At 41.1% G+C, this 243838-nt stretch overlaps 9 protein-coding genes across 41 annotated transcripts; 2 read left to right on the forward strand and 7 right to left on the reverse strand.

The window, feature by feature from the left end:
• Positions 1 to 41095: 41095 nt before the first annotated feature.
• LOC140363183 (potassium voltage-gated channel subfamily KQT member 2-like) lies at positions 41096 to 75489 on the reverse strand. 10 transcript variants are annotated; one of them, XM_072449564.1, is made up of 18 exons: positions 74899 to 75489; positions 57054 to 57144; positions 56854 to 56980; positions 56006 to 56181; positions 54850 to 54975; positions 54232 to 54342; positions 52985 to 53080; positions 52184 to 52278; positions 51775 to 51834; positions 50763 to 50792; positions 48230 to 48435; positions 47719 to 47766; positions 47489 to 47506; positions 46467 to 46572; positions 45733 to 45864; positions 44926 to 44994; positions 44074 to 44167; positions 41096 to 43570 (listed from the first exon to the last, which is right to left on the reverse strand). In XM_072449564.1, exons 1-18 carry the CDS (start codon positions 75192 to 75194, stop codon positions 42731 to 42733), a joined length of 2721 nt encoding a protein of 906 aa, XP_072305665.1. In that variant the 5' UTR covers positions 75195 to 75489; the 3' UTR covers positions 41096 to 42730. The 10 variants fall into 10 exon arrangements, with proteins under 10 accessions (XP_072305665.1, XP_072305674.1, XP_072305667.1 ...); XM_072449573.1 differs by lacking the exon at positions 44926 to 44994 and adding an exon at positions 49331 to 49384; XM_072449566.1 differs by lacking the exon at positions 47719 to 47766.
• A 2096-nt stretch (positions 75490 to 77585) lies between these two features.
• Positions 77586 to 151589, reverse strand: prex1 (phosphatidylinositol-3,4,5-trisphosphate-dependent Rac exchange factor 1). Of its 2 annotated transcripts, XM_072449561.1 has the most exons (41): positions 151372 to 151589; positions 129641 to 129706; positions 129418 to 129540; positions 123551 to 123655; positions 120811 to 120912; positions 120463 to 120624; positions 117852 to 117985; positions 117507 to 117622; positions 110784 to 110933; positions 107908 to 108055; positions 104742 to 104842; positions 102856 to 102959; positions 102115 to 102164; positions 101128 to 101203; positions 100568 to 100640; positions 98126 to 98271; positions 96800 to 96892; positions 95296 to 95444; positions 95129 to 95214; positions 94096 to 94235; positions 93629 to 93755; positions 93360 to 93535; positions 92817 to 92978; positions 92380 to 92590; positions 91151 to 91433; positions 90054 to 90272; positions 87130 to 87218; positions 86939 to 87021; positions 86171 to 86261; positions 85949 to 86077; positions 85820 to 85861; positions 84408 to 84625; positions 83501 to 83603; positions 81981 to 82124; positions 81633 to 81747; positions 81395 to 81461; positions 81252 to 81296; positions 80470 to 80645; positions 79092 to 79194; positions 78510 to 78577; positions 77586 to 78423 (listed from the first exon to the last, which is right to left on the reverse strand). In XM_072449561.1, exons 1-41 carry the CDS (start codon positions 151516 to 151518, stop codon positions 78381 to 78383), a joined length of 4965 nt encoding a protein of 1654 aa, XP_072305662.1. In that variant the 5' UTR covers positions 151519 to 151589; the 3' UTR covers positions 77586 to 78380. The 2 variants fall into 2 exon arrangements, with proteins under 2 accessions (XP_072305662.1, XP_072305664.1); XM_072449563.1 differs by lacking the exon at positions 81252 to 81296.
• Positions 151590 to 153771: 2182 nt separating this feature from the next.
• ralgapb (Ral GTPase activating protein non-catalytic subunit beta) lies at positions 153772 to 173652 on the reverse strand. 20 transcript variants are annotated; one of them, XM_072449579.1, is made up of 33 exons: positions 173496 to 173652; positions 172366 to 172586; positions 170249 to 170451; positions 169991 to 170157; positions 169414 to 169600; positions 167636 to 167767; positions 167141 to 167319; positions 166041 to 166109; positions 165474 to 165625; positions 164512 to 164755; positions 163711 to 163746; positions 162743 to 162944; positions 162447 to 162614; positions 162251 to 162365; positions 161834 to 161981; positions 161693 to 161757; positions 161458 to 161602; positions 160929 to 161050; positions 160673 to 160855; positions 160056 to 160204; positions 159783 to 159970; positions 159581 to 159684; positions 158899 to 159054; positions 158769 to 158825; positions 157561 to 157770; positions 157324 to 157482; positions 157085 to 157253; positions 156886 to 157011; positions 156677 to 156813; positions 156494 to 156602; positions 156335 to 156413; positions 155810 to 155958; positions 153772 to 155569 (listed from the first exon to the last, which is right to left on the reverse strand). In XM_072449579.1, exons 2-33 carry the CDS (start codon positions 172540 to 172542, stop codon positions 155376 to 155378), a joined length of 4680 nt encoding a protein of 1559 aa, XP_072305680.1. In that variant the 5' UTR covers positions 172543 to 172586; positions 173496 to 173652; the 3' UTR covers positions 153772 to 155375. The 20 variants fall into 20 exon arrangements, with proteins under 20 accessions (XP_072305680.1, XP_072305692.1, XP_072305677.1 ...); XM_072449591.1 differs by having other exon boundaries at positions 156886 to 157008; positions 158899 to 159051; positions 160929 to 161059; XM_072449576.1 differs by having other exon boundaries at positions 158899 to 159051; positions 160929 to 161059.
• Positions 173653 to 174063: 411 nt separating this feature from the next.
• Positions 174064 to 184919, reverse strand: vwa1 (von Willebrand factor A domain containing 1). The gene is made up of 6 exons (XM_072449596.1): positions 184563 to 184919; positions 178150 to 178707; positions 176689 to 177018; positions 175882 to 176157; positions 175005 to 175280; positions 174064 to 174875 (listed from the first exon to the last, which is right to left on the reverse strand). The coding sequence occupies exons 1-6, from the start codon at positions 184645 to 184647 to the stop codon at positions 174847 to 174849; spliced, it is 1554 nt and encodes a 517-aa protein (XP_072305697.1). The 5' UTR covers positions 184648 to 184919; the 3' UTR covers positions 174064 to 174846.
• A 13638-nt stretch (positions 184920 to 198557) lies between these two features.
• tmco4 (transmembrane and coiled-coil domains 4) lies at positions 198558 to 206425 on the forward strand. Its single transcript, XM_072449597.1, has 14 exons — positions 198558 to 198766; positions 199329 to 199467; positions 200522 to 200696; positions 200814 to 200841; positions 200917 to 201046; positions 201294 to 201391; positions 201500 to 201643; positions 201834 to 201953; positions 202506 to 202670; positions 203229 to 203365; positions 203451 to 203535; positions 204192 to 204309; positions 204372 to 204489; positions 205582 to 206425. Exons 1-14 carry the CDS (start codon positions 198730 to 198732, stop codon positions 206020 to 206022), a joined length of 1935 nt encoding a protein of 644 aa, XP_072305698.1. The 5' UTR covers positions 198558 to 198729; the 3' UTR covers positions 206023 to 206425.
• Positions 206426 to 207111: 686 nt separating this feature from the next.
• On the reverse strand, positions 207112 to 212141 carry htr6 (5-hydroxytryptamine (serotonin) receptor 6). Its single transcript, XM_072448556.1, has 3 exons — positions 211205 to 212141; positions 209788 to 209922; positions 207112 to 207537 (listed from the first exon to the last, which is right to left on the reverse strand). The coding sequence occupies exons 1-3, from the start codon at positions 212087 to 212089 to the stop codon at positions 207181 to 207183; spliced, it is 1377 nt and encodes a 458-aa protein (XP_072304657.1). The 5' UTR covers positions 212090 to 212141; the 3' UTR covers positions 207112 to 207180.
• Positions 212142 to 213712: 1571 nt separating this feature from the next.
• micos10 (mitochondrial contact site and cristae organizing system subunit 10) lies at positions 213713 to 215850 on the reverse strand. The gene is made up of 4 exons (XM_072449598.1): positions 215714 to 215850; positions 215046 to 215093; positions 214439 to 214545; positions 213713 to 213932 (listed from the first exon to the last, which is right to left on the reverse strand). Exons 1-4 carry the CDS (start codon positions 215775 to 215777, stop codon positions 213924 to 213926), a joined length of 228 nt encoding a protein of 75 aa, XP_072305699.1. The 5' UTR covers positions 215778 to 215850; the 3' UTR covers positions 213713 to 213923.
• A 452-nt stretch (positions 215851 to 216302) lies between these two features.
• sike1 (suppressor of IKBKE 1) lies at positions 216303 to 219251 on the reverse strand. Its single transcript, XM_072449599.1, has 5 exons — positions 218841 to 219251; positions 218286 to 218391; positions 218077 to 218219; positions 217892 to 218005; positions 216303 to 217045 (listed from the first exon to the last, which is right to left on the reverse strand). The coding sequence occupies exons 1-5, from the start codon at positions 218997 to 218999 to the stop codon at positions 216857 to 216859; spliced, it is 711 nt and encodes a 236-aa protein (XP_072305700.1). The 5' UTR covers positions 219000 to 219251; the 3' UTR covers positions 216303 to 216856.
• A 2911-nt stretch (positions 219252 to 222162) lies between these two features.
• csde1 (cold shock domain containing E1, RNA-binding) lies at positions 222163 to 242794 on the forward strand. 4 transcript variants are annotated; one of them, XM_072449601.1, is made up of 21 exons: positions 222163 to 222306; positions 224093 to 224755; positions 231410 to 231645; positions 233538 to 233736; positions 233820 to 233986; positions 234352 to 234438; positions 234554 to 234651; positions 234720 to 234801; positions 235347 to 235475; positions 235557 to 235682; positions 237085 to 237300; positions 237377 to 237517; positions 238252 to 238416; positions 239560 to 239667; positions 239804 to 239982; positions 240063 to 240175; positions 240515 to 240631; positions 240704 to 240882; positions 240965 to 241128; positions 241229 to 241361; positions 241525 to 242794. In XM_072449601.1, exons 2-21 carry the CDS (start codon positions 224635 to 224637, stop codon positions 241570 to 241572), a joined length of 2808 nt encoding a protein of 935 aa, XP_072305702.1. In that variant the 5' UTR covers positions 222163 to 222306; positions 224093 to 224634; the 3' UTR covers positions 241573 to 242794. The 4 variants fall into 4 exon arrangements, with proteins under 4 accessions (XP_072305702.1, XP_072305703.1, XP_072305704.1 ...); XM_072449602.1 differs by lacking the exon at positions 231410 to 231645 and adding an exon at positions 232931 to 233098; XM_072449603.1 differs by lacking the exon at positions 231410 to 231645.
• The last annotated feature ends 1044 nt before the right edge of the window (positions 242795 to 243838 follow it).

The following is a 243838-nucleotide window of genomic DNA, read 5'->3' on the forward strand; positions in this document are numbered from 1 at the left end:
AGCTTTTAGAAACACTGGAAACAGGCACGTGTAAATGTTTTAACATAATTTATTCATGTTCCGGGTGGGAGAAAACTACTGAGCACATGCGAGAATAGTCTGTGCGCTGTTAAAGAAAAACAAATAGTGCAACAGAAAACAATATGTCTTCAGGTTGATATTGGCTAAGTCATCACAAAACTGACAAGTTGCCATGGATGAAAGTCAAACGTCTTAAAGGGGACATATGTAAAATCAACTTATGTAAGTTATAATGGTGTGCAAGCATAAATTTGTATTTAGATTGATTAATTCATGCATGTCTGAGAAATCCTGTATTCACTTGTTCACGAGTGAGGGAAGGATGGATTATGAGATTGACAGAATGATCGGTGCAGCGGCTGCAGTGATGCAGCCTTTGCATCGGACTGTGGTGAAGAAGGAGCTGAGTCAAAAGACAAAGCTCTCGATATACCAGTCAATCTACATTCCTACCCTCACCTATGGTCATGTACTTTGGGTGATGACCAAAAGGACAAGAAGGACAGTAACATGAGTGAATATAATAAACTGAACTGAGTTTCTTGCCCAGTAAATCCATTATTATAGGCATGTCCAAACAACAGCCGAGGGGCCAAATGCGGCCCTCAGACCAATTTTTGTTGGCCCTCTGGCTTTCTGCTAAGTTGGTCCAAACAACAATTGGAAAAAAAATGTTGCATTTCAAATTGTTAACTTTGTCTTTTGTTATGTCACTAGTTTGGACACGTTGTTTAGGCACTAGTTGGTTTTCTACATGCATGCACAGATATTACTTTACGTTACATTATATGTGCGCATAAAGTACATCTCACAAGTGGATATTTCTGGTCACGTCTAATGGCAGATTCACTGAGCTCAGTCTTTTTGTGTTCTGCTTTGGGAACAAAACAGAACCTGCAGAAAGAAAGAAATTACCACTTTCAGTGTTAATATACGGACCTTGACTTGTAGACACTAATTCTGAATGCAACAGCAGCTCTGTCTTTCATGTTTTCCATAGTGGATCATAAGAAATACTCTCACAAACCACATCAGAATCATGACAATACTTTAACGTTAGGGACAAGAAACAGTTCTCTCAAGACGAGACGACAGAAGATTGGAGTTTAAATGGGCTAAATTATATTTATTTTTTGTATAATTCACAGACTGTGACTGTCTTTCTTTGATTTGTGCTTTGAAGCTTTGAAGAAATGACACAACACAATATATGAGCCTCTCTGAGTGCTCTCCTCTTCCTCTGTCTCTTCTCCTGCGCAGTCAGGGCAGGTCAGTCACCTGTCTGCAGTGAAACAGGTCAGAATTGGCACTTCACTGCGGTAAATATGCCGTTTCATGAAGAAGATGCACTCACTTTACTTCTCGTCACAGTGGATCACTTTTACTGCTGCGGGTCCACGACATCACACAAAGGCTGCTTTCTGCGCGGTGTTGACTCGTAACAATGCGTTTATGTTTCACATTTATCACGAGAGCTGCAGGTGCCGATTGTGTCTGGTGTGAATGGAATGCAGCTAGATGTGGCCCGCATTTGCACAAAAGAACACAACATCATACACAGAGAAGTGTGTGGAGAGACGGAGGAGGGACAGAAGTGTGTGGAGAGACTGAAGAGGGACAGAGGTGTGTGGAGAGACTCAGGAGGGCCAGAAGTGTGTGGAGAGACTGAGGAGGGCCAGAAGTGTTTGGAGAGACTGAGCAGGGCCAGAAGTGTGTGGAGAGACTGAGGAGGGACAGAGGTGTGTGGAGAGACTGAAGAGGGACAGAAGTGTGTGGAGAGACTGAGGAGGGACAGAAGTGTGTGGATGGACTGAGGAGGGACAGAGGTGTGTGGAGAGACTGAGGAGGGACAGAAGTGTTTGGATGGACTGAGGAGGGCCAGAAGTGTTTGGAGAGACTGAGGAGGGACAGAAGTGTGTGGAGAGACGGAGGAGGGACAGAAGTGTGTGGAGAGACTGAGGAGGGACAGAAGTGTGTGGAGAGACGGAGGAGGGACAGAAGTGTGTGGAGAGACTGAGGAGGGACAGAAGTGTGTGGAGAGACGGAGGAGGGACAGAAGTGTTTGGAGGGACTGAGGAGGGCCAGAAGTGTTTGGAGAGACTGAGGAGGGCCAGAAGTGTGCGGAGAGACTGAGGAGGGACAGAGGTGTGTGGAGAGACTGAAGAGGGACAGAAGTGTGTGGAGGGACTGAGGAGGGACAGAAGTGTGTGGAGAGACTGAGGAGGGACAGAGGTGTATGGAGAGACTGAGGAAGGACAGAGGTGTGTGGAGAGACTGAGGTGGGCCAGAAGTGTGTGGAGAGACTGAGGAGGGACAGAAGTGTGTGGAGCGACTGAGGAGGGACAGAGGTGTGTGGAGAAACTGAGGAGGGCCAGAAGTGTGTGGAGAGACGGAGGAGGGACAGAAGTGTGTGGAGAGACTGAGGAGGGACAGAAGTGTGTGGAGAGACTGAGGAGGGACAGAAGTGTGTGGAGAGACTGAGGAGGGACAGAAGTGTGTGGAGAGACTGAGGAGGGACAGAGGTGTGTGGAGAAACTGAGGAGGGACAGAAGTGTTTGGAGAGACTGAGGAGGGCCAGAAGTGTTTGGAGAGACTGAGGAGGGACAGAAGTGTGTGGAGAGACTGAGGAGGGACAGAGGTGTATGGAGAGACTGAGGAGGGACAGAAGTGTGTGGAGAGACTGAGGTGGGCCAGAAGTGTGTGGAGAGACTGAGGAGGGACAAAAGTGTGTGGAGAGACTGAGGAGGGACAGAAGTGTGTGGAGCGACTGAGGAGGGACAGAAGTGTGTGGAGCGACTGAGGAGGGACAGAAGTGTGTGGAGAGACTGAGGAGGGACAGAGGTGTGTGGAGAGACTGAGGAGGGCCAGAAGTGTGTGGAGAGACTGAAGAGAGACACAGGTGTGTGGAGAGACTGAGGAGGGACAGAAGTGTGTGGAGAGACTGAGGAGGGACAGAAGTGTGTGGAGAGACTGAGGAGGGACAGAAGTGTGTGGAGCGACTGAGGAGGGACAGAGGTGTGTGGAGAAACTGAGGAGGGCCAGAAGTGTGTGGAGAGACGGAGGAGGGACAGAAGTGTGTGGAGAGACTGAGGAGGGACAGAAGTGTGTGGAGAGACTGAGGAGGGACAGAAGTGTGTGGAGAGACGGAGGAGGGACAGAAGTGTGTGGAGAGACTGAGGAGGGACAGAGGTGTGTGGAGAAACTGAGGAGGGCCAGAAGTGTGTGGAGAGACGGAGGAGGGACAGAAATGTGTGGAGAGACTGAGGAGGGACAGAAGTGTGTGGAGAGACGGAGGAGGGACAGAGGTGTGTGGAGAGACTGAAGAGGGACAGAAGTGTGTGGAGGGACTGAGGAGGGACAGAAGTGTGTGGAGAGACTGAGGAGGGACAGAGGTGTATGGAGAGACTGAGGAAGGACAGAGGTGTGTGGAGAGACTGAGGTGGGCCAGAAGTGTGTGGAGAGACTGAGGAGGGACAGAAGTGTGTGGAGCGACTGAGGAGGGACAGAGGTGTGTGGAGAAACTGAGGAGGGCCAGAAGTGTGTGGAGAGACGGAGGAGGGACAGAAGTGTGTGGAGAGACTGAGGAGGGACAGAAGTGTGTGGAGCGACTGAGGAGGGCCAGAAGTGTGTGGAGAGACGGAGGAGGGACAGAAGTGTGTGGAGCGACTGAGGAGGGACAGAGGTGTGTGGAGAAACTGAGGAGGGCCAGAAGTGTGTGGAGAGACGGAGGAGGGACAGAAGTGTGTGGAGAGACTGAGGAGGGACAGAAGTGTGTGGAGAGACTGAGGAGGGACAGAAGTGTGTGGAGAGACTGAGGAGGGACAGAGGTGTGTGGAGAAACTGAGGAGGGACAGAAGTGTTTGGAGAGACTGAGGAGGGCCAGAAGTGTTTGGAGCGACTGAGGAGGGCCAGAAGTGTTTGGAGAGACTGAGGAGGGCCAGAAGTGTTTGGAGAGACTGAGGAGGGACAGAAGTGTGTGGAGAGACTGAGGAGGGACAGAGGTGTATGGAGAGACTGAGGAGGGACAGAAGTGTGTGGAGAGACTGAGGAGGGACAGAAGTGTGTGGAGAGACTGAGGAGGGACAGAGGTGTATGGAGAGACTGAGGAGGGACAGAAGTGTGTGGAGAGACTGAGGTGGGCCAGAAGTGTGTGGAGAGACTGAGGAGGGACAAAAGTGTGTGGAGAGACTGAGGAGGGACAGAAGTGTGTGGAGCGACTGAGGAGGGACAGAAGTGTGTGGAGCGACTGAGGAGGGACAGAAGTGTGTGGAGAGACTGAGGAGGGACAAAAGTGTGTGGAGAGACTGAGGAGGGACAGAAGTGTGTGGAGCGACTGAGGAGGGACAGAAGTGTGTGGAGAGACTGAGGAGGGACAGAAGTGTGTGGAGCGACTGAGGAGGGACAGAAGTGTGTGGAGAGACTGAGGAGGGACAGAAGTGTGTGGAGCGACTGAGGAGGGACAGAAGTGTGTGGAGAGACTGAGGAGGGACAGAAGTGTGTGGAGCGACTGAGGAGGGACAGAAGTGTGTGGAGAGACTGAAGAGAGACAGAAGTGTGTTGTGCAAGAAGCCAAAGCCACAACTCGTTCTAAACTTGTGGCAAACGTGTGTGAGGTGCCCCCCCAATCAGGTGCCCCCACGCTTTGAGAAGCTCTGTTTTAGATGTCTGACTAAAGCAGCCTTTCGATTGGAGAGGGGGGATGATGATTTATGGGAGAGAGGTTTCTGGAGTTGTTTTAAAAGCAACAATATGGTAGAGGTCAATTTAGCAGCCATTTTGCTTCCAGCTCGATGGTGTAGATTGCAGATTGGCTTGGAGCACTTGAGGCCCATCCCAGCATGTTTTAAAACTCTAAATGTCAAATTCAAACCCTAAAATAAAGAATAAACTACTTTGCTGATACCGATCTCTCATCTGTACAACAGAGTTTGAATTTCTTTAAATGAAAAAACTACAAAAGTGTTTAATATTGCTCGAGGAGTGAGTGAGGAATGGCATGCCCTCCTGTAAGTTGAGGGGGAGGGGGCGGTTTGCAGTCAGGTGTGTCATGAAATGTTGCTTTTTCTGTTTCGAAGGGACTCAGGAAGGGGAGGGTAGTAAGAGTTACAAACTTTTTTGTACACTAGCCGTAAGGAAGGAGGCCGAGGACTAGTGAGCGTGAGAGCCACTATCCAGGACGTCCAAGATCCATAAGTACATCAAGGACAAGGCTCCTACAGATGACTCAGTGCTCAGTGAATGTCTCAATGGGGAACAGAGGATGATGAGGTGCTGGAGGGACCATCATGGGAGGACAAGCCCCTACATGGGATGTACCACAGGAAGATAACTGAAGTGGCTGATATCACGAAATCTTACCAATGGCTAGAAAGAGCCGGTCTGAAGGACAGAGGCCCTGCTCATGGCAGCACAGGAGCAGGCCCTGAACACCAGATCAATAGAGGCCCAGATCTACCACACCAGATTAGACCCAAGGTGTAGGCTGTGCAAAGGGGGCCCTGAGACCATCCCACACATAACTGCAGGGTGCAAGATGCTGGCAGGGACAGCTTACATGGAGCGTCATAACCAGGTGGCTGGCATAGTGTACAGAAACATCTGTGCAGAGTACGGGCTGGAGACCCCAAGGATAAGGTGGGAAACACCTCCAAAGGTGGTGAAGAACGACCGAGCCAAGGTCCTCTGGGACTTCCAGATACAGACAGACCGAATGGTAGTGGCGAACCAACCAGGTCGACAAGATGCAAAGGAAAGCCGTGGTGGTGGACATCGCAGGACTATGGGATGGTAACATCCGGAAAAAGGAACATGAGAAACTAGAGAAATACCAAGGCCTCAGAGAGGAGCTGGAGAAGGCCTGGAGCGTGAAGGTATCGGTGGTGCCCGTAGTGATCGGAGCACTTGGGGCAGTGACCCCCAAACTGGAGGAATGGCTTGGGCAGATCCAAAGAAAGACATCAGACATCTCGGTCCAGAAAGTGTTAACACACATAATAATAATAATAGTGGCAAAAGTAAACACTCTTATTCTTCCAGTTATATGCACATGAATATGACATTATTGCGTATGAATATGACAGTATTACACATGATTAAGTCTGTATTGCACATAATTATGTCAGTATTGCACATGGGTTTGACAGTTACACATGTTCAGGACTAACAGTGATTGTTGTAGTCTGACAGCAGCAGGAAGGAAAGACCTGTGAAACGTCTCCTTCACACAGCGAGGGTGAATCAGTCTCTCACTGAAGCTGCTCTCCAGAGCGGACAGAGTGTCCTGCAGGGGGTGAGACTCATGGTCCAGCATAGATGTGAATCTAGCACCGAGTCCAGAGCACAGACCAGGACGGAGCTGGACTTCTTGATGACTCAGTCCAGTCTCTTCCTCTCCCTCTCTGTGATGCTGCTGCTCCAGCAGACCACACCGTACAGGAGGGCTGATGCCACCACAGAGTCGTAGAAGGTCTTCAGGAGTCTTCAGGAGTGATACATATATATATATATATATATATATATATATATATATATATATATACATATATATACATGTATGTATCAAAATTGTAAGAAAACTATAATGTTGTATCCCTATGATTTGTAATAAAAGAAGCGTGTCCTTCAGTTGACAATTTGACATTTTATTTTATTCACAATTTTACTGTCTGTGTGTAACTGTCTTTTTGAACCACAAATTCTCAAGAGGTTTAATTCAACAGCGCTTAACCTTTTCTTGATCATATAATTTTCCATGACTTCCAAATTTATCTCACGAGATCTTGTGGCGTGAGATCTTGTCCCATCAGTATTTGACGTAAATTGAAGTTGACATATTTGTTAAGCTCCTTTTCCTGTTTCAAAAACTGATGATGGAAGGTGTCAATCATAATTACACATAAATTAATAAGCCGCTCTACAGTATTTAATCAGCAATTACTTAAGCATAGGTGAGTGTTTCAAGTTTCACTTTAAATTACTTTTAATTCGATTTTATGGTTGTCAAGGCATGGTACTGTTGGAAATGTTCAGTGCAGTGGAACAGTAGAAAACAGTCGAAAGCTTTTGCTTCTAACTCATTGAACACACATTACTGTATAGTAATACACATTCATTTTCAAAAGTGGTTGAGTTATGTTTGTTCTAAAGAGAAGTTCCAAAGACTATATGAATTGTTTTAGTTAGAATAAGCAACCCCATGTCACCAAAATATGTAACACATTCATATGTTTTAGTAATATGGTACTTAAAACTTTTTGCACCATTTGTGCCAGGTTGAATACCGCTGCATGTCACTGGCTCTTTTGACCAGTTTACTCAATGTGTATATTGCATGTGGAGGCCAATGAAAGATGATATGATATGAATACGTAAGTACTCCCCTAGAGTACTTGTGGGAAAGTCCTCTTGGACAACATTCAGTACAAGAGTTTAGGGTGATGGGAAAAGAACTGTGTTATAAAACAATGCCCTTCTCAATAGAGGCCTGAAGAAAAAGTGATGATTCACAGAAAAATATTAAAGAAATTTGAGATCGAAAACATAAATATGTTATGTTATATATATATATATATATATATAAATGTTATGTTTTATATATATTTGTATATATATATATATATATATATATATATATATATATATATATATATATATATATATATATATATATATATATATCATTGTTAGATTGTATAGTACATCATTCTGCAATTTTGGACGAATACATTTTATGTTAAAGTCCAAATGGTAAAAGGGGTGAAGCATGTATCTTGACCACTGCACTTCTCTTCAATTTAAGGGAATCTGAAAGCACTCAAGACAGAACAAAAACAATGTTTTTTATCACTCTTTAAGATTGTTTATCGCAATGAGTTTTAAACTTGGTTGAATGAAAGTCAAATAAAAATAATCTACCCATAAAAAATCTTATTTTATTTGATTGTGTCTTATTTTCTTGCATTTTGTCTACTCCACTCTAAGTTGTTGTTCCTTTCCAAAAGGCTTACACTGTTACCCTGTGCTCAAGAGAGTTGTCAGAGAAAACACTTTACCTCTGAGGTTGTGTCTGTTCAATGTGATTAGTGTTATTGAATAACTGGATAATCAGTCTAATGAACGGAGTCAGGCGACGCATTAGGGCCTTGGTTCTGCTATTCTCTCTCTGTTACTTGAGACAGTCTTATAGGAAAAAAGTATGTTTGATTGTCTGTGATTAATGAGAACTGGAGCAGTCAATGTGAAGCCTCTTATTCAGAACAATAAGTTCAGTTTAGTTCAGTATGACTAGTTCCTATAAAATATCACAGATGATGGACTTGTTTTAGTTTCAGTTTAACAAGTCATCAACATTTTAGAGTAGTCATCAAAACTTTTAATGTATTTGTGTTTTTTCACCTTCCGATCCTGATACATCATCATAGCATATGGAACCTTAAAATACAGTAGATGCATGAAATCCAACCAGCCAAAGGCAAGTGAGAGTATAAGCCAAAATGAAACTTAGCTGTGTTAATGTCAATGTAAAGAACCAGAGGAGGTCCTGATCCATGCACTACAGAATCAGAATCAGAATCAGAAAGGGTTTATTGCCATTGTCAGTGAACAGAATTCACAAACATAGGAACTTGTCTTGGTGATTCGGTGCAAAATAAAACAATGAGTCTGGCATTAAAAGTAGTTGAGGTCTACACCAGATAATGGTTGCACTGGTATTAGAATCGCGGTATACTGCAGCTTTGTGTTATACAGTATGATTATTATATATTAGTATTTCCAATTTAATTTATATCTGTGTTTTGAGACTTAACCCTAGGAGTGTCAGCAATCTCCCCTCAGACATGACAGGGATGTGTTTGAAGAAAGGCAAGGCATTGACCTCAGAGATAAATGATAAAAGCTCACAATCAATGGCTCCATTGGTGACGTGCCTGTTACCATAGCTGTCGGAGAGCACCAGGATGGATGGACCTGGTGCATTTTAGTAATGGCATGTGCGTGAACATGCTTCACCAATGAGCAGGCTGACAGGAATACAATATAGCTATGTCCACAGATGAAGGCTTTTGCATCCTTTATAATAATGAATCTAACACATGCCCTTTAAGTTGATTAACATGCAAAACTGACTAAATTGGTAATCAAAAATTAGAAGACTGTTTTTGTTTAAATCCTATTGCTCACAAATCTGTTTTATGTACACTTTAGATTGTGTTAAGAGCATTCTTGTATTTGGCCTTTGCTAAAAGCCAACAAGACAAAAAAAAAAGTATGGTTGCACTTGATTAAAAAGTAGTACAAATAAAAACAAACTAATAAAAAAATAGTGCTAAAATACAGTAAATGAACTCTAATTTGGTAAAAGTCAGTGCCCATTTTCTGTTTCGGTTTTGGTTGTCCTTCTATTGTTACTGTTCTGGATTTATAAAAAATAAATACATTTATTAAAAAAAAATTAAAAATGATAAGGAAGTACATCCTCTGCTGGGCCTTCTTGATGAGGGAGCTGATGGTGGGCTCCCACTTAAGGTTCTGGGTGATGGTGGTGCTGAGGAAGCGGAAGGAGTCCACAGTGGTGATGGGGGAGTCTGTCATAGTGACAGGGGGCTGGGGGCTGTGACTTTCCTGACTTGTCCTGGAGCAGAGCGGGGAAAACCAATGTTGAATACAAAAAAGTGTTGAAATGGTTAGCATAGATGTTATTATTTGAACGCTTATTGTCAGGGTTGATGTCACGCACATAGCGACAGTGACATTAGCAACGTGACTTGTACGTCACAAAGAGCTCATCACCCTGCCTATGAATTCAGGCCGGGGCCTTGGGGGAAAAGAAGTAATGAAGTCTAAAGAGTGAAGTTTAAAGAATGGAAGTCTAAAGAATGAAGTCTAAAGAATGGAAGTCTAAAGAATGAAGTCTAAAGAATGGAAGTCTAAAGAATGAAGTATAAAGAATGAAGTCCGAAGAATAAAGTCTAAAGAATAAAGTCTAAAGTCTAACTACAGTAAGTGGCAGTAACACTTGGAAACCAACCGCCATAAAACACCAAGGAAGAAGAAGAAGAAGAGTTGGTGTCATTTGCAGTCTGTCATTCCACTTGGCTGGTCGCACACTGTCCTCTGTTGCGAGCATACAATCGACACATCGATAACACTCCCGCTGTACTACAAACTACTGAGCTAACAGCTCTGTCAGTACTAGCTTAGTACATCTAGTAAGTACTCGTTCTTTGGCTCTGTCTTGGTAAATCACAGTGAAATTCCCCTTAACAGCTGTAGATTAGTTTCCTCTTGTTCAAATTGCCACTTTTATGATATTACTGTCAAATCTTTTCACGTCTTTCTTAAATTTAGGGTTAAGGTACTTTTTAATTCCCATTCATTGGCCTGAGCCATGGAATCGAATTCATTCACACTGGAATTAATTTAGTGTGAATGAAGGAAAACAATGACTCCTCGCATTCCATGGAATCCCACTTTTATTATTATTCTTTAGACTTTTTTTCTTTCTGCCACAACTCATTTTTGACCCCCTGAACATCAATGAAAAGTCCCACATGGGGACATAGACGCGATCGGCTCGGCCCGAAATCGAATAAAATGGAGCTTGCAAGAACTCCCGTCGCAACAGCGCCACCTAGAGCAAAAAAAGAAAAAACATGAAACGCTTTATATTTGGCCTAGGCACATGAAACTTGGGACAGCGATAGAGCTACCTTTGACCTCTGACCTTTGACGAGTAAAACACACCTGGCAGCATCACTGTATGATAAACAGGAAGTCAGTTTGCCTTTTTCCCCCCAAATCATACTTGTCCTAGGTTTTTTGTCCAATCGAGCTCAAAACAACACTTTCTGCATCTAGAGACATTGCAATTTAATAATCAGCAAATTTTTTGGGGATATTCTTTATGGTCTCTGCCTAAAACACCCTCAAAAAAGGCTTAATTTCCATGGAATTGATCTACGGAGCTCATATTTCACTCACTAATGCGTTTTTAGGGTATGATTGGAAATAATTAATACCCATGTAACAAATTTACTCAATAGCACCCCCTACACATTGTGTGAAAACTCAACATTGTCTGATTTGTTAGAAATTCATGGGTTATATTCTCCTTAAGACGCCATGAAAGAAAAAAAAAAAAACATGCATTACAGATTTATTTGTATTTTTCACTATTGGCCAGCATGGGCGCAATTAATGCCTTCACTTCCTCTTCCTCTTATTTTGATGGGATATTTCCTCTCGTGCTGCGATCTTAGCATTAGCATTAGCATCAGCGGTGGGTCTCTGTTGCTAAGTAACGGAGGTACAGGGAGGAGGGGGTGCAGTCGGGTCACTGAGGCTCTCTCCCTTTCTCCCTGCTCAGGTCTGCGTTCAGCAAGATCTTGCAATTTGTCAGGACAAACAACTATTTGAAACGCAAACTACGCAATCATCAACGGTGAATTACTGAGCGTCGTTTGGTATGTCGCAAAACGCAGCAGAAAACATGGACGGGTTGGAAGGCGGTCGCGCGGGTGGCGAGAGCCACTATCGCCACTAACGCGGTTTTAATTAATAGTTGACCTTTTTGCATCTTTACAGTTCTCCATAAAGGACAAACATGGAGTCAGAAACCAGACTGGACTTTCTGGACCTCCAAAAGGCTTCTGGATTACTGGACCCCTTTTTGGTCAGCGATAGGTTGTGCCCATGTCCTCCACCTTGTCCTTCGGCCCCTCTAGCCTCAACGCCTGAAGTCAGCGCTGAGCTATTGAGCACCATCGATGTTGAGGCCTATTTGAACACTATGGATTATGAAGAGATTAAGTCCACTCTCATTGCAACGATTGAGGGTTTGTTGGAAGATCATGGTTTGGTCGTTGATGCTGAAGTTCCAGCACTTGCCTCTGTGGGAGGGCCTTCTGTAACATCGATGCCAGCGTCCATACCTGCACAAGAGACGCAATCAATTTCTCACCAGCTGGGTTACCAACCTGTGACCCACACAGTGGTTTCTCAGCAAATACACATGCCTACCCTGGGATCGTATGCTCCAACTACTAGTCCTCAAATGATGGACCCGACTGGTACATCATCCATCCTACATCCATTTGGAATGTACGTACATGATAAAATCTCTGAATAGTTACGTTTGATGGATAAACTAATGTTTTTTCTTTTCATTTTTGTAGCAACAGCCATACACTGTACACCAGGACACCTTCTACCGCTCACGGCTCTGTCCCTATGGCACCCAGCAATGTCACTTCAAGGTAAGGCCGCGGTTATTTTATTACTTGGTTTACGGATCCGCTGCACTTAGATTAGTGATTTCTAATTTATAAATAATATAAATTATTATCAATTTTGTTTTTATAAAGTACCGCCGACAACGCAAAATAGCATTAAATCAAATATAAAAAGGGGTATTAGGTCAAAAGATAAGAGCGCGTGAAGCAATTTTTAGCCAAAATCTGGCGGGAGTCGGTGACGGAGCAGCTCCGTCCCTAAGTGCGCGGTCCCGGGAGAGAATGTGAAGACGTGCGCCCGTTTCCCTGTCTGCTGTGCGCTGCGCCAAATCCCTTATATCGCAAATACACATTTAAAACCCGTTTACCACATTTTCTCCGGCGCGTTTTGCAGTGACTAAGGGTGCACACTTAGAAGCATCAGTTCTACCAATGCAAAACACGCCAAATCTACTGTTACACTCACCTGCTCGCCGCGTCTCCTCGCTCTCCTCCCGTGGTAAGTTTTGGGCAAACCCGGAAGAAAAAATATATTGAAACTGAAATTATATTTATATTTATATTTCGTCCGCCTGTTCAATATATTTCATTTAAAAATCTGTAAACCAAGTAATAAAATAACTGAGGCCTAACTTGAAAATAATTAAAACATTCTGATTGAATAAGGTAACGATAACTAGGCCACGAGTATAACATTTAAAAACTTGCTTGTTGTGTTTCTGGATTTAAGTCTGCATTCACTTACATCTATATGTTTTCTTCTTTCAGGAAGCGACAGCGCGACTCTGTCAACTCGGACGTTAAGAAGCCATTAAACGCCTTCATGTTGTACAGAGCTGAGCAGAGGCTGAAAATTCAGGAGGAGCTCAAAATCACCAACTCGTCTACAGTCAATAAAGAGGTGGGAAAGTGCTGGGCGTCTCTGTCTGAAGAGGAACAGGCCCCGTACTTTGAACAGGCAAACAAACTACGTCTGGAGCATCAGGCTCTGTACCCCGACTGGTCGGTCAAGGACAATTATGGCAAGAAAAGTAAGAAGAGGAAGATGAAAAACCTCTTTGCTGAGCCTGCATATGGCCCCGTCATGAGGATGAGTCCATATGCACCTGATCCCTGAAGTGAACTTTAAGTCACAACCCTCTGAAGTATGCAAAGTCCTGCAAGTTTTATAAATGTCATAAATGGCGCAGAGGGCGCTCTACGCACTGCGGAGTGCGCAAACAAGTTTTATAAATGTATATAAAAATATTTTTGCTTTGTACTTCCTGGTAAATTCTGCCTTATAGTTCCTGGTTTCTCAAAGCAGAACATGCATCCACAGACACCTGTCAGGCTTGTTATTTTTCATGTTCGCTAATTCCCTTAAAGGAGGTTGAAGTGTATTAAAACAAGGTCCATGCAAAGTTAGGCCTCATTCTGAGACTGGCTTTTAGGAATATGTGTGTTTCTACCAAAATGTCTATTCCACGGAATGTAAGGGGCTCACATCTGATTAACTACCGAATGAGAAATGTCTCCATTGGCTGCGAGGCCTTGAGATGTCTTGTATACAGCTGTGTTTTCTCATGATCTCATTTCTGTAAGTTCTCCAGTTTTAGAGAGGAGGGCTTTTCGGTCCTCATCCTACCCAAATATGGATATTCTTTACATCTGATCTCTTATTGGCTAAACCGTTTGTACATGGATGATATCATAGCTGTCAAGTTATTATTTAGGGTTCTTTGTGCGGTTTCAGTATATAAGGCGATGTACGCCCAGAGACGGGGCTGCTTTCTCACAATCTCGGAGGGGCCCAGACCATGTCTGTATTGATACTGTTTCTTCTGTATTAAACATCTTCGAAAAGTACAGAACAGTGTCCGCGACTTCTTCTTGTCACACACCACCCCATGGGAACGTCACTCAAGCCACATCAAATGGCGTCACGAAATCGGGACGGATTGCAGACTGGATCGAAGCCTCTAAACAGCAGAAAATCATTGGCCTAGGTGAGTTTTACCTTTCAACCTTTGGTTTGATGCTGTGTGAGTGCTGTTGTCCTATGCCTGTTTCCGTTAAAGAGCTGTGTGGGGGAGATGTTCTGTGAGGCGTGTTTGTGTGGGAAGAAGGAACGCGTCTCAAATTTGTTGAATTGGCATTAATAAATTGAAGGAGGATACTGAGGAGACGTATAGACAAAGAAAGTCCGTGGCCACGGTTTTAAGTTGTCAATTTTGGTACCTAGGTGATGATACGTCTGCCAAGAAGTATTTTGGAACCAGATTTAGACAATAAAGGTTAAGTTTAAAGTTGAAATGAAGTTTTGTTAGTTAAATTGAAAAATAAACTGAAGGAGGATGCTGAGGAGACGTATAACCGGGTGGTTAGGTTATGTTATGCGTTTCCAAGAAGCATTTTGGAACCAGATTTAGAAGATGGAGGTTAAAGTTAAAGTTTAAAGTTTAAAGGTTAAAGTTTAAAGTGTTAAAAAGTATGAGAGCTCCAGGCGCTAAGCTCCCACCTTTTTCGTTTTCCTTTCTGCTGCTGCGTTTTGGTGTGTCAGTGAGTGTCGGAAAGAGAGAAGGAGAAAGGGGAAGGGAGCAAATTGCTTAACTAAAGAGAGAAGATTTAGTTTTTAGCGCTGTTACAGTTTGAAGTTGAGATTAAAAAGCATGCAATAAGTTTTACGTTACTCGAGTTTGTTGTTTGTTTGTTGGTTTTTATGTGGGATTTTGCGGTTTTTGGTTACAAGATATAGTTACCTTGTTTGTCTTTGTTTGTGTGAATCCAGAGCGCGTTGTTAGTTATCTTTGAGGCTGGAACTTGAAGGTTATTTTGTCTTTGTGCGTTTTTTAGTTGTTTGCAGAGTAAAATTATGTTTTCAGAGTGACACAGAAAGAGGACACAGATAGTCTTTCTAAGTTTGAAGAAACTTGAAGTTTAACTTTAAGAAAAAAGGAAATCTACTTTAAGTTGAGCAGCAGACGTTGTATTTGTGTGTGTCGGTCCGGGGTGTCGCATTTTTCCGTTTTGTGGTGTCCGTTAAGAGAGAGGGAAGACTTGATCCCGTCTCAGACACGTTTTAGAAGTTGGGGGCGGAGTTTAGCTCCTCCTACAGGGTGTGAAGAAAGACAGAGAAAGAGTGAAGGCACGGCGGAAGTGCCCAGACAGAGGACAGGAAGAGAGACTGAGCAGGTTAACGCTATTGGGGGCGGAGCTATTGGCTCCTCCTACGTGTGTGTGAGGCAGAGCAGGGTGCGAAAAAGTAGCAGGAAAAGAGAGAGAGAAAAAAGCAGATTGTTAGATACATCAGACTAAGAGGCAATCTCGACCGTTTGTTATCACAGGCTGTACTCGATTTATTATTATAGGATTAATAATAAAAGGGAGGAAGTTGGAAATCAAAAGACGTTAATTAACGAGAAAATTGAAAAAATGAATGAATGGTATTACAAAAATAAGATACCTTATTGGATGATTAAGAAAATTATTTATGATGAAAATTATGTTATGATAATTGTTTGAAATAACCTGAATTGGCAAAGGATTAACGTGAACTAATCACTGTTTTCTCTTTTCTGTTATTGCGACAACATACAAGATCGTGTGACAGGAGACAGGAAACGGAGCGGAACAGTTTGACGAAACCAAGCCGTCAACTGGAGGAGAAGACCTTGGAAAAGGCCAGTTTTTTGTTTCTATTCACAAACTCTTGCATTAAAAAAACACTGTGTAATTACACATTTATAATCACATACTTCTGTTATACAAAAACTTGGCAACGACTGATTTTTGGGGGTACACATAATTACATAAGATAAGGCGTATCTCTACAATTGAGAACTGTTGCATTGGTGTGGTCCATTGTGAGTTAAGAGAATTGTTTTATATATATATATATATATATATATATATATATATATATATATATATATATATATATATATATATATATCCTAATTTGAATAACCAGTGTTACAATATCCTAATTTTAATTGAATAAGGTACATTTTGGAATTGTGTATTGTTAAGTCAGATAGAAAATAACTTTGACCTGATTTACATTGGTCACCAATTTCAGATTGTTGATGTTGTCCATACAATAAGACATAGTACTACAATTAAGAATTTTACATTTTTAGTTGGTCCACTGCGAATCCTGAGATTTTGCTGAAATTTAACTTTAATTGAATAAAAATATAGCTTTGATTTTCTCATATCTTAAGGTTAATTGGATAAGGTATAATTTTGAATTTGTTTATTGTTACTCTTTAGTTAGATAAAAATAACTTTGGTTTTTGATAGACATTGGATTTATTTTTACTCTTTAGTTATAATTCAGATTTTTGATTGACATTGAACACCAATTTCTTTCACATCCGCTGAGATTGGCAAACGATCTTTGAAGTTGTTACCAAGGGACTAAATAACTTGGGAAGTGTTAGAGAAAACACTATGTTGAGGTAAATTAATTTAATAAAATAAATCTAAAGAAAGAAATATAGCATGATGGCGACATCAAGACTAATACTACAGTGGATTTGGTGCAGATAAACATAACAATCATAATCATCTTGTGAAGGACGTAATTAAAATACTACAGGTTTTGATCGAAAGATACAAAGCCAACCAAAAGAGAGGAAGAATTGGACGGAAACGCAAAGAGAAGAGAAGAATTGAATTGGAAGTGATGCAGTTGTTCGAAAACGAAGGGATCAAATGGTTCAAAAACAAAGAACGAAGAGATAAAATGAAGACGGAGAGTGAAAAGCCAATAGTGGACAAAGTGAGGGAAGAGATCAATAGATCATCCTCAAATACGCAGGCAACAGTGAAGATGCCTCCACCTTACGAGAAATTAAAGGATATTGCAAAAGAATATCCACAGCTTCCAGTGATGACTCAAGATGGAAGATACAAAATTGAAGATGAAAATGAACAAGTAATAGAGACTGGTAAAGCTACAACAACTGTAACAATGTATCAAAAACTCAGAAACAAGAAGAAGTCAAGCTTGAAAACCCTTGAACAAAAACTCAGAAAAATGCCCACCAAAGATGATAAGTGATGAAGAAGAAGGAGCAGCAGGTGGATACGATCCAGTTGTGAAGAGAACTTTGGCTGCCGCGGAGAGAAAAGGAAAGAAGTCATTAAAGGTGACATACAAAACACAAAAGGAGAACAATGACACTGAAACAGAGGACAGCGATGAAGAGTCAGAAGATGGAACGGATTCAAATAAGGAGACTCAAGATCAGAGTGATGATTCTGATTCAACATCCTGGAAGGATGCAGAGAACAGACCAAAAGCATCTAGTAAACATCGACTTTCGTTCTCAGAGCCTTCGCATTATGAACTGCGCGACAGAACAGTGCCAAAGGGAAGAAACCAGAAGACGTGCCCAATAATAATAAAAGGACAACGTTTGGAATACAAGCCATGGCAAAATGTCGATATGTCAGATTTGATGGAAAAGTTGCCCATACTCCAAGATGGGGCATACCCCTGGATAGCTAAACTGGAGGAGATGTTAGTAGGGACACAAGCTGCAATGGGAGATATGAAGAGACTACTAGCAAATATCCTTGGCATGGCAGGGATGCAAGAAGTCTTGACAAAAGCAGGACTGAACCGATATGCGAAGACAGCAGTGTACGACGCAGAGCTCGAAAAGGGACAATATGGAGAACATTAAGTGAGATGTTTCCAACAAACGTTCATCCAGATAATATCATTCTCCAACCGCTTGGGCAGGAGGAGAATCCAAGAGTATACATATCAAGAGCTCATCAGGTGTGGGGAAATGTTACTGGCAACAACCCAGAGGCGAACCCAATGGAACAGTCCATTTTGCGAGCTAAAATTCAGAAAGGCTTGCCGGCACCAGTAAGAAGGAAATTGGAAAAAGTGGTTGGCCTTGGAAGCATGACAATTAGTGTTTATTCAGACCACATAGCTCATCACGTGGAGCTATATCGGAAAAAGGTACAAGACCAAGAGGTGATGGAAAAGCTAGATCAAGTGCATTTGGTTGACACTAAGAAGAAAGAAAAGAGACAAGCGATGGTGATACAAAATCATCCTCAAGTGAACCAGCCATTGCCTCAAACACAACCAAACCAGGTTCAGAATCTGCCACCACAGAAAGGGCCATGGGGACCACAGACTGTCTTCACCAAACCAGCCTTTAACCAGCAACAAACCTGGGGAGATAGAGGCAGAGAAAACTACAACAGAGGTAATTTCAATAAAGAAAACCCGAAGAGATCTTCAGCAGAATGTTACAATTGCCGACGGCTTGGTCATTACGCCCGTGAGTGCAGGAAAGAAAGAGGAAGCTTCAGAGGAGAATGCAGAGGAGGTTTCAGAAGCGGGTTCGTAGGAAGATACAACGGCCCAGCCATACGACAGAGAGGCCCGGTAAACCCTTACAGGGGCCTGGGGTTTGGGGTTTAACAGATGCCCTGAAGATCCGAGAGGAAGATCAAGGATTCGTGAAGATTACAATTGATGAAAGACTGGCCATGGGACTAAAACGGAGTCTAAACAATTTTAAGAACATTTTTGAAGAAAAACATTGGCTGAAATTTAACAAGATTTATAAAGGACGATCATTCAAAGACATGGATGACATGATAATTATTCACTGAATAAAGAAATGAGTCATAAAGACTCTATCAAGTGTTACAGAAACTATGGGGAAAAAGGGAGACAAAGTCTCAGAAGAAGTTACCATACTGCAAGAAGAATGGGAAAATATAATAATAATAAATAATAGATAAATAGCAATAGCTAAATGTACTACATAAATTAAGAGCTAAAAGCCTCACAAAGTAAACAGAACAGCCGAAGAAGCTGCAAACCTTGTGACCGGTGAAAATGCAGTGAGGAGAAGTTCTTTAAGTCACATATTAGGTGAATTTAAAAGAAAACATTACATTTTAAAGATGATTTTGATTTTAAAGATGTTAAATATTTGATTTTAGACTGTTGGTTCTAATTATTCTTGAAGCACATGGCTTAGCGCATGGTGCAAGGGAGGAGGTTAAGAGACAATTAGACACCAACCAGAGACAATATTTACTTTGAACTACTTTCAAAACTTGAACAGAAGAGATGCATAATCTGTTGCCAAGTTTGTGTGTAGTGAAGTTTTGTGTAGACAATCAAAAGGAGGTGGAGCCTGTCAAACAGAATCTTTCTGGTGAAAGACATAATTTGTGAATAATAAAAAACTGAATAAGTTTAGAAATGTAATAAAATTAGATCAAATTGGATTGGATTTAAGGAGATTAAACTAGATTAAAGACTAGATTAATGTAGGAAACTAATTAGAAATAGCGTGTTGGAAAATCATCTAACAAAATAGAGGTTTGAACTGGGAGAAGAGCTTCCACTGACATTGACAACGTTCAAGTGAGTGACGATTTCAAATGAAACCACATGAGTGGTGACGGGTGCACATATGTCAACGCAGTGTTTGCACAAGAGGTAAGATAAGATAAGATAATCCTTTATTGTTGTTGTTGTTGTTGTTGTTGTTGTTTTATGGCGGTTGGCATCCGAGTGTTGCATTACCGCCAGACTTTATTCCTCAGACGTTTCGTAGTCCTCAGACTCTGTCGCTCCCACATGGGGAAATTTCATTGGTGCAACGCAGGAAGATACAGTAAGAACCATAGTTTAAAGCTATTAGAGAACAAGATGCAAACAGATGTTAATATATGAGGGTACATTTGATGAGAAATTATCTACAGACATTGCAGACAAATTGGTCTGAAATGGGGAAAACAGTGGTGACATTACAACAGAAAATTAATCTCTATACTAAGGGTTTAAGCAATTTCCACTGACGAAGTTGATTTGATAACTGGGTTCAAAACCAAATAGGAAGCTAAATTTAGTAGTGACTAAAAAGGGGAAATCTTGAATTAAGGGAAACTACGGAAGAGGAAATAATCAGAGAAGATATATTCTTTATAATAATGGGAGAAATACTTAGATTAGAAGAAATTAGGAATGGCGTGTTGCAGTAGAAAATCATAGGTGAAGACAAAATTATAGATTGGTGCTGTTTAGAAATATTTGCATTAATGATTACATTAATGATTAAGTACAAGATGACTCTGTGAGTGAAAGTCAACGTTGACGTCAACATTAACTAGGACAACACCAAAGATGAAGTTGTCTGTTATAACAGCAAGAACATTGACTATTACATCAACAGCTAAAATGGAAATGGGGTTTAGAATTAGTTAATAGTAAATTAGCTTAACTCAACAGGAGTTATCATTCATGGTGATGGTTCCTTAAAGGAGATGCATGCACATGATCATGAATGATGGTTAGCCCATCACTCACATAGAAGGAGTGTTCTGGTTTAAGGGAGGAGTACAGTACATTACAGTACATTACACTACCTTACATTACATACATTTTTACATTTATTTTCTATTGTTTTTGTTTTATACATTCCATGATTTATTTTACTTATAACATTTGGTTAACCATTATATTATCACATTTATTTATATATATATATATATATATATATATATATATTCTGTTCACATAAAAAATAAAAATACTTTTTAGAGGATGTTTTTACATGAAAAGATTGCAAGATACAAGACACTGTTCAGTTATTTTTGTTCCCAGGATGCTGCTGAAATGCTGTTAAAAAGGGACAATGAACATGGACAATAACAATAACTGGAGTGGACATTGAGAATATCAGAGGAGAACGCTGGAGCCAAACGTCACAACATACCAACACCTTTGAAGACAACATAATCATCGCTGAGAGGAGTGGTGAAAAGAGTTATAATAGAATGTTAAAAGGGTTAAATAAATAATTTGGTTAAATAAGTAAAGGGTTGATGAAATAAATTATACTCCTGTGTTGATGTGTTGAGGTGTTGTTGATAATCCAGTGCTGATGTTTAGGTTGTGCGGCGACACGAATATCCTCACACAGTAGCGATTAAGGATTGATTCAATTGGATAATAACTTAAGATCGAAGACAAATTTACTCTTAAAGTTAATGATAATTAAAGGAGTGAGGCTGTTTAGGTCGCTAGGTAACACGATCAAGGACAGCCAGAAGGGGTGGTAGCCAAGATCGGTCAGAACAACTGACGGTTTGTGCCGCGAGAGAATTTTTCCGGCTAAAAAAAAGTAAGCATCGACAAGCAGGTTTTTGCTCTCGCTTGTCGCTGATCGTGTCTAATTAATTAATTGATCTGAGCTTAATCACTCAGAAAGGGAGGAATATGAAGTGTATTAAAACAAGGTCCATGCAAGGTTAGGCCTCATTCTGAGGCTGGCTTTTAGGAATATGTGTGTTTCTACCAAAATGTCTATTCCACGGAATGTAAGGGGCTCACATCTGATTAACTACCGAATGAGAAATGTCTCCATTGGCTGCGAGGCCTTGAGATGCCTTGTATACAGCTGTGTTTTCTCATGATCTCATTTCTGTAAGTTCTCCAGTCTTAGAGAGGAGGGCTTTTCGGTCCTCATCCTACCCAAATATGGATATTCTTTACATCTGATCTCTTATTGGCTAAACCGTTTGTACATGGATGATATCATAGCTGTCAAGTTATTATTTAGGGTTCTTTGTGCGGTTTCAGTATATAAGGCGATGTACGCCCAGAGACGGGGCTGCTTTCTCACAATCTCGGAGGGGCCCAGACCATGTCTGTATTGATACTGTTTCTTCTGTATTAAACATCTTCGAAAAGTACAGAACAGTGTCCGCGACTTCTTCTTGTCACACACCACCCCATGGGAACGTCACTCAAGCCACATCAAGGTGCTTGAGATGTTGAGAGATAAACAAATCATGACAGACAGTTGATATAAAATGTACGGGGCAGGGCTAGATATACTGATGAAAAACATAGTAAACTAGATAATGTGCAATGGCTGAAGCCATTGCGAGTGTCTGCATTCTTGCGTAAAAGTACTACATGTGTGTAGTAAAGACTTTATTCTTGTTAGGCTCGAATCTATTGTTCTTCCCCTGGTTTCTTATTCTTCTTATTCTTATTCTTCATGTTCATACTCAGGCATTTTTGACCCCCTGAACAACGATGAAAGTCACACATGGGGACATAGACGCGATCGGCTCGGCCCGAACTCGAATAAAATGGAGCGGATCCACACGGCCCGACGCAATGGCTTCATCTGAAAATACTTTATTCTTTAGAATAAAGTCTAAAGTCTAAAGAATATTCTTTAGACTTTAATCTTTAAAGTCTCTTTAGCTCCAGTACTAGTTTGTTTTACGGACTACGACAGAGTCTGAGGACTACGATAAAACACCAAAGAAGAAGAAGAAGAGCTAGTCTCAGGTCTGGAGAGACGGGAGATGGCGGAGGAGAGTGGATCGGTGGTCGAAGACGTTCTGGACGGCGTGGAGGAGCAGCCTTTTCTGGCTGCACGTGCCCGGAAACGTAAAAAGTCCCTTAGCTCGTCCGAGCGTTCTGGGAATGAGCAGCAGGATGAGGCTGAAGCTATTGATATCCGGGGTGAGAGCAGAGACTGTAAGGTGATCATAAAGCTTGCACAGGATAGTGCATCCTTTAAGGAGTGGAATTCAGTGGCATTGTCAAAGAGCCTAACTGTAGCTGTGGGAGTGATCAAGAGTGCGAGTGTCCTTAGAGATGGCTCGCTGCTGGTCGTGTGCAAGGACGCGGCTCAGCAACGGAAGGCGATTGGAACTAAACGTCTGGGTGGAAAGGCCTCTCCTTGAACCGACACCTTAACGTGGTGGAGGGGTTTGAGTGCCCGAATGATCCCGGGAGCTATGTTGTCGGGGGCTTCATGCCCCTGGTAGGGTCTCCCAAGGCAAACAGGTCCTAGGTGACGGGTCAGACAAAGATCGGTTCAGAAGCCTCTTATGACGACGACACGAACAAGGCCGTTTACGTCGCCCGGATCGGCGTCACCGGGGCCCCATCCTGGAGCCAGGCCTGGGATGGGTGCTCCATGGCGAGCGCCTGGTGGCTGGGTCTTACCCCACGGGGCCCGGCCGGGCACAGCCCGAAAGAGCGACGTGGGGCCGCCCTCCCGTGGGCCCACCACCCGCAGGAGGATCCATAAGGGGCCGGTGCAGAGAGATCTGGGCGGCAGTCGACGGCAGGGGCCTCGGCGACCAGATCTCCAGACACAGAGACTAACTCTGGGGACATGGAATGTCACCTCGCTGGGGGGGAAAGAGCCTGAGCTTATGCGGGAGGTTGAGCGATACCGACTAGATATAGTCGGCCTCACCTCCACGCACAGTTTGGGCTCTGGAACCCATCTCCTCGAGAGGGGCTGGACGCTCCACTTCTCTGGTGTTGCCTGCGGGGAGAGGCGGCGGGCTGGTGTGGGCTTGCTGATAGCCCCTCAGCTCAGCCGCCACGTGTTGGAGTTTACCCCGGTGAACGAGAGGGTCGCGTCCCTCCGCCTTCGGGTGGGGGACAGGTCTCTCACTGTTGTGGCGGCCTACGGGCCGAACAGCAGTGCAGAGTACCCGGCCTTCTTGGAGTCCTTGGGAGGGGTACTGGACAGTGCACCGACCGGGGACTCCGTTGTTCTACTGGGGGACTTCAACGCCCACGTGGGCAATGACAGTGACACCTGGAGAGGGGTGATCGGGAAGAACGACTTCCCCGATCTGAACCCGAGCGGTGTTCAGTTATTGGACTTCTGTGCTAGCCACGGATTGTCCATAACGAACACCATGTTCAAGCACAAGGGTGTCCATCAGTGCACATGGCACCAGGACACCCTAGGCCGGAGGTCAATGATCGACTTTGTTGTCGTGTCATCAGACCTCCGGCCGCGTGTCTTGGACACTCGGGTGAAGAGAGGGGCAGAGTTGTCAACCGATCACCACCTGGTGGTGAGTTGGATCCGCTGGCGGAGGAGGAAGCCGGACAGACTTGGCAGACCCAAGCGCATTGTGAGGGTCTGTTGGGAACGTCTAGTGGAGCCCTCTGTCAGTAGGGTATTCAACTCGCACCTCCGGGAGAGCTTCTCCCATGTCCCGGGGGAGGTTGGGGACATTGAGTCCGAGTGGACCATGTTCTCCGCCTCCATTGTTGATGCGGCTGCTCGGAGTTGTGGTCGCAAGGTCTCCGGTGCCTGTCGTGGCGGCAACCCCCGAACCCGGTGGTGGACACCGGAAGTAAGGGATGCCGTCAGACTGAAGAAGGAGGCCTATCAGGCCACTCTGGCTTGTAGGTCTCCGGAGGTCATCGACGGGTATCGGCAGGCCAAGCGAGCCGCGGCTCGTGCTGTCGCAGAGGCAAAAACCCGGGCCTGGGAGGAGTTCGGGGAGGCCATGGAGGAGGACTATCGGTCGGCACCAAAGAAATTCTGGCAAACCGTCCGGCGCCTCAGGAGGGGGAAGCAGTGTCTCACCAACACCGTTTACGGTGCGGGTGGAGGCCTGCTGACCTCAACTGGGGATGTCGTCGGACGGTGGAAGGAATACTTTGAGGATCTCCTTAATCCCTCAGTCACGTCTTCCGAAGAGGAAGTAGAGACCGGGGACTCAGAGGCTGGCTCATCCATCACCCAAGCTGAAGTCACTGAGGTTGTTCGCAAACTCCTCGGTGGCAGGGCTCCGGGGGTGGATGAGATCCGCCCTGAGTACCTAAAGTATCTGGATGTTGTAGGACTGTCTTGGTTGACACGTCTCTGCAACATTGCGTGGCGTTCGGGGACCGTGCCTCTGGACTGGCAGACCGGGGTGGTGGTCCCTCTGTTCAAGAAGGGGGACCGGAGGGTGTGTTCCAACTACAGAGGGATCACACTCCTCAGCCTCCCGGGTAAGGTCTATTCCAAGGTACTGGAGAGGAGAATCCGACCGATAGTCGAACCTCGGATTCAGGAGGAGCAGAGTGGTTTTCGTCCCGGTCGTGGAACACTGGACCAGCTCTATACCCTCCATCGGGTGCTCGAGGGCTCATGGGAGTTTGCCCAACCAGTCCACATGTGCTTTGTGGATCTGGAGAAGGCTTTCGACCGTGTCCCTCGGGGTGTCCTTTGGGGGGTGCTCCGGGAGTACGGGGTCCGGGGCCCTTTGCTCAGGGCTGTCCGGTCCCTGTATGACCGGAGCAGGAGCTGTGTTCGCATTGCCGGCAGTAAGTCAGACCTGTTCCCAGTGCATGTTGGACTCCGCCAGGGCTGCCCTTTGTCACCGGTTCTGTTCATAATTTTTATGGACAGAATTTCTAGGCGCAGTCAGGGGTCGGAGGGTGTCCGGTTTGGGGACCACAGGATCTCATCTCTGCTGTTTGCAGACGATGTTGTCCTGATGGCTCCATCAAACCCGGACCTGCAACATGCACTGGGACGGTTTGCAGCCGAGTGTGAAGCGGCTGGGATGAGAATCAGCACCTCCAAATCCGAGGCCATGGTTCTCGACCGGAAAAAGGTGGCTTGCCCTCTCCAGGTGGGTGGGGTGTCCTTGCCCCAAGTGGAGGAGTTCAAGTATCTCGGGGTCTTGTTCACGAGTGAGGGAAGGATGGAGCGTGAGATTGACAGGCGGATCGGTGCAGCGGCTGCAGTGATGCAGTCGCTGCATCGGACCGTTGTGGTAAAGAGGGAGCTGAGCCGAAAGGCAAAGCTCTCTATTTACCGGTCGGTCTACGTTCCTACCCTCACCTATGGTCATGAGCTTTGGGTAGTGACCGAAAGAACAAGATCGCGGATACAAGCGGTCGAAATGAGTTTCCTCCGCCGTGTGGCTGGGCGCTCCCTTAGAGATAAGGTGAGGAGCTCGGCCACACGGGGGGAGCTCGGAGTAGAGCCGCTGCTCCTCCACGTCGAGAGGAGCCAGCTGAGGTGGCTCGGGCATCTGTTTCGGATGCCTCCTGGGCGCCTCCCTCGGGAGGTGTTTCAGGCATGTCCCACCGGGAAGAGGCCCCGGGGAAGACCCAGGACACGCTGGAGAGACTATGTCTCTCGGCTGGCCTGGGAACGCCTCGGGATCCCCCCGGAGGAGTTAGAGGAAGTGTCTGGGGAGAAGGAAGTCTGGGAGTCCCTGCTCAGACTGCTGCCCCCGCGACCCGGCCCCGGGTAAAGCGGCAGAAGATGGATGGATGGATGGATGGAAAGGTCATTCTTGTGTCTGATGCTGAAAGAAACACGGTCAGAGGAGTTATCGTAGGCGTCCCTACGGCGACGTCTGTGGATGAAGTTAAGGAGAATTTGACTGGAGCTAAGGTGCTGGACGCTAGGCGGTTGAAGGTGACCCGGTCTGGGGTAAGATGTGACAGCTTGTCGGTAATGGTAACACTTGAAGGGAGGTGCCTGCCTAGTAAGGTGTTCATTGGGTTCATGTGCCATGACGTTAGGCCATATGTTCCACCGCCCCTGCGTTGCTTTAAGTGCCAGCGCTTTGGGCATATTGCAGCGGTCTGTAGAGGGAGGCAAAGATGTGGTAAATGTGCAGGAGATCACGAGTATGGGAAGTGTGACGTGGGAGCAAAACTGAAGTGCTGTAACTGTGGGGAAGAACATAGCTCTGCCTACGGGGGATGCAGGTTTAGCAAAAGAGCTGCTGAGGTGCATAAAATAAAGGTCTCTCAAGGTATATCCTATGCAGATGCAGTCAAGAAAGTTTCAAGTAACGAGTTTAGAGTAAATACAGAGAGAGGAGCCAGCGCTGCTCCCAGCCAGGGCGAAATGAGAAAGGCCAGCGTGGCTCCCAAGAAGTGTGAAGGTTTCAAGAGTGGAGGTCCCAAGTGTGCAGGTTCCAGAATTAATGAGAATACCCTGGTTGTGGATAGAGAGGATTTTGTACTCTTTATGGTGGATGTTGTAAACTGTGCTGCTCAGACTCAAAGCAGAACTGAAAGGATCAGGATCATTGCTAAAGCTGCAGGGAGATTCCTTGGAACAAAGGAGCTTGATTGGGCAGATATAGAAAACAGGCTAAAGGCGCTAAATGGGAGTCGGAGTGATGGGGGTCTGCTTTTGGGGAGTCAGAGTGATCAGAGTGACGAGATGGGGGTGGGGGTGGTCTCCTGTCCTCGTCCAGTCTCGTAGACGCACGGCTACCAAGCAGCGACATCAGTGGAAATATTAAAGCCTATAGAATGAAGCCTAAAGAATAAAGCTGTACGATGGAAGCACCGTCATACGAGCTCTCACCCGGTGAGGGACTTTCTCAGGGTTGATGGGGGGCAGAGTGAGGCTGGCGGTATGGTTTTCAGCCAGGTAGGAAATGCGAAGGCGCGGCTTGCGGGGGTTGGTGATCTGCGTGTGAGCCCGTCGGTGGCTTTGTCTGCTATAGCTCCGTGGAAGTTTGTCCCGGCTCCTGTTGATGTTAGCTTGCATGGCAAGCTTAGAGGAGTCGCTGGGAGGGCACCGCAGTTTGCCGTTCAAGCGCTCATCGATAAGCACTCAGGTGATGTGTTTATTTATACCGACGTGTCTAGGGATCCTGAGAGTGGGCGTACTGGCGCCGCTTATTTTGTGCCTGACCTGGGGCTAGCGGTCAAGAAGAGGTTGACAGATCGCCTTTCTGTTTTCACGTCGGAACTTATAGCGATACGGTTGGCGTTGGAATGGGCGGAATCTGCTTTGCAGTGTTGCGGCATTGTGGTGGCCTCTGACAGCCTTTCTGCATTGCAAAGCATTAAATCTGGGAACTCGGATTGCAGACAGGATGTGTTGAATGGCATCTTCTGTCTGATGCTCTCCCTGTCCAGGAAGGATGTGAGGGTTTCCTTCATTTGGGTCCCTGCGCATGTGGGGGTGGATGGTAACGAAATGGCTGATGCACTGGCTAAACGTTCCCTTCGGCGGCCATCAATTGATGTGGCGGTTGAGTTGGGCAAGTCTGAAATCAAGCCCGTTATCAAGAGTCATGTGGTCGGCCTTTGGCAGGAATTTTGGAGCCACTGTGTTACTGGACGGCATCTCTATCACATACAGGGTAGTGTGGGTCCTTGCGGGTCTATGGGCAGGAACGCGTGGGAGGAAAGGGCCTTCGCCCGGATGAGGATTGGCCATACTGGACTCAATTGGTCACTGAGTAGGATAGGCAAACATCCGACCGGTCTGTGTGGTCACTGTCGGGTGCCAGAGACTGTCGAGCATGTGCTGATTTGCTGTGAGGCTTATGATAGGGAAAGGGCCGGGTTGGCCTTGTGGTTTCGGAATAATGGGCGGGAGTTCAATCTGCGGAACGTTCTGGCGATCCAGTCACAGGGTTTGTGTCAGGCTGTGGTTGCTTACTTATGTAGCACAAGGCTGGGTAAACGTTTATAGAGGTGGGGGGTGTTGGAGACTGAGCCGAGGATGAGGAGCAAGAGGATGTTCTAACGCGCTTGGACTTCATGGGCCTAGAAACGCAACTTCTGTTGGCTTACTGGGTGAATGTGCAAGGTCATACGAGCTCTCACCCGGTGAGGGACTTTCTCAGGGTTGATGGGGGGCAGAGTGAGGCTGGCGGTATGATTTTCAGCCAGGTAGGAAATGCGAAGGCGCGGCTTGCGGGGGTTGGTGATCTGCGTGTGAGCCCGTCGGTGGCTTTGTCTGCTATAGCTCCGTGGAAGTTTGTCCCGGCTCCTGTTGATGTTAGCTTGCATGGCAAGCTTAGAGGAGTCGCTGGGAGGGCACCGCAGTTTGCCGTTCAAGCGCTCATCGATAAGCACTCAGGTGATGTGTTTATTTATACCGACGGGTCTAGGGATCCTGAGAGTGGGCGTACTGGCGCCGCTTATTTTGTGCCTGACCTGGGGCTAGCGGTCAAGAAGAGGTTGACAGATCGCCTTTCTGTTTTCACGTCGGAACTTATAGCGATACGGTTGGCGTTGGAATGGGCGGAATCTGCTTTGCAGTGTTGCGGCATTGTGGTGGCCTCTGACAGCCTTTCTGCATTGCAAAGCATTAAATCTGGGAAATCGGATTGCAGACAGGATGTGTTGAATGGCATCTTCTGTCTGATGCTCTCCCTGTCCAGGAAGGATGTGAGGGTTTCCTTCATTTGGGTCCCTGCGCATGTGGGGGTGGATGGTAACGAAATGGCTGATGCACTGGCTAAACGTTCCCTTCGGCGGCCATCAATTGATGTGGCGGTTGAGTTAAGCAAATCTGAAATCAAGCCTGTTATCAAGAGTCATGTGGTCGGCCTTTGGCAGGAATTTTGGAGCCACTGTGTTACTGGACGGCATCTCTATCGCATACAGGGTAGTGTGGGTCCTTGCGGGTCTATGGGCAGGAACGCGTGGGAGGAAAGGGCCTTCGCCCGCATGAGGATTGGCCATACTGGACTCAATTGGTCACTAAGTAGGATAGGCAAACATCCGACCGGTCTGTGTGGTCACTGTCGGGTGCCAGAGACTGTCGAGCATGTGCTGATTTGCTGTGAGGCTTATGATAGGGAAAGGGCCGGGTTGGCCTTGTGGTTTCGGAATAATGGGCGGGAGTTCAATCTGCGGAACGTTCTGGCGATCCAGTCACAGGGTTTGTGTCAGGCTGTGGTTGCTTACTTATGTAGCACAGGGCTGGGTAAACGTTTATAGAGGTGGGGGGTGTTGGAGACTGAGCCGAGGATGAGGAGCAAGAGGATGTTCTAACGCGCTTGGACTTCATGGGCCTAGAAACGCCAAAGTGATGGAAGAAGGACTTCTAAAGGATAAAACGACAAAGACGTCCCATGACCTCATGGGCTTTGTAAAACAACAAAGACGTCCCATGATCTCATGGGCTTTGTACTTCCAAAGCACCGAACGTCAAAGAGGGCGAGGAAGGTGAAGAAGAGTCTCCCTGGAATAAAGCCGGTTGGTCTCTGACACAACAACTATTCTAGTCACAAAAACACATCATGACCTCATGGGCTTTGTAACGCCAAAGCGATGGGAGGAGTACTTTTACGGACTACGACAGAGTCTGAGGACTACGAAACGTCTGAGGAATAAAGTCTGGCGGTAATGCAACACTCGGATGCCAACCGCCATAAAACAACAACAACAACAACAACAACAAAGTGATGGAAGAAGGACTTCTAAAGGATAAAACGACAAAGACGTCCCATGACCTCATGGGCTTTGTAAAACAACAAAGACGTCCCATGATCTCATGGGCTTTGTACTTCCAAAGCACCGAACGTCAAAGAGGGCGAGGAAGGTGAAGAAGAGTCTCCCTGGAATAAAGCCGGTTGGTCTCTGACACAACAACTATTCTAGTCACAAAAACACATCATGACCTCATGGGCTTTGTAACGCCAAAGCAATGGGAGGAGTACTTTTACGGACTACGACAGAGTCTGAGGACTACGAAACGTCTGAGGAATAAAGTCTGGCGGTAATGCAACACTCGGATGCCAACCGCCATAAAACAACAACAACAACAACAACTTCTATAGGATGCAATTACGAAGGCATCTCATGACCTCTTGGGCTTTGTCAAAGCATTGGAAGTCAAAGCACTGGAAGAACAACTTTTAGGACTACGACAAAGTCTGAGGAATAAAGTCTGGCGGTAATGCGACACTCGGCTGTCGACTGCCATAAAACAATAACAACAGCAACAACAGTCTAAGGAATAAAGTCTGGCGGTAATGCAACACTCGGATGCCAACCGCCATAAAACAACAACAACAACAACCGAACGTCAAAGAAGGAGAGGAAGATGAGAGTCTGAGGACTACGAAACGTCTGAGGAATAAAGTCTGGCGGTAATGCAACACTCGGATGCCAACCGCCATAAAACAACAACAACAACATGAAGAAGAGTCTCCCTGGAATAAAGCCGGTTGTTGTTGTTGTTGTTGTTGTTGTTGTTTTATGGCGGTTGGCATCCAAGTGTTGCATTACCGCCAGACTTTATTCCTCAGACTTTGTCGTAGTTGTTGTTGTTGTTGTTGTTGTTTTATGGCGGTTGGCATCCAAGTGTTGCATTACTGCCAGACTTTATTCCTCAGACTTTGTCGTAGTCCTCAGACTCTGTCGTAGTCCGTAAAAGTACTCCTTCCATTGCTTTGGTGTTACAAAGCCCATGAGGTCATGATATGTCTTTGTGACTAGAATAGTTGTTGTTGTTTCAGAGACCAACCGGCTTTATTGGCAAATCGGAGGGAGTCACGGACTACGACAGAGTCTGAGGACTACGACAAAGTCTGAGGAATACAGTCTGGCGGTAATGCAACACTTGGATGCCAACCGCCATAAAACAACAACAACAACAACAACAACCGGCTTTATTCCAGGGAGACTCTTCTTCATCTTCCTCTCCTTCTTTGACGTTCGGTGCTTCCACCGTACAGCTTTATTCTTCAGGCTTCATTCTATAGGCTTTAATATGTCCACTGATGTCGCCGCTTGGTAGCCGTGCGTCTACGAGACTGGGCGAGGACAGGAGACCACCCCCACCCCCATCTCGTCACTCTGATCACTCTGACTCCCCACAAGCAGACCCCCATCACTCCGACTCCCATTTAGCGCCTTTAGCCTGTTTTCTATATCTGCCCAATCAAGCTCCTTTGTTCCAAGGAATCTCCCTGCAGCTTTAGCAATGATCCTGATCCTTTCAGTTCTGCTTTGAGTCTGAGCAGCACAGTTTACAACAACCACCATAAAGAGTACAAAATCCTCTCTATCCACAACCAGGGTATTCTCATTAATTCTGGAACCTGCACACTTCTTGGGAGCCACGCTGGCCTTTCTCATTTCGCCCTGGCTGGGAGCAGCGCTGGCTCCTCTCTCTGTATTTACTCTAAACTCGTTACTTGAAACTTTCTTGACTGCATCTGCATAGGATATACCTTGAGAGACCTTTATTTTATGCACCTCAGCAGCTCTTTTGCTAAACCTGCATCCCCCGTAGGCAGAGCTATGTTCTTCCCCACAGTTACAGCACTTCAGTTTTGCACCCACGTCACACTTCCCATACTCATGATCTCCTGCACATTTACCACACCTTTGCCTCCCTCTACAGACCGCTGCAATATGCCCAAAGCGCTGGCACTTAAAGCAACGCAGGGGCGGCGGAACATATGGCCTGACGCTATAGCACATGTACCCAATGAACACCTTACTAGGCAGGCACCTCCCTTCAAGTGTTACCATTACCGACAAGCTGTCACATCTTACCCCAAACCGGGTCACCTTCAAACGCCTAGCGTCCACCACCGGAACTCCCGTCAAATTCTCCTTAACTTCATCCACAGACGTCGCCGTAGGGACACCTACGATAACTCCTCTGACCGTGTTTCTTTCAGCATTAGACACAAGAATGTCCTTTCCACCCAGACGTTTAGTTCCAATCGCCTTCCGTTGCTGAGCCGCGTCCTTGCACACGACCAGCAGCGAGCCATCTCTAAGGACACTCGCACTCTTGATCACTCCCACAGCTACAGTTAGGCTCTTTGACAATGCCACTGAATTCCACTCCTTAAAGGATGCACTATCCTGTGCAAGCTTTATGATCACCTTACAGTCTCTGCTCTCACCCCGGACATCAATAGCTTCAGCCTCATCCTGCTGCTCATTCCCAGAACCCTCGGACGAGCTAAGGGACTTTTTACGTTTCCGGGCACGTGCAGGCAGAAAAGGCTGCTCCTCCACGCCGTCCAGAACGTCTTCGACCACCGATCCACTCTCCTCCGCCATCTCCCGTCTCTTCCAGACAACAACCGGCTTTATTCCAGGGAGGCTCTTCTTCATCTTCCTCTCCTTCTTTGACGTTCGGTGCTTCCACCGTACAGCTTTATTCTTTAGGCTTCATTCTATAGGCTTTAATATTTCCACGATATCGCTGCTTGGTAGCCGTGCGTCTACGAGACTGGACGAGGACAGGAGACCACCCCCACCCCCATCTCGTCACTCTGATCACTCTGACTCCCCAAAAGCAGACCCCCATCACTCCGACTCCCATTTAGCGCCTTTAGCCTGTTTTCTATATCTGCCCAATCAAGCTCCTTTGTTCCAAGGAATCTCCCTGCAGCTTTAGCAATGATCCTGATCCTTTCAGTTCTGCTTTGAGTCTGAGCAGCACAGTTTACAACATCCACCATAAAGAGTACAAAATCCTCTCTATCCACAACCAGGGTATTCTCATTAATTCTGGAACCTGCACACTTGGGACCTCCACTCTTGAAACCTTCACACTTCTTGGGAGCCACGCTGGCCTTTCTCATTTCGCCCTGGCTGGGAGCAGCGCTGGCTCCTCTCTCTGTATTTACTCTAAACTTGTTACTTGAAACTTTCTTGACTGCATCTGAATAGGATATACCTTGAGAGACCTTTATTTTATGCACCTCAGCAGCTCTTTTGCTAAACCTGCATCCCCCGTAGGCAGAGCTATGTTCTTCCCCACAGTTACAGCACTTCAGTTTTGCTCCCACGTCACACTTCCCATACTCGTGATCTCCTGCACATTTACCACATCTTTGCCTCCCTCTACAGACCGCTGCAATATGCCCAAAGGCCGGTTGGTCTCTGAAACAACAACAACTATTCTAGTCACAAAGACATATCATGACCTCATGGGCTTTGTAACACCAAAGCAATGGAAGGAGTACTTTTACGGACTACACAGAGTCTGAGGACTACGAAAAGTCTGAGGAATAAAGTCTGGCGGTAATGCAACAATTGGATGCCAACTGCCATAAAACAACAACAACAACAACAACAAGTTGTGTAATGGTTTAGTTAGTTATAGAGTGCTTTGGGCTCATGGGCTTTGAAACACCAAAGTAATGGAAGAGGAACTTCTAAAGAAGTCTGGCGGTAATGTAACACTTGGATGCCAACCACCCTAAAACAACAACAACAACATGTAGTTTAGTTGTGTAAAGAAGTGTAATGTGCAAAATTTGTGGAAACGGTACTGCATTTGTGTGAAAGTACTGCATGTGTGTAACACGTGTGTCAGAGTACTACATGTGTTGTTGGAAATGTTCAATATTTGTTGCAAAATATTCAGCCTTCCCGCACGGCCGCCTTCCCGCCCGTCCATGTTTTCTGCTGCGTTTTGCGGCATACCAAACAACGCTCAGTAATTAACAGTTGATGATTGCGAAGTTTGCGACTCAAATAGTTGTTTGTCCTGACAAATTGCAAGATTGTGCTGAACACAGACCTGAGCAGGGAAAAAGAGAGAGAGCCTCAGTGACCCGGCTGCACCCCCTCCTCCTTCTAGCATTAGCATTAGCATTAGCATTAGCATTAGCATTAGCATTAGCATTAGCATTAGCATTAGCAATTTATTTAACGTACTAAAAAATCCGGTATGTAAAAATGTCGAAAGCAATAGCCCCCCTAAGACGGTGAAAGTGATCGTAAAGAGGTATAGCTTGTTGAAATCGGTGAAAGTGTTAAGGAGTGGAAACGCATCAAAAATCCTACAATCCTAAAAGCAATAACATAATGGGAGTGTCTGCAGTGCCGCGCGTGGCCGAAACTGCCATGTTATTTTTGTGCCGGCCACGCGCCGCGGCTCCTGAAACTGCTGTTGAGGAGGAGTATTTTTCGCGTTTTTGAAAGAAAGAAGAAATCGCGCCGCGGAAAACGCACTACGTGCTCGACGCGCGTTTAATATAGACTTTGAATGTAATCTGGACGCTTCGTCCGCGGCGGTGTGGAAGCCCCTTTAGGGTTAGGGTTAGCCATGAGGCTATAACGGGCTATAAAGGAAATGCCGTGGTCCCTGAAACTGCGCGGCCATTTGATCGCGCCACGGCTCTCCAGCCATGGCCTGACATAATAGTGTCTGCTTTATGACATCATAAGCAGACGCTCAATATGTTATGTATAGAGAAACAAAAAAAACTAAAAATAAAAACAACAAATAGCTGGATAATAAGAACAAACAAACAGCTGGTATCTATCAGCACATATGACATTTGGTGGTTTTAGCTATAAATTCCATTTTTGAGGTGATTCAAAAGAGTGACTTGACCTGAAAAGGAAAGACACCCCTGGCAGTTGTTTTCCTGCTAAACTAAAAAAAATACACAAACTTAGTGACTAATATTTGTGTGTCACCTTCCACTCTCCAGTTTGGGTGGTTTGAGAGGAAATAAAGTATACAAAATAAACATTTACAATAGTTAATGTAAAATACCAGAATAAAACAAAAATAGCAGGAAACTATTATTACTATTGATTTTAGTCCTTAGTCATAACTATATATTTTTATATTCTATTTGACGGGCAGAAAAATGTTAGGTGCAGTTCATGCTAGCTGCCACTTAAGTGCATTACAGCATTTAATATGGCAAAACTTGTTGCTATAAAAATTAAATTTTGAACATAAAAAATCCAAACCAGCTCTATTGTACAACAAATAAACACGATTATGCCTGTCTTGGTGGAGCTGAAAATACATTGTTGCATGTATTCTGAAATCAAATTAGAAACAAGTGTGACATTAGGGCTAAGATTAGGAAATAGGATGTTTTGTCATGTAAACAAACTCTGCGGTAGAAGTCACACTTAATAGACGTTACACACTTAAGCTCAACGTAAACTCAACAAACTTAGGCCTTAGTTATTTTATTACTTGGTTTACGGATCCGCCGTACTTAGATTATTGATTTATACAGTATAAATACAATGAATTGTTATAATTATTTTTTAATAAAGTACCGCCGACAAAGCAAAATAGCATTAAATTAAATGTAAAAAGCGGTATTAAGTCAAAAGACAAGAGTGCGTGAAACAATTTCTCGACAAACTCCTGCAGAAGTCTGTGACGGAGTGGGTCTGTCCCTGCGCGCGGTCCCGGGGAGAGCGCGCGCGCCCGTTTCCCTGCTGCTGCGTGTCTTTATATCGCAAATACACATTTTAAACCCGTTTATCACATTTTCTTGAGCACGTTTTGCTGTGACTGGGTGGGTGGGGGAGGGTGCACACTTAAGCGTCAGTTCTGTCTGTCTAAAACACGCTAAATCTACTGTTACACGCTCCTGCGCGCCGCGTCTCCCCCCCCCTCTCCTCCCGTGGTGCGTTTTGGGCAAACCCGGAAGAAAAAATTGAAATTATATTTATATTCCATCCGCCTGTGCAATATGTTTCATTTAAAAATTCGTAAACCAAGTAATAAAATAACTGCTGCCTTAGCGGTAGAAGCAAGAACTCGAATAATATTTCATCTTAATATCCTATCTTAATCAACAGTAATGGATCCAGCACAACCCTCTGAACAGTCACAGGGAGTCCCCTACAATTTTGGGGACTACATTGTCTTGGATTTACAGTTGCTACCTGCTTTAAGCCTCCCAAAAAAGAGGTGTTGGCTTTGAAAGTCCTGAAAAATACAGTAGACAACTTGGAATCTTGCACGATATGAGCCTCGGACAACATGACCAGTATAATATTGTGAAGTTTATTGATCACATCACAGAATTGTTTCAAATCTATGTTGTCTGAGCCTGCTTGACTTCATGGTGCAGTGGAGATGCAAATTAATATTAAGTGAGTTCTGTCCAGTGACACAGCAGCTCTTGGTGGCCATTGAGGCCCTCGGGAAAGCTGGAATTGTTCATGCTGACTTAAAACCAGATAATGTCATGCTGCGAAATCACCTGTTTGTTACTATGGAGCACCTGGTAGGGATGACAGCCATTACAGCATGTTGTCACGTAGCACTATGGCTATAGTTCTACAGGGCTCCACACGTGTCCTTGAGCTGCAGGTCCCACATGTTTTGGAAGCAGAAGAGAATCATGCCTCTTCTCTGAGTGGTGGAAACAAAGACATCAGTAAGGTTAATCCAACAGCAACTAGTGATTCCAAAGTGGACATCGCAACTGAATCAAAGAAACAAACGGAACCAACAGAACCCATTCATGAGGAAGAAATACGAAGGGCCCAAACAGGGCCGTAGCCAAGGGGGCCGAAAAGGTCCGTCTTGAGGGACCACAGATATTAGCCCTTCGCGGCCGACGCCCGCACCGGTGCATTTTGAAACATGGTCGGCTTTAGGACCGCGCAGCATGAAAACTAAGTGACGTAGACGGCTGCCGTCGACGTCAAAGAGGAAGAACGAACGAGAGGAATCATGCTGTTTTTGAGTAGTTTTGGAGAGTTTTAGTATTTCAAGTATTTCATTGTCAGTAATATAGTTGTTGTGAAGCAAAATGAGGGGCTCACTTCATGTTGATCAAGTTTAGTCCTGGTTTAGACCTGCTTTAGTCCTGGTTTAGTCCTGGGTTAGTCCTGGTTTAGACCTGGTTTAGTCCTGGTTTAGACCTGGGTTGGACCTGGTTTAGGCCTGGTTTAGTCCTGGGTTGGACCTGGTTTAGACCTGCTTTAGTCCTGGTTTAGTCCTGGGTTAGTACTGGTTTAGTCCTGGTTTAGTCCTGGTTTAGACCTGGTTTAGTCCTGGTTTAGACCTGGGTTAGTCCTGGTTTAGACCTGGTTTAGTCCTGGTTTAGACCTGGGTTGGACCTGGTTTAGGCCTGGTTTAGTCCTGGGTTGGACCTGGTTTAGACCTGCTTTAGTCCTGGTTTAGTCCTGGTTTAGTCCTGGGTTAGTCCTGGTTTAGACCTGGTTTAGTCCTGGTTTAGACCTGGGTTGGACCTGGTTTAGGCCTGGTTTAGTCCTGGGTTGGACCTGGTTTAGACCTGCTTTAGTCCTGGTTTAGTCCTGGGTTAGTACTGGTTTAGTCCTGGTTTAGTCCTGGTTTAGACCTGGTTTAGTCCTGGTTTAGACCTGGGTTGGACCTGGTTTAGACCTGGTTTAGTCCTGGTTTAGACGTGGTTTAGTCCTGGTTTAGAGTTCCTTCTGAACATCACTCACATGGAAGTGCAAGGCCTGTGATGTGGCTCTCTGTGTCATTTTGGACAGAAACTGTTTTGAGAAGTAGCACAAATAGAAAAACGCCTGAGGATTTACCTACTTTTTATTGTAAATAGTTGTTTATTGTTTGTATATATCACAAGAATACTTTTATATGTTCATATTTGCACCTTGTGGTTCAGTTTGAACCTTTTTAAACGCTTGGTTGAGCATGTTTGAGGGTTTTACAATGAAAAAAACATAATTTTTCTAGACGGACTTTGTGTTTTCTGTGTGTGTTTAGGTCCAGTGTGTTGAAATAGTATGTCAAAGTGAAAAACTAACTAACAGATCATATAGGTGAGGTTGTGCTGAAAAAAAGATGCCCAACATTGTTCTGGTAAACATTTCTTAATGTAGTAGACCTCTATCCCAACCTATACATTCTTCTGCAGCTGGCCTGCACACTGCCAGTCACAACAGCAACAGCACCATACGCAGGCTCAACAATTACTTGAGGGCCTCCATGGGCAAGGAGCGTCTCTCAGCGCTGGCCTTGTTGCATATACACTTCCTTCCAGTTTGACCTTGAGCATGTGGTGAACGTGTTCGCAAGGAAACACCCCAGGAGACTGGAGCTGGAAGAGTCCTTGCTCAGACCAGAACAGAAGTAAAGTGTTGGATGATCCGTGAAGTGTTAGCTTTGTTCAGATATTTGTTTAACCGGCTACTGTTGTAGTTTCTGTGTGAAATTACTGTATATGTGTATTTGGGGTTTTTTGTGATAAAACATTATATGTATACATGTAAGTTATCTACCTCATCATACTAAAAAGGTCCACCTTGACACAAAAAGAACCCCCCCCCCCCCATAGAAATCCTGGCTACGGCCCTGCCAAATCCCAGAGAGCTTAGACAAATGCATTCATGTGCCTCCAGTGAACATGGACATCCAGCCTGCAAAGTCTGACCACTGCAATGACATGGAGTTGAATTAGCCAGATCAAATTTGGCACGAGCCAACTGAAAATAGAGTGCCAATGCAGATAAGACTGGACATGTCTCCATCAACATCCCTGATGACTCTGAAGATAAGGAGGACCCCAATTCTGCTGACAAAAGTGCAACCAATTCACCCTCCATTTGGGGATTGTGCAAAGCAGTAGCCTTTGGCAGCATTTTATCTGGACAGGGTTTACTCTGCTACAAGATGACTCAGCCATCATCTCTGGAGCTGTTGTACTCCTTTGGGGATGTGGAAATAACATTTTGTCAATGAGGAAGAATTATTAGAGCCTGCAGACCAACAGCAGGAGAACAGCACCCCCCTCTACAGGCTGCTGAAGGATACCATCACTTCCAATTCAGCTTCTGAACTGAATTTAGCAAACAGCAATTGAATCAACTAATGACAACAGGCATTGGACAATCTCGAATCTTTCTACAGGAGCCATTCAACCATCGCTTCTCATCTTAATGAGAGTTTCACTTTTATTAAGACTAGAAATTAACATTTGTTGCACATTTGCAAGTGTGCAGAACCAAAATAAAGGGCTAAATTTAACTTGAAAGCAGCACAACTTGGTTTGCTCACTTGCCTGTACAACAAACTGACATTTCGTACACCAGCCTTTCATCAGAGAGACTGGTGACGGGGCAACCCTAAATATTGGAGCTTGTCTATGTCAATAAAAAATCATAATCAGCAATAAAAGAAAATATGAACTCAAAAACACAAACTTTAAAGTGACCCATTATTTAAATATAGTAAATTATTTCGTATTGTTATTTGAATGAATTGATGTTTACATTGTATTTGTTTAATATAATTTGAATATTTGATATCTGGAGAAAATGATTAAATCACACTAAATACTGTGCAAACCAATCAAACCATGAGATAATAGTTGTCAGGCAATATTGTGCAATCGTAAGTCTGTTCTTACCTGTGATTGGCTGTTCTCCTTGTGGCCTCACTCTGGTTGGTTAATTCCCCTGGTGCTGCTGAAAGTAAATACGCCTTAACCACTGTGTTGCTTTCATCTGACGTTTATTAATGAGACAATCAATTTCTATTTGTATACTCCTCTCTATTGTATTCCCAGCCTGGTCACTTTTCACAAATTGGCTGACCCAGGGTTGACTGTGCTGCTGCAATGCGTCTGACCAGGCCTGTGGCAGGTAAATAGCTTGTTAAATAAAATCTGTCAGCCCTCGGCAATAAACCATAGCCCATGTGCTGATGTATCACTTTACTCCCATTAATGTGAGGGTTGGATTGACAAGGCTAAACTGGGGGAACAAGATGGACAGTAAAATAACAGTGCAAGTTCATAAATAATCTAATTAATCCAATTCTATAAAATAGGCAGGTAAAATGTATCAGTTTAAAAATATGTTTGTTAGATATTTTTCATCTCTTGCCAAACCATAATTAATACAAATGATTGGCTACAACTTCTACTACTCTTACTACTAATACTATTAATAATAAATTGTCCTGATACACAGCTCCACAATAAGAAGGGCAAACGCTGCCCACTGAAGAGAAGTTGAGAAGCTCAGCAAATTCAAAGGTCTGGAGATTGAGATTAGCTGAATGTAGAGCACCAAAGGCAGAACTGTGCTATAGTAGGAGCTCTAGGTTCTATCAAAAAGATTTGAGAACTTTAGACAGATCCCAATGAGAACAATCGCACTCATGGGCACTGCACATATACAAAGCAAATCTTGAGGAAATATATATATAAATACCGGTAGATACAGTTTTTAGCCTTAGGTCAGTCTATTTACATATGATTACAACAGAAGTGTCTTTTATTTCTTGTTAGCTCTCTGTTTCTTTCAGTTTTTTTTTTCTTTCCAGCTTTAGATATTAGTAATACTGGTATCTAAATACATGTATGAATAAATTGGAACGAAATCAAGGCACCACCATCTAGTGGTATAGGATATGCATTGCATCGTAACCAAATACAAAATAATAGAATACAAATAGCATTTTCTGTGTGGTGATGTGCACAGTTTTATTATGGAAGAAAAGAAAGTGTAACTTCATGAAGCTATCAAAGATGACTGACACAGCACAGACAGACTCATAAAACATGCAGACTGCTGTGTTTGAAACAAAAAAAAACAAAAAAAAAGAGTGAAAGCGCTTCGGATTAACCCAGAGCAGACTGATGGTTAGTCATTGCAGGACAAAAATGGGTTGAAATTGTTGCCCTTCTTGGTTGGACAGTATGAATCAGTGGCAAAAGATCAATGCCTTTACACTGCACCCACTGTTGCATCGCCACCTTCAAACGTATGGTTGAGTTATTGTGACGCTTTGGATTGTTGATAGATTTAGCGGAGGATTTGCCCTGCCATCCTTCCAGTTCCTTGTAAATAACATTTGGTTAAACGTTGAGGATTGGAGTGCAAGGCAAGCAGAGGATAAGAAGGCAAGCTAATTTCAACTGTAAACTGAGCTTGTGCAGTGTATTAAGCCATTGCTGCCATCTAGTGCCTACATTGCAGACTGTAATATCACCCTTTTTTGTTAACACCTGCTAATAATCTCTTTGTAGTCAAAGAAAAAAAAGAAAGAGATATATATTATCTCTAAATGTCCACTCAAAATAAAGTGACACAATCTTTTGACTCTTTTGGATAGACAATACAATTCACCCTGTATGCATGTACGTTAAATGTGGTCTGCAGTTCAGAACATATTTTCTCCTTTAACTAAAATGCATGGCTGCAGCAGTTATGTTTATCTGCACCAAGTGACTATAGAAATACTTTATTTCTCTCATAATAAGCTGTGACTAAATAATCATGCCGTGCAGGAAGACTTTGGGAATAGTTTGAAAAAAATACTAACTTCATGGAGCTGACAAGCTACATATACAATAACAAAGATTATTGTTATTATATGTATATTTAAAAACAAGCCTTATAAAAATGAAAGTCCTGACCCCTGGTCCCTGAAGTCTCAGCTCCAGTAAGAAAGAGACATTTCTAGGGATGAGGGGTCACACAGGGCACAACTGAACAAGGGACTTTTCTTAATAGATCTTTAAAAAATCAATCAATTCAAAGATGTGTTGAGTTCCCCTTTAAGATTATGAAACAATGCTGTGAGTGTTCTAGTTATAGACCCACCAATGACAGAACAATAACCGTATGACTCAGATCTTATTAGGTACAGTATAGCACAGTTGCAAAGGCTAAAATGAGTGTCCAAAGACTTCCCATGGATTAAAAAGCATCAAGCATAAACTGCAAACCTTTAAAGGGAGAGTAATTCAAGAAGTACAACAGTTTAACAGTCATCTAGAACAAATGCTCTGACAATATTAGCCCGTCTCAGAGACTCTGCTTATAGAAAAAAATGTCTTTTGCATAAAAGTCAGTATTTCTGTACATTGAATGACATTCTCCGATTTTTTTTAACATTACCCATGTTCAATAAGAATATTTAAATTTTGGAAATATCTTTTACAACAAAGATGGAGTTATTTTATTTTATGTAATATTGTATTCTTTGTCAATGTTTTAGATTACCATAAATTCTACAGCTCCTTCTACTGGCCAGGCATGCATACCAAGATTTTTTTTCAAATTTAAATAATATTGTGGTCATTCCAGACCATGTAGAGCACCTCCAAGAGACTTATATGACTGCTCTGGCCTTTGGCACCAACTAGTGTGACCAATCAGTCATGAATCTATAAGACAATCAGAAGACAGCGTGTCCAGTGAGAGTGAGAGAGTGGGCCTACTTCAGCCCAGGCCAGCCCCTTTCCCCACAGGAAACCTCCCCAGTGAAGGACAAAGGGGAGGGTGCATACAGGTCAGAGTCCGTGTCTGATTCCCCCTCTGCGATGAAGGGCCGGACCCTGGCACACAGCGAGTGACCTGGCATGCCTTCTGGCCCGACTGCACCCATAGAGCCAGTGAAGAACGATGGTCCAAAAAAGTCCTCCTTGGCTTGGGAGATGCTGAAGCCACTGAAGGAGCGCTCCAGCTCCTCATGGTCCACAGAGGGGATGGACAGGGATGTGTCACTCTCGCCCGCAGTGGCATCGTGCTGGCAGTTCTGCCTCCTGTGGCGCCTCCTGCTCTGGGAGCTGTCCCGACTACTACCCGGTCCACAGGCCGGGGGAGGGGGCAAGCGGAACAGAGTAGGGGACTGGTCTGCCACAGGGGATGGTGTGTTGGCCACGCTGCTGTTCCAGGCCGGCTGGCTCAGGGGGTGCTGCAACTGGTGCTGCCATGAGGTGGAGGGACGACTTCCCACTGACGGGGAGCCCACCGAGCGGGAAACAGGGCGTCCCAGCAGAGGGTCCTTCCTCTCCAGAGAGCAGTCAGAGCACATGACCTCCACTGCAGAGTAAGTCTTTACTTCCATCTCCTCATTCACCTTACCCTGGCACTCCATGTCCTCCATGTCCTCTTTGACCTCATTATCCTCCTTGGTGTGGTCAGGGCTGTGGTATGGTGGGGCGGGGTACGACTCTTTAGAGTTGAAGAAGGCTTCAGTCTCGGAGCGAGGAATACCCATTCGCTGTACGTACACATTCACCAGAAAGTCAAGTTTCCGGTCCATGCTCAGTATCTGAAAGCACATGGAGTAACAGTAACCATGACAATGACATCACTGATCTCAGAACTTTTGCAATGTCAAATTTCTTATAAAGAAAAATATCTGAAATATTAAATAAACATTGGCATTTAAATGTTTTCCCTTCTTCAGAAATGCTTCTCATGATTTAAAATTACTGTTCTTAGTAAACTGGAGAGAGAGAATCATCATAAGTTCAGGATGATTTTTTGGGTGCAGCCAGAAGCAGGGTGTACTTTGTGCTGCTTTTAGTACAGATAAAGATCAGAACCACCGTGTGGTTGGTTCCTGTCTCAGCTGCCTCATCTGTTGGGGTGCTTGTCGTGAAGACAAAGACTTATTTCCAGGAACTTGTTCAGTACTTGAACAGATCACGGAGTAAGAAGGAAAGTTATTGTGTTCCGCTCAGTAAGGTAAATACAAATGCCAATCACATAAACATGGACAGTCATGGAAGTGTGGTGTAGTACAGAGGAGGTCCAATGTGCTAAAGGTACCTGTTTTTCCACTTTGACCAGACGTCCCATCATGCTCTGGTCCTCTGCCATCTCTCCTTCAGGCTTGGGCCCTTTACCAATAATCTGGTCAACTCTACCATTCAGAAAAATAATGCATCATTTTAGAGAAATACAAATAATGGGGATTTATTTACAGGGCTATGATGGGGCAACACTCTGGTGACTTTTAAAAATGAACATTAATAAAGAAGTGATGAGATGTCAGAAGCGACTGATGAACACATGAAAGATGGCTCACAGGAACGGAGCATTTCCGCAGTCATTTTGGATGTAAATAACACATGCACGATGATGAAAGAGCAGTAATCACTGAAGTAATGTATGAAGAAGAGTCTAGGGCCAAAATGCATCATTTGGACATGCTTCAGTCATGCTTCATCTCCATTGCATCCTGCGACTAGGGGAGCTCTCTGTTTGAGAGCAGACCTAGCACTGTCTGACCCCTGTTGAATAACGCCACACGACACGGCTCACTAACAATAATAGAGGATCATTTCAGCCGCTATAGATAGATAGATGGATAAATAATGTAGAACTATAGATAATATATACAATGTAGATAGATAGATAGATAGATAGATAAAAAAGACAGAAACGGTAGATAAATAGATAGATAGATATAAAAGATAATTCAACCAAACATAAATAAAACAAGTTCATTTGTTTCATGCATAATAAGCCTGTAGAAAACATATATATTTGCACGATATATTTGATCATAAAACACGTCAATGAGGTATGTCAGGTGGCCTAAACTCAAAAGGGGTCCAGAATGAGAACGTAACATAAGGCTCAGTATTGAAAGTACAGTTGCAGTTCTAGGGACCTAACCTAGGACCTTCTGTGGACTTCTTATGACGAGGTGTTGATGGGGGAGGGGGCCCCACAATCATATCTATCCTGGCAAGGCACACAGAGACGATATGAGTGCAATGTAATGTGAAGCAACGGGGGAATCACATCAGCTATGACAACAAGGTCAATATATTCCACATACACACAAGACATAAACACAGGTTCATGTGACTGTCGACTGCTGGAATATATTTAGACTGTGTTAGATCTACAGTGAGTCAGAGTGTGGAAGGTGTGAGCAGAAGAATTTAGAAATATGTGGATTATTAACAGCGTTATAACTACCTACAAAATGAATCTGTGAGACATTCCAGCTGGAAGTGAAGTTTAAGTTGCTATAGAAAGGCAAAGTCACAATCCTTACAAGAAAGCAATTGGGTCCAATTTCATCATTTTAACTATTGTACATCTTTAAAGAAGACAACAAAGTTCTAAAATACAAATACCAAAGCCTATAGATGGCATGGATGTAAATCTGTGGGTTAAATAAGACTAATAATAAAATGTCCCTATCATCATATAAATACCTGAACTAGGACGTGTGAGTCCTTCTTACAAGTGTGACTTAGCCTCTCCTTCAGGAGTAATGTGACAGGTCTGAAAGAGAACTCTGAATACAACACATGTGGCACACAAATGGCACAGGCAGATCACAGCATGTGTGTATCCAGACACATTATAATCAGCATATGATTCATATGGAGCACCATTAGACTTCTTTCTGTGGACATTGGAGAGGAAACAGGTGAATGAATTATATGAAAGAGGCGGCTGTACACTTACCTGGACTGCAGGTTCTTGATGCGGGACAGCATGTCCAGGTGTCCAGCCGAGTACTGCTCAATCACATCCATCACATCATATGGACGCAGGCTCTCTTTGAACCTCCGCTTGGACACTAGAAACTTCATAACACTAACCACGACGACGTCGACAACAACAGCAGCAACAACAAAAACAACACCAACAACAACAAGAATGATGCATTAGTCTTTTATATCCCTTTTCTCTCAACTCTTATTTGCTCTACATTTTCACACATAATTCCTTCACTCCTCAGTCTGTATCCACAGTTGCTCTGCAGCCAATTGCTACAGCCCCTCCAACCACCACCAATCACATGCTCAATCCTGAAAACATTCAAACATTAGCAATGACAGGCTCAAGGACAGAACAATATGCACTAACTGGAACTGAATTAGAACCGTCGACATGTTTGCATGTCTGCACTTCTACTGAACTACTGTTTCATATGTTCACATATTTATTTTTACATGTTAAGCAAATATGTTCCAACACAGAGATTCATGATTATGCTTCATTTGACCACGTGTAATACATTAAAATGATTTAACTCTTAGATAGTCTGTATAAAATATATACAGCATAACTCATTCAACCCCTAGAGATGGTGCTTTGCTGTCCTAATCAAGGTATTTAGTCAACAAAAAGAATCCCCCTCCTTCTTACACTGCACACAGTGACTAAAGGACCATCATATTTAACATTCGCCTTACCAGATTGCCCGTATTGTGACCTTGAGTCCTGCAGGTAATTCCTGAGTGAGGAACTCACAGTGGCAGCTCTTATCATCCCCAAAGTCCTCTCCCGGGAGACTTGCCTCTGCAAGGACAAGGACACAATGACCAACAGAAAAGGGCTATCTCACTGCAGTGCACGAGCAGAAGCAAAGCACATTCAGTATCTCATATCCTTTGGCCTGGAAGGTGCACAATTTAATTACTGTGGGTTTCAAGCCAGTAACTCAGCTAGGTCTGTTTATTTGCGTTGGTGAAAAAAGGAGAGACTTTAATGCAGAATTGAAGGAAAATGCTGATGGGAACAAGCTTTACCCAATAGATTACTCTCTTCTTAGTATCAATTAGCTGATATACTACTTGTATGCAGGTTTGGAAGCATTTAGTAAACAGGCAAAAGTGTAAAAAGTTAATTGGCGGACATCTGTGACCAATCTTGGAAGGGAAAGTGAGATGTCCCCATGCAAGGTGAAGCATCCTGTGGTCAGTGTCTTCAAATGTTCTGTTCTCATCACTTGACTTGAACCCTCAGTCAGCTCAGCCCTTGGCTGCTTGGTGAAAATGTCTACAGAGGTGGAAACGTATGTCGTAGGTCTTTGATACATATTCTTAGGTGTCGTGTACATTTAAAATCTGTTTCACCTATTTATTTATTTATTTATTATAACTTTATTGGATTGTGCTTGAAAAAAAATATGCAATATATACACATTTAGCACATTTATACACATTTAGCACAGACCTGAACTAACTAGGTGTCATCTACCTAAGGCCTTTGTTGCAGTAATGTGATGGAAGTCCATCTAAACTAAGACAGTGATTTGAACCCACCTCGGTGCATTTAAAGTATAGAACTGGCTGCTTTTATATGTGTACACTAAAGTTGGGTTCATGTCAAGTGGTCAAATATTTCACACATGCATGTGTTCCAGACCAATGCAGCTGGCTTTAACTTTAGTAACCTCAAAGAAGCCAACCAACAAAATCTGTCAATTTCTTACTTATTAAACCTTCAATTGCTGCAAAAGAAGAGAGAGGAGAGACATGGAAGAGATTTGTTATGGCGTCTAACTGGATGAGAATGACTGACAAATCAGTTCAAAACATGGCATCTGTGGACTCCACTAAAGGGAACATGTTTGAAAGATGTGTGCTCTCCTCAAATAAAAAATAAAAATGCTATACATAATTTGACTTAAACATATAGAGGTCATGTTATGGCTGGTCTAACCTGGTGAACTCTTCAGTCCAAAGTCTTCTTCCTGCATTTCAACCAGCACTTTAACATGCCATGGAGCGGAGGAAGAAAAACAACTAATGAGAACTGGCTTTGATCAAATGCAAAGAAATAGAGAGAGATACAGATCTGCACAGTGACACAATGACACACTGCCTGGTGATGTATGGATGCCTCTGACCTATAACAACAGCTCAGCACCTTCAGCATTGACCCTGAAAAGTATCCTTACGTTTCATAAAGACATACTACTCATAATACTTTTAATATTACATGAAGGCACAAACTAAAGAGTCATCAACAATGTTTTCGATATTGCCGGACCGTAAAACTATATTTATGATTTCTACAGGCTGTGCACAGGCTTTCCATCATAATTAAACACTTTGGAGGACTTTTCCATTAAATTAGATGACCGAAATGTCTTATTCTGTTATGTCTTGCTTTAATAGATAAAACTGAATTGATCTAACTATGCCGTCATCATTCAGTCCAGTGCGCTCACCCTCGGAGTTCTGCCGTGAGGTGGCGCTTCTCATTCTGAATGCATGTTTAGCTCCTCGGTTCTTCTCGGTGAAGCTCCAGCTCTTGGTGAATTTACTTGGACTGGCTTCGGCGCCCTCGTCTGGCCCAGAAGGAGATACTTTCACTTTCACAGTAGGAGCTTTAGCTGGACTGGGGAACACCTTGTCCTTTAGGCTTGGCTTGCGGCTACAGACAATAAGCAACAAATAGTTTTTTCATCATTTTCCTATGAAACCGCACGTCTGTATGTGTATTTTTGAATAAGGCATGGGACAATAACAAGTTACATGTTATAATGCAAAGAGGCTGTTGTCCTTGCAAACAAAGAATACAATTATATATATATATTTATTTTTTTTAAAACAATTTTAAGCATGAATACACAACGTAATGCTCATTGCGGCAGATGAAATGCCCAGTCTACATTATTTAAACCACCAAGAAAACTTACGTCAGAAATCCTTTACATTAATTTAAATCTTGTCATATTCCCCCATGTCAGATTGCTGTGGCTTTTTTACCTGGGTCATGTGTTGTGCTGTGGTGAAGCTTACCTGGGCTGTATTGCAAACTGTCCTACAGCAGAAGGTGCCTTGTCCCCATAGGAACACATTCACTGGTTCAGGTAAGCAGCAGGAAGCGTACAAGCGAGCATGCATGGGGATGAAAAGTGACGGCACATCTCCAAAAAACAAGAACAAAACAGTGAACACAAACCGTGCAAACAGAAGTACTGTACGGTCCATCTGAAACGCACTGTTTGGTAGCTGCTATATGCACCTTTCCCTGCTGAACACAAGATTTCAAAAAATGCTGATTAGGCAAAAAGGCGGCAAGCAAATCAACGGCATAAAGACATCACTTAACATAAAACCATAAATCAAAGTTGACAGGGCAGTAAAAAGCTTCCGTATATTGTGTAAGGAAAAAGAAGATTAAGTCTTGAATCCCCCTGGATATTGAAATATACATATTTTTATTAATTGGAAATTGAATAAAAAAAGAAATAAAGAAAACTGAAAGTAGGAATGGGGGAAGCACACAGACTTGCAGTGCAGTTAGTGACTGTGCAGCACTGTACCTAATGTTTCTTGGACAGCACCCGCAAAGAGTGTCTTTATGTGCACTTTCACTACTGCAGTGGTGGCATAGAGGGAGACACAGAGAGATCAGATAGCAGTGGATACAGTGACAACAACAGCAGTGGGCCAAATGCCCAGTCAGTAACACTTTATTATAACCTGCTTTTCCCACTCCTCTATTTACTTTATCTTTTACATTAGAGGTGGGGACTTCTGGACATCACAGAAAATTAACTGTAAATTTATATGTATATATTATTTAAATATTTAAAACAGTTCTACTTCCACACATCTACTTGTTGTTTTTGCTACAATGGAGGCTAATCATGTGACTTAATCATGTGCAATACTGTCATATTCATACGCAATAATGTCATATTCATGTGCATATAACTGCTGTAGAGTGTTTATTTTTGCCACGATTATTATTACTATTTTTGTCTTATGTTATTTTTTCTTTCTATTCCTTATTAAGAATATCAGAGGTTTTGTCTTCAAGAGTTTTGTTTATAAGAGTTTTTCTATTCTATTTTTTTTTTTTAAAGCTTCCTATAAGTTATCTGTTCTTTTACTTCTGTATCTACTTGCGTGCAACACCAAAATTTCCCCATTGTGTGGACAAATAAAGGCTATTTCATCTTATCTTATCTTAAAAATCTGACATTTTACTTAGAGTAGAGGTTAACGTATTAAATGCCATTCATAAAAAATGCATGTATGCTATGTTGGGTTCACTTTACTGTATTAGAACATAAAACAAACCATACGCTATTTCCAATGAATTAACCTTAACTTTAACCCGTCTTGAAACTGAAAAATATTTATTCTCAAAATAGAACTCTGACTAAACACCAGAATATCTATGAAGAAGTCCTTGTTAAACCACGCCCTCGTTGTGGGCTGGAGTGCATCAACTTACACACAATATTGGTAATTCAAAATGTAAATGCAAATTCCGATGAACGGATGATTTTTAATTTTATTTTAACTTCCATTTCCCCAGCTTACCTGTTTGTTCCATCATCTCTAATGTTTGTGAAAGACAAAGTCATAATAAAATGTTACTACATTTTCACGTGTTTCTTTGGTCAAAAACAGTGACTGAAGCAAAGCGAGTGTCAATGTTCACTTCTCCCCAGGGTGCCGCTAGCAGCTATAGCCTCAAAGAGCAGCGCATGGTGAACATTTGTGGGTTGGAGTGATGCCAGAGTGCGCTGATCTTTTAGGTGTGTCAGCAGAAGCAGCGTGACCGTTCTTAAAGGAGACGCACATCCGTGTCAGACACACTTCCGGCTCATCCGTAAGTACCATGCCCAAACACACGCGCACACATGCCAAGGAGCACACTCCCCCAAGAAGAGCAGAGCTGAGAGCAGAGCTGAACCCAAACCAAAGAGCTGGAGAGCAATGTGAGCCAATCTGATTACAGACCTGGGAGAAGTGTCGACAGAAGCCTCCTTCCTGCAACACAAAGCAGAGCAGTTATTATAAGTATCTGCACATCTGGAGCAGCTCGAGTTAAACATATAAAAGTAGTATATTACCACTTATGTTTTATTTATTTGCATATTGCACCTCTGCTGAACCGAGCAGAATGACATTATTGCCCTTCTCTTTAGCTAACGAGCAGAGTTCATTGTTGCAGCTTCTAGTTTTGGAAGTTAAAAGAGTTCTATTAAGAGTGTTTTTTTGAAACTTCCTATAATCTGTCCTTTCCTCCTGTATCTACTGCGTTATCTTATTATTATTATCTTATGCGTTATCGGATTATCTTATTTTATCTTATTTTATCTTAATCTGCAATCCTTAAAGGGATCGAGTAAGAAGACAGAGGAATGCTTCAATTGGCTGATGAAATGATGGCCACCAGAGAAAGGATGTTAAAGAGAAAACACACAAAAAAACTGGGAAATATTTGAATAGTAGTAAGATAAGTTACACATAGTTTCTGCGTTCACTCCTCGCAGCCTTTCTTCGTTAATGTTAGTGATTTAGTGCTTCTGCAGATGCGCCACAGTCAATAGGCACATTCATGTTTAGCTTTGCCTCGTCTGGATGATGAAAGTTGATGTGTCCAATGAGGACAACACCGATCGGATCTGCACAGCTCTTGTTTTCCAGAACGCTACTTTTGTCTCAGTTGCTTGACAGTAGCAATTATCTGCGATCTCTGCCTGCCAACCCCCGCCGCTGAGAGGAAAATCAACTGCAGTACGAGCAATGATAACAACAAAGTTCATAAAGCCTCCACTGTATTATTACCCATATTTCCTTTTTTTATTTTACTGACACTGATAACTAATAAGAGTAAAATACATTATTTTGAAGGAAAGAAGATGAAGCTCGGCATATTACTGCCCATGTGGTTTCTGCCTCCGTCCCTGGCTCACCTGATTATACTATTATAACAGCAGCATGTGTATCACTGGTATCAGACTCCTACCTGAATGTCTTGCCCTTCAGATTGCGCAGCAGGTCCAGCTGGTTCAAAGGTGGGATTATCCTGCAAAGGGGAAAGAGCATGTCACCATTCAAAGGTTAAAACTCACTAACACTGATTCAAAATTAGCTCTGGCACTTGTCTGCTGACCAAGCCCTTTCAGCAAAGTGACACTGGAGAAAAGATATTTGCTCCTTTGAAACACATAAAGAAGACAAATGAAGAGTAAACTAAGAACACCAATTAATTTTGTAAAGTAATCATTGGCATCTTTCCACCAAACTTTGAGGGTTTTATAAAAAGCACATTTGTAGTGGGTTCAGTTTTCTTGGCTTCTCCAGTTTAGAAGTGATGGCGGAATATGATATGAAAAGAAATATTGACTGTGCAGAGCAGTATCTGAATGGCTCACCTGAACATGGGAACGGCGACAGTCTGCTCGTAAAAATCCCACGTGCACAGCAGATCCGTGCGGGAAAGGTTGGTGGCATGAAACCTCCAAGCACCCTGTAGGAAGGGAAATAAAATATCATCTCCACAATCTCCCAGCATTAAATATGTGTCTAGACATTTACAATATATATCAGGTGATACAATACAATGATACAAGGAACCATATTTTAAAAGATTACATTTGCCTTATGGTCTATTTCAATTGGAAGTCTATTCTGAATGCTTCTGAATGGATTTGTTGACAGATGATGATGATTTATTATGCTATTTAAAAAAAAAAGAAAGTCCAAAAATCTTTTATGTATTGTAGCCTTAACATGATGAAACATAATTAATTAAAGAGGTTGGTTTAATGAATCAGGTTGAAAGTAGGGCTTTTTCTGTCTATTGCTCTTTTTTTGATCTACAAATGGCCTGGTCTATTTCCATATTCAGATATCTAATCAGGGGTTTCTTTATGTCAGTACTTTGTGTTGAGGGTAGAGCTGTAGTCCCCGAGTTGTTTTATCAATTAATCTGTCAATGGTGTCATAGTCAACCACATTTTGTATCAGTCGATTAAGAATTTTAAAAGCATAATGAGGATTTATAGGCATAACATGAGAGAGAAGGGATGGAGTGAGTTAGCTTCCCCTTTTAGTGGATTCATCAATGCACAGGGCACGTGAAGACCAACAGAAGCCCAAAGCTTTTCATAGGACATCCAATCACATCTGATCTTTGAATGACTTTGGTATGAGTTGAATATGACTGATGTCACCTGAATGAGGCTGGCAGCCGGGTTTCGTCTCTTCTCAAAATGCTTCTGTCTGTGTTGCTCTTGGACCTTCAGGGCAAAACCTGAACCCAAGATGCCCTGCAAGTACAAATACTTTTCATTGTAAGTCATTAAACTATTTAACAATCATTCAGGGTCAACTTTGTAGGACTCTATAAATTATCACTTTCAAGTTTTCACATGTTATCTTTTGCTATGCTGACATTCTATACTGGAAGTTGCAATGTACACAAAAAAAGTCAATTTCCTGCAAGCTGCCTGCTGATGAAGTTGTATGAGAGTGCTGACGTTTGATGGAAGTATTCTCAAATTTCTGGTGATGTGTTATACATTTAAGGCGGGACAGAAACATGAGCAAATACAAGTAACATGTCCCATAGGGAGATGTGCCGTCTGAACAGACATGTGAGACACTATACAGGACAAACAGGGACAGTTTGCCACACAATTTGTGGATACACCCACTCTCTGCCAGATGTTACATTTCTTGTCATTTGTAACAGTAGATGAAGTTTTAAAGTTCAAATGACCATCTGGAGTTCTACTGTATGTCCCGAGGACCCATTAAACAGAGCTTGTCAAAGAAAGGAAAACTTATTCATTAAAGCTACATATTAGGCACAAACAAACTCTATGAACCATCTGCTGAGAAAACAGTTTTCATCACAAAGACAGTGCTGTTATTAAATCAAAATGACACAGGAAGAATATGTAATTAGTGATTATTAATACATACATATTTTCAAAGAAAGAAGCCTACAAGCTCAAAACTAGTTCAATATTATGACGAAAATATATAAATCTCCAAAGTAAAGTAAAGTAGCAACTGCTGTAAAGTAGTAACAATCTACTAGTGGACTAATTGAAATTTTTTTTTTTAAAATGCTGTTAACTACAAAAATAATTGTTAGCTGAAGGCTCGATGTTAGGACAAAGAAAATAAATGCAATTACTAAACATACATAAATATAATATCAAAATATAACAATTAGGTGAAAAGAGCAGAGTTGTCAGTAGCTAACTTAAGTCAGCAGGCAATTTCTATTCATAAAACTATCGGCTTACTCTATAGATTTATTCATGACAAAGATACATTTTTCATTGTATTAAACTATTCCAATCAAAATATAATTGCAAATTGCATAGAAGCTAAAAACAAAATCAAGGAAAACAGCTATTGTACAAAATGGAAAGACAAACTCTCGCCTGGAGAATGCTAGTTGACTTACTGCAGGAAGAGCAAAGAAGGCCACTCCGATCATACTGAATGCAGCGCCGAGCAGACGGCCGTTCCACGTCTTTGGAACCTTATCTCCATAACCGATAGTGGTCAGAGTGATCTGCGGAACGGACGAGCAGAATCTCAGTCCCGTGTTAAAGTCATACATGAATGCAGTTTATGAATGTATGTCTTTATTTCACAGTTTGGTTTTCCGATTTTCAAAAAACTCAAATTTAATGTAGTCAGTACTCCTGAAAAAGGCAAAGTTATCTAACTATCACGGTCTATGAGTCAAACTGTCTACTTACATAATTACATATCGAACTGAAATGTGAAACGCAAATTAGCTCAGCTCAAAATAAATAAATCCTGGGACAATATAAAAGTAGTTATGTCCATGTACCAGTGACTTGTAGTTTCTTGTAAATTGATCGTGGTTTGGCCCTGATTTGAGCCCTTCTCTCAGCACAATGCATGTTTTGGAGCATAGTATAGTCCAGATAATGACGTTTTGATTACTAAATGAGCTATTTCAGCCCTACTTCATATACACTGTTCACAAACTAAACATGTTGTCTATTTAGTGCGCTTGTAATAAAGTATTTGAAAGTGCTTTGCGTCTCACCAGTCCCCACCACAGAGCATCAGCGTAGGTCTCGAACTCTGCGTTGGACTCCTTCTCCACAGAATAGACCAGAAAGGAGGCCAGGATGAGGCAGAGGAAGCCAATGTACCAGGCGGTGATCAGCTCCTGCCGGGACACACAGACCAACACAGTCAAGGGCCCTCACTGTAGTCATGTGACCTCGGGGAACAGGTCAAATGCCTCTGCTGGAATAGTATTGCAACTGGTGATGTCATTGTCATGCCCTGTTTGCTTCGAAATGTTTCAGAACCATCTTTATTTCCCTGGGCTCCACACATGATCCGCTCTTAACACTCGACCTCTCGTAACAGCAAACCCGGCAGGAACACTTGCAGCTTGTTAGTGAGGAGCGAAATCTATTTTGAAACTCATTAGGACAAACTGAGGGATTTGTTTTCCACTTAATTTCTTGCCAGTTCAGCTGTCTGTGTGTGCAAACAAGGAACTATTCATTTAGATGGATTTGGAGCTTTACTTGAATAGTTCACGTGACATTATGACATTCTAAACTGTCTTTATTTTTCAATTGAGCTGCTGAAAACTGTCAAAATGTAGATGCTTTATTTATGGCTAATACTGTGTATCTCTGAGCACAAATGAACCTCAAAAGGTCTTTGCTGCACCTGCATTCTAAAGCTGGTGTAGTTTATTCATGCTGCAACGAGAGTCAAAACCAGCATAAATGCCACAGCAGTTTCACCATATATAGTGTTTCGTTTTAGTCACAAATCTTTCTTTAATAACTTTAAGAAAATGCACTTACTGAAGAAAATAGAGCTGGACGTTAGACTTGTTATACTCGCTGCCAAATGTAATTACTGGTAACAAGTAAACAGCCATTTGTCTGTGGTGTCTATCTACAAATGTCAAAATTGATCAAATGAATGGGACAGAGCGTTTCAGCACCAGTGTGTGCAGCTATTCAACACACGTCAGTCCTGGAAGAGAGTATATTCAAGCAAAAATATATGATAAATATCTTTAAGTCAAGAAGATGAATATGGCGAATTGGTAGACTCTAACAAGTGGAATCCCTAACAAATGAGGATATGGTTCAACATTTAAGGACTTTATGTTTGGCCGTTTCTGTCCTCTAGAGTTATATTGGTCTTTTTCACCTATTGTCTCCGCTCACCTTACTGTGTGCATAGACCACAGAGCCCAGCAGTTTCCAGGTGCCTCCTCTGCGATCCATCCGCAGCATACGGAGGATCTGTAAGAACCTCAGACTCCTGATGGCTGACGTGGCAAACACATTCCCCTGAGAGCCAGCGGCCAGCACCGACACTGAGGCAATCAATACCATGATGTCTGTGATACACAAAGATTTATTTAGAATCACGAGGTGGTCTCATTTACTTTGTGCTACTCTTGTGGTGTACTCAGGGATTGAATGCACTTTGTACTGTACTATGAGATTTGTTTTCAAGACATTTTTAGAAACATTTAGCAGACGTATAAATCACAAATTATTCTGAAGCGCTGAACTTCAATATCTTTCAGTATCTTTCAGTATCCCGAATTCTGATATAATAATACCAGACAAATGAGAAAGAATCGTATCTGAAAGTTTTTGATATTTTTTGTTTTCAAATTAGCTCTTTATGTCGCATTTTGTGCTATAAAAGTTATATTCAATATTCAAATTTTGCATTTCTTCAAAATAACATTAATAATATCATCTAAATTGTGATAGATTGGCCACCTCTTGCTTGGTATTACAGAATCAGAGTCAAAGAATGTTTTTAGTGTTTACTGTGAGAGTCTTGTGAGAGTCTTGTTATTAGGCGGATTAATGTTATGAAAGATGCAATAAAAAAAAATTTGCTATGTTAATATTCACTTACTGCCCATCCCCAAACTCTGAAGGGTATAAAGAGTTAGTGTTAAGTCATTTTCAATATCAAGAACTAAAACGATTAAGACAAAACACAAGGTGAAGCAATGACAGGCATAATATCTTTGCCAAATGTCTTTCCTCACCTATGACACAAAAAGGCTTTCTGGCGAATTTGAGCCGGCCCCTCCATCCTCTGTAGCGACAGCAGCAGCCAGCGGCCCATATCCTGACGATGTACTCCACCCCAAACACTACGATGGTCACGATTTCCTATGGACACAGAACATGCATACAGGTTCTAAACATGTGACAGACAGACAAAGGTGCAAACGTGTAAGCCTACCAGGATGTACAAGGCACTCTCTGAATTGTCTTTGAACTCTCGGATAGTGGCAAACACAGACAGGATGAGGCAGGAGAAGACCAGGAGGAAGCTGCAACATACAATAAGAGGCACGATTTATGTTAAGGGCATAATGCATCTGATAAAATGGATCATGTTTCTCGGGCAAAAGCATCTCATGCAATTATAAGCGAGTTGATTCCCAAGGCAACGGCTGATCCGATCAACAGATGAAGAAACAAGATACATCAAAGTAAATTAGACGACTCACCTATTGACTTGCATTCAGAAGGAGCTTAAATTTGACATTACAATGAAAGGCAGAACTTCATATTGGTCGTTTTAAAACTAGGCCAGGGCAATATGGGGGAAAAAAAGTATAATTTTGTTTTTTCATATTGATCTCGATTTTTGATGACTGGTACATTTCATTTGGTCTTTTCAAAAACATTTTACTATACAGACTTTTAATCCGTGTCATTTAGCACAAAAACATGATCATATTTCTTCCCCCAAAGTCAGACTTCTGCTCTAAACCATATGTTTTTAATGACTTTTAGTTTATTGGCTGTGGACTTCAAGATTCAAATCACCCAAACATATTATTGGCAATTAGTCATCACTGAATTTGATCTCTCAATCTTTTGATTAATGACCCAGCCCTGTGTTTTTATACGGCATACAAAATTAAGTTGTAAAGAACAGAAGTGTCCACTTCCATAATGTGTGCAAACTGATTTTTAAAATGTACGTAAGGCATTTACACCTGGCATTTACACAGCCAGCACTGCCAGTTCTGAACTGGAAAGTATGGAGGTGGATTCAACAGCTAATTTTTTTTAATAAAAGCCTAATTTATCTACCTATTAAAGGAATATATAGACTTTGTGGTTCTGTGTGTTGAAAAACAGTACATAAGGCACACGTGTTTGTATAGAAACTAGAGTACTCCATTAGACTGAAAGCCTGTTGAGGCAGTGTTATTAGCTGGTATTATGCATGCTACCGGACTTCTTCAGTACAAGGACTATTACTAATGTTTATGTTGAGAAGAGAGAGGAGAGGCTTTTACTAAGTGGAGTTCTTTTTGAGTGCCATGCCATGTCATACCAGTAAAGAGCAAATGTGTTCAGACCCACTTTACACAAACCCTAGACTTGTTGCATCACAACATGAACACTATCTGAACCTCTGTCAAATATGAAATGTAACTGTAAATACAAGCTTTCTATCAGACATACAAAATAACACTGACAGTGAACATTTTGGCCAATTGTGTAAAAAACCTAATGGCATTGTTTTATTGTTTTGTCAGGATCCCCATCAGCTGCACATTTAATGGCCGCTAGTCTTCCTGGGGTCCTCTTAAAAATTGCTATAACATAAATCAAAGAGCAATACATTTCAAAATATGACATACCGTAAAAAGGGTTATAGTTCAATATACATCAACCATATAATAGAATATAATATGATCAGAATATTTAAATTACAATGAAAAAGAGTGTGTAACATCTGCAGTCATTGTAATTTTAATGTCTTAAGTTTATGTTTAACTTCAGTTGTGTGTGCAGAGCTGGGGAGATGATTCCAATGAAATATGGCTTCATAAAACACAGCTGACTTTATAGAATTTGTCTTAGGAGGAGGAAGGAGGAGACAACATTTTTTTTATTCTGTTCATTACAAATTTGCATCATTGGTCTATAAATTTTGTTGATAGCTAATTTATATTTTTCCAAGTAGTTCACTGTTTAAGTTAGCAATTTTTGATATTCAAATTTGATACAGCTGGATTTTAAGGGAAAGAATCTCCCCTTACAGTAAAGGTTTTTACAACATAACAATCTACTATCAATGACTCTATGATTTAGTCCACTTCTCACTTAAGCTGCTGTAGGCTGTATAGTGTATCGGCACTTCATCTGGAATTAATATAATTTCATATTAAGAGGTTCAGGATGCTTCCTTAGATCAACCGCAAAGTCATATTATGTATGTGAAGTGTTCTTCTTTGTGGAACTGGGCTTTAAAACCTCTGCTGAAGAAGTCCGAAGCAGAACGGAAACATATGAAGTGTATTAAAACAAGGTCCATGCAAAGTTAGGCCTCATTCTGAGACTGGCTTTTAGGAATATGTGTGTTTCTACCAAAATGTCTATTCCACGGAATGTAAGGGGCTCACATCTGATTAACTACCGAATGAGAAATGTCTCCATTGGCTGCGAGGCCTTGAGATGCCTTGTATACAGCTGTTCTCATGATCTCATTTCTGTAAGTTCTCCAGTTTTAGAGAGGAGGGCTTTTCGGTCCTCATCCTACCCAAATATGGATATTCTTTACATCTGATCTCTTATTGGCTAACCGGCCTTTACATGTGTGATATCATACCTGTCAGATATTGTTTATCGGTCTTTGTGCGGTTTCAGTATATAAAGGCGAGGTACGCCGAGGTACGGTTCGTCTTCCTGATCACCAGCGGACCCAGGGCGCTGTTTTCTGCTGTCCTGTTATCTGATGCTGTTATCTGTATTAAACATCTTCGAAAAGTACAGAACAGTGTCCGCGACTTCTTCTTGTCACACACCACCCCATGGGAACGTCACTTAAACCACATCAAATGGCGTCACGAAATCGGGACGGATTGCAGACTGGATCGAAGCCTCTAAACAGCAGAAAATCATTGGCGTAGGTGAGTTTTACCTTTCGACCTTTGGTTTGATGCTGTGTGAGTGCTGTTGTCCTATATCTGTCCGTTAAAGAGCTGTGTGGGGGAGATGTTCTGTGAGGCGTGTTTGTGTGGGAAGAAGGAACGCGTCTCAAATTTGTTGAATTGGCATAAATAAATTGAAGGAGGATACTGAGGAGACGTATAGACAAAGAAAGTCCGTGGCCACGGTTTTAAGTTGTCAATTTTGGTACCTAGGTGATGATACGTCTGCCAAGAAGTATTTTGGACCAGATTTAGACAAAAAAAGGTTTAAGTTTAAAGTTGAAATGAAGTTTGTTAGTTAAATTGAAAAATAAACTGAAGGAGGATGCTGAGGAGACGTATAACCGGGTGGTTAGGTTATGTTATGCGTTTCCAAGAAGCATTTTGGAACTAGATTTAGAAGACGGAGGTTAAGGGTTAAAGTTTAAAGATTAAAGATTAAAGATTAAAGTGTTAAAAAGATATGAGAGCTCCAGGCGCTAGCCCCCACCTTTTTCGTTTTCCTTTCTGCTGCTGCGTTTTGGTGTGTCAGTGAGTGTCGGAGAGAGAGAAGGAGAAAGGGGAAGGGAGCAAATTGCTAAACTGAAGAGAGAAGATTTAGTTTTTAGCGCTGTTACAGTTTGAAGTTGAGATTAAAAAGCATGCAAATAAGTTTTACGTTACTCGAGTTTGTTGTTTGTTTGTTTGTTGGTTTTTATGTGGGATTTTGTTTTTTTGGTTGTTTGTCTTTGTATGTGTGAATCCAGAGAGCGTTGGTTAGTTATCCTTGAGGCTGGAACTCGAAGGTTATTTTGTCTTTGTGCGTTTTTTAGTTGTTTGCAGAGTAAAATTGTGTTTTTAGGGTGCGGCCTGAGAGAGGACACAGATAGTCTTTCTAAGTTTGAAGAAACGTGAAGTTTAACTTTAAGTAAAAAGAAATTTACTTTAAGTTGAGCAGCAGATGTTGTCTTTGTGTGAGTGCTGATGCGGAGTGTGGAGTCGTTTTTGTCGGTCATTTTTATATCAATTTCTTCGCTCTGTGGAGTCTGTTAAGAGATGTTTCAAGGGGGACAACTGGACCGCGTTTGAGATAGTTTTTAGAAGTCGGGGGCGGAGTTTAGCTCCTCCTTCAGGGTGTGAAGAAAGACAGAGAAAGAGTGAAGGCACGGCGGAAGTGCCCAGACAGAGGACAGGAAGAGAGACTGAGCAGGTTAACGCTATTGGGGGCGGAGCTATTGGCTCCTCCTACGTGTGTGTGAGGCAGAGCAGGGTGCGAAAAAGTATCAGGAAAAGAGAGAGAGAAAAAAGCAGATTGTTAGATACATCGGACATCGACCGTTTGTCAGGCTGTACTCGATTTATTATTATAAGATTATTAATAAAAGGGTAAATACGTATCAAAAGCTCATCAGGTGTGGGGAAATGTTACTGGCAACAACCCAGAGGCGAACCCAATGGAACAGTCCATTTTGCGAGCTAAAATTCAGAAAGGCTTGCCGGCACCAGTAAGAAGGAAATTGGAAAAAGTGGTTGGCCTTGGAAGCATGACAATTAGTGTTTATTCAGACCACATAGCTCATCACGTGGAGCTATATCGGAAAAAGGTACAAGACCAAGAGGTGATGGAAAAGCTAGATCAAGTGCATTTGGTTGACACTAAGAAGAAAGAAAAGAGACAAGCGATGGTGATACAAAATCATCCTCAAGTGAACCAGCCATTGCCTCAAACACAACCAAACCAGGTTCAGAATCTGCCACCACAGACAGGGCCATGGGGACCACAGACTGTCTTCACCAAACCAGCCTTTAACCAGCAACAAACCTGGGGAGATAGAGGCAGAGAAAACTACAACAGAGGTAATTTCAATAAAGAAAACCCGAAGAGATCTTCAGCAGAATGTTACAATTGCCGACGGCTTGGTCATTACACCCGTGAGTGCAGGAAAGAAAGAGGAAGCTTCAGAGGAGAATGCAGAGGAGGTTTCAGAAGCGGGTTCGTAGGAAGATACAACGGCCCAGCCATACGACAGAGAGGCCCGGTAAACCCTTACAGGGGCCTGGGGTTTGGGGTTTAACAGATGCCCTGAAGATCCGAGAGGAAGATCAAGGATTCGTGAAGATTACAATTGATGAAAGACTGGCCATGGGACTAAAACGGAGTCTAAACAATTTTAAGAACATTTTTGAAGAAAAACATTGGCTGAAATTTAACAAGATTTATAAAGGACGATCATTCAAAGACATGGATGACATGATAATTATTCACTGAATAAAGAAATGAGTCATAAAGACTCTATCAAGTGTTACAGAAACTATGGGGAAAAAGGGAGACAAAGTCTCAGAAGAAGTTACCATACTGCAAGAAGAATGGGAAAATATAATAATAATAAATAATAGATAAATAGCAATAGCTAAATGTACTACATAAATTAAGAGCTAAAAGCCTCACAAAGTAAACAGAACAGCCGAAGAAGCTGCAAACCTTGTGACCGGTGAAAATGCAGTGAGGAGAAGTTCTTTAAGTCACATATTAGGTGAATTTAAAAGAAAACATTACATTTTAAAGATGATTTTGATTTTAAAGATGTTAAATATTTGATTTTAGACTGTTGGTTCTAATTATTCTTGAAGCACATGGCTTAGCGCATGGTGCAAGGGAGGAGGTTAAGAGACAATTAGACACCAACCAGAGACAATATTTACTTTGAACTACTTTCAAAACTTGAACAGAAGAGATGCATAATCTGTTGCCAAGTTTGTGTGTAGTGAAGTTTTGTGTAGACAATCAAAAGGAGGTGGAGCCTGTCAAACAGAATCTTTCTGATGAAAGACAGAATTTGTGAATAATAAAAAACTGAATAAGTTTAGAAATGTAATAAAATTAGATCAAATTGGATTGGATTTAAGGAGATTAAACTAGATTAAAGACTAGATTAATGTAGGAAACAAATTAGAAATAGCGTGTTGGAAAATCATCTAACAAAATAGAGGTTTGAACTGGGAGAAGAGCTTCCACTGACATTGACAACGTTCAAGTGAGTGACGATTTCAAATGAAACCACATGAGTGGTGACGGGTGCACATATGTCAACGCAGCGTTTGCACTAGTGGTAAGAACCATAGTTTAAAGCTATTAGAGAACAAGATGCAAACAGATGTTAAGATATGATGGAACATTTGATGAGAAATTATCTACAGACATTGCAGACAAATCGGTCTGAAATGGGGAAAACAGTGGTGACAATTGGAACAGAAATAAATCTCTAAACTAAGGGTTTAAGCAACTTCCACTGACGAAGTTGATTTGATAACTGGGGTCAAAACCAAATAGGAAGCTAAATTTAGTAGTGACTAAAAAGGGGAAATCTTGAATTAAGGGAAACTACGGAAGAGGAAATAATCAGAGAAGATATATTCTTTATAATAATGGGAGAAATATCTAGATTAGAAGAAATTAGGAATGGCGTTTTGCAGTAGAAAATCATAGGTGAAGACAAAATTATAGATTGGTGCTGTTTAGAAATATTTGCATTAATGATTACATTAATTTTTAAGTACAAGATGACTCTGTGAGTGAAAGTCAACGTTGACGTCAACATTAACTAGGACAACAGCAAAGATGAAGTTGTCTGTTATAACAGCAAGAACATTGGCTATTAAATCAACAAGCTAACATGGAAATGGGGTTTAGAATTAGTAAATTAGCTTAACTCAACAGGAGTTATCATTCATGGTGATGGTTCCTTAAAGGAGATGCATGCACATGATCATGAATGATGGTTAGCCCATCACTCACATAGAAGGAGTGTTCTGGTTTAGGGGAGGAGTACAGTACATTACAGTACATTACACTACCTTACATTACATACATTTTTACATTTATTTTCTATTGTTTTTGTTTTATACATTCCATGAATTGTTTTACTTATTAAATTTGGTTAACCATTATATTATCACACTTATATATATATATATATATATATATATATATATATATATATATATATATATATATTCTGTTCACATAAAAAATAAAATACTTTTTAGAGGATGTTTTTACATGAAAAGATTGCAAGCTACAAGATACTGTTCAGTTATTTTTGTTCCCAGGACGATGCTGAAATGCTGTTAAAAGGACAATGGACATGGACAATAACAATAACTGGAGTGGACATTGAGAATATCAGAGGAGAACGCTGGAGCCAAACGTCACAACATACCAACACCTTTGAAGACAACATAATCATCGCTGAGAGGAGTGGTGAAAAGAGTTATACTAGAATGATAAAAGGGTTAATTAAATAATTTGGTTAAATAAGTAAAGGGTTGATGAAATAAATTATACTCATGTGTTGATGTGTTGATGTGTTGTTGATAATCCAGTGCTGATGTTTAGGTTGTGCGGCGACACGAATATCCTCACACAGTAGCGATTAAGGATTGATTCAATTGGATAATAACTTAAGATCGAAGACAAATTTACTCTTAAAGTTAATGATAATTAAAGAAGTGAGGCTGTTTAGGTCGTTAGATAACACGATCAAGGACAGCCAGAAGGGGTGGTAGCCAAGATCGGTCAGAACAACTGACGGTTTGTGCCGCGAGAGAATTTTTCCGGCTAAAAAAAAGTAAGCATCGACAAGCAGGTTTTTGCTCTCGCTTGTCGCTGATCGTGTCTAATTAATTAATTGATCTGAGCTTAATCACTCAGAAAGGGAGGAATATGAAGTGTATTAAAACAAGGTCCATGCAAGGTTAGGCCTCATTCTGAGGCTGGCTTTTAGGAATATGTGTGTTTCTACCAAAATGTCTATTCCACGGAATGTAAGGGGCCCACATCTGATTAACTACCGAATGAGAAATGTCTCCATTGGCTGCGAGGCCTTGAGATGCCTTGTATACAGCTGTGTTTTCTCATGATCTCATTTCTGTAAGTTCTCCAGTTTTAGAGAGGAGGGCTTTTCGGTCCTCATCCTACCCAAATATGGATATTCTTTACATCTGATCTCTTATTGGCTAACCGGCCTTTACATGTGTGATATCATACCTGTCAGATATTGTTTATCAGTCTTTGTGCGGTTTCAGTATATAAAGGCGAGGTACGCCCAGAGAGGGGGTTCGTCTTCCTGATCACCAGCGGACCCAGGGCGCTGTTTTCTGCTGTCCTGTTATCTGATGCTGTTATCTGTATTAAACATCTTCGAAAAGTACAGAACAGTGTCCGCGACTTCTTCTTGTCACACACCACCCCATGGGAACGTCACTTAAACCACATCACATGCCACTGTGATCATGCAGGATTAAAAGAGAAGATGATCACATAAATCACCGTACATGTAGCATGGAGCCAGGCAGACTTGGCAGTATCGAGTGGTGAAGCTAACACTGAGCTGCAGTAATGCCATTTGCAATTACTGGCTGAATGGCTGAAAAAAACAAAAAAAACCTCTCCCTCACCCTCTGCGGGCAGTCTCTATTTATCCTCCTTCAAGCTCAGGTCCTCTACCAGAGGCCTGGGAGCTCGAGGGTTCTGTGCAGTATCTTTGCTGTTCTTAGCACTGCACTTTTCTGGGCCGAGATGTCTGATGTTTTTCCTGAGATCTGCTCAAGCCATTCCTCCAGTTTGGGGGTCACATTTAGACATTCACTGAGCACGTCATCTGTAGGAGCCTTGCCCTTGATGTACTTGTGGATCTTGGATGCTTCGTCCTGGATAGTGGCTCTCACGCTCACTAGTCCCCGGCCTCCTTCCTTACGGCTAGTGTACAGTCTCAGGGAGCTGGATTTGGGATGGAACCCTCCATACATGGTCAGGAGCTTTCGTGTCTTAACATCTGTGGTCTGTATCACCTCCTTCGGCCTCCTGATTATTCCTGCAGGATATCTGATCACTGGCAGGGCATTGCTAATTATTGCCTGGGACTTATTCTTACCATTGAGCTGGCTTCTGAGGACTTGCCTCACTCGCATATTTGTTAATAATAATAATGCATTAAATTTTTTACTTTTTTACATTACTACTGCAAGGCAATCAATCCGACCACCACCAATCATTCACTCACTCACCAGATTCATACTTGGCAATGTGGGAGTAGTGTCTTGCGTGAGGACACAATATCGGTTTGTTGTTGTGTGTTCACCAGTTTCCTATCCAAGTATGAACCAGACCAAACCCTGCTTAGCTTTCGAGATCAGTAGTAATGTAAAAAAGTACAATATCAATTTAATGCATTATTATTATTAACAAATTCCATCCCTGCAGGACCTGTATGTCTTCAGGGCTCTGGGATGTGCAGATTGGATCACAGCCGGGTCACTACGGTCCATCCAGACCAGAACACCCCGCCATAAGAAAAGTTTCTTATTATTTTGCATGCCCTTATTTTATTTTATCTTATTTTAGCATAGTCTATACTTTTTACAGTTTTTTTTATTATTATACAATATTTTATGTTGTATGTGTACACCGGAGGCAAGTTTCTAGCTTGTGAATTGTTCACTGACAATGGCAATAAATCTGATTCTATATATAATAGTTTTGTAGCACAGCTTTTATACAGCTGTATATTGTAAAATACAGCCTAATGAAATGGTATTCTTGATTAATTAAACTGTCACTGTACATCTGTTCAATCTTCGCAAAGTTGGGGCTTGTCCAGGAAATTGTTCAATCATCACTTTCAGATTCCCAAACCAGATTGTAACTCCATGTTCTGAAGAACTAAGAAAACACAAACTCGATGTGCATGTTTTAGTGAGTAGTTTATTCAAATAGGAGGACATTGGCAGCCCCATAAACAGGTACTAATGAGCCGCCCACTGATGAGAGGACAAGGCCTGTGTCCCTGAAGCAGCCACAAACTCACCCTTGACAGCGCCTCGGCTCCATGTTTTTAACTCACAAAGAGCTTCAGCGAGACGAGGATGTCTCTGTAACTGTGATTGCTTGGATATTGAACCTAACTTGAACAAAACCTTTTTCTGGTCATAAGTAAGCAATAAAACACACCATAAGTTTGTATGTGTGTATTTGGTTCTATCTAAAAAGTATGTCCATCATTTATCAAAGCCTCATGCACTGAAAGAAGTCTAGATTAAATTCAAAGCAGATGTGATGGGATCATTTTGCCTCTGAATGGAGAGCGCTGGAGCACATTGTGAGTAAAGTGCAGTAAGTTAGACCGTCCTCTGGAACACTGTGGAGGATGACAGTTTAGGGCTGTAGTGTGAGCACAGGGTCCTCACACACCTTGCCCCTTTTCAGTGAATTCTTCTCCATCAAGGTACATTGTGGTCTAAATTTAGCATGATGAGTGAGTCTGGCCTGGTTGTTGTGCTGAGCAGAACAGATCGATGATTCTTTATCTGCAGCTAGAAGGGAAACGCAGGCCTTTCTGCCTCCTACAACAGCACAGACCAAATGGTCTGATTAATGGTCCTGCTCCTCCTGGAATGGTCTCTGGCAGAGGGAAAGGCCGGAGCTTTCTATTGGTACAGAGGAATCATATGACATGACGAATCTGAATAACAATTCTATCTCTTCTAGGACATAATGTTGTTGTTGATTTTTTTTCGACGTACGCATACACTTTCCTATCACAGCAGCCACACTTCAAAACATTTGAGTGTACACAACAAAAGTATGCACCTCATGTGAGTACAACAGCAAATGAAAATAGCATTTGGTTGTGTTTCGAGTCCAACCCAATTAGCATGGGCTTGACTTCAACAGTAATCCAATAACATTTTTCAAGGAAGTGAGTGACCCAAGTCCCACATAGACTAGTAAGTCTTGAGTCTCCAGATGTGATTTTGTAGAATTATGACAGGATCTTATGGTTTGAGATAATGCAAGCTGCACACAAAATGCCTCAGTTGCACAACAATCCTCTAATGGTGGACCACAGAAGTTAATGGTCAGCCACTAACAGATGACATTGTAAACATGAAACACTTCACATCATCTCAGCACCACAGAACAGTCTGAGCCAAAGTGTCCATAGTGTTCACACGTCACTCCTCACACACTCCAGATTGTATCCACTGATCAGTTAATGGAATGAATGAAATATTTAAAAATGCTCTGTGTCCATCGTTGACAAGAGACAATAAATTAAAAACTCATTTGAAAATAAAGAATATATACCATAAACCATTAATTAACCAGGAGAGTCCCATTGAGATAAAAACAGAATTAACATTAAAATTTAAATAACTCAAGTTTCCCCCTTGCTGTACAAATTTGTAATTACATCAATATACTTCTACAGAAGTTCCAAAAAGCATTGCAACAGTGGCAGGAATAATTGTAATGCCAAAATTTTAAACTGAAGCGCACAATTTATTTAGGATAAATTATGTCCAATCTTGTGTTGCCTTGACTTCGTGGCCTCATGTCCAGTCTCATTTTGTGGAATTTGTGCCACGTCCCACCCCTAATATAATGTTATTAGTTAACAATTTGCTCTCCATATTAATCCATCTGTAAATTAATTAAAACATGACAAAGCCACTTTGGGGTGCATCCTGATGTAGACTTGCCTGACGAGCCAGTACCTCCTGCATTTTGTTCAAATGCAGAACAGTCTGGAATTGGACCATTAAACAATGTCAAAAACTCGACTAACTTGGGACGGTCCAACCACGGCTGCACGTGTCTCTCAAATGCGCAATACGTCTCCTCTCAAATGTTCTCTTAACATTCAGAACAAAATATATACTCTAACTTAATTCACCTCTGCATAAATCGTTTCTCAGTCCTTCATGTTATTTTTGTTTCCTTTTTCCCTTTTGTCTAGTTTAGATACAAACAGACCAAGCGTGTCTCTGATTGGTTGACCAGCCTGTCAATCATGCTCTTTGGAAATCAGGGAGACAGGATATGATTCCAGACTAAAATGTCTTTCTAAAGTATTTTCAAGGCGTGTGGTTTTGGCTGGTCAGGGAAGATGTAGACTAGGCTTGGTCCTGTTCTAGTCCTGGTTAGGGTCACGATATTCTTATTGTAAGAGAAAACATCACAATTTAACCATTATTCACGATTATTGATATTGTGACAAAACAAAATGAAATCTTAAATTTTCTTTCATTTCCATTGTCCAACGTGTTACTATTCCTCAAGTTTGTGACCGGCATTATAAAATTAATTAACTAGTAATTAAAATTATTAACTTTCTGAAATACAAAATAAAGTTAAATGTGACAAAAACAGTCAGATATTTTACTACTAAATTACTACTACTAGTATAATAAAAATTCTAAAGTGAACTAAATATACTTAATTTGCTTTTTGGTTCTTACGATTATATTAACCTGAATAATCCCAGTTGTTGATTAACCTAATACTTGTGACATCCCTAGTCCTGGTTTAGTCCTGGTCTAGCTCAGGTTTAGTTACTGGTTTAGACAGTGTTGAGTCCCAATTGTGATATGGTGAGTGCGCAAGTTTTAATGCAGACTTTTCTGAACAAAAATGAGTCAACGTAAAATGTGTGTTTTTGTTTATACAGTAAAGTATACGCTTGGAGTAGTGAAGCTATAGTGGAGCTCCAGCCTGGAAGACAACTCATCTGTCTCATCTGCGCAACACCAGGTCCACCTTTACAGAGTTTAATATTCTTTCAGGTTTTATTTTCAACTCCACCAGAGTCTAGACTCCAGGGAAAAGATTCATATATCCTGCTCTGCACCTCCAGCACATCGCTCATTTTTCCCTGCCAGGGCATTATACAGTATCTTATGTGTTGTATGTATATATGGGGAGGGCCAAGCATTGCCCCAAAAACCCTGTTCGATCCCCTCTACATTTGTCAACTGCTTGTGCGCATGACTCTTCGGGCCGCTCCCAGTGGGTCTTAGCCAGGCCAGCTCAGCACGATAGAGTCGAGAAGTGGAGCACGTCCTCAATTTGCCGCAAATGACTTTGGACGACTTCTCAGGGACATTTATTCTCATTTGTTTCTGTCAATAGATAATTTCCTCCCTGTTTTCTCTGATCAGTGTGGTGAACAGAGAATGCTAGACTCAGCATCGAGACAGCGCTGACAGGAGGGGCTAAAGATGAACGGTCTGTCAGTTCTTTTCACGAGTTAGAAAGCTGTGTGCCTCTTTTAGCATTTTCAGTGTGAATCACATGATGATTACACGGTGGTGAAAGGTGGCTTACGTCTTTGAAAGTAAAGATGCTGCACTTTATTAAAGAAAAGGAATGATACAGTATAAGGAAAATCTTTGTAGTAGGTTGTAGAAAGGCTGCGTTGTTTAATGTATTATAATATAAAGCCGAACCCTTGTCAATATCATGTTGTAAGAAATACTGTATCGTCAATAAAGATGTATTCCTGCATTAAAGATTAGTCAATATAATACATTTCTTAGACGCTCGCAAGCGTCACAACTAAACCACAAAGAACTTTCAGACGCTCTGTAATGATTATCTGATATTGTACATGTCACCGAATACACAATACAGGCGTATATTGTACAACACAAACAAAAGTATCGCATTACTGTTATACTATATGGAGTATTTACAGAAACATTCTTCTGCAGGGACAGAGCAGAGGGCGGCCAGACAAAAGAACACAAATAATGTTTTAACAGGGAAGTACAATATAATTTAAACTACTCACTGCAAATTATATTATAACCCAAAAGCTGAATAAGGAATGTTTTAGCATATTTCTGATGGATTGCCACAATATAAGCTGAATGTTGTCGTCAAAAATATATAAAAGAAAAGGATTGGGATATCCCTAAACAGTAGCATGTAAGAGTAGGAGAGCAGAGTTGTAGCCATAGCATTGAATAGTAAAGGTTGTTTTGAAGATACACAATATAAGTGTGTATTTTAACATTTTAATATCCAAAAGGTTCTAATGAAAATAAGTGTAAAAAATACGGTTTAGATTGAGGTATTGTTGTGTAGTCCCATGCGGTCCCTTCACTTGTGCAATAGTTGAACCTCAACCAAAAAACATGCACATTTTGTCACATTTCTGCAAAATATGATCTAATTATTATCATCAGGGGAAAGAACCACAAAATGCCACTTGTTCATATTTCTAAACATATAGTGAATAAAGGGACTAAATAGTAGATACAGTATGACTAAGCTAACAGTTTTTAGAAGGTCCACCTAGAATTAAAAGGATAAAAAAAATTGAGATACGTCTGAAAATCTAACTAAATAGTTTTGGAAAAGTCCTTGATTTGTAAACTTGCAAGAAAGTCCAGGACATCCTTCAAACAAAACGCTGCCAAAGAAAGATTCAGATAACAACATTGACATTCAAGCTATTCTACTCAGGTCACTTATTTTGACAGAACCGGCTATCTTACGACAGTTATCATATTTTGAGCTAAATAAATTCTCCAAGCGTGCGGTCTGGATTTCCACATGCCAGCTTCAGAGTTGCGATAAGAGGCGGCGGAGACCTGATACTTTTATAAATCACCCGGGAGACACAAAGAGATCCACAGATGAAGAGTGTGTGGACAATGAATAATGTATACAGTCGAGAGAAATGGAGGAGGGCTAAGGCTCGGCCCCAAAGCTGCTCACAGAGAACTCAGGGTGACTTTACTCATTATCCCATGTGTTTATCACCAGTATACTTGTACTACGGCAATAACCCCGAGGACAGTGGAATATGCAATATCTGCGACTCTGCAAATACACGGTGGCAAAGATGGACCTTTTCCTGTAGACAGAAAAGGTCCATCTTTTCCACAGCACAGACCATCATGTCCTTAGTTGACAAAGACACGGAGTCTAGTTACAATACACCAAATGCACTAGTTTGAAGCTCAAATCTGTGACCAGCACTGAGCAGTAACAGTCTTATGTACATGTCAACTTCCTGCCACTTTGCTAATCTACAGGTATTATAACTCCATTAGGGACCAGCGCTTTCTGCTAGTAAATCAGATAGAGATACGTTTGAAAGCGAATGTCTTTCCAATGGACACTTTGCAACTAAGGCTGGGCGATGTGACAGTGTGATTATGGCGTTAGATTCTTTTTTATTTTTATCTGATTAAAAACACATACAAATGGTCTCAAAATATGCAGACAAATTTATAAATATAAACCAAACAACTGACAATTATAAGGCTTTCTGCGATTCATAAGATATAATGCATTTTCAGTTGCCAATTGCTGTGGCAATGGTCCAAATCTATCATCACTCTGAAACTAATGAATAGACTCATAACAAAGAAACCCTCTATTTGACCAAAATAAACTTTCTATAGCATCGCTAATTTTTCACACTTTTCACACACTTTTTCACACAATTCCCTCTGTATCTGACTATACTGACTCTTTTCTGTTTGCATTATGAATATTTCTAGCTCTAAAATATGATTGTAATGATTTTTATGTTTGGCAGGCAAGATTCAAAATATTATAACCATTTATAGCCTATATAAAATGTTTGAATGTAAGTAAGCTAACAGTTACAGCACTAGTTTCTTTAAAAAGCTGGAGATCCATCCATCTTTATGCAGTTCACACAGGCCCAAATACATCAGAAGAATGACCCAACTAGGCTCCACATGCACAATATATCACTTGGACCTACCTGACTCATAAAATAATACTCATAAAATACAATATATAAAATTCTAACACTACACGTCACAATATTCCCGAAAGAGCCGTGAATATTGTGGCCTCCCCAAAAGTCAGACCGGAGGGGGTGCAGGCTGAGTGGATGTTTTGAGTGAATAACTCAGAAGTGTTCGGTCTGGCCAAAATGGGAATTCTGGGTAAGTGTGTTTTGTTTGAGCGTCATGTCTCAAATGTTGGGGTGTTGGAAGTGCAGTGGAAACCTTAATACTCATTTCTGCTGCGTACTACAGAGCATTGAGTATGAATGGGGAGTATACTTTGAGGTGAACAGTGAAACAAATGAAATGTAGTGGGTTTATAATATTTTATTTTTTTCAAATAATCCTGTTTAGTGACAAATGGCGTTGATTCTAAAATGTCTTACTGACATTTGGCTTTTCTCTACTACTATTTAGCATCATGACCAAACCCAGACAAACTAGTCCAGGAGGCAATCTTTCAAAGCCAAAGAGGGAGGAAAAGACCAACACAGAACACACAAATTACCATTTGCTTTGACATTCCGGCAACATCCACATCTTCTACAAAATTCCATATTTCTCGACATGCAGACATAATTTTATGGAGGCAATGTAAATGAAAATGCACTCTAAAGTTAGTAAAGACCATTTACAAATTTAACTACAAATAAATTCATGTTTGGGCACACAAGTTGAGCACATCAACTGAAGCGCTCAAAGACCATGTAAAGGGGACATGAGATACATTTTAAGATCTCATTAAAGTGTCACACATCTAGTAGTGAGCCAATTACTTAAGTGTGTGTGCTGTTTGAAACATTCACTTTCATCCTTGCTGATTAGTCTACAGTATTATAAATATTGTACCTCAATACATCAGATACACTTATTGTATCCCAGTGGTATTATGTAATACACTGAATGTCCTTGTGCATTACTCACACTGTTGTCTGCTATTTAATGACTCATTGCTTTTATTGTAACCGCTTAGTTTTATGCAACAGGGCTGCACTTATGTTCAATGTCTGCTCTCTGTTCCTATGACACACAACTCCCCAGTATTTGCTCTTCTCTTGATATCTTAAACTGACAAAGCATTTCTCCAGAACACCTCAGTATCTTGCAGAATGATGAATGAGTATATTAACAGGCGGTGGTCTAATTCCATCTGGCTTTTGAATGTCTGCAGACTCAGTTTAACTGCAGTAATCAGGGGAGGAGCTGTCCAGTGCTGAAACCCATTCACTTGATTTTACGTTTGGGGTCGACTATATCAGGGACAGCATTAATCCGCAAAGGTCCAAGCTGGTTTAGGCTCAAATACAAAGCCTTTCTCTTGGTGTTACTGTATTTGTGTCATTAATCTCTTAATAGCAGCGATTTATTACATCACAGTGAAGTATGACTTTACGTTATTCTTTTCTTTATCAGTTTTTGCCCACTATATAGAAAGTTCAGTTATGTACATTGGCTATAGGCATGGCTAACCAATGATGCAAATATTATGTCTCATTTGACCAGAAATAACTAGCTGACCTCAGATGGTTATACAAGGAAGAGCTTGAGATTAGACATTCATTAAATTCTCTAAAAGGCAGATTGGTGGTTATAAAATAAAGATTTGTGAGTTTTCTACCATTAATTTCTACCTTACATTATACACTTTACTCCATTCTTGCTTGTGTGTATTATTCTTGACTCTCTAAATCCAACATAGATTCTTAATCAGTTTGGAAGCATATAGTAATGCATATAGTCAATTTGGTACAGTAATCGAATTGTCATTGGGATTAGATTTGCAATTTATGTTTGAAAAGTAGGACTCTGTACAGAGTGCACTTTGTAAACTCCAGGAGTATAAACATTTGAGAGTAGACTGAAATATGAACTGATAATAATACAGAATCCCATGAATTTCAGAAGGACATTTTATTTTATTAATAAGGATGTACTATTTTGTTCTTTGTAGTGGACAATTACAGGCTTTGTGATTGCAACAATTTAAATTTAAATTTAAATTTGCAAATACAAAACAAATCAAATGACATAGAAAAGTGTAAGCATCTTTGTAGCAGAGAAAATATAATATGGTTATAATTTAATTCCTGGGTTATGCAAGAGAGTAGTCATGTTAATCAAGGTATTTAAAAGCTCTTTTTACAAACACAAGACTGCTTCTGTCCACACACAGATGTGGTGCAAATAAGAAATGTAGATCATAAGCTACAGAGTGAGACAAGGATCTTGGCAATAGGAACTGTTGTCGACTTCTTATCTCCTTTCCTTAATGAAACGAGATGAAATACCCATATCATGCATTTTATTGTATTTGTTTTAAAAGTGCTTTGCTTAAGTTAAGGGGCCACCGTCCTCCCGCATAGTGAGCGTCCTGCGGGCGGGGTGCACCTATCCCAGCCTCCATACAGCAGTCTGGCAGCATGACAACTTAACCCCTGCTGCGCCAGGCAACCTGCGCGCTCTACATTGCCCAAATGAGACCCCAAAAGCCCCTTTCAAAACCCTACTGACAACAATGAGCCGGACTGGTGTCAAACTCACACATAAGCGTGGTAGATGAACGCCCAGCCCCGCGGTCTCTCCAGCGCGTTGTACAGGAAATTCTGGAGTTTGCGATAGCTGGCATTCTTCTTGTGCGGTCGGGGTCTTCCACCGGAGATGCTGGCCCGTGGTCTGCTGAGAATACTGTTCCGTTTGGTGCTGTCCGTAGCCGCAATGAGCAGCGCCCCGTCCCGACTGGACTCCGGAGCCGAGGGGTCCAGACCCACGAAACCCACCTGCTTCTTCTCCCCGGCCGGGGCTGGGTACACCCCGCCGTTGAGTGCCTTCTTCACCATGCTGCAGTGGGGCTGGAGTCCGCGCCTTCGCTGCACGGACGCATCACCACCGGCCTCTGGAGTCAGGGCTGTGAGCTGGGGTGTGTGTCAGAGCAGGTCCCGCCACTGAACCAGTGCAACCCCCGCGAGGAAAGTAACTGCGCCGCGCACGCTGCCTCCCGTCCGGCTCCTTCTTCCGGCCACTTTACGCACAGCAGGAAGGAAGGGCAGGTTCAGGGTTCTGACTGGAGTTAATCTGCAGCTAACATCTGCTCAGCTGCCTGCCCCGCACTGCACTAACTGTTCTGGGCTGCTTCAGTCAGAGCCCTGCTACAGTCAAAGCTACAGTCAGAGCCCTGCTACAGTCATAGCTACAGTCAGAGCCCTGCTACAGTCATAGCTACAGTCAGAGCCCTGCTACAGTCATAGCTACAGTCAGAGCCCTGCTACAGTCAGAGCTACAGTCAGAGGCCTGCTACAGTCAGAGCCCCGCTACAGTCAGAGCTACAGTCAGAGCCCTTCTACCCTGCTACAGTCAGGGCTACAGTCAGAGCCCTGCTACAGTCAGAGCCCCGCTACAGTCAGAGCTACAGTCAGAGCCCTTCTACCCTGCTACAGTCAGGGCTACAGTCAGAGCCCTGCTACAGTCAGAGCCCTGCTACAGTCAGAGCCCCGCTACAGTCAGAGCTACAGTCAGAGCCCTGCTACAGTCAAAGCTACAGTCAGAGCCGGGGGAATGTGCTGATACCAGGGGCGGTGCTGATGCAGTCCGCAGAGAGCATTCACATTTACAGCAAAGATGAGCACTTTTAGATCAAGGGCTTGAGAATAAGACAAAAACAAGACAATGGCGTCAAAATATGAGAAAGCACAAAAACAGCATACATGCTTTCATTTTAAGACTGTGCTGTGCTGAAGCTCAGGGACCTGCCCTCAGAGAAACTGCTCTGAAACTCTCATACAATATTCAGATGCTGCTTACTGCTGGAAGAAGCAGCAAACTGTGTCAGGGCGTAAAACTGAAAAGAGGACTGTAAATATGTTAAATTAAAATTAAGTATAGAATAATTCTGTGTCCAAGGCTGAACAAAGCCAACACTGCAGTTTTGTAGAATAGCATAACAAAACACTGATTATATCATGAACATTTTATTACTGTATTGTTAAGATCCATTTACAATGATAATTTTAGAAAGATTCAACAAGGTTTCTTTGTACAGTTATTTTCAGGCAAAATAAAATTGCAAATAAAGTATGTACAGTAAATCAACATTAGAATAATGTCAATACAAACATAATGAGTGAAGGTTTGTCCATGCTGCAGACATTAGCTCAGGTCAGACTGAGGACCAGTTCGACCTCTCATATTGGGAGCTTTTGAGGGGCGAGATGAGCTGGTCATGCTCATGCACCAAGTTGAGAACTGCATTCTGAGGAATAAATTAAAAAGGACTGAGTGTCTAATGGATGCAGCATGTCAACTGGAGTCCAGTAACTGAACATCTATGACTAAAGTTATGTTCTATTGAGAAAACAGCAGCTCAGTCACCAATATAAAAAACAAATGTTTAATATACTCAATATGACAAAAAAAATAATCCAGTTTAAGTTATAGCACTGTAAGACAGTTTTGCGCTTCTATTTACAAGAAATTAAAATTTTAAGTAAAATTAAATTCTGTCCCTTTCGTTACATGTATTACAGTACTTTTTTTTCTAACACTGATTAGATCAGACCAATCCTTGTACTCATTAAGACTTTGAGTAAACAGTTTCATGGGAGACCAGGTAAATGTGATTACATAATTATTCATAGTTAGATTTCAAGTTGTTTCAACACGCAACTTGAATGCACCTATGAGCACTGATAGAATTTCTACTGACCATATGAAATAAAATACAAATTTAAAATGCCAGTCACAAGAAGGTAATCATTCAGCTAATCTAATATATTAATAATTTAACAGTTACTTTGTCACTAGGCCAATAAATTACAATATACAACTTGCTCAGTTAATCTGCCTTTGTCCTGATTTTGATTAGCTACAACTTCAATCCAAGTAAGTCTATGATACTTCTGAATAATGATCACAATAATAATAATAATAATAATAATAGGATCTTGAAATCGGAAAATCAATATCTTAAAATGCCATTTTAAAAAAGTAAAATAAAAAGGTCTGACAGCACAGACGCCCCAATAAAGTAGTGGCAGTGTACTACGAATGGAATACAATCAAATGTATTGAGTTTGAAAATATTAAGACCTTGGGTCTACCCAGTGGTCACTTATTTTAACAAAAATATTCTATAAAATAAAGAAGAAATTTAGCATTTCCCAATTTCTTGCTTTGACTTATAAGTGGGAACCCATCATCTACCAATATCTTGTTTGTCTAATTTTTGAAATGTATTTTTACTCAGAAAGTACACAAACTCTCTTGAGCTCCCTGAAGATAAACTTAACACTTTCTTGTCATCTAAATCAGACATAAATAATTAAAAATACACAGGCAGCATGCCATTGGTCCTTTAAATACTGTTCAATACGCCGGCTGGAATGCTTTATATCCTTTAGATACCTGAAACAGTATAAGTGAGGGGCAACAGGCTCCTTCCAAGTATAATAAATAACTATCCTTCATATATAGTGCAGTAATACAGTACTGTCACAAACCTACAGTAATTGCACAGTCAGCACATGCAACAGGCCGCCCCGTAGCCCTCTACCATCTATAGCTCAGTCTCCTGCCTCTCCTTTTGTTCCTTTCCTCTTTTTAAGTCTATTTCATCACAACACATATGTGAATATAAGCGCATTCAAGAAGTCAGTAGGTCCTAACATGGAGCCCTGTTGCACACCAAGTCCAAGAGAAATTAGACCCTTTTTAAACTTTGCAGTCCAAGGCAAAATTAAGTTCTGGATTCAGGATTTAGCGCACAGGTAGATGAAGTTGGTCCAGCTAGAATTCAACACATATCTTCTGATTAAGACTGGCACATATATATTCTTTGTTTAGTTAAATCCAGTGGAGGTACTTTTGTGGCAATAAAAAATGCTTCCAAGCCCCATTTTTGATTATATTAGCCCAAATATATAGTGGTTTCATGCTGGATCCCTGTGTCCCTGTGCATTTAGGCAGTGTCTCTTGATTTAAAAAAAAAAAAAAAGCTGCATTCCCGTTTCAGTCTCTTTTCTTCTGAAGCCTTAAAGTTCTCCATCAGATGGTGGTAAACACAGCTTGAAAAGCCTGTGGACACAGAGAAGATCCGATAAGCAGACTGTAACCTAATAAGCAACTAAATGGTGTGTGCCTGAAGTGGTTGGATACAGTACCTTGGAGCTGTGGGAGGCATCTGGTCCATTACCTTGAGGTTCTTAGCAGAGAGCTCCACTCTGGTTCCCTGACACAAAAAGAGATATGGTTCATTTCTAGCATTAGTGCTCATGATACAGAACCAAATATATGGAAGAGCAGACAAACCATATAATTGAATTGAATGTTTTTATTTTTTTAATGAGTTGTGTAGATGTGTATATTTATCACCGATTTATTTACAATAATGGAAATGTGTTTTAATGCCTTTTATATCTGTAGGGGGATTTAGAAAAGCCCAACCAGGGACAGAAGTTGAAAATTAGCTCTGGCTATAAACTTTGTGTGCATCACATCGGCTGCAAGCTTTTTTTGTAACTATGTATGATTGTATTGTCCCTGTCAAATAAATAAAATAAAATAACAATTTGCTTGTACACTAAATGATTTAAGTAATTACAGTTGTAAGCAAACGAAGACACACAGTTGGTGAAAAATAAGCGGATATTATTTGAAATAAAAAACAATGTGATAATAGATACGTTCATAAAGCTGCTTTTGCTTGCGTGATGAATGAAGACAGATGTGTAAATGTAATATACCTGTTTGCGCATGATGTCCATTGTCTGCATGATGCAGCGAGGCATAAGACCGTGGTTTCTGGCTAAAATCATAGCCTGCTCCAGAGTCACACTCAGAGTACATCTGAAAAAAAGAAGTACAAGTTGTCCTGTTATTTTTTGTCCTGTCCTATTTTTTTTTTATCTTATAGTCTATTTTTTTTTTTTATCCTATAGCGATTTTAATTGTTTTTTTCTTTCTGACTTATATAGGTTGTTTTATAATTGTTCATCGTTTTATGTTGCACCGAATCACCAAAGCAAGTTCATTGACAATGGCAATAAACCTTTTACACTCATACTAGACAATGTGGCTGAAGCGTCTTGTCTAAGGAAACAATGGCAGCCACTGCTGTCCCACTGTAGCACCTGCTTTTCCCAGCGCGCTCCCATCCACTAACTACTAACCAGGCCCAGACTTGCATCGCTTCCAAGAGCTGATGAGATTGATAAGCAGGTATCAAATGTTGGCATAAATGAGACGTCGCTCATCTGTGTTACCAAAAAGTATATGTATGATAGCCATTGTTATTTGCAATTACAGCTACAAAGTTTTAGTGCTAATGCTAAATTACAAAACACCCTTGAACGTCTCTTGGCCCTTTGTTGTCTATTTGGTTCATGTAAATTGGGTCAAGAGTAGGAATGTCATGATATCAAAGTTTTAATGTTACGATAATTGTGAGGGGAAACATCACAATTTAACGATTATTCACAATAACAGTTACCCAACAGTGAAATCTTTAATTTCCTTTCATTCCCCTTGTCTAATGTTATGTTACTATTCCTCAAGTTTGTGACCAGATTTACAAAATGTAATTAAAAATAAAGTTAAAAGTGACACAAAAAAAAGCTAGATGTTGTATAGTTATTTAAAGTCTATTTTACTTGATTTTGTTTATAAAACTGTAATGATTATTCTTTTTTGGCTCTTAGAATTATATTGTGACCTGAATAATTGCGATCATCAATTAACCTAATAATCTTGTCAAGAGTAGTCTGACCGGTTCTCTGGAGAAGTGAGACAAAAATGTTACTAGTATGTCAGCCTTTACTCTTAAATAATTTGTTTTCCATAGCAAAGTCCCAAGTTAAACATAACATTGTCAGTAAATGCCATGTTATTTCATATAACTTTAAAAGGTGACAGCAGCTCCAACATATCCTGATTGACCCTCCTCCTGTCACTGAGCCCCAAGGGCAGCTGTGGCTACACACACATAAAGACAATGTACACCATTGTTTCCCCATATATAAACCTTGTGATATTTGAAAAACAGGTTTACTTCAGTGGCGTAGTACAAAAGTGAATCATCTGGTAGACAGTGTAGTATTACTGTAATACTGCTGCTCAACTCACCGCTGCATGCCAGTGCCACACATGGTGATGTGACAGGCTCCTAGTCGGTTACACAGCTCTGAGGAAACACACAGAACGCTGACACCCGACGGGTGACCCTGGCCATTGGGACGCACATTCACATAGGACTGCATCAGACGGCACAGGTCATCAAGGGTGTTCAGGGGACGCAGCAGCTGAAGCAAAAGATTGCACAATGTTTAAGTAAGATTACAAGCAGAAAGAATGCTGTGAAACTGTAGTCCGAAGAACTGAAACATGATGTATTCAAATAAATACTGCATGTTTTGCATAAACAAATGCTGTTGTAGGTTTGGAACAATTACATTTGTTAATTCAACTGAAGACATACTACAATGTTAGACTATGTATTAGGGCTAGTGTCTGGAACCACTCAATAACTATGGTACACGTGTGACATACCAGCAACAAAAATGTTGAAGTCGGAAACTAGTGCTGACCTAAAGTAACATCAACTCAAATGTGGCTTCAGACACTAACTGTCATACAATGCATGTTGTCCATATTACCTCATGGGAGCAACAAAAAGCTTATTTTACACTTTAACTGTCATTCTGTTGTATTTTACATTCATATAAAGTAAGGAGTTATTTATTATTAGGAATAGTCTTTCATCTTCATCTAAAATTAATGTTTTAATTATGGTCTAAAGCAGCTAAAGTCAGTAGGAGTTCTATTCCTCAGACTAGTCGGTTAGTGGGAGCTATTATAGAGATCTGGAACTAAAGGGGTTCCAATCACAGCACACCAGGTGGGCTTACTTTTGAAATGCTTGGTTGGACGTCTCTAACTTCACGGCCCAGTATCTGTGCTTGCATTTATATTCGGTCATTACACACAGATAGGGCACAGAATGGCATTGAAAAAGTAGTAAGTAGTGAGTATAGGACAAGTTCAGATGTACCTGGTCAATCTTCATTGCTGTGCTGTTGGTGTCTGTGGGCAAGTTGGACTTCTCCAAATAAAAGCCCCTGGTGGAATAAAATACCATTATGATTCAAGTGCATTGTTTTATATAACTGTGCCATAATACCAAATATACAACACAATATCAAACTATTTACTACAGATAACAGTTCCATTCTTACTACCAGTAAAAAAAAGTGAACAATGATGAAAGAGTGTGTCTGGTCCAAGCCCACCTGAGTCTGCGGTAGTAGGCCTTGACCTTCTCCAAAGAAATCGCATTAGTACGCTGCTGGAACTCCTCCATCGCCACATACTCGGCCTGAGACACACCTTCAGGGCGCTCCAGAGCTGATAAATGGAGAAAAATACAACATTATGTATACTAAAGTGCATCCAATTCATGATTCACAACGTGCAACTGAAGTATTTCACCAGTAGGGGACACTGTTGTACCATACATTTCCAGCTTGCTATGTGCAGCAGTAAACCCTTACATATGCTGCCAACTACTGTACAGACACTTTCAGATTAAGTTAACGGAGAAGCTTCAGCTCCACTCTGTATTTGTTATGAAGTCTCACCTCTGGTAAAGAGCACACTGTGCAGCTTGAGGCTGCCTCCGTTCTGCAGTCGGCTGGGCAGCTCATTGAAGTGACAGCTGTCTAGATACAGGGTGACCCTCAGGGCCTGCCGACTGCCCGTCACCTGGTAACACACTGGGGTATCTGCCACAATCGGAGACAAAAAGGACAAGTTCAACATCAAAGTCAATACATCAACATTTACAGATGATAAAACCTTAGCAGTTACCTTTAAAGGCCAATTATAAAACATACAATAGCAATAATAGAGTCCTCTACATGTCAAATAAAAAAAAACTATCTCACAGATTTAGAGCAAATATGACGGCAGTTGTTGAATGTGGAAGACTTAAAAGAACCAGCACACTGCTCTGGCAGTTTGATTTACTTGCAAAGGTTACGTACTTAAAAGGTTCTTTATTTGTCATTATATATGCGGGTTGTACATACGGAGTCAATCCCAGAAAAGTAAAAACCAGTCGACCACTGTGCCACTTGCATTATTAACATGTTTAAGACTATTCTAAGAGTGTGCTGCCCGGTGGTTGAGGAGTTATGGCGCAGCACGGGTGTGCCAGGCTCCAAGTGCAGCCGGCCGCTGAATCTTTCATCCCCCATTTCACGCTGTCCTTTCCCGTCTAAGAAACCCTTCGGGCCAAAAACGTATTATTAAAAACAAAAACAAAAAAAAAAGAATATTCTTAGAAATCAAAATAAAATTGTTGGATGTATTGTAAATAAAATCACTAAGAATAAATCGTAAATGTAAAAAACCAAAGAACCTAAATTACAAACGGCAAAATAAGAATAATTTGAGTCGACTACTTAAAATGCTGTTACACTTTGCACTCTCACAAGAGAAGATAGCTTTACTCTGAGACCTTAAAAGGGTCAACTCTTTTTTTCCCAGAGGAACCCATCAAGTGATAATCCTGCAGAATTATCTTAAAGGCCAACGCTACCCCAGAACCTACAGTACATGCAGCTCTCTGTTCGCTGAAAATGCTATTAGCAAATCAATATAGCGCCGCCACAACCAGCACAGTAGCAATCTAAACATTGCAAATTCAGCAAAGGTTCTGATGTGAGCTTTATAAATGGCATAATTATACATACAGGTGACATTGTGTACCCTCTCTAGGCTGTAGAAGTGTATGAAAGCGTTGGAGCAAATGTGCATGTTTCTCTGAGCAAACTTTAAACAGCGAATGGGAAATGCTGGGTGAGTGCTTTCTATTAAGCAGTATCTTCAGACCACATTGAGGGAACAGAAAACAGGGTTGGTTGCATTAATGGTTGTAGGTGTGGACATTGTATGTGTAGTATAAGTGAATACAAACTAATGCAACGTGAACAAAATGTTTTGTCATTTCATCTTAATTTAGTGGGATGCAAACATCTGCACAATAAATGGACTGAATAGGAGCTTCACACACAAAGAATCAGAGTTATTCAAACTTCCAGCTGCTAATTACCAGCCGGCTATTCTGAATGAAAGTCAGTCTTTGTAAATATCTCACTTGCAACTAAACACTCGTCCTCCATCTGCCTGAAGAACACAGTCACTTTGTCCAGGTCCAACAGGGCGGCCTTGGTGTCCTCCAGCATGATCCGCTCCTCTTTCTGTCAAAGAAGAGAAAAGCAACAGCTAAGAAGTCAACAGGGAGAAACTGTCCAGCTGTTTTTATGTTTTAAAAATGGTATAATAATGGTCCAACAACAAAATATATGCAAGACAAATCTCAATTATATGAAAACGATGCAAGGGACTCAATTCTTGCAAATAAAGGGCAGTAGGTCTGATGTTGTGACATGTCTTTTATCAGATTCCCAGGCAGGGTCAGTTTGACAGATCTATCAAACTGACCCTGTCTCTGGAGAAGTGAGTCCCATGTGTGAGCCAAAGTAAACGCTCCTTCGTCTTGATTGATGGTCCGTATTCCCCTTCTGTACTCGTGTTCCTCTGTTCCTACTATTTTTCATTGTCCATGACATGGTTTTCTCTTTTGCAGTGGTCAGAGTGTCCAAATGTTAGGTTTTCCTGTGTTGCCTTTTCTTTTTCTGCTCCTGTTAATCGTCCTTGTGTTTCGTTTTCGCATTATTCTTGGTGTTCCTTGTTTCTTGTGTTGAATGTTCTTCCCGTCTAGTCAATATGTGTTTTATGGCACATTTTGCATGGGATCTCGTAAATGACATTGCACTTTTTATCCCTCTAATTCCGTTCTTGTGGTGTACTAGAATAATATCCTGCCGCCGAAACGTTAGGTTAATGACAGGTAAATGAGCTAATGCTTGTGTACCACATTTTATTAGAAGAAAAGTTACATTTTATTTCAAAGAGAAGACAGAATGAATTTTCCAAAGATTAAGACTCAGTTTATGACCAAATTAAGTAACTTTCAGCTTTTCAGAAATGTGTGGACTCACCACATGGGGCGTCAGAGTGGACTGGAAGTGCAATAGGACTCCGATGACAGAGATCTGCTCGAGCCACTTGCGGCTGGTCTCTTTGCCATCTTCTTGATACTCTCCCGCGTTGTTGAACCTGCACCTCAGAGCTGCCAACAGTTGCTCTGCTAACGTTAACAGGGCTCCGGTTACAGCCTGACAGAAGATCACGTCCCGCCGCAGCTGCAGAGACGTGTCTGTGAACCAAAAGTTATTCAAGTCAGACAAAGCGACAACATTTACTACGACAACATTACAACTACTGTGCCCGTCACGATAATTACCATATCGACCATCAGTTCAATAAATAAGACATGCACAACATTTTTGGGCTCAACATTAATCTATATGAATTATTAGTCAAAGTACTTGTTATACCTACTTGTTATAATTACTCTTATGTATTATTTAAGCTCTGGACAGAACAGACAATGCAGTATTTGTGTATTTATATTTGTTTGTAAAGAAAGGAGCCGAGACAGAGGTGAAGCAGCTCTAGATTGGGACAATTGGAGATGTACTCAGTAACTCATGTGTATTTTATTTGATGTATGTATGTGCAGTTTGTTAATTTCCAGTCCAGATTATTTGTTAATGTTTGAGCAGAAGAGAAGATAACATTTCAAGGACTCAATAAATGACCAAAACAAACTAAAATAAAATAAAAGTAGATTACATTACTATTAATACTGTAGAAAGTCAAAGACACTTACTTTCTACTGTAGAAAGTAAGTGTCTTTGATCTAGGAAAAGTATTGAAAAGTCTAAGCAACTGTGTAATTTCCCTTGTGGATCAATAAAGTTTGTCTTAAAGTTTGATTCAAAGTGTAAAGCCAATATTGCAAGCTGAAGTGAACAATTTGTCCATTATGAATCGGGCCAAAATCTCATCTAGTTTCTCATCTCATGGGAACTGTGTCTTATACAACCCCTCACGTTGAATTTATAATGTGTTTTGGTAGGAAAATGGTTGGGATTATCCTGCTTTAGGGTTATTGTGTCTGTGGCATAAAGTGCTCTTTAAACTTAATGTTTATGCAATTATTTACTTTTGTAATATATCACCTTCCAAAATGTGCCTACTACTGCATATATTTTCTTGTACATTTTGTATATCATTATCGTCTGACCTTCTACAAGTGGAAGTGTTTTGTAAACCATTTGAAATAATATTCTACTTCAGAATGCTTAGGAGTTGCAGATGTCTGGTTTGGGCTTTCACATGATGGATGATCTCATTTGCAGGAGGTCCAAAGCGTTGGATGCATTTAAAATACTTAGACCATGAGGCCTTTTCCTGCTTCTTGAGTCGGATTACACAAACTGTTCCTGAGTCTCTTTTAGCATTTTTCATAGGGCTTTTGCAAAAGAGTATTATGCAATGACTCTACCAGTGCACTTGAGCAAGGCCAGAAGAAGCTGGGTCTTCCCATCTGAAAGTCAAAGAAAAGCAACATGTAACCTGGAATTGTAACCATATCTATTCAGACTGAGTGTCTGTGTGTCTGTGTCCCACTCACCTTCCACAAATCTCTGCAGGCTTTCCACCAGTGTTTTGATGGAGGTGGGCAGATTCCAGGGGTCCTCTTGGATGTTTTTATGGATAATGTATCGACAGCGAACCGTCCAGTCTTCTGTGTGTCGAAACTCTGTTCACACAAATCCAGAGGAAGGGGTCAGTCGTTCCGTTACGTAAGGCTTATAACATTGTGAGGACGACAACTTCTCAGTAGAGCTTATACCTGGCTGGCTGTGGTCCGGGTAAAAGTGTTTTGTCTCTTCACAGGCCTTTGTCATGACTGATCCCTTCAGCAAGTTGTTTATGGCGTCAACCTGTGTGTGAAGAAAAAGTAAATATTGGTACTCATCATGAACTTTCCATCATCTGTATTTTGTAATGTGAAAAGCAACAACAATGGAAATCAAGTGACAAAAATGTCATCGGATACAAATCTACTCCAAGCCACAAAATAATTATTAAACAATGTAAAAGGCGAGTATGACTTTCTTGTGGGTTTCAACAAGAGTCATTCAAAAAAATAAAAGACAAAAACAAAAATGAGTTGCGTATCTCCAGATTCAAAATTAATTTTAGTTTTTGGGAAAGAGTAGTCAAAATAAAGTTACCATTCCTTTATGTAATAGTATGAAAGGCACAAAATATTAGCAAGATGATGATCCAAAGATAAGTCCAAAGCAGTGGATTCTACGTGTGTCAGTTACAAAGAAACAAAATCAAGAGAATAAAAGGAATTGAGAAAACATGATCTCTTACAAAGGATGCAACGCTTAACAAGTTAACTCAGTCCAGATGTAAACTGATCATAATCACGTTCAAATGGTTACCCACAAAAATCTGATTTGTTAGTGCAGCTTGGAGTAAAAGACCTGTACTCCTGATATATAACAAAGAAGGTTAGGCCAGCTTTCTTCATCTTGCCCCCATCTATCATCAGTGATTCAGTGATTTCCCGAGCATTAAGAGCGAGTTAAGCACAGCTGGTTGTTACCTGGTTGAAGAGGTGCTCGAGGCAGCCGTGCAGTTTGTCCTGCTTGTCAGATGGAATCCTCATGTCACATGGCAGCTCATCGCCTACAAGAAAAAACATAATGAACAAAGTCTGGAGGTCAGTTTTAATTATTAACAATTTTGGCACCAAGGATACAATTCAAAACTGTAACATCGCAGAAGTAGCGTTACCTGATCCCATCTCATCACTGCCGAGGTACGAGCTGTTACTCCTCACGCTGGTGTAGGACAGGACAGAGTCTCTGTTGCTGTTGCACTCACTGAAACAAACAAAAACAATTGTACACATAAACAAATTACATGTAAAAGGTTGAAACTTGAATTGCTGACCACAAAAGGGTTTTGGAAGACTCTGTCTGGTAATTACGCTGTCAAATATTCCTAAACACCCTCTGTGATTTACAGAAACTTAGACCAATGTTAATTAAATGCTTCTTGTAGAAAGATCAAGAGCTTTAAGAAAAGAGGTCTTGACAAACAAACAGGCCATTAGAGCAGAAGTCCTAAACTGATAAAAAAGCTAAAAATATTTTGTCCCCATTCGGTATGACTTCACCAAAGCTTGTTGAGTTCAGTATTGCTCTTATATTCAAAAAGAAACCTTTTAAAGACATGTTGTACAGTAAGTCTGCTGTGATTCTGCACACCAGGAGAACGTGAATGGAGGGCTGGTGAATTAACTTGAAACAGCTCAGAGTCATTTTTCTTTCTAAATTAACATTACAATTGAACAAACTGAAAAATAGCAGGCCTCTTCCTCTTTAGCCATTGTCACTTGGCCCAAGGACGAATGTAAACAAAACAATGGGTGGGAATCTCCTGCTGAGTAATTCTGTGATCTTGACATGTGTGTGAATGTGCACATGTGGCACGCCAACTACAACAAAGGCAGCTGCTACCAGTGTTGGCTTTCCTCCTCGAATTCAGAGAGATGTTTTGCACAATTTATTTATTGCCTATTTAATTCCCTTTCGAGCTCTGTCCTATATTATATCCCACTGCTTCTCCTTCTGCACATGGGGTGTTTGTTCCAGATGAAAACTCACACACAATGGTAGAATCTAAATATAGCTACATGACTCCTACCAGAAGTGTGAATGCAACTGTCACAAATATTTTAGTAACATCTTTGCTCTGGATGCAAGTCATACAAATCAAAATATTTAATTTGCCAACAACACTTGTAAACATTATTTAATGTTTAATATAAATGTATGCTTTTTACCGGGGTGTACAGTCACAATTAAGCCCTAAATAGTCTTTTCAGCAGTTCCCTCTTTTGCCCTTAATTATTACTTTTCAGTTTGTCTTCTTTTATATGTTTACAGTCAGTCCCGCCTATCCTCTCAGTGACACATCTTTCCTGACAGTGACCTCCAGTTGTCGAGCTTGGCTGTCCCACCTCAGCAGTCCCAACTCTTCCTCTATTAAACCATAACTTTTCCTCGCCTACATATTTGCCAGCATTCCCACTCCTAATAGTTATTTATTTACCTTCCGAAAGAGTAAACACGTCACAGAAGCATGCTCCTATAAACTATGCACAACACATTTTATTGACGTGAGGTAGCCGGCGAGCCTAGGCTCTAATGATAGGGCTGTTGAGGAGGCCGCGCCCCACACTTTTGCATCTATTATACACCAGCCTACCGCACTAGTGACCAATAACTCTACGCCTTAGTGGGTGGTGAAGGGTGGGGTTATGTGGAAAATGGCCCAATGGACGGTGCAAGCAACATCTGAATGAACTAGCAATAAGCAAATGACATAAGCAGATCCGACCAGGGCATTTTGAAGTAAATTTTAGACTCCCAGTTGTGGTGAAAATGCCAACATCTGGAAAAGATTTTAGGCTCCTGAAAGTAAATGGTAAGGATGGGATTTAAAATGCATTTCAGAAGCTACAACTCAAGAGTAAAATTAGAAAAGCTTGTTGTTTTTGTAACTTTATTATTCTATTCTTGTGATCTCATAGTGGCTATGAAATGGTCTAAACCAGGGTTGGCAGAGTACAGCAAAATTGTCAGAAAAAAATCTGATGTCTAGCTGCGCTCATTGACGCATCATAACTGACCTGCTCACACTCCTGCCGCTCGGAACAGATGATTCACATCTGCTTCTGTGCCCACTGCAGCTTTGGGGTCTTTCCCTGGTTTGTGTGCATGCTGGAACTGAGCAGAGTGTAACATGGAGCGCTGTGCACTTTAGCAGCGGAGGAGCGGTGCCCTGGCACTCGTGTTTGAGTGTGTATTCTTTTTCTTTCTGTCCTCATGAGCCGCTCACACACAGAACCTGCCCCACTAACAGAACATCTGGGGCAGGTTCTGGGTTGGATCCACAAAGCCAAAGAATAATCCAAACAGCACAAAAGTTCCACTCCAAATTTGTTTATGTGACGCGGATCAGGGTCACTCCCTCACGTTTCCCTTCATTTCTTTGGGCTGATATTGTACACAGTGCATGTACAGATGAGGGGGAGATGGTTTGATTGACATAAGTGTAATGTGAACGTGAACCGGACAAGCTCAGAGAAAGAGACAATGTTACAACTTTGGTCCCCAATCAAACCGAGTCCGCTTCAATTTATACTGTGAATGAGACCAGACAAGGAGCTTTGAAAGGGGCACTCAAAGTCTGTACTGGACATATTGCTTTCTGTAGTATTGGTGAGTTTCAGATCACACCACAACATTTATGGGCCTGTAGTACTTTATAGATTGGGGCAAGATGAATACCTATTGTGTTAATATTAGGGATGGGCTCTTAATGAAATATAAATTGAGAGAGAGTCCAGTCATGTTTAATTGCCAGTTGTTGTTTTTTTTAATGGAGAGCTTCACAATCAATCCTCCGTTAGTAAAAGTATGTGGTTTGGAGTAGAGTAGAAATGGTGGATACATTAAGCAGGATACAGGACCTTGAAATGACGGTACTTTAAAATGATCAGATACAATTGTGGAATTCTCCTTTGAATTTTCTTTGAGGTTACCAAAATGTGTTATCTGTATATGTAACATGCAATGAAATCCATAAGCTTTTCAACTCTACCTTTAAGAAATAACCATCACATGTATCTGGTCTAGAAGAGGGCTTACCTGTAGGAGTCTCTGTAGCTCATAGTGTCGTGGCCCGAGTCCTCTTGGTCTTCTTCGTTCACTTTGAAGCAGACCCTCTTGATGCCCCCATGCTCCACTTTGTCCTGGTCACACCCGTCCTCACATGGGGCCATAGAGGGAGGCTGGCTGGGCTCGTACACCGGATGGTCCCCGCCGTCCCCCTGAAGCTGCGTTGGTTCTGTGATCGACGACAACAGGCTGCAACAAAGAGAAGGAACAGTGAATTCAAACCGCACAGACAGACGATAAAATAAGATCTTAACCTGCATATAGGTTAAGAGAGGGGTTATAATGAACACTGCTACTTCACTTTACGATAGCTCTGTTCGGCTGCCTGTTGTTAACCTCTAATAGCAATTTAAAATGAATTATCAGTTTTAGAAAGAGGCAATAAAGAGGTAGTAGTAAATATTTTTCATCTTTATTTTGTAATTCACCACCAGCTAGATAAAAGTCTGCACATAGAACAATGGGTGTCATCTTTTGGCAAGACTAATTGTTTTGCTGTTCCAGTCTCAGCACCTAAATATTTTGGCCTGAAGGATGTTCCTTTTGTAATTCTCTGTTTTAAACAACCCCACAGCCAGACAAAAAACAGCTGCTCTAAAGAGAAGGATAGGATTATAACACAACCTCAAAATGTGATGTGAATGTGAAGAAAGTTTTATTTTTTATCAATTTTACCATGGTATAAACCAACCAGTGTTTCCCAACGGTGTACACGAGCACTTGCCTATTGTACCAGGAATTATTTCAGATTTAAAAGAAAGGTGGACATGGATAGTATCTGAATATTAAAATGTGTTGTATATTTTACTTGCCTGACAAACCAAGACCATATTACATAATAACTTGTGGGAAAACCGTAATAAAAAATAAGGCATAAATTACAATCACAATCCCTCTTTCACAGTAAAACATATATTAATGATGGGCCAATAGCACTAAGATAAATGGAATAAAATACATTATATTTTGCAAATGCTAATATTTACACTGTATTCACACTAAATTATGTTCTGGTCAGTGTGTACTATTTTTGGTGGAAAAACAATGCTAAAGCAACCTTAACTTACAGATCGATTTGAGCCACATAGGTCTTCATCTCCCTCAATGCCACGACCAAGCGACTGTACAGCTGAATGTAGTTGTCCTGGGTCTCTGTGTCTTCATGTTTGAGGAGGTTACTCAGCCCGCCTTCTCCTTGGCTCCTTCTGCCGTTCACACAGCCACCCTCTCCGTCTAACAACATTTCTCCAGTGTCCTCCCCCTCATCCCCCTCCAGACCACTGCAGGTCCAGGATGGAGCCCCCATACTGGTGACACAGTGCTGCGTGTGGGACATGGGGTTCAATTGAGCTAGGAAACAACATCAAAAATATTAAATGTATATAAATAGATACAACAAAATTAATCTCATGACTATACAATATTGTAAGCATCTGCTGATGATTTATATTTGATAATTAAAATTTGGGTTTGATTTTAAGTTTGAATTAATTTCATCCGAAATGTTCTAAACTGCATTTACCCTTTTACTATAATTAAGAGTGAGAAAGCACCATCAATCCACATTGGCTAACTGAACTGAGCCCATGCTGAAACACCTCCTGTCAGCACAAGTGTGAGGCAGATGTCTTCCTGGCAGCTGGAGCTCTATGAAAGATGAAGCCCTTAGATGTTGGAACAAAATGGGTTATTTCAATTGTCTTCTGTCTAGACGCCTGTTTATCTTCACGGAGAGGAGCGGGACTACATTAAGATGCAGGTTGATATTTGGTAGTATGATAAGTATGAGTCCGAGGGTACTTTTTGTGCCTTAAGCAGCTCTTGATTTGTGCCACTTTCCCATTTGACCTCCGCTGTGACCCTGTGTGCGTGAAATGCATTCCCGCATTGTTTCAAGGCCTCGACACTGCTGACATCCCTGAATCGTCGCTACATGTCAATAACATGGGAAAGGCCCAGGGCTAATGGAGTCTTAATGGCCCAACACTGCACTATGGATATCCCTGTTGAGAGCTTATGACTAGTGGAGCACATTTCTGACTTTGTGTAGTGGGATTTGAACAGTCAGGGAGGGTCATCTGTCAAAATAACCACTGTGCTGAGATAAAGTGGGTCAAGCAAGATCAAAATGCATTGAGTAGCATGAACTTATTTTTTCAATTTTGTTGTTGAACAGGGCTTCAGTAGAAGAAATCAAGTCAGACTAATTTGAGACAATAGAGAAAGATTAGTTCAGATAAAAGAGACTCTGTATGACCAGCTAAAATTCATGTTTTACACATATTTTTCAAATTACCTTGATCAGGGTCCAACCCAAAGATTGAGTTTTTGCGTCCAAATCGGATGCTGAATGTTCTGCCGGCAGACGTTGTGCTCTTTGGGTAGGACACCTGCATTAAGTTTACATGACAGTTGGTGGGTACAAAGTCCATGCATCCCAGACTGTGAGGACGAACTCCAGCCTGTCTGAAGGACGGCCACACCTTGTTAGAAAGCTCCAGAGCAAACTGAGGAGAAGATGGACAGAAGGAAAGCAATCAATCAAACACCATGTTTAGACATGGTCATTTTGAATCTAAACCTTTAACCTCTTAAATAAAAGTTAGTAGTTGCGCATTTATTTGCATTTAGATAATTAATCACTGTGAGATATCATACCACATTAACAGCAGTGTTGACCTAAATCCATATTTCATTCAGAGAAAATAAATTGAAAAAGAGAATTTAAAATACCTGCCGGTAATTACGGATTCGCCGCCGGATACTTTCCAACTTGGTGTCACAAATCTGTCTGAACTCGAATTGAGGCATCGTAACCACTCGGTCGCTCTGGGAGATGAGCTTAGTGCAGTTATGCACAAAGAGGAGGTCGTCAGTAGAAAACGCGTCAAGGATCTGTAAAAACATGAAGCACAAACCAGGATAAATTATTACCACATAAAAGAAGAGACACGTAGCCGCATCTTGGCAGATGAAAAAAGACTGTACCTCAGGGTAGAAGATTTGAATTTCACTTCTAACAACTAAATCCATGCCCTGTTATAAAATCTTCAATTTGAATATTTACTTAAACATTTATTGTAACAAAGACCTGATTTAGCCTGAAGACACATATATATTTCAATATTCATTTCCAACCACAGTTTGATAAATCAGTGAAACGGGGTTTAGACATGAACTTCATGTTGCCTTTTACAAAACAATAAGGAACACAGAACACAGTCCTTACTTTCTCACAAGTTGTCATCAAACAGAACACATATCTTTTACTCTTACCTTCGCAGTGAGGCTAAAGCAGCCTTTGGGTGCCACTATCTTCTCCATGACGTTGCACTTAATACCGGCCGTGCTGACATACTCATACACCACTCCTTGCTCCAGATGGACATTATCAACAGTCAAACTGACTAAGGGGAGGTCCTCAGACATGGAAAGTGAGCCGAGTTGGTATTCTGAAAAACACAGAGCAAGATATGAAAGTCTCTCTTATGTGTTCACAGTTATATTGTAACAAGATTAACACTGAAAAACGCAAACATTGTCACCTGTTCCATTGGTGCCATTCTCTTCATCATGATCCGAGCCATTTTCTATTCCATATGGCCTCAGCCCACCGTCCTCCTTCAGCACGTTCCTATATGTGTCCTCAAAGGCTCTGTAAACCCACTGGCCCTAGGACACACAAAATATTTATTCAGGCAATCATCTTCCCATCAACATCATAGTAAAAATAGCAAGGTAGAGGTAAGGAATAGAAAAGGGAGCACTGCATGATCTGAGGTTCTTCTGTTGATGAATTCCTTAGAATTATGGTTTTACACAGGGCTGAATGGGTCAGTTCTAAACATAAATATACTTTAAAATGGTCGAGTGAAAGTGGTCAAGAGTGTGATTTTGAATAGCAAATGCTTCATTTATTTACTTTCAAGCCAATGTATGTAAAACTTTGAGAACTGGTCCACGAGTTACTTTTAACAAAATATCCTTAATTCACTTTTAGCAGTATCCTCACCCTTTGTAGTGGGTCCTGGCATGTGTGCTGGCCACTGAAGTGCTCCAGAACCTCCTGGTAGTTGCTGAGGTTTACGTTGTTGCCATTGACCTTGAGGATGACCTGTCCTGGTTGTAGCCCCGCCCCTACTGCCGCTAATCCTGCAGTGTGTCAAAACAAGGGTCACAGGCCAAGAATTCAAATGCTATGTTTCAACAACTGTGGACAGCACTTTCAATCATCATAAATGCTTGTGAACTCCAGAAACAGAAATCCCATTATTTATAAGCCTTTTACAATTCATGTATTTTTAAGAATAATATTATATTAAATGTGCCTGTTAAAGTTAATTACCAAGGTTTGATGCCCTCACATGCCATCTCTTGTCCTAGCATGCTAACCCTTGCTACAACTGTCCTTGCAATGCAGCCTGGAAGTTCAATCAACACCTTCATCATCTTCCATTCCCATTCTCTAAATATATCCATTCTGGCATCGCTTTAAGCCAGAGTGTTAACCGTTTCCCAAGCTGGATGACTCTTGAGTGAAAAACACAGGGGATTTAAGTTTATTTTAGGAAAAATAGAGCAGCATCTAGTTTTATGTTGAAAGTTTTATTAAACATGTTCAATCCTTGTTTAGTTCATAATGAACCCAAATTCTCCATGTTTTGTCTATAAGTTCAATAGCAAATGTTGTGTTTTATTACTAGAGTAGTGGTTTGAACTCTGACCGGAGCTGTCTGACAGGTGGCCATAAAACTAATGGAAGTCTGCTTAAAACAGAAAAGAACAGGTGGTTTAAGGCTAGAGTTACGTCAACTTTCCCTTTGAATAATTTCTCCTTGACACATTGTGAAGCGTGATAAGAAAACAGACATACTGACTATTAAGCAGGGTAACGGGGTTCTTATCTTAGGCAAGCCATTCTGTATGACAATTGTAACTAAACTTCGATGTACTTCATACATTGTTCCCATTTTTGGTTGTATGGCTTTTGCCTTCAAATAGAAATTACTTATTCAATATAATAAAGCAATTTTGAACCAACTCACCTTTTCTGACAGCATGCACATGAGGAGGAGCAGAGCCAAACAGACGAAATGAAAGACTGTCTGGATTATCAGGAATCTTCACGATCCTAGAAGAGAATTTGCATGTATATTGAACCATGTGTAGGTATTTTGAATCTAAATCTTTGTGCTTTTAGATAGCGTCTTACTCCTTGGCTTTGGTAGCGACCAGCAGTCTCAGAGACCTCCGTATGCAGAAGGACTGGCTGATCATAGTTTCCACCTCAGGGAACGGCCTGAGGAACAGCAGGTCTTCGTTGATGGTGTAGATCTTTCGGCCCACCTGTAGACCAGCCATCTGCACAGACAGACACGCAGATGCACACGTTTTAGATTATCACTGAACACAATTTAAGATAGTGTATCATGGGTATATTTGCTCAGGTATTATATTGTACAATAGCCCTTGATGAATAACTTAACCGACAGCAATGCACTTAATTGCATTCTGACTTAAACTTCAGAAATGACTGACACATACAAATATTGCATAGTATTCATTCTACACACAATAATTACCCTGCTAAAATGGTGAGATGCCTGGTGTCTTGAGTTGATGTTTTGACTAAACACAGTAAATGACAGGCTTCAGCTCACAAGAATATTATATTTTTTTCTCTCTCTACATTGTTTTTTGTAATTGGTTGAAAATAATGTATTTTATAGTGGTCCATAGGAAGGGCATCTTTACTTGAACACTTGAGAAGGATTTAATAGGCACATTTGCACTGTAAGGACACTATAACTTGATTTAAAAAATATATTTTTTATATTTTTAATCTGATTATTCATTGTGCGATAAGACTCCAACTTGTTCCATTTGAAACCCTGTAAAACCCTGTAGAATGGCAGAGCAGTGCATCGCAGCTCTGCGCATGAATACCAGCAGTCACCTCACACATCTCCACTCATGTTGTAGAAAGAATGCGGCTTCTGTGTGCTCCCTGTGTGAGCCCAGTGTCCTGGACACAGATCCGGAGGGGTGGCCTTGCTGAACTGTGTTCTTTGGGTACGAGCCCAGGAGAGATAGAGACATGACTGGGAGGAGCAGGGGTTTTATCAGATGTGGATGAATATATGTGCAAGAATACAGCATGGATGTCTGCAACATGTGCCTTTGTATACCTAAGCCTGATTCAGTTCAGAGCTCTTGTGTGTGGGTGATTGTGAGCCCTTCTCAGAGCCCCATGGGAACACAGCTGAGGCTCGGTTAGGGAGCTGGCACAAGACTGGATCATCATTAACTGGTATTGGGGGGAACAGCGTTGCAGACAATTTACATATCTTCTGAGAAAGAGGTGCATTATATTTTTTACAGTTAATTTCATACCCAAAACTAAAGTAACTAACATTTTTGTTTTAAGTAAGAGTAAAGATAATACTAAATGAGGTATATGTATTATGTTTTGTTAAACATTATTGTACAAAGTCATGAGTTTGCCTTTGAATAGTGTGTCATCCTTAATGTTCCTCTATAATATATACATATATATGTCCGGTATGCATGTTTGCTTTTTGAAGTATGGTGATGTGAACTGCATGTCTAATGACAATTGTAGAAGAAAGACAGACAGCAGTTTCCCTGAGAGGAGACAGCCATTACCTCCCAGAGTACAACCGCTTTAAGCCAAAGTGAGACAGAGCAACCATTACCTCAGCGTGGGAGCCCCTGGTGACAGACTTCACCACAATGGCCTTGTTTTTCTCCTCGATCTCAAAGCCATAGCCCTCTTCCTCAGGGTGAATCTAGGCATGAGAATCATCACCATCAGTTTAACACACAGGAGGTTCTTAACAAGAGTGCAATGTCATGGGACAAAAATATAAAGCAATCTTTGTGCGACAGTTGAAGCCTTGAAACATTTTCATTTTGTTGTTATTGTTTTGTTTGTTTGTTGCTGTGCCATGTCCTCATATGACCCTTAGAACTAAAGAAAACATAGAAGATAGTTTGAGTTTCAGCCTCATTTTTCCACTGATGTAAAACAAGGCAACAGACAACACTGGGTGGTCATATATGATCAAAACCTTTAGACAAGACTAGTTTGTAATTTGCCATTTCATCTCACGATAGTGGGCCAGCTTGGTTAATGCTGTCATCACCAGACGCATTAGCCTGCTTCCATTAGCGGAGCAGTTAGGGCCATCTTCCTGCTGCGTGCCGCTGATAAGATGCAGATCTCTCTTGTTATTGTATCAGGAGAGATTGCTTCTGTAAATAAAGAATCCCCACACCATTTGCTTCAACAGCATCGACAATCGTGGATTAGATTGTCTGCTGATCAGTGAGAGAAATGAGCTCTTGAGCGCGCTTTCTGTTATAAGATCACAGCGAATTACAAAAATAACTAAAGTAGAATTTAGATTTGAATAAGAGTGAAATTGAAGCAGTTAAAATTCTTGTCCAAACATTTTCTGGTGGTGTAGAGGTTTTGAATCCCAAGCTCCCCCAATTTTCACACTACAGCTGTCCAGTCTAATTAAGCCTTCAGGAGATGATAAAATTATATTCAAATTGGCCTTGAAAAAGATCATTTACATGCATTTGCTTTGTTTCCTTGTAAAATGATTAGGAAGAGTAATATAACACTCATCAGTAATAGAAATGTGCTTTCATTTATGAACTATGGCGGTAATGAAAAACAAAAAGGCGGACATTTTTGGTTGTTGTTGTTCTGCTCTAGTATTAAGTATTAAGCTTGTTTGTTTTTATTGTATCAGAAACCTAGGATAAAAGAAAATGAATTGATATGAACCCCTGACAGACTCTACACTCATATAGAGGAGTCTGACTGTGACAAGAGACAAAATTGCCCCCTCTTCATTACATTCATAATGCAAATGTTATTAAATTATTATGTATAACGATCACATTCAAAAGGTGGTAATACAGCAGCTCATGAACCCATGGGTAAACTGGGATGTACATGAGGATCATCAAGAAAGAGTACAGAAAGAGTGGACCAGGCTTCGACTCACCACCAGAGACTTGACTAGGATGTTCTCAATGAGTTTGAAGTCATTGCGCTGCAGTTGTTTGCTCTTGGCGCTGGTGCCCTCGGTCTCTTCATCAGCATAGAAGCGGAAAAACTGGGAGTCGTCTTTAAACTCGCTCTTCTCCAACACTGAAAGACAAATGCAGTTAAGTGACACAGAAGCTTTACAATTAGCTTTAAATTTGACTTATCGGTGTATAGACCCATATCTGAGAAACTCAACATATAAATAAAAAAGGGAATTGAAACGAAGAATGATGTTCAGAGAATGGCAAACTCATGTGAATATATCAAAATAATTTACATTTCAAAGACAGAAAGGCAGTTGTTTATCTTTATTAACCACTGTCCAGCACAGCCATAGACCATAAAGAAGAGCAAGAGAACTTAACACTTAAACCAGACCTCATCTTCACACAAACAAGCTAATGGTTAATCAGCTCATTAAGTAATGATGCTATGGGACACATCTGGAGCCAAAGCGCATCTGGATTGTTGCAAAAAGCAAGCTGAGACTATTCTCTCTCCGGGGGCATACAGGAAGACTTTGTTGTGTTTCTTAAGACTAGAAATCCCACTGTTTTGATGGTTTTGTCCACAACACATGGGGCCTTTTTCAGGTGAGAGAGACGGAGGTGGCAAAAAAACATTCAAAATGGAGGAATGTGTATTATATACATTTTATATGAATATATGAATTAATAAAGAAATATTATTTATTGTATACATCATTATGATAAATAATGGACTTCCAGTACGTTTTTATTTACTGCCTCAATTAAAGAATACAATACAATAATTGTACATTCATAGCATTTGTGCCACCGAAAACATATGTGTCTTAAGATTCTACAGTCAATGATGGTACAAGTGTGACAAGACCTGACACAGAGGTGCCCAGCTGTTGGGAGATTTGAAGAGCATCTGTTTTGGTTTCACTGGACAAAAGCCTTCACAAACCGATTACACACACAACACCCACACAGAGATCCCCGACAAATCAGATTCTACCACAAGAAGCACTTGGACCGGAAGCTGCAATAGCAAGTTCACTCAAGAACCACCATGACTCACACAGTTGTAAATCAGTGCAACTAGATCTAATGTAACTATGAAAGCAGTGGGGAAATCACTGTGATGTTTAAAAATGACGTGATAACGTACGTCACTTCAATCATTGGTCAATATTGTGTGACATATCTAAGAGATATGTATGCAACTATATTGTAAGAATAACAAAATGTGTTTAATATTTAGAAAACCAACGTTACAGTACTTCTGATCCCTCTAAAATGTTCAATGAATGTGTCCGAATTGTCCGAAGAGTCCGAGTATCGTGATAACAATTGATAGACAATGGAAATATGTTAAACCATGTTTATAAATGTATTAGTTGAGGATTAAAATGTGAATCATATATTGACTTAAAACACTCAACATATGAAATGAATCTTCACAGGTCAAATAAGAGTCAAACGACATAAAATAGCAGAGAGAGTGGAAGTGCTGAATCAGGAACAAGGAGAAACTAAAGCTAAAGGTGAGAGGTGAAGACGGAAGAAGAGGACAGGGGCCCTGACCCAGAGAAACTGGTGGTGACAACTGAACAGATGGCACAAAACATTTAAAGATTCAAATATATTACTAAAAAAACACTATCAGCTAGAATTCAAAGCATGAGAGAGAGAGAACAGCAAAAAAACAACTTCAGGAAATCCCTCTTCAACAAACATGTAGTTAGTATTCTTTTAGCCTGTCATGGTCCGTCATCTTGACTTTATATAACAAAAATATGTTTATTTTCCTCTCCTTTTTAGTCCTGTCCAGTGGTCACAGCTGAGTGGAGCGACCCAGACGGTCATGTAGTTATGCCAAACATCTTTGGTTAGGGTACACTGCTAATGCTGTTTATGTTGTCCAGGATGTGCAGGAACTGTGTGGTCATAGGCTACTGTGGCTAAAGCTAAGAGTGCTACAGCTTCCGTTCAGCACTATGATGCAATCTAAGCTAATATGATTTTTATGGCCAAAAAGGGTGTGTTTGGATAATTTCAGTAAGTATTTTGATCCAAATATGGCACGGGAAGCTTTGCATAATAGTAATGCAGGCTCTTATGTCATTTTATAGACTGTACGGCTGTGCAATTAGTATGATTTTATTAGTGACAACAATTATTATCACAAAATGTCACTATTAAATGATAAGTCTATTCTTCACTACATTATAACTTCTGACAATAAAAACATTATTTCAAATAATCATGAATTCATCTATGACCAAATAATTGTGATTATGATTGTTTTCCATAATCAAGCAACACTACCAGCAAGAATAAAATGTTTCAGAGAAAGTACCCTTGCCCTTGGTGGAGGATAACACAAACTGAATTTTAAAAGTGAGTATGTGAGACGGGAGGTGACTGACCGTGGTGCATGAAGCCATTGTTGCAGAGCCCCACTCCGAGCGTCACGGCGTCCTCTCGGGTCGAGCAGTCTCCCTGGGAAACACAATCAATGACGCACAGGCGAGGTCAGTCACAATGCTGTTTACACCTTTGGAGACACAGTAGCCAAGTCGCCCTGGTCTAGAAAATAGAATTATGGCTTTCCATCATGTCTACTTGGATTACATTTGGTGATGGCTGCCATAAAAGGGACCAAGATATTATCATTTATTTATTTTGTATCCATTTTAGAAACGTTTTGTTGTGTGGGTTACAAATATATATATAGGTGGTGTTCTTTAATGTGTCCCAGAATGCGGCTTGAAAGTTTAATTATATGTATGTTTTTATATTTATTTTGTTCAGAGTTGCCCTAATGAGCCAATTTTACAGAAAAAAAAAACAACCAGGTATGTTCTCGGATTTGGGCAGGAGAAACTCGACAATAGTATGCGGTTAGTAAGTTTTTTGCTAAAGAAAACTGTTAACAGTGCTTTTGCGTTGGTGTTTTAGTTAGTTTGGTTTATCCAAATATCAATACCTGTGAGAGTAACCAGTCCACCAATTTACTTGCAGGCACCACCGACTTGAAAGTTTTTAAATGATGATCTCTGTCCCTTCAAGAAACAACAACAACAGACTCATTAGATAAGCATGTTCGGTGCAAAAGTCATACTCAAAACAACCTCATTTGATGTTCAGCCCTTGTTCTCATTATCATTTAATGTCATGTCTGAAATCTAATAAATACAAGCTTCATTTGCCAGTTATGGTTTGAGAAAAGTCACAGATCCATCACTCAAACATAATTAATGGTAGCACTCAACAATGGCAGTTTAGTGATGGATTAAAAAGCCAGGGCTTGTTACATAATGCGCTGGTGCTGACCGAGGGTATGCTTTTGTACGTTAATAAGATTTGTCCCTGGTCCAGAAACCCTTTGTTTACACCAGTGACAGTCCTACACACTTCAATCAGAGAGCGAGGTAGAAGACAAAAATAAACCGTTGCTTATTTCAAGAATATTCTAAATTAAATTGTAGTTTCTATTAACACATAAAGAGAATTTTAAAAAGATGTATTTAGAGGCTACTGGAAGATATGACCAATTTCAGTGCATTTATACCCATTTCTTATCATTATGTTGCTATGTAGCAGTTAAACACACCTGCCTTATATTTCTTTTGATAACACTGCAAAAAAAAGTATAATTTCTACCTAGTCATTTATTTACATGCAGCCAAAATCTAAATCCACCTAGTGTACCATGAGGTTTCTTTTACTTCAACTTTGTCACTTGTAGACCACATTGTAAGGACTCGTGCTTAATTTCTATAGAACCTCCTCGGTCATAAAAAACCTGAGCAGCTAATGCTTGTCAGGCTGGAAAGAAAAGGGCTCCAAGGGTACTGTGTTTAATTCAGCCATACATGACGTGGGCCCAATGTGATCCCGTGATGAATATGTATGCTGCACCTGGACGCAGACCTCATTAGCATAGCGGGGAAAGGACAGGGCAGGTACTCACTTGATGACAGGCGTGTGGAGGCTGTGCAGGCGGCAGTATAGTCTAACGCCCTAAAAATGAGAGAAAAGGAGAGGGAAGAGGAGAAGGAGTGGAGCCAGTGAGTCAGTGAGCACACACCTTGGGTAAACAAGAACGAGCACGGCCCTGGGGCAGAACATTTCAGCGACAGTAAAAGCAGTTATCCCTCAGCTATGCTTTTAAGAAAAAAGATTTAGAACTCATAACCTTGTTCGGGAGGAGCCTGAGGAACAATTTTGACAGTTGGGGGCAAAACGGGTTAATTTTTATTTATTTTTAAAAGAATAAACATAGAACATAACAGAAGCCAAACGGGTTTAAAAAGTATCTTATTGCTAGGCTGTCATAAACTTATTATGTTTATTATTATGTTTATATGACTATTATGCAATGCTTTCAAGCTTATAATTTGCAAAAGGGCAAATTGTTGGTGGATGTAACAAAGTTAATTACAAGGTCTGTCTGTGAAGATATGTTTTTGATTGATTGCCTGATAACATTCATAAACAAAGTGCTACAAAAATACTTAAACTGGCCCCGTGTCAACTTGTAAGTGAAGTCATGTTAAGTAGTAAGGGCTTAATTTTTATAATATTAATAATATTTCTATTAAGGAATAGGTATTTCTGTCAGATTTAGTAGCCAATGTTGTCATAAATTATCAAAAGTCTGTGATAAACTACCTAAATCAGTGTTATCCACAGCATTAGTACTTTTAGTTACCTTAGACATGATGTCCTCCATCTCACTTCGAGCCTTGTAGGTGCCATCGTCGTAGCGGAAACGATACAGGACCTGCTCATTCTTAAATTGGTGTTTGTCTGACACTGAGAGATGAAAAAATAGTAATTTCTTTAGTGCAAAATGCAAAAAAACAAACAAACATTGCCCGAAACAAAAAAAGTCTTGTTTTCCTTCCACATTTGCACATTTGCCTTTTGTTGTTTTGCGGTGGCTACAGTTTCCTCAGGGAGTTTAATCTATTGTTTTATTTACGTTTGGGGACAAAAAGAGGAAAAACCAAACCCAGAGCACTGAAAACTTTAATTAAAAAGTAAGCCTTGGATCAGCAATTCCAGTACAATAAATATACGTCTTGCAAGCTTGAAATCAAAGTAATATAACTGTCATGAATTGGACTGAAGGTAAACACATGGATAATAGATGTGCCAAACAGAGGCAGAGTGGTTCCCCCTCAACAAGCTGGCACAGACTCAAACAAGTGGCGTGTATGCTCCGTCTAGACTTAAAATGCTCCCATAAAACCTGAGGAATGCACTGCCAAATCCACCATTGTGCTACATGTCACATCCAAAAACCATCAAAACTTGTGAACAATAATTTATACGCACATTATTGGTTCAGACAGTAAACGGATACAGGGATAGTGGTCTTGGGTGTTTAAATAAAAGAGCAGCCGCCGCCTCTTTAAGCCTCTGAAGATGGACAGCGTCACCTTAACATTGTGTCACTTTACCTGACGGCTCTTCACAGCTGAACACATTGCGTGCAGAGCCTGTGGTTCGATTGGCCGACCACAAAGACGTACCACTGCCCCACAGAGCACTGCATGACATGTTCTCTGTGGTTGTGGCCTTCTCTGAGGGTGGATTTCATGGGATTTTCCAAAGGCTTTAAGCAATATGAAGACTGAGTGGGAGCAAATTTGACAAAGTCGGTGGTTTGGAAGTGGTCTGTGAACAAACCTTGGGAAAATCTCAGGTTTTACTTTATAGCCAGTTTATTATACCAAAATGTTCAAAGACACTGGACATCAATGTTGATCAAATAACGTCCATTTCATTATCATGAGTAAACAGAAAGTGGAATCAATATTATAACAGAATATTATTCTTCAAGAGACCATGGCATTACATTCAATTTTTTTATTGAGTCTTAATCCACAACCGTGACTGCTACACCTGAGCCAGCTAGTAATGGTTTGGCACTCAATGTACGTTTTTTAATGTTTATTTTATTTATTTATTTTGTGTATCAATTAACCCTGCGATGAGCTACCCTCTGTCCTGGGTGTACCCCGCCTAAGGCCCAATGTCACTGGTATAGGGTCCAGTCACCCGGAACCCTAACGTGAACAAGCTGTAGAAAATGGATGAATGAATTTGTATCAAATAGATGATATTCAACGCAAATCTGGCAAAAAATGTTTTCCCTAATGCAAACAATGACTTTCTACTAATCATAGTGTTTCTTAAGCAAAAGCATCATACAAAGTCACAAACAGCTGCATTAGCTTAAGCTTCTATTGCTTCAGAAACGAGGTGGGCTCAGATGTAAAGAACAGAGGAATCCTGCTGAGCCATAGGCTGGTTACCTGTAACCATGCATTATTCAGACGTGTTAGGGGTTGCATATGTGTGCAGTTTACATTCATGAATTATTCATGACAAAGTGGACATTGAAAGCCACACCCTGAGACATGTTCAATAGATAATATTGAACGGTTTGTTGTTGTTGTTCTTTTTACAGCAATCAATAGTATCCTGTAGAGATCAGGGGAATCAAAGTTGCCAAGAGTAGAAAGGATGAAAAAGCGCTGATGTCTTGAGAGAACATAAACCATGAGAAAAGTTTAAGTAAATGCTCACCGTGGTGGATGATTCCATTTTCCAGCAAGGCCTGTCCCAGATTCACCCCTTCCTCGGCTTTACTGATCTCTCCACTTTCAATCAGCCAGGAAACAAACTCACTGAGGACGCAGCAAAAAGTCCAATCAAACACAGAGCAGAAAGAGTTCAGCTGCAGCATTTAGTTGGAGCTTAATACATCATTTAAGGAGGTTTAAGATACCCAAATACTAATAGATACAAGAATTGAAACCAGATGCTCGTACTCGCTGGTGGTGTAATGGTTTAAGGCGTTGTACATACAGTATGTGGTTGTTACAATCTCTGCATTGTGGGTTCACTTCCTGGCCTCGACCGTTTGACAAATGCCTCTACCCTTTCTCTCCTCATTTCAGTTCTAGCTGTTGTGTCAAATAAAGCCTTATAATCCCGGCCAGATAATCTAAAACAACAACTAGATAGTCATTTTTTATACATCAAAATTGAAAATTAAATTACAACAACAATATCCTTGCATCACTTTGTTCCCAGAAACAGATATTTCAAATTGTACTGGTACTTGAAGATCTTTCATCGTATACAGAATGTGAAGTGTCAGATGTTATGCTCCGTGTCATTATGAAGGACTGATCCCAGGTGGTACATGATCCAAACATAGCACACGATATCCCAGAGCCATCACGCAACGTTGTGACATGTCAACCGTGTGTACAAGAGCTGGTCACGAGTCAATATGAAAAAGGTTACAGGTTAAGGTACACTTTAATTGTCCCTTAGTAGAAAAAGCTTCAGTTGTAGTCATCTGGACTCTAATTGTCCCTGTACGGTAATGTGTCCTCTGCATTTGACCCATCCTGTAATCGGATGCAGCGTTTGTCACTGTCCAGAACCTGAGGACTCAGATCCTTGAGTGGGGTTTGGCCAAAGACAGTCTGAACGAGCAATTTGTTCGGTTTCTATACATTCAGCCTTCAGTTTTAGAAAGTCAATGGATGTGGGCCTGGTTCATTGACAGTGCTGAACAAATGTTTGTTGGAGAAAATTACATGCTCCAAAGAGTCTTTGTCACTGGTGGGTGAAAACACTTCCACCACAGAATGAGGAACGAGGATGAATTGATGAAAAAAAAAATGTGAAATCTTAGGGTGTCATTTGATGGCTTTAGAAATATGCAGCAGAAATTGATAGATGGTTTCCATATATATATATATATAAAAATACATATATGTACACCGGTATTATATAATAATTAAGTACACCATGTTGAGTGATTACTGTCACTTTATCTCAAATGAACATTTCAGTGTTTCTCATGATGAAAGGTGGGAATAAACTTGATGCTTTATTCAAATATGCTTTTTTTCTTGTTTTGTTTTTTTAAATTTAAGAGTAACCCAGTTTAGTCCAAATGTAGACGTTTGTTTGGTCCTCGTCCTGGTTTAGTCCACTACTGGGACCAAAATGTTCCAAATTCGGTCCCAGTTTAGTCACAATTTTGAAGTCTATGTGCAAGTGTGAACGCACCCGAAATGGCACAAATGTTGATACAGCGCCATAAACTGAATAGAAATCCTTACAGTGATTGTAATACGGGATATAAAATGATAATGTACAAATAATAATGATTGATTATTAACGATCAATACATGTAAACGTCCTAAGCAGTATTGTAGAACAGCAGAATGCCAATTGCAAGCATGAAGTGAAGAGGCGAATCACCAAATTGGACACCTGCCATCAATAAAACAAATCAAAATGCTATTCACCAGCGCTGTGTGTGAACGTCCGCGTCAAAGCAGCTCTAATGGGGATCGACGGGTGACTTCGGAGAAAAACGTGAGCAGGTTGGTGAGAGGGGACGTGTTATGTAAGAGGAGAGCTAATTCTGGCTCAGATAATTACGAAAATGATGAATGGAAAGAGTGGGGGTGCCAAGTATGTAACTGTGTGTTTTTCAAAAAGGAGCGCCAAGAGATTAAAAAAAGCAATTGAAGCCACACAGAAGAAAAATAATAGGTTTTAGGGATTATTTTTTTATGAATGGGCATGATTTTGCACAACAGTTTATTTGAATCTCCAGAACATACTTGTAGCTATTTTACTGGCAATTGTTAACCTGATATGTGTAGGTGGAGCGCGTAGGTGGAGCGTAATCTTAAAAGGCAGCATATTGGTGTAATACAATAAGCACTCAAATGGCCGCTGTTAATTGGATCAAAAAGACAAAATGCCGAGCTAATAGGCAGGAAATGACTGGTGATAAAGTGAGGATAATGGGAGAGCAATGCTTCCACGCGGTGAAGGAGAGAAGGGGAGAAGGAGAGAAAGATGAATGTGGTTTTAAAAGATTGAGTAATACGTATATAGGGAGGAACAGGTGGTAAGTTATAATGTTTCCTAGCTAATGTTATACTTTTACACTTGAATCACAATTTTTTTTTCACATACTTGTCTATTTGCATGTCAAACTTTTATATGATTGAACACTGCTTCTCACATTGGACCAAAAGTAGACCAATTTGTGTCAATTTGGTGACAGCTAATGGGTAAGCAAATCAAAAAGCAAAAACTATAAAATACAAGACCATTATCTGAACGTCATTGTGTGTGGTAAACACTGCAAATGCACAGTTTTTATTTGGTCAAAGTAAGATAAGAGCTCTCCTTGTCTTGTGAAAATAAAAATTTAAAAAGAAACAAAAAGACATCCCCATCTATTTAACTACATTTATATTACAAATTGAGTCACGGAAAAACTTTCATGACTAAACATACTACTAATATGTATTATGTGTATACGCCTTGTGTATCGTAAACAAATTGTACAAATATAAGTCCAGATGAGACAATACCACCAGCGAGCCTTCACAGCTTGAACTCTAGCTCCCTGTATTTAAATCTCCTTATCATGGATTCGCTGCGGTGTCCATGGGGCCAGCCAGGGAATATGTTTTCAGATGAAACGGAGTGAAAGATGCAAATTGTGTAACCCATCAATGCTTTGGGGCCTCATTTAAACAAAAGGATGTGCGGATAACAGTTTAGGCATATTGCCAAGACCTGGGCACAGTGGACACAACTCTTTTGAAGCGCTGCTAAAGTTACGCAACTGTGATTTGTAAGCATGTTAATGGAATAACAGCCACAGTCCTGGAAAAAAAAACACACACACACACAAAAAACTCACTTTCCCATAAAGCACTTGGGCACAATGCTTAGTTTACGCCGCCGATCTTTTATCAAGTGCCGACTCTTGGTCATCATCATGTGGTAGAGTTTTTCCCCTTTTTCTGCGATCATTACATAGGCGTCTCTCTCCATTCCCAGTTTCAGACCTGCACAAACAACAAAGTAGAATGAGTTCAAATGATATCACAAACTACCCGGGGCGTTTAGGGCAGTCATGGTCCTCTTGGAGGAGACAAACAGGCTTTGATTGTTACATAAATGGATCCAGAATTGAAGCAATGGCCCGCCAAAATAATCCAAGATTTTATCAGCTCAAGGGTGGTGGGTTTAAAAGTTTGGGGGGAAGTTAATTCTCTATTGTATGGCTGAAAATGTGAGGGCTCATTGTACTGTGTCTAAACAGTGTGGAACAGCAGACTAGATGTTCACTTTGATAACTTTATGAACTGTGGTCACAAATTATACTTTCAATGTGATTCTGCTAGATTTTGTAAGCCATTTCACAATACAATAGTTTATACATACAAAATTGTAAGATTATCTAAATCAAATCATCTGATGTAAAAATAAAACTAAGTATGTTGTAAAATGTATTTGAAAAACAGTGTATTAAGTGCACTTTTGTGGGTAATCTTATCATTCCACATTTGTCTGATACATAAACCTCAACTAAGACATGGAAAACCATCTTTAAAAAATCAGTTGTTTCATTAATGTTATCATTATCAGGATACTTGTATTAAAAATATACAAAATTAAGATATTCATTTTTTTATTCACCTTTAGTAGACAAGCAGCTTGTACTGTCAAAGTTTAATTGAACTGTACTTTGATTCTAACCCTGATCCTTGTCTGATTGAGCACATTCCTACGGAGAATGTGCAACTGACCAGCAGAACAAAATGAAGTTAAATATCAGTAACATAAAGTAACTTTCACAACACAAGTACATTCACAACACAAGTACATGGTCTTGTACAGTTTTATGTACCGTATGACCAAAAGCTGTCAAATGAATACACCAATATGTTTGCTATCTAGATTAAGGGAAGGAAGTGGGCCTGCACAACAATGCTCTCTCCGCATCAGTTTAAGTGTTACAGGACTAATCCAATTTTCCCACTGAGTCTTTGGAGTTGAGCGTTCACAGCCTGTGATGGAGGTGGCTTATATTACAACTCACAGCAGCTGGAGTGGACTTAAACAATGAGTGTCATTGAACAAACAGACGGGCTGTGTCCATCGATGGGGCCCTGCGGCTTCTGCCCCAGCTGTCAGAGTTTGTCTAGAGGAGCTCCTTGTGGCACCGACTTATGGCCCTATCGCAATATCTGACCCCCGCATTTCCCTGCACCAGCCTGAGGAAGTGCAGCCAGCTCCAGCAATAGCCCTAAAACAATGGGCTCTTTGGAGAAGGATAAGAAAGTAACAATAAAACACACTGATTGATGGGGGCTACGCAAAACAACGCACACTTAACTTTCTTATCATCTCAGCAAGTCGATAATAGATATTGCCAGCGTTTTAGAATGTATGTTGGGTACTTGCAAAAAGCCTGTCTAGACAAAAGTGCAGCAGCAGCAGCAGCAGTAAAAGGAAAAAGTGGGGAAAGTGGGAAAAGTAGGGAAGTTGGGCAGTGTGACTGATTTGGCATCTGTGAGCCTCAGGTCGATTTCCGCCGGCTTGAAACCAAACACCACAAGCTGTAGACACTCCTCAGTACTTACTTTGTACTCTCAAACTTACTTAAGACTCGAGTGATGGAAAAAACAATTAATTAAATAGTTAATCAGGAAAGCAAAGCGTTGACTCTGAAAGACTATGCGCAATTTCTGATAAACAACTATCAACTTGCAACTTTGTGTCTGGAGACTCATTGTTAATATCTTGATAAACTGATTTATGCATAGTTTAATACAAATCATAATACACTATTGATTTTTCCAAGAAAATGGTGCACTAATTCCAACACTAAAAGCTTGATTTCTGGAACATTATTCTTGATCGGCACCTAATCTGTAGTTAAATAACATTAAATATGTGTCTTTTGTTTAATTTATTGTAAGTAATTACACAGTACTGTAATTGGATTGCACAAACAAAACTGCCTTGCTCTTTCTTTAATGAGCTACTGTGGTCAGCCGTCCATCAACACTATCCGGTGACTTGTGTACTGCCACAAATCTCGTTAAAACCTACACGCTATCCATTGTACACAACCTAACAAAGACAGACGGTCAGCGAGAAGCAGGTGCGACAACCTTTGTAGTCAAATTGGGAAATAACGCCACACAATTATTCAACAGTATCATATTTCTACACATAAAAATGTGCAAGACAGAAAATACATGCAGGGTGTAGAAAGAACATTGATTTACTGTCAGTTAACACACAGAAACAATATAAAACCAATTATGGCACGAATAATAAGTATTTTCATAACAGACAACTGTAAGGAAATCTGTTTTCTTTATTCTATTTTAAGTTCTTGCCAACGTGCATCTGTAATTTCTCAATCAGACATGATATTCAGAACCCTCCATCAACTTGTGAATTAACCAAATACCATCTCAGCTGATAGAAAGCTCCTATGATTTTTGTCTAAAAAAGCAGGCCGGTTTAAGGAGTCTGGACATAACCACTGCATATGGTGTAAGAAAATACCATTATGTTGTAATATTTTCTTGTACGTCATTATAGGGTATATGTGCAAATATGTACCGTATTAAAATTAACACACCATGGCCAAAAAAAAAACACTGTAAGAACTTTAAAAATAACTAAGTATAATCTCATCACGAGGATTGTCTCGTGATTTCTTTTGCCGTTATTCAAAAAGCCTCAAATCCGACCTTTACAAAAGGTGTTACTCACTCTCTCTCTGCTCCCGCTCTCTCAAGATGGCGTCCAACCACTTCTGCTTGTCTTCTGCATGTTTAGCCATACAGACGAACCACTTGTTTTTAGCCGTGTTATGGATCTTCCATCCATTTGTCACTGTGTAGTTGTTGCTATGGTAATCCGCTGCAAAGACAAATATAGAAAGCATTTTATTATCACTTCATTTGGACATGTTAACAGGTAAAGAATTAAAGTATTTTAAATCTCCTGGCTCAAATAGAAGCAGCAGTAGTAGTAGTACTTCGCAATATTAGATGTAGTAGCTCTACAGCAGCAGGGTCATGTGTCAGTAAATATGGATGCACTTTGATCATTCAAACTCTACACATTTTCCACAACTTTAAAGTCATGAGTGTAAAGTCATCTGCACGAGCGAGCGGCACCGCTTCTCCTCCACTGCACCAGCGTTTCCGTGTCCGATCACCGGCTCCACCACGAGCGGCACGCACCGCCACGAGCCGCACGCGGCTCCGCTTCTCCTCCGCTGCACCGGCGTTTCCACGCCCGAACACCGGCTCCGCGCTCCCGCACCCGCCGCCCCGGAGGTCTGTACCTGGGCGAAGGTGTGGCCCCAGCCCGCCACAGGAGCAGACACGGAGAGCGGGGCACCGGCTCCACCCGGAGAAAAGCAGCCCCATACAACGAAGGTACAGCCACGTTTCTCTGCTTTCCCCGCTCCACAGACGGGGGCGATCTGGTCACAAAACTGGACTCAAATGCGTCTTGATTGGGCTAGAGCAACGCCGGCGTCTGGTATGTGGACTGCCGCTTCTGTCCCAACGTCTTTGTTTTGTCAGTCGTTTCCATTGTTTTGTTCCCGCGTCTCTGTGTTGTCGTCTGTCTACATCCCTGTTCCTTAACTTCATCGGACATTACTGCACCGTCCATCGCTCATCTCCTCCCTCACTCCTGGACTATCTACTGCCCTAGCCGCCAGCTAACAGCTGGCTTAACACCTGCTGAGGTCCATCATGGTATCGCGGGGCCTCCCTGCCGTGCAGACAAGGTCTGGGGCAACCAACGCCACTCACTCCACCAGCTTCAACACCCGGTCCACTGCTGCTTTTTCACAACTCTCTGCCCACCAGCTTCTAGTTAACCAGCTTCTAGCCACCGCCAACATTCTAACTGGATTACTCTCATCTGCTGCTACGTTCCATCTCCTCCTCGGACTATCACTCCCGCGCCTCCAGGCCACCGCTCCACCAACTTCTCGCCTACTCACCTACACCGCTGCTGACCTTCACCTCCTCAACCATAACCACCGTCTCCCAGCTGCTGCTGCCTCTGCAGCTAGCTCAGCTGGGATCCTTCGCCGGCCCCGCTACATCCACCGGGGCTCTGGTCTCTCCCATAACCAACACTCCAACGACGGCTCACCTATCCCCTCACTCTGGACTAGTTTTCGCCCCCCCGTCACCCCCACCTGCCGCACTGCCAACCTCAGCAACCTCCACCCCCCCACCCCTGCGCCCCCATCCATCTCCGCGCCCCCATCCATCTCCCTTGCACTGCTGAACTGCCACTCCCTCTCCAACAAATCACCTGTTATATCTGAACTGCTACTGGACAATAACATTGACCTGCTTCTCCTCTGTGAAACATGGCAACAGCCCCTGGACTTCTATGCTCTCAACCAAGCCACTCCCTCCAACTACACTTACACTGCCAAACCCCGCCTCTCCGGGCGTGGGGGAGGTCTTGCTGTTATTCATAAAAAATCTACATCCATCACTGAACTGAACCTCAACCTTCCATCCATCTCATCATTTGAATACCTCGCCTTCTCCCTCCCCAACTCTATCACCGCTATCCTGATCTATCGTCCCCCAAAGCCCCACCCCTCTTTCCTCACTGAATTGTCCGAACTCCTCACCATCGCATCCTCTCTCTCTGCCCGCCTCCTACTCACTGGTGACTTCAACATCCACATTGACTGCCCCAACGCCCCACTGACATCCGACTTCCTCTCTCTCCTGGACTGCTTCCATCTCACCCAACATATTGACTTCCCCACCCATACCAAAGGCCACACTCTGGACTTAGTCTGTTCCTCTCTCCTACCCATATCTAAGCCCCACCCCCTCCCCTTCCCACTCTCTGATCATCTCTGCATCCTTTTCTCCGCCCCCCTACCCTCGCCCCACAACCCCAAAAAACGCACCATCACCTACCGCAATATCAAGTCAGTCAACCCCCTCACGCTCTCCCAGCTCATATCCTCTGCTTTCCCCCCTGACTCCCCCCCTCTTCCCCCGACGACTATGCCGTCATGCTCAACACCACCCTCTCCGACTCCCTTGACTCCCTAGCCCCCTGGAAAACCTCCTCCGTCTCATACATCAACCCCGCCCCCTGGTACACCCCTGAACTCCGCACCATGAAGCAGACTGGCCGCCAACTCGAACGACTCCTCAAAAGAACCCGCCTCACCGTCCATGCCGAAGCTTTCAAATTACACATCTCCTCCTACCGTGACGCTCTCCAAGCCGCCAAATCTGCCCACCTCTCCACCCTCATCAACAGCTCCCACCGGAGCCCTCGCACCCTGTTCTCCACCGTCAACAAGCTGCTCCAGCCACCGGACATCACTCCACCCTCCTCCCCTGACCTCTGCAACTCTTTCCTCCTTGCCTTCAATGACAAAATTTCCAAAATCAACAGCTCCATGACTGCCGTCTCCATTAACTCCATCACCACCCCCACCCCTGCCCCCCCCCCCTCTCCCTGACCACCCACCCTTCCCTCCCCTCACCACCTTCTCCTCTGTTAACTCCTCTCATATCATAGACCTCATCACCGCTTCCAAAACCACCACCTGCTCTCTCGACCCCCTCCCAACGACTCTAACCAAGGCCTGCCTCCCTGCTCTCATCCCTCATCTCACCACCCTCTTCAACCAGTCTTTATCCCTCGGCCATGTTCCTTCCATCTACAAACTGGCCTCCATCACCCCCATCCTCAAAAAACCCACCCTAGACTCCGCCAACCTCTCCAACTACCGCCCCATCTCCAACCTGCCGTTCCTCTCAAAAACGCTGGAACGCATCGTCGCCGCCCAACTTCACACCCACCTCCAGTCAAACAACCTCTATGAACCCCTCCAATCTGGCTTCCGCCCACTTCACAGCACTGAAACAGCCCTGGTCAAAGTACTCAACGATCTCCTCACCTCTGCAGACTCCGGGGCCCTCAACATCCTGTTACTACTAGACCTCAGCGCAGCCTTTGACACTATAAACCATTCCATCCTCCTACAAAGGCTGCGCCAACTGGGTGTTGAGGGCTCTGCACTTGACTGGCTCACATCCTACCTCACCAACAGGCAAGAGTTCATTTCCCTCTCCGGTCACTCATCCACCCTCTCCCCAGTAACGCAGGGGTCCCCCAGGGCTCAGTCCTCGGCCCCCTCCTCTTCATCTGCTACATCTTCCCCCTTGGTCACATCCTCCGCCAACTCAACCTGGACTTTCACTGCTACGCTGACGACACCCAGATATACCTCACCACCAAATCCACCCAAAACCCTCCCCTCAGCCACATCGAAACCTGCATCTCTACAATAGAATCATGGCTCACTCTCAACTTCCTCAAACTGAACAGTGACAAAACAGAGCTCCTCCTCATTGGCACCAAATCCACTCTCAATAAAACTGGTCCCTTTTCACTCAGCATCGACACCTCGACCATCACCCCCTCTACCCTGGTACGCAATCTCGGTGTCATCATGGACCCCACCCTCTCCTTCACTCCCCACGTCAGCCACATCGTCAAGACCTCATACTTCCACCTCCGCCGCATCGCCAAAATCCGACACTGCCTCACCCTCCCCGCTGCTGAATCCCTCATCCATGCCTTCATCTCCTCCCGCCTTGACTACTGCAACTCCCTCCTCACTGGCATCTCCTCCCATTCCCTCCACAGACTCCAAATGGTCCAAAACTCCGCTGCCCGCCTCCTCACCCACACCCGGTCCCGTGATCACATCACTCCCGTTCTCCGCTCTCTCCACTGGCTCCCCATCAAGCAGCGCATAAACTTTAAAATACTCCTCCTCACCTTCAAAGCTCTTCACCACCTTGCCCCCTCCTACCTGTCTGACCTCCTCATCCCCCACCGCCCCACCCGAGCTCTCCGATCCTCCTCCTCTCTCACCCTGACTGCACCAACATCCCGACTCAAAACTTTTGGCGACAGAGCATTCTCCCGAACAGCACCCCGACTCTCGAACTCCCTCCCCCAACCTGTCCGCCACTCTCCCTCACTCACAAAATTCAAATCCCGCCTCAAAACATACCTCTTCACCCAAGCCTATGACCTCCCCTACCCCTAGCCTCCTCTACCCCATTGCCTACTCTTCTACCCCCTGTTACATCCCCATCTTTTTCTCTCTACTTCTTCTGTCTTGTTCATTTTATCTGTATATTAATGTGTATTGTACGTGTTGTCCCCCCCTGTCTGTAAATACCCCCCCCCTTTTTTATTATGTTCAGCGTCTTTGGGTCACTGAAAAGCGCTATATAAATAAAAGTTATTATTATTATTGTTATTAATTCCATGGAAATAGAAAGCTAAAACCATACTTTGGAACACTCTTTTGGACATAGATGTGTTTTCTTCCCTACTGTGGATTATTGTAGCAAAATGCAACTAAAAATTCCAGCGTATTTGTACGCTGGAATTTGTAAGTTGACATTTTCTGCATTTATTCCCTATAGTCAACCATTTGGTCAAAAAATTACTATCATGCTCCTGAGAATGTACAATATAAAGTACATTTAGTTTCAGTGAAAATAACAATTCTGGGAAGATTCAGGGTCAGTTTGTACTTCAAACTCACAAATAAATAAAATTAACCTATACTCTGCCTTTTTTTCTTTATTACAAGTCTCTAATTTTTGGTGAAATTATGTTCATCTTTGAAAAATGAATTGTCCAAACCCAACAAATACTCCATCTATCGATCTGTAAATGAAAGAAAATCCAGGCAGGATTTGAAATCTGATTTTTTTCTGTGCAGAGCTTGTTCAAAGTTGTGCCCACTTATAATTAGTATAAACCAGACATCGGAGTCCAAATCTACAGAATGTCAGCTTCACAAAGAGTCCAGCTGATAATTTGCACTCCAAAGGGTTAAGAACAGTTTCAGTTCTAATTAAGTCAAAAATGTGTCTTTTTTTAAGGAAAATCAGCTGATAAAGGGTTTAAAGGTGCACTATGTAACTTTTCTGGTTTGGCCAGGAATAATCAAAGACGCCACCAGGTCAAATGACAAGTCAGTTCCATGGAAAGGCTCATCTTAAGAGCACATGTGTTCAAGGTATTTTTCTGCATTAAAACCCATTTAAATGAATAAATGCAAGGTAGAATGTTTAATCAATGACAACTGACAACCATACAAGCTCAGCAACTTAACTTCATCATGATCATAAGCAGGTTCACCAGAAAAGTTGCAACGTGCACCTTTAACTTGTGCATTACTTGTAAAAGATACACCACCCTACAGTTGCTTAACAAATCTCATCTCAATCTTATTTTATCTTCCATTTAGCAGCAGGTCCTGAATAATGAATGGTCGTCAGTAATGGGCCGCATTAGTCTCACGCTCAAAGGTCATATAAATAGATCGACTACTCTGGGCTACACAAGAAATGGCTCATACTGTTTTGGGAAGAAGCATAAAATACTATTACAGGCCTATATTAGCACAACACAATATTGCTTTTCCTAACACATACTCTCCAGACACCCCAAAATCAGGAGGTTGTTTTGCACATAGTTGAGCCACACACTGGGAGCCCACTTGTGTAAGTAAACTGAATTCTATTAAGATGTTTTTCTTTGTGGTTTGCAGTATGAACGTGACAACCTAGAAGCGGCAAACATGCAGTGAGCCAATCATGTGATCTTGCTGCAGAAAAGAGGAAACAGATGAAAAAGGCGAAGTGTTTCTATACAAGTGAGCCGAGAGCGCAAAGGAAATGGAGGCTGGCAAAACCACCGCAGTAAATAAACTTGTATCACTCAATCTTACGCCATAGGAATACATATCGCCTCGCTTGGGAGTCGTGTGCACTTAAGATTCTAATCACCACAAAGGTCTGTTGCTATTGGTGACATCAAAAAGGTGACTGTGAGGTTTGCAGGCTACATCCTGTTAGAACTCAAGTAGGACTCCACCCAAAACTGTCAACCTGTGCCTGATTCATATCCAACCACGCAAGTTAAATATGTGAAAATATGAATCACCAATATAGAGCTTTGTCACACGTTTATTGCACAACTGTACAACTGGCCTTGCAGGCACATATTTTAATGTTTAACTCGCAGCGCTCACTCGAGTTTATGTTATTTTTTTGTATTCATCCAATGACAGTCAAATTAAGAAACGTCGCCCCTGTCATTAACGGGCTAAAAATATTCTTAGAGAGCTTAGTCCAACTTTGTCCTGTAATGTTACTCCCCAAAAACAGAAAATACTGATTTGTATTTGTTTTTTAATAAAAATTTGGAAATTACAAAGTAGATGGAAACCTGTCAAAGTACTGGTATTCAAGAAAATGTTCTGCCTCCGACTGAAATCTAAACTGCCCGGTAGCAAAGCAGCAACAGAAGCAGTATGGTTATGATTCTTCTTGGTATAAATATTTGAATGAGCAGTGTCCAAAAACTACTTCACCCTTTGCAAATACAAACCTGTTCCATCTTCCACATTTTCCACCTCCATCACCTCCGTGTTGATCCTGCCCCTAAACACATACAGGGGCCCGTTGATAGACTTGGTCCTCTTGGTGGACTTCTTTCCAGATACCCTGGGGTAATGGGACAAGACTGTGGTTACACTCAACAAGGAAAACATCTGTTAACACCATTGCCATGTGAAGAAAGGACTTGTTTGTGACAGTTTTACACCCATACACTTGCAAGTGTAGTGAAACAAGGCTGCAGGTATTTGCAACGCTTTTTGCGCCGGGTCTGGCTTACATCTAGGAACAAGTCAATAATAAGTGTTTGCGCAGTTTTCAAAGCCTTATTTCTCACCTGGACTTCCTCTTACAGTAAACTAGAAGATTGTCAAACAGGAAGAAGACGCGCTCCTGAATGTTCCCAGCAGAGATTTTCAGTAGATTTCCATGAAGCAGCAGCTCTGTGCAAATATCTGTCAAGTTAGTTCCCTGTAAAAAGACAAAAAAAACATTAAAAAAAACGATTTAACTATAAATAAAGGCAGAAAAAAGCACCTTATACCCTAAGATTACAAAGTCAGACCAATTTGCCTTGTTTTAATTGGTGGAACGAGATTGCACAAGATGAAACAGGGCACAATGAGATTGGGTCCACGCGAACGGGAGTTTATCATAAATTATAATATGTGTGCACAATCTTGTGTCAATTTTATCACACTGAATCTTGTCCATTCTATTGTGACCTAGTGACCTGTGAGCACACCTAGAGGTCCAGCTCAAACCCCATAACGTTGGCGTGGATTTTCTGCTTTGAGGAACATGTTTAACAAACAGCAGTGTTTTTATGTTGGCCACAAGTACATACACCCAAAGAACCCGCCTATGTCCTGAATACACAAGTAGAGAGGAAGGAAATGTAAAAAGGAGGAAGGCCTTGCAAGAATGTTTTGTCTCCTTGTAAGAATAAAGTAATTTAAACAGTTGTTAAACACTACAGCTTGTACTGAGAGAAGCACACACTGCCACTTCCAATCAACCTGCCATAGTGCGATAAACCTAATAAGTTTATTTGCAGAAATGTGTAAGTTAAAATTGTTTAATTAAAAAACAGAGAATATTTGCTTACATTTTAGCAATATATCCATTGGATGGAAGAATATTATATAGTTACAATTATAGCTGATGAAGGGCCAAGTGTGACCTGAGCACTTGCCCCTTCTCCTGCGTAAAATATGATGTAGTTGTTGATGTCAGTGTGCGCAATGACCACAGCGTGTTGTCTAATTAACCTTTTCACCAAAAGGTTGAACTTCAGGGCCATTAATGCATGGGCTAATGATTTTTTAAAAAACATGCACAAATATTATCCAATGGAATCAAAAGGGGCAGTGAGATATAAGACATTTAATTGCAGACCGTAAAATGAAATCTTATGACACCCCATCACTTATTGTTGAATGGATCATTCCCTCCTAAATTATGTGGAACTAACAACAGCCATGTGTGGACATCCCCACAGAAGCAGAGACCTGCACAAATCCTCTTCTGGCCACACCCACGCCCCACCGTCCATAATTGATTCCCATGAGTATATATTTATGATGGATGGTCCAAAAGGTGCATAGTGTCTAGGAGTGGGGCAGAGATCACGTTTCACTCTATTGATTCCACCTCATCTAACAGCACCGGGTGAGGTGGGGGCGCGAGCAGAGTGCATGGGAATTCAGAAGGCATGCCTGCACCTTTGTGTACACTTCCATGTGTTTAGCTCTTCAAAGATGGATGTGGGACATGTCCTGAATTCTTAATGGGAGCAAGGGAAGAAACAACATGGACGGGGGTTTGGTGAGTTTGGGAGAAGCAGTAATGTGCTTGGCACTACTGGAGCCCATTAGGCCTGGAGGTGATTAGGCTGGAGAGGGGAAAGAAGAGCGAGACTAATGCTGTTAGGGTGATGGCACTGTGCGGGTCAAGTGGATAACTATGCTGTAAAACTGCTGTTTCAAATACAAAAAGCTTTAAATTCTTTCTGATCAACAAATCAAATAGTCAGTTCAACACTGTATTGTTATATTAATTAAATCAGAATCTCAGTAGCATTCTTTGCTTAAAAAAAAAAAAAAAGACAAATTCACAGAATTGTTAATCAAATTAAACAAAGCCATATGATACAAGTGAGCAACTAAAGAAATAGCACTATAGATTTATCATTGCACTAATAGTCATAATTGTCTCTTTTGGATGTCCCAGTTGGGCAGTTCTGTTTCCATCTTCCATTTCTTCTTCAGTCCCCTCAAGTGGTCCCTTCATGTAACTCTGAGGCTAGAACTCTGCTTCCTAAGTCTCCTCTGATTGGGCAGTTTGCCTGTTGGCATCTCCCTGGGCACCCTCAGAGGCCGTATTGTCCCATTGGTGCCTGCTAAGACAAGGCTTCTGTTGTGGTGGGTGAGGGAGCCGTGAAAAATGTGCTGGACTCTCAACTCCAGCTCCCAAGCCCCATCCATGGCCCCAGAGCTCTCTCTGATTTGGCTGGTGAGATAGTGGCAGTGTTAAAATTAGGATGGGCATTTGAAATGAACTAAATTAAATGCGGTACTGTTAAGACACCTTTGCATTTCATGTGTCATTTCAAACAAAGCCATGTTTGTATGTACTGTATCTGGAACGTCCTGTATGTTTTCTGACCCACAATGTTAACATGTTGTATCTGTCATGGCAGGACTACCCCTATATCTATCTACAAAACAAAACACAATATTTACGGTTGCACTTAACTTTGTTTTAGAGACACTGCCAACTCCAAGTAGACTTTAAAAATCAATGGAAGTTTTTCAATCTACTGTCCACTTAAGAATCCATAGACATTCTTAAGTCATTCTGTTCTCCAGCTGACCTCCATCGTTCTGTGGAGTAGCACATGAATCTCTTCCTGACAACAGTATCCTTGCTGACCCCACATCTCTTACCTCCCAGCCCTCTATGTGGGACTGCAGCTGTTCCAGAGCTTCCAGTTTCTCCATTTGCCTCTTGGTCTCATTGATGTTGGAGCAGACAGCTTTCATGGCCTGCAGAGCCTCCTCCACAGCAGGATAATCTGCATGTTTTTTAGGGGTTCGCTTTAGAAGCTCCTGGTAAGGAATGATAACATAACTTTTTAGGCTACAAAACAAAACAATGGTACAATAAGCGTTATTTTTCAACATAATGTTCAAAATGCAAAAGGTCAGACAACACTGAATGAATGAGGAAGGAAGAATTAAATCAACAACAACAAAAAATTACTGAAATGTATAAAGGGTAAAGCCGTTCTGTACCTTCAGGAGAAGCGGGTATTTGCAGATCCTCTGGATGGGTGTCAGAAGGTAACCCTCCAGTGGGATATCTGTGCTTTTCTTTCCGCCCAGTAGCATACAATGCTGCAAACAACATACAAATAAGATTAGATAAATATAAAATGTAATAAATAATATTGTACCCACAGTATAGTATTAATTACCAAAGTACATCAAGTTGAACCAAAGGCATCGCAAGTAAATCTTTATTTTCATTTATAAACTCATTTGAAGCACAGCAGGAGCAAAATGCCCTCTGTAATTTTCTGTACTTTTCTGTAAGGGCATGGCTACAAAAAGAATAAACGAACAGAAATGTCTTGTCTCTCAAACAGTGATAGAAGTTTTCTGCCGTCAATAGAATCTTTATTCACAGCTTAAATTTTGGATATTCGTTTAATCAGAATCAGAAAAGGTTTTATTGCCATTGTCAATTAATAAAAGTCAGAAATCCAGGAACTTGCTTTGGCATTAAGGTGCAACATACAAAAATGAAGAATAATGATGAAAAAAGGCATGCATAAAATGTAAAACATACTAATAAAATGTGCAGATGTGGCTTAAGAAAGACTTAGTTCTTTCTGCATGGCTCATGAATGACCTTTTTAAAATAATTTGATCTAGAGGAGGTTTAAGTGATTCCTTTATTTGATTGACCTTTATTTAACCAGGATAGTTTCTTGCCATGTGCAAAGAGTGCTACCAATGCAATGTGAGCACAAATTAATTTATACACTGAACAACTATTATGGACTCTCATAAAGCAGAAATAAAGGCATTTATTTCTGTTCCAGCTAAAGCAATGGTCTGAGACTTACTGTATACAGGAAAAGGATGCTCAGAATAATCTGAGTTCATTCAAAGTTGAATTCAACTGTGTCTGGATGTTAGCCAGCCTATATTTGGATTTCCCATGTGTTTCTTTTTGTATGCCCATACAATAAAATGAACATATGCGAAAATGCTACCAAAACAACTAAATACATAAATGTCACTTAGCAGCAAGCTATTTACAGCAAAACATTGTAAATCCACATCATATGGCCCCAATTCCAGAGAAACCCTTTCAACATAAAGATCACTGTGAATCCTTATACCCTCGTTCCCTTCGGAGGATTTTAGAAACTCACCCTAAACACATAACCACTTTTATCAGAAGTGGGGGGCTATAGTTACACTCATGGGTCTTCCACTCACATTGCTGTGCATTTGGAGGAATCGCAGCCAGTCAGGATGCAATGAGCTCATGGGACAGGATAAAAGATCAAACACAGCTATGCAGATAAACCACTCCAGAGTCCTCCAGAAGATCACAATAATCTATGGCAATTCCTTCTAACTCAAGGAGATGGTGGGGGGTGATGACAAAAATAGTCCAAACTTTGGAATTACACCAACTCATAATATGTTTCCCATAGCCATTTAAATAATATTTCCCTTCTTATGTTCTTTGTCTGTGCTTAAAGCTGCAATTCCCTTCGCTTTACAATTTGACCTCATTTTGATTTCAATATGCTTGTTCACTGCAATTGAAAGTCCAGTTATGTGGTAGCTCAATATGGAAATGGAAGGAACCCACTCTAATTAAAATCAAGAGAGATTATTTCACTGGCATTACAAGGATTTGAAATGGTTATCCTTTACTAATTAAATAAAGTGGATTCCAACTGCCCTCTTGAATGTACTGTAGCTTGGCATTCACTCATGTTTCCATTAAGCCCATGGCTGCTACAAAACCCATGCAATTTGAAGGCTGACATGACTTGAACATAGAACCAGATGATCATTTTGCTTTAGTAGATGATGTAGATGTAGTAATTGATAGCAGAAGAACTTCAGGGCAATTGGAATGACGTTTACAATCAAATTATAAAATTGATATTCAAAGCAAGATTGTCTTTCATGAGACCAATTTACTGCAATATAAAACAGCAATAGTGCAATCCTGCTTTTTCCATTCCTTTGACCTAGAATAAAACCATGCAAGTGAACCATGGGGCAATGCCGGGCCTTAGATCTCGGAGCCAGTCCTGCAAGGCCTGCCAATGACACTCCACAGCTGGGCCCTGCCTCGACGCCTTCATTTTACACAAACCCTTTCAAACTAGTTCATTGTACAGGACCTAAAAGGTGGAAACAGCTGGTGGCGGAAGCACCACACAAGAGCGAACACAAAAGTGGCCTTGATGGTGGCTGCATCCTGTCCGGACAGGAAAAGCGCTTATGGACTCTGGAACTTTGAGCTGACATGGAAGCAGAGGTGAGACTGGGGAAGGAAAGGGAGGGTAGACGACAAAAGGAAGAAATAACACTCAAGGGAGGAAAGAAAAGTAGGGCAATGTAAAAATGTGGGACGTAATTGCATGTTATTTATTAGTGGACTCAGAATAGGAAGGTGGGCTTGAAATGAACACGTCTCATAGAAGGCGGGGTGGCCGACACTGTGCAAATCATTCTCAATGGAGGTGATGATTTTTGTTTAGCCTGAAATATTCTGCAAAATGGCATAACACTTCATGGCGAGAAGCAGGTGACAGGTGAGTAATTTAATAAATGAACAACAGATATGTTTATACCATATTGTGGAAAACTCCAAGCAAAGCAAAACAATGTTTACAGCCGGTGACAGCCAGAAAACTAACATGTACACCTTTAAAAGTGCAGCCATAAGTATAATATGGTGAGTTTGTGAACCTAACCCTAGAAAATCTGTGTGTCTTACCAGTAGAAAGGTCCTGATGTGGGGAACCTTGTTGAGCTCCATAAGTAGCCGTAATGCTTTCTCATGGTTACTGCAGTACTCGCCGTATACAGAGAAACTCTTCCTCTGCAAAAAACAAAACACATCACATCAACTCCAGTTTTGAGTAGAAGGCCCCTTTAACTTCGATCAGTCTAATGGGAATGTAGTGTACCAGGGAAAGCGGTGCATAACACTTCCAGCAATTACCATTAGGACACTTTTATGACGCACTAATGAGAAAAAAGCTACTTGTCTAAAAGCTTTCGAATGCTTTTGAGCTGTTATTTAACGATCACATTTGTCAACACATTCCTTTTGAGGGATTCACAAATTGATATGTACATCGCCGACTTCTAACCAAGCTTTCCCAGTCTGCACAATGAGACAAAACAAACACTTGAAAAAACAACCTTTGAAGCTGCTATTTCTTTTGAGAACTAATACATGTAAAGTGACACCTGGGCTTGTGAATGATCTGAAATACATTATTTATGCAGCAGCAAAGACAATGTAGTACACAGTGTTCCTTGGCTTTAGTTGAATCTACAGGCACAAGCTTATTTAGAGCCATTGAGGCCTTTTCAACCATGCTGTGGATAATTGGGATGTGAAACCATGTGATCAGTGGGGCTCGAGCTTGGGGACAGAAACTGAAACTGTCATTCGAAACAGCCATGTAAGTGAAATTTGAAACTGCAGGTGCCAGGACACACTGCTTTTAACTTGAACTGAAACACAACCGGGAGGTTAGCATGCAAAAGGTGGACATACAAAAAAGAAATACAAAAAAGGAAGAATGAAAATGAAGGAAGGCCATCGGATATTGTTGTAACATAAACTTCAAACAATACACATCTGTAAAAGAAAGACAAACAGGTATAGGGCAATTTTGAGTGGGTAATTGTGTACGTTTTTGGCTTGTGTTGCTCTCTGGAGGTTCAAATCCTACACAGGATGAGGCCTTTCTACGTGCAATTTGCATTTTCTTCCTGTGGATTTGCTTCAGACACTCCAGTTTCTCCTGTAATCCCAATTATGCACACAGGCTAATGTTCCACTTAAGGTCTCCTGACAAAGACCCTGGGTCAATATTGGTTATCAAGATTGGTAAAAAATTTAGTGAAATTAGTGCCTCCCCACTGACCATGTTATCCTGTGTGTGGAGTGAACTCCACACACAGGATAACATGGTCAATATATTTGACACAAGTTTCAAAATAATGTACAAACCTTAACTTTACAGGTCGAACTGTGTCAAAATAAAACACTTAGGGTCACACAGAAAAAACAAAGGCAAAAGAAGACTAAATTAGGGCTTAACAATATATTTGAATCATAACTATTTAAATTTTTGGGGGAAATAAGGTTTGAAACTAAACGTTTTGAATTTATATTTCTACATACAACATCATACTGAATAGACCATTTCTAACCATGCAAATATGTACATAACTCTTCATCTTATGCACTTTTGCCACTAAGTGAAACCATGTTTGACCAAATTGTACAGAACAGATGCAGCTAAGTATTACATGTGGTTTCACTCCTACACACACCTTACAAACATTACGCTTGTGTGTTACAAGGGGCCAACAGTGGTGGCAGGGGCCCCAAACAGCGCTGATGGATCTTTATGTAGAAGCCTGTGTATGCTCTTTCCTCATCCGTTCACGCAGAGGGAACTCAAAGTGGTTTATATGTATATGTATGTATGTATATATATATATGTGCAGCAAAAGTCAGGGACACAATGTAATCAGTGGGCAGCAGGAGCACAAACACACCCTGAGCAACATTGGCAGAACCCGTCCTGAACACCACTGGGAGGAACAGCTGGGCCAGCATATGGTGTGGAAGCCCTCTTATGGTTAATGTGAGCCTTTGTTTGTGGTTTCAGTTCGGAGTCAGATTATTTTTTTTATTTATTATATAGTGAGACTGGCTTCACAGAACACCTCCAATTACTCAGTCAGTCAAAAACATTTACTCTAAAAGCATCACTTGTGCCAAAAATAGCGCCGTATAAGACTGTGGTTGTTCCCTTAATAGGCATAGCTTCTTATTTAAAATCATCATCACTGGAATGTTATTACTTAGCCCAGATCAGAAAGTATCACACGCTGTCCAATCACACTGGGTCAATGCATAATGATAGTATTTCAGAAGGTGCATAAGGACATGACTGTTTCTCTTGCAGGCAGGGGAAATATTCACGTCTGCAATTCCACCTTCAATGCCACGTCACCTTTTGGCCGAGAGAATACTGAATAACCGCAAGCAGTTTGATATATTTTAATTTAAATATACTTCTAATATCCCTTGCTAAATATTGGAGTAAGGCAATATAGCTCGAGTGTGCGACATGCCAAAACCTTCATAACTTTCATCTGAATGCGATTCTTGTATCAACTATTTTTATATCGTCTTAAGATGTTAACCCAAAAGTCTTGCTTATTTTGAGAGCTTCACTGTGATAACATCATTATAAGGCTTGCATGATTATTTTAAAATGTAGCAAGGACCCTTATAGTTTTGGAAAGTAGTAAATTTGACCTAAACAGCTAAATATTTCCAGTTTAATTATATCTACAGCCTCTGAGCTGTTACACACATCTGACATCGAACAGCAATAAATCTTCCCATTTTGTCCCTCGACTGACTGGATGGCACAGTCTGGATGGACAATGGGGGGGTTAATCAAATCCCAGTCATGGTGATGACCTATAGGCGGGGTCAAGAGCCGCGGCTGGAGGCGAGGCACCGTGATTGGTCGAGAGGTGTCGTGCTGAGAAACACAAAGGTTGTGGTTTAAAGAGAGGAGTGTAGAGAGAGAAAAAGCCAAACAAAGCTGGTGTTTATAAGAAACCTCATAGGAAACACGTGTATGAATAATGGCAAAGATGAAATGGGATGGGATACTGATGTTAGGTCAACTATGAACCACTGGGCACAGTTTTGACCCCCCCAAAAATGGTGGTAACGTTTAACAGAAAAAATATCCTGTTATTGATTTGAATGTGTTTCGAAATGCCAGAAAATAGACGGGGAAAATGCAGTATGTTCTTTGTAAAGATTAAGAAAGAAAAACAACAACAAAAAGCAAAAATGTAAATAAGAAAATGCTGATATAACTGAGCTGTAACTGTGAGGTCAGCCCTGTGACTTCTGTAAAAAAAAAAAATTGCAAACAATAATTAATTAAATTGATAGACTTGTGGGATGTTCCATATGTGCGTATATAGTCAGTTATGCAATTTGAAGTGCGACATATTGCATAACAGCATTTATACCAAACATTTTCTATATGTAAAATATAATTAAAAGCATGAGCTGAAATAAATAAATAGCAGAATTAAGCACCTTTGTTTGTTTGTATCTATAATGAGTCATACAAGTTATTTATTCAACTGCACTAGTACAAATAAAAATGTACCCACGTTCTGTGTTGAATCCCAAAAATGATTGCTCCCTCTCTTATTCACTGAACAATGAGCTGATATAGTAATTATCGTGACCGGCTTACTTGTATAAAGTGCTAAATAATATTACAGAAACACCAAAGAAGATAAATGCACTCGCTGTGACCTGCGCGTCTTTCCACCAGAACAACGGGGATGGGGACGTTTAACGCTCCTGTAATCGATTCTCCACCTGACACTCTGTCTGACACACTGATTTGTCATGACCCTGCACATATGTGAGCACAGGCCTGATGAGCCAATCCAAACACGATCACTGCAGCAGAGCAAAGCATTTAGTCAATTGTGGAATTCCGTAATGGTATAAAGAGATATCAATGAGTGTTATGTTGTGCTAAAAATTAGATCACTTCGACAACATGGGAAGAAACAGTACAAACAGGGAGAGCTCAGGGCAGACAGAAGTTCAAAAATAGGAGTATATTATATGAAACAGTCGGTTTTGGGAATAATACTTTGAAAAATGTATTTGGTTACAGAATACTGATTACCTGCATTAAAATGTACTGCATTTTGTATCATATTCCCTTACTTAGTCCAATCAGATTCATTTCGTACTATTTTCTGAATACTTGAGTACATTGAGTTGTTTTATATTATAGTGTGAAAACATGACCTAGAATGAAAATAGTTTTTTGTGTCACCTCTGGTTACGTATTTATTTCTGAGATAAGATGACAGCTGCATGTGGTCATTATGAGAGCTGCGTTTTTCAATTTTGGCAACTCATTTAGTGCAGGTTGAAGCCTACATTTCATGATCAAACACCATGATATGTTCTAAAGTATCTGCATTCTGAAAACCACCAAATTAATGAGTACAAATAAGTACCGGTATTCTGAATATTTATTGTATTCAGTTACTTAAAAGTGTGAGGCTATAGCTAACATTAAATTAAATGTATTTTTGTAACGCCCAAAATCACAACAGCAGTTGCCTCAAAGGCCTGTGAAAAACAGATTAAACAACGTTCATAGGAAATAAACAAATGTCCCAACATCCCCCCTGTCCATCATCAAGAATAAAACTACAAAAACATGCTGAGCCTCTGCTATCAATACTCCATAAAATACTATGCCGTCTCAATAAAATACTGAACTAAAATGGGAATAAAAAGCATTGAATGTGTGTGTGAAGTGTTGGTTCAATTAGTAAGTGAAAGTGTGTAGTTAACTTGAGGTTACTCAGGGGGGTGCCACCAGCAGAAAGACAGTCCCCTCGCCTAATGACACAACATGTCTTCCTCTCCGGACACAGACCCCTCTTTGTTAATATCCGAGGCCGTATGAGTTCAAACAGAGGGGAGGAGGAGACAGAGTGGACAGTGACTTGCACGTCCTGATAAAGAGATGGGGGCAAAGAGAACCTCTTTCTTCCTGACAGGATGCAGGCCTGTTTAGAGAGGGAGGTTTGAGGAGTGTTAGTGTGGCTCAGGGGTAGTCCCGGAGATGGGAGGGGTGAGAAACACAGAATGAACAGGCTTTCACAGCAGGTTTTGCACGCTTCTCCTGGATCTGTGGTTACAGGGACCATGAAACAAGCATGTGTGTCTGTGCTGGAGCCCGTCAGGCATACAGACTTGACCTTATTACCCAAAGGTAAAACATGGTTTAGAGGGGAACTGTGTGTTGAATTGGTGTTTATATTCTATTGCCCTCAAATAGACTAATCTACAGATTTTACAACATGGAGCAGGTATGAATTGCATGATCTCATAAGCTACAGCTAAATAATTTCAAATTAACTGGGAGTTGCGCGTTTCCTTCGCGCCCGCACCCGACGAGCCCGCTGTTCTTTAGAGCAAAGAGAGGAATGTAAAGGTTTTTGCATGTGAGGTCAATCAGCCAATCACATCTCTGCATTCTCTGAAGATTTGTGCTGAAGAAAGTGTGTGATATTCTGATCAGAACAAAAACAGAATTCTGCTCCACGTCTCAAATCATCTTTATGTTCCTGCTAAATCAACTCAATCAGGGAAATAAAACATTTACATTTATTTTAAAACCATCATTAGACTATTTGAAACAAAATATAATTAATTTGTACATTGTGAAAAATAACTTGGCCTATTCATTATGTATGTTATAATATAATATATAGTCTAATATAAAAGTGGCCAAGTGGCAGAAACATTGTGAAGTTCCCGACCTGGGTTTGTGAAAATGTTCTCAAACTTCACCTCGGAGAAAGTTTATTAGTGACCCCTGACCTGCAGTATATTTCTGTTTCCCCTGAACAAACAACTGGTGCCAGATTCCAAGTTAATATTTTGAGAAATGCAATATTCTCTGTCACTTTCTGAGCATAGGGTGGCACTATATAGCAGAAGAAAGTTGGTTAGGTGTCAATATGTTGTCATGAACTTACAAACTGAAGAAAGACGTGTCCCAGTGCGTGGTGTGGTTGGGGTTCAGGCTGCAGACTGGCTTCTACAGCTGATAAGACTTCTTTGTGCAACTCCAGGATGTCCTCAATATTTGAAAACAAAATCTGTAAAAAAAAAAGAAAATGGGTGATGACAAAATATGAGGTTAAGAAGGAAATAAAACTGTGCTGTATGTATGATTAGAGAAAACAATTAAATAAATACCTTGACATGTTCAGGAGCAAGACACTGCTGATCATCCGGTGTTTGTCTGATTCTTTCTAAAAAGGCCTGGAAGGAAAGAAACAAATTACTAGTTAAACAACATGGTTATGCAGTACATCTATGGTATGTACACTGTACTAAAATAGGTCAGTAACACTAAAGTAGCTGGAAGCTGTATTTAGCATATGGCTTTTTAAGAAGTCAATAAACATATCTGCAATGACATCCACAACAACTGCAATCATGTGTTAGGGCTTTATTTGTTTTGGAGAGTTGTAAAGGAGCATAAATAGATAATTTTGGATAATTACTAATATTGAAATAAAGGAAAGGGACCGTTATGTTGTTAATATTGCTACCAAGACATTTGAAATTACATACAGTGAAGAATAAGTGGCAGGCGCATAGTAACCAGAAAACAAACACAATTCATTAGGTCATGGTGTCATTTTCAGACCCAGTGCAATGTTAAAATGCAACAGATGGGGAAAGGGAAGGATATTGAGGCACGACAAAACTTTGATAAGAATAAAGTTAAAAAGATGTCGTTTAGAGCCATCGCCGACATTTAAATGGAAACTTCCGTTTGTGCAAAACCTTTGAAAGAGGAAGTCAATGTAGAAATGCAAGAGTTTGAGTGGCTATTTAAACCTCACTGTATGCATTACGCATTTGAATCACCTGAGCATTCAACTGCGAAACATCAGCCAAAATAAGCGTCTCATTGTTACTGTCTTCACACATCAGTTCACCGTCGACAAGCGTAACAGGCTCCTGTCAGCCAGCGCTCGGTTCAGTTTGTGTGTGTGTGCGTTGCATCTATTGTGTGTGCAGACTCTGCCAATCCCAACTCTGACTCAAAGGCGAGGTGAAAAGGGGAAGAGAATCTGCAAGCACTTTGTTTTTTTTCTGCCTTCCCCATTGTCGGTCTGTCGCACAGCGCAGTCAGTCTCCTGCTCAGCGTCTGCCTTGTTTCCAGATGTCAACACAGAATTCTGCAGGGGTGAAGGGAGGATAGATATAGAGCTCTAAAACACTAAATAAAAACTGTTCATGGGTTTTATGGTGGGCAGTATGTTGGAAAAAAGCAGGGCAAAACACTCGAGACAGCAAGTGGGCCTTTGAAAAACTGCATATTTGTCCATCTTCAGTTGGACATTTCTTATTGCTGATGTAAAAACTGAATTGCAAAAACTGAAAACGGCTAATTGATGTTTAGGGCTGTAACAATTAGGGATGTTAAAAGAGTTTTTGGTTTATCAATAAATTGTTTGTTTTTTTACATTTAAATTCAGGTCACAGAGCTGAACAAAAACATAATAGTTGTGAGAATCATAGGCAGCAATAGTGAGTAATTTCAGTTCAATCTATACTCCAAAAAAGCAAACTTGCATATAAAGTACTGTTTTATGTTCCAATGTCATTACGGTCTCATTCAGAATTAATTTTGTGAGAATAATGATCCACTAAACATTGTGAATGAAAGGATTGTTTCACAGTCATTTGGTCATAGTGCCAACAATTGTGAATAATAGAAAAACAAAGATCTGATACTGCAACATCCCTAGTAACAATATTATTGACAGTTTTCCATCTAAAAACATCCTTTTGCCGCAGGGTACACATATCCCAGATCCTTTGCTTGTTCCAGCGCAGCAACATCAAACAACTTTCTAAATCTTAAAAGTTTAATTATGTATGAGATAAGATTTACACTACGAGTATCATTTAAAATGGAACAAGTCATTAGATCTCATTTCTACAGCAAATTGAAGTCTTGCTCTTTATTGTTGCCCATCATCAGAAGCTCAACGTGTGCCCATAATGAAAGACTGGCATTTATAATCACACATTGGCTCTAAAGATAGGCCACTGCCAACTGAGCAGCCAGGCAGCAATCATATCATTTCCCAAAGGACTGTGCAGTTTGGGAGGGTTGTCTCCACTTTACTTCAGCCTTTATTTGCATTTACACAAGTCAGACCAGAATAGAAAGCAAAGGTCTTAACCACAGGGAGCTGTGACCTTGCTAATTAAGATCAGTATTAAAGGGAAGCAGTGTTTTTGAATGGTTTGTGGACACGATTGTGCTTCAGGCAAAGGATAATTAAGTCGACCATATGCCACTTGTACCATATCCACAGTGAAGAAGTCAGCTGCACAAACAACTGTCACGATCAGAGAAGGTGAATCAATTCTAAATATGTCACTTCAACAATATATCAAGTTAAGCAGTTTAAAATAGACATTATGCGTTTTCAATTTGAACGCTTGAATGTGAACGCTTTGAATCTAGGGTGAAAGTGAGTGAGGCCACCAGTTCCAATGTGCACAAAGAAGTCACATTCACATTAATGAGATAAGAGAAGGTGATGGTGGCTTAGGCAGCACTTCAGCCACATTTCCACCAGTCAGTCTCAGGGCAGCTGTGGCTTCTGAAGAGACTTAACACCACAGAGTGTCGGGGAGAACAAATAATGGTTTACTGTAGAGTTGTGAGACGTGTGTTAGGCTTGTAAAGAGCCATATAAACTACTAAACCATTATTATTATTGCTGTGAAAATAATGGTTCAGCAGGGCTGGACAAATGGTTAACAAAAATAAAGCAGAGATGTAGAGGGAGTTGAGGGACGAAGGGATGAAATGGGAGGAAAAAAAGTGTTGAACAAACCAGCCCAGATTGCAGTTGTTCCCTTTGACATCTCCGACAGGCTTCAGTCTCTTCACATGTGCCACACAGATGTGGAGATGGAAGCATCAGCAGAACAGGGAGCAGTTGGACAGACAACAAAGAGATCCTTTCAGACACAACCTGGCCATTCTCACCCTGGTTGTATTGGCTGTTGTCATTGTTCCATAACAAAGCACACATGGACAATTCTCTGCCCACCTTCAAAAGAGACACTGACACAACCATGGCTGCTGCATTACTGCTACCAACAAAGGACAACTTTCTGAGGACTCCCAGCAGACTACTTGTACTAAGACCATTTTAGACAGAAAGAGGTGTCAAAAAACAAGAATGTTATTTGTTTAGACCTCCCATAGAGGTCATGTCGGCAACGACCACACACTTTGTATGCACCACGTTTTAACAGTCCATTAATTATTGTATCATAAAAGGGACGTCTCTGATATCTTGATTTTTTTTTTAGAAACTCATTACTTTTTAATCCAACAAAAAAGAGAAAATATGCAGTAATTGATATGCTGGGATCCCTGGGGCTGAATATAGAAATAAAATGGAGACATTTACTTGGTTTAAGTTAAAGTTATAGCTTCTTTACTTCTTTACATTACTCAAATGTTTTCTTCGTCATGATTAGTGTTTAGCGGCTCTAGTCATTAGTGTTTGCTAACTACGACACAATATTTACATTTCATACATCCCAATGAATGCATATATTTACATTATGAGCAATTTAATATGACCCAGCCCTTCCAAACATTTTTTTTTGTGTGTTTTACAACCGTGAAATGTGGTGCAGGAACAAAAGCTTGCGTCTATGTTGATGCTGCATCTTTGGGCTGATTCTAATTCACATCTGTCAAACAAACTAAACCGACTGAATTGTTTTGCACTTTTGATGTGGTCATGGTGTGCATAATATAGAAGTCGGGTACATACACATAATATTTGTTTAATTTTTACACACAACTACAGAGACAGATATTTAAGTTAGATGCAAAGTCAAGGTCAGTACTCCACAATGAGCAGCCAGTCAGGAAGCAGAGCTGACAGTGTAACTCTGCACTGCTTGTACACATTACTAGTTAATCGGCTTGTAGAGACAGCGGGTTACCAGGAATAGTCCATGTTTACTTTCATATCTCCCTCTGCACTCTCGATGACAGCAAACTGATGCCACTAATCATATGAATGAACCAAAACAATCTGAATCTCCACCAACAACACATTTTCTCATTTATTTTTTATCAAAACAATCTACGGTCAACAAAATATTCAAGTGTGAAAAGATACAAGATGTTGCTGTTAAACTTTGACTGGGTGCAGCCTGTTGCTTGTGGCCCTTTTTTTTTAGCTATGCATGCAAAACATAATTACTCCCAGATAGTCAAAAATAATGATGACATAACTGGATGTTAATAATTGTGGCTCAGATGGGACCCAGATCCATTTGAAATCCCATACTGAGGGAAGGGCTCAGCTGCTGTTGATGTGGCTTGTAATGGCTTTATGCTACAGAGACCATAGGCAATGTGGTGAGGTGCTTATGATGTTATCCCAGGAGAACGCAAAACAAAACTAGAGACCACAAACCGATGCTATCTGCACAGTGCAAAAGTCATAGAATGTCAGGGACAGGCCAGGCTAAAAGGGAAATGTCTTATCTGCTAAAAAAGAAAAAAAAAGCCATAACAAAACAAAATACACTAATCAATGCAATGGAATATGGCTGAAACAAGAAGCGACAACAAAAACTTAATAATAATAGTAGAATCTCAATTTGTGTCCTGTTAATCCTTGTCTCAACCAAAATATTTAACAACATGGATTAGGCATATTATTAGATTTATTCATCTAGCCCTGCAGATTTTTTGCCAGCAAAAATGCACAATGGCTCTGATGATGATTCTTCTGAGCTCCATGAAAACCTGTAGTTCTCAAAACAAAAGCGTGCCTGTGACACATATTCATATTGAACCCATTACAGAAGGAGGTTTGTAATTAAAATGATGGCAACAATGACATGGCATGAATAAAATGTCAACTTGATTTAATTAAATGAAAACTTCCAATCTATTGCTCTATTCTTATAGGAAATATGCAGGGCACCTCGATGTCATTTTGAAACTATTTGTCAAAACATTCATTCAAAAATTACAAAAAAAATATGCCAACTATGCTTTCAATAAGGTGGAATCTCAACAGATAAACGTGCAGTTTAGTCATACACTCAAAATCCTCCATCAGTGTGAATTGCCTTCTCGTAAAATACGGTAAGTAGCTGACTATGTCACTGTAGACAAAAGTCTAGCACGAGCCGCTTGCAAAATGACCACATTTAGCCAGGGTGTAATGTCCAGCCCAGCTTCCTCACTGCCCACTTACAGTAATAAACATGAAGGAAATATGATTGTGAGTGTCAAAAGCAATGCACAAACAGGAAGCAGGGCAGTAACTGTGCAAGTGAGACTATGCCTCTCATAATGGGACATGAAATCATTTTACTCTTAATCTTCATAACAGGGGGTTCCATCCATGACAAAAACATCAGCATGAGATTTGGATTTTGTCTACAAGAAAGAAAATCTCTGCGCATCCATAAAAATGAAAATACAGCTTTTGTAATTTGTCAATATCATGTTTGAAAAAGAGGAATGGCCCATCTAAGTGAAGTGTCCAATATACTATAACGCTACATAACAACGTACATTGTAGTCCTGAACTAGTGATCTTCAACATAGAAGTAGAACCTTTCCTGTTATGGCCAGCGCTTGGGTCAAAGGGATGACTTGGCTTGGGGGCTGGTTGCTCACTGTGTGGTTACCAGTGCGAGAAGGGGCTCTAGACAGTAAAGTGAGGTTACAGACAGACCATATGCTACACTTGGTTCTGTGTTCGCTTCAGTGGACAGCGAGTAAGAGACCTGCTGCCCTCACGTCTGCCCTGTCTGCATCTACCACTCTTCAAGCCAACTACAAAAAACAAAGTTACTCGAATGCTTGGCTCACAGGTTAGGGGTAACCTGAAATGTTCCTTCATTGAGCAAAAACGGAGAAATGATTTGTGTAATGTCAGAAAACTACAGCGCAAGCGTGGAAATGGGACAAACGTAGGATGAGTTACAACATGACAGAAAGTCTCGTGCAGTCAGTCATAGCGTGTCCATTTAAACTATTGCTAAAACTGCACTTCCTCACATGTAATCCGGAACATTACAGTATGTTGCGAATGGTCTCAGCCACAGCCATTCATTCCTGTCCAAATGCTGTATTAATTGTGACTGTACACACTGAAACAATGTCACCTATTCATAATTTAATAAAACATGTTCAAAGTGAAAGCATTGGCCGACTGTTGATGCCACATACAGTAGACTGTGGCATTAATCCACACTAAGGCCATCTAAAATATGTTCCAAGTAGCCAAAGAGGATCATTCTTCCGACACAGTGGTTTTTAATGGGCCCTGAGAATCTGATTCGTTCCCACATCCACAATTTTTTTCCTTCAGCTCAGACCCTTAACATTTATAAAGAGCATCTCATCTTAGATAAAACAACCAGTCAAAACAATGAATCAATTAAGTGTCCCTATTTTATGAAGAGGATAGGGTGGCACGGGGCCGTTCTGGAGAGGTTGCAGGGGCCATTTAGGGGTCGACATGGCATGAAATTGAATAAATAAATGAAGAAATCCCCTTTTTGTGGCCCAGGCTGCACAGCCAGAGAATGGCCTGTGGCATTGCCACAATGTGGGACCTGAGCTCGCCTCCCTCTGATGCTGTAATTAACATCTCGCCCCCTCCAATCAGTACCTCCCTCCAGCTTCCCAGAGAAACCCTTTCTGACTGAGCCAATCACCACAACACAAAGTCTTCTTTGAATCTAGTCCACTTTCTCTCTCATTCACTTCCGCTTTCAAGGACTTTAAACTCCAGGGCACTTTGAGGGGCTCACACGGACTGAGGACAAACACAATTGACAGTTCTAAATAAATCATTTAAATAAACATTAATCTTTAACACTAGTAGTGCTGTAATGATACTAACATTTCAAACTCGATGATAATAGACTCTCCATACTTTTGACAAACAATATTGTCAATATTTGTCTCACTTCTTTTAGGTCTTTATGCAACTTGACATTTATCTTATGAATTAATTAAATGATGTATTTATTTGAATAAGGACAGTGCACAATACCCAATGTGTAAACAACAGCTTTAACATAAATATGCTAAACTTCATCTGTTGTCCTAAAGTTAAAAAAAAAAACACTAAACATTCACACAACAGACTAGTTGACATTACAAGACATAAACCTAACAGACATGTCCACAGATCTGAGGCGTTACAGAGAAAACAGATTACGGTATTTACAGTGAAAGCATAAGATCAGCTGTGGGTCCATGAATTTTTAAGAACTGTTTTGAAGTTTGAGTAATTGTTACAGTTTCTGATGTGCTCTGGCAGTGTGTTCCATCATTTTGGGCCTCTGAGAAGACACCACGGTTTGGCTAAACTTTGTCCTGCTCCATTGTACATAGCAGTCTCCTCTGGTTAATGCTGATCTGCAGACATCATAAACAGACTGCCGGGACCATCTGGACAACTAGACATGTAAGGTTAGCACTGCTGTTAGGGCTGTTGAGTGAGCCCCCTGCAACCTGAAGCTCCCCACAGCTGTTCACGTCTGATAGATAAAGCAGTAACAAGGGCGGTTAAATTGTGTCAGACAAACAAAGGTTGAAAACACTTACCGGCAATAGTATTAATTGCATACATCAGTCAGTATTTCAGTGCTGCCCATATTTAACCTGGCAGGTAAGATAACAGGAGCAAACAGGACCTCAGGAATATAAAGTTCTGAAGACTTCCAAATTATGATGCAACTGACCTACATTCTAAGCTTCTGATGTGGCAGTGTCTAATGACAAAAATGCACACACCAAAAATAATCTTGCCTTTATCTTGAGCGCAATCTGCAGCAGAATCTGTCTGTTGTAAGAATCCTCCTTTTGTTGAATGTCAAAAGCATATTCACCCGATGTGCACTTCAGTATGTCATAAATCACAGCTGGAGGCAAAGTCCTCAAATCCAAGAGGAGCAGGAGAGGGGTGGGGGGCTGTCTCTGTCACGCCAAATCATTACGCCATTTCCTACATCGCTCCCTGTCAGTGAGTGAGAACAAAGTTTTCCTCACATGTATGACTCAAGCTTTTAATATGCTTCATTAGCTGGCAAACGTGTCAGCACATTGTACAGATGCCTAAATGGAAAGGTCCCCCAGCCCTCGTGAACATTCTCCAACAGTTTTCCCAACGCAATAAGTGGAAATAAGAAAGTGAAATAACAAGTATGATGATGAGCAAAACAACAGCACTTAGCGAGTTAGCTTTCTCCCGGTTACACACTTGAAACTGAGAGCACCGAGAGCCCCCAACAAGCAACAATGGAGGCCCACTTGGCAGGCCGATGTGAATGTGTGTGGTATTTCTTCTTTGTTGCTGTGTGTCATGTGAACAGCTTCCTGGCAGACATGAAGCCGCTCAGAGCCACATTCTGGACTCCAGAAACCATCCCTGACGACTTCTTACCAAAAAGGTGGATATTAATGTCCCACCACGTAAGATTGCAGCCAAAGAATAAACTAAAACACAGCATTTATTTTATTAAGGTTGTGCATCCTTACTATCAGCGGACTTGCCTTTCCATAAACCTGACCCATAATTTGGCTTAGTGGAGGGCATGCCACCTGCTTGTCTCCATGGAAATGTTTATCTTTTGCCCAGAATTTTTCCAAAAATGTATTAACCTTTTCCATCTCCAAACAGAATGTTAGAAAGTTCACAAAAGTTCAAACTGTTCAGAGGGAGACACCAAAAAGCTCATTCACAGACTGCGCAGTGGTCACGCCTCTCGCATTATGCTGAGCCTCATTCATAAAGTTTCACCAGGGTTGTTCTACTCGCAAGGTAAAGTGTCCTGTGATAATAGGCTACATCTACCTGACGCAGAGCTCTCCTCCTGTTTTCTCCTTCTGCTCGGTCCTCTGTTAGAGCGAGTGATCACGTGCTTTCACGCACATGCATACACCGCACGCACTGCCCCGTATCACCACTCTGCAGTGGGACAAGGGCGCTCCCGCCCGAGGCCACGCAAATCCGCCTGATCCTGCAGCATTTAACCCGTGAGAAATCCTGTCCGTCATAGGTCTCTAGTCAGGGCAGCTAAGGCAGGAGCTGATGGGGCTCGCCTCCTCTACAGCTTGGCCCACACCGGCCCATTTATCCATCAGTCCACCCTTGCCTGTCAATCACTGTATATATGTCTTTAGTTTATTTTCCCTTCAGGTTAGATTTTTATTTTGGGCACAGTGAAGATTTTCTGTGCAAGTGGAAATGCATGTGATTACTATTGCATTACATCTTGCATTACTTTAGTTGTTAGGATTTGTTCAAATCTGCTTTAAAACCAAAATTGCTAATTGCAATCACAATTAATTACAAATCCACATATCCAGATATAAGTGACCTCTAGACACATGAACAAAGAAAAATAAATGTTTTAAAACTTATAAGAGAATTTCTTCTCCTTTTGTTGCAATCCATTTATTAAGATAGTTGTCACACAAACTGTTTAAGTTGTCTTTGCTTACTTGATCCCGCTGTGCAGTGCCTGTGACCCCTGACAAAGCTGCACATCTGGTTGTGTTTGACAAGACCAACAAACATTTTAGGCTGCAATCCCAGCTTAAATCTGTGTAAGGAAGCGCTGGAGGGAGGCTGACCACAGCTCTTCGGACGGTCTAATCTCTGGCCTGATGCCTGCTCCGTCACCACTTCACAAGAACGGACAATCTAAGAGACAACAGCTGGAATCATTTTTAAGTTTTAAGTAAATGTCCAGTTTTGAGGGAAAAAACTTTAAAGTTTCTCACAGCTGTTACAAATATCAATATCTAACTTACATTAAAATATTACAATGGGAGAAGGGTCATCTTCTTGAAGCTTGACTGGCATTGTACATAACTCAAGCAGATCTCAACATCTTTTCAGTCCACACAAACATACTTATTTGGACATTGATGAAGTCATAATCCTGCAGACCACATTAGTGATCTCATAGGCACACTGTTCCAAATCAAGACAACGTATCAAAGTATTATATTCTATTTCAGTCTGTAGGGAGGCGCATGTCAGCATTTGGCACATCACAGACGAGTTGAGAGTAGAACTGCTAGATTTGGGAAATAAATGTGTTTTTTTAAAAAGTAATAATAAATATAGCGGCAATGATCGGCCCTCGCCACACCGCCGCCACGCCCCAATAGTCCTTTTATTACGCCTACTGCTGAATCTGTGACGCTGTCACATCTTCTCCCCTTTGTTTTACCATCAAAAAGCAATTTTATTTTCAATTCTTGGCAAAATGTGCGGCTTTGCCGCACAGACACCGTGACTCTTTGAATAAAAATGTGAATAACTTTTGACGGTTCACCCCTGAAGATGAGTCTCACCAAATTTCAGGTTAATAGGGCTAACGCCCTGGGAGGAGTTTGTGAAAGTCTAAAGTGTAAACATGTTCTGGCGATTTCCCCATTGGAATAACATGGGAGGTTTTGGTCATCGCTACGGCAAAACCATAACAATTATGACATGGGTCTCATTGACTTTTTTGATGGGGATGCTAAAATTGAGTTGTGTGTCAAATTTCATAAAATTTCGCAAAACTAAACATTTAACCTCCATTTAAAATCTGTAGGGGGCGCTGTGGTGCCAAATTAATTTATTTCACTTCAAGTACGTTTAGCGCAAAGAGTTTAACAACTGATTCTAATTTGACGCAATTCGGACTTTATCTGCGCAAACGGCAGAAATGTTAAATTTGGGAGATTTCTGAAATTCTAGCTAAAGTTTGCGGCTTCGCCGCACAGAGACCGTGACAGGTATCAATGTAATTTGAATAACTTTTGATGTCCCACTCCTCAGTAGCATTTTCACCAAATTTCAGCTTTTTAGAGCCAACGCCCTGGGAGGAGTTCGTAAAAGTATGACGTGAAAAACTCCCAAGTCCTGCTTAGCCATTTTTGAACCAATATGGCCGACATTTGGTTGGGCGGACGGCGTTGCCGTAATAATATTTTTTACTTCTCTTGTCACCATCTACCTCTGCGCCAAATTTCATGATTCTACGATCAGATTTTTTTGGGTCATTTCCTATCTCTCAATGCATTTTTGGTACATTTGGGGGCGCTGACGCGCCAATTTTTTTATTTTACAAAAGGGAAATAGCCAGAATGTAGAGAGGCACGATTTTTAGAGGTGTGCAAATTTTTGTGACTTTTGTCAATGTTCACTGGGTGAAAAATAGGGGGGTTGGTCCCGAGAAGAAAGAAGAAGAAGAAGAAGAAAGAATAATATTCCGATGCGAAAACAATGTTTCCCATTTATCAAATATCATAAACTATACATTTTCGGAAAGCGCTCGCGCTTTCCTACTTCATGGTGTGGGTCCCTGGTCACTGACGGGTACTTTCGTTAATTTTGAGTGGGCTCCCCCCACTTTGTGTTTTTGGCCCTCTTTACAGTAATAATGTTCAATTTTTGCATTACATGTTTATATGCACGGAACATGTAAGAGATGGGGAACGTATTCGTGAGCTACTTAGGGCAAATGAGTGCTTTATATATATGATGATGATGGCGATATACATCCCAATATAAAGTGCTCGTTTAGTGCGCACTTTTGCATGGGCTTCGCCCATTTACAACGGTAATGTTCCATTTTCCTACTACTAATTAGTATGCACGGGGCGTGCGTGAGTGAAGGAGTGCGTTAGTGAGTGTTTGGAAGTGGGCGAGCGCTTCGCGCTCGATTTCGTGCGCACTTTCGCAGCCGTGCTTCGCACGGCCTTACGAGATTAATAGGCCTCTCGCCAGCTTGTGGCGCTCGGGCCTAATAATAAATAAAAAATAAAAATAATGATTACGTATTTCCAAACATTTTTGTAGATGTTTAAAATACAGGGTTAACAGGTTATACTAATAGGATATATCGGTTGGCTGATATTGTCGGCTGATATTCCACATATGCATGTTATACATTATTTTAAAACTTAGACTCTCTAGAATACTGACAGATTAATGTAGCGCAGCTCCATTTCTTGCAGTAGTCTGGTTGTGTGTCTGGGATGCTGTAGTGCAGCTGCGGCTCCAGAGTGACCCTCCTGTTTGTGTGCACTATGACCATTCATGGCTCTGACTGAGGCGGCGCTGGATTTAGATACTCTGAACTCGGCTACAAACTCAATAATAAAAGTGAACTTCATCACAGCTCACACGAGTGACAACATAAGACTTATTTTTGAGTAAAGAGTCAGAGAGTCAGAGAAGATTCTGGTCAGGTAACGGCAGCACACACGCCGCTGCTGCTGTAGTCGACAGCAACATGCGGGATTATAATCACTACGGACAATCGTTTGAAGTCAAGATTAAAATAAATCTTATTTTGGAAGAGTTGTGATCTGAGGTGGCCTGTCTGAGTGATGAGAGTTGTAAATGTCTCTGCTTTGATGCTTCATTTCTATTGTACACTTTAGTTTAGCTCATGAAGTGAAGATCAGCCCTATATTCCCCGGGACCTGCACAATGGCTGGATATGCCGCTATATGTTATGCTGCTAAACCATACATTTATGCACAACTATTGGGGATGTGGAACCGTATATGTAGTTGAACCAGGAGCCTATTCTATCATTTGAGGAGATTCAAGACAACATCATTCAACAACATGCATGGAATGGACATACCAGGGAATACCGGGACCTTTTCAAATATGAGTTATTGTAGTACTCTCGTTCATAGAAAAGGGGGAACATAGGGACCAGGGAACATAGGTCCTGGGGAATATTAGGTATGCACCCCATGAAGTGCCAACACAACACTGTAAACATTTCCTCTGTGCTCTCATTGGCTACTGTAAAGTGATTCTGGCTGCATATGTGTTTACTGGCCTCACATTGAGATGTAAACGAGCGAGGCGTTAATGGTCAGAATTAACACATTAATTACCACGGGGCGCATGGATTACTTAGGCTCGCCGCAACTTTAGGCTCATTAATTCACTTTAATAGTTTATCAAAAAGAATGTTGTTCAAACAAACGTTCAGCCGTTAAAACTTACGGTTAAGAGGCAAATTAACAATAAATGTCACCTTAATAAACCCAATTTATAATGAATAGAGCTCAACACATTTTTTATAAATCAGCCGCCAACTATTTATTTTACAATACTGAATGTATCGGCACCTCCAAACAGCATATGATCAGCCCCCAAAAACCCATATCGGTCGGGTCCTACACACCATCATATTTTGTAGTTTGCAGAAAAAATTATGTCATCTAAACAGTAACTGCAGCTCGGGATGTCACAATATCAAATTTCAGTGTCTCAGAATAAAAAAACAGCCAGATTCAACAATTATTCAAATATTATATGATTGCTTACACCATGACCAAACATCAGTGAAATCTTTAATATTCTTTAATCCGCATTGCCTAATCTTTCTCTAATCTATCTTAAAATTCCTTTACGAAAAAAACTTAAAAATATCCCTAACCCTTTAATGTGTATTGAGATGCATAGATTACATAGATTGAAGCAAAAAGATTTATCTTTGCTTCTAAAAATGTCACAGTATAAGTACAGCTCTTACGATTATCAAAAAGCTGCCTTCACGTTTTGCTGACCAGTTAAATGTGTTTTTATTGCGATATATCTTGAAGCTGCACTCATAGGCCTGGACAGTTCCAAGTTCCGTGGGTGTTCTATAGATTTCCTTGTAACTCGAATCCTAAGTGAAGTAGTTTGTCCCCTAGTTGTTCACACTTGAATATACCATTACTCAAACCAACCCCTAAAACTCAAAAGGGTCACGCCAGGACAGCCAGAGTCTAAAGTGCATGGGACAGGTTCTCAAGTTTTTCTAAATAATATGACTTTATTTGTTGGGATAGAATCTGTGGTAAACTTTTATCATAGTTTTACATCAGTCAAGTAGCAATCTGTGAAGAAAAAATTAATAATCTGTCATCCAAAAAACACAGGAACTATTTACACAAAACCGACAAAATAAAATGTGCTATTATTATTAATCAAATCATAACTATTGATTAATTTACAGGGATTTTGATTCTTGTTCATGGGATAACAGTTATGTCATATCTACAACTTATGTAAAACCAGAACGTACTATTATAAACGTCACCAAAATTGTCAGACTGGAGGGGAAAGGCAAACATGTTTGTTAAATCTTAAATATAATCATGTTGACTATGTTTTAATGAAATGTGTAGTCCAACTTGCCATTACACATCCATTTCTGTTAATTAATCAAAATAAAAGAGTAAAGATATATGAAATATCCCCATGTGTGGACAATAAAGGATTATCTTATCTTATATCAACGTACAGTACATTTTGGGCTCTGTTAAGCTCTACAATGCGTCCTTGTCTCCCCACAGAATGCAAAAAGTAAGTGATTTGTATAGAGCACACTTTTCTGAATACATAACACTACATCTCAACCACATCAAAGCCCATGCTCTGAACTGAACACGTATTTCAAATGGTGTTAACGCCCAGTGTGACCGACATCGAGAATGCATTTTTTTCCCCTTTTTGACATCATGCCTCCGGGTGTTACAGTGGTTTAGACTTGTTAACTCGAATACTTTGAATTCTTCCAACAGTCTTATGCCTCGAAGAAATGGCTTATCAACACACATGACTAAAAAGGCAACAGATTAAGTTGAAAAGTGGCACATCGAGGCCCCTTTATCAAACAGCTTGTAACAATTCCGGCTACTTGGCAGTGTGACCAAGGCTTAAGTGGCTCTGCAAGGGGGGCATTTAGGAGAGTGGGATTGATTGGCTCAAAGTGGTACCTGAAATGAGCAGCAGCGTGCACAAAAGGAAGGTGTGTACGCTAGTTTGTTTGAAGGATTGTCAGCGAGGAAAAAAGTGCAAGTTGAGCCAAAAATAGCAAGAGACAGGTCGAAAATAACAGCAAGGAAATAAATCAGATTAGATTTTATTTATCTTTCAGACAATCATTGCGATTACAATTAGATTTGTGTGATGTAAACAGACTAGCAGGATTTTGTTCAGAGTGCACATGGAAAAGCACTCCAAGAACTATTAGAAGAATCCCATTTATTTCTGAACATAATTGTTGGTTTTCGATTAATGTAATTTGATAATGGCCCCAACTGAAACAGCGATTTGACTGTGAAATGTGCAGACTTCATTTGGATAAAGACTAAATACTGTGAAGCAGAAAATGTGCAGCTTGCAGCCAAATATCAAGCTAGTGCCGTCTTGGAACTCTGTGAAATCTTTGAACCACTCGAGATTTTAGCCCCAAGTGATAAACCTCAATTATGGGTGTGTCTGGAGCCTGTGGAACTCAATGTAAAAGCATTATATCGACACTCAACTGATTGGAGTATTTCCAAGTATGATAATGAAACTCTTCCATCCGCAAACACAGGGGAAAAGAGAGGTGAGGTTGAACGCTTCACCTTGATTGTATAAAGGTAAAGCAGGGTGATGGACAGCCCTTGGAGCCGACGGTCAATACAAAAGTATGGATCAACTTGTCCCACTAAGGCTTTGATCTCACCTGTTTAGACTTTCTGCTGAAGAAAGCATTAAAACATGACCGTTCATCTAGTTTGAAGAATCCAGGTACAGCGCGTTAAGACTCCCCGGATAATAAAAGTGGAATGCATTTCACAAATGAGTGCAATTTCAACCAAGACGTCAGACGGCCACTTGTGAGGTTGGTTTTATTATTCAGGGAGTTACGAGCTGCTTGATGAGTGTCAGTGTCAGGTCTCCCATGTCTTACAAAACGCCAAGTGAGAGTTTAAAGGCCAGTAATAATAAAATCCTGACAAGTAACGGTGTCTACCCGCTGCTAGCGCTCTGTTACTCGAGCTACAGACGTAATGCACCCTCGTATTCGTCTGACTTCAGATCGGCTGGTGTTGCAGTGAGCTGAAACCACTGGCGTTGTGGCCGGGATGACTCTTTAGAATCTGAAGCTATTTATACCCCCCTAGAGCAGGGAAACATGAGGCTGGTCTTTCCCACCGCTCGGGCAGGGTTGGGGAGAGAGAAAGGCGCGCACACACAGAAAAAAAACGATGAAAACAAGTAGAAGGGTTTGTGTTTTGGGGGAGGAAGCGAGGAGTTCCTGTATGTCTTCCTGTTTGCTCAGTAAACCGGTGGCTGCAGGTGAACGCAGACACATTAAGTCAACAATGAGCAAGGAGGTGAGGGCTGGACAACTGTACACAGGGGCCAAAGCACAACAGCACACAAACGTATACCGACTGTGTGGCCTGCAGCTGAGGTCGCAGGGGGGCACAGCCTTTCCAGATGTTTCCCATTATCCTGCGGCACTGGCGAAACCCTGCTGGTCATTTTTCTTCTCAAAACGAACAGACTTATGGCTATATCGTTCCATTCTTGTCTTTATTATGGAGAATTCATTAGATCAAAGTCTTTGGAATGGCAAACTATTATCATGGTTCTGGCTCCAGGTTCTAATTTTATTTCAACTAAAATCACATTTATTTATTGTAGCCAAGACGTCTTTGAGCCAGATTGAGATTCAGTTATTTCTCATTGTCAGTGAAACAGTGTGCGTGAGTCAGTAAAAGCAGGTTTAGGAGCAGAATTCAGGAAGAAATGAAGATAACCGGAAATGATTTAAAGTCTGTACTGTTAATATTCAGGAAATTACTATTGACAGACATTTTTATACGCTTTTAATAAGACAAACGTTTAGTCAATATGAAGAAAAACATATTCCAACAGTGGCACAGAGCAACCACCCAACCCCAAAGCAAACACGGAGGTCAATACGAGATTATGCAGTGCAATTGTAAAATACCATTTCTCCTCCGAGCACTTCATTGAAAGGATAAAAAAGATGCCGAGGTGATAACACAAGAGCAAAGTGATCCTCTAATCCCCTCTTTTGAAAAGCCCAACCCCCTCCCGCCCTCTTGTACTCCCACCATGCCTCCATGCTTCCCCGTAGCACACACTGGATGAGCTCGTTTGGCGCTGGTAATTGCCAAGGGATGAATGACATGCAGAAAGGCTTAGACGCAGATAACCACGATCGCTTGTGTCATTCTCCATCAATTTTGAAGATGTGAAGATTGGGCAAAGACACAAAGAAGAGGCGGCGGGTTGCAATAAACAGGCGATAAGGAGATAAGGCCGATGGTCAGCGACGTGAAGGCAATGTCCATTCTGATCGGAGTTGAGGTGACAAAGCACAATGAGGCTGAAGGAGACATAGGAGACAGGCGTCTACAGATAAGCGGGATAACAAGACATCCAGGCCAAATATCCCCGAATGTACCCAACACCAAAGTGACAAAAGCTGCAGACTGCCATATTAAATGCTCTGTAAATGTCACACAGTGGGATCAAATCTGCGCTCAAAGGACAGCAGCAGAGGAAGCCAAAACGCTCAGTCCAGTTAAGTCCGAAAGAATTGAATGAATGACAAAATAACTGGTAGAAATTGGTAGAACGTTGATGTTTGTAAAGCATTTCCCCCCATTCTGATCAATAAAATATTACAAGTTGCATATAACAAACAAAAACTAAAAAAAAAACAGCACAAACTGACATCAACAATGATTCAAAACACATTTTCCAGCTTGTATATCCTTCAGAAAATAAGATTAACAGCATGAGCACGGACTCCAGCTCCTTTGAGTACTGAGGAAAAGACAGTTAAAGGACTTGTGGAAGCACCAAGTAACGATTAGAACAATCGGAACGTTGGCAAAGTCGGAGGCTAACGTCAGAAAGGTGATTTTTAACTAGAATTTCACGTCATTTCTCTGCACCATATGTCTGTTCTCGCAGTGACAATGGCGGCGCTGATAAGAAGCGGTGCGGTGGGTGGCACTGACAGCTTTCAGATGTCCGCAGGGAAACGGAACCCAGACTTCTCTGATGGCTCTTTGGAGGTCTGCCTGACTTTATCATCCTGCCAGAAGAAGGGCTTTGGGGGAAGGAGGAGGGGAGAGCCCGGCGAGATGGTTTGATCAACTGAACAGTGACGTAACGCAACAGTGTGAAGGTAACGCATTTTAAATACATTTCGAACGCACGCTACCTTTTCTTTTTTTCATGTATGTTGAGGAAGTTACAGCATGTGACGAGAGCAGGAGGAAGAAGAAGAGGGGGTCCGAGGTGTGTTGAAACAAGAACAGGCCGAATCCTTGCGAAATATACGTTTGTAAAAGGGCAGAACATGAGTGGTGAGGAGGCGTTTGTAGGAGAGCAGTGATGGTTTGCAGATGACCTTAACCTTTGAACCTTTCAAAAGTCAAAAAAGGGGGATTTCCCTGCAAGCAGTCACAATAATGTCAAATCACTTCTGAGAGGAGAGAACCTGACACCGCAAGGCCGGATCCAGCGTAGGACGTCAACGGAAAGCTACAGAACAAATACACAACACAACCCGATTCAAGGATTTTGTGGGAACGTTTGAGGCAAGAACTCGATGTCACACTTTGGGTTGGTTAGGTCTCTTTACTGCATAGGCCTTATTAGTTAGAGAGTGTGACCTTTGCAGGAGGTGTGGGGCCAAATGCTCATGAATATGCATTTATTTGCAAAGGAAGCTTGAACTGTGACCGTCATTCATTGTTTTGTTTCACTGTCACAGCACAATCAACACAGACGGACGCCTCAAGCACTTGTGGATATCCCTTTGCATACAGGTATCTACACTTCCGACACTCGTTGCATACAGGTATCTACACTTCCGACACTCGTTGCATACAGGTATCTACACTTCCGACACTCGTTGCATACAGGTATCTACACTTCCGACACTCGTTGCATACAGGTATCTACACTTCCGACACTCGTTGCATACAGGTATCTACACTTCCGACACTCGTTGCATACAGGTATCCACACTTCAGACACTCGTTGCATACAGGTATCCACACTGCAGACACTCGTTGCATACAGGTATCCACACTGCAGACACTCGTTGCATACAGGTATCCACACTTCAGACACTCGTTGCATACAGGTATCCACACTTCAGACACTCGTTGCATACAGGTATCCACACTTCAGACACTCGTTGCATACAGGTATCCACACTTCAGACACTCGTTGCATACAGGTATCTACACTTCAGACACCCGTTGCATACAGGTATCTACACTTCCGACACTCGTTGCATACAGGTATCTACACTTCAGACACTCGTTGCATACAGGTATCTACACTGCAGACACTCGTTGCATAGAGGTATCTACACTTCCGACACTCGTTGCATACAGGTATCTACACTTCCGACACTCGTTGCATACAGGTATCTACACTTCCGACACTCGTTGCATACAGGTATCTACACTTCCGACACTCGTTGCATACAGGTATCCACACTTCCGACACTCGTTGCATACAGGTATCCACACTTCAGACACTCGTTGCATACAGGTATCCACACTGCAGACACTCGTTGCATACAGGTATCCACACTGCAGACACTCGTTGCATACAGGTATCCACACTTCAGACACTCGTTGCATACAGGTATCCACACTTCAGACACTCGTTGCATACAGGTATCCACACTTCAGACACTCGTTGCATACAGGTATCCACACTCCAGACACCCGTTGCATACAGGTATCCACACTTCCGACACCCGTTGCATACAGGTATCTACACTGCCGACACTCGTTGCATAGAGGTATCTACACTTCCGACACTCGTTGCATACAGGTATCTACACTTCCGACACTCGTTGCATACAGGTATCTACACTTCCGACACTCGTTGCATACAGGTATCTACACTTCCGACACTCGTTGCATACAGGTATCTACACTTCCGACACTCGTTGCATACAGGTATCTACACTTCCGACACTCGTTGCATACAGGTATCTACACTTCCGACACTCGTTGCATACAGGTATCTACACTTCCGACACTCGTTGCATACAGGTATCTACACTTCCGACACTCGTTGCATACAGGTGTCTACACTTCCGACACTCGTTGCATACAGGTGTCTACACTTCCGACACTCGTTGCATACAGGTATCTACACTTCCGACACTCGTTGCATACAGGTATCTACACTTCCGACACTCGTTGCATACAGGTATCTACACTTCCGACACTCGTTGCATACAGGTATCTACACTTCCGACACTCGTTGCATACAGGTATCTACACTTCCGACACTCGTTGCATACAGGTATCTACACTTCCGACACTCGTTGCATACAGGTATCTACACTTCCGACACTCGTTGCATACAGGTATCTACACTTCCGACACTCGTTGCATACAGGTATCTACACTTCCGACACTCGTTGCATACAGGTATCTACACTTCCGACACTCGTTGCATACAGGTATCTACACTGCAGACACTCGTTGCATACAGGTATCTACACTGCAGACACTCGTTGCATACAGGTATCTACACTTCAGACACTCGTTGCATACAGGTATCTACACTTCAGACACTCGTTGCATACAGGTATCTACACTTCAGACACTCGTTGCATACAGGTATCTACACTTCAGACACTCGTTGCATACAGGTATCTACACTGCAGACACTCGTTGCATACAGGTATCTACACTTCAGACACTCGTTGCATACAGGTATCTACACTGCAGACACTCGTTGCATACAGGTATCTACACTGCAGACACTCGTTGCATACAGGTATCTACACTGCAGACACTCGTTGCATACAGGTATCTACACTGCAGACACTCGTTGCATACAGGTATCTACACTGCAGACACTCGTTGCATACAGGTATCTACACTGCAGACACTCGTTGCATACAGGTATCTACACTGCAGACACTCGTTGCATACAGGTATCTACACTGCAGACACTCGTTGCATACAGGTATCTACACTGCAGACACTCGTTGCATACAGGTATCTACACTTCCGACACTCGTTGCATACAGGTATCTACACTTCCGACACTCGTTGCATACAGGTATCTACACTTCCGACACTCGTTGCATACAGGTATCTACACTTCCGACACTCGTTGCATACAGGTATCTACACTACAGACACTCGTTGCATACAGGTATCTACACTTCCGACACTCGTTGCATACAGGTCTATACACTTCAGACACTCGTTGCATACAGGTATCTACACTTCCGACACTAGTTGCATACAGGTATCCACACTACAGACACTCGTTGCATACAGGTATCTACACTTCAGACACTAGTTGCATACAGGTATCCACACTTCAGACACTAGTTGCATACAGGTATCCACACTTCAGACACTAGTTGCATACAGGTATCTACACTTCAGACACTCGTTGCATACAGGTATCTACACTTCCGACACTCGTTGCATACAGGTATCTACACTTCCGACACTCGTTGCATACAGGTATCTACACTGCAGACACCCGTTGCATACAGGTATCTACACTGCAGACACTCGTTGCATACAGGTATCTACACTGCAGACACTCGTTGCATACAGGTATCTACACTGCAGACACTCGTTGCATACAGGTATCCACACTTCAGACACTAGTTGCATACAGGTCTATACACTTCAGACAGTCACTGAAGCGTGTGAATATTCCATTACAGCAGAGAATATTAGATGAAGGCAAACCGCAAAGTTGATACCGCAATAGTGTCAAATCCTCACTTGTTTTCACTGAGTATGTGTATTCCACTCGCAGCACCAAACAAATGCCTCATCAGAATCAGCATCAGAAAAAGGGGTTTATTGCCATTGTTAATGATCAAACATAGGAAGTTGTCTTGGTGATTCAGTGCAACATAAAACAATAAATAAGTATATAACAACATTATCGAAGTTCTCTTGTGGCGTTGTGTGCAACCATGGAGCTTTTTGGGGCATATTCATGACTCGGGACCGCCAGACGCAACGTGCCGACGTGATCACTTACCGACTGGAGGAAAAGCAGCGTCCGGACGTAATCCCTCTCGGTGTTGATCATTTCGTTCAAAACGCAAAGCCTGAGTCGCTGTTGTCGGTCCGAGTCTTTCGCGGCGTGGATGCCATTCTCCACATGTCCGTCTTGTTCTTCTTCCATGGTGGTCACTCCAATCTCCCGCAAGCACCGTCACACTTGTTTCTACACAATATTCCACACTCCGCAAGCGTCACTCCATTTGACTGTGAAGTGTTGGCCGAAGCCTTTCCAAAGTTCACCAAAAGTATGAGAGAGGAGCGGAGCGGAGCCGGGCTGCGTGCTCTCCACAGCAGCAGCAGCTGAGAGTCAGACTGAGCACAGAGAGGAGCAGGAGGAGGAGGAGGAGGGACCCATCCATCAGCAGGGAGGCACAAGGGCCACTACAAGGGCCACCGCAAGGGACACCGCCGGGCCCCTGTGACGGGAGCACATTATGTCACAGGCTGCACTGTCACCACATCTATGTGCAGCTCACGTGGGGCTTTGGGGGGAAAGACCCGGGACGACAGTGGGACATAAACAATCTCATTCATGAGTCAAAACATTGAAAAGCACTCTCTCTGCAAACCAAATAAGGTCTATGATCTGGTATGGGCTCGCCAAGTTGAAATGTGCCACAGTTTAGGGGGTAGAAGGAAACAAAATTTTAGCCTAAATTGTCCGAATGGATATTTGCATAGTTTAGTTAAAAAGAGCGGTGTTTACAGAAGTTGTTTTGTCAGTCATTCGTTTGAAACTCATGAACACAAAGTTGTTGTGCGTAGATCTATGAAACTCCATGTGTTCAGACTATTAAAGGTGTCTTTTTTTCTTTCTTTTTTTTACACATGTGAATTTCAGTCCAACATCGGGACGAATCTTGAATCAGTGTTGGTGTCCATGTTTTCTTTTTTTTAAACTGGGTAGGAGTCGCCCCCTGCTGGATTGAGCCTTTGCTACATCTCGATACAAACGCCAGACTCGGGGGAAGCTGCCATCATTTTTTTGATTTAGAAACATGTGCGAACAACTATAATATTAGTATAATAGATTTAAAAGGTACAGTCCAGGTGGCTTCTGATGGCTTAAAGTGGCTGTGTGTGTAAGGTGTGAGTGGCACATAAAAAAAGGACTGCATGTTGCTATTTAACTTTCACAAAACAATTGGCCTATACATTTATTAAAAGATCACACACCAGGCAATTTCATTGGAGTAAGTTATTCACTGTTGTTGGCATTACACAATTTAATTAAAGCCGCGCTAGACCCGGGACTTTTCATTGATGTTCAGGGGGTAAAAAATACTTGAGTTGTGGCAGAACGAATAAAGTCGAAAGAATAAAGTGGAAAGAAAAAAGTCTAAACTCTAAAGAATAAAGTATTTAACAATAAAGTCTAAAGAATAAAGTCTTTATACTTTAGCACACTGTAACCCCCTCCTCCCTGTACCTCCGTCACCTAGCAACAGAGACCCGCCTCTAATGCTAATGCTAACGCTAATGTTAAGACCGCGGCACGAGAGGAAATGTCCCATCAAAATAAAAGAGGAAGGGAAGTGAAGGCATTAATTGCCCCGCTGCAATAGTGAAAAATGCACAAGATCTATGATGCACTTTTTTTCATGGCGTCTTGGAGAATATAATCCATGAGTTTCAAACAAATCAGACAATATTGAGTTTTTCGCACAATGGATAGGGGGCGCTATAGAGTAAATTTGTTACATGGTATTAATTATTTCTAATCAGACCATAAAAACACATTAGTGAGTGAAATATGAGCCCCTTAGATCAATTCCATTAGATGACTTGTCCTAACAGGAAATTAAGCCTTTTTTGAGGGCGTGTCACGCGGAGACCGTAAGGAATAACATTTTTTTTATTCTTTATTAAATTTCAATGTCTTTAGATGCAAAAAGTTTTGTTTTGAGCTCGATCGGACGAAAAGCCTAGGACAAGTACGATTTTGAAAAAAAAAGTCAAACGTGGCGGAGCCACTTCAATTATCATAGAGCGATGCTGCCAGGTGTGTTTTACTCGTCAAAGGTAGCTCTATCACTCTATCCAAGTTGCATGTGCCTAGGCCAAAGATTAAGCGTTTCATGTTTTTTCTTTTTTGCTCTTTCGCTGTTGCAAGCTCCATTTTATTCGATTTCGGGCCAAGCCGATCGCGTCTATACCCATGTGTATCTTTTTATCGATGTTCAGGGGGTCAAAAATGCCCAAGTTGTGGCAGAAAACAATGAATAAGAAGAAGAAACCAGGGGAAAACAATCACTCCTCGCATTCTCCTTGAGCCATGGAATGAATTCCATGCCATTATTAAAAAGGGCCAAATATCTTCGGACAACTCCATGTTGTTTGTATAATACTGACAGTAAGCAATTATATAACAATATAAAATTTCAATAATAGTTTTAATTGATGCATGTTACATTCAAAACCATGGTGATCTTCCTGCACATATAACATACATACAAGGTTTCTTGCCATTTTGGAGGAATGCAACAGACAACTGTTAAATGCCTTACATCATCATATATTTACATATTATCCTCCACTTATGTACATGGCAAATCCTTAAATATGATCAAACATTAATGGAGTAACATAAGATACAATGTATGTATGACTGATTGTATGTAGTTCTTTAAGCATATTTTATGTACTTTCCTTCCAAAAAGGCATGTGCATAAAGCACAATCATAAAAAGTGAGTCACACAGTTAGACATGAAAGGTTAAAAACTTGACAATGCCTCTTCATTCATAGTTCACAAGATAAAACCTTTCCTTTAGCAGGGTTTAAGTACAAAAAGACAAGTAACCAAAGGGAATAGAAAATAAAATGTGCTCAGTGCATTAAGACTTTTCCAATATAACAAAGAAACTAAAGGTGTTGGCCTTGTTTCGTTGCTGTGATAAATAAGTTCACATTGTTACAGGCAGACAGTGGGCTTGAATAAAGAGTACAGTAAGTAAACGCAAGTGAAGCAGAAGTAACCAAAGCATAGCACAAAAGGCAGAGTGAACTTGTAACTGAACCTAACTCATAGATACGTTGTAAAATGCAGTTTGTATTGGGCATTTTGTTTTATATTTGTGTAAAAATGTATTTGGAGATTTTGGAGACAGAAACCTTTTAAAAATGTAATATCATGTACTGAAAGAAAGTGTGAGGTTTAATGAAAAGTCTTTCTAAAGAAAACTGTAAATGCTAAACATGAGCTGTGGGTCACAGCATCTCATTGCAACATGTAGTGTTAAATACAGGCAGAACCCTACCCTGTTGAGGTACTTTTACCACATTTACTTTCATAATCGATCTTACTGTGCTGTAGCTGGGGTGAGACGATGACAATCAGACAGGCACAGAGACAGTGTTGGCGCCATCTTGACAGTACAATAAAAGAACACAAATATAAAGCAGCAATACTATATGTTGCTCAGTGCTGCGACTATGGCCTAATGTGTTCATACTAGGAAGACTTTAGCAGGACACTGAAATGTTCTGATAATTGCATCAAACTGTCAGTTACTTGTTTACTTAAGTTTTGAAAAAGCCCACGCTATTGACAATGTAAATAATCAGATTCCCACTTTACTAGATCAAAATTTGGACACACGTTTCTAAAAATTGGAAACACAAAGGAAAACTTTATACTTTTCAGAAGGCCAACAATGGAACTATTGTATTGCAGTTGAAGACAAGCAAAACTCTTTTAGAGCAAAAATCTAATAAGCAGAGTCAATGTTGAACTTTGCAAATTGCAACATACAAATGTAGCTTTTTCTACACCTTGGCATTTTTGACACTTTGCTTTCGGAGTCAAAGGCAGACAGTGTTGATATATGTATTCATATAAATAACAAAATAGTACAATATAAATATAAAGATTCTTGTGTGTGAGATGGTTGGATGTGTGTTTGTAAAATGGTGTAGGAATCGGGGTTGTGTTGTGTGCGTTCATTTGCCAGTGTCAAGACAGGGCAGGCGGGTGGAGTTATAGGTGAGGCCGTCCCTCTCCAACTTCATAGAACAGTGAGGTGTAGAACTCAGGCTCTAGCTGCTTGTTGCGGTAACGCTGGACAATCTCTGTAATCTTCTGCTTACGTCTCACATGAGGAGGGTTGTATAAGTCACTTTCCAAGCGCTTCCGTCGACACACATTAATGACCGTCTGACGTACAAGAAAACCTGTCAAAAATACACAGTAAATATTAATTGGGCTCACACCCTATGAATACTTTTGTCCCAGGCCCACCCGGTCAGAGGTCTGCAGTGATTGAAGGTCAATCACGGGTAGAGACACAGGAGAAGACGGGCATTAATCTCTGTTATTGTACACAACATTCATGTTTGAAGCATAAACGTAACGTCCCTTAAGTAAAATAAAAAATGCAGTTGAGTAGTTACTTGGAAACAAATTGCTCTTACCTAAAGCCCGGCGGCTGACCACCATGCTGTCCACCAAGGGAATGACCATGCCAAATTTACCCACAGCCCCATGCAGCCTTATCCTGAAGAGTCCAGTCTTTAGGGGTTGGATGAAAATCAGCGGAACGTCCTTCTCTAATAAACCTGACCTGCATCAGACAAATATAACAAAGATGGAAATATTCAGTAACAGGGATATACCCCTGTATAGAACTATTTCATACCAACTACTAATTTTAGCTCCGACTCTGGCAATCATACAGGATTCATAGAACGCTGGTTACATTTGTAACTCTTCTAATTTGTATTTAAATTATTACTTTGGCATGATAGTTACCAAATGTTTTGAATTCAGTCAAAAAAAATCTAGTTAAGAAAAAAAGGCAACACAAAAATGTGCACCTTATTTAATAGTAAAGTGTGCATTGTTAAATGTTCTGCACATACGTCCTGTTATGTTTTGCAGCTGGTTTGCTATTGCAAATGTTACACACATGTATTCTCTACAAACCACATGTTTCATACCTGCAGGAAGTGCTGTTGCTCATGCTGGCTTCTAAACCCGTACTGGTTTCAGCCAAAAGATCAGTCAGGGGGAAGTTTTCTAAACAAAACAGTTGAAAATGTAGGTTAAAGGCTTAACCAAGCAACAAGGAAGCCAACACACTACTGATGTGTGCTTACCAATATCATCAAAACGTTCCACCCACACCACAAAAACCTTTGTTTCAGGTCCCAAAGCAGGGAATGACTTTCCAGTCGATGACCTTTTTGTTTTGACCAGAGGGCTTAGCTGCAAGAATAGCACATGAGTATTTGAGATGACAGAATTCACAAAGACATAACACAGAGAACAGCTCATGTTACCTTTTTAACAGATTCAAGGTTTTCAGAATGGTTTGGGAACAGTTCCAGCGTGAGATTAGGTTGCTTCATTAAAGTAGGCATTAGATCAGAGTTAGTGTCAGCTTCCACTGTGGAGTCACTGTGTATTGATGACTCCTCTGTGTAGAAAATGATCCAGTTTTAAACACAAGTTAAGCTTATCTAATACAACCTAGATTTAAAGGACTGACCAGAATTTTCAGTAAAAGAGGGGACAACGAAGGCGATTTCTGTCAGAGCATCAGCGTAGTAGAGAACCTTCTTTTCTCCATTGAACACCGAACCTCCAGTGTCTTCAGGTGTGGTAGTGTCTTCTGCTGAGAGCACACATTTTAGAGCACATACGTTTTATTCCAGTGCAATGGTTAAGTCACAGCCATTTACACTTACCTGTCTGCTGCACATCATCAGTGTCTAAACAGGAGTTGAGAGACCAGCTAGTGTCTAAATGTCCAGTCCAGCCCGGATGGCATCCTACGTCCACAGGCCAGCCCAAAGACAGTAGGAACTCCAAGAAATGGGGCTGGACGCTTGCAGAGGATTCCACATTCTTAAGAATCTGTAAAGTAAGACAATTTGTTTAGGTTTGTCCTGGTAAATCATATGGAGTCTTTATCGTGTCATCTTACATCGTGGCTGCTTTTCTGCCCGGCTCTCACATAGAAAATAAAAACAGTGTCAAAAGGTCGACAGGGCAGCAGGTCCAGGTAACTGATGTCCTCAAAAAACCCTGATAGTGATGAGTCCAGGCCAATCAGGTGAGGAGGTAGACGACTGTTGTTTGGCTCCTATGAAAAGGATACATTTGTTTTGTTGACAATATTATTATTTGGACAGATCTATGACAAAGCTCTAGTTAAATTGACCTTCAATGCTTCCAGAGACAAAAAGCCGAAATGGGAGAGGAATAGGCGTGCCGTTTGGAACTCCTGCGCAGGCGGAGGGGGTTTGCAGTCCGTCTGAGGGTCAGGGAAAGGCTTGGACTTCCACACCTCCTCACTGTGTCGTTCCAAGGCGTTTTCATATTCTATCTGCTTGGTCATCAGTATACGGAGCTTGTCGAGCTGAATCTCAAGCTGAGTGAAAGGAAAGGGAGATCATTAGAGACAATAAAGTGCAAGGATGAATACAAAAAGAACACAGAGACATTTCCCATACCAGAATATACCAAGGGGTTAAGCAATTATAATTCCGTTAAGTCATACACTCAGCTGCCACACGATAAGCTACATTTGCATTAAAGAACACATATTGCATTATTTGTATAATCATTGGCTTTGGTACATTTGTTACCTTATGTTTTAGAACTTAAAATAATGTATCTACTAAAAGCACACATCACGGTATATCAGGCTGGCATTCCCTCATCAGAAATTGAGTTAGATTTTCATTTACAGGCAGCAGATGGAAGTAGAACTAATCAAACCTAGCTTTACCTCGACATACAGGCACACAGCTGTAATGAACTTAAAATGAGCTTAAATTTTGTGCCGAGCTCTATGAAATATCTACAAATCTGAAATTCAGTACCGTGTTTTATGAGGCTCAGAAGAAGAGACTAAACTAAACAGGATCTGTCAAACTATATGAATGAATAAAGGTAAATACAACTATGTTCTTGGTTAGGGAACAGGTTTAAAAGTTTAAAAAAGGAAATGTTTGCATATTATGTGTTCTTTAAGATGCATCTTATTTTGCCTAGAAGGAATACAACCACTGAAATATACTGATGTATTCTGACGTCTGAAATAATTTTACCTTCAGAGTTTTTGTTTTTGTCTGCACTGTGTTGCATTTAGTGAAACATAAACAGAACACAAAATGCTTCCCATGTTGCAGGTGAGTGTAGTTCATTTACCCAAATCAAGAGAAATCCAATACAGAAGCAATCACTAGTGTACAGTGTCTTTCAGCCACTTATTATCTTATTTATTTTTTACAATGAGATACAGTGATAGAATTTAGTTCATTTAGCATTTCTGATTGCAGCTGCATTGGATCAAAAACACTGTCGTTTGTTTTTACCCAGGTAATTTCCCCAACACCAAAAAACTCCCCAACTCCAATGACTCACATGTGGGCAACTGTTCAGTGGATATTTTGTATCAGCCTGCCAGCCCATACAACACACCTACATTTGTTTAACAGCAAACATCAATTTCTGTTGTATTGAAATGGAAATAGGCCAAAATGACAAGACTTACCTCTTTACTAACAATATCATCCAAATCAGGTATACTGACATCGGCTTTGACCAGGGGAATCTTATCCACCTCTTCCGGGAATGGCCTCTGTTTGACATTGTATTTAATGCCCACATCATTGTTAGGTGTTGGACGGCCCTCTGGAACAAACGCCTGCTGTGAAAGACGTTACTGAAGCTGAGTTAACAGAAAGAAAGGATCACATCACATCCTGTAGATAAGATATATTCATTATAGTCGGATATCTGAATGTATGTAATGTATGTACCAGTATGTACTAAAAAAAAAAAATACAAATCTATTTTCTATTTTAGATGATGATTTAGATTGAAGCTTCTTTGTGGGAGAAGAAAAATAAAGGACTAAACCCAGACTAAACCAGGACTTTGCCAGTCTGTTCGGCTTATACTGAACAAAATGTCTACACAACACAACACACTGCACTGAACAGCCACAGGTTTAGAGAATTTTGATTTGAAAAACAGGTTCAGCCTCAAGTTAGAACTATTACTTGTTTAAGCCTGAATAGTAAAATAGTGCCATTTAAAAGCCAAAAATCTCTAAATAGACTATACTGTCTAGAGGTCTTTACGTGCAGCATGTACAGTAATTAACCATAATTTAAGCATGCAATCAATAATCTTGCTCTCTATCAAAATCAATGCAGGAAGTATAGTCTAACCCTCTGATTGGCCCGTGCCCCTCTGGGCTGATGGAACAGCTGCATGGTCCAGGCATGTCTACCAGCAGTGCCCCGTATCAACACAGTCACTGATGGACTAGGATCTGTCAAGAAACCAAAAAAACAATTAAATAAATTATGTGACGCCTTATACACTGCCCATATTAATTCTAACTAAATAGAAAACAGAGAAATTACTGACTCTGCTCATTCCCGAGTGGTTGCTCCAGCATGGCCAGGATAACAGAGTTGTCCAAGACAAAGTAGCGGAAGTTGCTGGCTCCAGTGGCACTTAGTCTGGCATAGCGAATCAGAGTTTCTTCATTCAACAGGCTGCAGGTGGAAGAAGGCCCACTGGGAGAAGGGAAGGCCCCCAACACCTGCATGATACTGGGCGGACAAACAGAAAGAAATTGTGTTTGAAAAAAACAAAGGTTAAAAGAAACACTTTAGACAGTTAAATCCTCAGTCTTACCAGGATAATGTGGCTTCAGCGGCATCTTTCACTCTCATTGAGGCTGGGTTGTGTTCCTTATCCCCTTTATGCCTAACTTCATTTTCCTGTCGGGATTTGCTGCCAGAGATGCCAAGTTCCACAATATCCAAAACTTCCATCAAACAGTCCTAAAAGGGGCAAATATTGTCATTTCTAAGCTATAATCTTCATCAATAGGAACAAGGCTATTAAAGGTTGAATGGACGATTTTTTTGGCACAAATCTAAGTCTTATTTCCTCGTGGTGTGGACTGCCAATTAGTCCTGCCACGTATCAATCATAAAACGCACCTACCGCTCACCTGCAGCCGCGTGTGGCTCGTCCCCACGTTTCCGCGTGCCTAAGCGCATGGATCTATCATAATATAGTTCCCTCAAAGTACGGGACAAAATGAAGACGGCGAAAGACAGTTCGAGCTGACTCAGAAGTGGACGGAAATCTACGGGAGACGAGAGATGCGATGCGATCCGTCGCGCTAATAAACAAACGCACGTGTGTGTTGTATCAGTCCGCACGGGGAGTTCGCATGCGCACGTTCGCCTGCATTCTCAAATCGCCGAAAAATCGTCCATTGCGCCTTTAAGTAATGTTGGTACCTTCTCATCCAACATGTCTGGATGTTCTGTAAGCCACACACACAGAAACTGGAAGGCAGCGACGATCATGGAGTGGAGGTCTCTGGACTGGAGAGGAGCAGGACGGCTACATTGATAGACAATATATGTGCATATGGAACTTATGGCTCGCTTCCGGTCTGCAGAGTCTACTCCCACCTTCACCTGAGCAAAACAAAGGACACACATTTATTGGATATTGTATGAATGCAGATATTTAGACACTGATGGGGCTTACCTTGGCAAGCCCAGCCAGCAGTTCCAGAGCGGCCAACGATATACTCATGTCTTGCTTCCATTGAGAGTTCAGTCTCTGAGTGACGAGGTGAATACTGCGCACCAGCAGGCCTGCTGCCGTATCTGCAAGAGCTAGATCATATAACACCCCGAAATACCAAACACCGCAGAGAAAAGAGTAAAGCAAGACAAAAGCAACAAGACTTGCGTATTAGAACTCTTCAAGGCCTCAAACAAGATAAAAATGTGTTTATGACATGCATTAGCAAACAAATGTAGCATAGCATTATAGAGATAAGTTAAGAAAAGGAAGGAAGTAGATCCTTGTAAAAGCACACAATCACAGCAAAAATAATCTGTCATCACCTACAAAGGCATTTTACCCAGCGTTTCTTAACTCGGTATATCACTTTAACCACGTTAGCTACAAAGAGCACAGCTGTTATTTTCCACGAGACAGCAGAACACTGTTAAAAACATAATGTCATCATGCAATAGAATATGATTGTGGTTACAAGCGTGTCTCTTACCATAATCACGGAGTAGGGCTTGTGCTGGCCGCTCAGTGTCAGGACTAGTTGCCTCAGTGCTGCCCCCACTGTTAAAACTAATGCCACTGTTGGTGCGGCTGTGGCTCTGGCTTCTTACTGTCACATGACTACCATCTATGCTCCCCTGTTAAGAGACACTTGTTACATCACTATTTGGGTTAAAAATGTGACAGATAATTAATGTACATAATTATTCATATAAAACCATACATACTGTTTCTGTCTGTGCACCAATAGACTCTAGCAAAGCTGAGTCCTGGACAATATTTAACATTGCACCTAAAAAAAAAAGTATAAAATGCAAGTTGAGACCATGTCTGTTAGACATAGACGGGCAGTGAGCAGCAGGAGTTACCCAGGATGAGCTGTGTGTTGGTGGGGTCAGTCTCTGTTTGCAGGGCCCCGATGAGAACATTGACTAGACGCAGCCGTAAGGACAAAAAAGACACCGGCTGATCATGAGGCCACACATCCTCTTCATTAAACTTCCCTTCCAACAAAACCTGAAGCACAACATCAAAAAATTTAGACTGGTTTTATTAAACAAGTAGGGTGGTTTTGCTCATTGATTATTCCATTCATTATTCTTATTAATCAATTAGTTGCTCAGTTCTTGAAACGCCTCTGAGTCTTGAGGCCATCCTGATGGCTACAAATGTTTTTCATCAAAAACTCTAAATGTACACATTTCATGTGTCATTTGGTGCAACTTACTGCTTAAGTGATCAATCATAGGGTATAAGCTGACACATATAACAACATGCTTATTTACCTCTGATTTTATGTTCCCAAAATGGTGTGGTAATGGCAACATGGCGAGGAGGATATTAATGGAGGCTCTCCTCAGATCAGTAGGATTTACATACATCTTAAACTTGGAGAGCTCCCTAGGTGGAAAATTTACTTTATTAGTCATTATATTGTCATTAACAAAATATATTGTCACATATAAAGAACACAATACTGACCTGTCTGGCACAATAGTTTCAAGAGCAGCTATGAAGTAGGGCACGACCACATTGATGCCCTTCAGGTCGGAGCAGAAGAGCGAGGACGAGTTCAGAATAATTGAGGCTAGTACTGGTCTGCAGATAAAGTCAGAGATCTGGAGTCCTTGAATGAGAACCATATAGAATCTGCAAAAAGTTTAAGAAAAAAAAAAAAAATCTGATTTACTTCAATGAAATAACAAGGAATAACATTTTACAAACTCTACCGCACTGTTACGACAAAACAGTTCTAGTTTTTGAAACTGTATTATTACCTGGAGAGGTAAACGGGTAAAATGTCTTCTCCAGTTTTCTTGCTACAGAAAATGCGGCAGAGTGTCCCACAGGCTTCAGCGCGGCCAGCCTCGTAGCTCTCTGGGAACTCATTGGCATCAAACAGTGGGTTGGACACCATGGACTCGGTGGACATTTGGGAGCCCTTCCTCCTCAGCTCCAGACCTACTTGTGTGGCTATCGCTGCAGAAAAGGGCAAAGACAGAGAATGAAAACACCCCAAGTTGTACTGTGTTCTATTGTCAAACATGCATGTATTAAATTTAGGCAAACCGACAACCAGCATCTGCTATTGGCGCACAAAGTAGCATTTACAAATCATACAGGCAACATTTATTACTACCACAAAAGGAGACTTGACAAACTGCAAACACACACGCTCACGGTTCAAAAGCATTCAATAAGAGGGAGTTCTGACACAACGACTTCACCGTAGGGTTAACGCTAGCAGAGTGCGGTGGATTGCTAATAAAACATGTCAGTCACTTCTTGCCGCATGGACAAAGCAAAATCCCTGTGTCAGCTCCCATGCTGTAGCGATTTTGTCACTTATACTACAAACATTCATGTCATGCATCAAGGCACCAAACCAATAAACTTAAACAAGTGGACAAGAGATAAAAGACATTGATGCCGAACTCATAGGGGTCTCACAAGTTTTAAGATTAAGGATTAGTATGACCCAAATAAATGTTAACATAAATAAATGGAGAAAAAAAAACATGGTGGCGTTGTCATGGTCGAATAATGTGGTCAGTTGGTGAAACCCATTCCATCACCTTTGAAGAGAGAGAACGCTGGTGAATATTTTATATGGCATGGTGGCAACAAATAAAAAAAATATGGCAGTAATGGCAATGGTAGAACTGAACAAACAAAAAAAAAGCAGGAAGATTTGTCAAGAAACGTAAATCAAGTGAGGAAAAATAAAGCTGCCGTTCCTACTTACAAGATTTATAAGAAAGGAGAATTTGGATAAAAGAGGCTGCAAGATAACAGAAATAGTGGAGAGACACAAAATCAAAGCAGATCCAATTCAAAATCAGGCATGAATTGTGATTTTATTTTGTTTTCCCTCACTAGTGACCCTCAAATCATTTATGCTCTTTCAATAGACAAGGCAGACACGAGCAGGACACTACACCAATAAGAAAAAAACAAATAAACACCCTTTAACTTGCCGTGTTAGTACAGTATTATCCATTTTTAATAAACACATCTTGCTTTTTCTATTTTAGTGTATTTCTACTTTAAAATATTAGTTGTATTGTACATGTTTCTATGCCAAAGTAACACTAAAATGAGTAATTACTGATGCATTTAAACCAATATAAATAATAGTTAGACTTGGAGTAGGAAGAACCATCTGTTATCTTGTTTTGATGGTGTTATTACTATTATCATGGCATCAAGTATCGGGTCATTGGGTCAAATGGAAATGACAATAAAGGTTCATCTAATCTAAACTAATGTAATGGCTTTGAAAAAAATAAAAATAAAATATATTTCCAGTATTACAGTAAGCCATTTTCGTTGCTATTGACTGTCAATCCAAACTATCAACCCAGAAAGGCCTGCTCTGAGGGGAAAAAAATGGTGTAAAACAAAAACAAAAGAATATCCCAAAAAACACACAGACGTATAAACCACAGAAAACTCCACAAAAACATGTCACATGACCAGCGACAACACCCACCTGCCCATGCACACAGGGAATGCGTTTAGCTGTGGTGTGCTGTCGGCTGCTTACCGGTCATGCTGGGGTCTCTGCTGAGGCCGCTGTGGAGCTTACAGTGCACCAGAGCAGCGTCAAACAGCCACTGCCCAAACAGGTTGAGAATGCTGTTGACTTTTGGCCGGGCCGGGGCAGGCAGAGGTCGCGACTCCCAACTGGTCTGGTTTGGACTGGACAGTAGTGTGGGCGAGGAGGAGGGCTGCTGCTGCTGCTGCTGTTGATGCTGCTGAGACGCTTTGGTTGGTTGAGCCCCACTCGCCTGCCAAAAAGATATGTTAGGTGGAGACCCTTCCAACTGTTTCTAATGTCAAGGTTGTGTTCTGTTAAATGACCTCCAGAGGGCACACTAAATCAGTTTGTGAAATGAAGGAAATGAGCAACCAGAAAAACAAACATGAAGGCACCCATGGCAGTTTTGAAATCATATTTGTTGGGAAAGAGCCAGAAAACGAGGTGAGAAACACAGTTTATTTGTTTTGCAGCTTCTTGTCTTTTTTTTTTTTTAGGAAGTTGAGCTTCCACTGTTGCACTGCTCACTACTGTCCTCAGCGGTCAGTTCATGTACAGCTCCACTGCTACAAATCCATAAACTCTGAGCATACGAACAGCATACGGAGCAAATGACGGACAAAACAATCCAATATGCATCTCAAACACTGAGCATAAATGAGCCTTAAGAGCAGTCAGTGAAAACTCTGTGATTTCTACAGATGTATTCTTTTTTATGCCGTTTTGGAGTTTGGCACCACTTAAGCATCTTTCCACTTTCATCCGCTCCTTATTACACAGCATTTAATACTAAATTAGAAACTAATTCATTGGTGTGCTGATGGACTCATTCCTCGTCAAAACTCTCACAAAAGAAAAAACAACAAATTTTTGATTATTTGAAATGTATTTACAATCGTTATTAAATTATGGCAGAAAAACTGATGCTGTAGTATATTTTGTTGTTTTGACAGATCATAACAACTTACAGTTGAGCTCTTGCTTGTCGTTTTGGTGACCACTGGATGACGTTGCTTGCGATTGTGAGGGGGAGTGGTGTTGGTGATGGAAGGGGGCGGAGACATGCTCATTCTGTTGACTGGGGTGGGCGGGGCACTGTCAGCCCTGGGTCGTGATATACCTGTCAGAAGGAAAACATACATAATGAGTTGGGTTTTTTCATAGCACAACAATATATTTGATTGGCCTTGACGAATCAGAACAACTTTTCATGCCGCCTCTGAAAGTCATGTTCCCATTCACAGTAAAATCCAAAGGAAAAAAAAATAATTTAAGATCAAGGAGTTGATCAAACATGAAACATTCATTGGAAAACATGCAAGACAAATGTTAGACACAATCAGAGAAGCTGACATGTTTTCTTTTTTTGATTTTCTGTTTTTAAGCCCACAGTAGTTGTTGATCTTACGTCGTGTGAAAATTTTATCTGGGACAAGTCATTCAACCAAAAGCATGACTACCCCAGGGGTTAATGTCACCACCACTAAATCCATCAGTACCCGCTTCATAAAACAATAATTCTATACCATGTATACCATGGGAGTGCAGCCGTGGAGAGAAAGTGAACACCCTCTCCCGTACGACTTTCTTTGCAACAGAGACACCTACAGGACAATAGAGAGAAATACATACAACATGGATCTAGTCACCATCACTGAGGTTGTCCTTTTGGAACTGCAAGGGAAGACTAACAAGTGCATACACATAGGTATAAACTATAGTAGGGGATGAAATACAAAACTTATAACTATAGTAGAAGGTGAAATACAATAGGTATAAACTATAGTAGAGGCTGAAATACAATAGGTACAAACTATAGTAGAGGCTGAAATATATGTATAAAGTATAATAGAGGCTGAAATATAATAGGTATAAACTATAGTAGAGGCTGAAATATAATGGGTATAAAGTATAGCTGGGACTGACATAATAGATTATAACATTGGTAGTGGTGGCTGACTTAAAATGCATCTTGGCTGCATCTGGCATTAGGAATAAACAAACATTTAGATAATCTTACAATAGGAACAGTAAACAAAAAAAAAGTTTTTCTAAATATTGAGTAAGTTAAATATACTGTTCAAATGTCCACTTGTGTTCATGCCTATCCCTTTTTCTTTATTTTCAGATTCTATTCAAAGGCGTAATGGACGATTTTTCACTGATTTGAGAACTCAAGCGGAAGTGTGCATGCGCACTCCCCCCGTGCGGACCTACACAACAGCCTCGCGACTAGACGTGCGCTTGTTTATTAGCGTGACGGATCGCATCGCATCTCGTCGCCGATTTCCGTCTCTTCTGAGCCAGCTCGAACTGTCTTTGTCTTAATTTTGTCCCGTACACTGAGGGAACTATATTATGACAGATCCATGTACGGGGAAACGTGCTGCTCTCCTGAGGATGAGCCGACGAGGCTGCAGCTCTGCAGTAGGTGCGTTCTATGATTGATACGTGGCAGGACTAATCGGCCGTCCACGCCACGAGGAAATGAGATTTGGGCCAAAAAATCGTCCATTACGCCTTTAATGCAAGACAGATAAACAAGGCAAAAAAGGGTGACAGATCATGAACATATACAGCACAAAACAGTAGACATACGAAATCGTGGTTATGATTTTGTCCATGTCTTTCTTACCCAAGAATGCGTCCACTAAGCAGCTGACGCCCCTCATAGCCCTGAAGAAGATCTGGGGGAGTTGTTTTAGACACGGATGCAAAACGACTTCATGAGGAATCCCGCTGGAGTTCAGGAACTGTTCTTGAAACTTTGGAGTAGTGCTCACAATGGCAGGGTTACTTAAATCCACTGGGTTGCTAATAAAAGGCAATAAAGCAAAGTTATATTTAAGAAAGATAATCTTAGTATTAAAGTGCTGACACTTGCATTATACTTCCAACCACAAAAAACATGGTCTTATTTTCCCCAGTTATAATACATTTATTGTGTTATTGCGGTTTTAAAATATCAGGTGCGGCATTTCAATTAAACAGGTGGGAAGTAGTTACATAACAAGGGGAAGTGTTGCATGAGGAACAGTACTTTTGAGTTCCTAACACCAAACCAGTCCATCTTCCTAAAGCACAGTGACAATACGAAGTGAGGGAAGGACACACACACTGATATTTGTACCTGAGCATGTGAAGGAAGCGGTACCACGTCTGGGCCACACAGTCATCGTCCATTTCTAAAGGAATCAGGTTAGCATCCTCATCTGGGACTTTGAATGGTGGGAACGTTGGTCCATGTGTAAACCGCAGAAGTCTAAACAAAAACAAAAAGATAACTGCATAAGTAATCTGAATACAATACAGCACACTATATTATTATTCACCTTACGTTTAATACTAAGGTAAAAGCAAATCAGATTTGTTGAAATTGAAAGTTGAAATTTCAACTTTCCTTCTACCTCTGTTTGTGCTTTTTTTCTATTACTACATTGTAAAAACAGCATTAAATACACACCTTTACAGTCAAAGTATTAGAAAATCCCAGTTTTCACAAGTGATTCAAAATTAAATCTATGCCAAACAAGCTATCTGCAGGCATCAAATGAACTAGCCCATTGGTTCTCAAACTTAGGGTTGCTACCCAAATGCGCAGTAGACTTCTGATGAGTCGTGTGAGGTTGTCTAACGAATCAGCGTTTTGATGTTGCGCCTCAATGCAGCGCAGCAAAGGCTGCCTGCTGCCAATGTCCAGCTCCTCCACACTCTTATTCTCAGCAAAAAAAAACTCTGACTATCTGACTAATATAGGCTAATGTTGCACTGCGTTTGGATCACTTTCATTAGATGTGCCTTCGTTAAATACGTTTTTGGGGCTGTGGTTCATCAACGGCAAAGTAGGTGGCAGAATGAATGAAGTAAAAGGAGAAAGCCTGAGACATCTATACAGAGTTTCTCATATAGCGCGAGCTCTTGGTGCAGAGCAAAGTGCCGTGGTCACGGGTTGACCCACACACAGAGCACAGCACAGTTTTTTGATTATTATTCCTTTGTATTGGCACTTTTGGGAACTCCATTCAATTAAATGGAGAACAAGGGAAAAGTCTTGCGGTTTGATTTGTGTAAAATGTCTAATTCATGTGCATCAATAAGTCAACAATGCACTGATTCTCGGGATGGCCTGAAAACAACTTTTTAGTCTGTGTAGAACAGACTTATTTGCTCATAAGGCTGGCAGCCCAATGTTCACTAATACAACCGGAAAGAGGATTACGTCGGATGGGGGCGCCCATGCAGGCTTCCGGAATAAGGTGAATACAGGAAGAAGAAAGAAAAATAGGCCCTCTTAAAAAAACTTGCGAGAGACCAATTAGAAAAAAGTCAGCCACCAGAAAAAACATTTGAGAACCACTGAACCACTGAACCCAACACTGATATTTGTAGTATACACAGTTTGAACAAGCAGTGTTTGCCTCCTAGGGTTTACATAACAAAGAACCTGAAACATAGTTACATTTGTAACTTGTTTCACACATTGGTTTGTTCATTTTAAAAGACAAAAATAGTCTCGGTGCGCATCTTTATTAGCATTGTCTGGTATTAAAAGGTTGTTTTTACTTAAAGCAGAACTAAGTAACATTTTCACCATATTGAACATCCCTGTGATGGTTAAATATGTATTTTCTGGGCGTTTGAAGTGCCCGCCGTTGCCCCCTGCTGTCTACGGGCGGAAAAACTTTTGCCGACATCGACCCGAAGACAACTCTTCTAAAAAACGTTGTCTTTTTTAAATATTTGTGCAATGTGAAATGTTTTTGTATGTCTTGTTATGATAATGAAAGAAAGAAAAAAGCTTTTGCTGACAATACATTTTCACAAGGGAGTTTCAGGGGGAGCTGTATCGCCAGAGTTACTTAGTTCTGCTCTAAAACCCTTGAGTTTGGTACTTTATTGCATTCTAACCTGGAGGTGAGCGCACAGGCCACCCTGCTCCACTGCTCCACCACGGGAGGGTGATGTCTCCAGTTGGCAAGCATCTCTCTCGCCGTCTTCCAATATGGCGGAGTGGGGAAGCAGCGGGCACATGCCAAAAGCCACACCTCAAAAAGCACTGCCATGAGCTTTTCTGCCAGTTTTTCAGCCACGCCAACTAAAGAAAACAGAACAGCTGAATAGGCTATACACTTCTTCACCAACTACATGCAAGTATTAAAGTATCAATCATTTTATAATACATAACGTCTTTCATCATAAACATTGTGAAGCTATCCATCAGTACACAAACAAAATAAAGCAACAACTAAAACAATAGAAATAAAAGAAAAGAAAAGAAATGCATAACAAAATCTTATCATTGGCATTTTCAATCTTGTTTGTATTATTTTTAACGCTAAAAGTAAGGATGTGCATTATTGTGTTCCCAAAATTCCAGTCTCTAATAATATATTATTAGTTGAACATGTTTCTTGACTAATTAGACCATGTGATGTGTAAATGCATCTAATAAAGTAAAGTTCATCCAAAATGCATTGCAAATTACCTCCAACAGTGGGTGGTGCAAGTAGTGTGTCATTGATGCGCAGCAGAAAGAGAAGCAAGACCTCCCATGTTTCCCTCACCATGGAAACAGACTCACGGGCCAGTTTTTGGACTGCAGTTAGGACCTGCTGGCACAGTCTGATGTGGTTCAGACTGTGCTGCTCAGGTCTACAATAAGAGAGCAGGGAAAAGGTTACAAAAACAAAGTCAAGAGCCGTGGCTTCGGAGTAGAATTTCTGGCAGTTTTAGAGTGCCATACCTTGGTACAAAGACATTGTAGAGATGTTTGAGGATGAGCTGGACATACATATTTGGCTCTTTGATCACAGGTTGTGGCATCGAGTCTCTGGGTGCGACCAAGGCCATCATCCAGTCTGTGTACACATCCACACACAGTTTGACCGTGTCACCCTCTAAAGGCAGGGTGAGGCCGTAACAGAGCACCTCCATGGTCCATTTCACCTGAAACACAGCATTACTTTGTCACCGTCGACGCCAAAGTAAATGTTCAGAGCTCGGTTTTGAATATTTTTGCTATGTGTTAACAAGATTGAGATTAAATTTTCACATGTGTTTTTGAATTAAATATATATTCTAACTAATTAAAAGATTATTTTATATTGGATTAATAAATCATCATCTTCTGCATGATCATCATCATCCTTCTCCCCTTTATCTATCTTATTAGTATCTTTCTTGGCCTCTGGGGTTAAAACATCTCCAACTAGGCCAACATTGCAGATGCTCATTAGATAGTGTGTTCTGCCGGGGTTTGAACGACAAACAGATAATAGCATGCAATAAAGCTCCTTTAAAGCGTTCTTTTTGTTTAAATTTTAGATATATTCACATTTAATATCCATTAATATTAGAAATGGTAGGTTTCCTTTGTTGTGTAGACCATCTTTGTTTCTATAATCATCATCTGATGACTTCCGCAAACAACATCATTGATGTTACATTAATGCTGCTTCCTTACAAATGCACTACCCTTAATTAACTACCATAACAGAATTATGACCAAAGATAACCAGTTCCAGCTCAACACACACCATGTTATTAACGGAGGGAAGAGACTTCTGTGTAATCCTAAACAGAACGTAACACATACAGGCTTTTTCTACAGGTGTGTTTTATAATCTCACACAGAAAATATTGCATTCTCTACTTCATTTCAGATGTCAGATTCAACTTTTAATCCAACCGTTATATATAAAAGTAATCACATTAACAACAACAATTCCATTTTATATATCTACCTTGTTTATTTGAAGCTAGAACTCAAAGACAAAATAAATGTAAACAACTTCCCCATTTGATTACATACATACATACTGTATAACATTTAATTAAAACCTAAAAATCATCACAGTAAAGCTTCCTTAGCTTGGCATTTAGGATTATATTCTCATATCCAGTACATTTGAAGGGCACAAAAACCAGTCCAATGCAGTTGTGATGTCACTAGGGCATTTATAAAAGTATATAAAAATAATAGTATTTATTAGTCAACAAAATATTTCATTGGGATTTTAAATGCATGTGGACCACAGCAGAAAAGAGAAGGCATGGAGTGAGTCAGCCAGAGTTTTGGGAGTGAATTGTGGATTTGTTTTATTTTTTTACATTAAAAGAAGCATTTTACAGCAGTTGTTTGGGTTTAAACTCTTGCTTTGTAAAATATTGGGTCAGATCATACCAATACTCCTTGCCATGTGCATTAAAAAATGCACATGGCCGTCTTTAGTCAACAATTTACACACACGGACTTGCCCAGCATCACTAAAATAACAGGCTTGCTGTGAACGGATAAGCTTCTTGCAATAGTAAGTGTTTTGGAAAAGTTCCAACTAAATATCCGCATCAGCATAAAAGAAGACAAAACAATAAATTAAAGCTGAACTGACAAAACCTGGGTAGATTTTTCTATATAGAGTATGAAGATATTTTTAAAAAATCCAAATACTTATTGCAAAAGCTTTGGAATGTACTTAATTGACAATGTAAAAAGCCATGGGAGCAGTTTACAATGTTTGTTGTTGGACCAAAATATGGAGGGGAAAAAAAATCAAGTAAAATTAAAATGGCATGTATAACCATGGATACTGGTTGTTGTGCTGAAGACTATGCCTGTCTAGTTAATACAAACAAATGTGTCATAAAATAAGCAAAAAGAAATGTCATATATATATATATATATATATATATATATATATATATATTTGATCGCTTACACTCAGCACAGGAACGACTTCATCTGACACATTCTTAACCAGAACAAAACCATCTCTAAATCAGGTGCATGCTTCTTAAGGCTTAGCAGCATTGCACTACACCAGAGCTAAATATTCACATTAAACTAAAACTCCTTCTTACCTCCTTATCGGTCTTGAGGATGTTGTCTGTGGCTACCGGACTTACAGACGTTCCCAGGGGTTTGACCACAGCATTGGCCACCTCCGTGCCCACAGTGGGGGGGTAGGTGTGCAGAACGCTGAGGTTGCTTTGGTCACTTTGCACCACCAGCTGAAGGGAACGCCACTCCGAGTACATGCTGCTGATGTCAGGTGTCCTTTACTCACGCCTCCTGCCTCCACCTGCGCATACACCACATCAGCACTCCAAAACAACAAAATACAATCATTTCAGTCATTTCTGAATGTTCAGGATAGTTGTGTATTTTTAATTGAGTTGTTGTAAGGCTAATATATAGATATACACTGCCTGTCAAAAGTATGAACAAACATTCTCCATTATTATTATTATTTCATTTTATTTCATTCCATGACTATATACATTACAGATTCTTATTGGATGTATAAAAACTATGATAAACATGTGTACACGTAATAAACAAAAACAACCTGCAATGTCAGGAAAAAAAATAAGAAAATAAAAATAAGGAGGTGTGTACAAACTTTTCACTGGTAGTGTACTTTTGAGGCTGTTATTTGCTTTTTAAACATGGTTTACTAATAATGTCTCCTTTAGTGGATTGTATGTGTAAAACGTTAGGAGGCATTAATTTGTAGAGTTGCATTTGGGAATGAAAATCAGCAAAGTAAAAGGCTCATGTTTTCTAATGCTGCAGTAACTTGAACAGTAATCATATGGAAAAACACTCAATATCACGTGGCGTAGAGTTTAGTGTAGAAAACGCAAAAGCAGCAAAACCAGGAAACGGTTCGGGAAAATTGAAAGCTAGCTAATGTTAGCCTGTGTTTATATGACAACATGCAAGATGACTGTCGTTAATCAGCTAACCCCAGGCCTATATAAGCACCACATCTTTTGTACTAAACTATCCGGCGGGTGTCAAAAGTACACGACGTCTCGTGATCGTGGATATAAGCTGTTTTTGTTGCTAGCCCATTAGCATAGCTAATGTTGGCTGTGCTAGCCTGCAGGTTGACATTAGCAAATCTCCTGTCATACAGGCTAGCTACTAACTTTGCAAGGCCCAAACGTTTATACGTTTGCCCTGAAATCAAGTATCTGCATTTTACCTGGACAAGTTGGAAACGTTGTCATAACAGAGATTGGAAACTTGCGATTTGCTTCTCGTTATCCTGCTCTAGACCATGACAGCCTCCATCTTCGCAATGTCAAGGCTTGGATAGTGCTTGTGGCTAATGGGAAACAGGAAGGGGCTGTACACTGCGCCCCCTACTGGAGGCACGGCATAACATCAGATGCTGCTGCTAAATTGGCAAAAGGCTAAAATACAAATTATGACCGCTGATATGCACCACAATGCAGAATCTACAGCTCACCAATAGTTGGATTTGTAAGTACTATCATGTAGCTCTATAATCAGAAATAATTAGACAAGCAGCGTTCTCACACACAAATATTAATGCATCATTTGATAATTTAGGCAAGAGGTGCCCAACGTGAAGTTCTCCTAAATTGCACAATAATTAAAGCTAAATTATTTATAGGCTTAATTTCGTGGCCTACTAATGTGTTCAAAATTAGAGTAGCAATAACACAAGACCACACCATGTAAACACCATAGTTCTTTAATTGAAACTGTAATGCAATCTCATGTTACACTTTAATCATGATATAGTGTATACTATATATATACTACCAAAAATGACAACTCAGCAGTAGTAAGCCTGGGTGGGGGTTTTCTGTCAGAAGAGGGCAGCAGAGCTTAAGTAGCAAAGCTTAAAAAAGCTGCTTTTGAAAGAATTTGAAGTAAATAAGGATAAATACATCAATATATCATATATCGTGTTTTGCCCTATGCAGATACTTGAATTATAAATAGCTTTGGTCAGTGTTCATCCATGATTATAGACTTAGTTGGACACGTGTGTCATAGTCTGGAAGCTCCAAGGGCATGTGGTATGCATGTTTGCAATTTTCTTGAAAATCCTGTTATTTGAACTTCTATAAAACACAAATACCCAATGCAAATGACACTGAGTCAACAGAGAGAATATTTAGTAGAAATTAATTCTAAATCTAAATCATATGGGAGCAGTTTGCAAAATTGCCCTTGGCCCACATGTGGTACTAAACTTGAAACATTCTACAGTACAGTCCCAACTAAACCACCCTCAGTAATGTGCATAGTAACATTTTTCCTCCGATGAATGCAATACAGGTGTAGACCAGATGCAAGAGAAAAGCAAACAGCCAGTCAATCATGAGTTTTCAAGTGGTCATATTATCCCAGGCCAATCCCTTCAGAGTCTATGGCATCCATGAGCGCTGCTTATAAACTGACTCTGGATGATGTCCACAAATGGGATGAGGCAGGAGAGAGAATTACAGAGGAAAGTCAACATTTTTCTCCACCCAACATCCGTCCATGTTTGGGCAGGAGCATGCACTGACTCAGGAGGGCTACGACTGAAAGCCATAAGAAAAAGCATCTACAGGGGAGAAAATCAGAGTTCAGTCCAGATACTCACAGACATTTTAGAAGTACCCATAGTACTGTATTTGCACATTTTTACTGTAAATTATTAAACACCTGTTGAAATATGCTCATCTTGGCTAACCTGAGTGAAACTGTGCGGTGCAGCAGAGCCCGTCCCCCTGGACAGTACGATAGATGGGAGACACACAGACTCGGGTCAGTCTGGGGAGGTGGGACAGGCGTGTGGACAGAGACTCGGGGGGCAGGTACATAGTGGAGCGCGGGTCTGGCGATGAGCTCTTCGGATCCCCCCAGGTGAGCCAGTAACCTTTGAGTCCAGAACTACTGCCCCTCCAGTCAACCTGCACAGAATCACTGCCCACTGTAGTCAGCCGCAGGTCCGACAGCGCTGGCGTCACTGCGGGAAGACAGAGATTTACCCATTAGCATATTTTAAATTATTGTTCAGTGATGAGTGTGAAAGATGAATACAGATTATGTTTTCACAGGACAGTTCAGTGTAAAGGTAAAACTAAACACAGCATTTCTAAAGTAGATTATATTTATTAATAGCTTCTTTTTTTTTTTTTTTACTTTATCCTGTTTGCGATGTGATTTGTTTTTAATTGACAGCAATACAGTACATAATCAAACTAGTAGTCCTTGAAAAAAATTCTCAAACTGCTCAAAGTTCAAACAACCAGTATTTTTGAAATGTCCAATGACCAATTACTGTCAATTGAGGTATTTTTTCTTGTGTGCCATCGTGCCATTCCCTGAACATCAGGGTTATAACTAATTTAAATGTTTCATTGTTCTTTGTTGATATAGTGTTGAGGTTAAAGCTCTGCTGCTCTGTTTACTGCTCAACTTAGTCCTAATGATAACAAGATACACACAAAAAGATGTAATTCTATCGAGCCAGAAGCACAATAACGTGGGAGTGCAGAAGTGGTCAGACTGGAATGAACCTGAATAAGAAGACTTCAGAGGGATTAAACCTGGATATCTGATCTCACCTTCCTCTGTGCACACTTTGACCGACATAGCCCTCTCCGTGCCAGAGGAATGTCTGGCGCTCACGGTGACCAGGTAGGTGGAGTCTGGTTGGAGGTTCCGTAGCACAGTGGAGTTTTGGGTTCCACTGACGGTGACTGCGCTGAGCTTACCACTTGGCAGAATGGAGTATTCAATGTAGTAACTGATGACCTGCTCGGGCTGGAGGGGGCCCCAGTTTATTCGCACACTGCTGGGCCCCAACTCAGAGATGGATATAACAGCTGGGCTCAGCACCTCTGGTGAAAGACTACAACTTAGTAACAATATCAAAAACGCATTATATGAATACTTATACATACAAAAATTCTAAACTAAATCAGAAAAAATACTCAATTAAATTATTGCAAATTCATTGCATACAACTATCAAACGGAAGTGGATTAAAATAAAAGGTTTAGTCCTACGATAGTTAGGTTTATCCTACCATAAATTGTCACTTGTCATTGCCATCCATGGCATGTTAAGTTTAAATAACAGATGTGTTGCCTGTAAGTCTAAACTTGAGATAAACAAACCAAAGTTCACACTAATCTAAATCTGGACACAGACCTACAAGGTGGCAGAAGTGTTGCTACGCGCTTGTCTGTATTTATAAATCCAAAAGATTTTTGTTGTACTTCATTGTACATTATTACATATTAGTAATATTAATTATACTCAATCTAAAAGGGGAATGTCTTGTATCCTAAATGTACGAGAATAGCAGATTCAATGTCCTTATGTAGAAAAGACAGAAAAAATAGCCATTGACCAGTAGCATAGCTCACCTGGTTTGGTGGTGAAGGTGACAGAGAGTGTGTTAAAAGCTTGGTCATTAGACTCTGGGGTCAGGGTGGCCACATATGTAGTGTCAGGCTTGAGTCCCGTTAGCCTGGCTGTGCTGGAGACCGCAGGCTGGGTGAACCTCTGGTGCTGACCACCTTCAACACTGGGACTGGTCCCAGGACCCCCACCTGCAATCCCTGTCCCTCCGGTGGGCACTGGACCAAAACGAATCTCATAGAAGTTGTTTGAGCCACTCAGCACAGGTCGCCATTGGAGAGTAGCAGAGTTGGTGGAGACGTCTCGCACTGTCATTCTTTCAGCTCGAATAATTTCTGGAGAGAAGAGAAACCTTTAATACCATAAATAGATTTTTGTTGCATAAGGTGAATAGAAAACAGTCAACAGCACAGGATTTATGTATGTGCCAACAGCCAAAGTGGTAAACTGTCTCAATATCATTACATGATATTTTTAATAAAAAGATAATGACAAGAAAAATGACCTCTGCTACTAATGAAATGAAAATGCATACGTTGATTCACTTGTCACCAGGTACGACACACGGTACATATTTGATAATAGGTTGGCTTAGCTAACAGTGTCTTATTGGTTTCATACCTGGAGCCACCCACAGGGCAGACACTTTTCCATTAGACAGTTACTCAAACAACTGTCCCCTGAGGCCTTCCACATAATCACAAACCCTACAATTATACTCATATCTTTAGGTCCTTCTACTTGCTATTCATAAAGCCTTACAGTTTCAGTACGTTCTGTGACTGAGCTGTCCCTTGTGGCTGTTCACGTTCCATCTTTAGGCTATATATACATACATACTTACATCACTTAATCATTAAACTGTTAATAGAGAGGCATATCTCATTACTGCTTCCCTAACACACGGTCAGACAGACCCTAAGTTATGGGTTACCTCTCCAACTTCTTAAAGGCTCATATGAATTTACAGTGAATACAGGTCAAGATTTGAATATTCAAGTGTTTTTGTTCCTCATTAACTTGTCTGGATGACTGGGTGATTGTACATAATCCTTTTGCATCATATTATACATTTTTATTCTGCATGTTACAAATATTATAAATAAATATTTAAACCATGGATCCTGACATATTTAACATACGGTATTCATATTTAATGCAAGCTTTTGTCTAATGACATCAGGTGGGGTTTTTTGGACCCAGTAGTGCAAAAAGTCAATGCGTTATCCAAGGACAAATCAATTAATACACAAGTACTGTACACATTAGGGTTCTATGTGTATGCAGGGGGAGGCCTCCAAAACAGAAGGTGCAAATCACATGCTTTTGGTGATAGTGTGTGGACAGGAGCTGTCCTGTCAAAACCTCTGATTGTACATTTTGTATTGCTGCTGTGTTTAATGTATTATGCCAACATTTAGCAGTAATTAGAAGCTTACTGCACACATTGACAGAATGTCACTCACCTATAATAGCATTGCGAAGATCCTCTGTGATGATATTCAGGGAATCTATATCCACAAAGTACAAGTGCTTGTCAATAGGGGGAGTTACCACCTCCTTGAGCACCTGAAAGTTCCCATGTCCTGTAGATACCACTAACACTGCCACACCCTCATCCCTCAGTGCAGCCATGGGCCCAGTCACCTCTCCAGGCTTCACCCCGTCTGTCAGCCACACCAGCACCCTTGGGAGCCCTTGCCTGGATCCTCCAGGGGTCCCTGGTCTGAGCACCCTCTCTGTGGCTATCCTCAGGGCCTCCACTGTGTTCGTATCCCCCCGGAGCGGCCGAGTGTTCTTCAGCGCCCCCTGCAGGCTGCTCTGGGAATAGTGGGTTCCAAAGTCAAACTCCACTTTTGGCTGAGTGCCAACTTGAACGAGTCCCACCCGGACATGGTCCTCACCCAGAGAGAAGGGCAGCAGCAGATCGGACAGGAACGAGAGCAGGCGCGAGTGTTCATATGAGGGGACACTTCCAGAGGAGTCCAGGAGGAAGAGGACATCGCCTTCACAACAGTTCAACACTAGAGAAGAAAGTTAATATCAGCGTTTGCCTTTTATTGTGTAATGTGCAGAGCAGGACATAACATACTACTAAAACATTGTGACAAAATCAACCTACATGTGGATCAAAGTACTTTACATCAAAGATCTCCCACATAACCATGCTCACATTCCTGCATCAATGGAGGCAAACGGAGAGTGGGGCCAGTGTCTTGCTTTGGGAAATTTGATGGCAGGGATTGGACAGCCAACCTCCCGGTTTTCATCCATCCATCCATCCATCTTCTGCCGCTTTATCCGGGGCCGGGTCGCGGGGGCAGCAGTCTGAGCAGGGACTCCCAGACCTCCTCCTCCCCAGACACTTCCTCTAACTCCTCCGGGGGGATCCCGAGGCGTTCCCAGGCCAGCCGAGAGACATAGTCTCTCTAGCGTGTCCTGGGTCTTCCCCGGGGCCTCTTCCCGGTGGGACATGCCTGAAACACCTCCCGAGGGAGGCGCCCAGGAGGCATCCGGAACAGATGCCCGAGCCACCTCAGCTGGCTCCTCTCGACGTGGAGGAGCAGCGGCTCTACTCGGAGCTCCCCCCGTGTGGCCGAGCTCCTCACCTTATCTCTAAGGGAGCGCCCAGCCATACGGCGGAGGAAACTCATTTCGACCGCTTGTATCCGCGATCTTGTTCTTTCGGTCGATTCAGCGACTGCATCACTGCAGCCGCTGCACCGATCCGCCTGTCGATCTCACGCTCCATCCTTCCCTCACTCGTGAACAAGACCCCGAGATACTTGAACTCCTCCACTTGGGGCAAGGACACCCCACCCACCTGGAGAGGGCAAGCCACCTTTTTCCGGTCGAGAACCATGGCCTCGGATTTGGAGGTGCTGATTCTCATCCCAGCCGCTTCACACTCGGCTGCAAACCGTCCCAGTGCATGTTGCAGGTCCGGGTTTGATGGAGCCATCAGGACAACATCGTCTGCAAACAGCAGAGATGAGATCCTGTGGTCCCCAAACCGGACACCCTCCGACCCCTGACTGCGCCTAGAAATTCTGTCCATAAAAATTATGAACAGAACCGGTGACAAAGGGCAGCCCTGGCGGAGTCCAACATGCACTGGGAACAGGTCTGACTTACTGCCGGCAATGCGAACACAGCTCCTGCCCCGGTCATACAGGGACCGGACAGCCCTGAGCAAAGGGCCCCGGACCCCGTACTCCCGGAGCACCCCCCAAAGGACACCCCGAGGGACACGGTCGAAAGCCTTCTCCAGATCCACAAAGCACATGTGGACTGGTTGGGCAAACTCCCATGAACCCTCGAGCACCCGATGGAGGGTATAGAGCTGGTCCTGTGTTCCACGACCGGGACGAAAACCACTCTGCTCCTCCTGAATCCGAGGTTCGACTATCGGTCGGATTCTCCTCTCCAGTACCTTGGAATAGACCTTACCCGGGAGGCTGAGGAGTGTGATCCCTCTGTAGTTGGAACACACCCTCCGGTCCCCCTTCTTGAACAGAGGGACCACCACCCCGGTCGGCCAGTCCAGAGGCACTGTCCCCGAACGCCACGCGATGTTGCAGAGACGTGTCAACCAAGACAGTCCTACAACATCCAGATACTAGGTACTCAGGGCGGATCTCATCCACCCCCGGAGCCCTGCCACCGAGGAGTTTGCGAACAACCTCAGTGACTTCAGCTTGGGTGATGGATGAGCCAGCCTCCGAGTCCCCGGTCTCTACTTCCTCTTCGGAAGACGTGACTGAGGGATTAAGGAGATCCTCGAAGTATTCCTTCCACCGTCCGACGACATCCCCAGTCGAGGTCAGCAGGCCTCCACCCGCACCGTAAACGGTGTTGGTGAGACACTGCTTCCCCCTCCTGAGGCACCGGACGGTTTGCCAGAATTTCTTTGGTGCCGACCGATAGTCCTCCTCCATGGCCTCCCCGAACTCCTCCCAGGCCCGGGTTTTTGCCTCTGCGACAGCACGAGCCGCGGCTCGCTTGGCCTGCCGATACCCGTCGATGACCTCCGGAGACCTACAAGCCAGAGTGGCCTGATAGGCCTCCTTCTTCAGTCTGACGGCATCCCTTACTTCCGGTGTCCACCACCGGGTTCGGGGGTTGCCGCCACGACAGGCACCGGAGACCTTGCGACCACAGCTCCGAGCAGCCGCATCAACAATGGAGGCGGAGAACATGGTCCACTCGGACTCAATGTCCCCAGCCTCCCCCGGGACATGGGAGAAGCTCTCCCGGAGGTGCGAGTTGAATACCCTACTGACAGAGGGCTCCACTAGACGTTCCCAACAGACCCTCACAATGCGCTTGGGTCTGCCAAGTCTGTCCGGCTTCCTCCTCCGCCAGCGGATCCAACTCACCACCAGGTGGTGATCGGTTGACAACTCTGCCCCTCTCTTCACCCGAGTGTCCAAGACACGCGGCCGGAGGTCTGATGACACGACAACAAAGTCGATCATTGACCTCCGGCCTAGGGTGTCCTGGTGCCATGTGCACTGATGGACACCCTTGTGCTTGAACATGGTGTTCATTATGGACAATCCGTGGCTAGCACAGAAGTCCAATAACTGAACACCGCTCAGGTTCAGATCGGGGAAGCCGTTCTTCCCGATCACCCCTCTCCAGGTGTCACTGTCATTGCCCACGTGGGCGTTGAAGTCCCCCAGTAGAACAACGGAGTCCCCGGTCGGTGCACTGTCCAGTACCCCTCCCAAGGACTCCAAGAAGGCCGGGTACTCTGCACTGCTGTTCGGCCCGTAGGCCGCCACAACAGTGAGAGACCTGTCCCCCACCCGAAGGCGGAGGGACGCGACCCTCTCGTTCACCGGGGTAAACTCCAACACGTGGCGGCTGAGCTGAGGGGCTATCAGCACGCCCACACCAGCCCGCCGCCTCTCCCCGCGGGCAACACCAGAGAACGCCCAAACTGTGCGTGGAGATGAGGCCGACTATATCTAGTCGATATCGCTCAACCTCCCGCACAAGCTCAGGCTCTTTCCCCCCCAGCGAGGTGACATTCCATGTCCCCAGAGTTAGTCTCTGTGTCTGGAGATCTGGTCGCCGAGGCCCCTGCCGTCGACTGCCGCCCAGATCTCTCTGCACCGGCCCCTTATGGATCCTCCAGCGGGTGGTGGGCCCACGGGAGGGCGGCCCCACGTCGCTCTTTCGGGCTGTGCCCGGCCGGGCCCCGTGGGGTAAGACCCGGCCACCAGGCGCTCGCCATGGAGCACCCATCCCAGGCCTGGCTCCAGGATGGGGCCCCGGTGACGCCGATCCGGGCGACGTAAACTGCCTTGTTTGTGTTGTCATCATAGGGGGCTTCTGTAATGCTATTTTTTGAGTCAAGGTATTGGACCTCCCGGTTTTATGAAATTATAATCATGATTTTTTTAATTTGACACAAACTTGGCTGCTTGTGAATACATTTGGTTTCATTACAAGCATGATATAACGATCTGAGAACAGTTTTATTGTGTTTAATTGTGTCTTTTAATAACACCTACAAATGCATATAATACATCCATCAATATTTTGCCGCACCCAGAGGGATAAAGAAACGTGTTTAACTTTTGTTGCACAACATTTCCACATAAGCTTTACTGACAAGCTGCCACAGTCTCCATGTGTTTTCCATTTCATTCATGGAAAATAACCATTAAAATATTTATTGAGAATACTGTTAACTGTCAAAAGAAGAAAGGAAGCAAGTTTTAAAAAGTGTAAACAGGAACTATACATTGATGGCAATTCGAGATTTGTTGAATATTGGCCAGAAGTTCAAAGCCGGGGCAGCGAGTCGAGGGGTCTTTCCCACCAGTGCTCCACCTTTCATTAAGCTCTCGTTAAAAGCGGAGGAGAAAGAGGTGAAAACAGTAGCTGGCAGGTATTAAAAAGGGAGTGGAGGCCGGAGGTGGGACTGGAACCGGGGAATATAAAAGGCGTTAAAAGGAGCAAGCTGGTGCGGTGGGGGTGAGGGGGGGAGTTCCGTGTGAGAGGCGAACAGGAATGCTGCAGTTCTATACAGGGCAATGAAGAGATTACAAAGAGGAGATATTCTGAAACAGATTTCCTGTAACTGTACATGTCAAACCAGGACAAAAGTTAAAATGTACCAATACCTTGACTCAAAAAATAGCATTACATATTGGGCAATATCAGAAAGTTGAGGTAATTTCCAGGATAATGTCACGCTTGTCACCTTTTGTTTTCTTTGGCAGCTGCTTCTTTTTAATATGCACATTTTTGCACCTTGACTGAAGAGTCTATGAGACTTGGTGTCGAAAGCTTAAAAGGTCGGTGAAGCTTTCATTCAAATCAAACATGTACTTACACATGCACACTCTGTCATTCACCTCAACACTCCAAAGAATTTCCCACATTTTAATGCTTGGCACTTCAAGCTTTCTGTAGGAATGCCTTTATTTTAAGATCAGAGTTTACGTAATCTGGTCAGTTGTTTTGCCTAATGATGAGGAAATTATAGATTGTATAAAAGATTTTGCAAATTTGTCATAGATATCTATCTAAGTACATTGTTTATTGTTAATCTCCTGCAGTGATCAATATAAAACATAGTCTACACTGAAATACATAGTTTTGATTAAAAGCTAGCCGTTTCCAATGCTATAAAAATAGTGTTACAGATAATTTTATATGATGAAGAATTCTGAAGTAGAGTCTAGACTGTTTTTGTTCTTAAGTTGGCAAGAGAACACATCCATGATGGATTATTCATCTATAACAATTTTCACACTGGCAAAATGTAGTTATGATAAGAATCCCAACAGATAAATGTTAACATGAAAGATCTACAGAAATAAGCTATTCGCTTTTGTATTGTAGTGTAGCTACAACACTGTAATGCTTAAAATGGTATAACAACATTTTTAGTGTCCATATAGTTTTTTGTTTTGTTTTTTTATCTAAAAAACATTAGCCTATTTATTTGCAGATGCACGAATCATGAGCCGCTACCATGGCTATATTTTATTACTCTATATTTAATTTGCTATGGCACTAATCCCAGGGTGTGTTGTTGTTTATATAAATCTTTATAATAGACCAACTCGTGACATGCAGCTTACATAACAAGCCTAATTGCTGATTTCACTCTTAACAGGATCTATTTGAGGAGATATCACAGAATACATAAAGAAACTCTCACGCACCCTTCACTCACACGCTAATACCACAACTGATGGCTTGGCTCTTAGATATAGGCTACAGCTTGTAGCTTGTAGCTTGTAGGAAGTGCATTTCAGCAGCTTACACAATTATAAGAATTCAATAAGTCATAAGTCTGGGTGGTCCCGGGCCCCTGCCCTCCTCCCATGGTGCCCTGAGGTGAAGGGTTTCATTAATATCATATAATAACATTGGCAATGCCATGATCCAGGAACTATCTCCATGCCATCAAGTCCATCTCCAGAAAGTTAGACCATAAAGTATCATAGAAAGTGCCTGCACTACATGACTGGATTGATTCACATGTAAATTATTTTATTGGAGTGAAGACATAGAAAAGATATGAAAGATATATTCATCTGCATATAAAACTGGTTTAGGATATCCTAATTTAATTTATCTTCATTTCACTTAATTTCATTCATTAATTTATCAACTTTCTCTGCGTCTTAAAACTTCATTACCTTCTTTATTGTTGTTGCTGTTGTTGTTGTTGTTGTTGTTGTTGTTGTTGTTGTTGTTGTATTGATTATTGTTCTGTCTCAATTTGCTTGCATATTACGCTTTGCTTGCTCTTTTATGCTTAAGAAAACGCTACATTATCTTAATTAAAATATATCCGCATTTCCTTGTTCTGCCTGATGTGAATAAGTTGTGCGTAAAACGAAAGTCCTACCTCCTTCAGGTGATGGCTTTTGCGTCCACGCTGTTCCTAGAAACAAACAGAAAAGCATCCATGTCCACAACACCGTTTTCCCCATCGCTCCAAAGCACAAAGTTCGATCTCTCCAGAGTGTTCTAATGTCAAATCTTTACTGATCCATACAATCAGCAGCCGAGCTCCGAGGAGCGCGCTCCCCCTGTCACTGATTCAAAAGCATATTTCCCCAGGTAGGATATACATTCAGCAAAGTTATCTGGTCTACTTCGTGTGATCCTCTCTGTTAAACATGTTCGTGGAAAATGGTGATAAAGTGTTCACGGCGCGCTCTGGAAAAGAACTGACAGTACAGTACACGGTGTGTGCGCAAAGTGTGGACGCGCCTCTGTGAACCACTCTGGCGCTCACGTTCAAGTGTCAAGTGGAGAATCAATTTAAAGATAAAACTTCCTGTTAAGGGTTTCAAAATAAATCTCAGTGCTAATTAAGCAAACAGCCAAGGCATATTTTTATGCGTAGCCAAATGGGGTTTTATGATAAAAAAAAAAAACCATGATAAGATCATATTATAGATGAAACCTTTATCTATAATATGATCTTATCATTCATGCAGCGGAAATGGCATTGTAATGAACCTGGCCAACCCACAAATGAGCACATGCAGATACCCTTCTGCTTGTGTTTTGTTTTTATACTTTGTCTTCTTTCTTATGGACCACCTGGTGTCCAAAATAAAGTAAACAGAGAACGACTCTAAGGTGGAGGCGTCATGAGAGAGTTGTTGTAAAAGATACACACGCTCAGCACAGACGTGTGCAGTTTACAGATAGCGCGCCGATATGGGAAAGAATCAATCTAAAAGTGATGTGTCCATCACACCTGTCATGCTGGCAATGTCAAACAAATATGGGAAAGAGGGTCTGGAATGCTATGTATGTGGTCTGTAATTTCTTTGTGATTTGAATGCATTTTTTCCTGTTGTGTGAAGCACTTTGAATTGCCTTGTGTATAAAGGTGCTCTACAAATAAACTTGCCTTGCCTCTTGGATGACTTCAACTGAATCTTTTTCTACAATAAAAAAAATGGCATACTTCCAAGATGATGCCTGATTAAAAATGTTATCTTAGTACTAAACATTTTGTTTTTGTCAGGTCAATACTCCACTTACTTAATTGTGTTGAGACTGACATTTTCTACCTATTTATTTATTATAATTAAGAGATCAAATAACAATCAATGCTGTTCTTGCTGTGCAACTGAGTTCTTTAAAAGAGTTCTAAACGCAGATTGATATGGCCTTTATGAAATTGATTAACCATAGGTGATTTAAAATTTGGAAATCACGCTATTAATGAATTAAAGTTAATCTGGCCACAGAGTTCACAATGTGCCCATGACATAAATGAAATACTGCACAAGATAACTCACAAATATTATCTGTAATTTAAACTTGAAACCCTTGGATTTAGCTGTACTTGCATCTATACATCCCCTTCTATTATATTTATACAAACTGGGATTGGGAAAATGTAAAATTGATTGCTTACTTGACAGATTTGTGGCTTGCTGCTTAAATGTTATCAATGACACCAGCTTAATCACTTGCACAAATCAATCTTCAAAATGCATTATACATTTAGAAGAATTTGAACTATTCCGCTAAATCTTGCAACTTAAGCCCATGGGAGTGCCTCTTAAATTACCCTTTAGACTAGAATAAAGGTCAGAAATGTTAACGATTCTTTGAGGTTAGCATGGATACAGTAAGGAAAGTTAAAGTACGTTTTTGTACTGTGACGGGTAATGTATTTTTGAGGATTTGGCGAGAAGAATGGACTGTTATGGATGAAATAAAGAGAGAATGAGGAGTGAGTGAATAGACAGAGGATGTGGGAATTCAAGTGGGACCATTTCAAAGAGCTGGGGTGATGCATCATGTCCAAACAAAAGCTAAAAAAGAACAGCTACAATAAGCAGACTTGTTACATTTCTGTACACACCCACTAACTATGATATCTGGGAATTTGGGTTAGTCTCTTCCGTAGTGTTGTTTTGTTTCCTGTTTTGTCCAAGAAGTTTGCAGTCTCTGGCATAAGTGTCATTGGTGGCACAGAACACATACTTGGGGGAATGTGTGTCCAAAAAGCTGATGGTGCCAAACTTCAGATCAAGTACTAGGATTTTTTCTGATTGTGCATGTTTTAGGTTGATTGAGAAACCAAATGCCAGGAGGAAATCCACCCAGACATAGGTAGAACATGCAAACTCAGACAAAAAGGCCTCACCTATTCTGAGGGTTGATCAGTTTAACCGGTGTGTGAATAAGCCAATTACTCTACATAATGTCTTCCATCATTTTGTTTACTCAGTAGTTTTGTGTGTACATGTGATCTCATTTCTAACTGTCCTGCCCTGCTGTCTCTTGCTAACTTTATTTTTAACCACCGTCTTCAAGAATCTGCAAGTCACGAATTGTTTACACTTTTGCTTCTGCACAATAGCCTTGCAGCATTCATTTAAGTGTGGTTTTCCAACACACTTTAGTCTGCAGATGTCAACAACACTGAAGTATGCTGGGTAACATCATATGGGAGTCGAGTGAGTTTTAGTGAGTACGGTAGTAAATTTGAGCATTTATTGTTAGCAGATGTATAATGGAATGCTTTTCATGCATATTTTCAGCTTTTCAGGCACATTTTTTGACAGACTCTATCAAAACGAATAGACTACCTATCTCTAATGTGACGTTATAAAAGATTATCGTTGATGTAATGAATACCACAAAATAACTTGTATTCTGTTTCTACATTGTGCATAATGTGTACAGTATGTATGTACATATGTGTACTGTACAGTAAGGTCAATTACCTATGTTAAAAGTTCAAACAAAATTAACAAAGGACAACTACCCTAGGGCCTGGCATACACGTTTAAGGCAAGATACTGTAGGCAAAACTAATCCTTTTCCTTTTTTTGTTCTTTGACACTTTGCTTTCTCAACATATTTCTTCATATAGGGACATGCAAAAACCCTTTATTTAGCACTTACTTTAAAAAAACGTTCTATATATAATAAGATTTTGCTAAATTATACCGATTTTTCTAAGCCTTCCAAGTACGATTGGTCATTTTTACTTCAAAAATAAATGCCATACTTTTATATTTATGTGAAAACATTACATGAAGAAATACTTATCATGTGTCCACAGAAAATGTTTCAGATTGATATTCACCTGCTCTGTTCTGACAAAAGAATACAATATGAATAATAATCATTTAATTTATTTTTTGTCATCAGCACATGACAGCAGCTGCTCAAACCAGTTCAAACCCATATATGTCTTCCTTGTCAGCTATCGTGTCAACACATTGTCTAGAAACTCAATCGCTGGGTCCTCCTCACAGAACCTGACCTGTTCTCTTTCTGTCTCACATACCACTTTTGCACTGGAGGGAAGACAAGTGCAAGCGCTGGGAAAGAGGAAAATGCTTCCAGAGAGGCAAAATCTTGACATTTCTGCTTTGGGCAAGGCAACAAGCTGGGAGGAGGAGGCGAGAGAGCCAAGACATCATCCAAACCGTGGAAAAAGTGATGGTGTCCACGACATTTGAGGACGGAGAGTATGGAATTTTGTGGAAACTTTGAGAATTGGACAAACCAACAAAGTTATTGCATGGCATTTTGGCCACAAAGTAACAATGTAATCATGCACTACATTTTGGCTGTATAAAGAAATGCCAGTGGGAAAAATGCCAAAGGAAACCACAGATTTGTGTTCCAACATTTTGCGAAAGTTGGTTTATGGTGAACCACAGCTTTAGAGCAAATTCAGCCAGGCAAAGTGAAAATGGATCCCAGAGTGATTCAAGGACTAAAATTGCATACTAAGCAGTAACAGTAAGTTGGGCTGCAGAGCATTTGTAGAAAAAATTAAAAAAGAAAAAAAAAAGTTGACTTTGAAGCGTACAATTTATCCACAACTAAAATTGTTGTATTAAGGGTTATTAAAAAAAATAACAAGGAGAAAATATTGAACAGAAAGGTGGCTATAGGGAAGTTTGTTTTCAATAATACGCTCAAAATAACTAACTCCGTGGATTGGAATATTTAACCACTTGGATCTTGCAAACAAAGAGAACAGTATCTCTATTTGCCTTCTAACCGAAAAGATATAGGCCTCTAGAGAAGAAAGAGAAAGAAAAGGTCCATTCTATCTTCAGCGATTGCATGAAATACATGGCGGTAAATTCAAAGATAACAGGATTGAGGCTTGTGAGGGTGAAGCAAGCCAGGTATGAAAACACAGGAGATAAATCTACCAGATACTGGAGCCAAAAGCTAATGCGGCAAGAAAAAATAGACAGGCAAAACATAGCACCTCTGAAACTCAACTCAAGGATCTTCCAGCACCCTCCAGGATTGTGTCATGACCCATAAATACATCTCCACTAATAATACAGACAGGACGGTGAGACGGGATGTGACTTAGTGCCAAGGTGTCTTCCTGAACACCCCACATCCCGATCCCTTCTGCGTCAGTGGCACCATCCGCTCTGCAACCATCATCCTGTAAACAGATTTTTTGGGTCCAGACTGTAAAATAAAGGCAGAAAGATGACTAAAGTCTTGAGTTCATCGGTCTCTTGTCTAAACATTGTGTTGCTCTGTTTCACAAAGTCGAGAATGATTGGAACAGAGAGACCCTCCATCAAAGCGTTCCCTAAACAAATATGACAGGTTACGCTGAACAGCAGCCGCCATCCAATCGCATAGTAGCAGAATCAAGTTTTAACGGCATGAATGAATCACATGTGTATATTTTACTATTGAGACATCATGAACTTATCTCTCTGTTCCAAATAAACAGTATCTTGTTCTTTGGCTGTGCTTATTTCCAACATTAATAGTTCATGCGGTAAATCCTTTGACCATAAAAAATAGCATCGGACTTATCTGAAGTCTGTACTTTAATCCAAAGTGTAAGGCAACACCATCTAATAAAATCATGAAAGATCAAAGCTAATTATTTTGGTGAAGAGAAGGATGGGTTTGGTTTTATTAATTAGACATGCACTAACTTTGCTTCTTGTCCGCATGATGTTATTGACTTTCCTGGGATGTTCCACAGTATGGCATAAATATAATCTTTCATTTATTCAACTACATAACTGTTTTTTACTGGAGTTTTGTCTCCCAATCAAGATAAACAGGAGGCGGGACCTTAACCAGACTGGATTTGACTGAGCTCTCTAAGTTGAAAAATCCATGGAATCTATTGTTTAGAGTACCAAGTTCAGTATTTGCAATGGGGTTTTGATATTGTGGTGAATTGCTCAAAGTCCCGCATAAACATATTGCCAAAAACCCATTGTCACCAACTCCCTCCAATTCCCACATGTGTTGGAATGATTCTCGCCAGAACACTGTGTAGCATCAGTCCCCGTCCCACAGGGCCTTTTTCCAAAATGTCACCACCGCTGGGTCGGCCAAGTCCAATCAATTCAAATTATGAATGTGTTTTGCTCAAATGAACAATGATCCTACTGTAGCACAGTGGCTGCAAATCTGTATAAACAAGAACATCAAGTCACGGGTGCTTTGGGTGGAAGCAGTGAAAATGGAATAAAGGCTAAGCTACTTGTATCTGTCAATTATTTTTAAAGGAGCTTTTAAAAGTGCTTGTTCGGGGTCTGCTCCAGGCTATATATATGTGAAATATGACTGTTCTATGGTGGTTTTTGGACTTATTTTTACACTGCATCTAGAGTTATATAAAAGGAAATGCCATTGACAGCCTCTGCTCTGTGCCCTCAAGTGTTCTCTGCAGTTTTATGGGCGGACGGGATGGCGCAGCGAAAGGCCAAATGTTGCACTGTTTGCTGAATTGTGAAAAGTCCCGTTAAATCATTTGGAGGATATAAAGGTCATAAACAGTGACTCACATTTGTCAAGGTCCCTAAACACTGGCTCCAGTGCGGTCTGTGTGGGAAGCAGAATGGAGCTGGATGGAGTTACTCACGTTGTTTTTAACTTCCACCTCATCCCTGTGGCACTTTAAATCGACCTGCTTTAAAGTCAAGTTTAAATGGTGACGGAATACAGGGAGACCAGGGTCTTATGTGTCAAAATTAACTTAATTTAATTTCCAGTGAGAACAAAAATCAGACTTTAAATGTTCATGTTTGTTCCTTCAAATATTCATAAATGTTACTTGAGTTATTCCTATTCACTTGTTTTTCTTTTTCTTCTTCCACTCCCGTCAGGGACTCTGCGGATTCTGCCCCAGTGATGACTGCACCTTAGATGACCCATCTCATGACCCTGGCCTGTAGACCCGAATGCTTCTCAACTGCCTGAGGATCTTTCTCTTGTTTGGTGTAATGACTGTTTTATTGTCACCCATCGAGGCAACTGCTGTTGATTTGCTGGTGATTTTGGGCATTGCAAAAATACATTTAATTTGTTTGAATAGTAATTACTTAGCGGTATTAGTACAATTGCACAATACTTGGCTTGTGTGTACATCTGACAATCACACAATTAAGAAGAAAGGTTAATAGCAATGATCCAAACCACTATTATTGTACAATAGACTAGTTTAGTTTAGTTTAGTTTATTGTTGATACAGGTTCACAGGTTCACATACTGTAACATGAATCAACTGGGCACTATTTCTCTTTCAGATTCTCAGTGTGTTCACTGTTAGAGTGGAAGGTTGTTTTGGCAGATATATACTTTTCCACAAATCACACCATCGCACCACCCTTCTTAGACATTGAATGTTTCCACTGAGAGCCAAACTTCCTTCATGCAATTATTTTGTTAAATGCCTTGTGTTTCCATGTGATTTCAACAGAAATGTGTGCTGAAAGTGGCATCATACGGCCATGTACATACATTATTTCTTCCATTTCCCTATTTTGGGTGCCGGAAGTACAAAGCATATGGTAATTATCAAATTATACAAATTTAGTTATCCAAAAATCCCTATTTGTTAGTTGTATATTTGTAAAGGTCATTATGGTTTGGTTGGGGGTCAGTGATGAAGATATATTTGTATCTTCATCACTGAAATAAGAAATAAGAATCTGCATACAAGCACATGGGGAACATACCCTAACCACTAATTACCACTTCGAGAAGCTATAATGACATCATATTCAAAAAATACTCAGCCTGCCCAGTTTGATATTTGGGAGTGTCTTTGATTTAATTTAGCTGCAGATTTATCTTGGCATCTTTAGTTCCTAACACACCCTTCTTGGAGAGATATCATTTAATTTCCCAATCCTTATGCAGCAAGCAACATGTCAATTTCCCTTCAAAGTGAGTAAATTTAGGGATTGAAAGGGATTTTGCAGTCTTGACATTTTGACTGATCCCTTCCCACTGCTCTTGCTGTCATGTACCCTTCCATCAATGTACACTTCAGTAGCCGGCGGAAACGTTAACCTCAGCTTCAGCCGTCAGCCATCGATCTGCCCCAGGCTCATGAATACACCACTCCCCCAACCACTACCTTCTCTGCGCACTCGTACCTAAGCTCTGTCACACAATCCTCTTGGTTTGTGTGCATTGCCTCACAATGGATTACTCATTGGAAAACAGAGAAGGCAGACAGGCACAACTTCAGCCAGACAAGTTCAAACACGACAACCTACCCTCCTCAACCTGCCCCCCGCCCCGCAATCACCCGCAGACAACGTTAGGCCTCTTGTCGAGCCGACTGACACCTGACGTTAAGGAAAACCAAGAAGGAGCGGACTGTCTGACCCCTGGAGTTGTGTGTGTACCCTTGAGTAAATATACAGAAAGTAAAGGAGAGATAGTGAATGAAGGCAGTGGATTGTAGTGTTTTGAGAGAAAGGATAAGAGCGGTGGGGCGGATGTAGCGGAAAGGTGACAGTGTTATAACAGACAGGAAGGGATGGGCAGCCGACATGTCAGCTCACTGTCATTATAGCTCTGTGGGCTGTTGTACGCACCTGGAGAGATGAGTAAAAGTGAGCTCCATTTCCACCTAACAGTGATACCTGGTGTATTACAGGCCATTTGAATTAACAGCATGTGCCTGGATTTATAGTATACGTACAGTATTATGTGTTTTAAGGAATCTTGGTCAGAATCAGCTATTTATGTATTTTTTTCTTATTTGAACAGCTCCAAAACATCAAAATAAATATAAATGGGCAGGGTGGCAGAGTGGCTTGCACTCTTGCAAGCAAGAGGTTCCAGGTTTCACGCCAACAAAAATCCTTAGCTATGGTATACCTGACCAAGCCATACCTCAAGATCTGGAGATCTGTGGTGCGCACTGACAATTGCCCCAGCGCCATTGAAGTATGGGGCAAATGCAGAAAATTAATTTACCTACTAGGACAATAAAGTGAACCCTGATATTAGGTTTCAAATAAATGGCACTGCTCTCTACTAAAGAATGTTTTTGGCTGATACCTAGACTAATTCACACTTTATGAATAAACATATGGGATTAGATATGATGAAGGAGGAATATATATTTGCACTCATAAATCTCTGCCGTTGTTTGTTAATTCTGTACAGGATGTTCAAAGCTGGCTCAGTGATACTAATACTAATATTACAATATAGCCTCAAGCAGCAGCAATTGGATATTCAGTATTCAATATTCAGGCTTAACTGTTCCAGTGCCAAAATTAAGCTGTCTGTCCAAAAAGACTAGAAAGAGCCCATTTCAAAGGCATTTAAATACAATCATTGTTGTATTTTTATGGCAGAATGGCTGTATATTTCCGTACTTTGCTGCTCATCCCCTCGTAGAAATAATTTCATCCATCACATTTCTTTCTTTCTTTTGAGAAATTCTAAATATATCCGTTAATTTTCAAGACAAAATGATGCAAACTAAAATCAGTTATGCTCCTATTACCTGACTAAAATACTGCAATGTTGTATCAACAAGACTCCCAAGGAAAACATCAACAAACGTTTCTATCACAAGTTTTTTAACCCGCACCAGCAAAAGAACACACAGAACTCCAATTGTAGCTTCTTGACACTTGTAAATACTTTTAAAGCTCTCCATGGCCTTGCCACCGCCTATCACCATCATGCTTCAAGATCACACCCATCTGATGCAGGCTTTCAAAATCCCCCAAAATAGAGTGAAAGGATTGGTGGTGATGCTGCTGCCTCCATAATTCACACCCCAACATTTTGGAACTCTTTGCCCTACAGAAGCCACCAGCTCTCTCGCCTCCTTTAAAAAGCAAATTAAACATCTATTTTTAAAAATAAATAGAATTTATAGTTGAACTAGGTTCATTGATTTTAATCTGTTTGTATTCAATTCTTTCTATTCTGCATTGTGTTTTGTTGTTTTACCATTGTAATGCTGCTCTTGTATTTTGTTACTTTGTCCCTCTGGAAAGCACCTTGGATTATTATTATCCTCTTGTAGAAATCTCTGTAGACACACACAGAGAGATACTTTGAAACATTCACGTTTCAAGATTGCACCAAATTAAACTCAGGGGGCAGCCAAACGTTTCTATCAAGGTCAACCTGGAATGTAATGCCTTGAGGATCTTTACCTCTGACCATCAGAAGCAAGAAACAGTGTTGCTCATTTGCACCACTTTTCCAAAACTACAGATTCACCCGTTACATTTGTTCCACCTTTTTTTGTCTGCCTTTGTCAGCAACTCTTGGCTCGACTCGTCTGCCGAGTGAGCTTAATTAGTAAGGGCGTGGAGGCTTTCGAAACAATATGAAAGCCTTTATCTACATTCTTTTTATTAGGGAACCTTTTTGGAGCGTGCAGACACAAGACGCGAGGTGGTGATAGCTTTGATGAGCTGCCAGGCTCTCTCTCTCCCCGCGGACTCTACCTGCCTCGACACATTACCCCGCGGATGCACTTGTACTTGCCCCCCCTGTTAAAGTTCAGACATACCACAAAAGTGACTTCAGTTGGACAACCTCTGAGCACAATACATTTATACAGCGGATCTGTGTTGTGTTTATAACGGTTACTATGGGTGGGTGTTCAATCAGAATGGGCGGAGAGAGTGGAGAATACAGCTGGTGTCCATGGAGGCTTGAGCTCATTAAGGCCAGTGGAAAGAAAAGAGGTCAGAAAGAGGATGCATGCATTAAAAAAAAACAATGATCAATGGAAATGAGTAAGGAAATGTTAATATTTTCCAGTGCAGTCGTGGCAATTAAAGGAAAACTTAAGAAGAGCAAACAAAATATATTGGCCTGTTAACTTTTTTTGTGGAGGGTCTGGTGGGCTTGTTATTGCTTTGCTTGGAATGTTACATAGTGCACCTTTAACGCATCATAATTAAGAAACTGTGTCCTAGGTATTGTAGAGTAAGAGGAATTAGGAATATTGTTAGCCACTGTTAGCGCTCAGATTTACCCAACAGCCACTTGGCATTGGTGGCTATGCTTGCAAATGTATTTTTTAGATGACATATCATTCCACAATTAGGTTATGGTTAAAGTTAGGATTAGGTTTAGGAACAGGTCATTTAGTTAAGGTTAGGGCTTTGACTGTCTCGGTTTGCTAATTGGGTCATGACAGAACTGCGTTGGGGTTTCAGGCTGAAATTAGAACGATTTATTGTCATCTCGGCTCATCTCTCAGTAAATCAACATCATCTGGGTTTGTGCAATGTCTGTGTGGGCTGTAACTTATAGTATTAAACACTTATATAAGCAGCCATATTTCACTGTGGTAGAGACATGATACACTGGAGATAAAGCGTTTCCTGAGGTGGTATTTAACCTAAGGCAAAAATGTAAACCATGTGTGCATCATGGTTTAACTTTTCTTCTTGGGGTAAAATAAAGTTACTTGAGAAACCTAATATTTCCACAAATTCCACAAAGTAATGATATACACTGGTCTGCCTGTATGTGACAATGAGGTCATGTGTCAGTTTGGTAAGCAGTGGGATGTTTGTACACGTGTACTTGTCATTAATTAATTTGTCCCTGGGGGACCATCTTACTTCCCACTCTGGAAGCCGGTGGAAGCTATACAATATGTCTATAAATAAACAAAGGTGTAAGTTCTCACCAGCTAAATACATAAAGGACGTGACAACACCTTCCTGCTATTCTTGTTAATATGTGTACATGAATATTTCACATTTAGCTGTAATGCACCATCTATTGACTAATGTGTATTGTGCATAAACTTAAATTTGTGTGTAGTTTAGCAAGAAGAGTAATTGGTTACAGTTTGTAGTCTACTTGCTGAAAGTCATTTGACCTACTCTGCAAGATGTTCAAATCTATGGGGGGAAACAACAACAACAACAACAACAACAACAACAACAACAACAACAGCAGCAACAGCAACAACAACAACGGTCAATGGCCAATGACCAATAGCCAGAAACTAAATGGCATTACACAATGTTGAATTTTTGTATGCCTCATTCTAGCAAAGGTAATTCTCACTATAACACAATTACTTACAACAGATAGTATTGTTGTTAGATACTAACTAGGAAAACGCAAAAGAAAGAACCAAATGCGAGTTGCTTCTATCCAAAATCAGCCTCATTCCAGGTTCCAGAATAAAGTCGATAAAGGTGCCTTAGTGTATCATTAGTAATTAGTCTGTAGAAGTGCTGTAAAGAGTCACTTGTTTATGATGCGCTTGAGTCTGTCCACAGACCTGTATAAACAGGAAAGGCTCACTCAGACAGGCAAATCCAGCAGCACAGACATGTAGATTCCATTTTGACAGGACTATTTTTCTGAGCTCCCACAAAAAGCATCATCCGGCCCTGCACTGCACCCTCTTCCGGTGTCAGCCTTTAGTCCTTGTCGTGAGAGAGCTCTACAGCCAGTGCCAAGGGACTCAAGTGATGCTGATGATGTGCAAAGAGTGGGAACAAAAACAGAGTAGTTGAAGGAAAGTTAGCAGATGTTTTGGCAAGAACATAATTACAACAATTTGATTATGCATCACTAACACATCATATAATATGCATTCAAGAAAGTAATTATTATATTTCACAGTATGACCCTGCTAGTGCTATGTCTCCTCAGATCCTTTTGACAAGGAAATTTGCCTTTGAACTCACATATAAACCGCCATAAAAACATGCAATAACCAGTCCTCCATTGGGACTGTAGCAGCTGTGCATCAAGCTTTATGTCAGATGTCCTCTCCACTTATACAGACAACAGTGAAGATAATTCGTATTCCACTACATATTCCATTATTAATATTTTTGTATTTAGATTTTTTATTAATTTGTAATAAAGGCAGTCAACCTTTTTTCCAGGTGCATTAACGTACACCACTTTTCACTCCACATAGAGAATCTATAAAGTGCATTACTGTTCCTCAAGGACTGAGGAAACGAGATCAGATGATACTGTGTCCTTGAAGCTGCATGTATAGTCGTTTGGTAGACAGTTATAATGTATCCTATCAAGAGATTTTTCAAAAAGAGGAGTCTGAAGTGTAGTGGGGTGGAATAACAAATGTGCGTGTGTTTTAGAAGGAAAATGTTTGTTGTTGTAGCCTAGATTGATAAAAGATAGAGTTACACTAACCCCTACTGGCCATAAAGTCTAATTACACTACTAAAATTACTATTTAGGTTTGTGTTATGTGTTTGTGAATTATAAAGCCTACTGAATTATTATTATTATTATTATTACTGGCAAGGCAAGGCAAGGCAAGTTTATTTGTAGAGCACATTTCATACACAAGGCAATTCAAAGTGATTCACAGCAGGAAAAATGCATTCAAATCACAAAGAAATTACAGAAACAGAAATACAATAAAATTAACTAAATTAAAAATTATCAATCCAACTGATTTTCTAAACTAATAAAATCACAAACAAAAGAGAAGAGTGCAAAGAAAAAATCCTTTCAGTCATATGCGCAGCTAAACAAAACTGTTTTTAGCTTAGATTTGAACATTGTCAGAGTAGAAGCCTGTCTCACATCTTCAAGAAGACTGTTCCAGATTTTAGCTGCATAAAACTGAAACGCAGATTCCCCATGTTTTGTCCTGACTCTGGGCACCAGCAGGAGGCCGGTCCCTGAGGTCCTCAGAGTCCGAGATGGTTCATATGGCACTAACATATCCAAGATGTACTTTGGTGCTAGGCCATGGAGAGACTTGTACACAAGCAGAGCTGATTTAAAGTATATTCTCTGAGCCACAGGAGCCAGTGCAGAGACCTGAGAACAGGACTAATGTGATGGTACTTCCTGGTTCTAGTCAGGACCCGAGCAGCAGCGTTCTGGATGTACTGCAGCTGTTTTACAGCTCGTTTGGAGAGGCCAGTGAGCAGGCCGTTACAGTAGTCTAATCTACTGGAGACAAACGCATGGATAAGTCTCTCTAAATCTGGTTTTGACACTATATTTTTGATTTTGGCAATGTTTTTTAGATGGTAAAAAGCTGCTGATGTTATTGATTTGACGTGGCTATTAAAGTTCAAGTCTGAGTCCATTATTACCCCCAAATTTCTAACTTGGTACTGAATTATTATTATTATTATTATTATTATTATTATTATTAATAATAATTCAGTAATAATAATAATAATAATTCAGTAATAATAATAAAAATGAGAATAAGAATAATAAATGAACCTGTAATGAAAGATAGATAAGTATGAAGGTTATTGAGTGTTTTGATAACGATTTTTTTTGACATTGTATTTGTTTTTTACGTCGAGTTTAACTTTATTTTTCACACAGAATTTTTTTTTTTTTACATCGAATTAAAATAAATAAATAATTGTATTTATATACAATGAATAGTTTTAATAGATTCGATGTAAAAAAAAAATCGTAATGAAAACACAAAATAACCTTCATAAATTCGTAATAAAAACACAAAATAACCTTCATACCTTGGACTCACAGTACACGGAGTTTACGTCATCAAACCAAAGTTTCAGCAGGTCACTTCATAAACTATTGTTGATATTATACTCAACGCTTAAACTTATATTGCATACGACATATTGCAACGCGTCTTTAGAACATTTGTACCATACTAACTGTTCTCATATGTTTGTTATTCCGATACGTAATGTTTAAAGCAATGAATTTGTAGAACGTGATGTTTGACTTGGAGCGTGGCGATAGACGCGGGGCTCGTGAACGCAGCTGAAGTTTAGCGCAGACTTCAGACCTCAGCGACTGTCATGGAGAACAAAGTTGTGGACAGCTCTTTCACTGCAGGTATTACACATTTACAACTTTAGACCAGAGGGTAAGTCACAGGAAATAGTGATTAAGTTACTTTGCGAGCGGAACCGGCTGAACATATGGTTATATAGAAGAGTCAACAGATTGCTAACAAATGACTAGCACTAAGCAGCTGTGCTTGTTTACACGTTAGCCGCGTGTAGTAAATGTAGCTAAAGTTATTTCACCTGACCAGCTTTATTGGCAGAAAATAGACAATGCATTGCTTTAGACACGTCTTTTTCTGTTGCTTCAGTTTAGGCCTCTTCATTAACACTGGAGAGTTTAAACACGATTTAGTTTTAATCTATTATTACTAGTAGAAGCATGCTATTTTGAGTTTATAAGTTTACTTCTCATCAAACATGTACAAGAATGTTCATTATTCGTGGTTAAATAAACAACTAAAATGTCTGTGAACAAGAAAAATGGCAATATAATATAATCTGTGTAAAGTTTGAAACACTAAATTATTTTCCTACATTGCTGATCATTTAGGCCTCATTAATGTGTCTTTTTGAAAATGAATGTAGTCATTTTGGCCATTCTCCTTCAGACCCAGGAGGTGCTGGAGCCACAGAAGACCCTCCTGCAGCAGAGATGGTCAGCAGGCAGCTCTCAGAATCAGGCCGCTTTGCTTACACTGCTGTGTGTGCTGTGTCCTTGGGTCAGCTGTTTGGAGAGCCTGAACACAGGTAACACAACCACAGACCTCAAGTGCTGGACAAACACTGCTGGTATCACAAATACACACTTCTTAGATACTTGAGGTTGTCATGCCAACCTTTTACACAGGACAGTGAACAAGGACAAAACCAGGTGCTATGCTTTATCTCAATCACTGTGAAAGCTCTGCTGTATATTAAGACATGTTACATCAACGTATGAAACACTATCTAAAAACTTGAATTTTTTCCCACTCGCTGGTTTCACCATGTATTAATATGAAATATGTTTAAATTTGTATTGGCAGTTTTTGTTTCTAAATACATTTTTGGATAGATAGAAATATTTTAAGTAGTACAAAATTGTTTAATGTACGTTTGGTATTACACTGCAATTCTATTTAATTCTATTAACCTAATCTAATAGCGCCAATATCTCCTATCTGGCATTGCTTTGTGCAGTGGTTCCCAACCTTGGGGTTAGGACCCCAATGGGGTCGCTAAATAATTTCAGTGGGTCTCCAAATGATGTGGGGACCATTGAAAATATATGCATTGCAGCCTTGACGTCCTTCAAATGCAGTGATAAATGTAGATTTCTGTTTGCTTGTCTACCAAATTCATTTATCTGGGCCTATTCACCTTATTCCGGAAGCCCATCTGAGCGCCGCCATATGACGAAATCTTCTTCCTGTTGTATTAGTTAACTCAGGGCTGCCAACCTTGAGAGAAAATAAGTTATACACAGACTGTTTTCGGGCCGCCCAGTGTATTGTTGACTTGTTGGTCACAGGAACATTCGATATTTTGCACAAATCCACCTACTATTTAAACCTCGGGCCGGAAAAAGGTAAATAACCTGAAAATAAAATAAATCGAAATTAGGCTACATCATTTTGTGGGTAGTCTGTTTTTTTGTGTTTGGGGGTCGCAAAGGCAAACCATTGAAAAAGGTGGTAGGGTTAGGGTTAGGAGTACCGCTGGCGTAGTGAATGAATAATTGTGCTAATTGCTATGCTTAGCTATTGCTTTGCATGCAAGCACAGGGTAAACCACGGATAAAGTAGTAAGTGTGTTGTGTCAGTTCCTTCAGGGATCAGTACCTGCAGGGCCTGGTGCACTGGCTGGCTCTTGACGACTCAGTCTTGCCTGTGATGGGGGCTTTCCTCTCTGGGCTTGGCTGTGAGGGCTCAGACACCTTCCTCTCCATCTTACAGGCTGAACCACTGCTGGCTGCAGGGGCGACCTCCATCATACAGGCATGGGTTTACTATTTAGAACAATATCATGCTAATAATGGGTCTTTATTACTGTAACTTTTATTAGTTGTGTTAAGGTAAAATAATTTGAATGTGCAATGCATTGTGTTCTTTCAGGACCTGGTGTCTTTCTCAGTAAAAGATGGTATGTGGCATTGTTTTTGTTTCCCGCTGCTGAATATATTGTTATTCATAATTTCATCTAAGTGTTTGTCTTCAGGCCAGTATGATGCCAGATCACGAGTTCTGATCCGTCATGTCAGCTGCCTGCTCCGAGTATCTCTCCAGCAGCTCGAGAAATTTGAGGAAACACTGGGAGAGAGGCTGAGGGAGGCTGGGGAGGAGACCGAGTGAGTGCCTCACCCTGAGTTTGGTCATATTAGTATGAAACCACAAAACTAATACATCCAAGTCATTTTTTAAGTAGTTATGACTTGCACATTTATTGCTGGTTTTAAATTATTGCAGATTTTTAATTGTGATTGGTGGTAAATTATGTATTTTAATTCACATTGTATTGACACTAATTTTATGCTCAAGCAAATCTTTATTTTGCTTTATTTTAAATAATTGATTTTATATATTATTTTTCATTAGGGAGGAGTCTTCTCGGCGTAGAAGGAAAGAAAGAGGTCGTAAATTGCGTCGCTACCTCCTCATTGGACTGGCAACAGTGGGAGGAGGAACTGTGATTGGTACAGGATTTTTAAGCTCTTACTGTATTTAGTGTTTAAAACCAGTTACATGTAAAATGTCTTCAATTGAAATTGTCCACCAGACCGTTTACTCTGTGACTTTGCCAGGTGTGACAGGTGGACTGGCAGCTCCTTTAGTGGCAGCAGGGGCAGGGGCAGTGCTGGGGGCCGGAGGGGCTGCTGCTCTGGGCTCAGCCACTGGCATCGCCATCATGGCCTCTCTGTTTGGAGCAGCTGGGGCTGGACTCACAGGTCAGAGCACTGTGGCTTTCTAATGTCACTGGCCTCAGAAAAACAAACAAACAACTTTTTGCACAAAATACTTATTATTGAACATGTAATGCACTGTTTATAGTTGTAATATATTATGTGATGTGGCAACTCAAAAACTTGGAATAATTCTGTGATATGATTGGCATATTTATTTACACTCTTCTTTCAGGATATAAGATGAATAAATGTGTTGGAGCCATTGAGGAGTTTGAATTCCGGCCAATGAGTTCTGGAAAGCATCTGCACCTCACTGTTGCTGTCACAGGATGGCTCTGCAGCGGGAAATACAGTAAGTAAAGTGACCGACTGAAAAATAAAATAAAACTTAACCAAAATAATAATTAATTTTGAGTATTTACATTGGTAACTCATTACATCACACAAGTGCAACATTAAAACTACTAAAAACTAAACATTTATCTTGAATCAATTCTGTGTTCACTTTTTAAATTTAACCATATCTTCAGGTATTGGTATCTAAAACTATCCTATCCAAGCCTTTTATGTTTCTTATCCTGTGATTATTTTACTTTTGCAATACATTCCTCTATCCAACATTATTCAATACATTAAATAACACATCAGCCAACAATGTACAAAGTGACCAATGGACAAAGTGCCATATGAATTTGTCCACTTGACCTAGGATGAAAATTATATTGAGCGCTCTACATCTAAATGACCCGAGTGTGTATCATGCAAGCCAAGCGCTCGCATTTCCATGACTACATATCTTCCTGTTGCAACCCTTCAAAACACAATACACCCTCTGTATCAAAGTATTGCATATTCCATATTTTCTTTCTGATCTGAGACACACATATTTCTGATTGTGTTGCAGATTCGTTCCAGGCCCCATGGTGCCGTCTGGGGGATTGTGGGGAGCAGTACTGCCTGGTGTGGGAGTCCCGTTTCCTCAGAGACCTGGGTTCAGCCATGACCTCCCTGCTGGATGGTCTGGTCAGCATGGTGGCACAGGAAGCGCTCAAATACACTGTCCTCTCAGGTACAAAGGCGAAGGGCACTCAGTGAATCTGTAATTACAAATAGCACTTCAGGACAATTGAGTGGCAATTGTTAGCTGAATAAACAAGCAGAAACAATACAAGAGGACACACACACAGGGAAAGGTTTGTGTAATTTGGGTTTTTAAACCAAATTACATTCGAATAAACATCTGGCTTATAAAATCTGACATATGATTTGTATAAAATGATATTAGTGGTTATAAAAGATAATTTTATTTGAAAGAGAATTGATCCCAGACAAAAGGAAAAGCATACCAAATGCATAACAAAACCGAAGATGAAAGTGTATTTTAGTGTCGCGTTAAAGTTCCTGAACTCGACACTATACATTTTCATGGATTAATCTGGAAATTAGATGACTCTTTCTCAAATCATGTGTAAAAGTCAAGATTCTTTTCTAAAAGTATCAAGAATAAAAAGGAGTGCCGCTTGGGTACATGTGTATACTGTAGATTTTCAAATAGATCATTCAAAAGTATTGTTATGCTGCCAGATTCCCTGTTTTGCTATAAATGCCTTTCCCTGTCTTTGCGCAGGTATAGTGACCGCTCTCACATGGCCGGCGTCGCTCTTAGCCGCCGCCAGTGTGATTGACAATCCGTGGTGTGTGTGTCTGAGCCGCTCTGCTGAAGTGGGAAAGCACCTGGCACAGGTTCTGAGGAGCAGGCCACAGGTCCGACAAAGCGCTTCACTGAAAAGAATCACAGCTACTGACAAATTTGAATATAACAAACCCTTAACGCCGTGTGTCCTCAAAGGGGAAGCGTCCTGTCAGTCTGATAGGGTTCAGCCTCGGAGCCAGAGTTATTTTCTTCTGTCTACAAGAGCTAGCGAACGAACAAGGTATCTTCTTTGTTCACTCTGTCCTCTTTGATTGTACTATACTTTTTTATTTTTCTTCTATGCTCTTTTGTTATTCAAGAAAAACTAAATTCATATGTACAGACAAAGCCAAAAAAATACATTAAATATATTAAATAAAAGACAAGACAGGGCTAGACAAAAGATCAAATCAAGGTCAAATTGAAAAAGCAAATTTAGAAAAAGCAAGGCATCCAAGAAAAATTTAATGAAAAGAAAGAAAGGTTAAGGCACACAAGGGCCGTGATATGAGTCCCATTTTGTCCAATTTATGTTCAATTTGTCCAAGTTCAGTCTGTGATGTGATTTTTTTTCCTATTGGCTGTATGTCAGTTATAGTGTCGGTCCAGTCCTTAATTGTCGGTGCAGTTCGTGTCATCCATTTTTGTGATGGAGATTATACTGTAATTTGTTTCAGTCACACACGCGTTTCAGATCAGTGGCAATTATATTCAATTATACCAAAGTTCGAGCCAAAGTGGAAAGACCATGGTCCATTTATGGGTCAGCACCAAACATGACAGCATTGTACATTTGGCTGAAATCTTTCTCACATTTTGCACTGCTAATTTTTATTGGTGTTCGTTCCGTCCATAGAACAGTCAATCTTATACAACATGGGTTTTTGTCATTGTCAGGCAGTGAAGGGATGGTGGAGGACGTGGTCCTACTGGGAGCCCCTGTGGAAGGCTCTGAAAAGGCCTGGGAGAAAATAACGAGGGTAGTGGCTGGAAAAATTGTTAATGGATACTGCAGGTAAGTCTTTATTTCATAGTTTCCATCCATCACCCAGCCTTTTCTAAATGCCCACTTTTTAGAGGAGATTGGCTCCTGGGGTTCCTGTACAGAAGCTCAGCCGCCCAACTGTCTGTTGCTGGGCTACAGCCAATCAATGTCCAGGACCGGCGCATAATCAATGTAGATCTTTCCTCTGTGGTAAGTCTGTGCTGGTGTTAATAACTACAATTTACATCTTACAAAAAATCTGTCACATTCAACACCGTTATGCAGCAATAATTACACACAACCAGCTTCCGTGTAATGTACATATAATTGGTTATAAATATAATGCATCACATGTTATACAATAAGTTTGAAAATAACTTACAGACTCAGACAAGTACAGTCATCACTGATGGCAAAATTCAACTACAAAACATGAAAGAAAGTTCCCACAACATTAATAAAGATAGGAAATAATAATAATACAAAAACAGAAAATACAGATTCAATCAAATAAAGAAAACATTCAATGTAGCATGTATATATTAATCTATATTATATCAGCCTTTTACATTTGTTTTTTAAATTTGTTTTTAACGCCACATATTGTCAGTGAATCATATGCTACACATTTAAGGCCCCAGTCGGTATGTGTTTGACTTCACAGCATTGCCTGTTGACTTTATAGCTTCAATCACATTTTGATGTAAGGATTAGTCACTCATTAATAAATAATTCTTAAATAATGTTTGTTATATTTGTTACCATTTAGTGATATTACTATTATTTACCCTAATATACTGCCTCAGCTCCTGTGAGTGGCACCTGTGCAAGCCCAGGCCACTCCCTCGACCTGGGCAATTCAATGAGCGGCCCGTGGGCCAAATCCTCCCCGCTAAGCAATATGACATCATGGTAAAATGGGCCATGGGCCGTACCATATTGCTGGCTTGGTCTTAGCTTAGTTTTTATGTGACAGAGTAATTGTTTTATTTTCATTTGATTCAGTGAAACAATATATTTCTGTTGAATAGTACCATTCCGAGTTGGTCATAATTGGATATAAATTATACAATTGTGGTGCTGTTTTGTAGTCGGGCCCCCAGGCAATAGTCCTCCGAAGAATGCAGCACCATAGAAAAAGTAACTGAATAACCCCATCTTGCTAAGCTCTAATAAACCTCAAAGAAAGCACCATGTAATTCAAATGTTCCTAAAGTTCCAAGGGTAAAAATACATACTGTACATGTGTGATATCAGAATATTTTGAGAATTGACACATTTCTGTGTTATATGTGTCTCCAGGTAAAGGGCCACTTGGACTACATGCGTCAGATGGACACTATCTTGGTGGCAGTTGGAGTGCCAACAAACGAAGTCCCTGGAACATCTGCCAGTCTCCTGTCTCAGTCTGTGGCAGTTCAAAGTGTGACAGAAAGTTCCTCAGACCAGACCTTGAAGGAGCACCAGGCCCTTAACACTGAGATCACAGAGACAGAGGAGCAGGCCACAGACGGCTGGGATATTCCTGATATTTCTGACCTGCTGGATACGCTAAGTCAAAGTGAAGCAGAGAACAGTGAAATTACAGTGCCACTTTCTTCTCAGGACGATATTACTCTCAGTGACACTGTTTCCAATGGGCACGGTGCAGAGGAGGCTGATAGTGAGCACATCTCATGGAGCTGGGATGATACGCAGTGGATCACAGAGCACACACTCCAACAGAAGAGGTCACACTTGTAAAAAAGAGCATGTCAGTGGACCAGCTGCTTGCTTGTAAACTCGTCGCAGTTTGTTTCAGCATCTTGTAGGAAAAACTCATTCCACTCTCAACACGAAGAACACACTGAACAAATATGGCAGCTTTTGGACAATGACCATTCGTGTTGAGCCTCTTTAAGGCTAATCGCATTCAAACTGTGAAGTCTCTCTTAATTTATTCATTATTGATTTCAAGTCTGTGGCATTATGGACTGTGAAAATTTTGCAATGATACACATCTTCCCACTGTCTAATTTCGCCAGTTGGCCTGGTTACCATGGATATAGTCACAGCAAGCTTATCACCATAAGGCTTTGAAAAATTCACTCAGTGCATTACAAAGATTGAAGGACTTCCTTTCTATAATTGAATACTGTGGACAAACTGGACTGTGAAGGGGGAGCATGACATACATCATGAAGAGTGCTTTTGGATTGGTCAATTTTAGATTATTGTAAACTCCATAAAAATAATTCTGCAAATCAATTTACAGTTGTTGGTGTGCAGAAACATCTGTTTGGCAAACATATTTTAATGATGATTATGTTATTTTTTTAGTCATATTTCAAAGCTGTATAAATTATAAAATGTAACTTATGGCTCCCATAAATGTGAAGTTCAAGTGCTGAACTGTTTAACATGTTTAATTACCACATGTTTGCCTTTTGCAGACTTCAAGATAAAAACATTTTCCTAAGTAATTCTTTCCTCTGTTTTCTTTGAACGACTACAAACAATGAAATCTGCAATTGTTTCATTACCAGCTCCTAAATTTGTGCTTAATTTGGCATAAGAATCCAGCCTGTGCAGCATCTAACAGGACGACTCATTCAGCCACTGAAGAATCACACACTTTTTGTTAACGTGTTTGTAAGAATGTGAACATTTATGTCTCTTCATGACTCCTTCAATAGATTATCTAAATTAAAAAGTTAATCTGTTTTAAAGATGCACTACTTAACTTTTCTGTATGCTTAAGTTTCCCCTCTAGGAAACTTACGTAGTGCACTTTGATACAATGCACAAAATATTGACTGTTTGCCTTTACTAGTTTAACTTATTATTAATGTGTTTTTGTGTCATTTTTCACTTCCTACAATAATAATATAATGTTGTAATTTCTCCTTTTGGTCCACCACCTCAGTCCAGCGTGTCCACTTGGTTTGGCAGGAGCAGAGGAAGCTCGATGCCAGCGTGCGCGGCGTCCAGCAGGTTGACGGCATCCGTGGCGGTGGCAGGAGGGTGCATGGGATCGGAGGGCAGAGGAGACGGCGGGCTGCTGACCATGTTGGGCTCCCCGGAGTTTCGGAGCGAGAGGGACAGAGCGGGCGATGGTCTACGGGGCAACTGAGACGAGCAGCAGGGTAAGAGCTTCCCCAGGGCGCGCTTAAAGTCCCTCATGAACAGAGGGTAGATGATGGGGTTCATTGTGCTGTTGCAGTAGCCCAGCCAGGTGATGGCGTCAAACAAGGCCACCGGGACGCACTCGCACACGGCCTAGGGTGACACATGGAGAAATACAGATTTATACATGCGAAAACGATTGTATAAACTGTCATCGTCGTGTTCCGCAGCAACTGACCAGTTTTCTTTTGTTTTAGAAAAAATAACGAGACAGACATGATTCACTTTTACAAGCAAAAGAGCAGATTCAAAATAAGCTCTTTTGCTTGTGATGTGAATTTCTTTTTTTCCTTTTTTACTTTTGAACTCCATACCAAGGTTTGGTTCATTTCATCTTCTGTGTTACATGTGTATATATAAAATAGGTTAGAGCTGCTGAAAAATAGAACCACAAGACATTGTTTTACTCTCAATCGTCTCAATAATTTACCAGTATCCTTGTAAGATAAAAGCTGTGTTGAGAAAGTTATACAATCGAATTGGTTTTGTGATAAAAGCCAAACTGTGATGCTAGAAATTGTTTGCTGTACAAACGTCTCATGTGCTGTATATTATATCTAGAATGTATTTAAATATGGAGGTTTTAATGCTCACAAATTCTTTTAAAAAAACGGGCAGGGTCACCTCTCCACAAATCGGACCTGTAACATGGACTGGTGCTGCCATCACCTTGTCACCATGGAGATACAATGCCATACTGAGGAACATTCCAGGCAAGGAAATAACATTTTCATGAAAACAAGCAGGTTAGTGTTTTATAATCCAAAACTCTGACATTGTACATCATTTACATTTTCCACTGCCTGTCTTAACTGTTTCTCATTATTATGGTTTTATTTTGATAACTTGAATAGATTTTTTATGAAAGTGCATATTATTTTGTCTAAATGTTCCAATGATTTGAAAAGATATGCCGAAAACATTTGTAACATTTGGTTTAAGCCATACACGACTAGAACCTGTCAACAGTTTATTTCACCAGATTAAGATAAGAGTCGAAACGGAAACATTGGGTAATCATGACATTGTTGCTTTTCAAATGAACTGTATGTATTAGTAATGCAATGGACAGGAGGCAGAGAGGTAACAGTGAAGGAGGAGACAGCTGTTGGAGGAGAGCTTCCAATACTATGAAGATGAGGCGGTGAGAACAGGAGCGAGGGAGGGCTGCGTTTCACACACCACATTGAGTGCGAAAAAGGAAGGAGAGCGCAGACACACTGGAGTCTGTGAGGCTCTACATGTCTGCGGCGGGGAGGGGGGCGAGTGGGCACAGGCGGATTATCAGAACGGCCGCATCACCGAAGCCTCCAAAAAAGCAATTAACATGACAAATTTAGACGATTTTTGACATTCATTTGCTCTCGCCCAGGTTTTCTGCACCGCACACTGTTTGCTGTGAGTAATGTCTGATCGGATCCAAGTATCTCAAAAGATGGTTATATATGGCACGTTTTCATGTTGTTTTCAAATGATGAGTCAGCCTTGCAAAAAGCTCAAATGCCAATCCTTTTCCCTGTCGCAGTGACGACTAAAAGACTGGCCAACACTAAAATAGATTGGTATCCAAGTGTGTTTTTTTTGTTTTTGTGGGAAAAATGACAAAAACAAATAACGATTCAGATTCATAGGGGTGGTTTGACAAAAGCCTGCCATTGCGTTTAGGCGTGTTAACATCTTATTCACAGAAGGTTAAATTATGCTATAAATGTCAGCTATCATTTTGAAAGGAATACTGTAGTTGTGTTAACTCTTTTGAACTACTTTACGTTTAGTTGTAATACAAACAGAAAAACTGAAATTGATACAAGGCGAATCAATATATGAAATTTAGTTTTTTTGTTGTTGTTGCTTTTTTTCATTTTTTATTCAGCATCTTTGTAAAAAAAAAAAAAAAAAAAACACTTCACATTCATTCCACATTCGACATTCAATTGACAGACAACAACAATGCAAAAAGTAGTAACAATAATAATTCAGACTGAACAACAAGGGTAATTATAAAAACACAAGACAAACACACTTTATACACTTTTAAAAATATATTTATGTATGTATGCATTTATTTGTTTTTTATAGATGTATTTATTTTACTCACATTTTTTGCCTGGGTAGCAAACATAATCATCTTTCTCTATGGGGAAATAACATTCGTATGAAGGGAATACACAACAGTGATGGTCCAATTGAATTCAAAACCATTCCCTCTGTTCCCTAAATACTCATAATCATTCACTTACCAGTTGCTACCAAAAGAGGATTGTGCACAATCTGTTATCTTGTGATGCTTGAACAGGGCTATTAACACGGTTACCATACTTATACACCGTAGCCTCCACTGACCTGGGCCATGTTGGTGATGAAGAATGGGAGCCACGTACTAAAGAAGAGCCCCAGGAGCACCCCCAGAGTGAGGCTGGCCTTGAGCGCCCTCCGACCCTGACGATGAGCCAGGCGCCGCTCACTGGTGACTGAATGCTGCGGGGGCGACAGGAGGTCCGAGGTTAGTGCGTTCGGGAAGGAAAGCGGAGGATCACACGTTTCATTAGCGGCGGTTACGTGCTCTAAGGTGTCGGGAGTCGGTTCTAAAAGCGAAGGCGACAGACTGCATTGTTTTTTCACACTGATGCTCACACACGACAACATGTATTTATAATTAAGTTACTGTTTGCTGCTCTAAAACGATCATTCTAACTGGGCACGTGTCGCCAACTGCACTTCCAAGACAATAATACTATGTTACAGTCTTTATACATTACAGTAATTTTCATTCCATTTATTATGATTGGTGTTATTCTTGAAATTATTATAGTTTCAGGAAAAATCTTATGGTAAGTAATTAAAAGTCGGTGTAATCCCTGTTTTGTCTAGGAGTCATTCTTAATCTGCGAATTGAGTCCGGGTACTCAGGTTTTATATCCTACTCTGTGTAAATAATTACCTTAATTCAAAACATAATTTTTACACAGCCCATAAAAGAATCTGTGTCGCCGCAAGTAAAAGAGTTATGCAAAAGAGTGAGTCATTCAGAGCAGACAAGGTTACAACAACATTCATCAAAGCTATATTGGAGCCCATTCAAATGCTGCTCTTTGTCCCTAATTATTGTGAGACTGGCTTTTTTGCACACCTCACACCTCCTAACTATTTATCACATTGTATATTTTGTCTATTCTTCGATACGGATAAAGAACCTTTTATTTTGTGTTTTAACAGGGGCCAATGAACCTGATTTTGAATAGGTCTCACAGTTCTGTTCACATTAGACATTATTTGCTCATATTGTGCATTCACTACCTCAGAGCCAGAACTTTGAATGTTGAACTTGCCAGGTGATTAAGATAATTTAATAGACGATAAAACTTTACAATCTTTTTCAATAGTTGTGAATAAAAGCGACATAACAAAATTCATATTTGATCAAATTTGAAATCAGCAATAAACCCCTTTCTGATTCTGATTCTTTCAGGTAATTTTAGAATGTAATGTTAGACTTAGTTTACTAGGTTAATTTTATAAAACCTGAAAATATTGTGATTTGATTTTGCTTGGAAATATTGGTCAATTTATAGAAAAAAATATTATGAATTGCAAGAAGTATTTTGGTTTATGCATTCAAGTGACAGCCAAAGCAAGACACAATCCCTCCTCAGAAACCTTTGTTTGGCCTAAGATGTCTCTGCATTGGCTAAATATAGAATGGTTTTCTGTTTTCATACAGTATCCTGAGAAAATCATTTGTTTGTTTTCTATTTCTTACCGGTGCGTTCTGTGCGACCAATGGCCCGTGGTGACTACAATCATCTCCATCTGGGTTTCCAGCTATGGCCCCAGGTGAAGGTGGTCTCGAGGGCTCCCCCAGAGAGGCGTGAGGGTGCGGCGGGTGGCTCAACGCGGCCACTCTCTTCGCCTGCCGTCTTGCTGCCAGAAGTATCCGACAGTATGTGAAGCAAATGGCACTTGAGGGCAAAAAGAAGGTGAGCACTGAAGCCACCAGGGCAAACGGTAGGGTCACTCTCAAGCGACATTGAAAGGAAAGTCCCCCCGGTGACAGCTGAAAGTAGGACTCGGGGTAAAGATTGTCTGAGTAGCTCAAATTGCTCTGTGAAGGTCCGCTCCAGTGACCCAAACTGTGCCACTTCAGCTCAATTGGAAGGAAAGACGCTAGAGCCGCTAACCCCCAAGCTGCTGCCACTAAGAGTAATGCCCGAGGTGGGGTCATTCTTTGCTTGTAACGCAGTGGCGAGATTATGAAGAGGTATCTGTCCAAACTTATCACACACAAGTTCAAAATGGATGCACTACAACACATGACATCAAAACAAAGCCAAATGGGGCAGAAAGCAGGCCACAGGACCCACGCCCCACACAGTACATTCAACATGGCAGGGGGCATCACTACTAGCGCCACCATGAGGTCAGAGAAGAACAGCGATACTAAGAAACAGTTGGAGGTGCAGCGTAAAGAGCGGTGAGCGAATACTAAAGCGATGAGCAGCACGTTTCCGCAAGCAGTCATCAGAATAATTATGGCTAGCATGAACGCTAACAACCATGGACCACTGCCAGTGATGTCCCAAGCACTGGCTGAGGAGGCTGTGCTGCTCAGGTTTCCTGCAGAGGCGGGTAAATGAGAATCTGCCATGGTCTTCTGGTGATCGTCAGGTGCTCTTCGGATCTTCAGCTTGCTTTTCAGAAAATAAGTTTATCCAATTCAAGTTATCTCATGTTTACAGAAGAAATTTAAACAAAAAGGCTTTTTAAAAAATCTTCTTTTTTGTGATTGTGACTATTTTTGCACTCTACCGTTTTGTGAAAAATGCCATTTCATCTCAGGTGCTTATTGATCTTAGGTTGAATGAGAAAAACAAAATACAAAACACAAAAAATGTGTATCCAAATATCTTCAGATCATCTTGAAGTGAAAGAAATCCCCAAATCGAGTTTCCTCATGTCTCCATTCCTGCCCGTCTCCCTCTCTCATTCACAGCTCAGAGCCAGAGTGAGCTTCTGACTGTGAGTTTCGGAGCTTTCCCTGGAGCTGGAGGAGGGCACTCGCGGAGAGAAGAGCCGCACGAGAAAGAGTGGAGCAGTTCTTTTAATCCTCCTGCCTCACCTGGTACAAGTGCATTTGTAAATCCCTTTGGCAGAACTGTTGCCTTTTATTCAAGGAGCAGATATGAATAGGAATGATTTGTGAGGCTGCCTTTCCGAGCATGGTTTTGTCCCTAAGAGCTCTACAGGTAGCGGTCTCGCTGTCTTTAATCCCTGTGTCGGCCACTCCAGCGCACCTCGCGCCGTCTGTAAGCCTGAAGCGTGCTGGAGCCGTTAAAGCACAATCACAGCCAGGCGATGATCAGTCTAATCATAGGAACGGCCGGGGGTGGTCTCCTGCCATGTTTGGTCATGGGATTTTTACTGATTCACTGTGCTGTCTGGCCACTGAACGAGTATGTGATTTTTACTATACTTACTCATTAATTTTGATTGCTGCCTAGATTTTTGAGGGTACAAAAATCTTTGCGGTAAATTTGATTTTACTCAAGTACTGCCGCTTTCAGAATATTGGTGCCTGAAAGTTCCCTCCTTATCAAACTGTTCTCTTTTGTGACATAATTGAATCTGTTGCAAGCCAGAGACACAGAGTAATGAACCCTTTGATTACAGTTTCTTTCATTTGCTAAACTAATAAGAATACACCCAAAAAGAGCATTAAAAAGGCTTTATTGCAGTATGGAATTTACCTTTTGTGTTTCATAATATTTATAAGATTACACACAATACAAAAACAATATTCTGTTATCTTACACTGCGGAACAGACATGGACGCAAACTGTAACTGCAGTTCAATTAAACATATTGAGAAAACTAATTTGTTGAATCAAGTGTGTGTAATGATGTGTACAAAAATATTGTTGGTGACACTGGGAATACACTGTTCAATGTTTTACACGCTCGTTATAAGTATTAGTTTCAAATTTCCCTTTGCTGTTTAATTGGTGAATGTCATCAAACCTAATAGGAATGGGGGGAGATGTTTTATTACCATACATACAAATTTTAATTAACTTTTGCCTTGACAACCATAGTTTCCCTTTCCTAAAGCGTCCCCAGAGCTGACTAATGTCCACTGGTGCAGGACTGTCATCTGTCAACCTCCGAACCCCCTCTGCCGCACCGAGCCCACCTCCTTATGGTACAGTGACATCTTGAGCGCTTCACACATCCTCCCACGAGTAATCAGAAATACATCTTTACCAAATCAATGTGAATTTTTGTATTCATTTATTAGCATACATTGTTGGTATTAGGTTTCATTCATCAAAAATATTTGGAATAACACTTCCATTGCATTAAATAAATGTGATTAGACGCACATAAATGATACAGACATGAACGAGAACGAGATGTTCGACAACAGTGCAATAATGATGACTTTCCCAGAGGAACAACAAAACAAACGTGGAAGAAAAGTGCAGCTACGCCTCCTGTGGGAAAAACAGAACAGATTAGGTAGGAAATGAAGTGATTAGGACGCCAAACTGAATGAACAAATGTGCCCCAATATTTATACAGTGTTAATTGAATATATAATAGTTTTTGGTCTAAACTAAGTTATATTCGTGGTTACAGACATAATAAAAAGACATAATACAAGTGGCAAGCACTTTTGTCTCACAGCAAGAAGGTTCCAGGTTCGCGGCCCGGGCCTTTCTGTGTGGTGTTTGCATGTTTCTCCTCGTCTCTGAACATTAGGCAAAGTAATAACTGATCCATAGAAACGAGAAAGTAGTGAACCAAAAGATATTTTGGTAACAATTTAGTAATTAAATTATCCCCATCTTTTTGTAATGCAGCAGGTTTGACAACAGCAAGTGCAGAAAATGCATAGAATTGCTGCCATTGAGTGTTTAGTGTTTCTGACAATGTGGCCAGTTTTAGTCCAAAAAACCATGATCAGAGTTTTGTGTAGTTATCTAAAATGGACACTAACCTTTTCAATTTTCCGTACCATGTAATGTGACCTTAGGTCATTCTGACAGTTTGCGTAGGCCATTCCCAGACCTACACCGGAGCTCAGAGAGATTGGCCATGTGTGTCCTACAAACGGAAACAAATATATTGATGCACTATGAAACTTTTTTTTCTTTCCCGTCCTTGACCAAAACACAGACCTCTCATATCCAAGTGTACTACATCCACTCTCATTTACATGCCACAAGTGACATAAAATATAGCGAAGTGAAGGCACTTGACTTGAAATCAAGGAGGCAAACTAGCATATTTTATAAAATTATATTGCCTGATGCCCCACTTCACACTATGCATCTTTTAAAACAATAAAACAATAGAATACATTTATGGCTGTATTTGACGAAAGAAATTCTTGGAAAACGTCTGCATCTCTGAACAAATATCTGACCCAAAGTGCAAAAAAAAAACATAATTAATAAAAGTGAATTGACTTCACTTAAAAAGCCAGAATCTCATTTCACCCCCAAATCCTTATAATTGACTCACTTGCATTAAAATTAAGCAAAATAATCAATCGACCAATTCAAATAATCGATTGCAGCTCTGTACACTTCATTCAGACTTACGTTTGAAGAAGAGGACAGAAAATACTATTCCCATCCCGAGACCGGTGCCTGCAACAAACAATGCAAAATGAATGAACATTGTCTGGTGAAGAAGCACTGCAGTTGATGCGGTAATAGAGCCGTATATAAAGATCTGTACATAAGGATCTGTACATAATGATCAGTGTATACGTATCTGTACATAAGGATGGGTATATAATGATCTCTATATAAGGATCTGTATATAAGGATCTATACATAAGGATCTGTATATAAGGATCTGTACATAAGGATCTGTACATAATGATTTGTACATAATGATCTGTACATAAGGATATTTATATAATGATCTGTATATAAGGATGTGTATTTATGTGTAAAGTGGTCACAGCTTTTAGTGCATTATACTGCGATTTGATTTCATTCAAACTAAGATGAACCATAAATCAACACAGTGCACTGCCCACATAAAACAGATAATAAAGCCGTTCACACAAACGACACGGGTGGAACCGTTTATTCTAACAGAAGGGTGGACTATTCCAAGTGGTCATTCCGCGTCCTTTGCTAGCTAGTTAGCCACAGCCAATGACAGCCGAGTGGAACGATGAACCCTGAGGACATTTTTTGCGTATTTTACTATGGGACATAAGACTGGATGTATAGGCGGAAGACATGTCAATATTTACCGAGCTTGACAGCCGCATCGGCCAGGCAGCGGTCCCATTTCTTCCCCAGCTCGGTTTCAGACATGCTTAGCTTTAGCACGGGTCAGGCTTCAAGTGTCAGCCGAACGTGACGCGTTCACGGGCGGTAGGCGACGAGAAGACTTTCAAAGACACGGGACAGTTCCATGGATCTATCATATTATCGGGACAATTCAGGGAGGTTCAACCATAGAATAATAAGATGCAAATGTTTTGAATATACGTTACAGATGAGGGCTTGTGAATTAATATGATAAGCAAAGGTGGTGTTCGAATTACGTTAAAATGGTTCAGAATGTGGTTAACTCATAGAAGCGGGATGAAATAATGGCGCCATCTTGTGGTCAAAAATAGACTGAACAAAATTAAAGTTACATTTTGCAAGCTAACATACATTGCATAAATACATGTATAAAGTAACATTATAATTAAATGAATAACGTTTTCCATACATTGTGATCCCAGTATTTAATTAGTACATAGCCATTTAACTATACTACAAACATGTCTTTTGGATCCTGAATATACTGGGAAACATGCAGACACCAATGAGAGCTGTTATAATAAAATACACATTTTATATCAACTTTATTTTAATGTATTTTTCAAACAAACCACTTTAATACTGATATCCTGAGATGACAAAGTACATTGTCTGACCACACTGGTGATTTTCAACACACTTTCCAAAACTTTAAATAAACATGTACAAGTGGTATACATAATCAATTTCGGAAGTACATTAATAGAAAAAAGTGGCACCTGGAAGCACAATGAAAACAATTCACACCAACAATGTATATAAATTTACGACGGACAATAAACATAGAAATTGTCTATTGAAAAATGTGAAAAAGTCTTGACAATTAGTTATATTGATTGTAAAAAGTACAAGATGGTACAGTAAAGCTTTAGCTATGTTTATTTGTTAAATATTATTATGCGTTGCTAAATTGTGGATCACATAAGAGGTAGAAAAAGTCAATTTTGGCCGAATAGTAAGAGAAGAGAAAACAGAAAGGCTACAATGATGGTTTGATGAGGTTTGTGGTGCTACAAAATACATGTAGGTGTGTAATAAAAATATCGATGATTGTATTAGAACGGTGGGTGATGTTTTTTTTTTTACTGTAAATGTTCTTCTTGTGGTGCTGTTATGGCTGGGGTCATGTCTGTTTCTTCCACTGTGGCTGTTGTTGTGACAGTCACGGGAACGATTATTCTCGATGGTGCTGGTTCATTAGAATCTTCTTTTGGCGTACACACAGAAGCCTTGCTGATGGTCAGAAGGTCACGTAACTCCTTGTTTTCAATCTGAAAATATATATAAGTAGTGTTAGTTTTATTTGATCCCAACTGACCATCTGCGGTGGTGTTTCAAGCCCTGGATGATTTATGGAAATGTAGTTAAAGTTGTATCTTTATCATTTTACCAAGGCGTGTAGCACTTGCAGAGGGGGGAGAGAGTGAATAATTTATCTGCATTGACAATAGCCAACCAAGTCTTAATTGCCTGTAAACTGTGTGACCTGAGTCACTTAAGAGGGTTTATTTCATTTAGCTAAAACAAAGTACATGATGCATACATTTCTTTACATGAAACAAAATCAAAAAGGTGTAGGCTGAAGCCACAAGTTTATTACCCCTACCTTTTTACAGTGTCACATCTCCCTGTTAAATGAAGATACATTAGAAAAGTTGCATTTTTAACGATTTCATAAATAAATTATTTAAATTTCCTTCTAATATTCTTGATATAGTATTGTCTTGAACAGTCTTTAAAAAAAATGGAAAATAGTATTACTCCCTTAAGTTTGTCCGTTAGACTATCCCAGAAGTCGACCCTTTGAACAGAAAACTATTATTTCTTTTACATTAGCTCTACCCAATTGTTTCTTCAGATTATAAATTTACTCTCAGATCATATTTAGTTTTCTTGATTTCAAACAAATTACAACTTACAATTACATTTGTGTCAGTTGTTCTGTAGTTGACTGCACTTGAACAACTGACACAAATGTAATTTGAAATTGTTTTATGTTATTTATTTTCAAAGATGATTAAAATGATATAAATCGGTTATTTATTTAACAATGGCATATTTACAAGAAGCAAGTAAAAGTCTGATACTATGTATATTACAGACGTCATCTGACTTACCTCTAATTGAGCCAACCTCTCTCTAACCGAGCAGTAATGCTGGTCGTCTACTTGTACTGCTTTCCTCATCACTTGGCCCATCTCGCATATCCTTTCTAGTTGACCCTGCACCTCCTAAGAACAAGAAACACATCACTTGTTCAATACCATACAGTCGGTCTAAATGAAGCACCAGCAGACCATACCTTAGCGTAATCCTCGTGCATTGTCAGCACAGGCTTTGTGTCCAGTTCCTTCTTCGCCATCATGAGCTGCAACATCTGTTTGCGATACCGGCCCATGATGAGCTCCAAGGCATACTGGTGTTCTTCAAGAGACAGCCATAGTTCTGTGCAGGTAGGGGTGATATTAATAATGAACATTTACAACACATGTGTAGGTCAAAATATTGTACCTTTGTTTTCTTGTTGAAGTTCCTTGATCTGAGTGTTTTCCTGAGTTAGAAGAGCATGTGGCTTGTATTTACTAAGCTCTTTAATAACGGATGCATCTTCTATACGCTGGAAATAGACAAGGCAAGTTTATTTATAGCACACCATTCCTACACAAAGCAATTCAAAGTGCTACATATGAAGAAGAAAAAAAACTTCAATCACAAAACGGATTAAGACAAAGGTGAAGAGTGCAAATAAAAAACTTCCAGTCATATGCACAAATAAACAATTTAGTTTTTAGCCTAAATACATTTAAGACTTTACAGCAAATTACCTAAATGCACTGTTGCAGCTGACATGCGCCGTAAAATGTATTTTCTTTCCCTTTCTAAACCGAACAACTAGTAACTAGTTGTTCTCTTGATAAAGAGAAGTTGTTGTTGTTGTTGTTGTTGTTGTTGTTGTTGTTGTTGTTGTTGTGGTGGTGTTACTTTTAATACTTAATACTGCAGTTGTACGTCGCAGTTTTACACTATACCGTAAAAGAAAGAAAAAAAAGATAATTTGTTGCCTACCTTTTCTGGGGGAGCATTGTCCACCTCTCTCATGCTGTGCACGGTGTGATTCAGGGCCCCTGACTGCTCGATCAGGCTTTCGGCCGCAATGTCGTGCTCTTTGAGCCTTTCCAGGAGAGTCCGAGCATCGCCCAACACCTTTTCCAAAGTGCAGGCCATTTACTGCAAATAATCGCTCCTGTGACACACTTATGAAGCTAACAGAGCGGCTGGTTACGAGCTGAAAGCTTGCTAATGTCCCCTTTGTAGAGCAAGTAGCGGCCTCTTGTTGGTGCCTATCCGTGGTGAATCTTTATAAACCTAAATTAATTCTCAAGCGATGAAAACATGCGTCATAAAAGCTCATTAATCAAATTAAACTATTGTTTGTTGTGAAGTCTGTCGTTTCCGTGAGAGGCTTGAAGAAACGTCACGTCCTATCACCAATAGGTGCATTGCGCCACCTATTGGTGATAGTTTGTTACGACACTTTACTAGTGCAGTCTACTGTCGAAAAGCCTGAATCACTTCCAACTTGAATAGATTTGTTTTCGCTACATCCCCATAAACAATACAAATAATCTAGAGATGACCAACTCAACTCACCCCCCCCCCCCCAGTTACTACCAGAAAGACACTGCGTTACATTAATTACTTCATTACATTTATTTGCCACTTTCCCAATGTTTATTCTCCATGTCATCTTTTCATCTAGCTGGACCCCCAAAAATCTTAATGATGCAATCCTTTTCAGCACTTTGTCATTCAACTACCGGCCCATCTTCCTCTTTTTGCCAAAAAACATCAACTTTGATTTCACCACCGACATTTTAAAACCCCACTGGCTTCCCCCATTCTATAATGCGCTTTGCAACGTATTAAAAACAAGTCTGACATTCCTCCCTCACAGCCCCATCATCCGCAAACAGAGACATCCCATACCTTGACATCCCATACCTTGCCCCTACATTTATGAAAATATCATTGACCATCACATTAAACAAAACTGGACTAATGACACTCCCCTGGGGTGTTCCATGATCAATACTCATTATTTGACAGTAAGTGCTGCCTACTCCGACCTGAATATTACGGCCCTGTAAAAACGCCCTAATCCAATAATACCTGCATCATATAGTTTTATTAGCAGCCCCTCCCTCCACAGCATATTATGGGCCTCAATATCCAAGAACAAAGCAACAAGAATTTCTTTACATGCATTTGCTTTTTAATGTCATAGTCCATGGTTAATACTGACTACATGGGGACAAACCAGTTATCTTCCGTCAATTTATAGATGGATTTTTCTGTCACCATCCTCTCCATGATCTTACATAGGACTGATGTAAGAGTCTATATGAACCTGGTTTCTTTCCCTCCTTTACTGGTTTCAAAATAGAGATAACTACAGCCTTCTTCCAAGCATCTGGAACACACCCTTCTGCCCACACATTATTTACCAATGCAAGAACTCCATGCAGTACATCCTTATTTTTGGTTTAAAAATAATGCATACATCAGCCCATCTATTTATCGCCTTCAGCAACTCTTTCTTAGAGAAAAACACATTAATAGGATCAGAATTACCCAAGTTTATTTCAAGTTCGTACCACTGGCTATCCAACATCCCCCAAGTTTGCACCACTGTGGACTATCTGAACAGCTCTGGCTAAAAGATCTGTCTTCTGACTATCGTTGACTGCTACAACTCCTTCACTTTAATACCAGAATAGATCTTGTGCGTTTAATTCCTGCCATACATCTTACAGCGGACCATACATGAACAGATGTTTCTGCACCCAGTTTACCACAGTATTTCCTCCAACAAGCCCCTCTTATATTCTATTACATTATGCTCCATTAGCTGCCTCCTTAGTCTCTTATATACTTTAGTCCTATTCCTAATCCATTTTCAAATCATATTTAGTTGCAAAATAATGCTATAGCAGAGCTTCTCAAAGTGGGGTGCGCGCCTGTTTGGGGGCGTTTCTGTCCTGGTTCCCTTCCCGCTCGTCTCTCTCCCTGTAAAGGTACATTTATTTAGTTAATTTCCTGTGTAACCGAAAGTAACAGAAAAACGAAAATATACTTGAGAGTCAAAGAAAAAACGTAAAGTAAGCTACGGTTAACGGTGAAAACATAGAAAACACACAAGTTATAAAAACCCAAATAGCTACAGTCGACAGGGGAACATGGTTTGAACAATTTTAAATGTTTATTTTACAAATTTATGGAAAACAGTTATGCTAATGTAATGAGCTAATAACAGTAATTATACAGACAAAATTATCATTTTATTTGTTGTTACCTAGCTCTAACTCAGGGGTGGGCAATTATTTTCCTTCGAGGGCCATAATCGAATCCAGGCAAGTAGCGGAGGGCCGGCCCGCGATCATTGGTGTGAAAAAAAAAAAAAAAAATCAAATAAAATATCACTTTTCTGTCAAATATAGACTATTTAATCTATTCTTTAATTCATTTCACGTCATATTTATTAAGGATACAAGTGCAGACAGATACCTGAGGACAACTATTTAAAAAAACATTTAAAAAATAAAATATTACTTGGCATGTTTGGCGGGCCGGATTATTAAGACAAACGGGCCACATGTGGCCCGCGGAACGCAGTTTGCCCACCCCTGCTCTATCTCATTTAACCATCAGTTCTGGCCTTTAAATTCGACTGGACAATACACTCCTTTTCTGAATCTAACTTTTGCTTTTGAAAACATATTTGATGATATAAACCATATGCAAAAATAATGAATGTGAATTCAATTAATTTCCGCTTTGATTCCATGAGCTTTGAACACAATGAAACATAAACGTAGTGGTACGAGTCAGCACCGCGCAGAAAACAGTCTGTGTGTGACTGTCGTGGACCCGCAGTGGTTAAAGTGATGCACAGTGACGAGAAGTAACGGATGTAACGTGAGTGCATTTTCTCCTTGAAACGTCATATTTACAGCAGTGAAGTGCCAATTCTGTACTGTCCCAGAGGCTGTGTGGGGGGATTGGACACTTTTTTTAATATCCCAAGGGAGGCGTGCCAGAAAAAAAGTTTGAGAAGCTCTGTGCTGTAGGCTTCTTTATAAATATTAAGAATAAACACACATTTTCTAGTTCATTGTAGACTAAATAGCGTTGTCTTCTGATAGTGTTTGTTTTTTTACACGTGTTTCTTTGATTTTTTTCCCGACGTTTTTACCATACATCCCAAACGCAATGTAGATTAATCGAACCGCTTAGAGTACTCTTAAATTTTGTCTCCCCCTTATCCGTTTAGTGCAATAATAGATCCATAAAGTCTATGCACTCCACGGGACTCTAGTCTTTGATCAATAACCAAGAGCGTAACTCTCTTGTCTGTTGACACTCTTTGGCTGTCTTAGTGTTGGCAAATCTCGCGCTAGCTGCCTCCATAATCACTACGTAATGTGCCGTGCTGCTTCTAGCGGCGCTGGTGACAGTGCTGAAAGCTGTTGGGGTGAGTTTTTAATATATTTACAATTGTTATTTTACTTTTAATCGAACCAGGACACGTGGCTAAACTGCCTTGATGTGCTGACGCCAATGTCTTTTATATGTGACTGGTGTAGAGAGAGTTTATTAGCCGCGGAGTTCAGGCCTGGGTGGGGACAGCTTTTCTTTCCTCCACATAAATCTGCACATCGGGCAGCGGCGTGCTAGCACTGTAGCCTCTTGTTAGCATGGTGGACGGCCTAGCACACAGCTCTTCTTACAACTCTACAATGCACGTGTGTTGACACAATGCTAAATAAGTGGTTTCAACGGTGTTGTTATAGTCTTCGGCGACAGAGCTGCGGCGACACAGTGAATAGAAAAGTGCGACGACGTGTCGCAGTTCTTTGTTGACCCGTCCTCGTGCTGAGCCCGTCGTGCCTGCTCTGTGAGGACAAGCCGAGCCTCTGCTGACCTTGGTTACAGGCAAACACGCGCTGGCATCACGGCCAAGATACGACACGTCACCCGTAGCCTCTTTTGACTCCCATGTTATTATCCAAAAAATAATTTTGCCTTCAAAATGTCTAATGTAGCCTAAACTAGCACAAAATACACTGACAGAGCGACAGAACTTCCCCGGGTGAGTAACGGTTTAAACTGACAGAGCACAGTCATGTTCTGCAAATGGATCAATACGTGTCTCGTTGAGCTGTCTGTTCTGTAGCTTAAAGTTGATCTGTCAAGTTAAGAATGAAAGGGGAGAAGTTTATTCTTAAATCACACCAGAACTAACAACCTTACACAATAATAATATGTTTAATCTCCTTTGTATTGATATCCTTGCTTGTTTTTGGCCCTGGCCCCTGTTGGTTGAGCTGAGGCAGTGGAAGTGAACAGTGGACAGTCACATGTGCAAACAGTGGTTCTGTTGTTTACTGATCAGCTGTGGGTTCTTGAAGAGTCCGTGCCTGTTTCGTCACATGTGTGTTTGGCTAAATAGTTACCACCGAAGTTCAAAGTATGTTTAAAAATGTAGAAAAGACCAATCCGTGTGGACAGTCTAGTGGGTGGACTGTTTTCAGCCTGCGTCATAGAGTTAAGCAGTGTCCTCGTGGCCGCTTCTGTACGAGCCAACCTTTAACCCACTTACTAGTTCATAGCTCACTGTTTTAGAGCAAAGTACTTTTGGCACTGGAAATTAAATCTCCTCAAATGGTCTATTCTTGCTATGGACATGTTATTTCAGCATTTTTGCCAAATAACTTTTAAACTATTCAGGAAGTGCCTGAAGTTATTGCAACACAGACATGGCAAAATAGATATCATGTGTCCTGACTGGCTCAACCCACGTGTTTTTAAACTGTATGTGGGTCAGTCTGCCACACTTATTTACTACTGTGTTTATGTCAGAATATTATTATTTTCATCTGTAAATTAATCAAATCTAATAAGTAAGATACACAAATGCAACAAAACAAAATGGCTACTTTGTTGAGGCCGGTCAAATCAACTGCTCTGGTCAGAAATGGTGCCATAAATATCACTGAACTCTGGCCTGAAGTGACTTGTTGATCCACAGCTTTTGCCTGGTGTGTTCAGCCAGCCGCCTCTAATGTGGGACGAGCACAGGCTAAACTTTAAACTCTGGCATGGGGGAAACGATTTGGTTCTTCTGTGAACAATTGTTGAAGGTCTTAAAGAAAACATCCTTCTGTATTGGTTTTACTGATTATATATTCTAACATGATTGATTTGATTGATTGATTGATTGATTGATTTGATTTGATTTATTTTTCCCTCTCTTGCAGTATGAAGTGAAACTGAATTGAATTTTTGTACCATCCGCAACTGCTTCAAGTTCAGATCAAAACAAAACAAAAAAACTGACGACAAACCTCCAGAACAACAAGCTAAATAAAGTCCAAAACGTGTCCGGGAAAAACTAAGGATCACTTCAAACAGAAGTAACCAAATCCTGAAACGACAAAAGAAGCACCCATCCGATCAAAACACGACAAAGAGAAGCATCCGTTCTACAGTATTGTGACAAGAAGAAGAAGAAATCTGATCTGAAACCAGAAGTTTGTGCCTACTCAACAGCTTTGACAAAGCACACGTCCCAACGCTGCTCCTAGCCCTCCTCATCCTCACCACATCTCCGACTCGCCACCGGGCTGTGGAGGGGGCTGCTACCTGCTAGTTTCCCCTGTAGTTCCCCAATCGTTTACCCCACTCTTATTCTCCCACTCTTTTCATTTTATAAGCGGCCTTTTTTTCCTTTTTTTTCTCCAAAGCAGTGTTCTTGAACCTGCTTTAGCCTTTTTGAGCTAGTCTTCTCCTTTTTGGCTTTATGCAACCACTTGTGCCAGAAACCTGTAACAAGTGTGTGTGTTCAACTGTGTGTGTGAAGAGATACAACTATAACTACAAGAACTCCTCCGTGGTCACAACAAAGGAATCAACAATTAAAGGTGGGTAGTGTTTTATATTTGCTTTATGATTGTCTTTTAGGAAAAAATACGAAAAGTATTTGCAGAATTGAAAATATGTTGTTGGTGATGAAGCAGTCTACAATGAGCTACATGATGATGCAATATTTCTCCCACAGACTCATGACTGTAACAAGGCAGTAATGATGTATTTTCTGATCAGTAAAATGCTTTCGTAAATCCTTTTATCAACCAATGCAACTGTACATTACAGTAAATCAACCCCAGTCTTCATCTCACACACATCCATTGGAATTTTAGAGTTCTACTGTAGTACAGTGGTTCCCAGAGTGGTGGTCATGAGGGTCACAAGAGGACTTTGACTATTTGATGTATTTATTTGATTGGAAACTGTATACAGTGTTGAAAATAAGTATTTGAACACCCTGAGATTTTGCAAGTTCTCCCACTTAGACATTTTTGGAGTCCTAAATTTTCATCATAGGTGCATTTCCACTGTGAGCGACCAAAAAATTCACATTGTATGATATATATATATATATATATATATATATATATATATATATATATATATATATATATATATATATATATATATATATATATATATATATATATATATATATATATATATATATATATATATATATATATATATATATATATATATATATATATATATATATATATAGTATGAATATATATATATATATATATATAGTATGAATATAGTATGAATATATATATAGTATGAATACATTGTATTGTATTAGATAAGGTGTATAAGGTATGTTATTGCTGCAACTAAGTATTTGCACACCTGCCACTTAGCAATAATTCTGGCTCTCAAAGGCCTGTTAGTCTGTCCTTACAAAGTCCACCTCTACTCCACTTATTTGTCTAAATTAGTAGAACCTGTTTGAGCTGCATAAAGACTCCTGTCCAGTCCACAACCAGTCAGTCTACAACTACTACCATGGATGTGACCAAATAGCTGTCAAAAGATGACACACAAAATTGTAACAATGTATTCATTGTTAGAAAATGGAGGCGGCTATAGATGACTGGGGCTTCATGTAAGATCTCAACTCGTAGGGTATCGATAAAAAAGGTGAGGAATCTGCTCAGAACTAGTCTATGGTTTATCACACTGAAGGTTCCCCTGCTAAGAGGAACACACATTAGCACATGTCCAAGCCCATCTGAAGTTTGCCAATGACTATCTGGATGATCCAGAGGAGTCATGGGAGAAAGTCTTTTTGGTATAAACTCCACTCTTTGTGTTTGGAAGAAGAAGAAGAATGATGAGTACCATCCCAAGAACACCATCCGTACTGTGAAGCATGCAGGTGGAAACATCATGCTTTGGTGGTGCTTCTCTGCACAGGAGACGGACGATTGCACTGTATTTAGGGGAGAATGACCAAGTATTGCAAGATTTTGGGCCACCACCTTCTCTCAGTTAGAGCATTGAAGATGGGTTGTGGCTGGGTCTTCCAACATGACAATGACTCGATTACACAGCCAGGATAGCAAAGGAGTCGCTCCCTAAGAAGCATTTCAAGGTTCTGGAGAGGCCTAGCCTGTCTCCAGACCTAAATCCAGCTGAATCGGAAAAAGGTGTATTGCCACTGTCAATGAACAGAATTCACAATTGGAACTTGCTTTGGTGATTCGGTGCAACATAAAACAATGAACAATATTAAAACAACCTATACAAGTCAAAAAGTAAAACAATTCAAATCTGCCATAAGATAAAAAATAAAAATTGTCTATAGGATAAAAAAAAAATAGGCTTACTATGTACACAAATTTAAAGTTGAATTTGCATATGTAGTGCAGAAAGGGAACAGTGCAGTCTGTGATTTAAATTATGGTTAAAGTGACTGTATTTAGGAAGTGTTCATGAGTCCAAGAGTAGAGGGAAAGAAACTGTTTTTGTGGCATGTACGGTCCATCCGGACCAGAACCTCCTGCCTGAGGGGAGTGGCTCAAATAGTCCGTGTCCAGGGTGAGAAGGGTTGGTTGTGATCCGACCTGTTTGTCCCAGAGCCCTGGAGACCTACAGGTCCTGCAGAGATGGAAGTCTCTGTGAAACACTGTGTTGCTCAGCGACAGCCCCGAAACTTAACAGATCTAGAGAAGATCTGCTTGGAGGAGTTGGCCAAAATCCCTGCTGCGGAGTTTGCAAACCTGGTTTAGAACTACAGGAAACGTTTGACCTCTGCACTTGTAAACGAAGGCTTCTGTACCAAATATTAACATTGATTTTCTAATAATTATTTGCAGTAATAACACACACTTTATTTGAAAATCATGTAGATAAGAATTTTTTTTTTTTTTAAAGATTCTCAGTGGAAATGCACCTACGGTGAGAATTTCAGACCCCTCCATAATTCTAAATTGTAGAACTTGCAACATCACAGGGTGTTCAAATACTTATTTTCCTCACTGTATTTGAGTGAAACTGAGTGAAATAAGCCCATCAAATAAACACATTAAACCCCTGATTTTAAATGTTAAGCAACTAGATATTATCGGTAAAAGCAGTAGGGATACTGCATTAGTTGCAAAGGTTATTTTGGAGGTCCCTGCTTGAAGTTTAAGAACCCTGAAATGGAAACTACCATCGTCAAATGTTTTGGAATTGAAACTTCAGAGATAATCACTGTCTAAACAAACACGAGGACAGTTTGAGAAGCCCAGAATAAATGGCATTATGAGGTGAACGGCAAGTGCATTGTTGTGTGGAAAGTGAGTGTAGTGATACTTCTGAGCGTTGAACATGGCTTTGTTTGAGATGAAACTGTACTAACTAATCAGGTGCAGGTGTTTGTGTTAATTGGGCCCGGCCTCATTTATATTATTTGCCACAGCTGTTCTCACTAATTGGCCCAATATGGATTAATGGAACAGACTGACTAAAGCAGCCTGACCGTCTGCTAAAGCCTGCTTCACACTCAAGTGTCAAATCAACACAGATGTGCTGCACAGCCCTGCGACCTGTGGATGTGCACCTTAGCCTAAAACGTTTAAGTCAAACATGTCTGCACACAAGCCTAATGTAATCGCATAACTGTAGCCCGCAAGTAAGTTTTTTTTTAAACCATGTGCTACTAAAAATATCAGTTGGTTGTGTGTGCGAGTAAAGAAGATAAATGCAGAGAGATTTTTTAGATGGGGCATGTGTGAAAAAAGTTGTCGGACTGTTTTCTGTTCCAACATCGCATCTCTGCTGCTTTAGCAGTTGTGCAGTAGCAGTTCAAAAGGAGCTGTCTAAACTACAGTTGTGCTTTGACCCGCTCTACAGTGCTCCCAAAACATCTCTGGTGGCTCATTGGTCATGTGTTGTCCCACGTCATCCTGTGCCTCTGTTCCTCCTCTTTTACTTATTAGCCCCAAGCTGCAGCCAAAGTGCTGGCTCTGATACCCCCGTCTGAGCGATTGTTCAGCAGCGTACTAATGTTATTCTTCGGCACAAAATTTTGTCAGGCCATGAGGACAAAAAAGGGCAGCGGAAAACTGACATTGCCGAGTTGATGAACAAGAAGGCTTTGCCGATTTGCAGATGGGGAGAGTGGACCTGTGATGGGGTGTGATGATGAATATCACTATACACATGCTTCCAATGCTCTTTAATACATCAGGCTTTTAGCTAGAGGGCCGTCATTCCGTTTTTTGGGCGGGGTATTTTGACACGTGGACAGGCATTTTCGAGTGCAAGGACGGTGTAATTTTTATTAATACATTTTATAAAAGGGAATATCTAATGGCTCTGATTGGCTGCCAACCCGTGGTCTGGATAATGCCGAAGCTCCACGTTTGCCGAACCTCTACGGCCAAATACCATGTAAAATACGGCACGATACGCCGCTCCTAAGTGGCAGTGTGATCCGCACGGCCGAGAGGCGCAGGCGGCGCGAGAGTATGGAAGGTCGATATGATACGAGAGGCGTGCGGGCGCCGCTCTAGATCGCCGTGTAAGCGCCTCCGCGTTAAAAGCGCCGCTTTATTTTGTAAAAGCGTGGCGCGAGCGAAACATTTTTAAGCCCACGGACAAAATGATTTGGACGGGGTATTTTCAAATCCTAGCTAAAAGCCTGTAATACATTGACTTGCCCCTCTGGAATACAAAACAGGGATTTCACAAGGCTCTGTATTGGACCCCCTGCTGTTCTGTTTTTACATCAATGAACTACCAAACATCTGCAAAGAGGCTGTCATCTGTCTCAGCTGAGACTTGAGAGAAGGCGGCAGAGCTCAGGCTCAGAAAAAGGTTTATTGCCATCGTTGGTGAATAAGAACAATATTCCCAACCTAGGAACTTTCTTCAGTGATGAGGTGCAACATGAAACCATACAATAGCAAAATATAAAAATGATGATGATACATGAATAAAACTTATACTAAATACTTAATATATGCACAATAATATATACAAATATTTTACTGTTAAGTCTGAGAGTGCAAAAACTAGAAGTGCAAATGGACAAGTTGCTAAACCAGCAACTGGTCAGTATCTTACAGTGGTTGGAAGTTAAAATCTTCTTAAAATCATTCTTAAACATGCATTTTTCTTGCCAAAGATCAGACAAGTTTCAGATAGTTATAAATCAAAATCCAATTGACAAAATGTTGAAGTCATATATCATCCACTAATTTGTACCGCTTCCAACTGATAAGACCATTTCTGTCCATGCTGCCAAATATTGCTTTCGTGCAATGAGCCTCTCCCACTGTTCTTTCCATGTCACTGTGTGGGCCTGGCTGGTCAGTCGGCCATGAAAAATTTAACTTCTCAATACAAGTACAAACAGGCTTTTAAAAGTAATTGACAAAAAGCAGTTGCGATCCCACTATTGTACCTGTGTAGAAAAGTGCTTAAGTCTTAATAATTTTACCAAGCACTCGTTCTTAAAATACAGTTTTAAATTTGCAAGTAATCTTGATTTAGAATTCAGAAAGTATGTGTTGTCACCACAAGGGGTGCTGTAAACTGTGACTGTAGACTAATCTAAATGCAAGACTACTTTTGGTCAGAGCATGTTCGCTGTAAATATCTGGAACACTGACCTGAAAACCCTCAGTTTAACTGCAAAGTTAAAGGTTGAATGGATGATTTTTTTGGCCCAAATCTGAGTCTTGTGGCGTGGACTGCCAATTAGTCCTGCCACGTATCAATCATAAAACGCACCTACCGCTCACCTGCAGCCTCGTGTGGCTCGTCCCCCGAGAGCAGCACGGTTCAGCGTGTCTAAGCGCATTGATCTATCATAATATAGTTCCCTCAGTGTACGGGACAAAATTAGGACAGCGATAGACTGTTCGAGCTGACTCAGAAGAGACTGAAATCTACGGGAGATGTGAGATGCGATGCGATCCGTCGCGCTAATAAACAAACGCACGTGTGTGTTGTATCAGTCCGCACGGGGGAGTGCGCATGCGCACTTCTGCCTGCGTTCTCAAATCGCCGAAAAATCGTCCATTGCGCCTTTAAGTAGTAAATGTGTACTTTTGTAAATATGTCCTACTGTCTTGCATGTTGTATGTCTAATACATTATTGGTTTTGTCTGTTTAATGTCAGGGACTAGGTCAGGTCTACAAATTAGCCTTTGGCTAGATGGCCTATGGGCATACTATTTAAATGTGGCAATGCTCTCTGTTCTGTCCCTTTTTAAATAAACTACTTTTAATAACTTGCACAATTGCCCTGTCATTGGCATTAGTTTATGATATTTCTTTTTACTAACACGTGTTCTGCATTATTTGTCTGCAAATTATATGGGTGAGTCAATGCAAGTTGCATCAGTGTCACTTAGGGCTGAACGATTTTGAGAAATAATCTAATTGCGATTTTGTTTCCCCCAATATTGTGATTTAATGTGTGATTTATTTATTTTTAATTGTATATTTTTTTGTAAGAAAACTTAATGAATGTCTTAAATAAGACGCAATATTAGATACATTTTGTGTAAAATATTCTTTCCCACATTTTTTATACATGCTGTCAGAATGAGACGAAAGCACGTGTACTGCTTCTGTGATTGGCCGAAACCCCATGCGGGTTGGGTTTGTTTTGGGCCTTCTTCCGGGTAGCGCTAGCGGCGTAGCTAGCGCCGGGTTTTAGGGATGGTTTATTTTCTCCCCATGTCAAAATGCCATTTTGATTTATCTTGTAGGGATGGCGCAATGTGCCAGACCCCTGCACATGACCACATTCTAATCGCGTATGTTGCGATTAGCAAATCGCGTTTGATCATGTCGCAATTTAATTGCAAATTCAATTTGGCAAGGCAAGTTTATTTGTAGAGCACATTTCATACACAAGGCAATTCAAAGTGCTTCACACGGCAGGAAAAAATAATTAATCTGTTTATAGTAAAGTTGTTTTAACATAGATATGGTTTTATGTACTAATAATGGCTACATTGAAAATTCATGACTGAATAGGCTTATTTTATCGTATGTGCAGGCTGGTCACGGCAGACGCATCCCCAATGCAAAATACGCATCCTTTGTGTCCAGTCCCTAAGACTGATTGGCTTGTCTGTCCTACAGAGACCATGTTTTCAGCTGTGCTGTCTGTCGTTCCTAGTCATAAGCACACAACTCGGAGCAGCCCAGTCTGACCTGTGCCTCACTGGTTCTGTTTGTTCCTCTCTTCACCCTTGCAGACGTCCACTGGTGTATCTTTGGGTGCATATGTACAAAATCCTTTAGAAATATCAAGCAAAATCCAAACCAAAATCCAGTTCAGCGAGTGCTGGCCAGTGTATGGGACAGTATGGGCAGCCCCTGGAAAGGCTTTGTTGAGTTTACCTTGCCTGCGTCGCCACCCGCAGCGTTTGTTAGTGCTGACCTGAGCAGCACCTCCCCTGTCGGACTGAGCCTTTCACCGTATGGCAGATCCGTAAGTCCACCTTCCCACCTCTTCTTCTACGTCCCCAACCTGACCCCACCATCACACATCCATCCACCAACCTGCCCTGCATCTCTGCTGTGAATGGCCTAACCTTTCATACCTGTGGGGCTCCCGAACCTAGCCTCTGTCCAGCTGTGGGTCAGCTGAGGCGCATTTGTTTACAATTGTCTAATACATTGACTGAAATTTCATAAAACCTGCTAAGAGTGTCTTGTCTTAAAACAAAGACCAGTGAAATCCACAGGAACAAATACACCAATTAGAACAGTCCTGTTTGTCACCCATAAATGCCTTAGTGGTGCAAAATGAGGCTTCTTTGGGACCCTTCTCATAACCCACATTCATTAGACTCTGTCCACTGCAGATGTACTGCTGTCTTCATTGACATCTTCCGAGTTTCCACTATTGTTTTTCTGTACCTAAGGGCTGGCTTTTAATTCCATCACTCCCATTTAAATAATGGCCCGTTAGTTATTTTTTGCCCTAGATATATGCCTGTTCACCAAGCTCTACTGCAAATGTCATCATTGTTGTCAGTGTTTTGAGGCTGTGAAGCAATGTCTTTGAGGTCAGGTGTCAATATGCTATTGTACCTTTAACATTATTGGAGAGCTAGCATCTCATTTAAGCTGTCAGACATTGGTAGTTGCCTGGAATCCAGAATACACACTGTTCTTCCGTCACCACTGAGTCAAACTCAAACGGTACAGTGCAATCCGATTAGTTTCTTTCTTTGATGGATGTGAATCAAATGAGCTCATTGGTAATCATCATTTAAAACAAAATCCAACTTGTTTCACTTCCGGCCCTAACCCTCACTGATTCTGCAAAATCTCGTTTTTCAGTCCTTGTGATTTATTTTATTGTATGTTTTTTCTTAAGCAGCCATATTTGTTTGGATATGGGCGGACCATGCGGGTCTCTGGTTGGCTTATCCACCTGCCGATCATGCCCATTGATGAAAACGACAACCAGACTGTTATTGATCTGCATAAAAACTATAGAGATCTAATTTTGGACTTTCAAGACAATATTGGTAGACCCTTTGAATTGTGCTTGCTCTGTGTTAACAGGTCAAATGCATGTATAGGTTTACGGGATTCTTTGGAAAATGTAGACATTGTTTTTTGTGTCAAACTTGAGAAAGTAACTGACTGTACAATTCTGGCAACATGAGGCTGTTACAGATGTATTTGGAAGCAGTGTCCACTGGACACTCCTCATTGACCTCATTTAGACTGCTGTGTTTCAAAGCTGTGCCTCCTCCCCACAGCGTGCCACAATCATGTCCTCTGTGCCCAAAATGGAGCGGGGCTCATCTGAACCCCGACCTGCCCATTCCTCCACTGCTCCTGTGCCCATCCCTCGTTCCTCCTCAGTATCATGTCATCCACATCCCGGAAGCAAAAAACACAAGCGGACCCCGCTCTATCAGAGATCAGTAAGGGGCCGTGCATTATCGCCACACACTGCTGTGGTTAGCCGCATGGTTTGGCCTTAAAATTACTAAAAGGAGGTGTGGATCCAAATAAGCAATGACCAAAAACAACTGTTTTGTTTAAAACGTGTTTCACTAGCAATTAATATTACTTTTGTCCTCAGCCCTGCATGTAACAAACCTCACTTTGTGTATTACACTAACCAGTAGATCCAGAAAAGTGCCTAGTTTGTTAAAGTGCCTAGTGGTCATCTCTATTGCGATGAGCGCTGGTTGACACAAGATACTACAAAAGTGTTGTATAATGTAGATTATACTGCTACTGTACTCTTTACTCCCCCATCCACTTTGATATGCCTCATGTTGCATGTTCAATCTTCTGTTGTGAACTTGACAATGCCTTTGATGTTGTGGCTCTAATATTTTTCTTTGTCTTCTCCAGATGAGTTTTGATCCCAACATGCTCCATAATAATGGCCACACAGCCTATGCCAACGGGAGTGGGCCGGGCATCAGGGAGACGGGGGTGGTGGAGAAACTCCTCACCTCCTATGGCTTCATCCAGTGCTCAGAGCGTCAGGCCCGGCTCTTCTTCCACTGCTCTCAGTACAATGGAAACCTGCAGGAGCTCAAAGTTGGAGGTGACAGGTCGCAGTACATGTTTCAAATGAATGTTACGTAGAGCATGTCACTTATACTGTCCCATGTGTTTGTGTGCCCACAGATGACGTGGAGTTTGAGGTTTCCTCTGACAGGCGCACTGGCAAGCCCATAGCAGTGAAGCTGCTTAAGATAAAGCCAGAGGTGCTGCCAGAGGAGCGGATCTCGGGCCAGGTGGGGCCAGACCTGCACGCCTATGCCTTAACTATGCTGCATGGTTATATTCATCCAGTTAAGGAATACCATTTTATTTTTGGTTGTGTCCTTTGTCTGTCTATGTAACCTACATGTTTGTCATTGTTTCATAAAGTGTGCTACTCCCATAATTTTGCTTTTAGATAGTGTAACATACTGTAAATAATAGTAAATTCTCAGTAATAGTCATTGTAACCTGTAATGAACTTCCCCTTGGCAATATTCTAGTCTGTTATTTAAATGTAATGCTAAAGCTCTTCCCTCATCTTAATTTAGTAAAGTAATCTAATCTAAATGTTCTGTCTAGAGCCCATCCACCCATAGAATTTGTCATCATTTTGTGGTATGAATTCTTTGGTGATGCAGAATAATAACTATGATTTTGTTTTGGTTGCTCCCAGGTTGTCTCTGCCATTCCTGCTTATCTGGATGGAAAGTCTGCTCCAGGTCAGGTTCCCACCGGCAGTGTTTGCTATGAACGAAATGGAGTAAGTGAAGGTTCCTGCCCGACATTCCACTGCACTAACACCATTGGTCAATACTGAAATTCCCTTTTTGATTATGGATTGCTTGTACTAACTTATGCCATACTTTTTTTCCCAGGAGGTATTTTATCTGACCTACACTCCTGATGATGTGGAGGGTAACATCCATCTGGACTCGGGCGACAAAGTCAGCTTCTACATGGAGACCAACAAGCTGTGAGTCCTGCCCATGTTAAGTCTTTCTCTCAAAATGCAAGCTGTTAAAATAATCTTCTCCATTACAGTACTGGTGCCGTGAGCGCTCGCAACATTCAACTAGTAAAGAAGAAACAAATGAGGTGTCAAGGTGTCGTGTGTGCAACAAAGGTAAGGATTTATTAGGTGAAATATATTTAATTTGTAACCACCAGTTAGGCTGGGGACACTAGGCGATATATAGCTTCATTTCATCTGGAGTTTGTAGAGACTTGGACGGGGTTGCACTCGTGTCTGTGGTGTCGGTGCAAATTGTACATTTCCAACATGTTGCATATGTACTAGTCTCGCTTCCAATTAACATTCCGCTAGTCTTATGTCAGCCCAAAAACCAGAGAAGTAGCCAGGGACACCAACACAGGTTTTATTTTCCCTTTTCATTGTAAATAATATCGCCTGGAGAAACGACCAGCTGACGCCACCTCATATCCTTGTGTGTACGTTTTGAATGCCACACCCCTGATTTTTGTAGTCCTCAGCGTGGCTAAAAGTGTCTGAAAACTGCAAGTTTGTAGTGTTGCTGTCCTTCATGCGAGTGCGAGATAAAACATTGTAATATGTCATAACGTCTGTGGTCTGGAAACTTTGTGTCAGATGATGTTTTCTGTGGCTTTAGTACAAAAAGCACTGAGCCATGCTGTTCTTTGTCATTTCAGGAGGCCTTTGGATTTATCGAAAGAGCTGATGTGGTGAAGGAGATTTTCTTTCATTACAGCGAGTTTAAAGGAGACCTGGAGGCTCTGCAAGCTGGAGATGATGTGGAATTTACTATTAAAGACAGAAATGTTTGTCTCTTCCCCTTAAAATAAAATCAAAATAATCTTTGCCGGACTGTTGATTAAAAAGTTGGTGTTATCCCATTCCAGGGAAAGGAGGTAGCTACAGATGTGAGGCTGCTCCCACAAGGCACAGTCATCTTTGAAGATATCAGTATTGAACAGTTTGAAGGCACTGTCACCAAGGTCATCCCCAAGGTCCCAACCAAAAACCAGGCAAGTATCACTTCCCATTACATACTAGGGCTGGTACAGGAGAAAATCTGTGTTCTCCATTCATAATGATACACAAGTTGAAGAAATGTTTTACACAATAATAACTAAAAGTTAAAAGGTGTTGCTGTGTTTCTGATGACATAACATTCTCCAGGCCGATAATATTTAACACAAATTCACATTTAAAGTATTTCACGGCAAAGTACAGTGTAATTAATGGGCAAGATTATTTGTAGAGCACAATTCGCACACAAGGCAATTCAAAGTGCTTCACACAACATGAAAAATACATTAAAATTACAGAGACATGGAAGAAATCACCAAACGTTAAAGAATCCTTTAAGTCACACCACAGCTTAACAAAACTGTTTTTATCTTAGATTTGAACATTGTCTGAGTAGAGGCTGTCACACATCTTCCAGATTTTAGCTGCAGATTCCCCATGTTTAGTCCTGACTGGCACCAGCAGGAGGCCGGTCCCTGAGGTCCTCAGAGTTCGAGATAGTTCTTATGGCACTAACATGTCCGAGATGTACTTTGGTGCTAGGCCATGGAGAGACTTGTACACAAGCAGAGCTGCTTTAAAGTCGATTTTCTGAGCCACAGGGAGCCAGTGCAGAGACCCGAGCATATGATTAATGTTATTAAGGCGGCAGCTATCGATTATTTTAGTAATCTATTGAGTCTTTCTTTCGATAAAAAAATTCCTGGTTCTAGCCAGGACCCAAGCAGCAGCGTTCTGGATGTACGGCAGCTGTTTTACAGCTCGTTTGGAGAGGCCAGCGAGCAGACCATTACAGTAGTCTAATCTACTGGAGACAAACGCATGGATAAGTGTCTCCATATCTGGTTTAGACATTATACGTGGCTGTTAAAGTTCAAGTCTGAGTCCATTATTACCCCCAAATTTCTAACTTGATTTGTAGGTTTTAGAGAGACTCTGGAGGTGACTGCTAACACTTTCTCTTTGTTTCTGTGGGCCAAAGACGATGATTTCAGTATTGTCCGAGTTCAGCTGGAGAAAGTTGTTTCGCATCCACATATTGATCTGATGCAGTGACAGAGTGAATCCACTGGTCCATATTCACCTGCCGACAGTGAAACGTAGAGATCGTCTGCATAATTGTGATAGGACACATTTTCGCTGAATATCAACTGACCTAATGGCAGCATGTAGAGGTTGAACAGAAAGGGTCCAGGACTGACCCTTGGGGCACTCCACAGGTCAGGGGCATGTGGTCTGAGACACGGTTACCAATTTCAACAATATGGAATTTAGGCTTTTGCCCCACATGTGATTAAACTAATACCGTGCCAATGTCTCACAATAAGTAACAATACTTGTATTCAGTACTATGGCCTAGGAATGTGTACTGTTTAAAAGTAAATTCTCCTCCTGCAGAATGACCCTCTCCCAGGCCGTATTACTGCACGCATCGGATACACAGACAAGGAGCTGCCCTTTGGAGAGAAAGACACCAAGTCCAAAGTGACCCTTCTGGAGGGAGACCACATCCAGTTCAACATTTCCACTGACCGCAGAGACAAGCTGGAGCGAGCCACCAACATTGACATTATGCCGGATACTTTCAACTTCACCAAGGAGACGCGGGAAATGGTGAGTGGCACAGAAGAATACATTGTTTACAGTCAAACAGATCAGCCCTTGACCACCTCTTGGTTTATCGTTGTAGGGTGTGATTGCAGCCATTCGAGATGGGTTTGGTTTTATTAAATGTGTGGATCGGGATGCCAGGATGTTCTTCCACTTTAGTGAGGTTTTAGAGGAAGCCCCGTTGCACATCTCAGATGAAGTCGAGTTCACTGTTGTGCCTGTAAGTAGGATTATTACATATTTAAATGTGGTGATGAACTATTTTCTAAAAGCTAACTCACTTGGCCATTATACTGCTATTTGAGTGATACTGTGTATGAATTGCATTGATAATTTATAATGCATTTTAGCTACTATGGTTTTGTGTTGGACAAAAACTATCAATGTAATTCATTGGTTATTGGTTGGAGTCCAGGTTGGGGTCTTTCTGAGGAGTTTGTATGTTCTATGATTGTTTGAAATAAAGTTCAGTTTGAAGTCCTGTTGTAATTGGAAAACTGTCCCGCTAAGAAATTTCATCCCATCCCAATACAAGATAAATTATGGGAAGGGGTAATTTAAAATTTTAATTTGTTTCAGTAAAAGTCAACAATAGATCAGTTTTGTAATTGTAATATGATGGCAATACATCATTTTGTATTTATTTTCTTCCTCTTTTTGTAGCCCCCTTAAAAGCCAAGTCATTTGTTTAACTCTCTATCCTGTTGGACATCAGGCAAATGTCGAGTGAGGACAGAACACTCGAGAGGCCTCACGCCACTAAAATGTGGCCCATCCTTAGAGTAAATGGATAATAATTGGTCATACTTTTCACCATTCTAATGGCTTCATCTTTGTGTAAATTTGGTTTCTTCTCTTCCACTATTAGATTTGGTGGTAAAATCTTTAAAATATTTTGATAATCTACCATGTCCTAAACTTGAATGTTGACCTGGAGCTGATTGTTGTGTTCAGGATATGCTGTCTGCCCAGAGGAACCACGCCGTGCGCATCAAGAAGCTGCCTAAAGGCACGGTGTCCTTCAACACACAGTCGGAGCATCGCTTCATCGGAGTCATCGAGAAAGAAGTGGCGTCTGCAGCAAAGAACGTCAGCCCCTCAAAGGCCAAAGACCCAAAAGTATGCACTCCTCTGACACCACATTTGTTCTTTTTCCTTAAGTGGAAGATCTGTTTTTCTTTCAACTCTTCAACCAGCTACTTCAACTTTTTAGTTATAATTTTTCCTCCTTTTTTCCAACCCTCATCCTTAATATGTCCTGTCTTTCTTTAGAAAAAAGACAAGGTAGGAATTGTTTGCATGATCTCGCACACACACAAAAAAAAGAGTACCGGTAGTCACATTAGCTGTTGTCTGCTAACATTTACCTGACTAATAAATAAATAATACATTGGTTTCCAGTGAGCAGGAGCACTCACAGGAAACTAAATAGCCTCAGTTCAGTTGAACGCTGTATCTTGTGCAGCTAAATGTAAGTGTCCCTTTTTGACTATTTATTTATGACACCTATTTGAAACATTATCCCTCGACAAGTTGTTTCTTTTACAACTGCTCGTAGCTCAAAGCTGAAGCCTTCACTTAAACCTCAGTCCTTTTCATATAAAACGGCACTTGTTTATAATCGGGTCCTCCAACATGTCTTTCTGATTATAAGATAAGATAATCCTTTATTGTCCACACATGGGGAAATTTCATTGATACAACGCAGTAGATACAGAGGAAAAGGACATAGATCACAGAATATAGGAAGTTTAAAAAAACACTCTCAATAGAAGAACTCTTGTAAACAAAAACTCCAACTCAATAATCCAGCCGAACAAAGTCGAAACAAGTTGAATTAAGCGATTCCAGCGCGTGTCCCGATCGTACAACTAAAGTAGAAAAAATATTTGTGTGAAAAGTGTGAAAAAAGAGCGGAGCGTTGCACCGGGCTGCCAGCTGGACCGGCGCCTTTGTGACGTATGGCGCCTTTGTGACGTATTATCAACGGTTAGTTATACTGTACATCTCAGTAATTCTGCAGCCCTGCTCAATAACACTAGGAGGCGCTGCAGTGGACTTTGCTGATGCTAATCATGAGAGCTGTGTATATGCGCTAGAAGCTCACTAATATGCCTGTATCATGAATAACTCCACATGGCTTTTTCTTGACCCTGCATCCATTTGAAACCAAAGTGGAACTGCTGGTTTTCTTAAAACTAACAGACAGATCTAAAATGGCTGCATGGTTGTAATGTACTTAATATTGTTTTGAACCATTAGGAACTGGATGAGGGAGTGATTGCGTATGAAGACTGTGGAGTGAAGTTGACCATCCCGTACTATGCCAAGGACCTGGAGGGAACATCGTCTCCACAGCCTGGAGATAAGGTAAAAAACAGGAATGGCTAAAGACACATTTTTACATAGACCTAAATTGGTTTGATTGTTTTCCTTGCCGATTTCCTATTTTTGCATAAGAAGCACCAGTGCCCCAAATGTGCTGATCTTGTTCTGTCTGGTTTAGGTGGAGTTTTCCATCAGTGAAGTGAAGAGGACTGGCCTGCAGAGTGCAGTGTCCATCAGAGTTATGAACAGGAACAGCTCCAACTCCAAAAGACTGCATGGTTTTGTGGCAACGCTGAAGGACAACTTTGGCTTTATTGAGACTGCAAATCATGACCAGGAGATCTTCTTTCATTATAGGTACATGTGTGTTTGTCACTTATTACTAGACTATGGTGAGGTGTTATATCAACTCTAATGGCATCTTTGTTTATTTGCAGTGAAATGTGTGGAGATGTAGATAACCTGGACTTGGGCGACACAGTTGAATACACCATGTCTAAAGGAAAAGGAAACAAAGTCAGCGCTGAGAAGGTTACAAAGGTGGCTCCAGGTAAAGTTGTCCACTCTTTATATCTGTCACTATGTGTAAAGAACAGTGCATTTTTTATTGGAAGAAATTATTAGAATTTAAAAGATGTATGGGGATCAACTAGACTTTTTATTATAGATTCTGACGGATGCAAAACACTACACATGGTTGCATAAGCCATGAAATATAATGTAAAAAGAGGAGCTCAAATGACATGTTTATCGTCGCAGAATAAAAGGCTACCAATCACCATTCATAGCAGAAAAACACATTTGTTTTGTAAAATTGAATCTTCCACTCATCCATAGTTTTATTTCATACCCTTATCTGTGATCTTCAACAATATATATTTTGTTTTAGTGAACAGTCTTGATGATGTAAGTACAACTGTCATGGTGGGGAAAGTTGTCCGTCCTCTGCGCAGTGTGGACCCCTCACAGAATGATTATCAGGGACTTATTGAAATCACTGAAGAAGGTGAGTGTTACAAATACTTAATTACTCAAATGTGATTTATTTTTTATTCAATTGTGTACATTTTCATTTTAGGTGAAAACAAAGGCCAGAGTTATCCATTTGGAATCATGGGCATGTCCACCAAGTCGGACTGTCTACAGAAAGGCGAGTCTGTTAAGTTCCAGATTTGCACTATCCCACAGACTGGGCAGAAAATGGGCTGCAACGTTGTCCCTCAGAGAAGAGCTACTGTGGAGTCTGTCAAAGACCTGGTACGAGTCACATCTCACTGCTTTATTGTAAATGTAGCCTAAATACTGTTTCACTTAACCCTTTTGTTGTTGCTGTCCACAGTTTGGGTTCATCACGTATGAAGTAGGTGACAGCAAAAAACTGTTTTTTCACGTCAAAGAGGTGCAGGACGGCCTTGAGCTCCAGACCGGGGACGAGGTGGAGTTCTCAGTTGTCCTCAATCAACGCACAGGAAAATGTAGTGCCTGTAATGTCCGCAGAGTTAGGTAAGGTTTGCAGAATTCACTTTAATAACTATCATTTTTAAATACATAATACAATATTAATGAATTATTGTTCTGATTAACTTGTGTATGTCCATTTCAGTGAAGGGCCTAAACAGGTTGTGGCCCCTCGTCCTGACCGCCTGGTGAACAGGCTCAAAAGCATCACTCTGGACGATGCCAGTGCCCCCCGTCTCGTCATTGTCAGGCAACCTCGTGGTCCAGACAATTCTAAGGTAAACGCAACTATTTTTTTTATTTTTCTCAATTAAGGTTCATGTTTATTGCATTGCATTGCATTTATTAGTGTTGATTTTGTCCTGTTGGCACCTTAATGTCATTATTGTGTGTTTTATGTCTGATCTCCTTATGATCTGTGTTTTCTTGCGGTCGTTCCAGGGCTTCAGTGTGGAGAGGAAGACCCGTCAGCCCGGTGTGATTGACTGAGCAATACATACCTGCCCCGCCCCATAAGGAGATGATGAGAGCTGCAGGGGTCCAGGGAATACTTGATTAGATCCACGCACATACTCAAACATGATTGGCATGTGTAACTGATAATTTGAAAGGGAACCTCTCTAATTTCCACGTTTGACGTAGCTTACCGGAGTTCTGCAGTATGTGAGATCTCTGTGTGCGTGTGACGTGTCCAAATGACTTTAGTATGTGATGGAAATCTGAGTGGTGATAGTGTGGCTGTCCATGTCCTGTCTAAGAATCTGCTTGTGTGGAATTCTGCACCTGTTTTTGTCCAATAGTCTGCTTGAGTGAGACTGTTAGCCTCTGTCTCTGCTTCGTTTTTTCCTCCCATAGTTAGTTTTGCGCCTTTATTCACGGGAACTCTGGTTTCCGCTACTGTATGCTTTCCTACAAGATGCATAAAGCAAACTTTGCTTATCTAAGGAGGACTCATATGTGCAAGCTTAAACTGAAGACTCTTCTCTGCTCGTTTTTTGAGCAGTTTTTAAAATGCTTTACTTAAAAGCTGAAGTGGAAGCATGGTGTGAGTGACGTATGTGGATGTCTAAGTAGTTCAGATAGGATTTACTTGTTCCAATCAGGAGCCTTGATACCGTTTTGGTATTAACATGCTCCACTTGAAGCAATTTCCCCAGGTGCAGAATTCCTTGTGGCATCTTATATCTACAGTTCTTTTATACTTTTTCTGTTTTTTTTTTGTTTTTTTTTCTTGCACATATTTTTGCTTTTGTCATTAAAATTAAATTTGCTAATATTGAAGTAAATAAGATTAAGGTGCCTAAAGTTAAACGGTAAAAAACAACAAAAACAATTTAGATGTATCTTATGTTTTCAGCCAACCACAAAATATTGAACAATCGTCAGTTTTTTTTTCTAGTAGAAATCAAACTGATATGCATCCTGAACCTGTGGGTTGAAATATCCTGTATATAATGTGTGCTTTTTCTTGGTGAAACTTTAAGATAAAAAAGCAACAAAGTTTCAATGGAACAAATGGGACAGACGAACAATAAAATTAACAGGATTCTTCCAGGTTGTGGAAGATGAGGCTGGAAAGCTACAGCCTATGTGCCTCTGCACGTTCATTTACATATTTGATTAGACACCGGGTTTCTGTTGAACCATGCACTGGTTCAAATGTACTTTTGTTAATGGTCTTGAATGAAAAAAATAAAATTTTATGAAAATAGTTTTGCCTGGTTTAATACTTACTTAAATAAAGCTGCTCTATTATGTTATCACAATTTATTAAACTAGAATCCTCTTGAAGGGAACAAACGGATGAAATATAAGAATAGAGTAGTGATTGCGCTTATAACTCTCTTCAGAAATGTAAATACAATAATGTAAATTTGGTTATTGTAGTACAACACAATTCTTCAGTTCCATGGCTCAGCCTTGTATAATATCCCTTTACATCCTTTTCATACATTCAAAATGCAGGTCTATTTCAGTATCGATCAGTAGCTCAAAAAGCCAGCCTTTTCAGAATTTGAAAGGAGTTTATTGCCATTATCAATGAACAAGATTGAAAAACGAGGAACTTGCTATGGCATTAAGGTATAACATACAACAATGAATAAGTAGCAAACATATATTTTGAAAAAGGGCATGCATAAAGTTTAGAATTTACCAATAAAGTAGACTTTGATAGTTCACAAACAAGATCCTGGCATAGGTTCCCGGGGAGTCCAGATGTCATGAGAAATGTGTGCATTGTGACAGATGTGTTTAGAGCAACAGAATAAAAACTGCCAACACGGGGTTGGTCTCTAAATACTAGAGCGCAGAGAGGGTCAGCCTGCCTCTGTGCCTGAGTTTGACTTCAATATGCGCTCTGTCCCTCCTCGGTCCTTCTTGTCTCTCTTTTGTCCCTCTGTGCGCTTCTGTCCTGGTTCCCTTCTCCGCTCGTCTCCTCCCTCCCCTTTTTGAGTCAAACTTTTAAACTTGCTCCGCTTCTGACCGCACATTTGGTGATATAAAGCATATCTGAAGAACAGCCATCTGTGTGTGATGACCCGCAGTGGTAATTCCATCCACAGTGGATACCCTTTTTATCTCCTAAGGCAGGCACTTCAGTAACAAATTGGGACTCACATAAGGGTAATAATAAGGGTACTAGTTTATCCTGTTTTTTGATTTGTTTTTTTAATAAATAAAACATGTAGTGGGTGCCCAACAAAATAGTTTGTACCCAGGGCCCAGAATTTTGTGCTACACCCCTGCACAGTGT

This window comes from Eucyclogobius newberryi, unplaced genomic scaffold (genome assembly GCF_026437365.1).
Source record: "Eucyclogobius newberryi isolate DKJ021-1_F unplaced genomic scaffold, fEucNew1.0.hap1 SCAF_17, whole genome shotgun sequence".
In the NCBI taxonomy this organism is placed as follows: Eukaryota; Metazoa; Chordata; class Actinopteri; order Gobiiformes; family Gobiidae; genus Eucyclogobius; species Eucyclogobius newberryi.

Coding starts and splice junctions, on each gene's coding strand:
- ralgapb (XM_072449574.1), bottom strand. CDS start 172,542: ATGTACTCGGAGTGGCGTTCCCTTCAGCTGGTGGTGCAAAGTGACCAA. Junction 162,945..163,710: donor TCTCCTTTCTTATAAATCTT/GTAAGTAGGAAC, acceptor CCTTTTCTGCAG/CGATAGCCACACAAGTAGGT. Junction 155,959..156,334: donor AGCAACAGCACTTCCTGCAG/GTATGAAACATG, acceptor TGTCTGATGCAG/GTCAGGTTTATTAGAGAAGG.
- csde1 (XM_072449601.1), top strand. CDS start 224,635: ATGCAACCACTTGTGCCAGAAACCTGTAACAAGTGTGTGTGTTCAACT. Junction 234,439..234,553: donor TTTGCTATGAACGAAATGGA/GTAAGTGAAGGT, acceptor TTTTTTTCCCAG/GAGGTATTTTATCTGACCTA. Junction 239,668..239,803: donor CTCCACAGCCTGGAGATAAG/GTAAAAAACAGG, acceptor TGTCTGGTTTAG/GTGGAGTTTTCCATCAGTGA.
- tmco4 (XM_072449597.1), top strand. CDS start 198,730: ATGGAGAACAAAGTTGTGGACAGCTCTTTCACTGCAG. Junction 201,047..201,293: donor GAGGCTGGGGAGGAGACCGA/GTGAGTGCCTCA, acceptor ATTTTTCATTAG/GGAGGAGTCTTCTCGGCGTA. Junction 204,490..205,581: donor ATGTAGATCTTTCCTCTGTG/GTAAGTCTGTGC, acceptor ATGTGTCTCCAG/GTAAAGGGCCACTTGGACTA.
- LOC140363183 (XM_072449564.1), bottom strand. CDS start 75,194: ATGGTGAAGAAGGCACTCAACGGCGGGGTGTACCCAGCCCCGGCCGGG. Junction 57,145..74,898: donor TTCATCTACCACGCTTATGT/GTGAGTTTGACA, acceptor TGTATGTTGCAG/CTTCCTCCTGGTCTTCTCCT. Junction 53,081..54,231: donor CCTTCTTTGCTCTTCCTGCA/GTAAGTCAACTA, acceptor TTGTACTTGCAG/GGCATCTTGGGTTCAGGTTT.
- vwa1 (XM_072449596.1), bottom strand. CDS start 184,647: ATGGGGAAAACGGTGTTGTGGACATGGATGCTTTTCTGTTTGTTTCTA. Junction 178,708..184,562: donor AAAGCCATCACCTGAAGGAG/GTAGGACTTTCG, acceptor TTTCTTCTCTAG/TGTTGAACTGTTGTGAAGGC. Junction 177,019..178,149: donor TCTTCGCAATGCTATTATAG/GTGAGTGACATT, acceptor TCTTCTCTCCAG/AAATTATTCGAGCTGAAAGA.
- micos10 (XM_072449598.1), bottom strand. CDS start 215,777: ATGTCTGAAACCGAGCTGGGGAAGAAATGGGACCGCTGCCTGGCCGAT. Junction 215,094..215,713: donor CGATGCGGCTGTCAAGCTCG/GTAAATATTGAC, acceptor TGTTTGTTGCAG/GCACCGGTCTCGGGATGGGA. Junction 214,546..215,045: donor TTCTGTCCTCTTCTTCAAAC/GTAAGTCTGAAT, acceptor TTCCGTTTGTAG/GACACACATGGCCAATCTCT.
- sike1 (XM_072449599.1), bottom strand. CDS start 218,999: ATGGCCTGCACTTTGGAAAAGGTGTTGGGCGATGCTCGGACTCTCCTG. Junction 218,220..218,285: donor ACTTCAACAAGAAAACAAAG/GTACAATATTTT, acceptor CTACCTGCACAG/AACTATGGCTGTCTCTTGAA. Junction 217,046..217,891: donor AGAGGTTGGCTCAATTAGAG/GTAAGTCAGATG, acceptor ATATATTTTCAG/ATTGAAAACAAGGAGTTACG.
- htr6 (XM_072448556.1), bottom strand. CDS start 212,089: ATGGCAGATTCTCATTTACCCGCCTCTGCAGGAAACCTGAGCAGCACA. Junction 209,923..211,204: donor TGGTCGCACAGAACGCACCG/GTAAGAAATAGA, acceptor TCGCCCCCGCAG/CATTCAGTCACCAGTGAGCG. Junction 207,538..209,787: donor TCATCACCAACATGGCCCAG/GTCAGTGGAGGC, acceptor GTGTCACCCTAG/GCCGTGTGCGAGTGCGTCCC.
- prex1 (XM_072449561.1), bottom strand. CDS start 151,518: ATGGAAGAAGAACAAGACGGACATGTGGAGAATGGCATCCACGCCGCG. Junction 120,625..120,810: donor AATACCCGCTTCTCCTGAAG/GTACAGAACGGC, acceptor ATTCCTTACCAG/GAGCTTCTAAAGCGAACCCC. Junction 83,604..84,407: donor CCACTCTGACGCCCCATGTG/GTGAGTCCACAC, acceptor CTTCTTTGACAG/AAAGAGGAGCGGATCATGCT.